Genomic DNA, 230,924 nt, shown 5'->3' with positions numbered 1-230,924 from the left:
CGGGAACACAAGTTAGGCAGCGTAGAGTGGCTGTCTAAACGGCAGGGCTAACCCGACAGGAAAACTTGCACCCCCCGAAAAGGCAGAGGGATCTGGGCTCCTGTGCGTAATAACAGGGTTACATTATAGCAGCCGCTTCTAGGCAAATTCTTCCTTAGTACGTGATATTGTGAGTATATATTTGCTTCTCACAAACGCCCCCCCCCCCCCCCCCCCCCACCCCACCACCACCATGTGTGCTAAAATGATCCCTGTAGGTTGCCTTACAAACTACCTTTTTTTTTTTTTAGCATAACATTGCGATGTTCGGGCACTGATGCTTCCCACCTTTTTCGTTAGATTTCAGTTGTCTGTGACCTCAACAAATACCGGTAATTGTGAGGCATACCCAACCTCCTAACTACACTAACACCCCGAAAAAAAGCCGAATTTAGAAGCAGCCAATATGCACCGTAGTGAAGTCGAATCTGTTGCGTGGCAAAGCCTATTTGAAATACCGATCTATCTCTCTCTCTTCTTTTTTTTTTCTTTCGTAGTGAAGACATTATGAAGGCTTTCTCGGGTCATCGTGCAGTAGTCTTGATCACTTCGGACATAAAAGGGATGCCGCAAACCCGAACGGCGATGCACACAAGGCTGAAAGCATTAGACGAAGGAAAATAAGCACATGCTTTGTCTCTCATCTACCGTCGTGCGTCGTGTCACAAACATTTTTTTTTTTTGCACATCTTTTCATTCTTTTCACTCTCTTCGCTTCTTTCTCTTGTCACTGCCCTGCAGAAAAAGGCAGCTTTAGAGTGAAGAAGTCGCGCGTCTTCTGGTTCAGTTCCATGCAACAAAGCAGATGGCGGAACTGGAGCAACTGGTGGAGCGAATTGTACACTTCAGATTTCCTTCTTGATTAAGTCACACAGCTCTAGCAGCCCTTTAAATGTATAGAGGATAAAGAAGGACAGATCTCCGAGTCATATGGCTCTACCAGGAAGCAAGCCCCAAAGCCTGAATATTGTGACGTAGTAGCACGTACACTTTTTTTTCTTGTTCATTGCCTGACAAACTTAAAGCGGAAGAAATTTTCTTCAGGTGAAAGAATACTCAGATTTTAGGGCAGAAATATTCCGTAATGACCGAGAGTACTGAACTATTGCATGACTTAGAGTTACAAATTATTACAGAAAACCCTGTCACAGCAAACTTTCCTCTCACAAGACGCATTTTCGATATGTAAAAATAGGTTTTCTTTTCTATTTCTTTCAGCTTTTGCCGAATTTATTCTTATTAACTGTTTTCTTCGTACCTCTTTCGTTTGTGTTAACGAGAGAGATACGAGTGCGTGCCACGATGCAGCTGAATGTGTCACCGCGGTTGACTGCATTAGATCGCAGTTCGTGGAGGAAACCACGCCTTCTCTCAGACGAAGCAGACGCCGTGCTGCTCCGTGCTGGGCCATGCTGCGCCCATTTAGCGCGATGCGATGCGGAGGAGAAGGACAGGCCCGGTTGGAAAATTGGCCCAGCGCCGTATGGGTCTCAGGTGACCCGTTTGGCGGTCTGTCGCAGCGGTCCCGCTTGTAATATCGCCTGTCGTTCGACTCAGCCTCCTATACCCTCAATCACCACAGGGGACGGGATCGCTCCGCGTCTTCGTCCTGTGAGCCTATAGGCTTCCCTTCCTACGTACTTTGTTTCAAGTTGTGTGAGACGGACCCAGGCAAGGTGTTTCTTTCCCGCAAATTCTATTACCTTTCTTACCCTGAACTCCCTCGGGGCCTAAATCCGAAAATTTTATTTCCTTTGACGTTATTGCTTCCTTTGTGTCAACTTACAGTACCAGAGCAGCTTTTTCTGAAGCGAATCAGTCGTTTTGCCGGTCTTTGTTTTTACCGCGGAATTCGTTTGCTTCCATGATTCGAAGATCTAAACTGGCGTGCACCTAACTTTCTCAACGAATTTTCTTAGTTGTAGACGTGATTCACCTATTTCCATGATTAAAGTTAATGATATTGTAGCGTGTGCAACAGCAGCCGCTAGGCGGCTGCTCATCGCGAGTCTCGTGTGCGGACTTGAAGAAGTGGCCTCGTGGCGTTCGATTCGAAGAGGCTGAAGTTCGCTGCTGTCTCTCGGTGCTCTGGACCTGCTCTCCTGTGCCTGCTAGATAACCCCCCCCCCCCCCCCCCCCCAACCCAACATTCTGGTTACGGGCCTAAACGGCTACGTGACAATATGTGTAGTTGCAGGATGGTGGAAGGAATAATGAAGTTGGAATTATACTGCACGAACATAGGAGCGTTTGCGCGTCCGAAGAATATAATCAGGGTGGCATAACAGGCACTACAGCACATGTTAAATTGTCGAGGCTCACAGAACAACTGACTGTGGCATTATGGGCTGCGCGCGTGCATTCATTTGGGTTCAGAACTTCAGAGCATATTAACCAAGTGGTTACACAGGTGTTTGAGGTTCCTTTCAAAGTATTTGGCTTCGTTAAATCCACTACTGTAAAACAGCGCGTAAAACACCAGCGCACAGTTAAAAAGAAAAAAAAAAAGCTACGTACAGCGGCGACCATGCAGTTCCTACTACGTTTGCTTTGAAACGAGAAGCTCAAGCCTTGCTTCCCCAGGCCTGTGCGACCTCTCTTATTATTGTGTTTTCATTTCCCGATGAGGAGATGGGAAGTATAGAGAGGAGAAGAAGTATAGATGGTGAAGTAATCCTACGTGATCGGACCCGCCCGGTGAGCAACGACTTCGATCAGCACTTTGTGAGGAGCAATATGTTTTGTGGCCGACACACGCTAAGATGGACCACAGCTTAGTACGACTCATGTACTAACCTCTTAACAGGCAGCGCAGCTTCAAATATATATACGGCCTACCGTGAAGAGTATCATGTGTGGCAGCAGTCAGAAGGCATTGTGCCAAGTTTTTGTGAAACTTTCCCGGCTGTGCGTGCAATAGGCGGTAAGCATCACCTCAGATATTCAACTGCACATATTTATAGTTACAAATAGCATTGCTGCAATAAAGGTTCGAAAATTCTTAGGCACAGCGCTTGAAAACATTGAAATCTTTGCTTATCGATTTTAACACTACGGTAAACCTAGAAGTAGTGTTGGTGTATAATTTGGCTTTAACATCGAAATACCATTTCGAGCACACCATCTCCACAACGTTCAGTTTTAGAGCTGAAAGAAATATCTAAAATTCAATATTATTTGTTGATTTCTTATCATTAATCTACAGTTCCAGTGCAACCCGTGACGTTAATGAAACTTACACTACGACATTGCTATATTAGTACAGCATTACGTTCTAGTAGGACATCATCCTAGTTTCTCCGTCAACTTTTGCATAGCTGACAAGAATGCAATCGAATCGAACTGGTCTACTGTACGCCCCTTCTGAGCAGTGAAGTGCTCGCCATCTTAGGTAAAAGACGCGACAATAATCAAACGTCGTTCCAAGGAGCGTTCGCTGGTCAACCGTCGTCCTAAGCTTTCGCAAGCATGTGTTTGTCCAGTTTCTTCAGACCTCTGCATCGGTAGTATTCCTACTGGCAGCATAATGGCAAGATCTTCAACTGCGTTTGTGTGCGTCCTACTTTTCCTTCGTCCGTGTCTTATTAGCGCAGCATTGAACTTGCATTGCATTGAACTATTAACCAACTAGCCCGACAAATTTTACTCAATCTTCAACTAGCCACGGGTCTCGCAACATAAGAAGATAGCAAGCGCCCTCATTCAGTGGCACACCGCTTTTATTGCGCGACCATTATATGTGTTTCCTTAAAAAAATATAAATATATGGGGGACACTTAGGCTCCGCCTTTAAGGTTATAACGCAATAGCGTATGTAGGCTACCACCCGACATATAAGCCCGGCTTTAGCCAAGCCGTATATGAACGTGCCTGCGTGGCCTAAGGGTAAAGTGAATGCAAGGGTCCTGGTAGGCTGATTCTGGTGTCACCTCCTCATATGAAAGGACGGACATGAGTTGGCAGCTCCTGCCAAACCTATACGGCCAGTCAGTGCGCGGTCATGTCAGCTGCCAACTACCCCTGTGCATGCTCGGCATTTTCCGCTCACGGCGTCAACGTACGCCGCCGGCATCAAGTTTTCGATTAACAAGGCTTTTAACAGTATCGCGTCAAAAGTCATGGTGTACTGAGGATAAAGCCTGCCGAGCTGTTATTCCACACATACGCATCAGAAATTAGTCTTAAGGTACCACATCATGTGAAAGAGCATCCGACATAAATATAAATCTAGGAAAAAAAAAAAAAAAAAACAATGTCCCCTGTCAACAACCATCTGTCAGAAACATCGACTGTAATATTTCGCTCAATATCATCGATGACAGATTTTTTGGAGAAGGGGGCTTTAATGTTTTCCCGTTAATACCGTTTTGTTGGCTCTCATGGCACACAATGAATTTGCATAACCCCTTTGGCTGGCGAACATGAACGACTTTGCTGTCAACGCTTAGAACATTCAAGCAGCTGGTGACTAGCAAATTAATCAGTTGATGGCTATTGGAAAGCCTCGTGAGTAAAAACGCGCAGTGTCGCAAATATTTGCGAGAGAAGCTAGGAAATTTAAGAACTGGCCTGCACCAAATAAAGTTTTTTCTCACTATTTTTGCAGCTCTACTACTTCAAGGGCAGCCGACATTTTGCGAAGTCGCCTTAATATGGTAAACTATGTACGTATCTCGAAAACATAACTGCTACAGTAAAAACTCAAATTTTTCGACAGCGCTTGCATCATGTTGTCTGAGAAAACTTCTATCTACAACACTAACATAACAATCGCAGAAAAATTGTTGTGGGAGATAAAAGAAAATGGAACAGTTCACACACCAGTTATTCCCTATAAGACATATACGTGTTCCTTATACCATAAAGATTATGACAGCCTTAATTGTCGTTGTGGATGGATGTGAAATGCAAAAACGTCATTGTGCTGTGCGATGTCAGCGCACGCTAAAGAGCTCCAGGTGATCTGAATTGATTCAAAGCTCCTTAAACGATACTGCCTCCATCATAGCCCATATGCCGATTCGGGCTGTTATATATCGCCACGGGCTATTTTATATATCGCCCTTGCAGCTAGCCTCAAAGAGGCGCACAATAAAAACATATTTATTGTCTAGGCATGCGGTATCCCCACAAAGGGCAATCGTATAGACAAGACGCTACGTCTACGTAGGTGGCGCAGCAAATTCCAGAGCTGGTAAAATAATAATCTGAAAAATAACGCATAAACATCAACATATATAAATTACAGTAGTCCACCGGCGGTATTTTTTAAAAGCAAAAGCTCAGGTAAAGACAGTAGTGCAAAAGAAAATAAGGAAGAAAGAAGAAGAAAGAAATACTAACAACCGGCTACCGGATCGCCGATCGAGAATGATCGGCAGATAAAAATAAATATAAATTGGATAAAACACGCAAGGTCCTGGAGGGGACAACAGTGAGAACGGAGCGGCGGCGGGGACCTGAACGGCTCGCCGCGTCGTTGCCCAGTCCATGGTGGTAGCGGCTCACCCGATGTACACAGTACATACGCGCTCACAGCCCGAACAGAGAGCAGCCAGAGAAGGGCAATCCAGAAAGCAGCGGTATGCCGTAGCGCGGCGAGGGGAAATAACCGCCGCCTGCGGGGAAGAAGAACCTGCAGCGACCCAAACCGTTTCAATCACAGCCGCTTGAATAGGTGGACCTCTCCCTTCCTCCTTCGTCTGCCTCTCTCTCCTTTGGCTTTCCCTTTTCGATACGGTCCCGCAATCGTTCTGGTTCCCCGACCCGCTATGTTACACTCCCTACCTTCCCTATTCCTCCCGACCGTTGTTTTCTTGCAGGATATCGGCGAGCCCTCGGTGGGCAGGCGGCGCTCTCGGGTCGTGTGCGACGCCATAGGCACCGGCAGTCTCTCGCCTACCGCCTGTTTCTCGTGGAGAGGACAGTACACGCTCGAACGGGTCGGGTTACAGGCGCCGCAGTTTTTCACCGCGGCTTGGCGTTTCCAACAAAGCGCTCTGAGGTCAATTCTGGGCGGGCTTCGCTTGATCCCGTCTAGGTCTCTAATCTATAGCTGTCTCTCTTGGACCATACGCAACTGAGTCCTTCATGTTTTTCACGTATCCTCATTATGAGCTAACACACCTATAATTGGCTTATATCTACACTGTTCACTGCATTATTGTAAGCACCTGTCTATTCGTACGCCCGCATGCAGAGTGTTATTCATGTCACGTGACAGTTTTATAGTGTTTAATTGCGGTATCTTCCTTATGCTGTGTGTTTGATAGTTTCTACATGAAGGCATTATCCCGTGCAAATAGTGTACCTCTTTTTACATTCTGCGGCCTGGCTATTTTTAAAGTACTCATACGATCGTCAGATCCTAGCAAAAATCTTGCTTGGGCCTCGTTTGTTGTCATAGCAACTGTAACGCCTGCCGTTGTCAAGCCACTGGAGCGGCGGGTGGGGCGATGGCATGCACAACATATATCCCTATGGAACGACCTCTTCCGTCACCTCCGAGATCTTAACAAGGCCTACGCACCCCAGCAGCCTACGTCACGACAGGCGGATGGCGATAAAGCACCAGCAAATGAAGGTGCGAGCGTGAATCTGAGTCGAGTCACATGATGTCGTCTCGCCCCTTTACCCAAGCCTGTACGCGCAGATTCTGTTACTAATCTTTTATCGCTCATCCACTTGTCGTGAAGTTCGCTGATGTGAGAAAAGGTGATGCAAAGGCCTTGTTAAAATCTCGGTGGTGTCGCCTCTCCCCAGCCATTACTTCTGGCGAGTCATTGGATCAAACAGCATCTCTAGTGGACCTCCATGTGACACCAGATTTACCCTCGTACAGAGTCGCAACCGCTCTTTGCCCAGTGTTTCGGGTGGTGTCATACCACTTCGCTGCCCAAATGACATGCATCTGCTAGTTTAGTTAAGTGATTGGGATTCGAACCAACTCATGGGCCTCCAATCGTATGCCCTAATCGCCTCTCTACTCTACGTAATCTAAAGCAGAACGCGTTTTGAAATCGGATGTCGCTACGCGAACGGGCTTACCATTTAGCATTCATCTGCTAGTCATGTGGAGGCTAGTTTGCAATTAGGAATTCAAACAAAGACATACGTTCCTCTAATTGTATGCCGTGCAATAAAGACGTTTAGGACTACCAAACTCTCTACCAGTTCTCTCAATTAAGGCTAAACCGGCAATCAAAACCATGTTAAACCATGCCAAGCAGTGTTTTAGCACTGTTAATTGGTTCAAGCGGAGTTAAACATCGGCTTTTTTCTTTATTTTTTCAAATTTGCAATTACGCGCCGCCGATAATTAGATGAATTACGCTTTGCCGTGAATACCAAACCATCTCTTCTATCTTTCTCCTTTAAACTCCTCATTCCCCATTCCCCAGTGCAGGGTAGCAAACCGGAAGCTTTCCTGGTTAACCTCTCTGCCTTCTCTCTCTCTCTTTCTCTCTCTCTCCAAGCCATCAACAAAAGTAGGTCCGTAAGCTCCACTTCGCTGATCATATCCGTCGATCAGCTTAAAGCAGAAAAATAAGAACAAGCGACCCCATGATGCCATCTTTAGCGTAGTAGAAACGGCTTAAAAGCACCTTGTTCGAAGCGGCCGTTTTTCGTCTCCGTCAGGTCGCAATGCGCTGGGAAATTGATTTTCGTCTTCAGTCTCATGGTTTAGTGAGACGTGAGCGCATGTAATTTCGCCAGCCAGCTTTTTTCTTTCTCGGCATGGCTTCCTCATCCGCCGTGTTTCCTTGAAAGAAAGCAGGGACCTATCGTAAGCGACGGTGCCACGGCTTCCACCTTTTCTCAAACGCGCAATGTGCGTGCGCCAGCTTTAAAATAAGGCACTTGATATGCAACGGAGGATCACCGGCGACACCTAAAACCTTTCTGCATGTATAAGGCAGCTCCTCCGAAACGAATGTTTATATCTTTATTGAACTACCCTGCGTATCCTTACCACCTCCGCGTAACCTTCACCCTCGACAAATCCAGCTTAAGCGTTACTTGTAATGGACGTTACCTTAACATTTAACGCAGCAGCGATCAGAAACTCACGCGTTGTCGTTGTCCTCGGCGTTATATATGAGCGAAAAATCACGAGCTGGTACTGGCAGGTGATAGCTGCGGTTGACATGGGCAAGTACTAGCTGATTTTTCGATGCTTTTTCGTGGCTTAACGAGACCACATGATATCAGAAAGTTTGGAAGAGCTGCAGGCTGAGGTTGCTCGTTTGAGGTGGGAATGTGGAGTAAGAATCAAACTTAAGTGCACTTGGACGCCGTGTCCAGTACACTGCATTTGGCATATTAATATATTAATAGGAATGGTCTAGTGCCCAAATACATAGCAAAACCTTTTAACGTTTCTCCTGAGCTCGAAAAGTGTAGTTATAGCGTTACAGAAAACGAGTGCGGTGCATTTTTGACAATGGTAAAGCGCACCGAAGGATGATCTGGAACTGCTTAATGAAAAATCGATGTGGCTCTATTCGCTAGTCCAAAGTCGACATAAAACATGGCAGGCCTTGGCCCAAGCTCGGTGAACAAGTTTGGGGAATTAGACCGGCCGACCTTGGAACCCCACGTTGGCCCCAGGTCATCCCGAAGTTGACAAACGGCCTGGCCGATCTATAGGTCCAAATATGCCAATCAATTTTTGTTGCCCTCTAAATACACAATATTTACATAACAGCCCTCAGCCATGTTACACTGAGACAACATGACAAATTCAATGACTTCAATTTTATATCAGAAATTTACGGGAACCAATCAGGTGCTGAATCCCAGAAGTTCTATAATTCACAATACTTTACAATAACTTTCTTAGAGTATTCTCTCATTGGCAGTGCGTCAAGATCTTCCTGACGCAGCGCCATCCTACTTCCCCATGTACATACTATGCAGACCCATGCCATTAAAAGATCATAGGCATACCGTCCTTGTTTTCAATCGGGATATACCTGATACGTTATGGTTAAGCGGAAAATATTTATTAAGCATCATTTGGAGGATGTCCCAGAAGTAATCTGCGTCCCAGTAGTACAAGAAAACTCTCCATGGTCTCATACTTACCAAGCTTGGCCAAGGTCGGGTCGGAGGTCAACCTAATAGGCAACGTCCACCATAGCAACGCATGACGTTGTCTGAATAATTTTAAATGCTAGTTCATAACGACGCCAGCAAAACACGTACGTTCTTCGTGAAAATAAAATTGTGATCCTCGTGACATTAGCTCTATGACAACAGTTTGCAACGAGTAGATGTCTGGCAGTGAACATGATTATACTCATGCATTTTCACGGTGACCCGGTTCATCATGTGAATGAAGAAACACTGCAATGACTGCACCAAAGAAACTGCGAAACGAGACACTACAGGGCTTCGGATACACACACAACTAAAGCAACTATCAGCAAGCATATATTTTCCTCTAATGAGGCGCTCATTTTAGAGCCAGTGGCCCCAGCAATCGAGAGAGCCAGTGGCCCTAGCAATACCAGCTGCCGAGCTCTGCCCACTTGTTTACCGATGATCGGCTGTCGGCCAATTTCAGTGTATATATATATATATATATATATATATATATATATATATATATATATATATATATATATATATATATATATATATATATATATATATATGCGCCTGCGTCGCTGGACGTTGAAGAAGACGATGATCAACAGTAGTGACACGGAAGGAAGACGAAGCTGTATCAACGGTAACTGGTAATACGAGAAGGTTGGCGCCTACCCGAACATTCACTCAAGTCATCAGCCGTCGTGTCCTCGAACTAACCTTCTTGCCACGTATCAATATATGGTTGGTTGGTTGGTTTGTAGGGTTTAACGTCCCAAAGCAACCCAGGCTATGAGAGACGCCGTAGTGGAGGACTCCAGAAACTTCGACCACCTGGAGTTCTTTAACGTGCACTGACATCGCGCAGCGCACGGACGCCTTGCTTTTCGCCTCCATCGAAAAGCGGCCGCCGAGGCCGGGATTCGATCTCGCGTCCTTGGGAACAGTAGTCGAGCGCCGTAACCACTGCGCCACCCCGGCGGTCTATCGTAAGGAAAAGGAGGGTGGGAGTGAAAAAAATTAGGTCTCTTAGATGTATCTTAAGAGGAAAACGGCAAAAGCCTACCCTTTCTCTCTTATCATTTACTTCTCTTTGCCTCTTACCGGCGTTCGTTGCAGTGCTGCATATATCTGTCCTTTTTCCCGCAAGTGTGATTCCCCTGATGGAGCTGGGACAGGTAGGTCACCGCCGCCGCTTGCGGCGGGGGCTTGCCTGCCACCGATTTTTTATCTGTTGTAGGCCGTCATTGCACCCGCCACCACTTCGGTGGTGGACGACGGCTGTTGTTGCGGCGCGCGTCTTTCTCTTCCTCTTCCTTTTCTTTCTTCGCTATTTTCTCTTCTGTCTGCACGAGACAGCGGAGGTGGCTCAGCTACAGAGCCAGTAGCAGGCCCGTGCATTTCTTTTCCTTCTTCCTACGGCCACAACAACAACAAGTGTGAGTTTGGACGGTACACCATCGCTTCTGTCGCCTGGTGTTCCTTGGCGTGCGTTCAACTGTGGGATTACAAATAGCAGGAGCTCAAGACAAGAACATATCTAGCTGAACCTCGCCGAATGTGGCATATCGCGTGCACTACTATCGCGCACGAAATTTCGTTCCATAAGCCGAAAGGTTTTCACCTTAAAAGAAAGAAAGAGGTGCCGTAGTGGAGGGCTTCGGACCACCACGCGATGAGTCTTTCGCCTCTTTGTAGTTTAGTGGTCCAAAGTGCCCCGTAAACTTTTTGGAATTTCAATGACATCGCATTGTGGATGCGCTGCTTACGTGCTTCCATTCACAATGTTTCAAAAGTGTCATAAGTTGGCGTTTATAGCAGTAGAGACTGAAAATAATAAAATGAGACGAGTATAACCTCTTGACATTAGAGCGAACATTGATGAACGAGGAAAAAGAAAGTTGGAAATTAGTTTTCGCAATGAAGAGCGTTTTGCAGAATGGTGTTGAGGTGCCGTTGCTATTGCCGTGCTTTGTGTAGTACAATTAATCGCAAAATAAAGTTCGCGGCGTTTAGGCTGGAACAGTGCGTACTGGCTCTCGTTGAAATGCATTATCAAATCTGGATCGCTAGATGCCGAGCAGTCTACAGAGCGAAAACACCCTGTCTCCTCGAGGTGAAGAAAATTAGGAAAGAGCTGTGGTTCCACCTTGAACGCGAAAAACGCCAGCTCGGCAAGAAAAAGTTCTATGGAGAATGGGGCCACCCCATGATAATTTTCAAAAAAGAAAATGGAAAAATTTAGGTGAGATATTAGATTTGCTCGCGTCTTCTAACGTTTGGCGATTTTCTGTCGGATCGTTCTTGGCTCCAAATTTCTCCAAATCCGAAGCAGTCTCTATCATGGTCGTGCGCCACCTCAGCAATCAAAGATGGTGTCCACCCTAAGGTGAAAGTTTCGGACCAGCGCTAAACGTTTTCTTTGGTTAATGCACACAAAATTGCTACTCGAGTCGAGCTTCAAAATGTGTGACGTAGTCGTATACCGAAGACCTCTGGTCATTGAGCCGTAACGGGGGTGTAGCTTCTGGCGGCCGTAACGATAAATAATAATAATAATAATAATAATAATAATAATAATAATAATAATAATAATAATAATAATAATAATAATAATAATAATAATAATAATAATAATAATAATAATAATAATAATAATTGGTTCACAGGAAGGGGAAGGCGCAGTATCTGTCACACTTGTGTCTGTGGACACCTGAACCGCGCCGTAAGGGAAGGAAGGAAGGTGGGAGTTAAGTGGAAAGGGAAAGAGATGAGTCGTAGTGGAGGGCTACGGAGTAATTTCGACCACCTGTGGATCTTTAACGTGCGCTGACATACTCCCCTGATGGGGACCACCCCGGCGGGGTGTAACGATAAATTGTAAAAATTAATTTAGAGGAAAGGAAAGGCGCGTGTCTGTCACACTTCTCGGTGGATACCTGAACGCGCCGTAAGGGAGGAGGTGGGAGTCAAAGAAGAAAGGCATAAAAGGTGCCGTAGTGGGCCCTGCCGTGGTGGTGAAGTGGTAAAACTCCCGACTATACCGTGCCGGAGCATCCGGGTTCGATCCGACCGCCGGCGGCTGCGTGTCGATGGAGGCGAAACGAAGAAGCGGTTGTTGTTGTTGTGCCTGTAGGAAGAAAGAAAAGAAAATGCACGGGCCTGCTACTGGCTCTGTAACTGAGCCACATCCACAGCCTCGTGCGGACAGAAGAGAAAATAGACAAGGAAGAAAAAGGAAGAGGTAGAGAAAGACGCGCGCCGCAACAGCAGCCATCGTCCACCAACACCGAAGCGGTGGCAGGTGCAATAACGGCTTACAACAGATAAAAATTCAGTGGCAGGCTAGTTCCCGCCGCAAGCGGCGGAGACCTACCTGTCCCAGCCCCATCAGGGCCAGGATCAGCCACCCTTCCCCGCGTGCTCTACTATGTCAGCGCACGTTAAAAATCCCCAGGTGGTCGCCCCGCCGGGGTGGTGCAGTGGTAAGACGCCCGACTACTGTGCCGGAGTACCCGGGTTCGAACCCGACCTCGGCGGCTGCGTTTCGATGGAGGCGAAACGAAGAGGCGTCGTGTGCTGTGCGATGTCAGCGCACGTTAAAGATCCCCAGGTGGTCGAAATTACTCCGTAGCCCACCACTACGGCTCCTCTTTCTCTCTATCCACTTTCACTCCCATCTTCCTCCCTTCCCTTACGGCGCGGTTGCGGTGTCCACAGAAATCAAGTGAGACAGTTACCGCGCCTTTCCCTTCCAATAAAAAAAAAATAAATAAATCCCCAGTTGGTCGAAATGACTCCGTAGCCCTCCACTACAGCTCCACTGTCTCTTTTTACGCTTTCACTCCCACCCTCCTCCCTTCCCTTACGGTGCGGGTCAGGTTGACGGTTACTGCGCCTTTCCCTTCATGTGAACCAATTATTATTATTATTATTATTATTATTATTATTATTATTATTATTATTATTATTATTATTATTATTATTATTATTATTATTATTATTATTATTATGCTGTAGTGGAAGGTTGTTGAATAATTCAGATCACCTGGGGATATGTGAGTGCACTGACATCGCATAGTATATGGAAGCATTCGCATTTTACTGACATCGAAACGCAACCACAACTGTCAGGATCGGACCCGGGCACTAAGATTCAGTAGCCGCTTGTCTTAACCACTGAGCCCCCTTGGCGGGTATGGCGGGCGAACAACAGCAGGAGGGCGCGGGTGGTAGAAAACAAGTCGTTGTTACGTGCTCAACATGTTGGTAACAGAATTTGGAAGTGAAATCCAAACGTGCATCCCACTCAGTAAACAGCTTTGGACAGTTAATGCTCTTCAATTGAATGTCGATCGGCTAGGCGCTAAAATTTAAAAATGCGCCATTACGCTACAATTGTGATCCTACGGGTGATGGTAGCTAGACCGGAGTGATGTCAAACGATTAGTTGGGCTCTTACGCGTACAATTGCGAGTCTAAATCTCTCGTTTCTATAGGCCCAAAATGGTTAAATTGGTTCACAGGAAGGGAAAGGCGCAGTAACTGTCACACTTGCTCTGTGGACACCCGAACCGCGCCATAAGGGAAGGGAGGAAGGTGGGAATGAAAGTGGAAAGAGAGAAAGAGGAGCCGTAGTGGAGGGCTGCGGAGTAATTTCGACCACCTGGGGATCTTTAACGTGCGCTGACATCGCACAGCACACGACGCCTCTTCGTTTCGCCTCCATCGAAACGCAGCCGCCGTGGTCGGGTTCGAACCCGGGAACTCCGGCACAGTAGTCGGGCGTCTTACCACTGCACCAAATGGTCAAAATTAACTTTTGCAACCGGGGGAGGGGGGGGGGGGGGAATTGTAGACTTGTAAACACGTGCGGGTGGAATCCAACGATTCGTCTCTGCGAGATCTATGTGAAATGAGATTGCGATGCATAACAGCTTAAGCTTTGCATTCCAATGCCTAGAAAAAAATTGGCAGTGGCTTAGCTCAGCTATATATGCCAGGATATACGTAGCGAAAGGTATGTTTCCCTGGCTGAGCTTATTGTGGTCAGCAATGTTTAGCAATGGATGAGAGTAAGATCCTCTTCTGTTGGTTCCCGTTCTGAACTATTGCATAGGCTTCATCTCGGCGCCTGTGCTCCGTCTATTACGCTCTCTCTTCGCCGCTGCTCTCTTCGCCTTCTTAATCTCATTCTCGCTATACTGCTGCTATGCGCCACTTTTTACGCTCTGCCGGCGGCTGCGTTTCGATGGAGTCGAAACGGAGAGACCCGTGTGCTATGCAATGTAAGTTGTTGTTGTTGTTGTGGCTGTAGGAAGAAGGAAAAGAAAATGCACGGGCCTGCTACTGGCTCTGTAGCTAAGCCACCTCCGCTGCCTCATGCGGACAGAAGAGAAAATAGAGAAGAAAGGAAAAAGAAGAGGGAGAGAAAGACGCGCGCCGCAACAACAGCCCTCGTCCACCACCGAAGCAGTGGCGGGTGCAATGACGGCCTACAACAGATAAAGTTCGGTGGCTGGTTAGCCCCTGCCGCAAGTGGCGTTTACCTACCGACAGCCCCGTAGGGCCAATAACTGCCACCCTTCACCACCTTCGCAATGTCAGTTGTGTTGTTGTTGTGGCTGTAGGAAGAAGGAAAAGAAAATGCACGGGCCTACTACTGGCTCTGTAGCTGGGCCACCTGCGCTGCTTCGTGCAGACAGAAGAGTTGGTTCACAGGGAGGGAAAGGCGCAGTATATGTCACACTTGTTTCTGTGGACACCTGAACCGCGCCGTAAGGGAAGGAAGGTGGGAGTGAACGGGGATAGAGAGAAAGAGGAATATAGATAAGAAATAAAAGGAAGAGGGAGAGAAAGATGCGCGCCGCAACAGCCGTCGTCCACCACTGCGGGTGCAATGACGGCCTACAACAGATAAAAATTCGGTGGCAGGCTAGCCCCCAACGCAAGCGGCAGTGACCCTATCTTCCCCAGACCAATCAGGAGAGCCCATGCACTCGCAATGTCAGCGTACACGTCATAACTCTAGGTGGTTTAAATTACTCTGTAGCCCTCCACTACGGCTCCTCTTTCTCTCTTTCTTATTCTCCAACCTTGCTCCCTTCCATTACAGAGTGGGTCAGGTGTCCATAGAGCATGTGACATATATATCCTGCGCCTTTCCTTTCCTGTGAACCAATTTATTATTGTTGTTGCTCTCTGCATCTTGGTGTCAGGAATTGGCAACTTATGACCACATATTATGGAGCTGCCGCATAGCACCTTCACCGGCGGATATTGTGCGTGATCCTTCCCTCGAGCAGTGGGAGGCCGTGTTGGCCAGCTCAGACCATTCAGACCCGGTCGTCCAGTGGAGTGGGCCACCCAGGTCGCGTCAGCCATGGGTTAATGGCCATCTAACACGGTCTTTGGGCTTGAGCAACGCTGCCAAGAGCGCAAGGCTATGCAGATACGTGGCTCATGCTCGCGGTACGGCTACCGGGGCTGACCGCTGTGTGTAGGGGCTACCTTTTGCCGGCTTACATGTGCCCTGTTGGCGAGCGCGGAGCAGGTGAGCGGCGAGAGCAGGTGGAGAAGGGAGGGAAATATGATGCTCGCTTTTTTAGCACCACGCGTTGCGGCGCATTCGCTGGCGAGGCTTTTAGTTTTTTTCTGAAGGGCGCTCGTGCCACAAAACCTGCTTTGCGTGGAAGCAGCGGCGTAAACTCTCCCCCTGTCGAGCCTTTACTTCGACCCCGAGCCGCCAGAACACTCTCGGACGGGCGCTCGCTGTGCAAACAGATCGATGACGAACGACCACCACGTTCGCCTTCTTTGCTTCGCCGGTACTTCGTATCCTTTTTTACCTTTTACATGTTCAGCTGTTGTTTTTCCATTGTGTAAATTTTTTTATTTATTTTTTATTGCTTCTTCGCCAATGAAAGTGAGGCCGGGCCGACTCACCCCCAGGCTTGAGGGATGTTCGTTGAGAATGTGACGTCAACTGCCAGTTCCTAGCCCATGGACATCATTCTTGCGAAATGCAAAAGTAAAAAAAAAAATAAAAAAAAAAACACGCTCGCTGTGTGTCGTGCAGTGCCAGTGTAAACGCCGAATAACACCAGGTGAATAACGGAAAGTTGGGTGAGTTGGTTTTGCTTGCCAAACGCAGATCAGAAAACGACGACGACAGAAAGGCGCCTGCTCTAGCCTTCCTTTGTTTCGTACAACAGAACCCGCGCATACTCGGTGACTGCTTCGCTCTGTCGTCAGACAGTTACGGCGTCTTTCCTTTCCTCAAAATTTACTAACGAGTATCATTAAGCCAAAAGCCTGTATGGCTCACGATAACGAAAGCCCGCCACCGGAAGTAGTGGTCCCAAATGTCTGTAGGACGTCGTATGAAGGTGTGCATCGTCTCATCAGTCGTATGCTATCGTTACTAATGTATCGCTAAGACGTACGGCGTAACACTCAGTAATACGAAGTTATAACAAGTCGTGTATTCTTGACTGGTCATGTGATGCCATGATATATTGTGAGGCGCAAAAATAAAGGCAGAAGCGATTATATAGCATCATGTGATTTTATGTATTTTTATACTGATAATCAGGGAAGGAAAGCGTAGCAGGGGGCGGCAGAAAGGTAGGTGGGTGGATGAGGTTAAGAAGTTCGCAGGAGTCAAGTGGATGCAGCTAGCACAGAACCGGGCTAATTGGAGAAATATGGGAGAGACCTTCGCCACGTATAGTCAGGCTGATGATGATGGTTATACTGATCATGTGACGTCACGACTGAGTAATGATAGGAGTTGTGTTATTTAGGAAGACAGAGAAGTACGTGGATCAGGATGACTTGCAAAAAGTAATGTTGCCATGTCAGAGTCCATAGAAAAGTAGTGTTACGTGATTTAGAATTACTGGAAGCAAAAGTGATGACGTACATCACACCGGAGCCACGCGACAAATCAGTATTACGTGATTAAGGATAACTTGCAAAAAGTGATGACGTCCCATCATAGTCACGTTACAAAGTCTCACGTGATTCATGATCATCAGCAACAATAAACCTTAATGCTTTCGCATTTCCCCCTAAGCAGACTTCAGTGGCCTGGAAATTTTCAGAATCCTTCTTAGTGTTGCAGTTCATCCACGGTCGCAGATAACGACGCGGAAGAGTAGGCACTGCAGAGCACGAGGTACAGTGACGGAAGAAAGAAACAAAAGTGAGGATGCGGCTCGACGTTCTTGCTCTGTCGACGAGTTAGGAAGCCTAAAAGCTAAAATATCTGTGCTGCGATAAATTCGGTACAGCGATTGATTCCTGAAGAAAGAAATCATAGCGGATCTTAGAAAACTCGGCCTCTACCCTGCGATCCACGTCATTAGAAATTTTGCCGCAGCCAAATAAAAAATGCATCGCCTACGAAACGGCTGCAGTCAACATACATCGGTTTAATCGATCAAATCACGTTTATTATAGGTATGGCGAAGGATGCAAACTGGCACAAGACACAATGCAACGTGACCAGAACCATCTGTTGCATCATATATTCAGTGAACACAAATGTATGCATACTACAGGCATAGTGCATTTTAATTTGGTATTACAAAAAGCGGCGCAAGAAAAAAAAAAACTACATGTAAAACTTTGCGACTGCTTTCTTGAGACATGATAACGATGCTGGTGACGATATCTGAAGGGTACCTAATACTTCGTTATTAAGTGCCCTTCAGCTTGCACGGCCAACTCGGGAGAACTGTCACGAGAGTAAATCTATTTCCTATATGCCCGTTCAGCCGGGTGGAGCCACCATAGCTAAGGTCCGACTCATCAAATCCCGGCAGGGGCGGCCGCTTTTAGATGGAGGAGACAAGCAAGGTGCCCATGTGCTGTGCATGTTGAAAGACCCCAAACGGGTTACATTTCCGGAAACTTGCACTACGGCGTCCCTCATCACTAGAGTCACTTTGGGATATTAAACCGTACAAACCGTGTGTGTGTGTATGTGTTTTTTTTTTTTTTTTTGAGCCAGCTGAAGTTGGTGGGAAAACATAACAAATTTTCAAACCGAATTTCCATTGTATAGTATCACCTGGTTATGCACTGTAAATTTTTTTTTTTTTTTTTACTTTTTTGGAGGATGTTGTCTTGCCGGCGTTTTCAGATACCGCATGCTGCGCTTGTTGGAAAGACGAGTCCAGATACCCGTACGCGGGGTGTGAAAAGGAACTCTATCCCGTTTTTTGGGTATGGATGCGCTAGCAATAAAAATAATGACGTAATCAATTATTAAAATTTAGGCTTTTTCACACAGCACAAAAGAGTGCAGAGAAGCTTAGCAAACTTCATGACGCTAATATTTTTTATGTTCCACAGTCTTTGCCCCTGAGGTGTGCGGTCGGATGCTTCCAGACAACGCTTCAAGGGCTTTGCTCTCGGAGTTGCTGTTTTTCTTCGAAGCAAGAGCTTCTGGAAATGTGGTGGTTCTGTATACTGAATGTCACCTTGGGACCTATATACCCTATTCTGTGTTCTGTGAAGAAGCGTGAAATGCGTCGCTGTTTTAATGGGCGATTACGACATCATTGAAGATATTACACCATTCCTCACCCCCCCCCCCCTCTCTCTCTTAAAAATAGCAGACACTTTGCGTGATGTACCTGGAGGGTGCATACATTTGGAGCATTTAGGCTCGCCGAATTCAACCTCTGAAAGTGCCCTTTAACAGTCAAACGCAGTTCTTCCAGGAAAGATGACAACTCCTTTTTTTATTTTTTTTTTTTGACGCCCTCGCTCATTAATTATTATGAATACTTTGGCCGCATCATTTACGGTATGGGCCTACTCATTAATAAGTTTATGCAGTCTGAACCATTTAAATGAGGGTATTCAAATGGGTTGGCAGCGAACGCGATGGTTAGATGGCATCCTCGAGGCGCTGCAGATGAAGTTATGTGATGTTAGGAAAATAGTGAGAGACTGGAAAGCGTGGCGTGATATGGTCCATAGGGTCACGAAGAGTCGGACATGACTGAACGACTGAACTGAACTGAACTGAACTGAACTGAGCGGATTCAAACAGTGTCCAAAGTAATCTTCAAAAGTCAAACTCATTCACGCTGTCTCTATTCTTCACAACAAATGGAAGGTTAAATGCCACAAGAGCCCCTTTATGACACCTAGTTGTCCATAATGCCTAGATGGGCAAGAGAGCTTCTTCACAAGGTTGCAGGGCCTGATTAACAGCCCAGAAGCACTCCAAGAAACAGCAATAAAGGAAGCTATCCTGCTCGAATATTCCTTCTCAAAACATTGCGCCGAGTCCTGGAAACGCTGGCACCTATTTTTTTTTTCAGCAACATTAAGGAACAGTTCTGACAATGTTAGGTTCTCCGTCATGTTCCATATTTTTCAGTATCTGCCCTGGTTGTTCAGTAGCTATGGTGTTCGACTACTGAGCAAAATACGTGAGATCGATTGCCTGGTGCAACGTCCGCAATTTTAATGGATGCCAAATGCAAGGGAGCCCTAGTGCAGTGTGATGTCAGTTGTTTGTCAACTCTGCTTAATAACTTAAAATGTTTTGTATGCAGATGAAACAAATCTCCAATCGCCTATTTATGACTTGGAAACTTACGTCTCCAATCGACACGCTGGCCTCCTCAGCAGTATAGTATATGGTATCTCAAATCACTTGCCTGCTACTTTTTTCAAGTCTGTCTACGCGTTTTCTTCATCCAACAAATAAAAAATTTCAAATTTTACTTTCCTTGGCATTATAGCGCCAACCACATTCATTGCATCACCGCTCCACATATCTCGAAGCCATAAATGACTCTAATTTAAAATTTCGTCTTCATGTTGTTTCAGTTTGTAAATAAAATTTATGAGATGCATTCTTCTTAAAGCTTGAGGTTACATTATTATGGAAGCACTAATTGCATTTTACTACACGTACATATGTTTATCGTCCTTTAAGCTACTGACCAAATGTTTGGGAAACACGTATTTCATTCACCTTGTATTGTTGCACAAATTACAAGAGCAAATGGTGCTAATTATTACCTTCCTTCCATGACGTTTTTCTTATCTTTCTACATTTTGCCTCTGCCTTGATTGTATTATTACAAAGCTGGCGTACTATTTTCGGCATTTATTATCGCACACTTCATATCGATGTTTTGCCGCGTTGCATAATGCCCAATATTAATACTGCACACTTTGCATCTCTTCATAATTTTCTCCGGCTTAGGATTCAAACCATTTGTAGAAATTCAGCATATAGTTCTATGGTGTATCATTTTGAAATGAGCTGCCTTCTTGAATTAAAGAAATTTCTCACTTGCAGGAATTTAAATGTATCTGTCCTGCCTAACCGCAGCTAACGCCGAATCTTTTGAAATATTTTATTAATTGCTCGCTCCTCCCTATCATGTTGCCAGCATAAAAGCTCCTACCTGCTGCTACATAGCTCTAATGCCTCCTCCTGGAAATTTGTTCATTGTACTGTCGCGTTTAAAACTTTTATTTATTTGTTTCAATTTCACTTTGAATCTCAAGAATTGGTAACGAACGACCGGTGGTCGAAGTTAATTCGAAGCCCTCCATCAGTACATCCGTCATAGTCCATATTCAGCTCCGGGGCGTTAAACTCCGCGGATCATAGCATGCCATACCATAGCACGCCCCTCCTTACAATGTTATGTAATGCGATAACGTGCCCTGACAAACCGAGAAATATCATACCATCCCACACCGTAACATACCGCAACATGTCATGTCTTACCGTAGTATACCGTGCATGCCATACCTTGTCACGACATATCATGACATACCAATCTATGCCATGTCATACGGCACCATATAAAACCATTCCACGCCATGCCAATGTCATACCGTACCATACCATATCATTTCATATCATGCCATGTCATATCATACCATACTGTATACCGTAACGAACCGTACGGTATACACAACATACCATATCATATCATATCATATCACACCACACCACACCAAGGTTCTTTGCGTACCTTCAAATCATAACTTGCAAACTCCATAACCACGTGCACGCTGTTTATTCCTTGCGCAGCCGTCACTTCACACACGGTGGAGTTCGAACCGGCAGCCTTTCAGACGCGAGACTGAAACTTTAGCGGAACAGATAGCTGCAGCGGTTGGCTAACGTAGAACGGCGATTACTTGGTGATGACGAGGCAAGTGAGTGGCTAAGGACGCACTGGCCTAAAAGTCTTTGAGGAATCCTTACGCCACGGAAGAGGTAAATTTTCCTTATGCCTGGACGCACGGGCTTGCATTAGAGGGGCTGACATAGCAGGGAAGCACACCATTCAGTTCGCCAGACATTGCCAGACAGCTAACGGGACACTGAGTGAGGACAACATATTCAATTTCCTTTCTTCGTTATACAAGTCGGTTCTACGGCTATTTCTAGCTACGTTGATGTTATTGTGTTGCCTACCGTATACTGTTACCTGACCTCTGGAACCCACGCTTCAAAAACTATATGTTGAGGCATTCTGCTCACTTGCGGCGTCGGCAGTTGACGACGGCACGTGTATTTCATTTTTCGGCCTCTTATAAAGACTGCTCTCAGAATGAAAGTATCGCTGTATCGCTTTTGTCATTACAATGATATAATATATCGATAGGCACACAGCAACGCGTCCTAAATATTATTTTGATTAAGCTTATTTGGAGTTCCCGCCGACGTTGAATTTACCTGCATGCGCGGCTTTACAGTGATTGTGTAACAAACGAGAGGTTAAGAGTATACCCTCCAGAATAAAGGGTGCCGTAGATCTGGGTCCATATTTAGCCAAATACAGGCCGCTGCGACAGGAAGCAGCTGCCAATTATGAGGAATAACATCAACTTCAAAATGAAACATTGCATAGCAGGGCCTGTGATTCACATCAGGAAATGTCCAGCAAATCATACGAAATGACGCTATGACAGGTTGAAAGATGGAGGCCTCAGAGGTCTTAACTGTTACAGAGAAGGAAGCTGTACTATATACTTTTGATGTCAAGTTTCGCTATTGTAACAATATATGCAAGTCCCTGTGACATATTTCGACCTTTAAACTGCTTGCTCTTTTGTGGCGATATGCCACGCTTGGTTAATTACATCATTAAATGTCTGAATTCTTATCGTCCGTATATCCACTTGTCCGTATTTGACGCATGCAGCTTCATCTGATTTGGCGGAGGTCACAACAATAACCGTTATTTATTATCCTGATAGACATATGGGGCGAGAGTTATAGGACTCCATCAGAGCGACGGGGCTCAGGCCTCAGAGACCGTGACTAAGGTCCGGTGCTTCCCATAGTAGCGTATCGCTTTACAGGTTGAGTAAACACGCAAACACGAGGCTCATCATCTTTGTCACGCAACCCTCCTGCCCTCGCGACGGAGGACAAGGAGAGAATGCCGGGGGGGGGGGGGGGGGGGGGGGGGGATGGTCATTGGTCAAAAAGCAGCTACGACCGCTTCGCACGTGCGTAAGTACACACACACCCGATCCGCTGGACACGACCTGAACCCGGCTTCCGCTCCCCGCACACCGCGGTGCAGAGCGTGATAGCTGCCGAGGTGTCGCGGGGGCACCCCGACGGTTATAATAAATGATGCCCGCGTTTCGTGCTCCGTGAGCAGTGAGCGCCGATCGGCCTGGGCGAATATATGCACGCGAACGTCTGCCGCTGCGTCTCTGCCACTGTTTCTCCCATCTTTATTTTTTTATGCCATTGTTTCGTTTTACGTGTTCGGCGGCACAGGCTTACTTCGTATTCTTCTTTTTTCGTTTCTAGACCATATAGGCAGGGGCGCTGGGCAAACAGAGGGAAGGTGTGGACAGTGGGCAGCCGAGCCTGTCGCGATGCGGTCCGTCGTGCGGGGGACGATTTCTCGGCTCGCTTCGGCAGGGTCCGTATAACGGTGATGCCTGACGGTGTGCGCGCACATGTGTGGGGTGGGTTTGTGTGCACAGGACCCTCAGGAACAGGAAACTTGGTGCCCAGAGCTTAACAGCAGAGATTTATAACGGTGTGATGGTGGTGATTCTGACGAGTATGAAGAAAGGAAGTGGGGATTGGACTTGACCAGCTGAAGACAGAGTGAAGTGGATCCCCATGGATTTTGATCAGGATGTAAAGAGGGAATAAAAAAAAAAAAAAAACCGGGTGCCCTTGACTCCGCACACACACACACAAAAGAAAAGAAAACCGAGGCGCTATAGCTTCCATTACTTTTTTTCCTCTCCAAAAAACACAACAGCCACCATATAGAGACCTGTTCAAGGACAGCCCTCCACTCATGCTGCATATGTCTTGGCGAGCGCAGAAAAATTCGCACCTGTGGTGTTGCTAACCAAACAATAAACTATGATAGCAAACAACGGGTTGTGTTTGTTAACGAGCCAATCAAAGTGGCGGTAGCTGCCGTTCCGGTTCAAAAGAGGTGATATAAGTTTAATCCATCCATTATTCCCCTACGCTTTTGCATTTTTATATAGCTACCATCTGCGACTTCAAAAAATACTAGCTTGTCAGTAAGCACCGCAGTAAGCCCGCGACGAATAAAAAAAAAAAATAAGTAACTGAAAAAAACATCTTCAAAATTTGAGCCCAATGATGGCATAATGAACAGCACATTAAGGTTTTGACGCGTTCATTAACAGTGACATCCAACACGCTGACTTCGTCTAAATGTTTCAGTTCCGCATTTATTTTCCTGCACGCAAAGTAAAGCAATGTCAAAAATTTCTGCGCCCACCTTCTTGACCCCCACACTGTCTTCCACGCGACCCTACCCTTTCATAGTTTTACACCGTGCCCTAATATTTCCCCCTCGGAAACATTATCTGAAGTAAAACTGGCTGGAAGTCAATTGATTGCGTTTATAACCATTAATCCAGCGAACCATTCCTCGTCAAAGAAAATTCCGTCTGAAATTTTTACTCCGAGTATTTCACACCAAAACTGAAATTAACGAAGGCATTTATTTAAAAACAACCGGATGGTATATCTGTAAACGAACTGATCGCGTCATTATATTTTGAGAATGTATGCCGGACTAAGGCGAATTTTTACCACTCTTTTCGTTCGTTTTTTTTTTTAAGTTTATTTTGCGTGAACCGTAAGGAAGTGAAACCGATTTCTGGTAATCCCGTGTGATGTGCCGAAGAAAGCTGCAACACCTCTTTTAACGCTCCCTATAGGCCTCTGAATAATAAACAACGAATTTCCAATAAATCAGGCTGTCATCACATAATAATGTCGTCTTTTGTGTCTCCGTACAGCCTTTCTTGCTGTCCTTTTCACTCAGCCAAATTAGAAAAAAAAAAAAATGTGGCAAACACTTTTTTTAGTGCTTCTTAAAATGAACCAATTCAGTGAGTGACTGCAACGGCAGCAAAGAAAAAAAAAAATATTTTTCCGCTACAAGAGGTTTTTCTTTTAGATGTCTAAAACCTCTTTGTAGGATTAAATAAAGTTCGCCAAAATGACGATATTTTGTTGGTTCAAGCTTCTGCGATTAGAGCTCGCTGAGTATGGAATGTTGGAATAGTATCAGCAACGGAAAAACGAGGTAAGAAAACAAAACTTTTGCCATTGAGCATTGAAGGAGGCAATACAAGAACGCGCACTTTTCGTATACGCACGAATAGCGCGTGAAAAGCTGCATGAACCGAGGTTGCGCTGTTAGCTATTTATAAGTTGTCGTCTGACGCAACTAAACAACCCAGAACGGAGCAAAAAGATTTCGCTAACGGCAACAATTGGTATGGTTTCACGGAAACTGGAGGAACCCGCAGCAGTGAGCCAACTTGTGATGCTAGCTATTATACCTGTCGTTGGTGCCCGAGCGCCAAAAGAAAAGTATGAGGGAGACCTAACGCACGAGACCGTTTTGATGTATTATGTTTTTTTATATTATTATTAATATTATTACAGCTTGCTTTGTAGGAACGGTGTAGTCGTTCATTTATTCCCGCCCACGTTTTGTTGTTTGTTTGTTTTTTTTGTCGCTTCCTTACTGAAAAGCAGCGCATCTCCTGAAAGCCAGCAGGTTTTCGTATTAACCGAATTTCCTCAGCCTCTATCTAAAGTAAAGCATTTGAGGAACTGAATATTGAGCTGTGCTTCAATCAATACTAGGTGTATTTGCTAATTACACAAATTTGTAGCTCTCCTTCCAATTAATTCATTGCTGTTGTTTTTTTGTTTTCGTTCTTTTTTTTTTTTTAGAAAGTGACCTTTTAATATTGGAGCCGAGAAACAGGCGCGAATGAGGCATTTATATTGAAGGCAGATTTTCAAACATTGTGGTATATAGGCTTTCAAGGCTCGCGGACAGTTCGGGAAAAAATATCTTTCCAGATCTGCAGATTTCCTTTACTTCCTGGGAAGGAGGTGATGATGCAAAAATAAAATAAAAAAAAATTGCACGCTGCTTCTTGAATGAATGTAGAAGACAAGAAAAATAAGAACGTTAATTAAAAAGATTGCAGATTTTTATCTCCGGTAAACGTAGTTATCCGAGCGTAAGTTCTGTTACGCATGGCTGCACGGCCATGCTGGCGCTACTTCTTTGTGCGAGCTTCTCTACATTCGACGGTCTCTGAGCCGATCACGCTTTCTCTGGCCGCTGCTTCTCGGAGAACTGCATCGGCTGCATGATCAGACTCGGCCTAACATTGCGAGATGTACAACGGCCATGCTACCCCCCCCCCCCTCCCCCCTCCCGCTTGGTCATGTGGTACAGCAGAGAGCTTCCGTGTACACTGCCGGGCCACTACAGGGTGGCCCCGGGTATAGTGCTACCGACTAGGAAGACGAAGAAGCGGGCAGTGGAGTGGGCAGGAGTAGGTCAAACGCGGAACTTGAAATATCATGGAAATAGTAGCGCGAAGACTAGAGCTACTCTCTGAAATGGAGTCGTCTTGAGAGGCGCGCGTTAAAGATATTTTGTCATTAAATTTTAATGGTCGAATAAAGTTGCAATATCTCTTTTTATGTGCTTGACTAAAGTTAAAGAGATTGCTATTGTCGGGGTTTGTGTCAGCCACGAATCACTGAAGATGAGAGAGTTTCTCTTTTTAATTGCATTTACATTTTGATTGACTGATTCATACAATTTGGGAGAAGGTTACCTCAGCTAGTGCAGATTTCCAGTGGTCGGCTCTGAATGCAGCGTCATACATATTGTGGTGGTGTAATTGTGTGCATTTACACCTTTTTTTCACACACACACAAAAAAAATGGGTAAACATTTTAGAATGCAAGCTTCAGAATGGATAAAAACCGGCAACATATATAAGCATGCAAGGAACGCACTCGTCTGTTGCCCCCGAATGCAGAAATCAACTCGACTCGGACTTGATGTCCGGCGGCCTGAAGTCAGCTGCAACGCAAGTCATAAACATGCTCGACTTGAAAGGGAACTTCAGTGCAACTTGGCTCGGTCGAAATTGAACTTAGATTAAGGTTAGCTAGGCAGCATCTAAGAAAATTGTGAAACCTAGGTAAAAAAAAAAAAGAAATTTGGCTTTTTGAGTTTGGAATGACTTGCTTGCTTTCGGAGCAGATCAATGGTTAGAGATACCGCCGGGATAGCGCAGTGCATGGTTACGGCGCTCGACTATAGTGTTCCCAAGGATGCGGGATCGAATCCCGGCCTCGGCGGCTGCTTTTCGATGGAGGCAGAAAGCAAGGCGCCCGTGTGCTGTGCGATGTCAGTGCACGTTAAAGGACCCCAGGTGGTCGAAATTTTCAGAGCCCTTCACTACAGCGCCTCTCATAGATTGAGTCGCTTTGGGACGTTGAACCCCAAAATTAAACCAAACCAGCGATACCAGAGAGTTCCGCCCCGCACCTGAACTCGCGATTATTCACGTCATGACAGGCATGGGGCTTCGCGAACCGCGGTTTGGGTACCCCCTGCACAGAACACAGCCTTCATGAAATACAGACCCAGGTGGGGGTTGCAAATTACTTCCCCATATTACACTGTATGTACACTAGCTCAGTAGCTCAGAACACACTGGTCAGTAATAAAAGTAATAAAAGTATTAGCTAGGTAGGATATGCAGGAAAACCGTTTCTGATATCGAACATAGGTGATTTACAACAGTCCGGACACCAGACAGGTCCAAAAGATTAACTGAACTCAATGTTTAGTGCGTATAACTATGAACTACTTCTCTGCTTTGTCACGCTCGATAATTGCGTTAATGTCGGCCCCAGCAAGAATGGTAACTACGCAAGCTTTTGTCTACCACATGAAACGAGGGACGGAAGAGGTTAATTCTTCCACGCCGCTCGCATGAATTTACAGAGCAAAGGAAGAGAGCGACCCACAACAGTGAAAGCGACGTGGACCCCGCAGAACAGAATGAATGGGTTTAACTGCACCACTTACTAGAACGTATGGAGGGATTCCCTGCGATGCACAGACAAAGCACTCAGCGAGCCGTGCTCGCTTTGCCCATCCCACAACTCCCTTCCTTTATGCGACCCGTCCTGCCAATAACGAGGCGCAACCGCATTGTCTCGGTATGCGCGTGCCACACAGTGCGTGCGCAGTTGGAGAGAGCGCGCGCGGCAAATCAAAGGATCTCTGGCTCGACACCTGCACGCAAGGGACGGCCAGGAAGCGTCGTCATGAAATTAGCTGGAGAGCAGGTTTCGTGCGAGATTCGATTGTCATCGCATTCAGGCAGCGCGCGAGGGTTTTTAAACGTCCGTGTGTAACACGTGACGTTAATTTGTTTTTTTCTCATAGAGGAATTGACTGGGAACCGTCTCTACAAATTTCGCGCGTAACAATCACGTGAGCGGGGTTTTCCGCTGTACCGGATTCGCGCGGCGGCAGTTTCCTCTATACAACAGTCGGTTTGTCCATGCTTTAGAATGACGCTCTGCTGTAACATCCTTTTTCCGGTCTATATTCGATGTCTTTAATTTAACTTTAGGGTGCTGCTAATTGCTTCAAACAGGACTGAAAGAATAGTGTGCTGGCATTCAATTCAGTACGCTTTGAAAGCAACACATACCATGCCGGAACAATGCAGGTCCAACTATAAAGTCAGCGTGTTAGCAATGGCCGGTCATATACACAAGACGATTACATTGCCAGAACATTTAAATATTGAACCCATGGCTTCTGCTTCCTGTAACATGATTATAAAGCTAGTGCATTTCATTTCCTGTGCGAAATGAAGCGGAAGTATATAAATGAAGCAATGACAATTGGAAATTTCCTGTGGGTATACCTTTGGCTTTCTTCTGAGACGCCTGGTACAATTGGCCGTTTATTTCCCGTGCATTTGTAAATAATAGGCAAAGAGCCGAGCGTGTTCAAAAATTATAGCGGTTACCCCAGCTAAACGTAGCCAAACATTAACAAAAAGGTGTATATCCAATTCCAGTAAACCAGTTCAGGGCTGGTGGGAGTCGCGCAGCCTAGTCTACGGTATTTTTTCGTTCGCTAAACTTAATAATTAGTAAATACTAATTGTAAAACATTTTGCTTATTGGCTTCAAGAACAAAGTGACAGTTAACTTGTAGATGGTCTTAAAAACTGCTGACTGAAACATTTGTAAAAAGCTATCGTTCCCGTAAATTATCTTTTAGGGCCAAAACTTTACTTGGCTCATGCATGGCATGAACAGGAAGCGCAAGCAGCAAGTGTCAAAAAAAGCCCGTCAAGCATCGCAGGTTGCCATAGCAACAAGCCACCTAAGCGGCGAGTGAATGGGTACGACGGCATGCACAATGATACAACTGTGGCAGAACATTGTCAGGGGAGGAGATAGAGAGGGCGCCGTTAGAGTACAGAAGGCATCGCGCTACCTGTCGTGCGGTGGCACGCGCCTCCGCCTTCCTTTTCTTTCGCCGCTAAGCAACTGTGTACCACCGTGAAGCCAACCAAACAGGCACTCCGGCTACATTGCATCGTCCGTCGTGGGGACGGCATTCCGCGCTGTGTGCGAGCTGTAGCGACGGTGCCTTATTTCGATTAGGACGACCAAAGTAATCGCTTCTCGACTGCTTTCCAGTCTCGCACGCTCGATTCCTGCAAGTATGACGTATGGCTTCACCGCACAACTTGGTTGCTTATGCGACACCTTCGCGCAACTGTGGCAAAGCTTATGTAAATATAACTCTAGACGAAGCTAAAGTGTTCCTGTATACGCTCCCGCAGGGAGCCCTGCGCGAGCATATACACAGACACTAAGAAGCGTGAGGATTAAGCATCGCGTGCAGCGGGCAGTGAGCTTTCACCTTTATACGCGTAGGCGATCATAAGGGTTCAAATGTTGTTTTTTTAAGCGCCTTTACAGATTAATCTCGCATATTACAAAAGTTTCCGGCATTTGTCTGTAGCGTGATTTCAATAATCGTTTTTTGGCCCTAAGATTTCACGGGACAACGGCAAGCCTTGTCGCGGCGTAAGTTAACGCAATCAATTCTGGTGCACGCACGAACCTGTGTTCCGCTGCCTTGTTTTTTTTCTTTAAACTAATTAATGTTTTATGTAATATCGACTCACAGGAATAAGAAAAAAAAATCATGTAAACTACCTTTGCGTGAGATGTGTTTAAGCTGATGGCGTAAGAACTCGAAAATTTGGTCGGTACTAGCTTACCAGTATAGGCATCAAATTTTTGTTGAATTTTTCTTCTTATTAGTGATGTGGAAGGCATTCTTATGTATCGCTACGTGGTTTGCACCTTCCGTGCACCACTAAATAATTTATGATTTAATTTTATTTTCTCACCTGTTTTGTCTCTAGTTTTCGCAGCCTAGCGATGGCTGTACGTCGAAGTAAATGAAAACAAAAAATGAATTAAAAGAAAACAGCAATAATTTCAGCATTGTAACCCGCATACGTGAGAATATAACCGCCGATTGTTCACTTGCTGTGATTCCCATTCTTGAGGAAGGCTGCGTTTAGCGTTGTAGAGTTAAAACGACAATGCTCTGCTTTCGGCCCGCGCACGTGACATAGACTAATTTCGATGTCACAGTCGTCACTCAGTTGGGGAAACCGAAACCGAAACAGGTTAGAAAAAGGAACTCGGTTGTATTTCTTTTTGTTTTTCCCACCCTGCTATGATCTGTACCAGATCGCAGTACCTATAAATAAATAAATAAATAATAAATAAATAATTTTATAAATTGTTTAGCGGCAATAGGCAAATATCATGTAGTGATTCCTCCACAGTAACGGCTTGGTTTGGTTTATGGAGTTTAACGTCCCAAAGCGGCTCAGACTATATGACAGACGGCGTAGGGGAGGTTGGTTGGTTGGTTCACAGGAAGGGAAAGGCGCAGTAACTGTCACACTTGCTCTGTGGACACCTGAACCGCGCCGTAAGGGAAGGGAGGAAGGTGGGACTGAAAGTGGAAAGACAGAAAGGGGAGCCGTAGTGGAGGGCTACGGAGTAATTTCTACCACCTGGGGATCTTTAACGTGCGCTGACGTGCGCTAACCTTACTGAACGGAAATTCCTTATTGCGTGGATTATCATGCGCAGTTCGCAACCCACTTAGAGTCAGAGATCCTGTTGCTAGCACCTAAACAACCACTTTATTCTTTTATGTCACCACACTACGTGTAACGTCACGACATGACTACGTCAATAATTCGCCCAACCAACCAGGATTTTCCAGTGACGGCAACTCAGGATTTTCCATTGAAAATAGGGCCTTTAAAATGTCGCTTTAAAACTCTGTCGACGAAAAACATTTATCAGCATTAGACCTTAGAACGTAGGACGCGACGAATGCTTTTATGCAGCTCATTTTACGAAAATAGGACGAGATTAAAATAACACCGCGTATACGAATGAGATAACTTTTTTTTTTTTTTTTTTTTTTTTGCGAGTGCAATCCCTAAACAGCGGGACCGAACTGCAACGCTGCTTCAAAGACAGCGAGCAAGCATAGAAGCATCTAGTCGCGCATGGCTCAGCACAGATGACTATGTCCGCTTACCGCCTCGACTATGCAGCGCTGTTGTTATTGCAAGCGCTCTTAATTCTCAAGCTTAAACTATATGAGAACAGGGACGACCACCGAGGCGTTATCTAACGCTGCATCCTAGAAATACACCCCGATGCGTACAGCTCTAATTGCTAGGTTCCATTTTCACAGAAAATGAAACACTGTAGACGCGTAGAGAAGTTCGCTGAGAAACAAAGAAATTTTTAGGGAGGGCGCGAAAACACATAACTTCGTTACTCTCCGGGGAGCCGAGTAAAGAAAACAAATGAAAATAAAGCAAGCAGGGAAAGCTTCGCAACGGCGGCTTTTCCGCGAGTTTGCAGCTCCTCTATATATAAAGCACGCCTGCGACCAACTCCCACAAGACCAACCCGCAGGCCCCGCAGCACTCGCACTCGCAGACACAAACAATGCCCGCGTCCCCTCCCCTCAACCGAACCGAGCAATTAACCCAAACTTTCCGACCGACCGACCGAGGCCCCTGCGTTGTTGACCTTGAATCTAGGAAAAAAGGCGATTGCTTTTACCCGGAAAGAAGCCCGGTTAATGCAAAGACAAAAAAAAAAAAAAATGCTAGACTTAAAGAAACCGCGCACCTTCATCGTCATACCGGAGGCTCGCGCTGTTAGCGAGCTACAAATATACGCACAGCGTATATAATAGGCCTGCATACACCGGATTGCGGTATCCCCCCACACCCGGGCGCATGCGTGGTCAGTTTCAGTGGTGCGGCCTCAGGCTTAGCCTGAACGCGAGTGCTATGAGGATCATCCCGCTGTCCGGCGGGTATCCGTTCAAGGCTGTGTGCAGTGCAGACAAACGGAGCAGAGGGCAGCAGCCGAGTTTTAGGGTAGGAGGGTTAGTGACACGCCCCCAGATCTCTCAAGTGGTTTCTACGTCATGATGAAGCACCGAACGCGTTATTAGCACCGTTTCGCTTTCTCTCGGCCGCTTGCCCTCCAAGGGGTATTCTTGCGTCGCGCACCTTGCCAGTGCATCGCCTTTTCTTTTTTCTTCTTCTTCTTCTTCTGAATTATTCGGTGTAACAGTGTCTCTCTTTTTTTGCTTTTTGTGTTCGCTTCTCTCTTTTCCGACTGTTTCAATCCCTCACCCGCTCGTATACACGCGGACCTGCATGTGGGCGATCCGTCGCTCGGTCAGCGAGAGCGGGTCAGGATGTTTCGACGACGTTGATGGATGCGGTTAACGAAGTGCGGGTTCGCCGCATGCGAGAGTGCGGTAGTCAAACGTGAGTGCACTGAAGGCCTTGAGTGTGTGTATGTGTGTGCGGAGGGAGGGAAAGGGGGGGGGGTGTTATAAGCTTATTTTACGGACCGGCTCTCGACCGAAGCTAAATGCGACTACATGCAGAAGACATGCTCCTGACCAAAGGCGGATTTGTGGGCCACTCTCGGAGAACACGAGTCATCTTGAAACATGTTTTTCTTGGATTTTTTCCGCCCAACCATTTGAGATGTAGGCAGAGTGGAGAGTGTATAATTTTAAAAACTACTGACATAAAGGGAATTTCAGACCAGTCAAGAGCATTTTACAGTGGCCTAAACTATGATGTCGTATAAAACGGCAGTAAAAGGCACCCGTGATAGCCGGCCAAAACGGCTTTATTGAAATCAGTCCACACTACGGTCTCATAAAACTGCATTAAAACCACAGTTTGCGTTGTACACATAGTGCAGACTATATTCCGTGATGAGAATTCCAAGCGTTGCAAGAGCTTAGATCGCCATCTATACTCTTGCAAGCATGGACTATTCATCCACTGGTGCCGAATGTAACAGCTGGTAGCTAAATGCGTTGTCTGAATTTTCGATCGCGAGCAGATATTGTGCTTTTAGAGTTTTGAAGAAAGGTGCTCAGTAAGACAATTTTCATTGTGTGTAGTATAATTCTGTACGTAACGCTTTCAACGCGACAACGTTCAAGGCCTCGTTCTCCAGAAAGTTCGGCGTTGTAAGCGAAAAATCGCTGGCATGACTTGGGCAGGTGTTAGGAGGCAGCTGACATGGCCGGGAACTGACTGGAGGCAGGGTGCATAGGACGTCGCATGGCCGATTTGACAGGAACTTACGTTGGCGGGTGAGCAGAATCGCACCCTTCATGCAGGACCCTCGTGTTCCGAGACCGACATGTCCATACGCTTAAAGTCTGGCATACTCATACTGTCAGTCACTTTCATTCGTTCACTGTGTTACTATATACCAAGTCGCTCATTCTGTTGCTCAGTCGCTTGCATGATAGCTCATCAACTCGCTCAGTAGTTGACTTGTTAACTTGCTTCTTCAATCATTTAGTCATTCACTCGTTCACTCCCTCATTGACTCAGTCATTCACCACCTCACTGACTCGTTCACTCGTTTATCATATCACTAAGTCAATCGGTCATTCATCCACCTAGTCACTCAGCTTCTCAAGCACTGGCTCATTCACACACTCACACAGAAATTTAGTCAATCCCTAACTTGCTTACTCGCCCAATTATTCACTCACTAGCTCACTTAATGGGTCACTCACCTGCTCATTAACTCATTCATACACTCACTCAATCAGTAGCTCTCTAGCTCACTCTCTCATTTATTCACCCACTGCCTCACTCACTCACTCAGTCGCTAGCTCACTATAGGTCACTCACTAACTAAGTTACTCGCTCATCAGCTCGCTAGTTCACTGATTATTCCTTCACTCGCTCATTCAGTCACTCATTCGCTCTCTCCTTCAATCATTCCCTTTGCCACTCAAAAGCTCGAGCTTTACTTACCCGGTCTTTTAATCACTCACTCGCTAATTGTCTTACTCAGTTGTTCATTCGCTTAATACACTCAATAAATACCTCAATCATTCATTCAGCCACTCATTCATTCATCACTCGGTCACTCTGTATATCCCCACTCATTCGTTCATTCACAGAGCCATGCAGCCACTCAGTCATTTTGCTAGGTTTTTCGGTCAGTGAAAAATTCCCTCAGCAACTTGATAATTAGCTCGCCTGCTCATTCACTTAGTGATCACTAGCTCACTTAGCCCCTTGTTAACTCACTAGCAAATGACTAGCTCCCACGCTTATTCACTTACTCAGTAGCTCACTATAGATCACTGACTCAGTGACTCACTTGCTCACTCAGCTATTCACTCGCTCATTCAACAGTTCGGTCACTCACTGACTATCTCACTCAGTAACTCATTCACTTAGGCACTGGCTCATGCATTCACTCATGCAGTCCCTCACTCCCTCCTTGATTCACTAAATCATTCGCTCACACGCTACTCACTCTCTCATTTGATGGCTTGCTAACTCATTCATTCACTCTGTAACTCAGAAGCGGACGCACAAGCTCGCTCGCTCGCTCGCTCACTCACTCACTCACTCACTCACTCACTCACTCACTCACTCACTCACTCACTCACTCACTCACTCACTCACTCACTCACTCACTCACTCACTCACTCACTCACTCACTCACTCACTCACTCACTCACTCACTCACTCACTCACTCACTCACTCACTCACTCACTCACTCACTCACTCACTCACTCACTCACTCACTCACTCACTCGCTAGCTCTTTCGTTCAGTCAGGAAGGCCGCAACCTTTCTTTATTTGTCTATTGATTCTGTCCTCTTTCCGTGCCCGTGTACTTGAACAGGCGGTGTGACGACGCGGACCGCTTTATTTCCTTATTCCTCCTCTCTTTTCTTTGCCCCCCCCCCCCCCCCCCCCCCCCCCCCCCCCCCCCCCCCGCTTTTTTTCAGCAAGAAACAGATTGAGACGACGTGGTTGCCTATATAGTCGTCACTAAACAGAAGCTCACCTCACGTGTGCTCAGCCAGTCAAAGGCCCTAAACAAACGAAAAATGCATTCCATTCTTTCTGCTTCATTCGTTCCTTCGCAGTTCCCTCGGGGCCATCTGGTCTGCGTCGAATAAACCTCAGGTCCGCACCCCGGGAGGTAAGGAAGCAGACAACGACACAACGCGGGAAAAAGGATATATACAGCGGAGCAACATACCGCGCAAGAAATAACTGATCAATAACGCTTGCCGACCAAGGGCAACTTGTAATCAATGAGATCGGCCCGGCTGATTCGCTTCCGGTGTGTATCGGTCGGAAAGGTGGCGGCCAAAATGCTAGTCACGTCTGGCCACTTTTTGATCCTTTCAGTGCGGTGTTGACGCATTTGTATGTTTATGCTCCACTGCATGTTGCCTTGACGACGCAAGCAAGCCATAAGGCTCGCAGATATAAGAAAAATAATAAAAGAGGCGTGGATGGCATCGATGGCCCACCACGAAAGGAAAATTCAATTGCGGACGGACTTGTAGCAAACAGAGAGCTCAGAAAATGGAAAAGAGATGTGAATGCCGGAAAACAAAGATACATTGTGGTTGTCATATGCCGGCCGCAGTGAAATCAGTTTGATGTTAATTCAGCTGGCCGAATATTAGAGATCAGTAAATATGCATTCGAGGGTTCGTGCGCTCTTATCTTTGCTGTGGAGTCAGTCGTATTTTGAAATAGTTTTTTCACACCTTTTGCTACGAACAGCCTATTAGCCTTGTCGTCACAAATTAATTTTGATATGCTTTCCGCAGAAAGACAACTTCAGCCCGCTATCTCACAATAATTCTTTTTTTGCAAGGACAACCCTATCATGCATTCAATTTATCTGTGGTGAACAGTGGCACCGACGTTGCATGTCCTGATAAAAACTTTGGTTTTGACTGTTCCATCCGCGTCTGTAACGATGCACTCCCGGCTAAAGTGTGACTTAAATACACGTATACTACGAAATATTTTGTGCCGAATAGACCTGCTGTAATAGTGTGGCGATTCGTGCAAGCATGTACACATCCGATTTTGAAACTGGTCTATGTTCTCCGAATGCTGCTGAGTTGCATGGACGAGATGATAAAGGGCGGGTAGATTTTGTTCCGCTTAGAAAAAAACGAAGAAGGGGGCTTCACCGCCACTCTTTATTCGGCGGTGAAGCTCATACGTCAGGCATATATAGCCTGGCACCGTTGATTTTGAAGAATTCGCAGTGCACGTCAGCTGTGGGTGCTGCAGTGAATTCTTGCTCGCACTCATCAACCAGGAAATAGGCGGCCTAACATGATGGTTATGCCTAAATGACATTGTCGTTTTTCCTTTTCTTCTTTTCTTGATGTTCAAAATATATGGCTGGAGATCCATGACACAGCTCATTCTTTCAAAACTGACTCATGGGCACGGTTTTAAACAGAATAACATGACATTCAGAGTGCGTCGATGAACAGAGAATTGTGCATTTGAGAGGGAAAGACTTTCTCACGCGCTTGTTCCACATAGTATGTTCTCGTGCGCGAAGATGTAAGGGCTGCGAAGCGCTCCTGGCGATTGAGCCCAAGACTTGTTGCGTGCATGCGTGCGTGCTTCCAGACTTTACGTATAGCTTCCTCCGCACTGCTGTAGGTGTCAATTGGTAAACATTACATAGCGAAGCATAAGATTTGCCTAATTAACGTGCAGTGATGCCGTAATAATAGAGCAAGTTGTCAGTGTAGCTAATTTATTTTGCTGTCAAGTTACTGTTGCAAAGTTATTGTACCGCATTATGAAGGTACCAGCCTATCAAAAAATTAGAGCATCTTAAGTACCCCTATAGGAATTGATGATAACACTTACGGCCATCATGCGTTGTTGCTAAGCAATGATCTTAATTAGTAGCCCCACCTAATTAGTAATGCAAAATATACGGGCTAACTTTTGCTGCTTAGTAGTATGGAGTAGTCTTTTTGTATCAGATGTCCCAATTTCAATGGCGTTGCTTAACCTAAGGAGTGGTTGCTGTACACTGCAACGTATACGCGACCATCGCATAAGGCCTTTAAATTATCGCCACTGAACGATCACACCTCAGGGATGTACAATGAAATTTCGATGAGAGAACAAAATGATAGCTGGATTCTGCCGCGACTACGTGTGCGTGCGTATGATGGGTTCGCAGAATGCGGTCTGGTTAAGTAAAGCTTGAAGGTTGGGAGCCTTGTTCTACTTCCGTGCAGTATAAAGAAGGAAAAATGGTTACTCAGTGGTGTAAAAGCAGTAAAAGTATGTATGCAACGTGTCCGCGGCTTGCAACCGAAAGTGCAGCGGCGCAAATCTCGCGCCTCCACTTTTTCCGCCCCAGTGTTTATTTATTTATTTATTTATTTATTTATTTATTTATTTATTTATTTATTTATTTATTTATTTATTTATTTATTTATTTATTTATTTATTTATTTATTTATTTATTTATTTATTTATTTATTTATTTATTTATTTATTTATTTATTTATTTATTTATTTATTTATTTATTTATTTATAGAAATTTATTGTAGGGAAGCCCGTATTCGAAGATTATATTAAGAAAGCAAGTTCGGGCTCGCACAGCCGGTGCTCCCGTATCGTGCCGGCGCACTGGCGCCAGGACATCTTCTATACAATCAATTTATTTGCAAATACTGCTAGTCCCTTTGAGTAGCGGTGCCTGTATTGGGGAACAACAGTTCATAATAAAAATGCACGTCCGCAACAACAACAAAAAAAAAAAAAACCCTCTACATTCTGACACAAGAGGCATAAAGGGCCACGCTAAAGAAATACATGTTCATATGAAGAATAAAAAAAGAGGGGAACAACTACTTTGCCAAAAATGAAAACAGATGCATTGAGCTGTGCACAATAATCACAAGCACTTCTTATACGATAGTTCAAGGTTCTCTTTGAAATACAAACATGAAATGACCGCTGAAAATGTGGTGATATCTGGGGAATTCACAAGGCCCTGGGCCAGATAGCCCCATTCCGAAATCGCATATGGGAAAAAAATGAATAACGGAATGTGCCTATGTGGAATCTGTATTCCTCCAGGTGTTTGCTGTGTTCGTACCTGGTAGCTCGCGTGCTTGAAAGAGACAGGTACTTGCTGCTGTCAAATTTGAGTAATTTATTGAAGAGTTGATAAAGCTTCAAACATGTGAAGTGTGCCTGCTGGCTAATTTCTGGTAAACAAGCCATTGGTGGGATTTTTGAAGGTGAAGTGCGCCGATCGTATTTGTTTTAAATAAATCTGACTGCTCATGCGCTGAATGCTTTTCAACCAAGTCATATTTCTCTCATACGATACCATATGATATGATACTCTACCTCGGGTCGGTATGGTGAACATACTGTGCAGTGTACGAAAGAAATTCTGTGTCAGGTGAGGCGGCTTTTTTTAGATCCATTTAAAGGAATAGAAGGCAGACTGTGCTTCTTGTGGCTTTCGTCATTTTTCTTTATTTTTAAAATCAGCTCTCAATTATACCCTGGCGCGATAAAATCTCTTCTCAATGCATTTTTCACCGCCGCTTATTCCTAAAGATACTGCGCAATCTAAGTCCAGGCAAATTATTCATCTGCTTGGGTACGCACCAAACCCTGCTGGCTAATCCCATCTACATTAGGTGTGTGCATTATTGTTTTCACAGACAACAATAACAACAACAACAATAATTAGGCTTCTATATCAGATTAAGAGTCGGTGGGAATGCGTTTTCACAGCGGAAGCATTCCAATGTCTACCACGCGTGTCTGCAAGTGTATATATACTTCATCTGTGAGGAAAAAAGAAACCTGATAAATAAAGCAATCGTGATGGCGCCTGTAGCGCACCAGTAAGTGCAGCTCACTTTAACCTGCGGCGCGCCGAGGTTCTATACCAGGCGCGGATTACGGCGCTGATTCGCTTCGCACGTCGCGCAGATCCAAGCTCGCACAAGAGGGCTTTTTTTCGGAAGCCTAGGGCACAAAAGCGGGGCTCGGTCGTTGCGGCTCGATCGGAGGCCGGCCAGCGGCTGACCCCGACCGAGCTGCAGTCTCTCTTTACGGCTTCCCTCGGAAACCCCAGGTCGTAATTCTACCCCCTCGCTCGCAGTGGCCTCTTCCTGCGCTGCGTGTGTATACGCCTCGTGGCCTCCTGTATGTGTGTGTGCTGTCTGTTGTGAGCGCGGTCGAAAGTGTGCGTTCGCGTGAACCGGCGTGGTTTTGACTCGCGTTCCTTGAGCAGAGCAAGCAGTGTTGTTGGGTAGCTGCCGCGGCCTCAATGAAACTATTTTGCTTCTCGTGTTTTTTTTTTTTTTTTTAACGGTGTCGCATAGCATGCTTTAAGCAGCGTCAGTTGTTATAATCGTGCTGTGCGGAAGTTGTGCTTTTGACGATATAAATCACGTCATCGATACTTGATAAGGCCACTCGAGTGAAATGTGACTAGGTCACGTATAATGGCCCGGTTTTTAGGTGAAATACCACATGTCGCTCATTTAAACATATTGCAGGGAACCGCCTGTTATGAAATCAATAAATTCTACATTATATAGTGTTAGCACCATAACCCCTCTTTCTAACACTTAATTACGCCCCTGACACCTTCACACACCAAGTCGCTGTCAGCAGGTAACACTGCGAAGGTAAAGGGATCGAAATTACGTGTATAATCCTTCAATTTAGCTTTTCTTTCCCCGTTCGCTGTCTTATTCCACACTATTCTAACTATTAGCTCTTCCGGAATTTTGTCAATATAAGCTGAGTTTAGGTACGGGTATTTTTAGTGTCATTGCGCTTTTATACTCTTTATTTTAGGGTGTTCAATGTTATAAAGGGTGTTTTTTTTTTCTTTTTTACCTGTTTACAAGTTGTTTGTTATTTGAAACCCTGTGACGTATAGTTCAGGGTGGTCTGTGCAGGTGGATTGCACAGCAAAGCAGACATTATGTGCATGATAGTGCTCAGTAATTAAGGAATTGATTAACTAACCTAACTAATTAATTTTATTTTTGATTTAGAGGACCAACACTAGGTCAAGAAAATGAAGGCCGTCAAAGAATGAGCTGAGTCCAGTTTCTAAAATTCTTTTTCTTTTTGGCAATGCATTTAGAAATATTTAACGTCAAAAATGGGCAATTTTTTATCTTTAAAGCTGGCTTCCCGCATTGCACATATTTAGAACAGCGTCACTGGACGTAGTATCGAGGAAATAACGCTCAATGCTTCTACGGCATAAATTAGACAAAGCGAGGCCATGGTGACTGTGCATAGTCTCTCACTGCATGCTGATCAAAGGCGTTCGATGCCTCCTCCTATACATTGTTAAAACAGGTTATGCAAATTGAGGTTTAGTCATGCATCTGTGCATCCAGGCTATACGTGACACCAATACATCAACAGGACATCACACCGGCGCTATATTTCGTGTTTCCTGAGCAACAATATATAGAGGAAGCCATCAGCATCTAGTGTAACAGCAAATCGCTCTGTGATTTCTTCATGCATGCATGGCATTAATATGGTGGCGATGACTGTCGATCGTTACCTATAGTTAGCGATCGACAGTCAATAGCTGAGCCAGAAAGCTAGGTGGCTTGTATGGTGAGCTCCACTGGGCGAAGTTCGCCCACCAAGGTTTAATTCGAAGGCATATCTTGGATCATGAGTGTCATCAGCACGTGTAACCCAAGAGTATCACCAAAGGATATCGTCGGAGCATGTCCTCATGAAGAGACACATAAGAAAAAAAAAATAAATCGTGTCCACGCCATAAATCGAACCACTATCCTTCTCGTACATGATTCCCCTGGTCTAGCGTAAACATGCTGTGTGGAGGGCCTTGAGGGAAATAAACGACTAAAAACATTAAAGAATAACAAAATGAAATAGAAATTTAAGAGTAAAATAGTAAAATGACAAAAAAATTACAAGAAAAAGGAAAATAAAAGGAAAAAAAAAATAATATTCTCACGTCGAGTCTAGCATTGCAACGACTGCAGCAACAACGCTCGCGATTTCGCATTCCTCGAATTTCTTTTTTTTTTCTGGTCGGAAGGGGGGGGGGGGGGGGGGGCGCTCTATATATTACGTCGCCAAAAGAATACAGACTTCATGAATGCAAAGAACGTCAATGTAGACGCTTTCTTTGAGGGGAAAAAAAATGAACGAGTATTTGTACATGGTCCGCGCGTAGAACCTTACTATTTCGTTTTTTTATATCTTCCACAGAAGGGCCAAATAATTATGCTGGTATTATAAAATGTCTAGGGAGTACTGAGCATCAAGAAAACAGGCACGAAGACGAGATATGTATTGTCCAAAAACGAAATTTATTGTTGCCTTCACGTCTGGGAATCTTGTGCACTTAAAGTGATCTTAAGTTGTTCACAGAATTTTTCTGAGCATAATAGGCGCACTTTGAACTTGGAAAGAGTACTTTACCAACTCTAAAATGCAGAAAGCAACGGGATAAGAGCCGACTGCAGCTCTTCTCTTCTTCAATTGGATATTTTGTTTTTATTAACAGAGATATCGTCTTTTTTTTTTTCTTATTCTAACAAAGTATGTATATAGGCGTAACAGTATTCTAGCCTTAAGGATGAAATGGAATCTGCTCCCCAAATGCCCATGTTTCCCCAACGAAGCTTAGAGCGTGTGAAGCCCGTGGGCGTTCAAGAGAACCAGATGACGTAAGATCAATGAAGAGAGGCAGGCTCTGGCAAGTGCGGATGATCACAAACACTTCGGGTGGTCGCTATATTTGCAATGCGAACAACATGTTGGCATTCGGGCCATCAACAAAAATTGTTGTTAGGCTGCATACCATAGAACACCAAGTTCGTTAATAAGGCAAGAGTGTAGTTTGAGATCGAGCTATTTTATTTACAGGGCAAAGTTGACTCGAAGGTGTCTTTCTTTTTTTTTTTTTTCATCTATGATGAGCTTTCCGCCATCGAGTTGAATGTTTATGTATCCCTCGCTTCGCCAAGATGATGGACGAAGTGACTGCTTTAAAGAATTGTGGTAGAGGCACCCTTTTCCCAAGCGACGAATATTCAATGAAAAAAAAAAAAAAAAAGGCGCTTAATTCTTTTTTTTTTTTTTATTCGGAGCTGAGAGGCCCACAAATGCATTGCCTGGATAAGATCCCCCCGCCTTCTCTAAGAAACATCCATAACTCCACACATGTATGCCTGGTGTCTGCTTCGAGACGATCGATGTGCTCTAACCACCACAAGGATGGTTTGACAATAAACCATTCCCGAAAGAAATGGCGTTTTTCTAGCACAATGGCAGAGCAGCACAGTCAATGCCCTTGCGTTCTTCTATTTTTATTTCCTAGTGCTCAGAGCTGCTGGACATTTGTAACTGATCCCGCGCAAATGAAGAGTGCGGTCAAATAAAAAAACAACAAAAAGACGGTCGTCCCTAACCATTCGGCCGACAGCGAAACATGAAAGGGTGAGATCAAGCACAGTGGCCGCATTTTGTCCATTAAGAAGCTCTCGCTTTCGGACACGAACGCAGCGAAAGCGCGATCTTGTCGGCACAGAGTTTACGCAACGGGCAACACACGGGCGACGCACCGAGAGTAAAAAGAGAGCCAGCGGCCGGTGCGGCTACAAAACAAGGGCCTTTTCTTGGACGGAAAGCTTTCATTGCCGCGCGGCGCAACCGATGGAGCTTTCTTGCGGCCGACCGAGATAGCGGTGAAGGAACACGAATCAAGAAAATAAGAACAAAGCGAGAATAATAAGAGGGGGAGGAGAAGCAGGTTGCCGCTGGCGCCGGGAGAAGAAATGAAGCACGCGCCGCCCGCCACCAACGACCGGTAGCGCCCGAGGAGAGCAGCAGCAGCAAGCGGCGGCCGCACGCGTTCCCCGCCGCCGCTACCGTCGGCGGCATCGACGGCGGTGAGGGAAGAAGCGGTGGCCTCCCAGCGCGGCTGCCGGCGCGGAGAGCCGGCCTCTCCGGCCTCGGCAGACCGCCCCGCGCGCCCAGACCGCTCCTCCTCCGGGCGAGCTTCCCCGCCAACCAGCGCGGTTTTGCACGTCAGCCCCCTCGCGCGCGCTCTCGCACCGCTGCGGCAGCCCCGCACACCCACACGCACGCCGAGCGCGCACGCACACACACCACGCAACAGGCGCGCCCGCGACGCCGCCGCCGCTTCCAGCGCTGCCCGCACCGCGGCGCGAGCTCTTCCTCCTCTTCACGGCAGTCCGTGATGCGAAGAGAGGGTCGCCTCTTGCTTTTCTCCCTCTAGTTGAAGAAGTGGAGAGCACGGGCCGAAGGGGCCAGAACCTGGGGAAAGAGGAGAACGCTGAGCGAGGGGGTCCGCGGGTGGCCGTGAGGGCAAGAGCGAGGAGGGCGAGGCGGTGCGGTGGTGCGGTCTGGCAGACGGCCGATTCGGGCCGAGCCCGCAAACCTCAGAAGGGCGAGTGCGCGTGCGCGTGCCTGGCGGCTCGGAGCGTTCAATGCATCTGCCGGCGGCTGCCGCCGACCAGCAGGGCAACCAGCAGCCGACGACGCACCAGGCCCCGCACGCTTCTTCGTCGTCACAGCGGCGCCGGAGGATGGCCGAACTCGTGTTGCCCGGTGAGCGGGCCCTGACCCAAGTGCTGGCCGAGCACCCGGGCGAGCTGATGCGCACGGGCAGCCCCAACTTGGTGTGTTCCGTGCTACCGAGCCATTGGCGCTCCAACAAGACGCTGCCGGTTGCGTTCAAGGTGGTCACCCTCGGGGACGTTTGCGACGGGACCCTGGTCACGCTGCGAGCGGGAAACGACGAAAACTACTGCGCCGAACTGAGGAACGCCTCGGCCGTGGTCAAGAACCAAGTGGCCAAGTTTAACGACCTCAGATTCGTCGGCAGGAGTGGGAGAGGTGAGTTTCGTTTCTCTGGTGCCCAATCGGCTCCTGCTGTTTGTTTTCCCGCGTTGCTACTGGTGTTCATGTGCGTGTGCGTTGTTTGACGACATTCTACGATAGAACGTGCGCGGTGTATTACTTCGTCGCGCCCCAACAGCTCGGTCTGACGCAGATATACGAACCGGGGATGTCATTAGAAGACAGACTTATGGGATTTGCTGTTTGCCAAAATACCCCACTGTGGTAAAAGAGTTGTCATCTGTGTTGTGTTCCGTGTTGAGAGAAAAAAATCTAGTTCCAACTCATTCCGGCTACGGGACCGCAAGAGGCGTGTCTGTAGGTTGACTTACTTTCTTGTATACCCTCAAAAGAGTGATCACAACACTTGGAAGTTTGCACTGCCACAGTTGTCATGAGCAGCGATCGATGGCTTCCTTATTGAACGCTCAGTTTCCGTATGCACTAGGAGAATCTACCGTTTTTCTTGAGAGGAATGGTATAAAACATCATTACAGAACTTCGTCCACTGAGTCGCTTCTAACGCATGATGTTGGAAACCTTTTTCCGTCTATACCTGTAGCATTCGTTTGACTCAGTTCGTTGTCACGTCCTGGTATATCGCCGTTCTCCGTTTCGAGCGGAGCTTGATGGATGAGCTGTCCTAAACCTGACTTAGGGAATTTTTTTCTTCATTTTTGCTATTTTGCCAGCAGGCAATATTTTCTTCTCACCTGATACTAAGGAGTACTGTTGCTCCTGGGGCGATCTTAGCACTAGAAGTTTTATACCATTTCAAGCTGTCGCTAACACTGACTTGATAAGTTATATGGTTGTCATGGTCCTTAAGCAGGTACTTCTTCAGGCATTGCAAAAAGGCAGTGTTTTGCCTGAGCGATATACAAGAAATGTTTTTGTGTAGACTATACGTACTGCGGTTCACACACAGAAATAATTGATACGTCAGGTTCCAATGCTCGTTGGAACTTAAGCGAAATATGCCTCAGTAAAACACTTTGACATTTGCTTCTGAATCTCTTTGTAGTCTATAGATATGTGTTTCGCGAAATTGCTTTGGAGAGACTGTTTTAGTAGGAGAGAAAAAGTAGTTGTAAGCGGATTTATTCAAATAAAACAAGAAACCGAAGTAAAAAGATGTTTCCCAGTCCCGATACCTGCTATCTGATCATTAGAAGCACCTGAATTGGGCCGGCGGAAGTAAACGGGTATTAAGGAAGAGGGAGATGAAACCATAGAGGTGATCGACAGGAAGAATGGACAGGGTGGGTCGACAAAATGCACCCTTCATGACGCCTCCTTCGTTTAGCTGGGGCTTGAGTTTCAAAAGTAAAGAAGAAAAATGAAATTGTTCATGAATAACAGGGATCGGAGCAAAAGGATCATTGTTGGAAATGCGTGCATTTCTGAGTTGTGCTTGTTCCATACCCCGCGTGATCGGAGATCGGAGGTTCATAAGAGAACCTTTGACTGCAGACCACGGTGCAAGGGAAGTTGCTGGCAAACCAAATTTACTGTTGCTGACGGGTTGTTACGGCTTCGGGTCTTTTCCCGGTTCCATAAATATTACCATCCGCCTGTCCCTTAATTCTTTTCGTATAGGAGACTTTTGTTTCGAAGCATGCATACGTATACTCCTTATTACGTGTGATTTTCTCTCGATAGATGCAGTCTCATATAGCTGCGAAAATTTCTTAACAGTGTTCAGAAAAAGTTAGGATATAAGTGGGATGTTCCTGTTAATGAGAGTAAAATTCGGGGCAGAAATGCTCTGAGCACTTAAATCGCACGCAAAGGTCGATATGTGTGGCTCCATTTGTATAACGTACATACACGCGTATGCAATAGGTATAAAAGTATAGAAAACCTGAGCTTCTAGGTCAGTATTATTATACGCAAGGATCGCGTCACAAAAACTATCCCAAATCTGTCCCAAACCGATCAATTATTCCCGCTCCATTCGGTCGATTCCGTCCGGCGGATATGTCGACCAACAGAAAGAAAGCTAACTAAATGACCGGTTTGTGGCACTTTTTGTCATAAGGTCGCTGCGTGATTCGGCAATGCATGGTTTATAATTTAGGAATGCAAGTTTGTGGTTTGCTGACGAGCTATACACGAGACATAGTAAAAATGTCTCTTTTTGTTTGTTACATGCTCGATCATACATGTCGCGCGTTTCTCGTTACATGACATATGTGGATTGGCATTTCGTGAAGGTTCCGAGATAACGGAATGTATCCCCGGATCAGGAGGAATTTTTCTTTAACTGCGAAGTTTCTGAGAAAGCTGTATAGCTTTCCTTTGTAGCGTATATGGCTGCGCTTGGGTGGATGTCAATGAGTATAATTACTCGCTTATTTTATAGTATCATGTGCGGAACCTCGGTTTGTTTTCTCTCCCCTTGAATTGGAATATTGTGAATTCATCTGCACTAAACTTGAATTTATGTTTTTCTATTTTCGGGGGAAGTGGAGTCGGCCTATTCTTGCGCTGTCATCGCCACGGGTCGGACAAAAAATTTCGTTGACCTCCACGTTTGGAGAAGCTGGCTTAAATAATTAGTGCCCGCATTGGTTGCGAGCTTCTAGTTCAGTTTACAAGCTGAAGAGACGCGTACCATGACACCTAGTCCAGTTCCACACAAGTCCCAGTAATAAGTGGAACTTTTCTTTAAATGCCCCAGTAATAAGTGGAACTTTTTTGAACGTGTGTGAAACCAGATCAGGAGTGCACGGAGGGAAGCTTTCGGCCGTTTTCTATATGGCAAGCAAGATGAGAGGCAACTGCATTTTGAATTAAGGAACATCTGTATTTTCAAGAAAATTGAGCGGGTCTCTGATGTTTATACGTCCGAACAAAACGTTTATGGAACTAAATATCCATGCAAAATACAGTTTTATCGCTATTTTACATGTATGCAGTGAGGAAAATTAATATTTTGCCGCCTGACTGTGAGTGTACAGGTCCTAAAGTGAACGTTTAAGTCCCGTGCAGCGTGTCTTTAACGTAAAGAAATTACCATTTTTATCCAATGCCGTGTTCCACCACCATTCGCTGCAGAAACAGTGCCTATATCGGGCCAGCATTGCTATACTTTTATACCTCGTATACAATTAAACTGTTCAAACGCTTGTACAAGGTCGCAACTCGTAACTGATCTTTCTTTTTCCACACTATATTGTCAATCGACCGCAGTGATGAAATCAATCTATATATCTGGAGCAACCCCGATTGGCAATGTTTTGCACAACGCCGTCGAAATTACACCGCATGTTGTAAGATGTATACAGAACTCGGCGTTCACAACTCAAACAGCCCTCTTGCACCGACAGTACAAACAAGCTCTCTATATCGAATGCTCGCTTTACTGCGAAGCTTTCTTTTGCCGAATAGAAGACGCTTCTCTTGTTACGTACGTGGTCCGTCATGTCTTTGTCAGCAGTCAGCAATAGTATGCGTAGCACGCGCGCTGCTCCGCAGGGGTCGCATAACCAGGCCGACGGCTTATATACGCGGAAGCCTTGTCCAAACCCCGAGCTTTCTTCGACGCGGCTTCCCATTAGCGAGCTTTCCATCTCCGCTTATACCGCGGCGGGAAGCCAGGGTGGATTTCGGTGAAGCGGAGGCGGGTTTCCGACGAAGACGACGCTCCTCTCGAACCCGGCAGCACACGCTGTCTCTGAGCCCCGCGTATACAGAGCGGCCTGCGTGTGTGCGTTGCTGATCAATACTCTGGCCACGTTAAAACCGCGGTTTAATTAGAGCGTTGCATTCAAGCTCCCAGGCGAACCATTTCGCACCCTCGTCACTTCTGGAAGTCGGCGACGGCGTATTTACGTGGGTGCGATGAGCGTGTGTTGTGTCGCGTGCGTCCGCGGCATATACAGGCACGCGCTGAGAAGAAATGCGCATTGCCTGCGTAAACGTCGCATCCCTCAGCGTCGCAATTCTTTCCTCCTCTCTCTCCTTCGCGCGTTCCTCACTGAAAACATTGCTGAAAGAACGGGTTGCCGGAATTGGCTCGATTAGGGAAACGCAACGGTGCAGCACGCTTTCGCGCGCGTCGCAAAGCCGGCTTCGGCATCCTCCTTCAATGCAGTCGTGGGCGCATCTTGGGACGAGTGGGTTCGCAAACAGCGTTGCGTTGTGCAGCCGAAAGCATCGTTAAGGCTTGTGATAAGGCTCCTGCGCGCTTATTGAGCAGTAGCCTTACGTAACTCTAAGCACGCTTTAAGGTAACACTGCATATTCAGCGGTGAGTATAACACCTGCTATAAGAACATAGTTTACTGAATATATAGTACGGAATTTGCGCTCATATGACCGCTGTTTGGATCGCGCTCAACTCTTGCGATCAAGTCAGAGCATGCTATGCGCGACAACATTTAGGCGTTGCGAGAAACTCATTCTATAGCGTGCTGTACACGTGCAAATTATGACTGTTCATGGTCTGCCCAATGCGTTTCGTTTCGGAGAGTGGTTGGAGTAGAATGATATTACTGCCATACGCTGAGCTCCTGAATGAAACTTGCGTACCGCGGCGTTTCATGTGTTGCTGAGAAAATATGTGGGCATTGGTCCTTGTGAATGCAGTCCATCGCCGAAGCTGAGTTTTGCTGCCTGAATTCATGAGAGATGCAAAAATGAAAATGCTTTCCACGCAACGTTCTGAATATAAGGGAATGGTTTCGACCGTATACACTATAAGCTAGCCGATATAGGTTTCGCCTATATATATACTCTACACTTGTTCACAGAATCGAATAAAGTGACCTACCGAGTCTTACCTTGGCACAGAGAGCACCTCTGACCCCGCCTTTTGTACCGAGTCTTAAAATGCACCGCAGCACTCAACCTGAAACCTGTCACGATGGCTCAGTGTGAAGCGATATGTAAAACTGTTCTCGCACTGTGGGACGCCAGTGCACGTTAGGGTTCCTGCAGGTCGTCTTAACTAACCGGAGCCCCCGCTATCGACGTCTCTTATAGAGGTGTGACAGCGCGAGGCTGGGAAGTGAATTAATATCAAACTGTTTATCAAAACTTCGCCGAGATTCGATAGATCTGCAGAGAAGCTTGTCTTTCTGATGTTGCTAGACGCGCCTCGTCTCACTATGCGTCTGGTTTTCGCCTCTCCTCTCGTCCGAGTGCCGTTGCTCGAACCTTCGAACCCACGTGTTTGGACAACGCGTATAGAGCGACCACTCATATTCGTTCCCCTTTCGCATGGGAGTGCGAAAGGAGGGAATCACGTGACTCCAGTGGCAGGGTTACGAACACGCTTTCTCGGCCTGAGGCGGCTCCACAAAGTTAAATCGTATACATTGGAGGACTAAACAAAGTGAACGCTGGCATCGCTTATCCTCATGTGTCGCTTCGAGACGTTAAACCCCCACATACAGGCATGTCTCAACCTTCTCAACTCCTTCAGAATGCTCCTGCAAGTCCCCTCATTCATTTGTGCGTTGACGTGGATCGTTGCGCGAGCCGCCGTTTGTACCGCGCAGAGCGCACGTCAGGAAGTGACAGGTGTTGCTTGAATCGGCCATCGCCGTGCTCCAGGCCAAAGGAGCGAGGCGAACGCCGTTTCCTCCTAAAATTCAATTTTCCCTTCTTTTACATATTTAGTTTATTTTTGTTTCGGCGCCAAGGCTTCCTTATTTCAGTTTTTGCCTCCCACTCTCCTTTGCGTTTGTCCGTCGACGTCGGCAGCGCGGTCACGGTCGCATGAGCCAGGAGTCTGTTACTTCCGCGGGTGCCGCCTCCTGTTCGCTCGTCCGTGGCGTCCGCTGTTTCTCGTCACGCATTTGACCAAGTGTCACGATTATTTTCGTTATGGGAAAAGTTGTTCTGTAATAGTATTAGTGGTTTGAAATTATTTGTCCTGTCTGTTAATCTCTCAGCGGCTTTGTTGTCAGTTCAGCAGATTAAATACATTCTTCATCTTTTTGCCCGTAGCACATCGCTGCCTCACCTACAAAGGTTCGATGGAAATGTATGCCATTCTTGTGTCCTTATATCCTCGACAATTTCTATGTTCATATGTCCTTGCTTACTGCCGAACTCATTCCATCAGATTATTTTTTTAAATATTCGTCCTCAAGTCACCATTAATACATTCGATGTGTATTGTGTGTGGTTTACTATTTCGTTAAGCGATTAATCGATCATTAATGTTCTTTTTGCTGACGCGTGTACTGTGTTCGGTTGTTGCGTATTATGATGTTATATAGCTATGATGCGTTTTATCGATCTGTATAACGTATGTATCGCAGAAAACATGGTTGCACCGAAAACTGTATATCACACAGATAGCTTCTTTCTTTATTCTTTTATTTTTTGACCATCTCACTTATTTTTTTATTTTTTTTTTTTTTTTTCACTTTTAAATATGCTTGAAAGCCGGTTTTGAAGATGCGACACTGCACGTCATAGATATAGGAGACGCTCCACATTAATTTGATCACTTTGAGGTGTTAAACGTGCACTGAAATCGTACATCGACTTTTTCATTTGTTGTTGTTAATTCAGCTTTATTGATGAAATCCGACTTTAAACAGGTCTCACGAAATTGTGCCAGAACATACATTTCGTCGTAACCTGAGAAACGGCCCCTGAAAGATCACTATCTAAGGAGCGGCTAGTGGCCCTATAGAAAAGACAAAACGCGCGTTAACCTGTCGTCCCGCGTGCCAGAAAAGATATTTAAAAAAAAAAAAAAAACAAAAAAAAACCTTAAAGTTAACGTTGGAGATGCTCAATGGCTTCGGTTGTTCGATGTATTCGGAGGTCTCGCTGACACGCCAGTAAATTCCCCGACCACGCGATTACGAAGGGGAGCTTGAAAAGCTCGCGCTTCCGATCCTAAGTTTGGCCTTCGATCTATATATAAGCTGACTTGTACTACTAGGTTTTACTTGTGCCACATTCGCAAGTTTACCAGCCGGTAAAGCATCGCTTGTTGAATCATGACACCAATGCACGTGTCTACAGGTCTGGTTAAACGTTCAGTGGGCTTTTTATGGGTTGGAGATCAGTTGACCAATTAAACCTGAGAATCAACGCAGGTATGGTTAGGTGAAATGGTGTATTTTAAGTGTAGTAGTTACTGGTAACGGGCAGGGAAAGACACAGTCATTGACGACATATGCCTCAGAATATGAATTGAGCAAGCGCTGAATTTTTTCCTTTGAACCTACGCCCATAGCATGCGCACGTAAGGCCTGAAATTGGTGTGCTGACCCCAGACATTCATAAACTCTGAACCAGTGCCGCAAGATTAATTTTCATTCAGCGTAGTGCAGGTGATGACGCCGCAAAATTTTATCTAGAAATTTTGACTTAGGGAAGCAGACACGTTCAATATTCATGTGCACCCCTCTAATTATCTTGTAAGTGTGTTGTTTTGTGCAGCAGGTCTGAACAGCTACTACAGAATTACACGTTAATACGTCAGCCTCAGTCATTCTGAAGCATCTTCAAAAACGGCGGCTGCCGCTTCGTATACGCAGAGAGCGATCTCGTAATAAAATTATATTATACAGATAAAATTCGATTTAACGAAGTTGAGGGGAGGCACAAGTTATTCGTTAAATTGGGAACTTCGCTAAATTGAGTGAGGTATTTCTCGGTCATTTAATTCGATGCATTTGATTATCGTGGTGTAGCGGAATCCAGAAAGCTACCTAAGCATCCTTTTGGCAAAGCGTGATTGCGCTGAAAATGAAATTGCGGTCCGCGGAAGCAACCGATACCACAAGTGCGTATGAGAAGAAACGGCAGAATTTTTTTTTTCCTCTAGGGGACTAGATATTTATCTCTCAGAAACGAAGTCGGGGATATTTGTTTGCGTGCGTGCGCTTTGTAAGAAAACGACCGCATGGATTCCTTGTAAGTTTGACGCGCGTCCAGTACGTTTTTGTTCCCTCGTGTGTTCCAGCAGCCTGCCGCTGCAGGTAAAGGCATTCAGCACTTCAGCTGCCATCTCGTAAATTGAATTCAAAGTTATAAATCTCATTTTGCACGGTGCAGTTTGGTAAAACAGAGATGAAGGCTCTGCGCGATGTTACCGTTGGTTTGTAGCCAATACGTTTTTGGCCGTTCTCTACAAGAAAGACCAAAATTTAAAAACTTTTGCCTATATTTTTGGAAAAAAAAAAAAAAAAATTCGCTAAATTGGGACAGACCACGCAATTGGTTTCGTTATTTCGAGTTAATCGAAGCATTGTACCAATATATGGTCGTCTGGAGAGGGGGGGGGGGGGGGGATAAATTCTTGCATCGGAAGTTTGTTCACCGTGCTTTATGATCATGATCATGCAGATATTTTATGACCGAACCAGTTGTGGAGAACCAAATTTGTTCTTAATTAGCGGATGACGTTAAAATGGGGCGACACGGCGCGAATGTGAGTGAAACTGGTGAGGTCTTGTATTTTTTTTATTTTTTTATTATTATTATTTTTTTTTTTTTTTTTACAGTCGCGAGGCACGCGGGCGTCAGGCGCTATAGCAAACCCGGATTGTTTCTACCTTTCGATCTACATGCGACACCGTTTCCCTTGCACACTTTCCTGACTGGGATGCAGCGCCCTACATGTATACCCTGCCGCCAGCGGCATCTGCCTGACTAGCTGCAGTTATATGGCGCGCGCAATCGCGCATCGCTTAGGGACGAGACAGCAACACGCGATTTAGCGACTTTGAGATTTCGCATCATTCGTCTTTGCTACGAGAAAGAGCGGGAAAGGTGGAGAGGATGGGGGACACGGGGCAATTGTTGGCAGGCAGACGCTCGGCGTGGAGAAGCAACACAAAGCGGAGGAAGCAAAAGAAATAGGCACAAGGAGAGGACTCGTTCACCGCGTGTTGCATTTGAGATGCGGCGGCGTGAGCCATCTGGCCTGCTTGGCGTCACCGGAAAAGAAGGGAAGCCAGACGAGGGTGCATACATTTGTGTCGCGATACATGCGCCCCTTTTTGTGTGTGTGTGTGTGTGTGTGTGTGTGTGTGTGTGTGTGTGTGTGTGTGTGTGTGTGTGTGTGTGTGTGTGTGTGTGTGTGTGTGTGTGTGTGTGTGTGTGTGTGTGTGTGTGTGTGTGTGTGTGCGCGCGTGCGTGCGTGCGTGCGAGAGCGAGAGAGCGAGCAGACAACACGAAAACTTGGCTTTATGTGTATATACCCTGTCATTCTATACATACTGACTGCAACATGCACGCACTCTTTCCCTCTCAGAGTGGGTCAGGAGGGGAGGAAAGGACGGGAACGCTGATGCATTACTATTTTACTCGGTGCGTTTTGGTTTCCTTGCATATAGCGTTGTTGGAGGTGAACGAAAATGAGGTGGTCCAGTAATTGCCAGTTCTCGCATAACATGCGATCGTTCCGATCCTGTATATAACAGAGTCGCCGTGTCACCGCGAAGACCGGCCGTCTGCAGATGCTCCTCTGTTATCAAAGATGATTGCGGCTTCCCACACTGGCGGCCACTCATTAACGGCGAGGACTAAATTGATCGCGCGCGCGCAGTCTTTCATAAACAGGCCCAAATTAATGAGCTTTAGTTTTTCTTTCCTGCACTTTTTGGTGTCGAAGCCAAAGTCAGGTTGTTCGAAGAAAGCGCGAGAATGCGGTAAGAAAAAGGACCAAAAATGTTGTCTCTGTCGTCATCGTCATCCGCAGATTGAAATGTACACCCGTGAGCAAGAATGGAGAGACAACGCAAAGAGTTATACGATTTCCTTTTTTTCTGTATAAAAAAAAGGTGCCTGACAAAATTGATTGGCCAAGATGGCAAGTATATTTAGGAAGGCACCTAATACACATCTCAAGCATAACCGCTTCACTGTCAGGAAAAGCTGGCAGGCAGTACGTTTTCTCGAAGTGCGTGGTCTAGAGCTCCAATTTCGCTCACGACTGTACATTGATCTACCGCCCATTTCTACATGTGTCTAAATTTGCCAAGAAAACTGAGACGACAGCACGCCCAATAACACAGGCGAGTGTTTGAAGAGGAGCTGGGAAAGTACTATAGATTTCGAGCTCCACGGCTTAGAATAACTGATGACGGCTTCGATAACAGGTTTGTAGAATCGTGTCAACGTATATCACTTATTTCTTTCAGTTTAATAGCCGACATATTTTGTTGATGCCGTATCACTTCGATCATATGCGCTGCTCGTCAAAGAGACACGGCTCTTGTATACGCTGTTCTTCGGCATGCTTATATAAATATTAAGAACTGAAAGAAATCGGACATACCTCAACGCGGAGATGTTCCGATTTTCTGATCAACCAAGAAAGAGAAAAACATAATTGTGAGCGCCGCGTCAGTGACATCTGAGTGAAACTGCAAGTACTACCGGTCTGTATAAAAGCTGCATCGGTATCACGGCAAACCTACCTTGCAACAAAACTCATTGCTAGCTCAAAAGAAAGGGGGGATGGGTATAGAGGGTGGGAGGACTAAGGTATAGCCCTCAATTACAGAACGTCGAAAAAGCAAAAACAAAGATGGAATGAAAACCGCGATAACATTCGCTTCTGGTTCAATCGTCCACGTCTTCTCAGTAATAATAATTACTTTTTTTTTTTTTTTTTTTTTTACTCACCAAGTATCGGCTCTGTCGTTGTCGATGTAGACGCGGGCAGAGCGCGTTCACGAATCGGGGCCATTTCAAGACTGATAACGGCCGGCGGCGTGCGCGCTCCGTGCATGAATACGCCTTGAAGGCAAATCAGCGCCACGAAAGCAATAAAACATTTATCAACGCCACCTTTCAGAGGGAAGGAGGGCGCGTGCAAGACTGGCGCACACAAATCAGAAGAAACACACAGTTAAGAAACGACGGAGCTTCGAAAAACAAGAAGGGGGGAGGTTCTTAATGTGGGAAAGGCGTACGAAGGAGATCTAGACACAACGGGCGCTCAAAGCGACGAATGATCGCCACCCGAAACGCGAAAATCGGGCTACGAAGTAACGACTCCTTCACGAAGTTCAAGAGAGAGAAAAAAAAAGAAAGAGCGTAGGAAAAGAACAGTTAGGAGTGCGAAAAAAAAAATCAGTAATAAAAGTGAGCTACGCTACCGGGGTATATGCGGCGAAAGAGAGGGGAGATCACTGGTTCCGTTCAGTGCTGCGAGCGGGAGCCCGCTCGAAGCCACCGCCGCCGGAGATCGAGTCCTCGTGGGGTGAAACAATTACGGAGTCAATGTGTCTCACATTGGCAGAGCGCGTGAGAAATACTTAATGCGAATTGATTGCCTCCGCAGCCGCCGCTACTTCTCGCAGTGCGGCCGTATATACGCTGGTATATGTGAGCGTGCTTCGTCGGCTGAGGGGCACTTGTTTTGCGCGTGATTGTCTGTACCCTTTCACATTTCCTCGTTTCGTCTAATTTTATTTTGTCTCAGGGCGAACAGCCTCTTGATATGTTTGGTTCCGCCCATGGAGGGCCAGTATCCTTTTCCACTATAGTTTTCTTAGATTATACCGCATACCGTTCTTGATTTCTGAGTGTTCTTTTATTGCAAATAATTTAAAACAATACAATTTGCTGGTTAGAGCCCACCGCGGGGCATGGCTTTTTAAATAATATATCAAGAGCATTCTTATACCGTACGTCTATATATATATATACAAGTCGTCAATTTCTTATCGCAGAGCATGTCTTATGAGTACGACGTATTTCGGGGCACCTGAATAAAGCACGCAAAAAGAAGGATCGCTGTCCCTGTCGATAGAGGCCTAACGGCATCACAAGGCAGCCAGGACGGAAGTTGAGGGTCGGATATGTGGTAGTAGGGGTGGTCAACCATCTTTCTTGGACAGCACTAGCACATCGGCCTAAGTCCAGGGGTGGTCGCGAGGGGAGGAGTTCCTATTTTATTGCACGGCTTTAATGGGAACAGTTCCGCCTTGAAATTTTCTCCCTCGTCCCCATGACGAGACAATCGAAACACTGATGCAAGCAAAAGTATGCATCCCCCTATATTGGCCCGGGTGAAGAGCGGGGCTGCATTTTCCGAGCATTCTTTTCCGATCCATTATTTTTCTCCTTATCTCTGGTCAGCTGTCTTTGTAACCAACATCGATGCATGGCATTGATTCTTGCGCCACATGACGTCACAGACGGCAGCTACCAATGAGAATTAGGCTGCAGCAAATTGAACAGGGAACGTAATTTCATTTACACATAGCCCCATAGTGGTCAAAACATTCTTTTCTGACCGGCAAAAGCTTACGTTGTGTGAGCGTTCCTTCATGTAACAGCGCTTTACGCCACAATGGAAATGTCCAAAAAGAATTTAAAAAATCATAAAAGGGACAAAAGTAAAGCAATATGCAATTTTCGGAAGAAAGAATATTTGTGAGGTTGGCGTCTCCCTCGAAAGAAAAGGGTTAACGAAGGGACGTATAGATGTAAAGATTTAAATCATCCTGTAGCTCAAGATGAGACATATGGAAAACGTATACCCCAAAGAATAAAAAGCCGTCACACATGCAAGAAAGGGTACAGTGAAATGTGCCTTATTTAAAAACGAAAATAGAAAATAAACAAAAAAAAAAAGAACAGTCAATTCGATTGACGAAATAATAATAAAGGAAAAAAATCTAGATGCAAAAAATTTTAGTGTGTGTGTTTCTTGGGAGGTATTTTTTTATTTTTTTATTTTTTTTTTTTGTGATTAAGTTATCGACGGGAAAATAAATGCCGAAAAGCAAACAGCGATTCCAAGGCGACATCACACGCACAGAAAGCGCGCTCTGCGCACTCCAAGGGGAGCCCTTAAATTCCGAATCGAATGCTCGCTTTGTGCACGGAGTCCATTGTTTCGGTTTAGCGCGGAGCTGCGGATGAAGAAAGCGCAGAGAGACCGGTCGGTGAAAGACACGAGTTTCGGAGGTTTTCGGAGCAAAGAGGAAACCCTGTAGACGGAGTGCATATTAACAACTCTAGAGAACCGTCTTTTCGCCTCAAATTCCGGAGGATAACCTGTTCTCTAAGCCGCACGAAATTCTCTCGAGACAAAAAAAAAAATTATAACAAGAAGTCCTGAGAAGACGCGGAAGAAAAAAAAAATTAAGGGATGTGAAGAGGTTTTATACAGTACACATAGGGAACATATCTGGCTGACGGTTGTCTTTGTTCTGTTCGAGTGTACTGCGGTTGCTTTTTGTACCTTCTCCAGGTTTCTCAAACTGTTCGCGCGACGCACTTCCCGACAGAAGCGGCTCCTTGCGCATAGCGCTCTTGTCATGCCGTCGCACTTAACGCACTTTGGGAACAAAAAAACCGCGCCGTGTGTTTTCGGGGGATGAGTATATAAGGAAACGTCGTTGGGGCCGGCGGTGCGCCAAAACCTCCCCCGAGGAATTAGGCACAAATCCAGCACTTTGAAATCCCTCTGACAAGATTACCCGCTTTTAAAGGGAAGCGCGAGACGGAGAAGCTTAACGGGCAAGCCGCGCTCCTGTGGAGTGCCGCAGAATCGCTGCGGGCGTGCGCGCATAGGCCTCTGCATTGCGTATGGCAGCTCCTGTTCGACCGTGCAGTGCGGCTGCTTCGAGCAAAAAGTGTCGGGTAATGCGGACAAGAGCTCTAATCGTGGATGCGCCTTTGGTCAGAATTGGCTGCATGGTCATAACTTCAGGTGCAGTGTAGTCATATATGATCGACGGCCTTCAGTTGACTCACTGCTATTTGAGTGCTTCGGTGGTCAGTATAGACATTTCAGTAAATAAAGATTGGGAGCGGGCTGCCCACATAATAAGGAGGGAAGATGGACGAGGAGGGTAACGAAACGGAGGCTACGAAAAGATAGATAGGAATGAGGATGGAAGGTAGGGATGTTAACCAGAAAGGCCTCCGGTTGGCTACCTTACACTGGGGAGAAGGGATAAGGGGATTAAAGAGGAGAAAAGAAATTGGACGTGGAGCAAAATCAGAGTTTGTCACACAAGCCGGTGGCTGTTAGAAAACTAAACAGTGCCTTGTATGCCTTAAAGAAATGTAAAACTGTAGCAGTATTGATGACACTAGAAAGTTTTTGGGAATATAGTGGGTGGCCCCAGGCGACTGAAGATGGCCAGTTAAGGTAACGGAACCTAAGAGACGGGTAAAACTGGAGCAGTGAGCAGCGGATAACCAGGAGTGTGGATTGACTAGGAAGTTTTCGGCAATATACTGGGTGGCCCATGTGGGAGACGCTAGAAAGATTTTAATGAAGGGTATATGAGAGAAGCCTTTTTCAGTCAGTAATGTATATAAACGGGCCTGATGATGATTATGGCGAAGTGCCATAGCCACACTGTGGCCTGTCAGACACGTCGCATACATATTGTGGACGGCTCTGTATGCATGAATTCATGTCGCTTCGGGTTCTTTCACTATGCGCCGACGTCTAGAGACTTCACCGCACTGATAAGTGCAGAGGTGCTTCTGTATTCCGCCGCAACCAGCAGCCAGTTGTGGGCAATCGAACGCGACCTGTATGTGGCCACTTACAAGACCAATAATTGAAGACCCCGGTTAATCTTCGGTGCGCTTCTCTACATTTCATTGCAATTAAAAAAAAAAAAATGGTGGGTGAAGGCAGCTTTTTTTTTTTCTGCTGTGGGTAGTGTTTTCGACAAACATCATTACATGAAGAATTTCTTTTCGAACGTGGTGAGGAGTTAATCATTGTGGCATTCGTTGCATGCTGCTTTGTTGAGGTGGTTTGGTCATGGCTCATTTTCCCCAGACAGGGCAGTACGAAAACAAGCTTTAATTGCTGCTGCATATTTCCGCCGAAGCTAAAACTTCCCTTGCGCCATTAACGTAAAGGATGCGCGCTACGTGTTGCACACGTTTCGTAGAGCGCGCAGAGAACTAAGACATTCTAGTCATCAAAGTAAATATGCCACCTGGTAGCTGCACTTTGAATCACCGGCTATTCTCCTTCACTGGCGTTAGCATTAACCACGCCATGAAATGAAAAAAAAAAAAAAAAAGAAAGAAAGAAAGAAATTCGACCGAAATTGAAAGACTACGAAAGTGCGCCAAAGATTCCTTTCGCGCGCCCGAGGACATGATCGCATGCCTACGTTTATTCGTGTTCAAGCATTTTTAGCTCTCGTATGAGCGACAAAACACACACACACACACACACACACACACACACACACACACACACACACACACACACACACACACACACACACACACACACACACACACACACACACACACACACACACACACACACACGCACGCACGCACGCACGCACGCACGCACGCACGCACGCACGCACGCACGCACGCACGCACGCACACACACACACACACACACACACACACACACACACACACACACACACACACACACACACACACACACACACACACACACACACACACACACACACACACACACACACACACACACACACACAGAGTGAGGGGGGGAGGAAGTGAACCGGCTTCGCATCCAACTTTGCGGACTGTATTATAGAGAGGTCGCAACAGTGAAATGTTCGCTCCGCGCTGAAATACAACGCATTCTGTCGGCACCAGAAACTCGTTGAGCGTATTCCAAACGCTAGGCAGTATATAGTAAAACGGAGTGGTGCACTAGGGGGGGGGGGGATGCAGCGACGTAACGTTAATGATCTGCTCTACTAAGGCTGCTGTCTGCGCTGAATGCCCTGCTCCGTTACAACAGAGGAATAAATGAAAAAAAAAAAATGAGAGAGGTACAGTAAAAAAGGTAAACAAAAAATTGCTGCGGTACGTGTCAGGCAGCGCGGGAACGACCAGCGAGCATTCAGAAAACGCTTCGCACGAGCGACAACGGCAAACACGCGGTCAGCTATTGCACAGCGGTGTAACCACGAGCAATTTGGCTAGCCTAGTATAGTACGTGCTCCATGTGCTGTTTCGCCCCCAACTCCGCCAAAGTGGGCCTCGCTTTTCACCGCAGTGCACGACGCATTTTTCGCGCTTTCTGAGCCGATATGCGCGTTGCCGCCACACGCAGCAACGCTCCTAAATTTCTCTCTCTGCGCGTTTTCGCCGTTCAACGTCAGCGTTCCGCTTCCGCGTGCTAGCTGTCACGTCGCTCGCTGATTCTCCACAGCATTCTTTCACGTTCTAGCGCCTCTCACGCGTTACAAAATTTGCTTCTTTCCGAGCCAGCAAAACAATAACAAAAGCGAAGGAAATCGGCAAACCTTTCCGCCTTGGTCTGGTTGCCCACAGCGGCGTCCCGTGGGACAAGGCGCGAAGCCAGAGTGGGGTGGCCGCCTTGCGACATGCCATACAGTCGCTAACAAAACGCTCTACAGCTTCTCCGAGTTACCTCTTAGAGCGCGCAAACATACAAGCAGTTTCAAAAGCTGTATACGAGCAGCTGCGTGCCTTCTGAAAACGTACACACGCTCGCATTGGCGTAGTGTACTCGCGAGCTCGTGCCTCCGAAAAATGCAATGAGGCAAGTAGCGCCTCAACGCCGCTGTTATAGAGACCAGGAAAAACAGCAGAAGGGAAGCTCTGCGCACGCTTTAGAGAAAGGGGGCGAGAGAGAGGGGAAAACAAAGCGCGCACTCGCGCTCAGCTTTCTTTGAGAAATTTCGCTTATTTTGTTCGGAAGCAACAAAAACCTCGTTTGTTCTCGAAACTTCGTTTCCTGCCCGCGCGCTTTCGGGTTGCCGCGCCGACGCGTCACTTCGCGTTGAAGACGGCGGCGGCCACGCGTTTCTACGCGTTTGTTTTGTTCGCTATTGCCGCTGCTGCTTCTCCTCTTCGCTCGATTTATGCTTTTTTGGTGTGTTTTCTTGTGTTTGCTGAGCGAAGGTTTCACGCAAGTTGTATCGCGACTGCGCAAGCTCTTGCCCCTGGCCGCACGCTGCAAACCGCGCGCTTTGCTTGTTGCTTCCACGCACTCCTTACTTGGGTCGACTACTTACTTGGCTCGGTTCGGCTCGGCCTGGCTTTGCTTGGCTCGGAGGTTGACGTAAACAAAGCCCAGCAGGCAACTCAATTTCCGAACGGACGCGTGCACTTGCGTGAGCGCGTGGAGGGAACCGCTGCTTTGCGGCAGCTATGCAGTTCTTCTATGCTTCTGTTTTCTTTTCTTTTTTTTTTTTTCGTGCTTTTTGCTCTGCTTTGGTTCGTGGGTTGATGAAGCTGTGGCTCTGGCTCTGGCTTCCTCCCCCGCCGCTTGGTATGTGCTTAGCTTCTGGCACGTTTGCGTCAACGTCATCGGGTGTACGAAAAAAAGAAAAAAAGAAGGCAAGATCAAATACAAGTTGACGTCAAACGACGTATGTAGGCGGACTAGTTGGGGAGACAGGGGAGACACAAAAGCAAGAACTGGAGAGTTACTACGTACTTTTTTCGTCAATGCAGCGAAATGCCAGCCAGGTCTGATAGTAAGAAAAAATGGACAAATAAAGAAAAGAAGTAAATCACCTGAAACGCGAAGCCTTAGGCGAACTTGCATAGATGTGCGCTCAGTGCACACTATAATTTTTATGGTAATGGGAAAATAATATTTCTGGTTTCAGACACGATGACGTTCGCTGGAGCTGATAGAAAATACAATCCTGCGCTTTGTACTAAGCCATGGCTTTGATCGCTGCAAGCAAAGAAACGAAATAACAAAAAGCCCTTTCGGTTAACCAATTGAAGTCGATCTATATGCTGCACGTTTAGCTGGATAACAATTGCAGCGTTGACTCCTTGTAGTTGTCGGGTTTCTGTAATCCTACCAAGAGGCACGCTAATATACTCTCCCCTTCTGCACTTAAGGGCTTACATGTGAACTCTTGGCATACTATTTAGGGAACGAGCACTGTTCCTGCAGAGAATGTCGCTATTGTGAACTGCATGGCTACTATAAACTGGAAGCATAAATCCTAACTGTGGCCGACACCATGAGCAGATGCGGACGTTTTCACTGTTGTAACTAAACGGTTACATCTTCACGCTCCCGAGTATTCATATTGGAACGGGCCGCAAAGAAGATGAAGGTCTATGAGATAGGAAAGCAGACGAAATGGTGTGGTGCGCGCGCAGAGCCAGAGACGACTGACTGCTGACACGGTGCCCCCTGGCGTCCCGTTTTGCACGAAGGCCTTCAGCGTAACAATATGAATGTCTGCCTTTCGCAATCAACGAACATCCCTTTTCCCACCTCTTATTTTTTGTTCGCTCCTCATCTGATAACCCGCAGCACTATACCGAGCATAAATGAATTTTCCTGGCGAACATGCATGGGCGTCAGCGCGAACAGAGGTGGCGGAGCCCGCGGGCGTCGTTTAATTAAATTAATCGTTGAGGACGTTCGCGTGCGCTGCCCGTTCGCACGCTGACGTCGATACGTCGGAAAGAGACAACTTGGTCCCAGCGCCCCCGTGTCCTGCAGGGCTGGGGTCCTCCCTGCAAGTGCACTATATAACGGCATACACGAATATATGAAGTTTATGTGTACAGACCGCGCAATACTTTTTTTTTTTTTCGGCGCATACAGTTGGCGTTGTTTATACAACGTCGGGGGACTTTCTCCAATGCAAAGTGATGTTTGTAAGGTCCACGAAACACCGAAAATGCGGCTTCTACGCAGGGAACAACAGTCATTTAGTTATAATCTGGCTCTGACAGCATACCGACTATATGCGTTTCTTCAAGCTGGAACCTTCATCGCTCAGTGCCTCGAGATGCTGTCGTGTTGCATTGAACAAGCAAAAACAACGCTCAATGACGATAAGGTTCTCCAAGCTAAGCAAATAAAAATAAACCTATATGAGGCGGGTTCGTCGCTGCGCACCCTGCTCTTCACTTCGCCCATCGCACACGATCCGGAACGAGTACGCGCAGAAAACGAGCCTTCGGTCGCTGCATGTCATTTTCCTTAACTTGTTCTGCAATTCCTTTTTTTTTTTTTTTTTTTTTTTAATGCACCGCCCGCTTGCAACATTGTGCTGTGCCGGTCGAGCCGTCCGGCCGGCTCCACAGCGCTTGTAACAAGAGCAGCACCCGTGTAGCATGCAGCGGTGGCAGGGCTCTCCGGAGAGAGACGTCAGGCTGCGTTCCTTCTTCCGTTTCCTCCGCATCGGGCCGCAGTTCCGCGCGCGGCTCCTTCCGGCGGCGAGCAGAGGAAGAAGACGAGAGAGCCCAGAAAGCGGCCGCGGGCAGCAACCGCGGTGGGCCGCCCTGTCGCAATGTGGTAGCCCCTGACCATTAAGGAGGAGTACCCCCTTTCCTTTTCCCTCGTCTTTCGTTTCCTTCTTTGCCTCTTCATCTCTCTGTCTGCTCCGCATCCCTTCCTCGCTATCTTGGGTTTTAGGGGTTCCTCCCGTTTTCATACAGTTCTTGCCATTTCTGTGTCAGTCTCGTTTCCTTTCCTCTCGTCTCTCTTACGAGCCTTTTTTTTTTTCCTTGCTTTGACTGTCTCCGTGCAGCCTCTTCGCTGATACCCTTCCCTATCTACCTTTCCACCCTTCTCGCCACTCAGCACGAACCCCCCTTTCCCTACCTCATCCCTGTTACGCCTTTTCCCCTTTCTTTTTCCTTATTTCTCCTCGGCTGTCTCTGGCGGCAGCACTCGTGCTTTCCGGTGGCAGCGGCAGCGGCACGGGTCGGCCCCGATGGGTTTCGGACGGCGGTCGAAGCACCACACGCCAAGAGTGAGGGTTCCGGTGGCGGCGGCAGCAGCGCCGGTTCATTAAAGGCAGGATACCGCCGCCGCTCAGTCCTCACTCTCCGCGTGTATGGCTCGCTTCTCCTGTTCCGCCTCTTTCCTTTTTCCTCCCGCGTCGTGCTCTCTCTGTGTTGTCTCTCTTTTATTTCGCTGTGATTCTCTTGCGCTTATTCGCTCCTATGTCCTCCTTCTCTCTTGCCGCCACTCGCGTGCTTCGGTCTCCTTCTGTGCCCCCTTTTCCCCAAAAGGAACCTGGTTGCTTCCATCGTCCACTCTCCTTTCCTTACTTTCCCGCAGAGAGGACACCTCCAGCGACCTATGTCTTAACCCCGATCTTTGCCTTCCGGCAGCCGACTTATAAGCGTCACCCTTCGCCTTTCTTGGCTTCATTTGGCGAGGTTTAATTTCTCCCGCTTCGTGCTCCTGTACGCCACAGTGCATGGTGTGCTTTTGACTGACGTTATTACTTTGTTAGCCGCCTTGACACTCCCTCTTCGATTGCCCTTTGTTCAGTTCGTTTTCTTCCCTTGCTTTCGGCACCTAGATACCTGTATACTTGCCCGGTAAATCCGACGTTTATATATAATGAAAGACAGAATGAAAGTGAAAGATAAAGCATCATTAAAATGAGCCAGTTTCCTTCGAACTTAATTCAGAGAGATGACGGAAAGTTGAACTAACAAAAAGGATTTAAGACTAACGTATCGTAATATGGGCCGAAGGCAAGGTAGCTTGTGTGGCTCCTGCACATTTCATCCTCACTTTCGCAACTGGTGTTAAATAGTGAATGAATAATCCTGTACTGCAGCTGTTAGATCGCAAGCCGGCGTTTCCTGAACATTGCTGGTCAGCGCCATCTCTCGGCCTCCATTAGCAAACAGCCTGTAACCCACTAGTGATATTTTTGCTTCCAACTGTGAGGTAGCTATGAAGTGCAGTGAGCCGCTGTCCAAATATCTGATACTGATGATCAGATGCTTGATAATGTATACTATTATACAGCAATTTTTCGTTCAGAGCTATCAGGCACAACGTCGCAGTCGCATTAATTAAGGAAGCTTTTTAAAGCTTTTGGGGCTCCAATAAATAATTCGCAAATGTTTGATGCCATACGCACTAAAAGGCACACTGCTTCATACATTGAACTGAGGATATACCGCAATTATTGCCCGGAGAATCACCTTGAATGCTCGGATACGCCGCGCTGAACACTTTGCCTCCTTTTCGACGCGGTACAGTAAACCTTACAAGATACATGCTGGCCACTCCATGGAACACGTCTGTCGATTAGGAGAGCTAGCGGACCATCTCGCGGGCCACTCGGTGCAGCGGACCCTTGAACGTGCTAACCCGGTAAAGCACATGGTCTGCGGGCCCGCAGGTGGTGCAGCCATTTCACGCACAACGGGTACTGTTGCTCACCTGCGGGCGTCGTAACGCGAAAAAGATACGCTCACAAACAACTAGAGTAATTGTGCCTCCGAAGTTACGTGCACCAACTGCGTGCTTCCACTGCAGTCCCAAATTCCTCTGCTCTTACAGATCCGCAATATATAGCCTTTGTCAAAAGTTTAGAGCCCATAGGGTCTACTTCTGAGCCGTACTATGTAGTTCGTAATGCATTCTCAGGTTTCCAAACTTGCTGAAGTCAAGAAGATTTTTCGTCCTTCCCTCTCCAATGACTAGGACTTTCACAATTGTTAAAGAAGCTATGTTATACAGCTTAAAAAGTAAACCCTCTGAGCCTTAAACTTTTGAGAAAGGTCGTACAGACGCTGGTGCAGCTGTCAGCCTGCAGTAGTAAAACAGCCTCGAATTAGTGTCATCGGGTCATTCCTTATCCTGTGATCAAGACGGAATGAAATCTGCAACAACAGACGAGGAGTGAGGCGCAAGGGTTACGCCTTTTGAGGAATATTGGAAAATATGGGGCATATAAACCCCTCTCCCCGTTGCCTTTAATGGTGGGAGGCAAAAGATTACACCACTTGCCCGTTATGTGCGTGTATACGTCCTGTCCGGGAAAACCATGTGCAGGTAAAAGACCTTAAGTTTGTAGTTTATTAGGCATGTAATACTTGGTACTATATGCCTACAAAGTGTAAGAGAAGGAGGGTTTAGTGCTTGCTGACATAAGCCCACACCTCGTTTACAATTCAGGGTCAGCCAGCAGAACAAAAGAGGAAATATAACACAATAGCAGGAGCAATCTTTTGGATTCTTTCAGTGGACTTGAACAGAAGTGAAGTTTTATTCAATTCTATCGCATCATCACGTCACTTTATTTTCCTTAATCATTCCAGTATGGCAGGGAAAATGTTTCTTTATATATAGCTTGTCAGCTGAAGAGCTCTTGCCGGTCAATATTAATATAACGTTGCGGCCTTGCCCTGTGACTTTCACGTCCAACTTTTGTGCTGTATACACATGATACACAGATGTTCAAATTCAATCTCTTTTGAACACCTTGCACGGAATTAGCGAAAAGCCAGCATATATCGCCAAGGAGCGAGAAAGCGCACTGTCGAAGCCGTGCCGCCAGTGCGCGGAGGCCGCCTGCACGGTCCGCTGGCGCTAGCTTATGCTATGCCTGCTGTATATACACGTGACGGTTAGTGAAGCGAGAAGCCCTCTGGACACGCTGCATGCTGTCCTTGTTATGCATGTTTAACGCCGACCATGAGGGCTCATTGAGTTGTTTTCTCGCAGAAACTGGGCGCGCACCGGTGATTGGTACGTGCGAGGCCTTCGTGTGCAACAGCGTTGGTTAAAAGTTCCCTGGCCATATGCTATCTGCCTCTCAGCGTTAAATCCTGGTAGGCTGGTATTAAAATTGCCAATAAAAGTAATTCAGATTAACGGATTGTTGGACGAACTGGCGCATGATACACAAAGCATAACATGCACGTGCTTGGGGCTGTCGATTCGGCGCAGCACCAACAGCACCGAAGGGGAAGTAAAACATGCGCGCACTACCAACCGTTGGTAGAATGCGCATGTGTTGTCTCCCCCTTGGTGCTGTCGTTGTCGCACCGCCGTTACTGCGTTGCCAATAGAGCTGTCAATGTTGAGAGAGGGAAATGGTAGTTCTGCCCGTTTTGAGCTTTGGGGTGGCCTGGACAGCTGGCCTATAAGGCTCAGAAGTAGACTCTGCGGCCTTGAAACTTTTAACCAACCCTGCGGGCTCATTTCCACATGGCGCGATCCGTCCCTGTTTTTGAGAACAGATGCTGTATTGCTCCTGTTTTTCCTGGAGTTGTTTTGTCGCTTCGTGCATAGTTTATAACAATTCAAACTTCAATGACTTATTTTTGATTAAATATAAATACTGCGCAATAACAGCGCCGCGTGAGGACCTTTTCAAGGTGCTGCTGACATTGCCCGCCTCTCTGTTAGGTTAGGTTCGAAAGCTTAACAATTACTTTTCGGCCTGGTACCATCCCTCCTCTCTTCCCTTCAGGCATCGACTTGAACCTTCTGCTGTGCCTAAGAGTGCGCATGAGAAAATATTTGGTATTTCATTTTTCTTTTTCATCTCAAGAATGTTGTCCATCGAGGCGCTGTACGAGCTTTGTAAAGACAGCAGCATTCAATCGTCATTTGTCATTTGCCGAGACAGACGGCCAACAAGCAAAAGGAAACGAAGCTGCCATCGGGGCATGTAGAGATTAAAAAAAAAAAAAAATCATTAGCTCTGCCGGTATATACGACACTTTTCCGGACTACTACGCTACTGTTGCGATAAGCTCAAAGCCTAAGAAGCGTCCCCTTCGAGGTGCACGTTGTCGCTTACCTGTCGCTCAGTAAACGCGAGCGAATCTCCACCATGTCTTGAACAAGGATATATTATAGACTCCACGAGCTCCTGCGCTGAGCATCAGGGATATCAGCGTAATATAAACAGGCATCACATAGGGACACGCGCACACGAGACACAAGTAATGCAAGAGATGAAAGAAGCGCGGGGAGGGGAGCTACAGCGGCGGCGTGTACAAGGGAAAGGGAAGGCGGAGGAAGAAGCACGCGGACACGTTCACGGAGAGAGGGGCGAAATGCCCCGCGACGCGTCGGCAGGACTCGTTGAGCGCCGGCTAATGGGGCGGCGACGCTTTCCCGACAGCGCTTGTTGATCGCTGTCGCTCTATAGCAGAGGTTGACACAACACAGCGCACGTCACGTAGCGTTGAATAGATGTGCCTGTTCGGGTTGTTTGCAGTGCGAAGATTGTTGCCAGTCGTGTGACAGAGTGTCTTTCCGAAGCCGTTGAGCAAGGCGGAGAGGTACTCCCGGAGCTGTCAGGGCAGTTCACCAGCGTTTAGGACTCCTGCGTAGTTCGGATCAACGCCTACATGTTTCTTCTCTGTAGCCCAGTGCAGTTATATATATGGCGAAGTGTGGCAGGCATGCACGCCTTTTCACCTTTTCTCAACTTAACCGACTTCTGAAAACCACCGTGTCAACTATTGCAAATATTTTGCCTATGTGCAGCTTATCCGGTACCACGGGGTAGAAGCCTCTATCTCCGTGTCGTCTACTCAGATCCACGTCCCTTCTGAGTTCTACTTAACATGAGAAGTAAGGCTCACGCCGCAGGGCCATCGTCAAAATTTTGCAGCTCGAATGATTTGTTCGGTGAGTCACACATTGGAGCCGTCTATACCACCTCGTCAATACCGCAAGTTCCTGAAGGATGAGAATGACAGATGGCAGCCCTTTCGAGAGGTTTTCATTTCACTGATGATGCTAAACGAGCTGCATAGCGTAGCCCGAGCCATGCATGCATGTATTTTACTCTGCGCTGCATTTTGAACAGAGGATACCGTTTCATACAACGTATACGCACGCATGAAAAATGTCAGTGGTCTGCGCTGGCGTGCAAATAGAAAGTTAAGGAGTCACATTGAAAAACAGATATAGTTTTGATCGGTAGCTTCGAAAAGCCGCGATATCCTTATTATATATCGATTGTAATATATTCGATCGTTACCCGTCGACGCTGTGGCTTTCTGCACCCTACAAAACACTATGGGGCCGTTCCTGGGTGCTGGAGACTCGAGGGCGGCCAGACGGCAAGCCCCGCATACAGATGAGAGACTCCGGAGCAAGCCGCGCTGACCACGGCACTGACCACAGAGCGGTGGCGGCCACAGAACAGGAGACCAAGGGGAGGGGGTACACGTTCTAAAGGGGCGACAATGTGTGTGCGTGTGTGCGCGGAGAGAGAAGGAAAGATGGAAGGAGCATCTTAAATTGGCCCCATTGTCTACTACGCTGATTACGTTAGTCGCTGCGGTGCGTGTGCGAAGCGCGCGGCGCGCTCTGGTCGGCGGTAGCCCCCTGTCCTCTCCGCGTGCGTCTGTATGTCGCAGGCTGCGGTGACTGAGGTACGCACGACTGAACGCGACCGTAGTGTAGAGGAGGAGATGGTCAAGCCATGGTGCTCCTCTATCCTGCCTCCTCCTCCTCCAGCGCCGTCGTCTTAGGCGGCCACCGCGGTCTAAACCTCACGTGGTCCCCTCTTCCTTCCATCTTCCGCTCTCCTCCGTTTTTTTCCTCGGCGTCTTTGTTCTCAACCGCCGCCGTTCCGCACTCCTGGGACAAGACGAGCGCAGGCCGCGATGGCCCGACGACGGCGCTCCGCCCGCAAAGTGGTTCCATTCACGGCTCTTTTCGCTGCACGCTGGCGATGGTGGCGGTGGCTGTAGCGTGCGTACTTACATTAGTGCCCCCCCCCCCCCTTCCGCACACCACTTTTTCATTACCGTCCTTGTCTTGTCTCAGGCCTTTCTCTGTCTCTTCCACTTGCTTTGTTTTTATTTTAACCGCGTCGTCTCCTTTCACCCGAGAACGCTATCCCATTGTCGCGGACACTTGTATAACAACAGTGCGCGCCGCAGGACCAACGGCTTTTAGGGCTCCCGGCTTGCTTAAGGCATAGCCGCAACCCATAGCCGTTCCTCTTCCTGCCTTTGTGCCAGGCAACGCGTTCGCGGGCGCCGAAACCAACCGGGAGTTAAACACTGGACGAAAGTATAGCGCTATAATCCGAGAAAAGGCCCATAGGCAATTCGCTTTGTAGAGCTGTAACGATCGAATTCCCTTTTTTTTTTGTATTGAGCTTTCTATTTGGGATTTCCATGTTAATTAGGACGATTAAGAGGGATAATAACAGCGGCACTGACTGACGTCATAAGCTGTAGGTGATTTTCGGTCCAGTAACCTGCAGTTTCCGCAAGACAAACTGTTTAGTCGTTCACTTCCGCTCCATATCTTCGCTGTTTTGTCGCCCGACGATCCAGTCATGACGTTGCGTGAATTACGTCAATTGTTTTACTGGGATACTTGAATAAAAGTTATAAACACGTATAAAGCACATTCTTACATAGAAATTCGCGGAACCAGATTTACGCATGGGCCATGACGGACGTCGTTACGAGGACTCTGAATTGATTTACGCCTCCCGGATTTCTTTATTTTGTTTCCTCAAAGATACTGGCTTGAGTGACAAATTGTGAGTTTGTTCATCGCCCCTTCTTTATTTCCTTTTTTAATGCCCGAATTCATTTTCCCCATTTCTTGTTAGCATCATGCCTCTCTCTCTCTCTCTCTCTCTCTCTCTCTCTCTCTCTCTCTCTCTCTCTCTCTCTCTCTCTCTCTCTCTCTCTGCGACATCCCACGGCACGCGAGTGTCTGTTTTACACCTCCACCGAACGGCCATCACAGCCCGTATCGACTTTTTAATGTCAGCAACTGAACATCAAACCCACTGCGCCATCCATATACATATAGTATATTATATGTATACATGGATGGCTCAGTAGGTTTAATGTATATATACAAGTATATATACTTAAAGCATGCACTATGCTAAAACATAAATGATGTGTGCAAACTGATACGTACTGCATGCATGCACTCTCACTACTTGTAGCGCTCTGCACAATCTTCTTTCTGCCAGATTTCGCGAATGCTGTGTACAGGGTTTTACGTACAGCTTTGTCGATTTGATTGATCAGGGCTGCGTCCACATATGTGGAGATCAATAAGAAGCATGGCAACTTCGGCATAGGTATTTGCAACAGCAGTGGAACGAATCCGTCCGCTTTTCCACCTTCCTTTAGTTTACAAAACGGGATGGCGCCGCACATTTGGCAAAATTTTCTCGTCGATATATTTATTGCTATATATACCATCCTGTCTCCCTCTTCACGTGTCATATAGGTACCGCAATTCATCTTTACAGAGCTGCGTACATTCCAGGTCAGCATATATATAGTACAGATGTAAGCCACGCCCGCCATGAGGTCCTATAGCGTGCCGACGTTCAGCGCGTATAGATATGGTTTGACTGAAAGAGAGAACTTCGCGCCAACAACACAGCGGTGAGCACAGCGCATTGTAGCTATACGCTGAGACTATAGCAGGAACTCTAAGACTGGACGATAGATGAAGATCGCCGCAATCTCTCTGCACGAGCCCGTCTCCGAGTAGCCCCGCTTCCCACACACGCGAGCGGGTATAGCAGATTGAGACAATGCCCGTGCCGAGCAGACAGCTCTCGAAGCCATGACAGCTTATTACCGGTCATCCTTTTTGCCGCGAGAACGCCCCAGAAGCGCTCTCAGCACTCGTCAGGGCAGACAGCGCGCCGCTGCTAGAGCACGTGGCCCACATGTATAGCGTGCCAGCTTGTGTGTGCAGCGCCGTCCATGCTGCCCACGCCGTATGTGAGAGAGCCGAATGGCACCATGCCGTTTGTTGAGCGAGCTGTGGTATACAGCCGAGATGTGGTCCGTCAATCCGAGCACAGAGAAAGAAAGAAAGAAAGAAAGAAAGAAAGAAAGAAAGAAAGAAAGAAAGAAAGAAAGAAAGAAAGAAAGAAAGAAAGAAAGAAAGAAAGAAAGAAAGAAAAAAAGAAAGAAAGAAAGACGAACTCTCCGCACACGAACGAGTTCCCACTTAGCCCTCCTCTGAAATGAGGCCATAATGAGGCGGTCCAACGCTGTGGGACAGAGTTGCTCCACTCCATGTGTGTAACGATGATGCATTTTTGACGAAATCGAATATATCGAAAGGTGCACCTTATTGCGATGCCTGTAGCTCAAGCCAAACACGCCCATATATTTTTATTAAATGCTGTCCTGTACTAAAAATTGTTAACGCGCAAATTTCGAGCGCTAACCTCTGTGAACGTGATGGAGTGTTGCTGCGAACTGCCGCCCATATCATTTTTGCTCATCTGTCTCTTTTCGGGACTTCGCTGTACACAACTGCGGAGACGGATCCGTGACTTCCTAGGCTCACTCTATCTCCAAGGCGTGTACCTATGCGCAACTACACACACACCGCAGCCCGTCAAGAACGTATCATTCGTGCCGATCCGGTTCCAGGGAGCCTTTGGAGGGGAGAACAGAGAGAGCCGTGTACACGGTAATGCGCTCGACTGTCGGGTCGCCCGCGTTGGCGTATCTGTATGGTGTACGTGTAGACACACACAGCCGCTGCTCGCTCAACGCCGACTGCCTTTCGCTGGCGCCTGTTCGGCCCGTCCTTCGAGGCCCATGCAGTGCGTCTAATGACGCGCTCTGGCCGCGTATATCGCCTTGTCTATAATGGCACCGGAGTTGCCTCGCGTGCTCGGCGGCGGCCGATCTTGTAATACGGGCCTCGTCTCTCTCCCTGTGGCCGCCGATGAGAGGAGGGGGCGGGACGATGTGGCATAGAGCACGCCAGCAGCGGAGACGCGCATCCTGCTGTAGTGCGGCGCCGTCAAGCAGTGCGCTCACCGATGGGCAAAAACAAAAAGCGGGCAGTCGGAATGAGAGAGCAATGGGGCACACCGCGGGCAACGTACGAAGCGAGCGAAGAAATTGGCTGCACGTAGTACATATGAGCTGTGGGTGAGACAATGGGGAGATCTACGTGGAGGGCGCGACCGTTGCCAGTGCGAGCGAGCAGCTCTGGTTTCCGCGCGCGCACCACAGGATGATAGGGTCGGATCGGTGATCACCGCAGCGGGCGAACCGCAGGTTTCATGCAGCCGTAGATGTGGGGGAATGAAGGAGTGAGAGATAGCGGAGGGGGGGGGGGGGGGGGGGCAGTGGTGATATGCCTGAGGGTGCCGCCTTTATGGCTGCGCTGACTCCCTCGTCTGCCGTGCCGCCCTATGACGCCCCTTTTCGAGCCGGTGTGGCTCGCTGCTGTCCGTTGGCAGAGGTGCGGCAGCCAAAGAGAACGGAGAGGCTGTGTGCTGGAGACTGTGCTGTTGAAACCCGCATTGGGGTTGATTTAGACTAGTGAGTTTGGCTTAGAAAAAATGCTCTCATGAGATATGTGGTTTCTGAGAATAATTGTAGTTTATGCATGCATTGGTTTCGTCAAGGGCGCCAAGCCGACCTGAGACATCAAATGCAACGTATACTGTCCAAGGATGCTATATATAAGTTCAGTGATGAAGGAGAAGCGTGCGACTATATGGCTATGTCTATATGACTTGTTGGAGCACTACTCCAGTTCATCCTAGCCTTCGGTTTACGCCGTGTGAGAGGATTGTCTTAGATTAGTGCAGCATTTAAAGATGACAGCGAGTGATTCCTGTTGACGCGGCAAATTATGTTCTTCGGGAAAGTAAAACACCACGCGATTGACGCACGTGCACGTAAACAATAGAAAATTCCGCTTTTATGCGGGCCGTTGATTGACCATGTGTAAACTTGGAGCATGCCGCGGGGTTTTATGGAGCGCTGCACTATATGACTTAGAAGACAATTCCTTGCATTGCAGTTCTCTGACGTCAGTTTTACCTTTAAAGCATAAGCAAAAACTAATTGCATCCATAGTCGTCAAGATAAACCCCTTCCCGGCAGGACGATGGAAAAGAGCGCGGATGGCACGCACGTCACCTGTCTTCGCAATGCTGTGTCGTTTTCTGCAGCTATCGCGCCGTTGGCTTGACTTTACCCATCGCTAAGAAAAAAGTGCATGTGTGTGTGTGTGTGTGGGGGGGGGGGGTGATTCTTACAAATAAATGTTCATCCGTGTAGAAGGCTGAACTACTCAGCGAACAGCGTTATATATGCTAGCCTCTAGTTGTCAGCCGCTCGACGCCGCTCCTTTTCAGGCTCACGCTTGCCGCCCCACCACGACAAAGCGTAGAGCTAGCTGCTCTGCTTCGCAGTCTTGCGGCGGTGACGATGTAGCGCGCTTACTTTGGTGCCCGTGCGTGCGTTCGGGCAGCACCGGCGGTGCCCTCAGGCGCGTCCCGTTCGCCGGGACGGTAGCCGACCGCGTGGTGGCCGACCCACACCCTCAAATTTGGTGCCCATATTTTATACATACAGGGCCAGAGTGCACGGCTATCCTCCTCCCTTGTCTCCTCCTAACTGCCTCCCTTACCTTCTCCCTCCTCTCGCTGGCGTCCGCGCGCACTTCGCTGGCTCTGCGGGCGTCGTGTCTTCGGACTTCCCTGGCCTCCTCACCTCCGCTACCCTGTCCACTTGGTGCGGGCTTGGCCGTCGACGCGGGGTGTAAGGAGGGAAACAGAAAAAGAAATCACCGCGCAGATGTAATCAGTAAAACATAAACCGCCAGGAGAACCTTACACAAGCTGTCGGCTGCGTGCATATCGGCACAACCTGCTGCTCCGCCTCGGGTTACTGCAGTCGCGGCGATTAATGAGTAGCGTTGACTGTGCGTCCACTGCCCACAGCTTTTTTCACTGTCCCTCGCCCTCGGCACGCTCCGGGTATCCGTGTTGCACTTCGGTGTGTAGTTTTTACTTCGCTCTATTAATTTATTCATTTTTGTCCGGGTTTTTTTCCTTGATATACACGTCTGACTAATTGGAACTTAGTTTCAGCGACATTAGGGTAATGAGCGTGCGTTAACTAACAACTCGTCAGCGCAGCCGTCGGTCGAGGAGCGATGCGGTGTTCTCGCAGGTGCGGAATGAAGCCGAATGGGGAATAGGAAAGATTGAAGCAGGATAATTGTATACGGTTTTTGGTATAGCAGTCACGAGGCTCAAATGCCAATATAGCTGATGAACTGATGAAGGCCTGGCTTGTTGCATTACTTACGAATGAATGCTGGCGGGATAATCTTAGACATAAATACATGCATATGTATGAACGCGTACTCTTTGATTTGATTTGCGGAGTCATTTTGCGCGAATTCAGTAGTTAAAACAGTTTGTGTCTGTGGGCTACCGCTGCTAATAAAAAGTTGCCTAGGCATTTAAACTTCCCCAACCGAGCACTCCTAGTGCGAGAGAGAAAGAGGAGCAGAGTGAGGAGGCATAAAGAAGGTGCGTCTCCCCTTAGCTCACTCATAAACGGCGGTTGGCGAGCGAGCCAGCCGTGAGAAACCCCTAATCACGGTGTCGGCCTCCATCAAAAATGTCCGCAGGAAACGACTCGCCCATAGAGATTCTTCTCCGCGGCTCCCAGCTCACACCGCAGTATTCATATACACTCGGGGAAAAGGGAGGGGTGTGTGTGTGTGCGGATCGGTGATGTGCTGGGGTCTCCTGGGAGGACCATATGCGTGGATGTCTGCTTGCCGGCTACCTGCATGGCTGCCCTGTGTATTTGCTCTTGTCACTAACGCACAGACGCACAAGACACTGGCTCGCTTCCTTCCCCTACTCGTCTTCAGGATGCCCACTGCGGCATTTATTCCTTCTCAGCCGCTCTTTTGCGCTCATTTTTGTACTCGGGCCCTCGACGTTCGCCCAGGACTCAACACGCCAAGGAAGGGCGCGTCTTGAAACGCGTCCCGTCTCTTCTCTCGTATTATGTTCTGATTGAGCCACCTCCCCCCACCTGTAGGTTCTCTTCAAGCTACGCTGTTCACGTTGATCTTGGCCCGGGCGACTCGCTGCCATGTGCGGTTGCGTGCGGTTGCCTTCTGTTCTGGCTGCTCCCTCCTCTGCGGCCGCGCATTTAAGCGTCGGGGGTGCGCCGGCGGCGACGCGCGAGGACGGACGCTTCGTCGACAAGTCTCGATGCGCCTGCAGTGGCATGCGCTTGCAGCTCCCGGGAGCGCCACTCCCTATGTACAGACTGGTACGCGTGAGATGGACCTCAGATGCCACCGTGGATACACTGACCGTCATCTCCACCTCCGTGTCCGCTTTTCTAGAAGTTCAGGCGTCTCTCAGGCGTTTGTTCGCCCTTTGTTTGTTCCTTTCAGAATTTCATTCACACCTTAATGAAAAGCGAGAGGAAACTACAAAATTATTATAAACTACACCCACTGTCAGGGCTCTCGATACAAACACATGGGGTTCCTCACGCACAATACATGGGCGCCTCAGGTTTCGCTTCCATCGAAACGTGGCCATCGCGGCTGAGTTCAGACCCTTGTCTTTGTGGTGAACATTCGAGTGCCCCTAATCAATGAACCACTGTGGTGGCTCCGAAAGAAATAGAAATACTGGCCGGGTGTCACCCGTTAATAATTAGGAGGGTATTATTAACGATACGCCCTTAACGGTGCGCACACTCCCAGACACCCTTAGAGTGAGTGGGGGTAGCTGTTCCGGTCGCAAAGGAGATGCCCTCGACCTGCGTGGCAAGCTCAGCCGGAATTCAGCTACCTTGTAGTGACAGAAGGGGGTGGTCGTTTGGTGCCCAGCGGTCGCCGGTTCAAACCAGAGTAAGGATCGGAGTCAGAAGTAACAAACAAAACACAATTTATGCACAGCAAGAGACGATACAAAGGAATACACAAGATCACTTGAAATACAACAGACGAGAGGTTCACAGAATACAAACGCTAAGCATGCAATTACACAGGTATCCAATAACGTAGAGGCTTTACAACAGATGAAACACGAGAGAGTACATAAACAAACACCAAATTGTTCACCGGGCACTGTTGCAGTCCGACGCCTCAAGAGTCACGATGTGGCCGCCATACGAGACGAGCGCCGCTCCCTTGAAAGTCCGTGGGCTTGCCAGCAGCGGGTGATCCCCGGGAGTCCAGCCGAAGCGCGAGCACGTCGCAAAACACTTGACGAATGACTGACTGACTGACTGACTCAACAAGCGGCGCGGTCGCTTTAAATAGGGCGCGCCGCGTCTGTTTGTTAGCACGCGTCAAAGCTAGCGCGCACACACACATAGCTTCGCTGGTTATAGCTCCCTCTTCTCCTCCCGTCGAGCCGCGCGTCGTCATTGGCCAGGTCCCATAGAACCTTCTCGAAAGGCCTGGCACATTCCTGGCCGATGAACCACCGTCCTCCCCGGGAAATGGGAAAGAGGGCCACGGCAACGCGTACAAAGCTACGCGCTCTCCCGCGCGGGGAAGGGGGGTTTTCTCTCCATGCCTTCCACGCGACGCCGCGCGGGCCTCGCGCCGTGCCGGCTTGATGAAAATGGGCGCCGATTTCGTGACACTGCCCCTCCCTTAAAGAATATTGTCCCACAATATTCACAACAACCACGAACATCGCGCGCACATGCATGCGCTCACAATTATATGGGGCAAATGTCCACATCACACACCTTGCACAAATTTCACAAACTGCAATAACACATTACAAAATTCACACATCAAGGCCATGAAATTCACAAACGTAGCAACACACTGTTCTCGGATATACATAGGAATCAACAACTCAGAAACGCACAGCTATTCAAATGTGAAGCGCACAAACCCAGGGCATGCTTTCGCCTATATTTCCACACTCGGGATGCACCTTCTTGGAACGTATCAGTTCCTCTCCAACTTTCAGGAAAGCGAATTCTCCTTTTTATTAGACACTGCCGTTTCTTCCTCCCGCGAGTTCGGCTCTTTTTCCGTTTACTATAGAGCCTTTTCCATTGCGAGTTGTTCTCGCTCCGGTCTTTACTCCTGAGTTCTGCTTCCCGATCGGAAGTTAGGCCAGATCTAACGCTACCTTGCCTAGCAGCGCTTCGAGCAGGCCGTCTCATTCTTTCTCGGTCTGGGCGGCTCCGCATGCGCTTGCACGTCCAGGCGTTCGGCCGCTTCTTCCTTCCTTTTTTATAGGACATTTCCCTGTCGACTTTGTCTGACTTGGCAGGTTTGGATTCGTTTCTTTTTGTTTCCACTTTTATTCGCACCTTTGGCCGAGGAACGTTTGATCCAGTTTTACCCGCATAATCAGAACATGGTTGTCTGAAAGGAACGTCCTTTTGAGAACTTTGTTCTCCCTCAATCCCAATTTTCTTTCTTTTCTTTACGATCTTCAGTCGTACCTTCTTGAAGCAGAGCTCAGTTGCAACTGGAGGCTCATTCTCCTCACTTTCAGTTACATCCCGTTTCTTAAAAGTTTCCTTAAAATGTTTCTTGAATCCTTTCATTGCAGTACAGTCTTCGCTTTCTTCCCTTCCTGAATCCTCAAGATTAGGATCTGTACTGTCACCTTTATCCCAGCTTTCGTGCTCACTGCAATTTGAAATCTCCTCATCCCAGTCACTCATGCACTCAGCCATGGTGTCATTTAATGAGGAGCTACAATCCTGCCCTTCTTCATCTTCAGGCTTTGAAAACACCGAGGTTTCTGGCTCGACATCTGCCGTTGCAGCTCCTCTGCAACCTGTCGTCTCGGAGGGCACAATCTCTTTTTTCTGAGAATTCTGAACTTCAGTTCGGTCATCTGAAGTTTCTGTTGCAGGAACACGCTGGTCCACAACCTCATTCTGGCTGCTGGAGCCAGTTTCTACAGTACCTGGGGCTGTCAATGTATCGCTTGGTTCACTGTACTTTCTAATATAAGGAAAGGTAACCTCCGGAGGCTCGGTAATACCTTTCAAACGCCGAACTTCAGCCAGCTTTTTGAGAAGGATATCTCTCTCTTTTAAGAATTCTTTTTCTTTTTCTGCCTGCTTCCTGAGCCATTCTTTTTCTCTTTCTTCTTCTTGTCTCTTTGCCTCTGCTTGCTTCCTGAGCCATTCTTTTTCTCTTTCTTCTTCTTGTCTCTTTGCCTCTGCTTGCTTCCTGAGCCATTCTTTCTCTCGTTCTTCTCTTTGCTTCTCTCTTTCTTTCTCAGCCTCTTCTCGAACCTCTCTTTCTTTTCGGTCCACCCATTCCCGCAGTTCAGCTCCTTTTAGACCTTTCTCTAAGCCCAATGCAATAATCTCCTTGAGATTCATCTTCAATCTGAACTGCCTAAAGCTAACACATAGCACTATCAATGGACCTTACACAACCGCTTCAGCGCGGTACCTCACGCTATCGCTCTGCTGTTACACTGTTTACGACCTCTTCGTAAACTCTTCCAACTCTTTCTCCGTCCTCTGAGCTTGAGTGCACCAAACGTCCTGTCGCGGACGCCAGATTAATTGTCACCCGTTAATAATTAGGAGGGTATTATTAACGATACGCCCTTAACGGTGCGCACACTCCCAGACACCCTTAGAGTGAGTGGGGGTAGCTGTTCCGGTCGCAAAGGAGATGCCCTCGACCTGCGTGGCAAGCTCAGCCGGAATTCAGCTACCTTGTAGTGACAGAAGGGGGTGGTCGTTTGGTGCCCAGCGGTCGCCGGTTCAAACCAGAGTAAGGATCGGAGTCAGAAGTAACAAACAAAACACAATTTATGCACAGCAAGAGACGATACAAAGGAATACACAAGATCACTTGAAATACAACAGACGAGAGGTTCACAGAATACAAACGCTAAGCATGCAATTACACAGGTATCCAATAACGTAGAGGCTTTACAACAGATGAAACACGAGAGAGTACATAAACAAACACCAAATTGTTCACCGGGCACTGTTGCAGTCCGACGCCTCAAGAGTCACGATGTGGCCGCCATACGAGACGAGCGCCGCTCCCTTGAAAGTCCGTGGGCTTGCCAGCAGCGGGTGATCCCCGGGAGTCCAGCCGAAGCGCGAGCACGTCGCAAAACACTTGACGAATGACTGACTGACTGACTCAACAAGCGGCGCGGTCGCTTTAAATAGGGCGCGCCGCGTCTGTTTGTTAACACGCGCCAAATCTAGCGCGCACACACACATAGCTTCGCTGGTTGTAGCTCCCTCTTCTCCTCCCGTCGAGCCGCGCGTCGTCATTGGCCAGGTCCCATAGTAAGTTCTCGAAAGGCCTGGCACATTCCTGGCCGATGAACCACCGTCCTCCCCGGGCAATGGGAAAGAGGGTCACGGCAACGCGTACAAAGCTACGCGCTCTCCCGCGCGGGGAAGGGGGCTTTGCTCTCCATGCCTTCCACGCGACGCCGCGCGGGCCTCGCGCTGTGCCGGCTTGATGAAAATGGGCGCCGATTTCGTGACACCGGGGTGCTTCTGTTGGACAAAACGTGCAAGCTCTTTAAAGCTGTCGGAGTGTCGCCTTCGCGGACGCACCCCTGGTACCCACTCCCATGTCAGAGGCTGGAGCTATACCAATTTAGTCATTTATGCTCCGTGTACTAAGGCAGAGGGGGCTGACTTTGTTTTCTTCGTTTGCGGTACCGACTTCATTTACGTTATGTTAGGCTAAGCGAGAGAGCAAACCCATAACCACTCAAGGTTTAGAACAGAGGGCAGCGTCGTTATAACGCATTTCTTTTGAAAAGTGAAGTGAGCCGGTGAGGAAATTTAAAATATTTAATAATGATGTTGATGCCCTTGCAAAAATTTTTCGAGTTCATAGAGTGTCTCTATAGACTTACGTCGATAAGTTCTATAGACCACCTGTAAATTTAGGACAGTTCACTCTTCTTTACATTTGTTTAAAATGCATATAGACAAATTTAAGACTGCCAATAAAAATATTCAATAGAGTGTCTATAGACAAAAGAAAAGGCTTTTATAGACTATAGTCTATGGATATGGTTCGTAGGTTGTCTATAGACAAAATCAATAGGCCCGAAGGATGGCAGTAGAGTCTATAAAGAATATATCTATAGACTATTTGTATAAGAGTACAATGCTAAGACTTGATTGTCTAAGAGGGATAAAGAATATTAAATCGAGCAAGGGATCGTTGCCTAAAGAGGCATCCTATTTTCGAATACAGAGCAGCGATTGCTAACGGCATGGTGGGAACGCTGTGTGCCTTCGAAATTTCATATTTTCTTTTGAGATTCCGAGGCCATCCCTGCAGCCACTATCTTGAAGCACATGATTATCGCTGAGTTTCCACCTGGCCTCTAAATGAAGCCTTCAGACCGAGAGAGCCGGGCCATCGAAGGCCCAGGTAGAAAGAATCCAAAAAATATCGAGCGCTATAGTTTTTATTGCTTTTTTTTTTTTAAATACGTGTCTCCCGTTTCAAAAAGGTTCCGTTTTGAAACGGGCTTCAGAGGGCTAGCAGACGCCGTATAGAAAAGCGAGGGCGCAGGCAAAATCAACGAGGAGTGATTTGACCGAGAAGCAAGAAAACGATGTGTTACAGCCACTCTAATTTGTGAGCTGGCAGCTGAATCACTATATATTTTGCCACCGGGACAGAATACGAACTAGGTCCTGCACGTCCGGGTCGTTCATTCCTATAGAAACCACTGCAGCAGCGTGCCTCGAAGACCCATCATTTGGGCCGGGCTGTATATAGGGCGGTTCTATTCCGAAACGTACTCAAAGGTCACGGCTATACTGTCGACAGCTTTTCGGACCCTGCCACGGGGAGCTGTGGCAATCATGTAACCAAACTGTCTGCTTGCTTGAAACGAGTCTACATACGACTACCGCTTCGCCTCCGGGTTAGGAGTGCAGCATATAAGTGAAGCATGCAGAGTAGAATCTTAGAATTCTTTAACTAGGCATTGGTCTTGGTCAAGCGCAGGTTGATTTCTTTGGACAACTTTGGAACTTTAGTGCAGACTCTTGAAGATTGTTGGTATACCCAACATAACCTCCTGGCATCTTTTCAACAGGGATCGCGATCGATCATGATGCGTAGAGAAAGAGAAATGTTACAGGCTGTATTCAGGGCACACAGTAAACAATTAGCAGGAGCGCATGCGGCGGGCAACGCAAAGACTACACAAGCGAGGGAGTGTAGTCAAGGTTAAGGACAACTAAGTCGAAAATATATATTATCACAGTTAAGGTGCCTAATTATCTTAACAGGATACTGTGTAGCACATGCGATCTGCGAACTGTACGTCCAACAAGCAATGTAAGCTATAAATTTAGAATTAAATGGTCACTTTCCCATCTCTGTTAAAATGGGCAGGGCTCAAGTGAGCCTAAAAAAGGGAAAACGTATGTGACGGATCTTCACCTTGGCTCTCCAGTACGCAGTGCAACAGAACACACACACACACACACACACACACACACACACACACACACACACACACACACACACACACACACACACACACACACACACACACACACACACACACACACACACACACACACACACACACACACACACACACACACACACACACACACACACACACACACACACACACACACACACACACACACACACACACACACACACACACACACACACACACACACACACACACACACACACACACACACACACACACACACACACACACACACACACACACACACACACACACACACACACACACACACACACACACACACACACACACACACACACACACAGATATTATAAGACTTCGAAGCGAGCGCGTAATGACTTTATCTCTCTGCCACAACATCATTATTAGGAAACGGATCTCGATATCATTTAGTGTTTTCTCACGGAGCCGATAGCCTGTTGTCCAACTAAGGGTCCACAACGTATAAGTCACTGAAATAAATTGTAACTGCGCATTGCTTTTCCCAACTAGAGTTGAGCGCCAATTTGCACGTGGCTGATGATTAAAAATGACACCAATTTCCACATGGTTGATGGCTAAAAGTGCACGCCAATTTCCACGTTACTGATAAGCAGCTTTAGGGGGTACAATTACTTGCATGGCCAATGCATCACAAATACATACATAGAGCAATACTTGTCTGGTGCCCGAAAGGATATATTGGTAGCCGGATGCATCCTCGAAGAAGAGAGAGAGAAAGTAGAAATGAAGAACACGTAAGCCACCGGTTAGAGGGATGGCGTTCAAGGCACGCCTGAATGCTCCGCTGTAACACAAGAGACACAAGAGCTCGCGTCCGTGGACCGACGTCGTGGGTCAACCCGAGAATCCGCGCTCGAGCGAACAGGAGAAGCCGGGGGGGGGGGGGGGGGGGGGGAAGCAATACAAAAAGAAAGAAACTGAAATAAAGAAATAGGGGGCAGGTTTTTGGGAGCCACCGTGGGTGAGACAGAGAACAAGAGAGATTGCGAGGAAGGGAGGCCATATCGAAGGCTGGAAACTTGGGGCGAACGTGCGGCCTCGGTCGCCAGGCCGAGATGGCCACATCAGGTTTCCCGCATCCGTGCGAGTGATTGGGAAGGCCGAAAAATCGATGCCGCGCCATCCTCTCCCCGACAGCAGCCTTCCTTGGCCCACCTCTTCCCGTCCCCGTGCTGCATCCACTCTCCTTCCCCAATCCTCATCAGCTTGCTCCATCCCTTCTCACTCGCTCTCATCCCCAATTTCCCTTCGGCTCTCCCCAAAGCCAAGTCGCAACGCGCCCGGGGCAGCTTTAAAAGGGTGAGCGATAAAGGAAGGGAGGAGGTCATACGTAAAGCCGGCGAGGTTATGCGCAGTCAAGATCGCTCGCTCTCTCGCTATATCCCTCGCCCTCTTCCGCCTCTTTTGCCATCCCTCCGTTCCCCTTCTTCCCGCACGTCCCCGACACGCACCAAAGCGACCGATCTCTGGTGCGGCGCGGTGGCTAACCCCGAGAAAGAGTTATTTGGCCACCGCGGCTGGCCGCCGGCTTTCGACCGGCGGCCACCGCCGTCCTCCGGTTTCCAAATGGACGCAGCTGCTGCGTTCTCCCCTTCGCCTCCGCTCTCTTCGCAGGCTTCCCGATGATGAGCGTGCCTGTTTTGAGTGCACGGGGCGATGGCGGTGGCCGGAGGGCTTCGCACCCTCCTTTTCGGCTCCTGGCTTTTCTGCGTGCTAACCCCTCCTCCCCCCTCCCCTCTCTTAGTCCCCTGCTGCGCTCGAACTGATGAGTTTTCGCGCCCCGACGCGGGATCGTGCATCAGCGGACCCGTCGTTCCGTCTGTCGCGCGGCGACGGGGCAGTTTGGACTCGGGCTTCGCGGTGAAGAGCGCGCCACTCGGTGTCGCATGGATCGCTAGACGCGGAGAGTTGCAGCGATGAATTTCAAGTCGGCTCTTCCGCACCGGTTGGCTGGCTCGCTTTATAAGGCGCCGATTCCTGACCGAGCGAATTCGCAAAGAGTTCGCACGGAGAAGTGTCAGGATTAAGGAGGGTCAGCCGATGGTCGCTGACCCGGTGAGTACGCTTTCCGTGCACTTCCACATCGCTAACCTAGCCAACTCTATACGCTACGAAAGTGACAGATATAGGCGCAGAAAGTAGTTATAGTGGGGGGAGAAAATGCTGTGAAGACGCTGGTTTAGGTTCCAACAGTTTCAGGACGCAACGTTGGCTTTAGTTGGAAGTAGTAAGCGGGCGAAGTCAGCTTCAAGGGCAATGATGCGTCGTTCGACTTGCTTTGTTCTCTGTATACCGCGATGGTACTTGCTGTGCATGTGCAAGTTATCCAGGCTAGGCCAGAAAGCACTGTCTTCCTGACGCCCTCGCCCTCACCAGTTTGGTTGTAATTACATATTTCATGTTTGCCTTTCTTGAGACGCGAAATTTTGCATTACAGCTTGACAAAAACCTACTATGGCTCCGCATTCTGTAAACGTTACCCTTAATTTGTCACGCCTAGCGATGAGAAGAACGCGATTTTAAATGAAAGTTATTTCGCACCAGTTCGCGAAATGGATAACAGACATTTCACACCCACCCTTGCTTTGGCCGCTATAGCACTAGTATTCAGAGATACAACTAACTAGAAGGCCCCAAGCGGTCTCATGACGTGAGTTGCAGTCAGTCGTTTATTCAGCGCAGAAAGCCCTTTTACATGAAAGTGTCACAATCGGCAGAATCCTCCAGGCCTGAACACCCGCTCCCTCCTTCCCCCACACACAGACACCAGTTTCGCATATCTTCTGTGAGCAGGCTATTCAAGTAAAAAAAAAAAAAAGTTTGGAAACTCTATTGCTAATGCAAGGTGGTCAATTTAGGATCAACTATATAAATTTTACTTTGGACACACAGGAATGCATGATATAGATTCAAACTACGTCATCGGAGCAAGTCATAGGACGGCGTGCTGATCAGAACAAGCAAAAGGTGATACCAAGGATCGCATATATCAGTAACAGCCACCACCACGTCCCAGCTTCAATTTAAGAATTTAGAGACAAGACAACAACACGGAAACAGCGAGAGAAAAAAATGCACAAAGAAGGAACGAAGTGGCAACAAGTACAAGAGTGTGTCAAAAAGAAAAGCAGCAGGCGTCAAGAGAGGAAGCCGTTGAGAAGAGAGTTTTAGCACCCTGATTGGAATTTCTCGCGACGCCTGCATTGTATCCCGCTGGGGTCGCCTCAGCGCATTCGTCGACGTCTCCTTCTTCGCCACTTGAGCGGAGTTCGCTTACGCGAGGCGTCCTTTCGACCACGCGTCTTTGCTTTTTTTTTAACGCCGTCCACCTTCTTGCGTGTTTTCTTCTTTTTTCCCTTTGAGGTGAGACGCCGCAGGGACGGCTGGGTGCCGATAAAGAAGCCACGAACGCGTTTAAGGGAGCCGTACACCCCTTGCATCGTATCCTTTCCCGAAGGAGCACGCCCGATTTCGTGCGGCGCGCCGGAGGCGGATAAATATATACGGCGCGCACACTTGCCTGGTTCCTGCCCTTCCTGTGTGGAACCGGAACCCCTGCGGGTCCCCCCGGCAGCCCCTTCTCGACCCCTGCGCCATTCGCAGAATTATACAAGCGAAAATAAAAAGGGAAGGAAAGGGAAACTATAGGGAGAGATGCGGCGATCGTTGCTATGGGGACACGCGGGTTGATGAAGGAAGTGCAGCATGGTTTACTGCGGAGGTGGAGGTACGCGAAGGGAAGAGATGCAAGAGTGGCACAAGATAGGCGAAGTCAGCTAAAAATTGCCGTCGACACGAAAAAAATAGTAATAAGAATGAGATAGAAAGAACGAAACACCGGAGCCGGAAGAAGAAAAAAAGAAAAGGGGGGGGGGGGGGGGTGGAGGTTGTGATGGGAAGGTCGGATGCAGCATCAACAGAAGCGGGGGAGAAACAGCCGGCGCAGCAACAACAACGTTGGCGGCGGCCTCCGGATAAACAAGCCAATAAACAGAGTCGTCGCCGACGAAAGGGGGCGGAAGCGACGACGCGCTACCGCGAAACGGAAAAGAAGTAAGCTCTTTCTGTCGGCGCGGCGCGTGAACCGATCGGGGGAGGGCGAAAATACCAGGCCCAGTGGCGGCACACTACATACGCCGCGATCGCGTGGCACAAGTGATGTGAGAATTAAAAAAAGGCAAAAGAAGAAAGGAAATCAGAATCGGAGGCTGCGGGGCACGCGTGGGGGGGTGTAGTACTATATACTTGGGCCAAAGCTATTATTCGTCGTATCCTTTTCTTCTTCCGCCTCTTGCCGTTCGCCTGTTCGCTTGTTTTCACACCTCGGGCGCATCACTCGAGCAGGGTGCTTTTCTTTCTTTTCTCTTTCTTCTGTCGTTCGCCAGAGGATAGCTGCCGCCGCAGCGCTGATAGATATCACGACACCTCTGATTGAAGTGTGGGGACGCCTAGATTAAAGCTTTTCTCTCTTACGCTTTCTCCCTCTCTCTTCCTCCTCGCTATCTGTCTCCTCCTCGGGGTCCGTATTTCTCAGTTCTTCCTCTCATGCTCTTTCGAACGGTGTTTTCTCGTTGCCTGGCCCGTGGCAGCTGGAGGCGGGCCGGGATAATAAACAATTTCCGCTGGTTTTGCAACAGGGGCAGGGAGAGAAACACCCTGTGACAGGCTTTGTTCGAGCTATACGGATTAGAGGAGCGGCATTCCGCGCGCGAGAAAACCAAAACAACATCGGTGCGTCGCTGGTATGATTTACTTTTTATTCTTTTCTTTTTGTCGCTCTGCAGATAACTAGCGCTTTTGCCTACACTGTATCTCAATTTCGTTGCAGGGTTGTGTCGTTAGATTTGCACTGTACGTGCGAGTCTAACTATACAGCTTATAGTTTTACTATGATGAATCTGCCGTCATTTTATGGCACTGTTGTCTTTACGTTGGTGCTGATGGTAAGGTAGATAAGAAGAGGAACTGCGCCTGTGCGACAACAATGACTTCGTTGGTGTCAACCTGTATGTTCGAACCGTCTGTAAGTTTTTATACGCATCAATATTCCCATGCTGTTGCTGAAATAGCGGGTTAAAATATTTTGTTATCGGCTTGATCAATCTGAAAAATGGGGAAGACCTTCGGGGAAGCCGAGCTAATAAGTAATCTAGCTTCAGGCTATCCTGCACTGTGATTTATGATAACCCTTTAGTCACATGTCACAAACTAGCTGCTAAATCGTCACATATCTAAAGGCTTCACTATCGTGAGCCACTGACTATACATGGGACGAGGTACCTTTAATGCGGTGCTTCATCGTTCTACCATTGAAAGGCCCACCAGCTCACTCATTCCACGCCATTGAGATAATGGGTTTTTCCTACAGTTGCTGGTCTTTTCGTGCTTTTAAAAAATGGCTTCGTTCCTCTTAGAGCCTCCCGCAGCGAGGCGGGCTCATACGTAAGAAATATCGGTTTCCTTTCACCTAGTGTTCCATTCACACTTTTAGAAGCAACATTCCAGCACGTATAGCAAGCAGCCCGTCAAGCAGGAACTGGGCGAGCGAGAACCCAAAGATCTCGACGCGGAGCGCGCCGTATAGAAAACCTTATAAAGTGCCAGCATGCCGCCTGCTCGGGCGCTATAGGGGTGCGCGAGGTTTAAATAAGCACAGAGACAAAGCGCTCGAGATTGAACTGAAAAGGAAGGAAGAAAGGGAATGGAAGAAAGAGAGAGAGAGAGAGAGTTTCACGAAGAAACGGAAGCACGAGTTCTGAAATCGGAAGGAAGGAAGGAAGCCCCGGGCGCTCGCGGCGTCTCGATGCCGCCGCGCCGGGGCATTAAGTTCCGCCGACAGTCGATTGCGTGCGTCGGGCGACGGCCGCGTCATTCCAAACTTCGGTTCACCACGCAAACCGACGTCGGCGAGCCAGGGTTCAAGTTTCGGTTTTCCGTTTGCCTCTCTGGTCTTTCCTGCCTCTTCCGTTTTTCTTCTCCGCTCTCTCTCTCTCTTTTCCTTCGTTTCTCGCTTCATCTTAAGTTCCGTTTGTTCCCTTTTCTTTCTTGGCGCATTCTGTGCATAACTCTGCTCTTGGCGCGGATTCTCTCCGTCTGGTGTGAGTTTGTCTTTTCTTTTGTTTATATTCCTGGGCGCAATATCTCATTGCTTCTCTGCGAGCGAAAGCGTGCGCAAACAAGGATCGTTTGGAGAAGTGATAGCTGAGAATGGCGTGAGGAGCAGCGCGTATGAGAATGATAGAATGGATTGAAAGAAGACCACGTAAATATGCAGCTTTTCACCCTCGAACGGGTCTGGCGCCAGAAGCAGATGGATAGAGGAGACGAAGAGGACTCTTGAAGTCCGGAATAAGGAACCTGCTTGAGGTTAAAGATGAAAATTCTGAAATAGTTCTAGTTCTAAAACTGAGAACTATCAAACAATCATACTGCAACCTATCTATAGCACAAAGTGCATGGACTAAAACGGCATGCAAATGTAACACTCTGGCAGGCGTGGCTCAGTTGTCCATCGTCGATTACATGCTCCCACGGCATTTAAAACCCACTGGAGTCAAGTCTGTTGATCTTGAGTTTCTGGAGTCATTAATGCAATTGTAACCAAAGGCTTGCTGCGCAGATGTCCTCAGAAAATCAAAAGCAGTGATTATGTTATTATTTTTTTAACACCCGTGTTAAAAACGCAGTTAACAAAACAAAACGATAACAAAATATCAGCTTAACCAACTTTGCGCGTCTGAGGCAGTGTCTGAGGCATGCATTGTCTGAGGCAGTATATTTAGACGGAGGCAGCGTACTGACAAAGACATGTAAATAGCGCCATTGATCGAATACCTTAATACCTCTCACATCCGGTTTTACGGATGGACAAATGTCTTCCTGCTCATGAACAGACCGCCAGAATCATAGTGTCAGTGGGGCTATATTTAATACGTCATGCTCCACAGCGTTTTCCACATGGGCATGAGTCGGAATCAATAGGTATAGAGCAATGAGATGTAAAATAAAATCTATATATAGCAGTCCCAACGTCGCCAGAGACGAATCCTGCATTAGAAATATAGCCAATTTCTTTATCTGCATCAAACTAAGTACCTCGCGTATATATAAGCGCCTTTATTTTAGATGCGGGGAGGGGTGAGGGCGGGGCGCGAGGGGTGCTAAAGATAAGTTATTTTGCTCTGCTTGAAACAGCATCCTGTATATCAGCCTAGTGCCCGCTATTTGAACATCTCAATTATTACTGAGATGTTCAAATCCCCATTCATAGTCGACAAAAGGAATTTTAGAGCGAGTAGAAATTTATGCAGGCGAATCATATCCGGGCTGCTGTTTCAAACTGGGATGTTGACTAATTGGCCTATAGATGTCACGTGGACGGGACAGAACCGGTACAATTGGACATGCGGACACAACGAACTATAAGCAGGAACGATGTAGGAAGTTGTTAACTGCACCAGTCGAAGTATATGAAAATAAACCTTGAGACATGTAAGCATGGGTGGAGCCGGACTGTACAGGACCTGCCGTTTCGGCGCAGGGTTTTACTATGGCAAGGGACTTGGATAGAACAGGCAAGGTGGGACGAAACGACAAATTCTGGATAGGAGTGGCGGGAGGCGCTTCCTTAATCGCTTTTCTTTCTCGCTCTTCTTTGGTCGCCTTTTCTTCTTGCCTTTCTCAACCCTTTCAGCGCGTCCTGTAATGCCGAAGATGAGACAGGCATGGAAGTTGTTAACTGCACGAGTCGAAGTATATGAAAATGAACCTTGAGACATGTAAGCATGGGTGGAGCCGGACTGTATATAGAAGCGACCAGGACCTGCCGTTTCGGCGCAGGGTTTTACTACGGCAAGGGACTTCTGGCTGGCACCTATAGGCGTGCGGACAGAACACCGTGCTCTCGTCAGAGAAGACAAACATGGGACACCAGAGGAGCGCAAACAGACCTCACAGCTCGGGGATAGCGGAAAAGGGATGCGGTGATTGCTTCGCCCATGAAAACATGTCAACGGATGGGAGAGCACAGTATAAAACGCAAGACCACCGCCTTCACCAGTGCGGGCGGTACAGGCGCGTTGCATGGGGGAAGGTGACAACGAGAAGAAATAGATGAAGAGAGAAAGAGGACAAGGGGCAGGAGGCGGGGACTGCCGTTTCTGAAACGGGAATTTTTGGCATGGCGTGGGCACAGGCGTAACAGCCCGAAATCCGTGCTCGTCTCACGGAGCAGAAAAAGTAGACGAGGTAAATGCAAGCAGTACGAAAAATAAATAATTTAGAAAAAGGGGGGAAAGCGGAGGGAGCAAAACAAATAAAAGACGAGGACGGAAGAACGAGCAAGAAAGAGGAATCTAAACATAGCAGGAAAAAACAAAAAAGGAGGATGGGGAGGCGCAGTCTGGTGAGTGAAGGGTTCGGATTCGGCGGGTTCGCGGATAAGAGAGCGAACGGAAAGGGAGGAAGGGTGCGTCGGCGAGAAACCCGCGATGACAGCATCGAAGCGCGCGCGCGCGAACCACGTGGAGAAACAACACGCAACCGAGGAAGAAGCGAAGGCGCGAAAAGGGAGCAGAAAAGGGATGGTGGGTTTGCGGAGTTCGGGCGGGAGCAGCAGTAGCATAGAGAGCGGTTCGGAAAGAAATCAAAGGAGAGAAAAAAGAAACGGGGATGCGACGACGAACAATAAGGAGCGAGAGCGATGCTAGCAATAAACGCGACGCGGATGCAACCCTTGCCGCCTGCCCATCCGCCCGGGTGTTTTGTGTGCGTGGGGGGCGTCTATGCAAGCCATGCAGTGGGCATGTATGTGTGTGTGAGAGAGAGTTTGTGTATCTCTGCGCGGGCGTTAACGCCGAGGCTTCGCTTTGTTTGACGGGTGGATAGGAGTGGCGGGAGGCGCTTCCTTCAATCGCTTTTCTTTCTCCCTCTTTTTTGGTCGCCTTTTCTTCTTCCCGTTCTCAACCCTTTCAGCGCGTCCTGTAATGCCGAAGATGAGACAGGCGTGGGAAGAAAAATAAAAATAAAACGCCAGATACCGAAGAGAGCGCGCATCAGCAACAAAATGATCCTGCAAGCGAGCTGCAGAGTGCGCGGTGCCGAAGAGTGACAGACGGGAGTTGTGCTAGCGCGTGAAGTACACGAACGATTCTAGCGCCGATTTCGCTCCCTCTTGATGCGAGTGTGCCTTTCCTCCATCTTTCCCTTTTCCTTCCCAATTTATCCTCTTTCTATCATTCTCGTCCCTTTCTTCCAGCCCCGCTCTTTTTTTTTTTTTTTTTTCCATGCTGCCAGTTCTCTTCTTTTCCGGTCTCTCCTATAGCGTACTCGCAATCTGGTTTTCGATTTTGTTAATTTTGTTCCATTCATCTTCGCGTTCCTATTTTAGATACATGTGCACCTTCGTGGGTGCGGTGATGGCTGGAAGCAGTGCGCGCCGCACGCGCTTTTGTTTTAAGGATGCCCAATAAAAGGAGAGCCTTCCGTCCCCACTGTCCTCACAATATCAGCAGGAGGTTTGAAGGTGGGAAGAAAAAAAAAAGATGAAGCAAGGGTAAAGACAGGCGGTACCATTTTTCGCACGAAAACCGGAAGCCCACCGCAGCCTCCGACCGCCTCCTCCTTCTGCTGTTTCATTGTATGCGGAGCAACCCCGTTGCGCATCAGGCTGTTCCGAGTTCTGCATGTGCTCAATGTCGGGCGCTGTTTTTTACCTTTATACTCTTTTGTTTCTTTGATTTTCTGCTGCGAAACGTCGTGCATGCTCATTTGAGCAACTCGCACTTCTCCTTTGCTCGCTTCATTTATTTCTTGTTCGCGTTTCATCTCCGTTGCCTGTCGACGTTCGAATAAGGGTGTTACCTAGACGACAGCAAAAAACAAGCGGCGAAGGACAGCTGGGAGCCACTGAGGACGAGAAATAATATTACGCGCACGAACTTGCAAGCGCGGGGACGAAGAAAGGGTTCTCCGCATTCAGTGCACTGGCTTTGCGCGCATATGCCCGGAATCTGCTTTCGTCGTAACAAATAGAGGGTCGAAGAAAAGCACAAAACAAAAAACAAAACAAAAACAAAAAACAAAGCAGACAAAATAATTGTTCCCCTCCTTTTCCCTTTGAGGTCCTTGCTTTATTATTATTATTATTATTATTATTATTATTATTATTATTATTATTATTATTATTATTATTATTATTATTATTATTATTATTTATATTATTATTATTATTATCATCATCATCATCATCATCATTGACGTTGAAAGTTGCATAAGGTAGCAATAGCTGTTAGGCACATAGCGTTCATCGGAAGAATACAAGGTCTCCAGAAACAAACAAGCGGCGGGCGGATAAGCCCACAAGAGCAGAGGGAAAGACAGAGAGAGAGAACTGCAAAGATGCGCAGCAGCTGTCCTGCATGGTGTCAGTTTCCACGGCTTGCAGTGCGCCTCATAACATTGTTCTGGTTTTCTTTTTTTTTCTTACTCATCAGCACGCTCATCAGTTTCCCCTTTGCCGCCTCCGGCTCTCGTTTGCGCACAGCCATACGCACGAACCACGGTTTGAGCACGTTATTTATGCTGCACGGATTGCGTTCTGCCTGACCGGGAAAAGGCCAAAGCTTTGCAAACGCAGTCGCTAGATAGAGGGATATATATACATATATATATATATATATATATATATATATATATATATATATATATATATATATATATATATATATATATATATATATATTGAAATGTGGATTTAATGGTTGGCTGGAACGTCTAGCACTGGCAGTACTTCGGGCACAGCAGGGTCGAATTACCAGCCGCAGGGCACAGCTTCAGCGCGAGCGAGATGGGCGCCGGAGACAAGCGATGGTGATGGCGATGCCGCAGCGTTTTTCTGTTCTTTGTCTTCTTTACATTGCCCCCGCGTGAAGAAGTCGCCATCCTGGCGACTCAGGGAGAAGAGACGACCAGAGGGTTGTAATATGGCTTGAGGCGGCTAACGTGGACAACCTCGCGGCCGCGACGGCGGTGGTCGGAAGAAGGGGTGACTGGCTTGATGACGTAGTTCACAGGGGATGTGCGTTCCAAGACGCGATAAGGTCCGTGGTATTTGGTGTCTAGTTTGTTGGTGGCAGGAACGCATAGCCAAACGAAGCTGTCGGCCAGGAACGTGGGAGCAGGGGTATCGGTATCATGCTGATCTTTGCGATAGCCTTGAGTGTTGGAGGTAAACGTGCGAGCAAGCTGACGGCATTCCTCGGCCTTCTGTGCAATATCTGACAAAGCACTGTACTCAGAGGCATCTGGATGGTATGGCAAAATTGTGTCCAGAGTACAAGATGGTTCACGGCCATATAAGAGAAAGAAGGGCGAAAACCCAGTTGTTGCTTGGGTGGCAGTGTTGTACGCGAACGTTACGAATGGCAGTACCTGGTCCCAGTTGGAGCTTCCCGATTCAGATGTAACATACATTGCGAGCATGTCCCCAAGCGTACGGTTGAAGCGCTCCGTGAGGCCGTTTGTTTGCGGGTGATACGCGGTTGTAGCCCGATGTATCGATTTGCAAGACGACAGGAGCTCTTGAACTACTTCGGAAAGAAAGACACGACCTCTGTCACTCAGTAGCTCGCGAGGGGCGCCGTGTCGAAGAATGAAGTGGTGTAGAAGAAAATGGGCTACCTCTCGGGCTGTCGCCGCGGAAAGTGCAGCAGTCTCGGCGTAACGGGTCAGGTGATCGACTGCGACGATGACCCATCGATTACCAGCGGCAGTGCATGGTAGCGGACCATAAAGGTCGATTCCCACGCGATCAAACGGGCGAGCTGGACAAGGTAAAGGCTGGAGAGGGCCAGCGCGGTGGCGAGGAATCTTGCGTTGTTGACAGGCGGTACAAGAGCGAATGTAGCGCCGTACGAAATTGTACATTCCCCGCCAGTAGTACCTCTGACGAATTCGATCATAGGTTTTGAGGACGCCGGCATGAGCGCTTTGAGGGTCAATGTGATGGTGGGCACAAACCTCGGAGCGGAGGTGGCGCGGAATGACAAGAAGCCACGTTCTGCCGTCTGAGTTGTAGTTCCTGCGGTAGAGAAGGCCGTCCCGAATGGCGAAATGGGAGGCCTGTCGGCGGAGTGCCCGAGGATATGCGTAGGCGCGGAAGTAGTGCCAAGGATATCCAGCAGGTTAGAAACCCAAGGATCTTGTCGTTGCTCGAAAGGCATATCCTCAATGGTGAGTGCTGACAAGAATGCTTGAGGAGGGGACGATGAGTTAGTCGAGCGCACCGGTGACCGAGAAAGAGCGTCGGCGTCAGAGTGCTTGCGGCCAGAGCGGTACACTACACGGATGTCGTATTCCTGAAGCCTGAGAGCCCAGCGCCCGAGACGGCCAGACGGATCCTTGAGAGACGCAAGCCAGCAGAGAGCGTGATGATCTGTAACTACCTCGAAGGAGTGGCCGTATAAGTAAGGGCGGAACTTCGTTACAGCCCACACGATTGCTAAGCACTCCTTTTCGGTAACGGAGTAGTTGGACTCGGCTTTGGTGAGAGCACGGCTTGCGTAGGCGACAACGTATTCGGAGAAGCCAGGCTTGCGCTGGGCGAGGACGGCGCCGAGGCCGACACCACTGGCATCGGTGTGAAGTTCTGTGGGTGCAGTAGGGTCGTAATGGCGAAGGACTGGTGGTGACGTCAGAACATTGCGCAGTGTCGCGAATGCATCATCGCAGGCTGGCGACCAAGAGGAGAGGTTAGGGGTGCCTTTCAAGAGCTGTGTAAGGGGGGCTATGATGGTTGCGAAATTCCGAACAAAACGACGAAAGTACGAGCAGAGGCGCACGAAGCTTCGCAGTTGTTTCAAAGTGGTCGGTTTCGGAAAGTCAGCGACGGCGCGCAGCTTCTCAGGATCAGGCAGAACGCCATCTTTACACACAACATGTCCGAGTATTGTGAGCTGGCGGGCACCAAAGCGGCACTTTTTGAGGTTCAGTTGAAGACCGGCGCGGGTTAGGCAGGTGAAGACCTGGCGAAGTCGAGTAAGGTGGGTCGGGAAGTCGGTTGAAAAGACGACGATATCATCGAGGTAGCATAAACAGATGTTCCATTTCAGGCCGCGCAGTACAGTGTCCATCATTCTTTCAAATGTGGCTGGGGCGTTACAGAGTCCGAATGGCATAACATTAAATTCGTATAGTCCGTCTGGAGTAATAAAGGCGGTCTTAGGACGATCCGCCTCTGCCATGGGCACCTGCCAATACCCGGAGCGTAAATCGAGTGAGGAAAAGAATTCTGCGCCTTGCAAACAGCCTAGGGCATCGTCGATTCGTGGGAGGGGGTACACATCACGACGAGTGATTTTGTTGAGGCGGCGATAATCAACACAAAATCGTATGGAGCCATCCTTCTTTTTAACTAGGACCACAGGAGACGACCATGGGCTACAGGAGTCTCTAATTACTCCGCGTTGCAGCATGTCATCGACTTGTTGGGCAATAACACGGCGCTCAGTCGGGGACACCCGATACGGCCGCTGATGGAGAGGTGGATGAGCGCCAGTGTCGATGAGGTGGGAAACGGTCGTCGTGCGGCCCAAGGAAGATTGCGGAATGTCGAAGGCGCGGAATTGGTGTAGAAGGTCAAGAAGTTGCTCGCGGTGGCGCGGTTCTAGAGCGCTGTCCACGGAATGGTCAAAAAGGTCCCGCTGTAGCGGATCTGAAGCCACACGAGTCAAGGCGTCAACTTGGCAAACAGGGAATGACACATCATCAAAGGTGAACAGAAGGTCCACGGGCTCGATGCGGCCGAGGCACTCCCCTTCGATCAACATAGCGGGAGACGGAAGAGGATTGGCTACCAGAAGTGTGCTAGCGCCGTTTTTCATGTCAAGGACGGCAAACGGCAGCGGTAAGTGGCGGCGGCGGCAGACAACGTTAGAGGGCACAAAGAGGACTGTCGCGGCGGTGGTAAAAGAGGCAGTGAGGGGAACCAGAACAGCGCTAACGGGTGGGATGGTTGTGTCATGTGCTGCGAGGAGTTTGGTCGCAAAACGAGGACACGGCTCGTGGAGCAGGGCATCAGACGGTGCATCACTCGATTCAATGAGCTCTACTTGAGGACTGGCGCAGTCAATGATAGCATGATGCTGGGACAGGAAATCCCAGCCGAGAATGACGTCATGAGAACATGTGGGGAGAACGACGAATTCGATGATGTACAAGGCTGCAGCAATGACGACGCGAGCAGTGCAGATAGCTGTCGGCTGTATACTGTGAGCGGATGCGGTACGAAGCGATAGTCCCTCGAGAGGCGTAGTCACCTTTCGGATGGAGCGGCAGAGCTTTTGGCTGATAACTGATACAGCGGCACCGGTGTCGACGAGCGCAAGAGTATGAACACTTTCAACGATGACAGGAATAACATTCGCGGGATTAATACGAGGACTTCGAAATTCGGTCGGATACGCAGTTCGTGCCTCGCGAACTGCGGCGGTTAGTTTTCCGGCTGGGTAGCGGGTCGTCGGCGCATTGGCGAAATGGAGCGGCGACGCGGTGATGGCGAACGACGAGGGCGGAAGTCCGGAGGTTCAGGGGGTGCTGTTGGAGGACCCGATGGGACTGGGAACTGGGGGGCCAAATAAGGTGGCGCAGGCCGTGCAGCAAAGGCCATATTTATTCGGCGCCTGCAGTAGCGTGTAGTGTGCCCAGGGATGCCGCAGTGGTAGCAAATAGGCCTGTTGTCTGCAGTGCGCCATGGAGATGGTGTCTGACGCAAGGGGGGAGCAAAAGCTGTTGGTGCGGACCGCATGGGGGGCGAAGCATAGGCATATGCTGGCTCAGGCGGTGGACTTGAAGTGACTTCGGCATACGTGCGACGCAATACTTGAGGAGGAGCCGGCGCGAATGCTGGAGCGTAGCTCAGTGGCGCAACGCCGGACGATGAAACAGTGGGCGTGAGTAACGGCATTGAAGGTGCGACCGGAGCTGGTTGAGGAACAGGATTAGGGAGGACTTCAGATACATGCTGTTGGATTGCATGGCGAAGCTCCGGAACAAGGCCAGTTGTTGACGACTCCTTAACATAGGACTGCAGGGACAGTTGTCGCGCGACTTCCTGGCGTACAAAAGCCTTGATGTCTTCAGAGAGGCTAGATGACTCCCTCTCCGCGGCTAGTCCAGCAAGTGATGTATGAGGCTGGCGAATCAAAGCACGCTCCCTCCGGAGCTCGTCGTAGCTTTGACAGAGGTCATAGATTTCCTTGACCGTAGTGGGGCCTTTCGCGATGAGCATGTGAAAAGCGCCGTCATCAATTCCTGTGAGGACATGACGTATTTTAGTGGCCTCGGTCATGGTCGGGTCAACGCGGCGACACAAATCAACAATGTCCTCAATGTAACTGGTGAACGTTTCACCGGGCAGCTGTAGTCGCGATCGAAGACGCTGTTCCGCGCGGAGTTTTCGGACGGTGGGGCGGCCAAAGACATCAGAAAATTTGGTTTTGAAATGCGCCCAGGTGGTAAAGTCGGACTCGTGGTTTCGAAACCACAGATTAGCGACGTCGCTCAAGTAAAAGATGACATTATTAAGCTTACGATTGTCGTCCCAGTTATTGTGGCGGCTGACCCGTTCGTAAGTGGACAGCCAATCGTCAACGTCGTCATCGCTGCTTCCACTGAAGGTAGCGGGGTCCCGTTGGCGAAGGGAACCTGTGCAGGTGATTGGCGGATGTAGGGGCGATGAAGTAGGCTCCGCCATTGGGGTAGTCAACGTTCTGCTTCGAAGTTCCAGGGCGAGATGGGTACAGGGAACCTCAGCTTGACCTCCACCAAGTGAAATGTGGATTTAATGGTTGGCTGGAACGTCTAGCACTGGCAGTACTTCGGGCACAGCAGGGTCGAATTACCAGCCGCAGGGCACAGCTTCAGCGCGAGCGAGATGGGCGCCGGAGACAAGCGATGGTGATGGCGATGCCGCAGCGTTTTTCTGTTCTTTGTCTTCTTTACAATATATATATATATATATATATATATATATATATATATATATATACATACATAGAGAGAGAGTGAGAGAGAACACGATTGTGAATACGATAGGGTGCACACTTCGGTGGTGTGGATCAGTAGCGCGCCATACGTGTTCCAAGTCGTAATTCCCGTGGTCTCAAACTGACACTGTGTTGATTTCGCCACTAGTGATATAATGACTTATACTCCCGGCGTCCAGTCACACTATAGCTGTCAATCAAATGACGTCATGATGACGTCACCAGAAAAATAAATATCCTGTCTGCACCGGAGAATGGAACCTCCATCCCTCGGATCTCCATCTGAGCGCTTTAACCAACTATACGCCACTCCCGGCATCGTGAAAAGCATATCATACTTCTCCTTGTCTACCGTGAGGATGATAATAGCAATGACAATGACGCTGAAATTAGTGATAATGCCAATGATGACAGTAGCTGTGATAATGACGGCACATTTAGTTGATAATGATAAAGAGAACAAAAATGATGCACCCTGTGCAGCAGCAACACTCAGGCTTTCGCATTTCTGCAGTGTAGACTCAACAGTGCTCTCGGAATATTTTTCTTCGTGTGCCTGTTTGCACTGAGTGCACCTAGGATGACAACATATTTTCACCTAGCCTAGCTGCGTTTATGTCTTCAAGAGCATTTTGATACTGTAGGTGTCGTGGTTTCCGTGAGCAAGAAGGATTTAAGTGTGATGATATATGAGACAGAGAGGAATTGTGAACATCAAGAGGTGTTTACTGCGCGTCAGGAAGATAAAGAAATGAACGAAGGGCGCCACTTGTGTTTGGCGTCATCCAAAACTAAGGCAATGAATTGAAAAATTAGTGTGGACTCACGTATCAGTCCCGGGGAGGTTCTGACTCCTAGCAGGAGCACAAACAGACTGAACACCTTCGGTCCCCAGACTAATGGTGATTATTGCGGCTGCATTTGGGAACTGGAAAAGAATACATTCTTTTGTGCTCTTAACGAATCGCACCCCTCTGTGTCTGGAGTGACGGTGTGAGAACAGTGAACAGTATAACAAAAAAAAAAAAAAACAGTGTAACAAGTATGGCTAGGAGAGGAAGTGGGAATTGGAAGGTTCATATAGACGGAAGGAGAGAAAGTTCTGAAATAAGGACATAATTAAATGGCTGGCCTGAGGCTGATGCAGTGGTTGAAGATGAGAAGACTGGAAGACGTTCGACTTGAGCGCCAAACAACGGTGGGCGTCGCTTATTTTAATACCTTCGATATTTCTAGAACTGGCGATAGTCTAGCCGCTGAAAACTGATGTCAGGGCGCTCTATGCTTGAGCTACATATGCGAGTTAGTATCCTGACCATCAATTTGTTATGAGCGCGAATTTAGCCAAAAGTATTCTGGTTATTATTGGTATAGTCCTTCATTGCTGCACGCCGCAATTCGCGTCCTATTGATTATATGCTGCATGTATCTGCTCCATGAAGTTCTGCCTACGTGTGTACAATTCTTCGACGTGCCTCCTATATGTAGAGGGAAAATAGCGTGCGCAATGTTTTTCGTCGATGCTCTGTAGCATTTATTGTTTCAAGGTCACACCTGGGACATGGAAAGATGCTATAGAGGAGGGCGCGTGAACAATTTCTAGCAACGCGGGGCCCTTTAACGGCCATCTATACCACACTGAAATCCAGAACAAAAGTAATACTCAAAATGCAACTGGCACTGTTGGGCTGTGACCTCGCGACTTGAAATCTGCAGTTAAATGCCAGATCCACTTAGTAACCATGCATGTTCAGCGTTTCAATGTTGTGTAAGTTTCAGCGTACGTTTTATGTATAGGGTGCAATTTATGCCTGTACTTGCCTAAGCTATAACTAAGAAATTCAGTGAACACGAAACAGCCAGAGTAACGTTAAAGGCTTTGTCAGCTGACGGCAGTCTATATCCATAACTGCAGGGGGTAGGGACGATCTCTCCGGCGAAGTATACGTAATGGTTTGCTGTTTAGAGCTGAGCGCTCAATCTAGTGCGGGGCGTTGATTGCACGTTGAACAAGACTGAACGTTCGCATTAAGAGCGTGTTAGGAGCAACGTGACACGATTCGCGCATTTTTTGGAGCTGAAGTAAGGGCAAGTTAAAAGCGGCCGGACTAATCGGAGGTCATTGTGCGCGACATCCTGCCCATCCATTCTTTCTGAGCCTCTAAATTGTCGCTTCTGTTGTTCACTTGCTCTAGCACTGTTAACCAGCGCAGAAAAATACATTCAGAGCCTCTTGCACGCCACGATGAGCTCGTCCCTGCGGCAGAGAAGTGTGACGCAAGTGTCGTTTGCGCAAGAGTAGGCATTTCGTCACGGCATCGCAGATGCAAAACGAAAGGCTTAATGCCGCCCAAAACGACTGCCGTTTCTGCCGACTCCAAAGTAGATGTCGCTTAAATTAGCCCTGCTCAGTAAGTTCAGGTTAGTTTAGCTCTCTTAATGGTACGCAGCACGCGCTGTCAGGTGCCACACGTGGGCGTTTGTTTCCATTAAGACCGTGTTTGAAACAGTTAGCAGTGTTGTGAAATCACTTTGCAGTCCGTTCTAGTAACGTATGGCGACATGGGCAATGTCGTGACATCTGTTAACGTGTGTGTCGTGTTTACATATACTTTTTATTCTTGTGTTTTGCGAAACGCCAGAAGCCTAGCGAAGTTTTTTTTTTTTTTTTTTATGTGTATCTTAAAATCTGCTCTACAAGTATACAGAGCTGCACGCATTCGATAAAGTTTCCCCTCCTTTTGCACTCAGGTAGCACGCGCTCATACCCTTGGCTGATGTCAACCTTCGTCGTGTGCGCTCGAACAGTGTGTCCCCTGCTTCCTTTTACTGCTTTCGAAAGCCAGAGCGCGTATTTAGTCTTGAGGTATGTCTCTAGGACATTGCACTGAGCGTCCACCGCATGCGGGCAGCACCTGGAAACAAAAGCAGCGACTCGGAGGCTATGGAATTCCGCCAGACACTTGACAGCCTCAGAGGCTGGGCGTGCTGGTATCACATGCAGACGATAGTTGAAATGCGAAAGTTGTTTAGTGCTGCGGTCGCGATTGGCATCAATAGCTCCATTCGATCGAACGTAACTCAAAGCACTTAGATTTGTTTCCTCTACTCCCTTAAGCATGCAATTCAGCTTTGTGAATTTCTATATAAAAACGAAGGAAGCTGGAAGGTTCACTGTGGGCATAAGTCCAATAAACCTGGACCAACTCTTCTATAGTTTCCATGGCTGCCATTCTATGCCGCGTGGCTCTGGAAGCTCAAAACTACCGTGAAATTTCGACTGTTCGATGGATCGCAAGTAGTTGGTGCCTGCGTAGGAAGCAAGGTCCCACTTAGCAGCGAATATGTATATTGCCTACCATGCACGATAATTACCATATTTGCACAAAACCACAAAGTTGTCCATTTCTTTCTTCGAAACTACAGGTTTCAAATATCCGGTTTGAGTATACCTAAAGTTCGTTACTGATGGTCGGCGTGTAACGACAAGTTTATTATGCTATGCAGTTTGGCAGGGGAATAGACATAACAAGGGAATCGAGGTACTATGTAGCCTGTCTGGTCCATGAGTTACGAATAATTAAACGAATAAATACAACAAATACTTGCAGCTGCTTATTGCAAGTGTGCAAATTTGAGATATATGCAGCAGCGTTTGTTTTGCAGGCCTTCAGGCTTGTTGGAAGTTGAGGTCCTCCTTTCACCATGGCGAGTCAGTTTATACGGTCGCGGAGTACGGAAACACACATGCTTTAATAAGCATGCGTGGCTCGCGCGTTGTGGACGGCATTAGCCGGGAAAATGGAGACAAAGCCACGAACGTCTTACGAAGATGCGGCGGGACGTGCGCGTTTGTTCGTGTCTATAGAAATATAGGAGGAATCCCGAGAGACACCCGCAGTTGTTAAAGAACTATACGTGTAGCGTTATTTGAATGCGGCACTTGATAAAAAAAAAAAAAAGAAAGACCGGGCGCCAATATACCGACAAAAAACTAAACTAACACGCGTTACGCTAACAATAAAGCTGAGTAATGGCATACTGGATGAATTCACGTCGTTTTTCTGAAGCTGTAACAGAGATTTCCTGCACCATCATCAGAAGGCACCCTGTGGGCGCCCTAAGACAGATGACTTTACGCAAACCTAAAGATATATATACGGCAAATGACGAAGTGGAGAGGAAACAGGTGCCACACATATTTAATTTAGTGATATCGATGTTGTAGCTTTCAGTCAGGATCAAGAGAAGAAAGTTTATTTTCATCGGGCAAAGAAGTTGACCAAACATCTGCTCCAAGCGGGAATAAAATAAAACAACTTGGCGGAGAGGGGGAACCAGGTGAGCACGTTGGTGTGCTGAAAAATGACAAAAAAATAAATATGATTTATATTAAAACAATATATGGAAAACCGGGGCTGATGCAAACTCGGACAAAGCTCTCAAAATTAATGACAGGAAGTATAAAGGCCTCCACTTTCTTTCGCGCATATCGGTATATATATCGTATACGGCAGCCATCGCAGCGAGGGCGGAGCAGGCCTATACAAAGCGCCTGCGTCGCCTTCTTTGCAAGCTGCAAGAATATCGGGCGAAAAGACAAATGCTTCCCGGCTTCATAAAAGACGCCCGGCTACGCGTGTCTCTGCCCCTGAAAAAAAAAAAAAAAAAAAAAAAAAAAAAGAAAAAAAAAAAAGATATTCAAACTCACCTGTCTTATATAGCTGCTACTATACAGGAGCAATAGCAGCGAGTCAAGCTGTTACTTTTTAAACACTTCTCTTGTATTTTGTTCTGCGCACACCTTACGCGCAGGGGGCTTTTATTATCCCGCTCATAACAACGAAGAGGCAGGCTTTAAGAGGACCCCCCCCCCCCCCCCCTCCCCACCTTTCTCGTGGCGGTGCACTGGAAAAAGAGAGACAGTGTTTTGCGCTTGCCGTAATAACAGGTGCGCGCGATTAACTGCGTATTTAATTACCGAAGGATGTGGGCACGCAGGCTCGCTGGGTGTTGAACTGGATATGAGAGAAATAAAGAGAGAGACAGAGAGAGAGAGCTGCGAGCATTAGAACACTGCTTGTACGGCAAGAGGATAGCGGCAAAAAGAGAAAAAAATAGCCTGCTCGGCCGACGAAGAACAACACGTCTTGATTAATTAAGACTGCCAATTAATAACGCCTTTTCTCTAACGTCGACGCGTGTCCTTTGCAAGCAAGGACTATAATCAGGGTGCCCACCCCTGCTGTTTTTTTTTTTTTTCGTAAAAAAAAAAAAAAAATGTAAGGGAAGATGAAGACGCTATGGGTGAGGCGCCGGCTATCAAAGTGACACACACCTGCTGAAATTGCGATGAGGGGAAAAATGCGCGAGCCCGGCTGCCTCCGAGGAGCGATAAGCAGCTCATCTCGCAAGCTTCAATTTCGTCGCATTAAAATGACGTTGCCGAACGCGATTTCGCTTTAATCACCGTGGAACCTCCTTGAGACAACGTGGTGGCCATTAATGGTACGCCGTGCAATTTTCCCAGATCTTGCCGATAGAGCACGGGTCACGTATGCTATAGCATGTGCACTTCTATACATATAGCGCACCGCTCTTGACCTTGCATGCGCTTTGTTGGTTCGGAGAAGCTCCGCGTGTACTTATTATGCCGAGACTTATTAGCGAGGGTGGTTTATTAGTGCGTGACTCTCGTTGTGCTTCGCAATGTACGCTATTTTGTTTTTCAAGCGCGCCATATGCACCCTGCTTCCACGCATGCGCATACATAACGTGCCTCCTGCGTGTATAATGAAGCGTGAACAACGACACAGTAGCGGAAGGGCGTTTTCGAATTCCGAGGTTCGGCACAGGTTCGAACGTAAACGTGTAATTAAACGTACGCGTAGTGTTGTCCCTGCCTTAAGATGCGCCGTGCACTACAGACAGTGGAAGGCAAGATACGGGAGCGGCACACCGGGGTCTTATATATGAGACGCCTACCTCCCTTGGTTAATTTCTGCGTGCTTTGAAGGACAGAGCGATTAAGATTTATTCACCAGGCACTGACCGCCGCGGCTGTGCGACATCGTATACTTGCTTACTGATATATTCGACCTTGACCTACGCAATGAACCCTGGGTCATTGTCGCTCCTCACAGCGCAAGCTTGGAAGAAATATGGCGGCCATACGCGTGCGGCATTTATGCAACCCTGCTAGATACATAAAGATGCTCGACAGTTCGCGAAAACTGACAGAAAAAAAAAAAAAAAAGATGGTCGAGAAATTGCCTCACGATGGAATCCTTGGTGGCGAAGTGTCACATTAGCGAGTTCTAGTGCGCGCAATGACATGCACGAATCATGAGTGAACACTTTTGTCCCTTGTAATTTAGTTATCCGGGGAGGGCTTACATTGTGTCATAGTCCGTTATAAGTTCCTTGGCGTAAGCTTTAGCAAAGCTCACCGACACAGTATCATCGTGTAAAACTTCGTTTAAATCGTCCGCTTGCTGCGCACGTGGAAGGACAGCGCTGCGAAGCGCTTTCTATGGCAGTTTCCGTGTTCGTGCGATGGGCTGAACGTGATTCTGATTAAATGCTGCGTAGCCACTAAGAACTAGAAAGGCTACACGAAGCACCTTCTTTGATAGACAGACCACAGGCACCTATCGGATGCGGGTCAGTGCCCTCTCGTTCTGTGGAGGAGTGATGATTATCGTCATTCTTGCTCGTTTAGAATAGTCAACACGCGTACGGGTGCGTTACTCTAAACAGTCGTGCCGAGAAATCGTCACTAACCGAAGTCATTAGAAGCTAAGTGCTGAACGCGGAGCACAATTAGAGGAAATCCTTAAAATTTCTGCGCACATTCGCGCTTTGTTTTTCATTTGCCTTCCAGTTCAGTTCAGTTCAGTTCAGTCGTGTCCGACTCTCCGTGACCCTATATGGACCATGTCACGCCACTCTTTCCGGTCTCTCACTATCTTCCTAACATCACATAACTTCATCTGCAGCGCCTCGAGGATGCCATCTAACCATCGCGTTCGCTGCCTACCCCTTCTCCGGTAACCATCAACATTTCCCAACATCAAAGCTTTCTCCAGCGACTCCTCTCTTCTCATCAGATGACCAAAGAAGCTGAGCTTTAACTTCAGAATTTGACCCTCTAATGAGCAGTCAGGGTTTATGGTCGACAATATCGACTGATTTGATCTGCTGGCCGTCCAAGGAACTCTCAAGAGTCTCCGCCAGCACCACAATTCAAACGCGTCAATTCTTCAGCGGTCAGCCTTCTTCACAGTCCAACTCTCGCATCCATACATCACAACTGGAAAGACCATAGCACGAGTTATACGGATCTTGGTTGGATTTGTCTTCCAGGCATACGCAAATAAAAATTCCGGAAATAAAGCAGAATTTTAACGCGCATGTGGGAAACGAGAAGGAGATACTGAAACTTCCGGTTCACTGCAGTTTTAAAACCAATGTCTGCAGCGTATATTCTTGCAAACCTTCACTCGTCGCATCCTCAAATAGAGGAGGTTATTCGGCTAAGACAGAAGTAGGCTTCGGTCGGTAGCCACTTTATTCGAAGTACACCAACTCCCAGTAAATTGACCTTCGCAAAAGGAGCGAGCAATGAAGCGAGCGTGTCTTTTAGGGCGCAGTTAACTCGAGCTATATGTAGTCCCTTTCGGATCGGTCTGAGCTGAGACAGAAAAAGACGGGCGCTTAACAAAGCGAAGAAAAAAAAGGAGCTAGCCAAGCGCGTGGAAAGAACAGACCGAGTCGGTCGTCCTGCGGAGCTTTGCGGGCCACATTCGGGTGGTACACCGAAATCCGATTTGCGTTCGTATAAAACCCGCTACTGGCCGCTTTGCTGCCGCGCTCAGCAGCTGTGTGCGTCGACGCGGATTCTTCGCCGGGCCGAGGCTATGGCGGAACAACTGCTCGGAGAGGGAAAGCTGGCTTGCGAACCATTTAACCCGCTCGACGACGCCAACTGCCGGGGCGGTTTGACTCGCACTTTGTCCGACTGCGACACAGCCGCTCGAACCACGCCCCTCCCGACCCCTTTCCGCTTAACGGCAGTAACTGAGCGCGCTGCTGCGAAGCGGAATAGTGCGGCTCCGCGGTTCATGAGGGAGGAATGCAAAACGTCTCTGAAGCATTTGCGACGAACGTTAAATGTAGGCGCTGGGTAGTCTGATCTCGTTCCGCTTGTCATGACACCGAAAAGACAGATGTGCTGCTTGCTTTGGAATATCACACTCGGAGATCTCACTCGCTTTTGCAGATCAACCCTTTATTCTTGCCGTTATTCTTAACTGGTGCGTGTTACTTCTGGTATGAATGCAAATTTTTATCAGATCATATGTGACAGTCTAAAGAAAACCAGTCGACGTAACGGTTTTAAGCACATAAGGCGAATACATTGGTATGGTTAACTATACGATGACTTGTTGAAGACTCCGTCAAAGAGGAAGGCGAAGCAAAAGGAAGCACTTGAAGCAAGCGTTTACTTTGGTTTCTGATTATGGTTACGCTGTAGAATCTTAAACGTGAACGTCAACTGGCCTAGTTTCTAGGAGAGGCTTGATTTTTTTTATGAAACTGAAAACCCTCAGTCAATTTTAATCAAGGGAACAGTGCATTACGTCATTTGCGCAATTAACTCCCAGTTCTCCCATTCAGCCAAATTGTAAACGAGTTCTCAAGAAACTGCGTGCGGCCTATGCGAAAGTAATCTTGCACGCATACGCAACTTGCGATGAACAAGCGTCTTGCCGTGAACCATGTTTTACAGCTTTTGGAGGACTGCTTGCGATACCTTCGCTAAAACGAGCTTGACGTTCTTGACTCTTCCTTCGAGTCAGCTTGCAGGGCAGAGTGCACCGTTAAAGAATAACATAACCGCTTTGCTAAAAAAATCAACGTGCTCTCGCTCATGCGCATGTACTCACCTGTACCGGCAGTGCCGCAATGTTTTATATGCATACATTCCTTACTGTTGGCATACTGACGCGTTTGCTTGCACGCTGACTTAGGGACACGAAACAGCGCGCAGACGCGGCAATTATAGTTTTCGCTCCCTTGCGCGCATAACACCAGAGACACGCTACACAACAATAACACTAACCCTAATGGCCGCATGCGTTCACATCACAAATTACACGTACGTGTTCTTCAACGCGACATGTGCTGCACTTCCTAAGATAATGATCTGCCAGTTGTATTACGAGCCTAGAGCACGAATAGATGCGTGCGTTATGAGCGCGCAACTTGATTCGGAGGAACTCTCGTTCACGCCCAGATGCTGACGACCGGCAGCCGTCGCTGCGGTGCCGACGCGACCGTGAGCAGCGCTTATGGAAACTGACTAATTACACAGGCGGCTGCCGACAGAGCCGCCGCCGCCGCCGCGTGCGATTCCGCCGAAGCGCACAGCCACCAAAACCGGTCACAGCATGCCGACCACGCACGCGTTACGGGGAGACAGGTCGCTAAAATAGTAAGAACGTGCGTCCGAGCTGAGTAGCAGCAATGAAAAAGCTCTGCTCGATGCCATATAGGTGTGGTCGGAGCCTCTTCGCGAGATATTTGCATTCTGCTACGGCGCATACAGGAGCAAACGACGCCGCTTCGTGTAGTGGTTATACCACTCAGCTGGTGCACCTCGGTGTAATCTTAATCTGGTTCCACATGCGTGTCAAAAAAGTTCCAGTTATTAAGAATGTAGCTAGCGACGGTCACCGCTGACGCAAATGAAATTTTTGCTTAGAAGAACCATCGAGAAATGTTGGGGACAGCGGTGACAAATGTGAGCTCGTCGATCTCTCCAGTCGGCACTAAACCTCTTTAAGATGTGCGTGATGTTCTTTATTACCACCAACAGGAATGCAGCAACCCGCTTGCCGTCTGTCATTAATCGTGAATATATGTATTTATGCGCGTGTCATACGCTCCGGAGGACACACTATTCCCAGGCAGCACGAGCCATGGGCACAATATTGGTAGTTTTGTCAATGTCCGACTCTACATAGATTGCCAACAGACTCCAAAATTGGGCCGATGGTTTCGGTTACCTGGGTTGGTACATGGTGCTTCGTTAGGGAAGCTTTCTCGTATAGTCTTGCAAGTCCACTGGAGGCAGGAGCTGAACTAATCAAAGATGGCTATCAGCCTGCAGCACTCATCGAACTTGTAAACGAGTACTGTACCTAATATGCAGTCGTACATCTTTTGGGGATGCGTGAAGCTCAACTTAAACTCAAGGAACGGCGTGCAGAACGCGAGCACTCTAGGTTTTAGAGAGCGCTGGCACATATAATGTAAATCCGTGGCCCAGACCTATACGAAAAAAAAGCTAGAAGCGAAACAACAACAATGCCTAAAGTGTGTGTGTGTGTGTGTGTGTGTGTGTGTGTGTGTGTGTGTGTGTGTGTGTGTGTGTGTGTGTGTGTGTGTGTGTGTGTGTGTGTGTGTGTGTGTGTGTGTGTGTGTGTGTGTGTGTGTGTGTGTGTGTGTGTGTGTGTGTGAGTGTGTGTGTGTGTGTGTGTGTGTGTGTGTGTGTGTGTGTGTGTGTGTGTGTGTGTGTGTGTGTGTGTGTGTGTGTGTGTGTGTGTGTGTGTGTGTGTGTGTGTGTGCGTGCGTGCGTGCGTGTGTGTGGGCGGGCGGGCGAGCGAGCGCGCCTGCCTGCTGGCGCGTGTGCGTGTGTAAGAATCGTTATGATGTCTGCTTATATACTGTATACATATAATCGTACAGACTCAAATTAGGACAGGTTTGATGAACCACACTGGTTCAATGTATTTACACCTCTTCAGTATATATATATTAAAAAAAAGACTGGAGAACAGTGTCAAAAATATGACAACATATTCTGTAGTTCTGTCGTAAAAGTCAGAATTTTCTTTGGTTCTGTAGTACTTGCCCGTGTTACTTTAACGTTTTCTGCAGTACTTTTCTGTTGTGAGTCGTGACTACAGAAAATCCTGATGTTACTATAGAAATTTCTCTTGTCACGAAAGGTTAACTGCCAGAAACCACTTTTTAAAACATCTCACTTGCAAACTTCGTACGCTTCCTCACAACCAAGTTCTTCAATGCGGCGCAGTCCATTCTACCAACTATGACTGCTTGCTTCTTCCGTATAAAGAGATGCAAGCAGTTGCGGCCGCGTTGTCCGTCACCGAGACGCGACGGCGAGCGAAACAACGAAGCAAGAGCAAATCGTTGCGGCCGAGGCAAGTGTGAAGGCTTCCCCGCACACCCGAATTACACGCCTCCGGCAGAGGCACCTCGGCGTTGTGCGCGCGCCCGCATGCACGCATGGGCGAAACCGCTGACCCACGGTCCGTTCCGGTCACGCTCCCGTCGGCGTAGTGCATGCATGCGGTGACCGCGTGCGCCGGCCATTTGCTACGCGCCGCCGCGGGTTCGCTCATTTGGGAACGAAGAGGGGGGGAAGAGGGGGGTCGCAGGAATTAAGCACGGAAAAAAAAATCGAAGGCGAGGGGGGAGGATAGGCAGTCGGAACGCTTCTCGGACGCTTTGCCGCAAGTTGACTGCGTTATATGTGATGCTCAGCCGGAGTACCCGGGTTCGAACCCGACCTCGGCGGCTGCGTTTCGATGGAGGCGAAACGAAGAGGCGTCCGTGTGCTGTGCGATGTCAGCGCACGTTAAAGATCTCTAGGTGGTCGAAATTACTCCGTAGCCCTCCACTACGGTTCCTCTTTCTCTCTTTCCCCTTTCACTCCCTCCTTCCTCACTTCCCATTACGGCGCGGTCGAGTTGTCTACAGCAAACAAGTGAGACAGTTACCACGCCTTTCCCTTCCTATAAATCAATCAATCATCCGCAAACAAAAGGGAATACATGTAAGAAAGGCACCAGGGATCAAACTGTTTCTACAGCTTTGACTGGTTATAGTTTTACGGATGTCGGAGATAACATTACAAGAACAAACTTGATCGAGGCAGCAATGCAAACTTTGAAGCATGCCGTACAGTAAAAGTGGCTGAATGAAATCCGCTCAGTGGAAAGCTTCACTCTGGTGCAGAATATTACTATAGCGGGCCAAGGTTTTTTTTTTTTTTTTTTTTTTCGTTTCGCCTTCATATGTGGCCGCTATACGACAGAGAGCGAAGTCGCGACCTTCCGTTCGGCAGTTACTAAGTCACCTTTATGGTTAGGCCAAGCGTCACCGCAATCAAAGCGGGTTTATACACTGCAGCAATACAAGGGGAACAGACAGGAGGGCAGATTAAGCGAGGGGAAAATAATGAAAGAAGAAACGGGTCCTTCTTTTCCTCAAATATCTTTGTAACGCTGAACGTAACTTTAAACGCATGGTAAGTGTGGCAGCTGCATAGGAACGTTATGCGAGCGGCGAGGGAGTGTCTTACAGATTCATGCCACGGACACCGAATGCTTTTATTCAACGCCATGTGAAAATATTGAGCACGTCTGTTTCTCCTTCCGCAGATATCCATGCAGTTTCCTCATTAAGATAACCTTTCTGTTGCCCACTAGTGGGTAGTCCGCGCCGATCATCTGGGTTAGCCCTCGTGATGGAGCATCATCTATGGCCAAGTCCAGGTTTGACAAATACCTTGCCCGCTTTCTCTCTGTTGGAAGTTTCTCTGGGGCAGAGAGATTAGCGATAGTATAACGATAGTCTGTTCTATCAATATACTATAGCAACCACTAAATCTCCCTAGTCTGATGGTTCAATGTTTAGGAAACTCCCTCATGGAGGAATAGATTTGTAATAAAGGAACAATTACACTACAATTAAAATCTGGCCAAGCGCAGTCATATTTCCAAAAAGGAAAGTTATACATCTGTCTAATGAAAGTTTAGTAAAAAAAAAAAAAAGAAACAATTGGTCCTGGTACGCGGAGTTCGCGCCCGGGACCACCACTTCTCTGGAGCTTCGCTCTACCGAGCTATAACCAGGATGGTCAGATGCCCGGATGGTGAGAACAAATCGGCCTGGATTCAACAACTTGATGTGGAAACTATGCTGGTTCAACGTTTAAAGGGGATGCGAGATGCGAAATGGGATGCTAGATATTTTTCAAGCGTATCGTCAGAGATTTACTTTCAGAATAGGGCGCCAAAAGTTAAAAATTAGTTACAATAGATGCAAATACGCCGTTCGCGTCGAATTAGTGGAACATGGTTGTATGACGGTGAGGTACGATGTGGTTTGAATGATTTTAAGTGAACAAAATTCTGAAAACTCCATTTGACCATGGGCACACGATGTCCAGCGCATCTCCTAAGTCGCCGTGTGCGGCCATCGCTTGAAACCGCTCATGTGCGTGCGGAGCTTCTCGAGTAGCGAGAACGCGTCACCGCGCCTCTCTCCTTGCGGTGGATCCGTCCGGGGTAATTATGGTTTCGCTCAGCCGCCATCGATATGCCAGCCGCGCCACCACGATGGTCACCCGCACGGCCGCTCCCACTTCTTCAATCAGCCGAATTCCCGATGCTCAGAGAGTCAGCAGCCGCGCTCTAATCAGCTAAACAACGGACGAGAAAAAAAGAGCGTCCTTACAGCGAGACTCATCTACATGGGTATGCAATAGCGCAAAACGACGGCGACCAGGTTAGGCGTGACTCTCGAAGATCTCCTGTGCTGTCGAAACTGCCCAGAATTCATCCTCCTCATCGCTCCCGCTCAAAGAACGTCTCGCTATAGTTTCCTCGGCTGTCCTCCATCTCTCCGCCGTATACTCTCTCTCTCTCTTCCTTCATCAGGAAATAAGACTGACTGGAGGCGAGCGAGCAGCGTCAGCTCTTCTACCCTGATGCCCGGCCGTGCGCGTCCGGTCGCGTTCGGGTCTAAGCGCCCACGTTGCGTGCTCGAGAATGACAAAAATCATGGAGAAAACGTAGGAAAGGAAAACAAAAATTAGGCTTTGAACAATGAAGAAAAGAAGAGAGCAGTAGCTTCATCACAGCTTCTTTGGGGCACTCTTGAGAGCGAGCTTGGTGGAAGGAGCTTGGGAGAAGCAACGTCGGCTCTCCCAGGAAAGCGGACGATGGAAGTTTGGCGCGCACGTTGCGTAGGGGAGGAGTTGTAAAGGTATTAGAAGTCGGCGGCGCGGTCATTTTGCGGCCGCCGGTGCGTGTGTGGCGGGGCAGCGTTTAACGCGCGCGCGCGAGCGAGCTAGCGTCCACGCACGCAATACAGCCTCTCTTTATGGCCGGCTTGTTAGTGGAGGTCCGAGATGATCCCGCAGGATCGCCTTAAGTATATATCCCCCCGCCGTTGCTGCTACGTGCCCCGACGCGTCTCTCGGAACGACGTGACGCTGCGCGCAGGAAAGCCACGTGAGTACTCACGTGAATGAGACGGATCGGTCGGGCGTGAGAGGCATCGTGGTTTGAGCGCCGTTTATATCGGACGCCGAGGAAAGAAAGAAAAGAAATCGAAGCAATAGCAGGGCTGTGAGAGCGAGGATGGTGCCGACCTTCGCTGAACACGCAAAATCGTGAGGCCATTTGTAAAAATTTCGGCCGTTTCGAGGAGCGAGATTAGGGTTATGGAGGCGCGGGGGGCCGCCGCCTGTTGTTTCGAGGCCTTGGTTCTCTCTCACGACGGCACCTCCTCTTGTCAGGAGGAGCACCGCACTGGGGAGCGGGGGAAAAGGAGAGAAATATTTATGCCTGCAGTGCATGCAGCGAACGAAAGCAGGCACTGCGTGGAACTGCAAAATGGTGGTCTGTACATGAGCAGAGAATGGCGTATAGACGTTTGGGCCTATAGTGACGGTACACTCTAAACAATTTTTGTTGAAAAATACAGAAATTTTCTGGCAGCTGTCCTGCCAGAAATTTTCTGTTCTGCTATGCTTTGTTTTCAATTTTTCTGTGATTTTTCAACTGATAGAAACAACTGATAGAAAAGTTTTGTAAATTGACGAACATTTTCTGTTATACGGCGTTTTCTCTTTTATTTTTGTTTCCTTTCTCTCGCAGTTAAAACAATCATGCAAATATATTTTTTTTACTCGTATTTCATTTCACGTGTTTTTCTGCCAGTAACAATAATAAAATTGCGTTAAGCGTCAGTTTCTTCACTGAACACCATTTTTTAGGCGGAAGCCTTGCTAACTCCACCTCGTGAATACCTCTCGGTGCTGGCAATGCTCAATGGCACATATATAAACATGGCCGCTGTTACCCAGCTACCCAGCTGGGTAACAGCTGTTACCCAGCTACCAAAAAGAGGCGAGTGCAAAAATGCATAATAGATACCACTGTAACAGGGAGCCAACCTGCAACGTACCTACCTCAATGTGGTGCCGTTAGTTACCTTCTTTCGAATCGAAATTGTTACGCAGCCGATCGTCGGACAGCGCCTACGGTGTTGTCATACCATTTCGTTTTCTATTGAGCAGTTACCTACATTGCAAGTAAAAATCAGCTTGCGATAAAAAGCAAAACAGACGGCAAAATTATATTGAATTGTTTGCAAGCTTCCAATAAAGGTTTCGGCTGGAAAACAGCAAATTACGGTTTTTTTTTTCGGGAACGTATTTCGGTCATGAAGTAGAACAGATATTCTCTGCACGTGGAAAGAATTTTTTTTAATAGTACCGGTAATTTCACACACATTTTTTACAGTGTACGCTAGACAATGCATGGCCGGACTCGAGCGGCGGCGGCGTGCTGCCACCGTTGAGTCCAGCTGTGGACAGCTTCGAGTCAGATGGAAAGAAACGGGTGTAAGTAGTCTAACTATAGCCAGAGAGACTCTTCGTACGTCACAATGGCAGTGATGCCTGCATAGACAAGCCCCACGAAAACAAATTTTGCTGATGCACGCGTGAACATGGTTGGGTCTTTGTCACTGCACGCACTTGATGCTGGTTACTTTTCCTCTTATCTCCGCGTCATTTGTATTGTCAAGTGTTGCACTTAGCAACCGTCTCCGTAATCTTTGTATAATTACTTAGTCATTAACAACGCTAATTTGCCATCGAATAGCGTGCCTACGAAAATAACCGAACCGAAACTTGTAAGTGCCGAGAGGGCGAAGATCGACCAGGTTTTTGTGCACCTGTTTTGTGCACCTGTCCCCAAAATCAAACACTTAAAGAGAGAAACGTGAGTTAACATGAACGCCGGAAACTAGTTATTTATGACCTGCTACGCATTTTAGTGATGGGCGGGAATGTAATTTATTTCATGCGGCCCCTAAAACAAAAGACAGTTTCCTTTCCTGGCATGATAGCGTTTAGCAGTTTTTGCACTCTGAATCATCTATATACTACCAGTCAAATTAGAAAACCGTTTTGAAGTTTATTTAATTTCTTTACAATAAAGAAGGTGCCTTGAGATAAAAGCCGCGCAAGTTGCACCCCTGGGGCAGGTAGGTCCCCGCCGTTTGTGGCGGGGGCTAGCCTGTCACCGAATGTTTATCTGCTGTAGGCCGTCATTGCACTCGCCACCGCTTTGGTGGTGGACGACGGCTGTTGTTGCGGCGCGCGTCTTTCTCTCCCTCTTCCTTTTCTTTCTTCTCTATTTTCTCTTCTGTCTGCACGATGCAGCGGAGGTGGCTCAGGTATACGGAGCCAGTAGCAGGCCCGTGCATTTTCTTTTCCTTCTTCCTACAGCCACAACAACAACTGGGCCCAAGTTCCACTCTGGCGGTCGACAGCGGGTGTCAAATGCACTCATGTATAGCAAACCTAACAATGTCGAGCTCTCATAATATTCTCAATTTGGTGGCCCATATGGGTCTTGGAGCCAACCTTCTCAAGCGAAGCACAGCTGCAGCTTACAGAAGTGAGGGCGTGTCATACATAAATAGCCTGGCACTCGGAGCGCTTCGTCTTTCAGCAGGAAAAACAAGTTTCCGCTGACTCGCAAAGGCACCGGCACGCGTACAGCATTGTCTTCCACACTCTAGAAATAAGAACGCTAACGCCGAACAGCGGATGTTTCCGTGCCAGGAGCTGCATAATGTTACATCCTCGGCGAGAAGGCGCTTCGTTGGCCCTGCTCGTTCTGCGCGCGCTACCTAACATAACCACCGCTCGTTTTCTGACCTCCGGAAGATAAAAAAGCAAAGCAGAGGAGAGGCCAAAGGACCCGCGTCGGGAAGGCGACACATAAAGAAGAAGCGGGAAGCAAAAAGGGAGAGGGGAAGCGATGCTGCAGAAGGAATAATTTAATGGCGCTCCTCCCGGACCGGTAAAGGCGTCCCCGCGCTCGTCTTTGGAGGTGCCACGCTGTCCCCCGTCTATTATTAATGCGGGATTAATGGTAATGACACGCCGCCGGAGAGCGTCGAGCCCGGCGGTGTGTTTGTGCGCGTACTGTACGCTAGCAGGAGCATATTCTCGCGACTCACCTGCAACATGGGCACTGTGCGCCCGCACTCTGTGTGAAGGGCAAGGGGAAGTAGGAGAGGGAGGTCAAGCGCTGGCAACCCCCAGCAGCCGCGGTCGCTGCCTCGACGCCGCGAATATGTGCCCTTCTTTCGATATTGTTCGCTTCTCATACCCCCTCTCCCTCGACGTCAGCGTCTTCAGGCATCGTCCTCATGTTTTGATTTTTTCGTCTCGTTTTCACTTTGCTCTCTTCTTGTCCTTTCTTACTTGATCTCAATCTCGGGAAGGACACGCGTAGTCTCTGTTAACAGATTAAAAATGGCTACTGTTCGCCAACCTACGAATTCCGTTCTCTTCCCCTCTACCCTTCTTCCGTCACTCTTTCTCTCCCTCTTCTACAGCCCTGAGGTTATGTGCATGTTCCCTCATAGACCGGCCTTATTGGTTGCTGCGCGTCACTCTGTTCTCCCAAATAGCAGCGACTAGTACGGCACGCTCTACTGACGATGACGATCACGCTCTTTCCCCGGTCCAACGCCGCAAGCGCGCGCTCCCCCTGTTGCACGCCCCAGCAAATATCTTGAAAGGAACCAGCAAACATGTATACGGTACAAGCGTCGACCTCGCCTTCTCAGCTTCTTAATTCACACAGGTGCACAACCTTTATAATGTCCGACTCCTGCCCGCCCCGCAAGCTTCTCGCCTCTGCCGCTTGTGTACCCACCCGTAAGCGCGCGCACCATACTGTACGTGCATCGGGGCCTGGCGCCGTTCGGTTCGCTACGCCTGTGCCGGGAGCGTGAGAAAAGGTTCTGGGAAGCTACTGTGGGTGCCGGAGCTTATAAATAGCGCGCGTCAGTGCGCGTCGCGGCGCCGCTCGGACAATTTTGCGGGACCGATTGAACTGCTGCAGCCGGTGGACGATCGGGAGCTGGTTGAGGGCCGATAATTGCGGGAGGCAACGAGTTCAGCTGTTGTCGCAGTCATACTATCACGCGGAAAAAGGGTTGCTGCGAGGTGCGAAAGAGCGGCGCGGTTGTGCCTTACGGTCCGGAGGCGAATTGCTTGCTTGCTCGAGGCGGGTTTCGTGTCCTCGACAGGTATATGACTTCTGGCTGTGCCGCCGCCGCCGCCGCCGGTGCTTTTGCTGGCAATTACATGTTGTCCGGCAAGGATAATGTTTCTGCGCGCTCGAGCAAGTTGTTGCAAAGTTAGAAGGTGGATACGATAGGAAGATAGCGGCGACTGGTGTGCCGGTCGGGTAACGGGACGCCGCATAATTACGAACAAAGGAGGGGGGGGGGGGGGGGGTTCTATGCGGTTACTCTGGCCATTGGATTGCTTGGTCAATAGCTCGAGTGACTAGTTAACACTTCTAAACGAAGAAAATATCCTGGATACTTTTGTGCCAGGCGTAATATAAGGGTGACGCCTATATGACATTTTGCGCGAAATGCACTTGAAGGAGATTTTTCTTCCAAGTGGAGAAAGCGAACGCAAAACAATTTATTTCTGTCTAGTTGGTAATACTCGAAATATTTCATGACGACCAGGAAATTAAGCGATTAATGTCTCGGCTGGTGAGCACGAGGACGCGGGTTCGATCCCGGCAGCGGCGACCGTCTCTCGATGGAGGTGAAAGGCAAGACGCCTACGTACTGTGCAATTTCAGTGCATGGTAGGGACCTCGGACGTAGAAATTGATGCTTCCGCTGCGACTAGCAGCCCATGTATGAACCGATAAACCGATATTCATACGTGTCGCTTTAGAACGTTCACGTGCGGTGTGGTTATGGCACACAGCATTCCAGTTATTTTGTTCGACCACTAAATATTCTGATGGCTTACGAATAACTATTCAAGGAAGAACTGTTTACACAATGTCAAATTATTTCGGAGGTAAGTACAAGTGTGTCATTCCGAGGTTCAGTACGGAATTGTTTGATATTGCATTTGCATAGTATAGGCACCGAAGCTTGCTTTAGCGACGTCACATTGCACAAAACAGTTCGCTTCTATTAATTTGTGACATATCTCGGATTATTGTAGTATTTTTCTTTTAAGGAAACCTAGGCGTTCGTTGCCGATATGGAAAAGTAGTTTGGTCAGTTCTGAATATTTACTACATTTATTTATTTACCCACAAGGTCTGTTGGCGTTACAGAGGGCGCGGGCACGTGGGATTATTTAATAAAGCATGAAGACTGAAAAAGAATCAATTGCCACATTGCATGCAGAACGTAGGCGCATTTTTTTTAACCTTTGCTTATGTGCGCGAATGAAGAAAACAAAACACCACATGCGATCTTGCGTGATGAGGGCCATTCGCCTTTCTTTTTACCCAGTGTGCCCACGGCGTTTTGATTTCTACATCGTGGTGGTCTTATTTTGACGTTTCGGTCACTTTCAGTACTTCTCAGGCAAGATGCTTTCCAGTCTCCGATAAGAAAAACCGCGATTTAAGAAGGTGAAATGTTAAATTTTCTAATTTCTCGGCGTTGGGAAGAACGATAGAGAGAACCGGTCGCCCGAGAGAGAGCGTCGATTACTTCCTTCGCTCTCCACGGGCAAGAGGAGCACTTCCTTGTCTCCGCAGTCGTTAAACAGTGCAGCAAGCACTAGTGCAGAACTTCCCAAGAGTGTCACTGCGGCTAACCATCGGACTACGAGCGAGCCAAGCATGCTTCCCCCCAACGCACCACCGGCTCGCCTTCATGAAAAAAGGCACCCGACGCTGCTTGCTCTCGCGCAATTCCCTCGTATACCCTCGCCACCACCACGACGAGGCCTGTGTCGGGGTCGGGTCGCTAACTCTGGATCGGGCCGCCGTCCGAGGAGGGAGATGGGGAGCGGCGGGAAGGCTTCCCAAGAGGGGACGGCGATAAGGAAAGATCTACGGCGCGTCGGGACGTTAAAGAGGCTGTCGTCCGCGCCGCCAACGCAAACACGCGCGTAGCCGGCTTCGGCGCGGCTTCTTCCTCGTCGACGACACAATCGCCCCGGAACGCCTTCTTCCCTGCTCCCCGCCGCTTGATTCTCCCCTTCCCTAGCCCGGGCTCGTGTTAAACAGCGTCAACAACACTTGCTCCCGGCCGGGAAGAGAAGGAAAAACATGGGAAGAGTACTGGGAAGAAATCGCAAAGAAAAGGAACGGCTGAGGAGTAGCGGTAAGGGAGCGCAGAGACAACCCTCCGGCTGCCCCGGCGAGTTTGAATCCGCCATGGAAGGGGGGTGGTCGCGGCGACGGACGGTGCATTCAGGATCAGTACGCAGTTCTCTCTCGATCCAAGCCCAACAGAGACGAGTGAGCGATCTTGTTCGGCGCTTATTTCTTCTTTTGAGCGGCCCAGTAAGGACCATTCCAAGTCGTGTTTTCCCAAGCACGGAGGACATTGGGAGCGAGGTTCCGGCAGGCTCAGTGTGCGGAGTTTGTGCAACCCCAACACAGCCGCAGTTCGGTCAGAGTTGTTTACCCGCCCGGCACCCAGCTTCTCTGGCTTTTCTGCGGGGAGCCGCGATCGTGTAGAGCGGAAGAAGTGTGTACGTGTCTTTTTGTTGTATAGGCGCTGGTCTCGTGGCCTAAAGCCGCGGGAAACGGAGTTGTATCGTGCAGCGCACAACGGCAAGAATGAGTACGCGTGCCGTGAATGCTCGATATGCTGTCGCTTGCGGTATAGAGCGTATGTGACACGCGGCGTGACACATTTGCTGAGAAAGTAGTTCCTGTTTGGTACGTCAGCTATGTTTGGGTATTTTTATTATATTGCTGTGTCTCCATTGTCAGTAATGAAGGCAGCGGAAACTAGCTAACAAATTATGTGGAGAAATCTATTTGTGCTTGCCATAAATGCAAGGTAGCGAAGTTCCAATACGCAGAAAGAATTTCTTCTGGCTAACAAGTGACATTGAGATTTAAAAATCTCGCTTTCAGTGTTTAACACGAATAAAACCTTATAGTGACAGTAAATGGACTTAATGCATATTGTGAGGTATTGTGAGATGTGTCAGAGAAAAGCCATCTCAACCACGAGCATAAAATGATAAGCATAAATAAATAACCATGAAATTTTAGCGAGAAAATAAAAGGGGTCTCTGAATTCATCTTTACACAGTGCGTAAATCAAATCCTTCTGTCCATCCTAATAACTTTTTTTCCTTTTTTTCCCTGTGTTTGCAGGCAAGAGCTTCACAATCACCATCACCCTCAGCACGAACCCGCCTCAAGTGGCCACGTACACCAAGGCCATCAAGGTCACCGTCGACGGACCCCGGGAACCACGCAGTAAGACGCGTACGTACTTCCTCGAAAGACAGGAACCGGGGCCGATCCCACGTGACAATTTTTCGATGCGATTCCACTGCTGTTGCTGTTATTTCCATCATGACTGTACACATGACAACGCTTTATCTTCAGCTTGGATTGGACTGACGAATCACAGTACTTAACGGATTGCAGATGAATAATTTTAACGAAGAAATGAAGCAATAATTCTTTTAAAAAAATAACGTGTATTACAAGGCGACAGTCAACAAAGGTAGAGTTGAAAGATGAGTATGAATGTTCGTGGCAACTTTTTTTCCCCGCTCGGTTGTACAAGCAGTCGCGCGGTACTGAATGCGAAGTAAATGTAAAGGAATGGTTTCAGTAAATAAAAAAGGATGTTTCGCTTTAAAAACTTCTGTTTCATGAAATGGGAAGGTGCGATGCTCAAAAACCGAGCTTTGCAATAACCCCACCAGGCTCGTGGAAAAGTACTGTTTCAATTCGACCCCATTGAGTCGAATCGACTGAAAACATCTCAGAGGCTTCCTTCCGAGTATGAGTTGAATTTTGCAGCCTGTGGAATCATCGAAAGAATGTTGCTGGGATCCCGCCACTAAAGGAACACGCGCAAAGTGAGATTTCTAGCGCGAGTCAACTTTTCCGACTGGCATCCAGTAAGGAAACAGGCACCGCTATATACTACACCGAAAAGTCGTTGAAAATAACTAGAAATTAAACTGCCATGCGACTCAAACCTAAAAATGAGGCAGTTATATCTGCATCCCACGGAAGGCTAATTTGCTCCGAATCTCGCTTTTACGGTGCTGATATCCCTGCGTAACTTTGACCGCAAAGTTGGCTGAAACGAGCACGCCTTTTTAAGGCGTAAGCCCTTCTAGGCTCATGGATCAAAATCTCGTTCGCGAGAGTTGTGCGCCAGGTTTGTGTGCGAGATCTCATATTCCGCGAGATTGCGCGAGATGTGTTCTTGTCTACGTTCCTGTCATCTGCAATGCCACTCTTGAACGCGCGCCAAGGAACGCCACGAAGAAGCGATGGCGTAGCGTCCAAATTAACACTTTCCGGAGAAAGTGTGACGGAAACTGCGCCTTTCCATCCCTGTAAACCAATTATAATTATATGTAGCAATGCAACGGACATCAATAAGAAGCAAACGATAAGAGGCAAATGATAGGAGAGGAAGAGTAGGCTTTCGCCATTCTCTTCTTAAAAGACGTCTAAGAGACTAATTTTTTTTGTTCCAGTATTAGTAGAACTTCACTGCTGATTCTTGAGAAGATATATACCGAAGCAGTGCATGCCTGCAAGGAATGGGCGACAACACTGCTCATATCATGCAGTCTTTGTAAAAAGTAAACAGCGCAGACGGTTGCCTTCAAAGATGAGGCACTTATAGATAGCAATTCCCCTGGGAGTATACTCACTCACAGAGGGGTGTGGTCTCGAGTTCTATACATATATATATATATATATATATATATATATATATATATATATATATATATATATATATATATATATATATATATATATATATATATATATATATATATATATATATATATATGACAAAAATGAGACAAGCGGCGATGGTGTGGGCGGTGATAAAATGATGGCACCTCTGTGACCTCTGTTACTATATAGGAGACAGCAGGGAGGTGTAGGCGACTGGCTCGCCGCATTGGCCGGCTTTAATCAAGTGTCGCCGTGCGGCGGCCGGACTCTTTTCTGGCGTGGGGAGATTAATTAGCGGCAACTTCGCCCCCCCCCCCTCCCCCTTCCCCTTCGCTTTGTTCCTCCGCATCCTCCTCAGTATGACCGCTTTGAGCTCAGCGCCGCCCACTTCGCTGCAACGGCATTTAGTGCAGCCTCCAGAGACGACACTCGCACCGTATACGCATCTATGTGTGGTAATCTATAAATGTCGAAATGCAGGAAAGACGACAAGTCGGGCTTGCGTGGTTCGGATTTAGAATGCGCTCTCTAATAGCCTGCATTCAGTCGGAATACTTGCTTAAATACTACAAAGGTTGTGTGTCGACTTGTATAGCTAAGGACGTTTACGTTTGAGTCATGGCTCCGAAGCAGCGGTGCTTATATTTAACCACGCCGAGTCTACAACTGCGGTATCGGTTTTGTCACCAAGTGGCACCGTTGGTGTTACTTGATGTGGTCCGACTTGGCAGCCGATGTGATTTGCCTAAAATGGGGGCTTTTTTAAAGAATGAAAAAAGGGGGATTTTCAACGTTTTTGTGTTCCCGGTCCGATTTTGTTTTTCAGAGCAATTCAGAAAAAAAAAAAAAAAGAATATATGGCCAAAGACTGATCGATATGTGGACACAACGCATAACTTTATTGTTTGTCTCCAGCAGCTGCAGCTTTGGGACGCCAATTGTTGAGTATCGGGATCGAAAGTGCACTGCATTATAGTTTACGCCTTGGAACTGCGAGAGTAATAAAGCTGCGCTCGTTAAAATGGATCATTTCGCTATACCTCTCCTACCTTAATACATGAAGTATGTGTTTCGTGATCAGGTGGTAAGGGCTGGCGGCGTATACACGTTCAAAGTGAACACCCGCTTTTCGTGGCAACAGGGCACACTGACTGTTCTCCCTTATCCTCATGGGCTTCGGAGCGGAGAGACGCGACGCACAAGTGAATTAGAACAACCGAGAAGTCGCAGTTCTCTCGCATATAGAGCAAAACCGAGGCTCAGTCGAAGAGGCACGCTGCCGCTCTTAGGACGCGTGGGATCTGGTATTCGCAAATCGTCCCTCGCAGCATTCAGGCCCCGTACCACGGTGGTATTAAGTACAGCCGCACAGTAGAAACTCCAGCCGACACATACCGTGACGGCCGACACAGATTAAGAGCTGGAGTGAGCCCGCATCTCACCACACTCTTGGGCGCCGTATAGAAGAAGCCCATTGCCGATGTCTCCTTCCTCGTGGTGTTCCTCCCATTAGGTTCTCATCGTTCAAGGAGTAGATGCGGCGGCAGAAGCAGTGGGACACGCGCTGCAACCCATTCTGGGGCGGTGGAGGAGGTGATTTGGGCTGCCCGCAGCTCCGTCCTGCCAGATCACGGTCTGCCTTCGCGTACCTCTCTTGAGAAGCCCACGTTGGTGTTGGGAGAGACCTGGTGCGTCCGCTTCTTTGCCGCGCGTTAGTCGCGGTCGTGACGGTGTGCTTAAGAGACAAGGCGGGCGGCAGCGGCGCGCCAACTCTGTCATTCTCGGGGATCGGGAACGAGGTTCTGGAATTACGCTCGCGGGCATCCTGGTCGCAAGGGGACGCCGGCCAACACCCAGACGTTTTTTTTTTTTCTTTCTTTAATGTGAGCCGGTATGATCCGTCGCTTGCATGCAGCCTCCTAAGCCTTAATTGTTACATTGTAGTTCGCCGCTCATTCGTGAAAGAACCAGAGAAAGCCCTCGATCGTCAGTACCTATTTTTTTTTTCTCTTTTTTCCGTGCTCGAGTCTTTTCTCCCATTTTCTTCTCTTATGGTCGGACTTGCACTAACATTGCTTCAAGTATTTAGCTAAATAAAAAATACTGGGTTCACTTAAGGCTCCGCCGTGAAGGTTTAATAGCTCCGGACTGCCAGCTAGCTCCCTTTGCAGATCCTGGTTCGAAATCTTGTATGGACTGTGATACTAGCTTAACAAGAATCCCTCAATTTGTGTCCCTGTTATCTCACACATAGTAATTAGCATACAGTTGTATAAGATAACACATTATGTGAAAGATCAACTGACATCTAGGTCAAGACCTAAGAACTTGCCTGCGTGACTTATGGGTAGTGTTTCTTACTCGAGATCCGAGAGTCCTGAAAGCGCTCAGCACGACCCTATATGATCGAACCCGCGTCCTTGGGATCTGCAGACGATCGCCCTTACTACTGAGGACTCTTACTTGCCGCAGTTGGCGCATTGTCGTACAACGGTGGTAAAACCACGCTGATTCAGCCGAGCGCTGCAACCACTAAGACACTGCGGCGAGTACCTGTGAAATGTGAGCGGGCGTGACGACCCTTCGAAACAGTGAGGCCGCGGCATCGTGGTTTAGTTGGTTCAATCGAACAGTGAGACCGAACAAAGGCTGGCCGAACAAGGGCTGACCAAAATAGGGTTGAGGGCCGGGGAGCCCCAGTTCACTGGCAGGCGTCCATATTCTTCACCTCGTTCTCCCTGGATCCATGACATACTGAGAATATCCTTACCAACTGAAGGCTCCTGTATGCCTACGGAAGCAGGTATGACCATTGGAAGTATCCCTTAACTCTTTGCCTGTCGTCTGCCGTCATTTCAAGAACGGCCCCCGAAATTACCAAGCCAGCTGCTATCAGCGATTGTATGCACAAGAAGGCTCACCAGACATCTCCCGTTTTTATGGCGAAAACAATACTGCTCGCAGTTTGAGCCATCAGCGTGGCCCGGCGGTGACCACAAAGTTGGCAGGAACTGCCAACTTGGATCTCTTAATTGTTTCACATGGGACGGTTATGTCAGAATCAGCCTGCCAGAACTCTGGCATTCACGTTACTCCTAGAGCCCTATAAGGCACGCTGATACGGCTTGGTTAAAGAGGGGCTTTATATGTGGGCTGGCAGGAGCTGCCAACTTGGGTCTCGTTTCACATGGGACGCTTATGTTAGAATCAGCCTGCTAGGACCTTGGCATTTCGTTACCCCTCTAGGCCACTAAGGCAGATTTATACGGCTTGGTTAAAGCGGGGCTTAATGTGTAGGCTGGAGAAGAAGAAGAAGAAGAAGAAGAAGAAGAAGAAGAAGAAGAAGAAGAAGAAGAAGAAGAAGAAGAAGAAGAAGAAGAAGAAGAAGAAGAAGAAGAAGAAGAAGAAGAAGAAGAAGAAGAAGAAGAAGAATGCTCGGTCACCCGCAGCTATTGCTTTCGCTCAATATTCGGTTCAGCAGCGTTAAACTCTTCTAATTTTAATTACAGCCGACAGAAAAAGTAAAAGCGGAATCCCTTCTCAGTTCCACGGATCTCAATCGCATTCTTGTTATACTGCTAGCTCGTATCCTCGTGACGTTAATAGCCGCGACCACCGTCACTGCTCCGCTTTCCGCCCCGTGCAGCATAAAAGCGCGTTGGGCGCTGATCTCGGCAAGCCCGATATCGGCCGCAGCTTTGGGCCATCTACAGCGAGGCCGCGGCGAAACAGTAGCCATACCGCGATATGGCGCGCCGACAGAGGCAGCCAGGTTGGTTCGCGCATATATGCGTCACGGTGCAGCCGGTCGGCCCGCTGGCTGGACTCGAGCATTAATCACGCGTTGTTTAAAGCCGCGCTGGCGGAAAGGCGCAGCCCGCTGGCGGAGGAGGCGGCATGGGAGGCTTTTCTGCTGCTCGTGCCTCGCAGGCATGCCTATATGCCTGGTCGCGACGCGGGTCTGCATGGCGGCCGGTGTGTATACCGTCGCGTATGCACGTGGTCGTGCTCCTATGGGAACCGACGCTCGGGGCGGCCCGCTTTGCCTTAATGGGAAGTGACCGGTGAGTTATGTGTGGTCGGTCTTGGGCTGCCGTCGTTCTCACGCCGCGTTGCGTCGTACCGAACGCGGAGCGCTGCGCCTTGCTCCCGTTTATACGGAGAGAGCGGGCCGACGAGTCCCTATAAGCGCGGTCGCTTGCTTGCCCTGGGTGCATGCCGTAGTCAATACCGCGACGGGCTAATTCGGGGAAAAGTAAAAGAAAAATCAGGAAAACCGGTCTAAAAGGAGATTCTATGCTTGTCCGACACCGTGGCCCTCTTGACAGGTTCCTGCTTAAAGCCCGTCGTACCTTGCGCGATATGCCCCAAACGCCTTGTACGACGTTGTTGTCCGGCGCAAGAAAGGAGGTTTTGAGAGAGAGTTAGAGAGAGAGAGAGAAAGAGAGTTACAGAGGCGGAGCTTGGAAAAAAAAAAATGCGACGCGGCGTGTAGTCGTCTTCGTCGCATGTATCGGATGCACGTTTACGCCGATTATTGATGCCTGATCCCGAAAGGAAGCGGCAGAGGGGCCTTAATCTGTGCAGCCACTTTGGCTGAAGCGGGGCGTCGCCACGATTTTCGCGGCACTCGCAGCGCGGGACGGTCGGCAGACAAGGGCGTGAGAACCGCTAATTGATTTACGACAAAACGTCGCCACAAGCCGTCGGAAAGGCTTGACCTTGATACTTACGCGTGATAATGCTAGTCCTTTCCTTGTTTTTTTTTTTCTTTTTCTCTTCGTTTTTGAATGCGTCTGGGAAGATTGTTGAAACCTTGCGTAACAACGTACACAAGTGAGTCCCATGCAAAGTAATTGGCGGCGCAGCGCCTTAATATACACGTTGCATCTCCTGGGATGTTGCGAAAGGCGAGTGCGGATGACACACGGTTCGAGCTTCTTGCAAGCGGCGTGATGTTTTAGAAGGTGCAACTCGACTACTGCGCTAAACAAAAAATTGGATGCGGGATCGAATCTCAGCCGCGGCGGCCGCGTTTCGATGGAGGCGAAAAGCATGGCGTCCGTGTGCTGTGCGATGTCAGTGAACGTTAAAGAACCCCAGGTGGTCGAAAATTCCGGAGTCCTCCACTACGGCGTCTCTCATAGCCTGAGTCGCTATGGGACGCTAAACCCCACAAACCAAACCAAACTATATATAATTATTATGCACAAGCTGATGGGAATGGGCTAAGCAATTCCGATGTATGGCAAATCATGGGGGTGCGTATCTGAAAATAAATAACAAAAGTGCCAGCCCTCCGAGAGAGAATCGTCGGGTATTATTGGCAGTTTGGTACAGTTACATAGTATGCAAAAAGAAAGAAAGAACGCTCAATAACAATTTTTGAGAACTTGACCAAAATTTCTGGTTTCCGTGGCATCGGCTAACAGGTGTCGTAGTTCCTGACCGAGCACTTCTGTCAGATTTTTTTTTTTTTATGCATGATGGTTTCGGAATCCTCTAGCACACTGCTCGCGTGTATCTCGGCTAGAAACGTTTGGCAAGGAAGAATCAATAATTATTTAGAGGAAGCTTTGAAATTTTCATCCTTTGATTTCAATATTCATCTAGATACTTTCGTTCCATATATGCTTCATTCACGTTTGTTTGCACCATGTTTGCAAAAGAAATAAATAAGGCTTTCAGGGATTAACGTCCCAAAGCGACTCAGCTAGTTATAAGGGACTCCGTATAGTGGAAATCTCTGGGAATATAGACCCCTCCTCTCCCAGATTTCATTTGAAGCAAGGAAAACTAACGAATAAGGTAACAGGCGGCAAAAGCACGGATGAGGGCACCAAAAGAGGAAAGTCGTCGACTTGTTTAAAACTACACAAACATTACATACAATCACAACCCAGAAAGTGAAAAGCGAGCGACGCGCCAGTGCGCCACAAAAAATCGAAGGCGGACACTTCAAAACGACCGCGCTCGCGAACGATGGCGCCACAGCGGCCACCAAGTGCTTTTCTTTTCCTTCTAACACTTGTTTTTTTCTTCGTTGCCTCAAGCTGAACATGACTTCGGCGGCCGAAGGTTCAACAGTTTTAAGGGGTAATTGCAGTGCGCCAACTTACTCGGCTACCCGTTGCCCATGCTTGACGCCGAGGAAGAACTTTACTTCGGAGGCAATTCTTTCTTTTTTCTTCATCGGGACAGGATCATGAGTGAATATGGATATGGTTCCACGCCTTCGCGACCTCGCCCTTTCGCTTCTGCCGCTCCTAGTCTCGCAAGCTACACCGAATAAGCGAACGGCGTAAACTACGCGACCAGCGCCCTCTTTGGCTCCGGGGCAAGCGTGAGCGCTTAGAGCACGAAGCCAGTCCTGCCGAATAAAACTACGAGGACGACACACACACGTACACCGGTTTGGATGGCGTAGAGAAATAAAAAAAGGGAAAGGAGACAAGAAGTCGTAAAAAACTTGCAGCGGCGGTGGCGGCTTCTGGTGGCTGTGTGGTACGGGCGTCCGCGTATATGTATTTATAATGCAGGCTGGCGATGGGCGCGTATGAGCGACCGTCTCCACAAGGTGAGTTCGAAACCGATCGCACTTGACACAGTAATGGGCGGGGAAAGGAGGGCTCGTAGAGAGGAGGCCGCATCTGCCTAAGTGTACGTTCGAAAGCGCGTTCCAAAAAGAAAGAAAGAAAAAAATTCAGCGCTAAGGCCAGCTGACGATACCAAACATAAATGCACACATACATCTCGGCCGAAGCTGGCTTATACTATCAAAGAGGAAATACATATCTCTCATCCGGCCGCGCAGGTTGTATCGAGAGTGCGTATTGCGGGTGCTGCTCGTTGGAAGAGGCTGATAATCGGCGGCATCTCCTCGTTGGTGTTAAGTGGTGGCCGGCACGGCCACGGCCCTGGGTTGGGCACGGCCTGCTCCCCCCCCCCCCCCCCCCCTTCATCTTGGCCACTATACCTTGGCGGGCAGGGCGGTCCTTGCCTCTCCCCCCCCCCCCCCCCCCCACTTCCCCCTCCTTCTGTGTCTGCACAACACGCCGCTAGATGTCCCCGCTCCGCAGACGGAGAAACACCGGCAGCAGCAACAGCCATAAATTGTGCGCGCTGCCTCGCTACATGGCTTGGGGACGCATATGGATTTCGACATGGCCAATTACGCGGTGCTCGCAACGCGCTCTGCTGCCCCTGCTCCTCGTCTTGCCCTGTGGTAGCTACGCGCCGCCCAGATCTCCGGCCTCCAAGGCTGCCCGAAGAAGAAGAAAAAAAAAAGGAAGACAGAAACAGGAAACGAACAAAAAGACTTTTGCGTCGCATTCGCGCATGTGCGCATGTTCGAGAAGCATAACGTGGGGCTACCTCTAAACTACCCAGCTGCGAGTGGAATAGGTAGTCCCACCTCTGTGCACGTCTGTGTGTACACCGACTTGGGTTTTTTGTTTTGTTTTTCGAGGTGTGTTTTTTAATCGTAATTCTTCTGCAAGGAGATTGGGCGACTTGGTGTTGCTGTGTGCTTGGTCCTCTCCCATGGACAGCACATGCCCCCTCTCCGGTCCCCCGCAGCCGGTTGCGGTCCCACCCCTATTTTTCTCCTGTTCCTCCTCCTCGCTGGCTGCGACACCATCCGATATTAGCGACCGGCATTTAGAGAAAAACGTTCCCGACTGTGTCATTGCGATCGAGTTGGCATCGGCCGAAACTCTTTTGCGAATGAGGCAATTGCGGAACTGCGGTGTGTCCGGCCAGTCGCAGATTGCATACGAGCTGGCCAGCACCTCCTGAAGAGGTAGCATTTCTTGCCTTCGGGGCGCTGCGAAGGCCTTGTATGTAGAAAAGGTCCGACTGCGAGGCGGAAATGTTTGGTGCTCCATGCGTAACAATCATCACGTCGCTGCTGCGCACGGCGCGGTGTTGGTGTTGTTATTGAATTTTAGTGATGACCTCATCGGGCCTGTACACCACGAACACCTCTGATTTCCGCATCACATAATTGAACCGGCCAGCTACATTGGAGCCGTTGGACGATATAATGACGCGATTGCTTTTGCACATATCGATTTGTCACATCTACTGCGTTCGCGAAGCTTTTATTTTTTTTTTCGGCAAGAGCATTTATCTGGACATTCTGGTTTATAATCTGGTGGTGCCTTTTGCCGTCGATTTTTTCAACATATAAGACCGAACATTCGTTAACTGCATGGTTAGCTTGACTAGAGCCGCTTAAAGCGCGCTGCATTTGTTCTTTTTTTTTTTTTGTCTCTTTGTTTGCCGAAGCCTTACACTGCTGTGACAGGACAGATTACGACAGCAGTGACAACGGCAGATATTATTGCTTATCTGTTACGTGCCGGCGGTCGGGTTCGGACCCGGGTACTCCGGCACAGCAGTCGTTGGTTAAGATGCCCGACTACTGTCCGGAGACACCCGAGTTCGAACCCGACCGCCGGCGGCTGCGTTTCGATGGAGACGAAACAGAGAGGCGTCTGTGTGCTGTGCGATGTCAGTGCACGTTAAAGATCCCCAGGTGGTCGAAATTTTCGGAGCATTCTACTACGGCGTTTCTCATAATCTGAGTTGCTTTGGGACATTCCCATAAACAAAACCACTCAAAGCACATGTGCCGGTCTATGTGGCTTTTACGTTAAAGCTTGGACCAACAATCTTGCTATGTAGTCTTATTTCATATAAGTAATACAAGTATGACGAGATGTTGACGAGACGAATGGATCAGTGAAAATCAAATCCCGTTCAATGTGTACCGGATGAATGCCAAAAAGATACATGATAAACATTTAGCTCATGCTGCAACACAGTAGAAACGAAAGGTTGTCCTCATGTTCAGATGTCGGGGAACATGAAGAAAATTTAAACAAACACAGCTCTCCAAGCCGGAATCAACACTGTGACGAGCACCGTTCCAGACGATCACTACTGCAGTTCAGAAGTTAGTTTTCTATGGTAGGCTACCGCGATGGAGGAGCCTATAGCTGAGTCGTCGACATCCGAAAGAGCCAGCCAGCACGAGGCTGTTAGGTATAGAGCGACGACACTACAGCATGCGTCGAGCACGGTGGCGCCCTCACGCAAACGACCGCGGAGCTTGCGTGTAATTGTCGTGGTATGGAAAACGAAGATGGCCTGCCATAACAGAAACTGAAATATCGACAATTAGGCGGCACGACATACATTAACCGCCTTGTCGATAGCGAATGAAAACCGCACGTATACGCTAACGAACGCATGGTCGCCCCGCGGTATCCGTTAATTCGCCGCAGAAGCGGAGAAGCCAAGACGCGAATTAGTGAATTAACTCCGAGGCCAGACCGGAAAAACCTGCGGGAGGCCTTCTCCAACGGAGTCGCCGTCGCGAGAACATGCTGCCGCGGCCGCAGATTTCTGTATGAAGACGTCCCCCAAGTCGATTAGCAGTCCGCTGAAAGGAACACTGGAGAGACGCTCCCGCAGGTCATGTTTATTCACCCCAACACGGAGCGCACCGCAGGATGGAGGTAGTGGCCTCCAGCGCGTGTGTGCGACGCGGTGTCAGCGGGGATGCCAGCTCGGCTCATGCGCGGAGGTCCAGGAGTAGCGCCTGTTGAGAACACATCGGCAAAACAAGCACAAAGAAAACAAGGTACGCTGTGTAGGAAGAACTCGTCAGATGAGCCGTTGCTGCTGCTACACTTGCTGCTACTACTTTCGCTGCTAATTTCCGGAGCCCTGCGAAAGCGGAGGCGAAGAGAAAGGAGAGGAGGATATACTAAAAGGGGAGAGAATGCAAGGGTGTATAGAGCACGGACGTGGACCGCCGCGTAACGCCTCTCATAAACACCGCCGCGCGCTCCGGCCGGCACAAAATGGCAGGAAACGAGGGAAATGGGAGGCTCAGGTTTGGGAGTAATGCTGACTCGAAGCCGCAAGTAATGACGAGGTGGCCGAGTAAAGGAAAAACGCCAAACAACTTAAAAAGGGTGTGTCGATGGGTCGCACTCCTTTTTCTTTGGCTTCGGGGTGTTGTATTTTCGCCTGCTCTCTTCCCCATCTCTTTCTACTCTCACTCATGCTTTTTCTGGTCAAAGCCTCTCTTTCACCTTGCGTTTCGTTCGCTGCAACCCCCCCCCCCCCCCTTTTTTTTTTTTTTATTCGTTGTGTTTCTTCCTAAAGCATCCCAGGTCGCAGATATATAGGTGGCGGTCTCTTCTCTCCGTGTTAACCCCCTCCTCTTTCTCTCAAATTCGCACTTGGGAGGACGAAAAAGGGAAGAAATAAAACATCAGGAAGGAAAGAGCAGTGAGTAAGGGAAAGAGCGGGCGAAAGTCGCCCAAATCGCGCGAGCCGCAAAACAAGCCGCAATTAAAGGGGCGTGCACCGTCCAGTACGGAGCATGTGGCCGCGGCGCTTCAGCCTTAACCATAGAGTAGTGGAGAAGGAATGAGCCGAGAGGGGACGCCCGGCGATGGATGCTGCACCGCGCCCTCCAGCGGTGGCCCTCGGTACTAGTGGCGGTGGTGGTCATTACAGACGTGCCGCATCGCATCACGGCAGCTGCGGAATTGCTCCGGCCACCTTCTTCTTCACCTCGCACACCTTCTCCGCCCGCTACCTCTCTCCTCCCTTCCCCTCGGCTGGCTATATGTTTGGCGCTTCTTTCAGTTTTTTGCGAAGCCCGTTCATGTCCTCTCGGTTGCTGCTTACTTATTTGCTTCCTTCTGTACTCGTCCGCACTTTTTCCACTGTTTTGATTTGCTTTTGGACGCTAGAGCCGGAGGACCTCCGTCGCACAGTCTCTGTAGCTATAGCTTCACACTGCGCCGGTTTCTGTGTGTGTGTTCATATCCAAGCGCCACTCCCTTGCCTACGAGGCTTCTTCGTGCGAGGAATGCGCGCTATTTTTCACTTTTCGTCGTCCCCGGCGCCCGCGGCAAGTGCCCGCATATATGTTCAGAAAGCGCTCGAACCACGGCCACCATTTCTTCCGTCTCCTCCTCTCTCTACTGGGATACAGGAGGGCGATACATATGGCCCTTACCTGCGTGCGTAGCAGTAGCGAGTGCGGTTACTTGCCCCCCTCCCCCCCCCTCCCCTCCTCTCAGTGCAAGTTGGCCGTCTTCTTCGCGAGTCACTGCGCAAGCGTTTGCTCCCTCCTTCCATGGGGGAGAGTCTGCCTGCCTGCCTGCCTCGTAGACTTGTACGCAGCTCTGTGCCTTGCGGGGACTGTTCGTGCGGCAAGCCGAAATGTCAGTGTTGCTAATGGGAGACACACGGAAGCCACACTTCGGCTAAAGCGAGCTGCCTCGCTTGTTGTACGGATGTAGGGCCACTCCCGCTTACCCGCAAAACCTATAGATCTGGTATATGGCGAGAGCACTGAAGGCAAAGACAATTGAAAGGGAGCGGCGCGTTCACCGTAATCTGACGCGAATGTCAGCGTCGGCTTTATATATGTGCAGGAATGCGATAAGAGAATGTGTTCGAGGTTCAGTTGCCAGTTTGTACTATGCTTAATGTAAAGACGGCGTTTAAACAGGTCGCATGGCAATTGCGCGTGCATGACACACGCAATTGCACATTCAAAACTGAACACGTGTCATGTGGTCGACGATATAGTAGGTTATGTGAACTTTCTTGGTGATGATGTCACTTCATGCGTCATGCCATGCTTGTAATACCCATTACACGAGAGTGCAGCAGGACAAAAAAAAAAAAAAATCCCAGGGAAAATAAGGTAGCTGAAGACAACGTAAACGTAAAAGCTGAAGATAGGAGTTCGAGAGACAGGAGATGTTCGAGTGCTGTTAGCGCAGTAAGCGCGCAGTGGATTTCACGGCGACTAATTTCTCACGTTCTCTTCACGCCTCGAGACATTCTAAGCAGCAAGAACTCACAGCAGAATTCAACGAGTGCTAACATTGCTAATCTGCAGTGATTAGTACATGTCAACGAAAATGCGGGTCGTATATACTCTAGCTTATTTGTTATCTAGCTTATTATACAAACCAAAACTAAAATTCCTTTTTGCCAGAACTTTGGCCAAACTAAAGAAACGTCGATAATGAGAGCGCATCTAAGCCTCGACGTCACGGAGTAAATGCCCCTCGAGCGATAGAGAGTTGGTTCCTATAACCTTGAGCGTTCAACATTGCTGTAATCTGTACGACAGTGTTATAGAGAGTTGGTTTCTATAACCTTGGGCATTCAACATTGCTGTAACTTGTACGAAAGTGTTATTGGGCCTTGGGTTGGCAGAACCTCAGAGCGAGCTGGTGCTCTAGTTGCAATATTCGCAGCGTTTTTTCATGTTTTAATTATAGTCGCACTCGTGAAAACGAGCCGTGTTCAAAAAGACAGGAGAAAAAAAAAATTGCCACGAAGCAAGCCAAAGCCGACGTAAAGAAGACGAACCTTTTCGGAAGGCGTTTATACTGGAAATAAACGAGCCTGTTTCCTGAACAAGCGTTAGTGCTGGGCAGCAAATTAAAGACCTCTTGTACGGAGGCGTGGTGAAGATCAGCGCAGGGGTAAACAACAGTACAGAGTGGTAGACGAAGCGCCTCTACAAACTGGGGAACGAACGAAAAAAAAAAAAAAACAACGCGAAAAGAATACGATGAGATGGCACAGGCGCGGGAAGTTCGAAGGCATTTCTAGAATCCTCCGGAAACGCCCCCAAAACGCCCCACCTCATGCGCCGAGAGTTCAAGCGTATACCTCGTTTTCCGGTCCAGGCACAAGAGAGCCGTTTTGCGGCGGAGGAGGGGCCGAGTGGTTACTGAGGGCATCAGTTTCCGTTTTTGCGGTAATTACGTTCGAAGAAAAACGCCACCGGTTCGCTAACCGTATGTCTAGTGCGGGACCTTGTCTTCTCTGGCTTGCCGTGGGCATGCCTGCTGTGTATCGCCGATGCAGCCCGCGGTAGTAAATTGCTGCTTGTGGAGCTTGACGCTTTCGAACACCTTGGTACTTACGTTAGACGCCCCATACGGTTCAGCTTATACAACCTTTGTATGAACTATATATACCCAGCTCTTCAGCGCACATCTGTTGACTCGGAGCCGATGTTCGTTTTCTTTGTTGCTCGCAGCTAGATCGAAGACAAGTCCGCACTTTGCGAACCGACGATTAATGTCGGCCCGAATTCGGCCGCGCGGACATTGATGCATCGGGCACGGCAGGTCAGTCGAAATAGAGGCGCTGTCACAATGTATCGGCGTGTTTTCCTTTATATGTTCGCGGTATTCGGAGCCTGTTTTTCGCTTGGTGGAGGAGGAGGAGGTCGGGTTGCTGTGTGACGCTGTAGCGTTTATATTCCGTGAAAACATAAAACACGAGTATACGGTCATATACGAAGTCAAAATAGTATAAGTAGTTATAGGAACCGATATTTGTTCATGGCTTCATTCAGTGCCTCGTTCTTATACTGCGACTCGTGATATGGCTATCAAGCTTTAGGTGAGCGCATGTGTGCTTATACGTGAGCTGGCGGAACGAAGGAAATGGACTACCACGACAACACTTTTTAGCTGCTTTGCAACAAAATGTGGGTGGCTGTAGCGAGGCCGAATCAGAGGACGAGAAAGGGCGTAAGGGAGGGAATGGGAGTTTGAAACGTGACTGGGAGTTGGCTGTTCACGAAAAACGCGCTCTTTAGCTCCCACAGGGGGCGTGTCAGAGAGCGAACCCTACACTGAGAAGAGAACCGAAGCGCACGTGTGCTCTAATTGCAGCCTCGAGCTTTCTCGGAGAATTTTCAAACTATCTGGAAATTTTCGTTGTTTCCGTGTCGGTGTAGTGTTTTGGCTCACGCCTCCGCACAGGTATAGATTAACGACCAAGAAGGAATGCATGCACCGACTGAAAGAACTTACTACGTACCGATGCACAATGGTACGGCACGATTGGTGCGTTCAAAAGCTGTGATGTTTTTACACCGTACCATAACACGGAGAATCCGTGGTGGTGCAGTGGTTACGGCGCTCGGGTACTGTGCCCGAGTACGCGGGATCGAATCCCGGCCGCGGAGGCCGCTTTTCGATGGAGACAAAAAGCTAGGCGCCCGTTGGCTGTGCAATGTCAGTGCACGTTGAAGAACCCCAGGTGGTCGAAATTTCCGGAGCCCTCCACTACGGCGTCTCTCATAGTTTGAGTAGCTTGAGACGTTAAACCCCAGAAACCAAACCAAACGGAGAATCCTGTGCAACTTGTTTTCTGAGAAGGTAAATTACACGCTGGCAGCAGTAATCTGTTCTTGGAACCAGCACAGGCTACAAGCTGATGCGGCGGAAAAAAACATGTACGCAGGCCCTTACCAGAGTAACAACGGTGTTAACAAACAACTTTACCATTTCGTTTCATCTCGTCATTTTAGACCATCTAATCACAGTATGCGCAAATGCACAAAACACGAGGCAAAAGTGGCTGGGGCTATACGAACGGAGTGGTGGCTTGCGCGCACAGCTAACGGTAGACATTTCAGCAACGGTTAAGCTAACGCAAAATGGCGGCGCTCCTGGAAGGCATCGAGGAGCACAATACAATATGTATGAGATGAGAAAGTAGTGCCTTCTATAATTCTCGCGGGCTCTATCCACTGTGAAACAGAGCCGTTTACTGCGAAACTTTCCGGGAAGAACACTACGCGAAACAAACTGTAAATAGATCGCTTTAATGCGAATATACTCCTAGCAACCTCGAATTTAGCCACTAATAGAAAACTAGGACAACTAGAAACAGCACCCAAGCCGAGTGATGCAACACAGATTCACTTGACATGGCAGATTACAAATGTTTGGGCGCCACTGCCCACAGGCGAAGTAGAACACTCCGGGAAGCTGAGATTGTATAGGTTTAGTTTTCATTTTCCTAATTCTATGGTTCAAGCAATATTCTGGTTTTTCACCCTACGCTCGTAACGACGCCAAGTTCTTGACTTCTGCAGCGTTGTCTTTTCTTCCGGACTTGACTTCAACCTAGCCAATACCAACCGCCAATGCCTTAGAGGCTATCACGCTGAATGATCTTTTCTACCCGCATGGGGAGACCTTCGAGCACCGCGTGCGACTGTTCGCGCAAGGCTGTCAGCTGCCGTCTCGTAAACAGCTCGCGAGTCAAGCGGGACAGGTGGTCGAATTCGTCATGCCTGGACTGAAGACGAACGGCAGATGGCAACAGCTAGCAGCGTGGGCTAATGCGCCCGAGAGCACAAGAGGCAAGAAGAAAATAAGTGCAACATACGAATCACTATGACGAGACCTCCGGTTATACTATATACATGCTTCAAATGATCTTCCGCGGCGGAAACCCGAAACCCACTGCATATTATCTTCGCCCTGTATCATCAATTGAAGGGAGCGGTGGGCGCGAGGAACGAAAGAAAAGCGAAAGGGAAGTAAAGCCGGGAAAAACAGAATGGAAAAGAAAAACAAGAAAGAAACCTAGTACGAAGGAGACGCAGGTGACGGTGTTTTAAACACGGACTAACGCACGCGGCAACGCACACGCACGGGTACACTGGACTGTGGGGAAGGAATTGAGCGCGGCGTCGGATATCAAGCGGTCCGCAGTCGCCCCGAGCCGCTAAGCGACACCTGAGCCGCTAGACCGGCGAGCTCCTAACCCGCAGAACAGGACACCGCGGAACGCGGTTTGGACTCCGGGGTTCGGGCACAGCGCGCGCGCGTGCACTGTGCGTCAAGCGTGAAATCTAATCTCACCTGGAGGTTGTGCTCGCTTTCCGGCCTTATTGTCTTTTGTTTCCTTCTAGTCTACACTGTTTCTCCCTCGTTCGCGGCGAGATTCGGCCTTCTCTTGTTCTCTCCCAAGAGAAGTGTTTGGACGCGCGCAGTTGATTTATATAAGCTAGCCTCCAACAACGTGCGGCTAAACATTTATTTGTTTTGTCAGGAGTCGGAAAACATTGTAAGGGGAGTTTCGCTTGAACAATAAGAAAAGCAAAAGGCGGCCATGCACTGTGCGATGTCAATGCACGTTAAAGGTCATCAGGTGGTCGAATTTTTTCCCCTCTTGTAGAACTCAGTTGCTTACTTAACTGTAGGTTCAAGACTTGCGATGCTCATTTCTAACATTGTCTAAACATGGTGCGACTGAGTATGAGACGAAAAATCTTAAAAGCGGCTCCCCTAATCCCAAAGCTTCCGATTTCGGGAAGTTGGAACTAACGTTTATGCCTCCCGACAGCCAATTGTGATTGAGATTTTGCGGTGGCTTTTGCACACATCTTGCTGCCGCCTAACGTAGCTCCATTTTTCGAATCTCTGTTGCTCCAGAGAGTTTCATCCCTAGCCACACTTTATTTCCGTCACATTTCTCTCGCTTTTTGCCACAACCCTGTACCCGGCTCCTCTGTACGTCACACAGCGTGTGGAGGCGGATGCTATCGGGTTCGACGGGCGCGCTGAGTCACGCTTCGTTCCAGCGCTGCGGGCTCCCTGCGCCGACAAAGGCCCCAGGGGAGGACGGGGCAGTCGGGAAAAGGGGAGAAGCTGGGGACCCATGCGGGAACTGAGGTTGGTTTCCCTTGTTCGGAGGCACGAAGCCTGACCCGATGCGCGTGCCTGAAATGAGGGTAACTGCGGCGGATGGGACCAGGGTCGCCACGCGACCAGCGCCTGCATTCGACAAGACGGGCGCCCCTTTCTCCCTTTTTCTATTTTTGCGGCAAGAGAAGATGACGTTCATCTCCCGCGGCTACGCGATTAGGTATCTAGCGGTGACTGAAGAAAAAGTAGCAAAAACTCGTGCTTTTCTTAGAAACGCGTGGAATCCGTGCTTTGATGTTTATGGCTGACGTGATTGTATCATGACATGCGGAAATGCGAGATAACCGTCCGGTGGATATGTATGCGGTAGTGCCAAAGAAGATCCTGCTCTTCTCGCCTCAGAAGGCCTGTTAAAAGAGAACGGATCATTACAAACGTGGCTGATTTCAAGAGCGCTGTAGCGCACGTTCGCTGATTATACCGCGGGGCCACAATGAAATTTAGTGATTGGGCAACACAGTGATGACGTCACTGTGCGTTACGTCATTCAACAACATTTGCGAAGTGCCTCCTAAGACAAACACTCTTGCTGAAACGCAAAAGTGGTCTAGCGGGGATCGAACCGCTGCCCTTTTGGCTGCAAGCCGGACGCGCCACCACCACACAACTGAGGAGCGTTCAGTGATGATAGTTTGGAACCGTTATGAGAAACCTCTCAGATTATCGGGGACACAACTACGTATTGCATTAAAGCTACTCTAGGTTGAATAACAATAGCAATTAACACTGCTATATATCACTACTTTTATACTCCTACTGTTTCGCACTACTGTGTAGCACTACTACTTAGTGCTAGTACCAACACTAGTATTTAGCGCTACTAATTAATATTGTTACTGATGTCCATACGACATTGCTTCCGCATTTACTTTAAGATAACAGTGCATAGTAGCTTTCCTAGTACATGAATACACAACAGCTTACTGGATCCCTTCGTCTGCATTGAGTGGTTTTGTCAGTGGTTTTTGCGCTCCACAACTGCATGGGTTCGTTTTAAATAAAGAACTTTTTTTTTTTCTTCTCCAAATCTCTGCCTCCACCACCAACTTAAGCTTTACACATGTTAAAGATTATTAGGAAGATATATAGGTAGATGCATCTGAAATTTAGTGCGAGGAATTAAGGTACTAAGCGTTGCGAAACTGATCTGGTCGCTGTGGCAGTGCTCGCGTTCCATTTATTCAGTTATAATCCTAACCCCTTCACCCCAGTTCGAGTTCGCAGATTAATTAAAGGGTCTGCAGCTTGACAAAAAAAAAAAAGAAAAGAACGTCTACCACCAGCGCAACGTGTACTGCAAACGATTGCCGCCGTTTTGAATAAAATACGAAAACCTAGCTGCAGATGGCTTTGTGTTCCTCATCAACATCGTCTCGGTCTCTGCTCCCAATAGGAGCGCTAATACAGGTCGAGCACTAAACAGTGTCACTGGGCAGCATGCTCTACTATAATAGCAACGGACAGAACCGAGCATCTTGTGCCCGAGGGAGAAGTGGGCCAGCCGTGTCGGCGTTGCATAGTTTCCGGGAAAAGTGTGGGGAGCGTGAGTGCTATATAGGGCTGCCGCGTACTGCCTTTGTCTGTGTTATCGACGTCCCCCCCCCCCCCCCCCCCCCCCTCTCTTTCTCTCTCTCTCTCTCTTGGTGGAGGTTTGAACCGCGGGTGGCCACCGATACGCGGCTTTCCGGTGTTCTCCAAACTATATACGTCTCTCCCACCTCGATATACCCGCGCCATGGCTGTGGACGCCGCGGTGTTAAGAGGGGCTCGCGCACCAGGCTTTTGCCGGATTCTGAGTCGGCTGCGCAGCCGATCCCCATTATCCATGCAAGGAAATTGGGGTGGAGAAAGGTTAGAAAAAAAAAAAAGAAAAACGAGATGGAGGGGAGGGTAGGAAGCGTCTGGGTTCACTCCACTGCCTCGTCTACCTGTCTCAAACACTCGAGCCGTTGTCGTTGCCATTTCAGCAGTGCTCCACCTCGTAGTTGAGCCGATTTGTCGTTGCCATTTCTGCGGTGCTCCACCTCGTAGTTAGGTGGGTGGGTGCGTCATCAGATGCCACATCCGGCTAGCTGTATGGAAGGTGCGTTAGCGTTCCGAAAGTTGTAACGAAGCGTGTCATGCGGATGAATCAGTTTACGTTGTCTGGCCTTGGATGTTATGAAAGATGTTCAGTGGTTCCTTTATGCGCTGGTTCTCTTTTCGGGACGTTTTGAGTCCGTTAATAATTTGCATGGGTTAGAGCTGACTTTTCGCAAATCCATCATGTAACAGGTGGTAAGCAGTAGCGCAAGACCTATTGGCTTCGTAGAACTATGGGCCACTGCTTCCGTCTTGCAAGATAAACGTCCGTAACAAATTAATGAAAGATGACTATATTTACAAGGCCTCGCTGTGCAGGTGCCGTCCTTGCTCGGCTGTAGCGACGACAGCGCACAACTGAAATACACGCCGCACAGGAAGTTCGGCAAGTGTGCACTCCAGTGCGGCACGAAGTAAAATATTTAGGCATTTTTTTTATTGCACCGGCTGTTTACCGGCACCCAAGCGAATACCATTGTGCTGAGGCAGTGCATGCATACGTCTGCTGTGCGCATGTAATTCCTACAGCACTCGCGGTAACGGTCAGCTAATGCGTTTCATTAATAAAAATGTAAACATAGAATCAACATTGCGAGCAAGAGAAATGAATTGTCAATCGCCGTGTTTAACACTGTGAAACGGCAGATGGCCTTTCACTCCTACCTTCCTTCCTTCCCTTACGACGCGGTACAGGTGTCCGCAGAAAAGTGTGACAGACACTGGACATTCCTTTTCCTGTAAGCCAATTATTGTTATTATCGGTGACGTCATATTTTGGAGGGCTCCAGATTGATTTAGACCACCTGGGATCCATTATCTCATCGCGCAGCATGGTGCGTTTTCTGAGTTGGGCGGCTGCGTTTCGATGGAGGCGAAACGAAGTGGCGTCCGTGTGCTGTGCGATGTCAGCGCACGTTAAAGATCCCCTGGTGGTCGAAATCACTCCGTAGTCCTCCACTACGGCCCCCCTTTCTCTCTATCCACTTTCACTCCCACCTTCATCCCTTCCCTTACGGCGCGGTTCAGGTGTCCACAGAGCAAGTGTGACAGATACTGCGCCTTTCCCTTCCTATGAACCAACCAACCAACCAACCATCGAAACGCGACGGGCGCGAAAATAAAATCATCGTTATACCTGAACAAGCCGTAGCGGTGAAATTTCGGTCCCCCTCCCCCCTCTATTTTTTTTTAATGCAGGAATGCGTTCTGTTTGTTTGCACACGTGATTTCTGCCTGCCTTTGTGTCTGCAGTGCAGAGTCGATCGAATTAACAGCAAGACATGTCGTTATAAACATACGCTGCACACATGTCAGTGTAGATAAGTATACGAGATAGCCTACATTATCCACATCAAGTTTCAAGAATATCGAAAGGTGGAGACGAAGTAAGAAATTAAGAAGTAAAGAAAGTGTATCCTCAATGTAAAGCATGGGCTTACTTAGACAATCAGAGGAGGTACGCTTTTCCACACCACTTGTGCCCAGTGTTCACCGAGTGGATCTAGATTTTTTTTTTTTCGGTTGTTTCCTTCGATTTCCCAGGCCTCCATCTCGTATACGCCTAGTAGAGTGCCTACGTTTCAATTGTCGAGTACCGAAGCACGTGTCCGAGTGAGTCTCTCTTTGCCTTCGGTCGGTTCATTTATTTCCCTTCGGCCGTGGCGCAATATGGGCCAGCCAAGCACGGCGGGCGGTGCGTGCGAACCACGCCAGCGGCGTTTCCGCGTCACCGGTCCCGTTGTGCCGCCGCGCGCAGTGACGCGTGCAAAGGACTCGGTTGGCCCTGAGGCGCGTGCGCCATCAAACGCTCCGCGTCCAGCAACGCGTGCTCCTGCGTCGCTGCTGCTGATGCTGCTCCTGCTGCGATTTTTCACACGACGCGTGCAGGAGAGTTGCGCCGCAGGTTGCCATGCCGATCTGAGCGCCCCAACGAAGAGCCTGTACGGAGCGAAGGGAGCATGCGAATTTCAGTACGCGGGTCAGACCCATGGCCAAGGCATATTCAAGGCGCGTGCTCATGCACTCTGTCGAAACAACTGGCGAAACTATAGTCAGAACTAATTGGGTGTGCGTAGTGCGAACGAAATGCTCAATGTTCATAAATCAAGAATATGCCCAGACGGCTTGTAAAAATAGCACTAGAATATCTAGTCACTAAAATGTAGCAGAACCGCACGGTCGTTGTCTTCACACAAATAAACAAATAAATAAAAAAATGCAAACTCAGCATCCCATCGGAAAGTGTGTGGTAGTTGCGATTCATCAAGCGCAGAACAGGTTTATGTGCTGAGTGCAGAGCCTTAATTTGACATTGGGACTCTGCACTTGAGAGCAGAATGCAGTAAATTGTTTTTCATATATTGTTATCTTGCCATTTGTATCTAAATAAAGTAGTTCGGCATTGTTTGACTCTGCGGAACAAAAATCATTTGGTTCAAACGCTCGAGATTACTAATTAATAGCCGCAACCAGACGTGGTACTATACAGAAAAAAAAAAACAAAAAAAAAAAGAAAACATGTCTCGAGCAAGCACTGAGGGCCCGTTCTAAAACGTAGACTGTGTCCAAACCGTGAACGTTCGTGTGGCTATAGAGCTCTGCGGGTGACACGTGTCAGGTCTCTGTGGGTGACACTGTATAGTTATTTCTGGCTAAAGTTTACACGTTCCATTATTCATTCCGAGGCCATTTCCTCATTTCCTCCTTTCGCGATTACGGGAGACCATCCTCTGCTCCTGTTTGAAAGTGATTCAAAATGAGCTTTGTCATTACAAGGACCGTTACCGGGGATACGGTGAACTGGCCGAATGGAAAAGACCGTGATAACTTGGAGGAATTCTAAATCGTTTGCAAGATATTGTCCATTTTTCGATCTAACTCCAAAACGGAGAATAAATGAACAGAAACACCCACATAATTCAAGACTGCACAGGACGAGCTGAAACATTAAGCATTTTACAGGTTTGAAGAATACACTTCCAAGGGCGTTATTACTCTAAGCATTCCTAAAATTCTCCTCTACAATCGTCATTTCATTCGAGCTATCGGCAAACGATTACTTTTCCATTTAGCGCGAAATCTGGGCCCCAAATGCAAAGCAAGAGGCCGGATTCACGTAATTACTGATGGACCTGTGCACGGCTTCCTACACCTTCCTTCGAGGTAACATCATTGCCGTGAAATTCCTGCTAACGGAAGCTCTTACGACAGCAAGAGTTCATTGCAGACGTCTTATCGAATGCTGTTTCCAATTATCTTTTCTTTTGCACACTCGCATTCACGCACGCATAAATCACTCACTCTAGCATACGCGAACACATGCGCACGAACACAGCGCGACACGTCCAGCATCGAGCGTATACGTTCCCAGCGAGCTCGTCTCGGCGTGAAAACAGCGGCAGGTCAGGTCCGGCGGCAGGGCTTGTAAATATCCGACTGGACGGGCAGCACGAGAACAGGCAGCCGTGGAGGAGGAAGAGGACGGCGCTCCCGGGAGAGATGTTGCGTTTCATGCTCCGCAGGAGCGGCCGACGCGCGGAGGGGGGAACAGCAAGAGCAGCGACATCGATCCGCTGCCGCCGCCTCGCCGGACACCTGCTGGACAGCGCCCACGACGACGCCACACAGGGCCTCGTCGGACACGCGTGCACGAGCGATCGAGTACGCTGCGGTGCGCCCGCGCCCGCGCCGTTGGTCAAGGAGAAAGGGAAAGGGGGTGGGGGCAGGCTGCTGAGCGGACGCATTCCGAACACGCTTCCATGGACTGGCTATAACGCGCACGTTTAATTGTAAGCAAAATTATGTTTGCTCTGCGTCGTTGTGTCCAAAGTTTGCCTCAAGCGATGTCAACGCGTGCATGCATGGGCTTGCAAGAAAGTATATCTTTTCTCCAAGAGTGAGCCCTGCTCATGTACAATGCTATTTGTCTTCGGTTTAATGTTCTCCACCCATTCTACATGCTATCCCTTTATACCCCGTTGTGCTTCAGCGCATAAGACGTTCCGTCGTCGAGTGCATCGGTGGCGTTCAACTAATTGAGGGAGAAATATCGAACCAAACCCGTCTGCCAGGGCATACGCATATATGTATTATTTCAGAAAAGCCCGAGTCACCAGGTCTCCGCAATAAGGTGACCAGTACAAATCAGGCTGTGACCACTAGACGCATGACGTAATAAACTTGCATTATGTGTTGCCTCAAACATCAGTAATCACTGTTTTACATTTTACTTTCTCGGGAGGGGGATTCAGCATGCACGAACACTGGACAAGACGCAAACCCATAAGTTATTTGTGTACATTAAGCTTGATTTCTTGGTTTCTGTCTCCTTACTGTAGTGTGTCCACTGTCTGCACGGGTCTGGCAAGGCACTGCATCCGCATTGACTTTGCGGTTATTATTGTTTCCTATCGGTCGCTATCCTTGGCGGAGCGGAAATTTCGAAACAACGGAAAGCTTCTGATGGGTTCGAAAGAGTGCAATTAATATATTCTTTCTGTGACAAGAATTAATTAGCGGTTAATCTGTAAGGAGTTTAGCTTATTTTCGCACACACCTCGTTATTTATTCATTTCAAGTTGTTCAACTATAGCTTTCTCGAATTGCTTACAGTTAACGCTGATTAATGTTTATATATATATATATATATATATATATATATATATATATATATATATATATATATATATATATATATATATTGTGAGGCAGAAGAACGCACCAGCAAATTCACCTTTTTACTTCAGGTAGGCCGAAGCAGCAGCTACCGACTAGCCACAGCTTAGCAACACTTCGTCTTCTTCGCACGACCCGAAGACCGATGATGATTACGCTGAGATGAAGATGAAGGTCACTCACAGTGCTTACAACATTCCCCCTCTCGAACGAAAGCGACCATCCTGGTCGCAAATTAAATCTTAAGGTCGGCGGTTAAAGGGTTTCAAGCGCGACACGTGCACAATCTCGGTGCCGCGACACCGGCGATCGCGAACAGGCGATGCAGGTGTGATTTTGGGCAGCTAGAGCTGCGTAGGCAAAAGAGCCAATTCCTTTTAAAATATGTCCGACACGTTCAGCCTCGACCATGCCATTGTTAACTCGCCGGCAAAGGGCGAGTACGTCCTCAATGTAGGATGTGTATGTCTCTCCTGGAAGCTGCACACGGGTCTCTAGCTTCTTTTGAAAAGAGGCCGGACCAGCACCAACAGTTCCAAATATCTGGCGGATCTGTGTCGTGAATTGAGGCCAGTCAGGAATGGCGTCCTCATGGTTGAGGAACCACGTCTTAGCCACGTCACTCAGGTAGAATGAGACGTTGAGTAGCTTCATAGAAGCGTCCCAACCGTTAAAAGCGCTCACCCGATCGTACTGCTGTAGCCAGTCTTCGACGTCGTCACCGCGGAGACCGGCGAAAACCGGAGGGTCGCGCTGACGTGAGGTAACTGACCAAGTTGGGTGGGTCAAATGGTGCTGAGCAAGTGCACCTTGGGACGTCAGTGGTGCAGAGGTGGCATGGGCAGCCGTGGGATGCCCATCGGTAGCTACAGGCGCCGGAACGGTGAGAGCAGGGGGATGTGACTGCGCCATGGCGGTTGATGTGCCGCCAAGAACACGACCGGAACGGAGCTCCAGGGGGTGCCGCGTTGAGGACGCTGGGATCAGGAGTCACCTCCACCACTTGTGAGGCAGAAGAACGCACCAGCAAATTCGCCTTTTTACTTCAGGTAGGCCGAAGCAGCAGCTACCGACTAGCCACAGCTTAGCAACACTTCGTCTTCTTCGCACGACCCGAAGACCGATGATGATTACGCTGAGATGAAGATGAAGGTCACTCACAGTGCTTACAATATATATATATATGTGTGTGTGTGTGTGTGTGTGTGTGTGTATAGCAAGTGCGGTGAAGGATTGTGGATGCAATAGTCGAGGAATCGTAATGCCCGCTTACATCGCGTTTTTATGTTCTTCCGATGGTTCTCAGTGCGTTCGCCAAATTTGTTTTTAGCTGTTAGGACCATGTTCTGTTGATCTGTTTAGTGCGGCAGGCCGCAGTATATATCGAAGGCAAACGAATGAGCCCGTTGTACGAAAGGCCAAGTGCAGCGCTGAACACGGACCTAAAATATATAAATAAAATATATGCGATCTGCAACAACGACCTGTTTTTTTGGGGGGTTTTATAAATATTTTAAGCATCTTCTCTCTGTTAAAAAATTACACGCAGCCTTTGAGCGCCAGTGCTTATTTTACCGTTGACTTCGTAATTAGCCACCAATTTGCTGAGAAGCCTAGTTCCAAGACAAGGGAATGGAAACCGGAGAGAAGAACCGATATCATGGTACCTTGCTTTTCGTAAATCAGCGAGCTATTAAACACCTTTTCGTGCCTTAAAAACTAGATATCCCCTACCTTTCGTTTACATAAGCTTGTGATGTGTCCAACGCCTTCAGCCTTCAGGTTGGGAGTCGGAAAAATGGAGCACATCTGGGAAACATTCCTTATTAAAAAACAACGCGCAGGTTGGCCAGGAAACACCAGTCCCATATTATCTGGCTCTGCGGTCAGTGATCAGGAATGGTCCTACATGTTAATTTTTTGTCAGTTTACACAAAGAAAAGTGGTCAGAACGAGTTTTTTTTAAGTACGAAGTTTTGGCGAAAACTCAGTGTACAGCTCTTCATTGTGGTCGTATGGCTGTTTTTGGCCTGATGCTAACGAGTAATCACTCCCTTATTACAAATCCATCTTGTGGGATCGATTCCTTTAAACAGAGGATAAATATACATACCCACTTCGAGTTGACGATTAATTCGCTCTTGCTTTGCTATCTGATCTGCCAGCCGTGCTGGTTAGCTTAGTTGGTAGAGCGAATACGTTCAAAGTACGTTCACCGTCGAGCGAACAACATCGTCGCGCGGTGTTCAGCGGGATATATTCGCGGTGAATAATAATCTAGTCAGAACAGAAAGGACAGGCAGGAAAGCAGACACCACGAGTGCGCGTGGTGCCTTTCTTCTTCCTTTTTTTTTTTCTTTGTTTGCATTGTTAATCGTCATGAATCTACAACTATAGAGCCTAGACGTCTGTTCTGATTGCCTTAGTCTGTCGGATATACGCACTTCGAAACAAAAATAAAAGGTAAAAGGTCGCATCAAGATTCCAGGCGTGACGTCGGACTAACAACAAATTTATGTATAGTGGTTATTAGGTCACAAGTCAGGCAGGCGTGCATCCCTATATGTCATCTCCCCAACTGCCACACGAACTATACGCCGACCATTGCGTTTCTTCCCGTCTGTCTCATGGCTCGCACCGCTTACGTTCACCGGACCGAATCCTCCGCGGTCCGCAAACGCCACACGCGCCGACGTCAGCGACGTCGGTCTCGTCCGTCACGCCCCAACTGAATCTCACCAGAGGCGACAGCGAGAGGCGTGTGGGGACACAAGGTTTGGGAAAAGGGGGAGCGGAGAAAGCGTGGCCGAAACACGGTATCGCAGTAATGTACACCGCCGCTCGGACACGCACGCTGACACATCCGGGGCTACTCCCCCTCCCCCATAGTCGCGCGACACACGGTGGCAGGCGAGAGAAGGAACAGCTGATGTTTTATGCATGGCGCTCGGGAAAAAAGGCACCACACGCCGCTACTGGGCGACGGCGGGGAGAAAACCGAGGGACGCATCGGCCGCGGCTGCAACCCAGTGCTTCTGGCGCTGCCGCCAGAGAGCGAAAGCCGACCGGAGGGGGGCGGAGCCTCGAATCAACACGGCGGGCGCAGCTCGCTTTTTCGCAGAGTTCCGATCAATAGGGCGCCGATGCTAGTGCCAGCTCTCTTCCCCCACCGACCTCACCCCGCGTGCGCTCTTTGCTGCTGCACCTTTGGCGCCCTACGACACCGCCAATGCCGCCGCCACAGCCACTACGTTATGGATACGACTCTTCGGTCGCAGCCGTCGCCGCCGGGACGCGATAATTTCGGATACGGCGTCGGAGGGAGCGGGGTCTGGCCCTCTCTCGCTTACGCGGCCGCTGCTCTCTTTCCGGCGGCTTCCTATATGGGACCGCGATCAATGCGAAGGCACGAAGCCGCTGCGCCCGGCAGCTATCACACGGGGACCCTCTGACCACGTAAGAAGGCGTGATCGGGAAAGGCATAACGCTTTGTTGCCGAAGTACGCTGGGTCGAAGGCTTCTCTAAGACGAGTTGGTTCGATGGTGAGGGCAAGGTTTGGTACCTCGGTGTAATTGCTATCGCATTATATAGGGTGTCAGGAGCTTGAGTTGCCGTCCAATCGAAGATAAAACGCAATGCTATGCAGACTTCGAAAGTCCGTTAGCACTTGGTTGCCATGACCACCAAACTGCGAACAAGCGATAGCTACGCACAGAGCATACCACCGCCTAATATGTAGCCTTCATTGATTATTAGAGAGCATTTGACTCTGTCGAAACGTCATACTCATAAAGACACAGCGGAGCCAGGGTGTATATTGAACTGAGATAGGTAAAGCTAGTGGGAAACACCTTAGCGGCTGCACCGCCACAGTAACAAATTCCCAACCAGGAAGATTTTCAAGCAGGGATGCACGATCTCTCCAGGATTATTCATGAGCACTTGATAGATGCATTAAGAGAACTGGATAGGGGAGAGTTGGGTGCGACATTAAATAGAGAATACGTTAGGAATCTTCTGTTTGCTGATTGTATTGCCTTGCTGAGTAACTCAGGTTACGGACAGCGAAACGGGGGCGAGGAGTATAGGCAGGCAGAGCAGAACGTCTGGTCTAAAAATTTATAAGGAGAAATAGAAAGTATTGTTTAGTATTGGCTCGGACAGGCACATGAGTTTACGGTGGGCAGCAAAGCATTGAAGGTTATCAGGTGACATATCTATTTAGATAAGACAGTAAGCACTCACTCGCACCTCAAGGGCGAACAGCTATACAGCAGGATAAGGATGTGGTGAGGTATACGTCTGGCAGTCACTCTTAGGTAATGAATATAGATTTACCATGCATACAGATGACCAAGGAAGAAACTACCGCAGTGGTACAAGTTATACCGGTTTTATTCTATGTGGCGTGTCAACTGTAGAGCGAAAAGCGAAGACTTCAAATTAAGTTCGCTGGGATTCGTGATATGGCTTGGAACGCGCATTCATTGGGACGCGCAACAGCGCAGAAAACGCACCTTGACGAATTAAAGAACAACGCTTGTCTCGTCCGTTTGTTTTCTGTCCCGCTCCGTCCACATGGAAGTAAGCTCAGCACAACGCTGTGAGTCGTGGAAAGTAAAAAAAAAAAAACGATAAATGTAACGTTAAGCAAGAAGAAGTTGTCACCGACGTGGCATATGGGAAGGCGCAATAGCTGATGGACGTTTAGGATAACGAATGGTCTTCAAGGGAAGGTAAGCGTATAGCAGAGGACAGATAAGATTAGAAAGCATTAGGAAGTTCACAGGCTTATAAGATGACCGCATGCAGCTGGCACAGGACAGAGTTTATAACAGGTATATGGGAAAGGCGCCCTTTCCTCTGCAATGGGCATTGACGATGCTGACGACGCGCACTTCGTGACAGCAGTCAAATGTGCACGTTGATATCTAGGTCTAAGCTATAGACCTGAAAGGTTCAACATAATGCCATTCAGTGTGCACGTTAGAGGTTGCACGAGGGTGCATCCGTTAGCGGGGCAAAGGGGGTTGGTCGCGACGTCATGACACTATATGGAAGGTCGAAGGCAATTGACATATAGTTGACGTAGTAGTAGTAGTATTATTGACGTAGTAGTATTGACGTATAGTGACATTTGCACCTTCATTTCAGGAGCATTTCCTTCTCCACCTTCGAGGCGCAGCTAACCATAAACTGTTTTGTTTAATTAATGGAATATAAAACCCTGTATTTTAAAGCTGTTTTCTTACCGACCTCAAGGTAAAAATATTTTCGCCGACTTTGCACTTCCTCTCCTGGTCTCAGTTTCGTATCGACTCCATGAGGTTCGATGATGATTATTGAAACAATGGGGCTAAATATATTTTCTCTTCGATGCCACATTGGTACTTAAGATCATTGGCGACGTTTAGCTGAACAGCTTTCTAAGTTTAATCCATGATATATCTCCAGGCACATTGTTCGTCAGCCATTTCAATTCGTGCTCGCATGAGCGAATGGCTTGGTTAAAAACTTGTGTTTTGCACACACAGCATCAGCACATACGCGTGTTGCAGCGCAGGGAAAGGAATGCGTATATGAAGGACCTATTCCTTCCTCAGACATTTCTTGTATCTATAAGAAAAACAAAAACAGAAGACCACCAGCTGTTTGAAGACATCGAATACCTTTCAATAGGTCGCTCGAAAGTGAGAGCGGTGTCACCTTAATAAGAGGTGAGGCATGTCTATACGCCGCTACCTGCTCACTCTTCTCGCCATTATGCACACGCTGCACAGTCATGCCCACTGTCGCGACATGCCCGAAATTTGCATGATAGGTTCAAACGTAAGACACCACAGCGGTCACAACAATTGCTTTCCTCTATAGCAGAAGCGGATGAATTAAGGTTCGAGGGAACACACCCGAAAACGCTGCTTGAGTACAATGGTCTTCGGGTAAAGCGTCAGTCGTTATTACCCACTACGCGACTCGCAATTTGACGCTGTCGAGCTCGCGTACGCAGACACAGAGTTCGTCCAGCAGTGAATCTGCCACCGACACGACGCGCGCGAATCGCACCGTAACACAAAGGGCGGCATGCAGCGTTCGATGCTCGCTGTATAGGGTACACAAAAACGCGGTGCGCCGACGACGAAAGCCCCCGGCTGCCGTCCGCCGCAGGCCCCGCGCGCGGCGCGGCTTCATTCATCCGGTAATCAAGTTAGCGCCACGACAGCCTAATGAGCGGCCCTGTTTACCTAGGAAGGTAGGAAAAACGGAAGGGAGAAAAGGGGGCGCCGCCTGCTCGGGTTCGACGTTGACGCTGGCGTTAGTAGTGCGGGGGCGCTCACGCCGCAAGCGGACAGCGACGCCCTGTGTGCCTTCTCTCCCCTTTCGCCACCCTTCCAACCCCTTTCCTTTTTAACCCGACCCCCTTCCTGCCACATCCCGACCGGCTGCTCGCAGCGTAATTCCCGCAGCGGCCACCACTGAGTTATCGAGCGCGGCGATCTGCCTCGCCAGCTTTAATCTGAGAGCACATTCGCATTTCAGCGCTGTGTTCCATCTTCGTGGTTTACCGTCATGTCTGTTTTCATCGTAGAAGCTTGTTGCTTGAAGATGAACTCATGTGAGAAAAATGCACGCCGTTTCTCGTTTGACTTACATCGTAAACGCGCATAGGTTCTGTCGTATCTCCGTTATTATTCTTAACGCAAAGCTTCTATACCGGGCAGTGAAAAAGAAAAATATCTGCCCCACAGCGTACGCAGTTTCTTCTTGACCTAGGCCGAACTCGTACGGGAATGGTCATGACGACTGTCTCTCCTGTACCGAATATATCGGATTGTGCGGTTTCACCACGAACCATTAAACACTCTGGCAAAGGTGTAGAGTCTCAGGTTTCGTAGTATAACGTGAAAATGTGGAAGCTATACGGTGTAGGTTTATTTCTCCCGCATTCCGTCTCACTGCTTCTTGAGCTGCAGCGGAATGTGTGTATATATATATATATATATATATATATATATATATATATATTATATATTATATAGTTGCGGTGAACAGCGTTTGCACCGCATAGAAGACGCACTTGCGGACAAACAGCGCGGCCATATCTTCCGCCTGTTTCGTTTTCCTCGTCCCATCTCTTTGTTTTCGTTCTGAATCTCAAAGCACAAACTGCAGCGCCGCATTCACGCCAGCCCCGTGAAACGCAAAGCACCCTCATCAGCCTCCTCCACCAGCCTTGCTCGGCGATATGGATGAGTGATTGGCGGCTAAGTAGCCCGGGCCACCCGGGGCGCAGGCGCTCACGCGCGCACGCAGATACGTGCGCGCAAACCAAGGTGCCTGTAGCGCCGGCTTCCTGCCTCGCAGCGCGCTTACGGTGGCCGCCTGCACCCTTGGCTTCTTCGCCACCCACATGCGCGAAGAAGCGTCGTGCGGTTTGAGCGGCCGGCCCCCTTGTGGCCGGCAATGAACCGGCAGATTGCGTGCGGCCGGCACCCACGATGCTCTTGCTGAAGGCGCACGTTTATTCGTGTGTGTATGTGTGCGGTCTATGCGCGTGTGTATATACCGCACACTTAGGCGCCGTCTCTTCCGTCTCTCAACCCTGCGTTTTTCCTCCAGTGAATCTGCGAGCCCGCGCGGTGCGCGGCAATGCGTGCGGGCGCAAGTAAGCAGCGGGCCCGACCGATTTTGAGATTAGCGATCTCTCGTCCGATAAGCCTGCGCCGAGTTGTATAGATGAACCTCTCCGCGAGCGTACACATGCCTGGTTATAACGGCTGTGCCTAGACCGATTACACGTTGCTTGTCTTTTCGTATCCGTTAATCTTCGTCACTGGCCTGACATTGTTTACTTTGTTCAAAAGGCATGCTTTCTTTCCTGAGCTTCAGCAGTGGCCCTCCGAACCGGCTTTATGGTAATGCTACGTGTTATCGGCCTCTTCTGTTTTTGAAGCGCCATAACACTTTTCTTATCGGTTATAGATAACAAGGTCGGCAAATAGACTTTGCGTTGCTACTTCTAACGTAATGAGCCCCGTTCTTGCGCCAGGGAATGAAAGAAAGAAGGCCGAGAAGAAGCGAAGCACCCGGAGATCTTACACCAACCCAAGCACAGGGTCGCGTACGAAGACGCTCGTTCAGATCACGCGATTATGCAATGAGGTGCACGAAATCACGCACCAAGAGAGCCGCAAACATCTGTTTAGCGGGAACGTTTGCTCAAGGGAGCGTAGACTCGATTGCACAGAGCGTTGCTTCAAGAGCGAATATCCACAGCGCTGAACTGTAGTTACAGACATCCAGGTTTCGGTATGATAGTGTATCATTTATATTTGCTTGCATTCTGGATGCACAACAACCTTATTCGCTTGTTTATTTTGATCGGTTCAGGCGATCTGCGTATCTCTTCATGAGAAATCGTTCTTTAGAGACACACCAATTGGCCCGTGACGACGGCTGTGCAGAAAATAAACAACGCACAGCAGCGGAATGCAGCATAATGCGAGCAGTTGTATGCAAACTCGTCATTTTAAGCTCGTGCTCGTCCTTTCCGAAACGCATCCCTCGTTACGGAGAGATTATTTCCGACCATAAAATTAAATTTCGCTTTATCACTGTGTAAGGCGTGGAAATTCCATTTGGCCTTCTCCCACCTCTTTAGATGGTCCTCCTTCTCTTCTTGCTCTTTCAGCTGTATGCCGATCGCAGCTGAACCTACGAAAATTGTCCGCTGTGATGGAAAATGCGGTTGCTTGATGGGCACAATACACAGTGCGCCTGGTTAGCGTGTGAGCTGAGGTGATGCCATGCTATCAGAGGTATGCTAACAATCAGCCCAATATCTGGACTATTTTAGCAATGCGCTGGCCCCTCACGAGGTCAATATATTGCCAATGTACTCCAACATTGGCTATGGTTGGCTCTGCCTAGGTATGGAAGCGAATCTCGGTTTTCGACTGCTCTCCTCGTTTCCTGTTCTGGATCCATAGGTAGTTGCAGCCAGCAATGAGCTATGCTTGTGTGCCTTTCGATAATCGTGATGCACTCGAAGGGCGTGTCCTGCACTTCGGTACAGGCGTCTCGCAACCGCGCTTCCTCCAACCCTAACCTGTACGTGTTCTGTATTCTCGCAGGTCAGCAGCAGCAGTTGAGGGCGTTCGCAAGCGCGTTCGGCCAGCGACCTCCGTTCTTGGACCCACTGCGCGAGTGGGATCACCTCCGGAGGAAAACGGCCGAGCAGTGGGCCCTGGAAATACCAAGGAGGATACCCGGCGCCGGAGCCCACCACGGTCAGTACTCGACCCATCCTCTCCCTCTCCTCCTCTTTTACCTCTCCTTGTTTCATTTGGAGAGTTCTCTGAGAAACGTAATGGCCGCGACGAAGCGTACACCTCGAGTCGTTCGCCCGTTTTAACCACGGTTCGAAGATGGAGACGGATCGGCGTCTAATTGGGAGCGCACCGAGGCCGAACGTAATATTGCCTCTTCTATTTTCTTTTCTTTCTCGAGTGAAAAGAGGAAGAGTCTGAGTGGGCGCTATTAAGAAGCTCGTCCGTGTTGAACGGTGGAGCGCCGCTATTTAAGTTAGGTTTCATAGCTGAACCGGCAGAACTGAACGCTATGTGCGCTAGGCGCGGGATTTGTAGCTGAAATAAATCTTCTGGTGCGCTTAGGTTTGCTGGCCGTGCATGCAAAGTCGTACTGCGGCGCACGTTAGAGGCCGGCTCACACGCAGTGCTTTGGCGCCGCGGGAGATTTTCCTAGAAGCGGCCACACTTAACATATGTACCGTATACTTATTTAGTGCAGCACGCGCTTAATGAGCGACTTCTCCGTTGCCATTTTTGGTAGGAACTAGACCGTGCAAACTTAGCTTCTTTCATCACAAATCATCCTGAATGCGTGGAGTATATATAGGGACAATAAATAAGTACTTAATATATTCACAGGGTCACGAGCTATGCATATGATGCCCCGTGGTCAGGCAGCAATTACATCCAGAAAACCAACTGCTACTGATGGCATAGAAATTCAAAATCTTTCTGGACTATCCTCGCCCCTGTACATACAATCACTTTGGCGCGATGGTCCAAACTAGTTCAATCAATTTTAATCTAATCGAAGTTTACTCGAATCCAGAGGATGGGAAGGGGAAAAGACGACAAAAGCTGCAGGTTCAAGGCATTGTCAATCTAACCGCGGACATAGAAAGCCCCCTCCCCCCCCCCCCCCCCCTTCTCCTTTAAAAAAGTACGCCTTTTGTACTCCGCTAGAGGCATGGTCTTTTTGCTCCCATGGTGTGGTAACAAGAATTTCACGAAATCTTTTGCACCGGGCGAGCTATGGACGGCTTCGGTACGCTGCAGTTTTTGAAATCAGCATGAACACGAGAATGTTGGAAGTTATACTTCATTTCGCGACCAACGTGTTCTCACGCATCTCGATGAACTGCATAGCCTCTTAGGAGTCTACTGTATCGTTGCGTTCAATATGCGTGGCGCTATCAAAGCCCGGACTGGCGCAGCTAAAGACACCCGCCAAAGCCAACGTTCGTGGTCTTCCCGAAATTGGATGCTACGCATCCGTGCGCCACGGGCAACACCACACGGTTTGTTTTGCGGTGCGCGCATGGCAGCATTTCTTGGCACGGGATTCAGCGATGTCTACGCCGTTCACGTGGGATTTTTTTCTTTTTCTCGCAAGTTCGGAAAACTGTGCGGACGTATAAATCTGCTGCGAATAGTCCTCCTCCTCCGCCATCTCGCCTTTAAACGGTGTCCTGATAGCACAGGGAGAGATAGAGAGGAGGAAAGGCAGAGCGCGAGGCAGAACGAACGGCATTTCAGCGAGAGAGAGTGAGAAAGAGAGAGAGATGGTAGGAGTGGTAAAGGCGGACTGGAGTAGTAAGCCATAGACACATGTAGGCCATGAAGTTCGCTCGGGACGCGGCGACTATGCAGCTGCTTAGAACGAGCACAGCGCGTAGAAGGGCGGGCGCTCAGACATGTCGCGCCCATTGATGTCAGGAGAGCGTTGTTGTCAGCGCTCAACGAAATGGGAGTCGCGACGAGGCATACGCGGAACGCTACGGTGGCGAGAGACAGTAACAGAAAAAAAAGGAGGGGGGGGGGGGGGGGGGATGTGCATCTCTCGTGCCGCGCCGTTGCCTCTTTATATATACATGTATGTGTGCGTGTGTATGACGCCACACTCGCCTCGCTCCTGCTCCCGCTCCAAAGTGAAAACCCGTGTTCTACATCATCGTCGAGTTGCGCCGCACCGGTGGCTGGCCGAGCAAAGACGCCTCTGCCTCCCATAAGCTCTCTCTCTCTCTCTCTCTCCACGCCTTTTCGTCCTCGGAGAAGGCAATAGTCGAAGTTGTATACATGCGCATCCAGAGAGCGCTTCATGGACACGCATGCGACGATGCATGGAGCGGACAATTTTGGGCGTATTTGTCGCCGACTTGATCGGTGCCTGCGCGTGCCTACAGCGCTGGGAAAGGAGCAGGCGGCGGAGTCTGCCGTGTCGGTGATGGATATAAATCTAACACTACGAAACAGCAGCAGAATAGTGATGGAGGATGTATGTCACTTGGAGACCTATATGCGTCAGGTGGCGATGTCTCACTAACATGCGAAGAAATGGTGAAACGCTGTAGCGACGGTTTTCTGTACGACCTGTAAGATATGGGCTTATCAGACAAGTCGTGCGCGACAGGCAATAGGCAGTGGGGAATCAGAGAGAGAGAGTCACTTTGAATATGAATAGGAGAATGTTGGATAGGACCCCGCACGGGGCGTCAAAAGGTGTACATGCTTAACTGCGCGTAGAATTGAGAGGGAACTGTAACTTTGTGCATATGGGCTGCTGGCATGATCTCGGTAGTAACTCAATCCTCTCACTCTGGGAACGTTCTTCTGGAAAGGCTGTAGAGTCCGTGACTGAATTCATATTTAAACTAACTAGCTCAGGAAAAACATAAAATATGGAACAAAACAACGTGACGTCCTATAAAACGTATCACAATCGTTTTTGTCTTCATTTCAGTCTGCCGATTATATTATTATGTGTGCTTGTAATCGGTTCGTATAATTAAACGTTCGCATGCAGCTCCTGTATCAAACAACTACTACTTTATGCAACGGCCTGTTTGTAAAAAAGAAAAAAAAAAAAAAGAAGAAGAAAATATGGTATGTTGTATTTCATTCCGGCTTTGAAAATGACATCTATAACGACTAGAATTTGTTAGGTCGTGCTAATCTGAAGAAGAAGAAAAAAAAAATACGCCAGGAATACTTTAACTCAGCTAAAGAAGACACTCGCCCTGGTTTTTTTTTTTTTTTTTTTTGTTTTTTTTTTTTTTTCACTGGCAGTTGCTAACATTATTAAAGACTGGGGTCGCACGAATCAGAGCCAGTACATGAACATGCATTGTAAGGCATGCTGACTGTTCGGGTTCCGTAGCAGCGTGCATTAAAAAATCTGTGAAGTTTTTCTCTTGAGATGTAAATATTCCAACGATTGTTTGGACCAAATAAAGAAATTAATTTTTCAATTACTTAAAGTCACAGCCTCTTTTCTTATTCGTTAGAAGCACAGACTGTGCAGGGGAAATGAAATGAGTTAATAAAAAAAAAAGAATTCTAAACACCGGGGATCGGTGATTCAAAGCAACATTGCACTTTTCCACTGCGGTTGGTGGGGGCCGCCACAGATGCTCATCTCCTCCGAGAGAATGCTGGCCCGCTCAGTTTCTTTTTTTTTTTTTTCTACTCCCTTTTCTTTTTCCTGCGTCGCCTCGGATTGCGCCTCCAATCTGACACACAAGCGGTGGGCTCCCACCTCGGCCTTCGAGTGCCCGTGGGAGCATCCTTGCTGTTCTTTTTCTTATCGTCCGCATTTGTTTTACTTGGCTCTCCTGCAATCGGGGCTATGCGAGTGCGCTACACAATGCGTTCAGCCAAGCAGCAACATCACGAATGGTCTTCTTATTAATGCCTCTGCGAGAGGGCGATGCTGATGCAGCTTTTCGCAGGGGTTCGTAATGTAGCGCTGAGGTTGGGGTGGAGCTGGCTGCCCAAGTAAAAACAAATGCCCGCACAGCTTGCAGCTGACAGCGATATGGCGACAGAAAAATGGGGATTGAATGGAAAGCAGACGCGTGCCGGTCTTACGCGCACCTTGCGTGGGGAGAAGCGCAATCGTAAATAAGATTGGAGAAATCACGGCTCTCATTTTCTCTGCCGCTTTGGGGAAGGAGTTTACGTTTTAGTTGTCCATTCTTCTTACGATGCTATTCTTTTGTTTCCTTGATCATCCACTCCCTATATGAGCGCAGCTTGGAAGGAGGGATTTAGGCAGGAGGCGGGAAACACGGCTCTCGTTGGGCGTGTGCCATTGATATCGCTCCTTTTTGGCACTGTGTGCTTTGCGGCGCTGCTGTTGTTGTGGACCTTTCTTGAAATGGAACATGCCCGCGACGGGGATTAATCGGTGTTTGATGATGAGTGTGAAATAAAATTGGTGCAATTATTTAATGGGGACGAGTGGCTGTATCCATATGCGAATTGAATTAAAATGGGAGAAGAAATTATACGATGATGGTATAAAGGATCATAAGGTTATTTGGAACTGAAATGCCTGATTTCACTCTACATATTTTTTGTTTTTCATTTGCTTATGCACACTGATAGGTTCACTTCTTTCGCACTTTAAGTCTGTTATTCATACTACAACTGAGGTTCTATATATAAATATGCTGACGATAACAATATATCTGATCCTGGCTGACACCGACTGCACGACTACGCGCAAAGAGGCGAAAGAAATAGCGGCTGCAGTAGCAATGCCACACGCAGTGTCCAAGTAATGAAAAGCCGTTAATATGGGGGTTCAGCAGAAAGAAAGCGGGCTCACGCCATGCCATACATACAATGGACTGAGGCCAGCGATCGAGCGAGGCGGTTTTCCTTCCTTCGTCGAGTGGACGCCGCCCTGACCGGCGCTCGCTTCACCGGCGAGACCCGCTTGCCCATCTGGCGGATCTATTTGTCAAGTCCATGGTAGCGGCTGCCACGCTGTCGTCTCCAGAAGGCCCCCAGACGACGAAGACCCGACGTTTATGCGTTCCACCAGGGTGCGCCATTGTTGTTGCAACACGCGCTGCCGTTGTTTTGTCTTATAGTGCGTGAATGCCATTGTTCGGCTCATCCAGTAGCCTACGAACACTCCTGAATCGCCAAAATTCTCCGTACCCTATATCGTGAAAGGGACGGCTTTCTTATTTCCAAGCTTTTGCTTCTTCAGTCGGCTTATTTCCAAGTTTTTGCTTCTGCAGTCGGCCGTTATACAGAGTACTTCAAGTTTAGTTTACTGTCTGGCATTACACGCACGTGCGATGCACACGAAGAACGGTGCGGCATATATGTTAGACCTGCTACGTACAGTTTTCGCCAAAAATGTTCGGGCCGCAAATTTTTTTTTTTAGGATTGGGGGGGGGGGGGGGGGGATAGCGCAGCTTTTAGAACGCCCTTAAGGAGCGAAACGCTTTTTCCAGCTTACGAACTAAGGATCATGGTTTCCCCCACCTTTCCACAGCGTTAGAGCCTGAAAGGCGCGTGCCAAATGCTGTTAAATAAGAGGCTGAATTTAAAAGCAGTCGCTATTGCCTCAAGGCACTTCACGAAAGGAAAATCTCAGCTCCTTTCACGCGTGCAATCACGCGTGCAAATGGGCCATGGCGGTTCTACGATAATGCATTGGAACGTGAGGTCATGGCCACGTTCAAGCAGATACAGGAAAGTACCGACAACATACGGCAGCGACGTTGAATACCTTAGCTAAAATTTCGTTTCATTAGGCCCCCAATTCCATATTTCAGGCTAGTTTTTTTTTTTTTTTTTTTTTTTGTTTTTACAGCAGCAGCTATAGAGAAAGCTCTGTTCGGGTTCCCTGAACCTTAGTGACAATTCCTTTTTCGCAAAAATTTACTTCTCGGTTTCCTGAAAAAGGCAAAATTATTTGAATGGAACATATCACCAGAAAAGGGTGATCTATATGTCGTGGGAGTCCAAAGCTGAGGAGTGGATAAGGCAAGGCAGGAGTCGACAGAACAAGCGTTCCTGTCCAGCCCTTCCTTGATGTAGAACACCACTCTTTTTTCCGTGGTGGTCATAATTTCTGTTTAATTGTGCCGTTCACTTATGCATTAGTGCATTTGTTATTATCTTTTCTTTTTCTGGATAGAATTTGTAGAGATTTGGCAGAAGTAGATCGGTATATACCTCAGCGTACTAAGGTGAATTCCACTATCGTAGCTGAAAAAGGCCGTTGCTCTGCTCGATTACGGAAGAACAGCAGGATTTCGTCACTGCTGTCGTATTTTTGTTTTGGAATTCAGAGAAGAAAAGCATCGACCGGACGAGTTTCCAATTTTCACATGAAGGCTTACTTTAGCTGATCTGCATGATCTGAAGCGCACTTTTCTTTAATATATACTACCTGAACGATCTAGATCTCTTAACCGTATACCACCATTCATAACCAATCTTGACCAACCTAATGCTAAGGCCTTCAGGTAGTCCATATTGCATAAACTCCGCTTGATTGTGCTGTAGGGAAAATACGTGACCACACTGTCGGCACGAGACATTATTTAAGTGTGACATCAGCACTGCTGATATACTTAAGCAACGCGCAATTATAGGTTAGGCGGTGGCTTAGACTAATGCTTGCTGGCCTGGGCATTGTATTATGTAACCCCCCTCTTGATCCGCATCAATCGTCCGCATCTCCATTGCATTTGCATATAACGTTCCGCCCACACACCCGCTGAGAGTGGCGCAAGCCAAGGCTATGTGAGCTGTCGCCGACCTGTTTGCCCTTTCGTTCATTAGGCCTCCTCCTTCATGTTTCTCCGCTGCGGCGGTTCTATTCACCTCGAGTATAGTACATGTTTTGTTATCTGTGGACCCCTTGAGAGATACGCGCGGCAATCTACTGGCCGCCCACTGAATGGGACGTCTTCATAAAGTGACCCGGGCCGTAGTGTAGGCTGGCCGTCGTGGTCACAGCCGTTGTATAGGATTGCGCAACTACGGCTATACTGGTTCAAATTATGCATGAGGCTTGATAGATTGGCTGGTGCATATACTGGCTGTTTCGTCGCATGTCGCATTACTCTGCGCACATGTCTGCTGCTTCTACTGCGAGATTGGCAAGTGAGCATGCTAAGTACTAATTACAGTGTTAATCTGGTTCCACGCAGTTTCCGGTCAATAACTGGAATTTATGTAAACCAAATCAGCTATGTATGCAACCGAGATTAAGAGCTTACTGTAAAGATAGTGGCGCACACCATAAACCGTGGCTGCGTGTAACGCCCCTTTTATGTGCGAAGCCGATTGAGTTTTCCGGCTAACAGGAGTGCAGCCGATCGAAAAACTAACGTTGCTCTTCTTATGAGAGGCACATGCGCTTCTAGTCTGTCTCCATAGCACGCGTGAACGGAAAGTGAAGAGCTCGAGCAGTATACATATATTTTCTTCCGAAGATAGCTTTGCTATCTTTATTCCCTCGTTGTCTGTCTGTGGCCGCACAATGACACATCCTAGCATTTGTCGCATTCAAATGGTTGGAGGCCATCCTCAGCGGGGCATCGCTCACACTGCCCAATCCCGCATATTAGCAGCAAATCGGCACAATTATACAGAGAAAGCTCCATCTGCTTGTTTCACGAATCAAGAACGACCTTCCAACTTCGAAATTTATGAATGAATGCAGCCGACGACGAAAGCGGCGTCTTTGAACAGTGCCCCCGACAGATGTTGTAAAGCCCACTTCCTGCATTGTGTACACAAGGACGAACTACTCCGTCTTACATATCACAGCGACTCCTCTCAAAAAACAACAACGATTCAAACAATTTTCTTGTGCTATATGTGAACGGCTTTGTACCGGCAGCTTAAAACAAAGCGGGTAAATTCCAACTCATATTGTTAAGTGCAAGGCGGCAAGACTCTGCACGAAAGACGACCAGCTCGCGGCAGAGACTGCAGTGAGGCCAACGCTTAACTTGAAACTAGAAAGTTGGCGCAAGCTCAGTTCATCTTCACAAAAGGGACACTCCCACCCGCCTTGTTCCAGCAGCGGTGGCTAAAAGGACCGAAGAAATAGCAGTCGCCCATAGATCAAGCATCTTAAAATCAAATTACCTGAGAAAACTCTCTCTCTCTCTCTCTCCTGCGATATCTTTCTGTTCGCGGCGAGTGCACAAGAGAGAGAGAGAGAGAGAGAGGACTATATCAAAGCGGGAAAAAGGGACGTTTCCGTGGATGTTAGATTTAGCGCAGTGCACACTTCGTCTGAATTTATCTACGAAAAAGAATCAATGTGTAAAAATAAGAGGCAGACGCAGCGACGGCTCGTTTGGGGCTTCGGAGGAGAAGAGCCCGCTACTGCGGGCTCTCTCCAGATTCTCTCTCGATTATATACCTCTTCTTCGTACCCTCCTCCCCTGTCGTCCGTGTTTCATTCGGGAGTCGCCGAGCGGCGGAAGCTGAATCACGAAACTACACGCGGCTTCGCACTGCCGTCGTCTAACAAGTGAAAAACACGCCGCTCACCACGTTTGGGCGCAACGCCCTCCCAACGACACCAAAGCTACAGAGCTACGCTCGAGCTAAATAAATAAAAAAAGGAAGAGGGGGAATCTCACGAGTGCTACGCTGTCGGAGGAACGAGCCAAGGACCCGGACTTCGAAGGAAGCGGCGGGGTGTACACCGCGGCTGCGTATATAGTTCAGCCCCCTTGCGAGATGCGGACTGCGGCGGAGCCCCTATTACTCTTCATTCGCTCCAATCGAAACTTAATGGCTGCTTTGTTTCGATTACAGTTCGCCCTCCTCGAGAACGTCCTCACAGTATTACGCGCACGCCGCCGCTCGACTCTTTTCATCCTCCCCTCCTCCCCCCAACCTCCGACCGGCCGTCCATTACCGCTGCTCTCTTAGCGTTTCGCTGAGTAGGAAGGGAACCTGAAAAGTGAGCTAAGGGGTGAGCAGCCGGCGGTAAAGAAGGAAGTATGGCACGGGCGTGATTATTTCATTCGCGAGCGTCTTTTCTGTCCGTTGGCTTCTCGTCTTGCTCCAACCGCTCCCCTTCTCCCTTATAGGTTTCGTCAGTGCAAGAACCCCCCCCCCCCCCCCCCCCCCCCCCCGTCTCATTGTTTTCGTTTATGAGTTTATAATCTGCCTCATGATGCCCTTCTCGCAAATAGACGCATTTTAACTTCTGGCTTTACAGAGATCATAAAGCGTGTCGTTTGTCGGCCTATTTTCGTTTTTGTTAAAACAGGACAGTGCCTGAATTATTGTTCGCTGTTGATGCTCACAAATTTAGTTCGTTTTGTTTATTTTTGATGCAGCGGTCTGAATTGTAAATGTTTTCAGGTATGGACGAGCCTAAGGACGGCTTTGTTTGGAACGGAGCAGTGAGGTCGGCGCACTACAATGTCACAAGTAATTCGTCTCACATGTCGTCTTTGGCACGTGCAGATTAGTTATTCGCTTCACTTAAATTCTACGCCCTTTTGCGCACTCTGCCTGCGTTGAAGAGCCCTTCAGCTGGGTTCTCCGAAATCGTATTTTTTGACAAATCATTATGAAATCAGCTCATTTGCAGACAGGTAATTTTAAATTTTTATTCCTTGCGTAGGCGTGAGCACGAACGCATATAGTAACGAGTAGTTGTGTGAACATTTTCAGTCAGTACGACATCATCTAAGAGTTTGTGTGATTTTAGTTGTAAGTTACTTGAGACACAACTCTAAGTAAATAACGCTTGTATGAAGAGGTACCAGGCTTCTACGAGACTGGTTCAGAGACATCAGCTTAAAAAATGGTCCTTATGAGATGAGTATCGGGAAAGGCCAAATGGAATTCTTAACGTTCCTATAAAGCTGTACGCTTCTTCATATTGAACATTATTTCACATCTGCAATACGATGTTGAATTAAATATGTCGGATGGCACACAGTAGCAGTACGATGTTTAGGAGGGAATATTTGCGGCACATTACACATATTAAAGCAATGGTAACTCGACGGGAGGGACGCAAGGAAAAAAGGTGAGGGTGTCTTCCTCAGCACACGCCTTCCTGATGCCATGTCGATTCCGGACATCATCCACTGAACATAATGATGCCTGCACTTGAATATTGGCTGTTAACATCTAATAGCCTAAGACGTCACAGACTCTATTCCACATAGACACGAGTTATGCTTGGCTTGGGAAGTATTGGGGGGGGGGGGGGGGGGGGGGGGAGGGAATCGCTCTCTTCAAACTAGACAAAAATAGAGTGACCAGTTTCTCGGCGAAATAAATCTTTTTAGCGTTGAACAATATGGTTTCCGCACAGGGCAGTGTGCAACCTGTCCGAAAGCAATTTGGGAGACCCAGTTTCTCGGCGCTCTTTTGTCTTCGGTTTCGAGGGGACAGTCGGCAGTCGCCGCCTGCGCGGCCCTGTTCCGTGTCTGCAGATTAAAAGCGCCCGTAATGTTGTGCTCACGGTGTTCTTGTTTCGCTTGTCCCTAAGCCTTCGGTTCTCCTTCTTCTCTTGGAGGGTCGTCGCCGCCCTGCCGCTACCCCGGTGTCCCCTCGCACCTCCCTCCTCCGCCTCATTCACTTTCGAAGCGCCTTCCCTTGTTAGCGCCGCGTGATGTCGAACTGTGGGCTGCGATCTGTTACTATTAAAAGGACACTTCGGGAAACCGTGTTGGTCGACTTCACGGCGGCCGGTGCGAGGTCGCGAGAGACAGTGTAACGAAGAATGATGATGGAAAAATGGCGTCACAAGAGGGAGGTAGAAATAAAAGAGGCTTCACCCTCCCACTATATATGGTATCGAGGCTTGGCTGGACCATCTGGAGGCAGATAAGTGAATGAGATAAAATGACGGAAGCAAGCTGAAGTCTTTCTGAAGAAACCAGTGTACAGAAACCTTCGAGGGGGCGCAGAAAGCAAGATGGAGCATTGGCAGAGATGTTACCAACTCATGATAAGGGAAGCGGCATGGTCGTGCAAGTACTTGACACGATCACGCCAAATATCTGGGCTGTGAAAAAAAAATATATATATATATATATTTGGACACCTCAGAATTTGGCAGGCGATGTTATAGGATGCATGACGTAGATAGTTGAAAGCGTGAATAAATTTAAATCCACTTTGACTGTCTCAAGTACTATCAGGAAGTTGGTTTTAACGTGCCTTATAAATCTAACTGCAATCATATGAGGAGCGAAATGTTAGAAAATGATTCGCACACTGCATATAATGCTCCTCAGCGATCAAGCGACGTTAATTTTTTTGCGTGAAAAGGATCCATTTTTCGGAAAGCACAATCATGGGCATTGTACTGGTACTATACGTTGACATTGCCTCATCTTATAGAGAGCCAGTGCATTGCTAACGCACTCCAATACTGGAACGATGGCTTCTGCGGCCTTCGTTATGCATCTTAGCTGTGTGTTCTAATTTATGGTATGCACTCCATAGTCAACTACCAACAAGCCCGCCTTCGTCTGTTACATGTGTTCTAATTTGTTGCGAACTAGCCATATAAAGAGTCCCAGGATGTCGAATTCTTTTTTGTGGTTAGACTTAATACTTAGCTGCCATAAAAAGCAATAGTGACAGTCAACAGAAAGCATATAAAGAAGTACGGAGTAACGTACACTGTTTCTGTTAGTTCTTTTTCTTCCTGCGCTCAATAAACAGCAGTACAAATGCAGCTTTCGTATACGGCAGAAACTGAAGTACAGAACAGTCTGCATACTCTATTTGGTCTGTTCTGCTATGACACCGAACTTCAGCAGATGGCTAAGACTCCCGCAAACGCTCCGACACTGAATGCTCAAATTTCATTTGTATGCTTTCATTACGTTTTATTTGTCCCCCAACTACACACACACACACACGCACACACACACATATATTTTCTCTCGCTCTCGGATCGATTGACCCCCGATTAGTCACTCCTTCAGAGAATGGAACAGGCGATCAATGTTAAGACCGCCAATTAAAAATTAAGGAATATATAAATTAGGAATTAAACGCCAATTAAAAAAATATCATCTTCCGTAAATAGTTTTGAGACGAGCACAATCGCGTTCTTTAAGGTTAGACCCACCTATAGCTGTGACCTCTGCAAAGTAAAATGTCGGCTACAAGAAATGAGCACTAAAAGAGGAATTAAGGAAAGCCACAATAAATGCATCCTAAATGTTCCCGCAGCAGATACGCGCACTGTGTACGTGGGTCAGCTAGGAACAAAAAGCTACCCGGAATCAAAGGCGAGCACTGTCTTCCCCACGAAATAATTTAACGGTTAGAACTCACAGAAATATGCCCGAATAGCGAGAAGGCAAAAGAAAAAAAAAATGCGACAGCTCAGTGAGAGACAGTTCTCATCAGCCCTTGACGCTTGAGATATAGCAACTGTAAGCAAAGCTCGGAAGAGAGAAAAGAGCCCAGAATAAAGAACTTCCTCAAATAATGAAAGAGGAAAGGAAATGTCACCAACCGATAAGCGCCGAAGTACACGATATCGACGACGACCGGTGCTCATTTGGGTCGGAGCGAACGCGTCGTCGTCTCCCTCATCGCACGCTCGCCCTCTAATGCGCGCATTGTCTGCGTCGCTGCGTGCTCGCCTCTTTAACCAATCACTGTCCCATTCGCAGCGGCACGACGAGCTACGACGCGACAGCGACCCCATGGCAGGGCTGCTGCTTCTGCCTAAGTCACGCGTTTACTTTTGCGTTGTTTCCCGGCAGCGATCGTCCGAACGTCGTCGAGTTGAACCTCAGCGGACGCGTTTTCTGAAGAACTTGGGCACACGGCGACAGAGACATTAGGGAAGCAAGGATGAAGAGGAGATGGGAGCGGGAGAAAGCAGGGAGGTAACCGAAATAAGGAAAATAAAAGCTGACGCAGAAAGTCGTGCTGTGGAAACGAACAGCTTGGAGAACAGCTGATGAGGTTAGAACCAACTCCCAAGTTCAGGCCTAGCTAAGCGGTAGCTCACTCTGGTGGTGGCGGAAAGAAGGGAGGAAGGAGCACGAGGACGCCGGAGAGTGACTCGGCGAAAGGGGTAAGCAGCAAAGAAAAAAGGGAAAAGAAATAGAAAAAAAAAGAGAGGGGGGGGGGGGGCGGATAAAGGAGTAGAAAAAGTTTGAGAACGCTTGCGGAGTCGCTAATGCGCTCGCGAACAGTCAGTCCTACTTCACGAAAGGGTACGGTAGTGAACAGCAAGAGTGGAATCGACACTGATTTCGCTACACGGAAACAAAGGACTCCTTGAAACCGGCTTGAGCTTGGAAAGAGCGAAACTACGAGCCAAAAGGGTTAAGGGAGTGAGGACGGGAAAGAAAGGCGTATTAGAACAACGTTTACGCAGACAAGGGGAATCGGGACGGGTGTAGGGCCGCATTAGAACACAGTGTCTACGTGAGTGTATACACTTTGTTCCAAGAGAGAAAAGAAACGAAGAGGACGGGGGGGGGGGGGGGGGGGGGGTGATGCTGTATAGAGAATGCGGTAATTAGCGATAGAGCGCGCTCTTTAACGCTGCGGCATCTAATCGGGAGTAATGAAGCCACCACCTCTCGAGCGAAACCCTAAGCGGCCTACTGTAGATAGGGTTCACATAAAAAAAAGAAGCAGCGGGGATGAAAGGAAATGATGAAAGAAAACGACGCCGCCAAAAGAGTGTACGCGCCTACGCTAGCGCTGCGTTTCTCTTCCTCCTTTCTTTTTTCGTCCCCCGCGTGTTGTTGCTGTTCTACATCGACTATACGAGAGCCGAACCCCTTTGCCTTCCTTCCTTTCTTTATCCTCTGCAATTCCTAAGCGTCAATTATGCAAACAACGCCGTCTTCGTACTCTTTTCAGTGAGCTCCACGATCGCACATCGCGGAGATTTATCGCCGCGACGAATAATTTAGCCGCTGGGCGCTAGGTAGACCAACATTTTCAGGATTAAAGGGGAAGGTAGGGAAGTGAGGATAGGAAGAAAGAAAACGTGGGGCAGGCAGCAGCGGCAGAGTAGGTCTGGCTCCATGGCTTGCATCTATGGTTTCTCCTGATGAGCTGGAAGGTACGAAACTGTATGGGAGAAGGCTGTCGAAATTAGGCCTTATAGTTCAAAACCACTGCATTGGTGCCATGCAATCTTTGCGGCCTTGATCTCAAACGTTAGGCACGTCTCGTCGCTGGCATTTAATGACCGAAATTCACATTATCAGTGGTAACAATACTGTTGTCATTATGACGAAAGGCTCATCAAAAACAACCAGATAGCATCCAGATAAATGCTTGCTTGGATGTTTTGTCGATGAAAAGCAGATGCCGGTTGGCGTGTGTTCATAATTTGTTCACAGGAAGGGAAAGGCGCAGTATCTGTCACACTTGCTATGTGGACACCTGAACCGCGCCGTAAGGGAAGGGAGGAAGGTGGGAGTGAAAGGGGAAGGAGGAGCCGTAGTGGAGGGCTACGGAGTAATTTCGACCACCTGGAGATCTTTAACGTGCGCTGACATCGCACAGCACACGGACGCCACTTCGTTTCGCCTCCATCGAAACGCAGCCGCCGAGGTCGGGTTCGAACCCGGGAGCTCCGGACAGTAGTCGGGCGTCTTACCACTGTACCACCCCGGCGGGGTTCATTAGCTAGATATTTTTAATTGATTAAGGTTAAGGCATATAACGTCTTTAATTTTGCTGACGACGTTACTTTTTTCTAATAAAGCGTCGAAAGTGGTACACCTTCCGCACTAAACGGCTATAGCGATAAAAAGCGCGAATTTTCACCAGCCAATCGTGTGTGAAGTGTTCCCGTAAACGAACTCTAAACGAACGAACAAAAAATAATGCAAACGAAAATGAAAAACAAAAAAGCATATAGTAACAAAAATATAAAGAAGCGAAAGTCACTGAGGAGGGTCTCCGAGCGCAGCCGCACAGGCGAGCGGTGAATGTGTATCGCGAGGTATGTGCCGTTGTCCCTACCGATAGCGCATGCGCGGCGTCGTCTCAAATCCTAAATAATTTGACGCACGCTGACGCAAAGTGCAGGAGCCAGCCATAGCTTTGAGGTAACTCTTCCTAATGCAGCAACAGGAGGAAAACAAAAAGACGGACTTAGAGGAGCAGGGTACGGTGTGGAGGGCGAAGGGGCCGTGAGGAGGAGCGGCTCTTCGGGGATGACAGGAGTGGTGGAGAAATGATAAAACAATAAAAAAAAAAAGGCGGGGGGGAGGAGGGGGTGTTGTGGGACGGGGTCGGGGCTGGGATGCGGCGGCCGCGGCTTCCCGATCGCTTCTGGCGAGACGAGGAGAGGCGGCTGATGGCGCGGATCGAGAGAAAGCGGCTTAGAAGAAGACACCGAACCATGAGGCGCCCCCGTATTACAGCGCACGCAGGGAGAGGAGCGCGGGGAGGCGACGGCATTAATAAAAATTATCATTAGCACCGCAGCGACCGTCGGCAAGCGAAGGGAGCTTTTTGAGATGGGCAAACACAGGATCCGAGCCTTCATCTCCCTGTGCCCCTTCTTCCCTCACACTATGGGCGGAGGAAGAAAAAAAATCGCAAGAACAAGACTGGGAACAGAAGAGAAAAGAGACGCGATGTAACTCTGGGTCGGAGGTGTCGGCGAACCCTGGCAAACATACGCGCACACGTACAGCCCCACGTACCCGAGCCTGCTTGGTTGTATATAATGTACTACACACGCGTATACAGGGACCTCTAGTCCTTGCAGTCACTGTGCGTACGTTAGTGCTGGAGAGGATTATTATCTGGTCCCAAGGAAAAAAAGGGAAAAGGGGAAAGCTTCTGCGGCGCTGTGGCTGCGATGCAATGCATCACTTCGACCCTGCGCGAGCAGAGTAAACGTGTCGATAAGGTGGGAACAAAAGCAAAGGTGGGAATACACGGGCTCGAGAACGGGGCTTCTCTTTTCCGCCCTGCCCCGGGCTGTTGGGTCACAGCGTCGCCTGGCGAAGGCCAGATAACGGAGTCGTGTCGTACGTGTACACGAGAGTGCGGCTCTTTAAGGAGCCCGCGGCGGTACTGTGGCGCTATAAGCTGCGCACACCGAGGACACAAGAGCGGCGAGAAAAAGCCGTTCGGGATTACACGGTATTCTCATGTAATGAACGAGCGCAGTACAACGACGAGTCGAAGTTGTGGCGATGGAGTCGCTCGTGTGGGTATATTTTGTCACGAAAAAAAAAATAATAACGAACCGGTAGTGAGTTCATTCGTAATATATACTGCAAATTAAGTGTGTTCGAATGTATACCGCATTCCTGGACATCTGGAAGGTGCAGTTGATTAACCTGTGATTCGTTGCGAATCCCATGTTGAAACCCCTTGAGCGGTCATTGGTTAGATACGAGGGATACTATTCTTGGCACTTTGTATTCTTTCTATCATTTACTATTCCGAGGTGCAGTTCTTAGGTGTCTTGGCATTCAGGTATTTCTTTCCCGCATGGAGCACCTAACTGTGGCTTCTGCGAGTGGCTGTTGCACGACAACAGTTCCAGCATAGTCTAAAAACGCAGCCGAAGAATGGAATCTTTTCAGCATATGAAAGTGTATACATTTTTCGCGGCATTCGGGTAGTTTGCTTTCTTCGTCACTAACTGGTCTCTTTTTTCTCCTCTGCTGTTCGTTGCAGACCCGAGCCAGGTCCTCCACTTGGGCACGGACCCGCACTGGGGTCCGTACCAGCACTACTCCACGTACCTGGCGGCGGCTGGCCCGTTCGCCGCCGCCCCTCCTTTGGGTCTCGAAGGGTCGGCGCCCACACCAGGAGACGGGTCGCCCTCCTCCTGCCCTTCAAGCGGTGCCTCGCAGCTCACGCCAGGTATGTGTCACGATACCTTTCATGATATGTTCGTTCTAGGGGGACTGACCTTTAGATGGAGTTTTCATTCAAATAAGCGATTACGATTAGCGTCTATACCATGCATGCAACCTAATCCAAACAGTGCTATCTTGAACCTCAGAATTTGAAGGATAATTCTTCCCGGTTGGAGAATAGGATGAATTAATAACTGCGACCATTGGAGTAAGCTGCACTAATTTCTCTTTTGCTGGCGATGACTACAGACAACTATACAAGAAGGACAAGTTTATTTGCTTCTGGTGCGAAAGCTTGAGAATTCTACGCATAGCGCATTTCTGTAGCCCTGCGGCTTTTTTCGTTTGGGTGTTAGTTACTTCCTTGATTGCAATGTACTCCGTCTTAGGAAAACGGCCATTTTACTTCGTGGCTGTCTGTATTCTGTTTAGAGAAGCCGCACAGAAATGAGACCGACGAGCACTCACTGACGCTACCACCTTTCCACGATTAGAACAGCCTCAAAACTGCATTGTAGCACTAATTGAAAAACTCATTTACCACATGACTAGTGTGCTGAGAAAAACGATGAGAAAAAAAATCCATTGACAGGCCGTGGTTCTGGTCACCAGTGAGGCGCCTGTGACGGCAGCATATTATTATCGTCGGCTCTAGTCGCAGATCGTCTTTGGTGGCTCTTCTTGTATACCTTCTAATTTCGTGAAAATTTATACTTGCCCATATATCTAAGCTAAATGTAAGAGCTTTGCCGAGCGGCAGTGCTGTCCATAGTTGAGAAAGAGCATATTTCGTACTGCGAATGTATTGAAAACCAGGCATCGGCCATTTCGGCTACCTCTGCGTGCAACAATAAGACTGGTCTTGAGATGCTCGCAATGCAAAGCAAGAGGAAGTGGGAAAAGAAGGCTTGCTTTACAGGAGAGTACAACGGGGCATACGTGGATATTAATTCATGCATACTAGTTTCCATGCCTCCTGGATGTCACGGTGCGACCACAGTGCAGCTATAGGCGACACACCTCTTCCTCATAACCACATGACAACTCCTGCTGTTCCGCCAGTGACGCACATACCGATCGGCCCCGAATGAAACACGTCTTGCTGCTGTTTAAATGGATGAAACAGCAATACAACAGACGTTCTCTCGCCTCATTGTGCGCTGCAAGAAAAAAAAAAAAGCCCCTAATTTAAAGCCCCATACTTCATTTTCAATCAGGTGTGAGCTGTCGGATATAAGAAAAGAAGAGAAAAACTTTTTATGCGCAGCGCACTATCTTTATGACTCAGTGGCATTAAAGTTCAAATTACTGTCTATTTATTGCTATAAAATTGTGATGGGCCTTATCCGGTAAAAAAAATGCCATGCCATGTTCAGTATAACAAGCGATTAGCATGAAGGTATGGAAAAATAACTGAATATTGTCGACATTTCACCTGAATCTACGTCAAATAAGTAAAAGCATATATAAGCCCCCCTCCTCCCGCTCATCTTCCGCACTCTCCTTTTTTTTATTAAGATTGTTCGGTTCTCTCAAATATCTTCAATTAGCCAGCATAACAGAATAACCTAACAGATTCTAACACAGGGGGGACAACACGGTGCTTATTGGTTGTGGCATGCGGCAAGGATTATCCAAACCTGGCTTGAAAGTGAATATATATATAAAAAAAGAAAATCGTAGACGTAAAGAATGCCAATGTACTCAGACTTGCGACGTAAAAAAAAAATCGAAACTAAATATCAAGAGAAAAAAGAACAAACAAACTTGCACACTCAGGTACTCCTCACAGCGTTTCCCAAAAAGCCGCTAGGTAGGAAGTTTGAGCCAAGTTCCCCCTTATCTGGTGCCCTGTTTCCGCTTCATTTCATTGCACCCAATCTCATCACTTTCGTCTCTCATGCTCGCCCAAATTTGAAGCAGCGTCTGGGCGCATTCATTCTGCCTCCTCTCCTCGAAAAACTACGTCGACAGGCCCAAGGAAGGCTACTGGCACCCGCCAACTTCGGCAGCGCTAACTCCTTCTGCCGCGGTATATACACATACCGCGCTTCGAGAAACCACTCTATCCACACAGTGAACGTATAGCTGCCCGTTCGCTTCCTCTCCGTCTCCTCCGCGCGGTCTCTTCTCGCCTCAGGAGCGGCGTTCGGCAAGCGCGAGTTTCCCTATTGTTGCGAATGAAATTGGCTCTCATCGAATTTGTGTAACAATAAAAAGTCTTCCATCCTCTCTTCTCCGTCTCGAAACTCTGAAACCTGCCTTCGTCGCGGAACTCTTTTATTCCTTTCCTATCTCTCCGACGGCGTCTCATTCCTCTTCTCTTTCTTCGCGATGTATGGGTCCAATTGGAACGGAGATCCGATTCTCCCTCATCAAGAGCGTCATAGCGCCGCCAATGCGCGGAAGAGTATACGGCGCCGGGTATAAAGTGCGAAAGGAGCGAAACGGAGTGACTGGAAAAGCTTATACGGGCCTCCTCATTTGGTTACGGGTCTGTGCTGTTGCCAGCGTATCGCTCTGGGAAACGAAGTCAGGCCTGGCGCATACTTTTCGTTTTGCGTTCTCTTTTTCGCACTTGTTTTATCACTGTGCACCGCAGCATGCACTCGTCCGCTTTCAGTAGGCCCTGAGAAGGATGATTAAGTACACCTTCTGTTTTTAAGAATAATTTAGTATGATAAGCATCTTTTAGTATGACTCATCGTAAATGTAAGTCACACTAAAGAGTATAGTAGTGTAAAACGTCGGGACACTTAGATTCACTTCAAGTGTACAAGAGCAAGTTTCCTTCGTAATTTCAGCGTGGCCCTTCCTGCCCATCTCGCTATCTGTATTGGTAAGGGCCAGATTGAACTGGTGAGTTCATGGGGGGAGCTTGAAATTTTGGGATGAAGTTGAAGCTGGCTCCCAGCAATGGATTCACACCAGTTAGCCCAGAGCAATGCTATCATACGCTGTTTGCATGGACACTGATTGATTGCTGAGATTGGGAGCGTGATAGACAGTGGTGTAAGTTTGGTTGCACCTTGCAAAATGGATTTTTTATACCATCAGAACGACCTGCACGTTCTGTAGAGCTTCCTCTGCATATAATGGAACCAAGGGGCGTATTAAAAGAGGCGAAGAACGGATCACACCATCTCTCTCTCTCTCTCTCTACCCAGTCTGTCCGAGCGAGAAATTTTACTTATGAAAATCATGCCAAACCCAATTTCATCAATCAAAAAAGGACTCTTGCCTGGCTACTTTTGCCCAACCAAGAGTAGCCATAAATCCGCCCTGATGAAAACAGGTAAGGATTTCCGCCGCCGCACTTATCGAAGCCGGCTGTGAGCGAGTGTCTCATGCAACCTCCTTGCGTACGTGTAACATTTCATTGGGTGCTTCTGCGTTACCGACTTGAAATGATGGCTAGATCATACAGCCCTACGACACTAAATTCCTGGTAAGCTCGCTCCTAAACATCAAAAATTGCCTGGTAGGAAAACAAAGATGAATCCTCATGGCGGAAAGCACAGAGACCTCCGAGAGTGAGGGAAAATAACACGAAATATTACCAGGAATTACCTCCAGCTGTTCCGGAGAAATAAATTTAGCTCAGTTCAATTACATTCTTTTTTCATATTCCTACTGATTTCCCAGTTAATTGCCACAGCGCCCTACCTTCCAGGATGTTTTTCGATAACCTTACCCTTTACTTCTTGCTTGACACATTGAAATTGCCAAGCAAGAAATGAGCCCAGGAACTTGAGTGATCCTACTTTGCTTTGATATCATTAATGCAGAACAAATAAATGGCGGAAGGCAAAACGCTTCTTCTCGCGCTTCTAGTAGAAAAAAAAAGACCACAAAAAAGAACCCCTCTCCCCTGCCCCATAAGAGAAAAACACAGAGATTGAAATTACTGGAAAAAAAAAAATATGCAAAGCAAGCACTGAGCGCTGCGAGAATGGCACTGAAGGACAGAAACCCTTTTTTTCCCCTCTCGGCTCTCTCGAAGCCAGTCGGGGCTGGTCGCTCAAGCTGGGCCGGTGTAGATTTAGCTAATGAACGAGAACGGCGCTTGCGGAAACAGAGATCGTTTGGCCCGTTTTCTCTTTCTATCCTTCGTTTCCTTCTTTGATTGCCTCGCCTCCGTCCATGGGTGAACTGATCCGAAGCACTAGGACACGTTGAGGGCGCCCTGTACTTGTCTTCCGTTCTGGTACTTTCTCACACGTAATACGCGCCGATAGATTCTCTGAGTGGCGCAACGCTACAGTAATACTTTCGATGCCCTTACTACTCGCCTGCCGCTGGCTTACAAAATTTACTTTCCCTTGATTCCTGAGAGAGAGAGAGAGAGAGAGAGAGAGAGAGAGAGAGGGGGAGTCCTCTCTTCGTCACTGCACTCCCATATCTAAGCTGCCTTCATTATAGTCTTTTTACCGCAGCACTTTTTGCTTTCTTAACATAACCCGTTCTCTCAGTGAGCTTCGCTTTTCACTAACTTCTTCCTTTTTTCCCTTTCTGAAGCTCTCGCCCTGTTAATGAAAGGTGGTCGCTGCGGTGAGCGCCCGGAATTCTCAAAAAGTGAAACAAACGCGGCTGGTTTCAAGTGCGGATATATAAAATAAAAGAAGGACAGAAGAGAAAGTGCAAAGCAAGAAGCAAAATGAAAGGAAAAGAGGCGGAGGAGAGTGAGAGCGCAGCACCGTCGTCGAGTTGAAGAATGAACCGGTGGCAGTGATGGTGACCGAGTGAGGTTACACGCTTGAGGGTTCTCGTCGCTGTGTTTAATCTTTCCGCCATCGCACCTTCGCCTCCTACCCCTCGGTGAAATTAAGAACCACACCGCTGAACTTTTCTCAGTCCTGATCCCCCGACCCCTCTTCCGTCCTTTACCCCTTTTTTTTCTCTCCCTAATTTTGAGCCTGTGTATATGTCTATATGCTTCCTGCGAGCCCGGCTCTGTCTTACTTTTCTTCGCTTTTATTTATTGACAAGTCGTTTATGAAAGCTTTAGCTTTTCGTTTTTATTTTTGAAAAACGTGGAGAAAGCTTTTCGAAAAGACTAGTGCCAGTAGGAGGTCGGAACTTTGTGCCCCCCCCCCCCCCCCCCCCAACCTCTCAATTGCTCCTTTTTTTTTTTTTTTTTTTTTTTTTTTTGCTCTTCGTTCGGTACACGTTTTTTCGAACGCATTTGTGAGTGCTCAAGTTTCTGCCGTATGGTGCGTTTGTCTGCACCGCTGTCTCCTCCTACTTTGCCCATTTAACGGCGGCACACCGCACTTACCCCGCCTCCGTGCAGCCGCAGTCAAACGAATTGCTCGGAAACCTCTAATTCCTGGCGACACCGAACTTTGCGAGGGCCCCGTGGGTGTTGAAGCTGAATGGCGCTTTAGAAATATAGAAAATGAACGGAAATGAAAGGACAGAAACAAAAAGGAGGTTGTAAAGTACGAAACCGATGGGCCGAGGAAAAGCATTAAGGAAAAACGAAACAATAAAAAAAAACGGTAATCAGAAACATTTAGGGAGAACCGAATTTGCGCTATTGATCCGAAGCGCAGTGCGTATTAAGCAACAAGAACGGTTCGGAAGAAGAAAAAAAAAGAAAGAGAGAAAAGGACAACTGCGCAGTATGTACACATCGCAGCAGTACAAAGGAAGCAGGAATCAAACGGTTCAAAACGTGAAACGTTTCTCCCACCTCGGCTAGGCTCGTTTTCTTTTTATGCTCGGGCTCTTGCGAAGCGAATGTGCGGAGTCCTGTGCGACCGCCTTGGCTGGCCACATCGCTATCGCCACCGTCATTAAACCCGATGGTGTCACCCCCAATCGGGGGGTACGTACGTGCGAACGATATCCACTTATTTTAAATTAGAAAACTCGCACCGCCGCCCTTACCGCCAGACGAGGCTTGGCATGTCGAAAGAGAGGACATGAAGACTAGGGAAGGCAAAGTGAGGAAGCCAGTCGCCGCAAATAATAAGTGCGAGTTGGGAGGGGGGGGGGGGGAGGGGGGCAGTTGGGGCAAAGGAGCGCAAGGGAGGGACGGCGGGCAGAAAACTCGGAATGAGGAGGCGCTTCAGGGATGTTTCCCGTAAAACGTCGTTATGGCGTCCACCGCCATTCTCCTTTTTTTTTTTTTCTTTCGAGTGGCTGCTATCACGCCGTGTCCCCTTCTTTCCCGGCGGTTCGGTGCAAGCATCCTTTCCCTCCAAGAGCCGCAATACTTGAGCGTGTCTTTTCTTCATCTCCTTTTCCTCTCTTGCTTCTTTAATTACCCTGTGCCGGCAGCCATATTCGTCGCCGTGAACTCCTGTTTCTTCTTTATTTGCGCCTCTTCGCAAATCACTTTATTTCCTGTTCGAATAATTGCCCCCCGAAAAGTTAACGCGTTGCCTCGCCTCGTCCCTTCCAAATCTGCGACGAGGTGCGAAAGATAAAAGCGAGGGAGGTTGAATAAGGAGAGGGAGGATGCGCATACGAAAAGGAACGAATACGTTTCAGTATAGAGAGAGAGAGAGACAAAAAAAAAAGAAAGAAGGCAAATTTTGAAATGTCAAACTTGAGGAAAGAGTTCCGCAGCAGCTCTGGTGATTCGCAATACAACGGAGGATGGTGGGCCCGCGCAAAACCCGAAAAAGGGTTAACGCGAGTTTCCTCTCTTCGTTCTTTTCCTTCTTGGGCTTCGTGAAAGCCGAGAAAAGCGCTTATTATTCCGATATGTTTCCCCTCTCTACTCCTTCAATTTCGGAACCCCTTTCTCTCCTTGCATCCCTTTTCCTTCCTCGAAGTCCGTGCCTTCTTTTCTTCCCTAAACCTTCCCTTCAAAACTGCTTCCTCCTCCATTTGCCCCCCTTTCTTCTTATTCGCAGTCATCCGCTCTTGTTTATGCGGTGCTAGCGGCGAATCATATTTGTTTCTCCCTCTGGATGGCGCAAAATGCGACTGCAGCTTTTCGCGGGAACGCCTCTTGCTCCTCTTCTTATAACCCTGCCATAAACACACATGCGTGCGGACGGCATGCGGCTAATCTGATTAAAACTGGGCGAGGTGCCGTTGCTCGAGTTATATACGCGATGCACTATGGGAAAGAGAAGCAGACGCGAAAAAGATGTGTCGAAAGTTTTGGGGGCTTGTTTCGAGCGCCGCGAAAACTCGACAGCTTTTGTTCTTTGCTGCGGGCGCTGCTGACAGTGCTCGCGACGTCTTACCTCGGCTTGCTCTTCCTTTTTTGTTTCTTGCTTTTCAGTTGTGTGTGGCTTCATTAGATTCCCAGAAAAGTTGCCATGGTCGTTGCTTGTTTTTCTAACTCGGCGTCTCTGAAGTATATGGAATCATGAGCCGGTTTTGACGCAATGAATCGCTTCGGTTATCAGTGAAGGGGCATCGCAGTCGTTCAGAAAATTTGCTGTCTGTAACAGATTTTCCCACGAAAACTAATGTCTCAAGGGAACGTTTTGATATATAATGGCATAAGGGTTTGCATGTAGCCGTTTCATGAAATACGTAATTAGTATAGAACTAGTGAAATGAAAGTTAGAATTAATCACTTGTCACTGCTCTTGGCAAGTTGGGTATTTATTTTCATTTTTGGCCAAGCATATAGGCACTACTGGGTTGACTTAGGCTAAAAGGGACTCAAGGCTCGCGAGTCAGGTAGGACCTGCCTGTGGGGTTGCTAGAATTACTGGTAGTCAATGCGCCCGTGATTTCATCGCCCCAGAGCGCCAAAAGCTTCAAGCAAGCTTCAGTGCATACAGAATCATAGTTTCGATCAGTGCAAGCACTCAGCCAATGTATATTTTTTCTGGAATGTCAGATTGCGGCCTTATTTGTATCAGCTGTTGCAGTATACAGTGTGGCAGACGCGCAGTATGAAGAACCGGCTGATAACAGCCAACAGAGCTATACACGACAGTAGGGTTTTGCACCCTACGGTGCTTCCTGCAAAAATTCGCCACGCAAAGCGCTGTTGGCGTATTTCTCCAACGCTACACTGTAGAAGCAGGTTTGCTTTCTGAAACAGCAGCACATCTATCATCATCATCATCAGCCTGACTATACCCACTGCAGGGCGAAGGCCTCTCCCATATTTCTCCAATTAACCTGGTTTTGTGCTAGCTGCATCCACTTGACCCCTGCGAACTTCTTCACCTCATCCGCCCACCTAACTTTCTGCCGCCCCCTGCTACTCTTTCCTTCCCTTGGAATCCAGTTTGTTACCCTAAGCGACCATCGGTTATCCTCTCTTCGCACTACATGGATGTGCTGATGTAGTACAGCACATCCATATACTAGCTATAACAATCCAGAAGTAACATGCACGGCTTTATAGTCAAGATGTGTGTTCTGTGAATCTTGTTTAAAACGGTGTGCTTCGTTCACAGTTGCTAATGCCCAGCCTTAATATTGTTTGTATTCACCTATAGTGGGTCCATTATCTTTTGTATATGCGTACTAGATTAGATCGCGAGCGAATTATCGTAATCGCGCGGAGGCGATTCTGTGATGCTTGGAACAGACCGCGGATACGTATACATACACGATATGCTCTCTCGAAAACTTTCAGTAACAGTTAGATTGAACACGGCCTACTGTTACAGCCATTCCAGTGCATGCATCTGCAAGCGTTACTATCCCCTCAGCCAAGCTTGCTTCTTTTGAGGCCTACGGGTGATACCGAAGGTTAAGAAGGAAGAACCCAAGGCAGAGCTGGAGAAAGTTAGGTCAAATCAAAATTCGGCTGGTAAACATTTCGATTTCGATTGCTGCTTACTCGTTTTTTATTATTATTATTATTATTATTATTATTATTATTATTATTATTATTATTATTATTATTATTATTATTATTATTATTATTATTATTATTGTCTATCGTCACTGACATTTTTTTTTTCTTTTCTGGTCACGTGCCCGCAGTCTGATGCTTCACGGCGCAAGAATTTCGTTCTTAGTCCGGGAGCCCCTCTTGAACACCGCATTCTTATATTCGCATTGCAGGCGACCGCTCGAACGGCTCCAACAGCAGCAGCCTTGCCGGCGGCGGCGGCACGGCTGGAAACAACGGCGGCGGCGGCGAGCCGCCATCGGCCGCCGCCGCCAACCTCAGCCTCAAAGTGGACCCGCTGTTGCTCGGCCGGTATGGAAACGCCGTCGACCTTTGCCTCTCGGACAGGCTCTCTGAACTGCGCCAGGGGCTCGCTGGTGTCAACGGGGGATCGGCGTTCGCGCACCAGGTAGGTCGTCGCCGAACGTGATCCGAGGGTTACGCATGCGCGATTGCCATGACTGTACCCCATCAGCAGACAAACAGCTATCGAGATCTCGTGGTCAGCGTCCGCACGAAGCGATTACAAAGTCATGTGACCAGAGTGTCAAATTAATACATTAATTGATCGATCACCTAACCCACTAAAAGACATGTGACCACTTAGTCATAGCCCCCCCGCCTTCCCCCTTCCTCACCCTTTAAGGCACCTTTCCTCCAGGCTCAAAACGTTACTGTAGAACACATTCTCTATCACGTTCCCTCCTCGAAATCCCATTCAAGCACGAAGCTAAATCGTAATCTCTCTACACACGATAGCGACCCTTTAACATTGTGTTACAATTTCATACCCACACAGAACAGGTATTTTTGTCAGACTCAACTTATTAGGAACTATTTCACTGCCATTTATTTCGCCACGCGTTCGTTCCAGTCTCCTGCTCTGATAAATCCTTTAACTTCTCACCTGGGTGTTAAAGTATGTATATCGTGCCGGCAAGTCCTTGCTAAGTGTTGTAACTGAAAATGGTCACTATATATATTATCGATAGACACCACATCGTGTCCTTAACTACTTGCGTGTTTCTTTTCACATTTAATTTCACTGAAGTACCTATTTGGCATAGTTTTCTCTTTAAAAAAAGTCGGCTATACGGCTGGAGGAAAAGAAGAAACAGTTCAAGGAGCGGGAATCGAAACAGATGTGATCGAAGATGCTGTGTGCAAGGAACACATGTATCGTCCATCTCAGTACCGTCGTTCCATGTCACCAACCATTTGTTTCCTTAGGATCGATTTGCGCTACGTTTAGTGATCGCACCCGAAACAGGCGCAGAGCCCACAGTATCCTGCAGCTGCCGTATAGTGCCTTCCTAAATAACATTAAATAACATCCCCACATACATTCCGCGAGGATGCCTGTCTGCTTTTCATGCGACACCACAAGATATCTTGTTTGCAATTGTGTTCTTCCTCTGCGCAGCCAAACACCACGACGGGGACCCTGTTGGCGACGACCGCGGCAGCGCCGTACTTGAGCCACGCCGCGGCGGGGTACGCCGCCGGTCTGCTCGGCCCTCACGGTTATTACGCGAGCGCCAACGGAGCCACCTGGCCCCCCGCGCTCGCGCCGTCGCTCCTCTACCCACAGCTGTACGGCGGCTCCGTCGGGCAGCCCAACGCGGCGGCTGCCGCGGCTGCGGCCGCCGCCGCCGCTGCAGCCGCGGGCCTGCACCCGGGCCTGCAGCTGCTTCGCAACGAGCTGCGAGCCGCCAGCCTGCACAGTAGCCACCATCATCACCTGGGCGGCGGGGAGTCATCGTCGCCGGACAGGTCCGCCACCGCGTCGCCGACTATGGACAGCGACCTGAGCTGTTCCTCCCCGAAGCAAGCCCGCTCTCAGGACGACTCGGAGCGCAGCGACCGGAGTATCTCGCCTCCTCCGATGCCGACACTTGAAGACGTGGCGAGGAAGAAACCCTCCTCGATTCTCACGGCTGGTGCGACGTTAAGCAAGGCGGCGGGAGGCGGCGGCGGTGCTCCCGGTACTCCGCCCGTGCTGCCGCTCGTTGTGCCGCCTCCCGGTGTTGTGGGTGCTCGGACAGGTGGACCGACGTCCCTCCTGACGGCGTCGACGGGCCCCGCGACGACGCGGGGCTCTCCGACGACGGCGGCATCAAACGCGACGAACGCGACCAACGGACACGGTGGCGGTGACTCTTCGCTCTGGAGACCGTACTGAAGCGGGACCGTGTGCAGAAACTTTACAGTGGTGTGCGAGAATTGCAGTGCCATCCGTTGTATATACGTGTCCAGCGAGCCAAGGGCTGCCTCTCAGACGCGAATGTGTGCTCGCTTTGCTCTCGGTCGTTTTATTAACCGGCACTCCCCGAAAGAACCGGCTGAACTCCTGTGGCTCCGCCGTGACGAGCCTTTCGAGGTCAAGCGCATCAGGGCCACTTGTGATCCGAATTGGCGCCCAAAAGATCTTCTCAACAAAGCGTTTAAACAGTTATTTTGGTACATCCACGGGACATAATTCCAGACTATGTACACTTTCTGATATTTAAACACAGAGCCAGATCAGGACCTCAACCCCGCCGCGGCGGCTAGGTGTTAGGGAGCTCGACTGCTGATCACAAATTCGTGGGTTTGATTCCTGTCGCGGTGGTTCCGATTCCTGTCGCGGTGGTTTCGATTCATGTCGCGGCGGTTTCGATAAAAGCGAAGAGCAAGAACGCAAGGCGCCCGTGTAGCGTGCAGTGTCAGAGTACGTTGAAAACGCATGCTGGTCAAAATTGCCGGAGCCCTCCACTGCGGCTTCCCTCATACAGAGTGAGCCACTGTGGGACGTTACAATCCTATAAACCTAAAATGTCTAAAATTTTTAGCTCAATTTCTGCGTTTGATGCTGTTAATTTGCTTTGACAGAGCACAATAAATGGGCTTGGATCGTATTGTCCTGCCGCACGTTATCGCTGTCCTCGAAATACTATTTGACATAAAGTATTATTGGTCTTACTAAACGAACACCACAGAAATTCGCTGTTAGCTTCAAAGAAAAAAAGAAAACAGTAACGCGGCAGAATCGAGCCCACAGTAGCTGGAAGCAAGATGTATCAGTAGAGCTGCGGAACGTAGGAGACCGCAGGATTGACGGGAGAGATTTCTTGAGGACGCGACCGGTGGCACATAAGCAGGCCGAGTGGTGGATTGTCTCTGGCTGAGAGTCGTCTAACGACTTAAGCTTCCCAGCGTCGACCGAGGACGCCGCAGGAGGGCGAGCCGGCTTTTCAGGATGTCAGGAGAACAAAGCAGGAGCTAAAGAACGGAAAGAAGGTAAAGCTATACGCAACGCTCGCGTGTGTTGCCGCGACGGGCCCACAGGTAGCGCGCGATGTTTTTTTTTTTGTGAGGCGCAAACCCATTCAACTGCGGCGAAGTGCTGTGTTGACCGAGAGCAGGGTGTGCAAAGCCGGTGAACTGGGGAGGCGCGAAAGAGGCTGGCCTCTTTGTGTACATAGTGGGGGAAGGGGAGGGGAGAGACTGAATAAGAAGGGAAAAGGAGAAGGGACTTTTCGAGGCAACGACTTTGAGCCGCTGCCGGTGTCTTCTTCTCCAGCTACGTTGCATTTCATGTTTTATTTTTGTTTCCCCTCGATCTCCGAGTCTGGGCGAGCGCCAACCAACGCGCGCTGCCCTGAACGTATGTCACGCGTGACGACATTGTCCTGTTTCATTATTTTTTTTTTTTCGTTGGCTGCCCACCCGACCTGCTCGCCTTCCTCTGGAGGCGGGGAGACAGACTCTTTTATATGAAGTGTATATTTATAGACACAAACATACATACAAACACACGTGTTCTGTGTGAGACTAAATCTGGAACACACAACGCATATTGCGAGCAAAAAAGAGATCCAAACGTCAGGGCTGTTGCGCGTCGTGTGAAGGTCTGGGTGAAGTTGGCATATAAATAAAGAAGAAAATGTGTTTTTTTTTTCTCTGTGTATTTAAGACTGACTGCTCTGTCTTCTTGCACCGTCGTCTGTTATGAGCACTGGACGTTGAGTAGGTCTTCGTCCAAGCTGACTCGTATGAGTCGCACTTGTCTTGAATGAAAACACCCATCCAGGAAACGTTTATTCTCTTGTTATTTTCTCAAAACACATTCCGCGCAGAGGTAGCCTTACGATGAGAATATCCTTGAAGTGGTGTGTAGACAAGGCGCTTGATGATCTTTGAAAATTGTGTACTTCAGTAGTGATACCACTCTTAAAATAAAAGCAGGCCCTACTGTTCATTTTATAGGAGAGACGCGCACCGCACCAAAATGAGCAACTGCCTTCTGAGGGAAGCCTTCTTTAAACACTCAGGTCACGTCAGTTAATATGGTTTGTGCGTGTGAGCGTTCCTTCGAGGCACCTCTGGTAAAGACGCTGGCGCGTTACGCCCGGGACGGCCAGGATTCCAGGCAAGAGCAATTGACCAGAATGGTTAAAAGGGATTAATTATGCTTTGCTTTGGCAAACAGGCTAATTCCAGAAGAATTTCTTCTGGAATTCTTCTTTTGCAACGACAGATTAAACTGCGGTAGTTTTTTCATTTTCGCTGCCATGAACCATTTTTGCTTCGCCCCACCATTGCTTCCTTCTACGGTTCTTGAAATGAGTTTAACATGCTACTCTTACCTTCTAAAGTTATTAGTACACGGACATCAGCTCACAAGAAAGTATACCGAAGGTCTTCTTCAAATCAAGATTACCGCTTTCATGGGGTCCTTGAAAAGAATGTTGCAAACCGAGTGAGGACGTAAAGACGTTGATGTAGCGTCGGAGTTTCATGGCCGCTTTAGCTTCGCAGACCGCTGTAATATTTTGGGTATATGGCGGTTGTTCATCACTGCAGACTGCCTGCGTCAGCTATCGTCTACTAAACAACCGCAGACGACGGGCATTCTCAAGTCTGCAGTAGGCTTCAAAATAATACTGACCGCACAGGACAAAGAAAAACCTAATTTGTTCTTCGTAGACCAATCGTACCAACGAGAAAAGCGCCTTTCAGGACCACAACCACAGAGATCTGCAGCAGCTTCCGAACAGGTTAACATTAGGCCGCCGACATGGATGTACAAACTAAGGTGAAAGCGGTGCGTATTTAGTCACGCGGGCGAAAACACACACACACACACACACACACACACACACACACACACACACACACACACACACACACACACACACACACACACACACACACACACACACACACACACACACACACACACACACACACACACACACACACACACACACGCACACACACACACACACACACACACACACACACACACACACACACACACACACACACACACACACGCGCACGCACGCACGCACGCGCACACACACACACACACACACACACACACACACACGCACGCACGCACGCACGCACGCACGCGCACACACACACACACACACACACACACACACACACACACACACACACACACACACACACACACACACACACACACACACACACACACACACACCTGTGGAAACCGCCAATTTTGTTCTTTTCCTCGTACATCCGCAACGCTGCCCATACTCCGCTGCCCACTCGACGTAACCGTGAGAAAGAGGCTCCTTTGAGGACGCCTCCTGTGATGAAAGACGCGGCAGACATCCACAGGAGCGCGCGTGTTGACCGTCTCGCGCGAGACGCTAAATTTGATTCACCGCTTCAATGGGCACGCAGCAGCCGCTGCAGAAGAAGCTGCGTGGAATTTCCACCTGCTCACTTCTCTTGCCCCGTTCGGCAAACACAGCCTTACGTGCGCGCCACGCTGTCGGTCAAAACCTCAGTGCGGAACGAGGAGACCGAACGAAAAGAATCACACCGGCTGACATATGTGCAGCCGCTGAAGAGGCAGAACAAAAGGAGGAAGACGCCTCCTTGTGAACCGGGGCTGGCGCGGCGGACGCAGCCAGTTCCTCGTCCGCAGGGGCACCGCTAAACAAAAGAGCGCCCACGTCGGCATACACACGGCTGGGGTGGGTACATCGGAGAACCGAGAGGAGGACGAGGGTGCCAAACGAGAACGGAAGGCCGAGGTGTTGCAGACTCGAAGTATTCAGCGCAGCCACGCTAGGGCGCTGCTGTTGGTTTTGGGTTTGAGTAAAGTGCAACGGCCCGTCTTCCTCCTTGCGTACACAGAAAGAAAACAAAGGCGAGGTGAAGAGAGAAAGAGAGAAGGAGGGCAGGCGGTAGTGGCGAGCTGGGCGCAGACGCCTCCACCGGAACCATTGACGGCGGCGAGTCATCAAACCGCACATTACGCGACGAGCAGAAGGAAAGGCAAAGAGGCCCCTTTCCCTTCTTTCTCCGTGTCTACAATGGCGAAGTTTCCCAGGCCGCAGAAAGCTTGGGCGACCGCGCACAGCCACGCTCTTTCCCTACTTACACAAGCGCCCAGAAAGGACGAGCGGCGGCGGCTTATATCGTACAGCTGTGGCAATCAACTACCACGGTCCAGTGCGCCGTGGCGGCTGCAAGGCGTAGAACAATACAAACCCGACGGAGTGCAAGTTAACGTCAGGAAACTGGGTGTAACTGCCAGGAGACGTCTCTGTCTGGTCTTGACTTCAACCTCAAACAGCTAGCATTACCAAGAATGAACCATCCCCATATGCAGGGTGTCCATCGTACGATAAGTTGAATTAAGCAAAAAACAACAAAGGGACAACACTTGACCTTCGTCCGTGAAGTTATAAGCCGATATCGTTAATGGCTTCTGTCTATAGAAACCTTGCGGATCACCTTCCACGTCCGCTACTTGTTTAATCATTCATTCCTTAATTTGTGCCCCTATTATATCGCACATATTCACCAACATACAGTCGTAAGCAACCACGTTATGTGAAGCTCCAGCTGGCACATTTAAATCAACCCGTTCAACAGACCCTCGTTGCCCAGGATGTGAGGTGCCTCACTCGGCATTCAAGGGTCCCGGAGGGCTCGATCCTCATGTCATTCTCCGATCTCTAATGAGCCGTCCGCGTGGTCAGCTCATGCCATTTGGTCATGTCACGTGGTCTCAACTATCGTGACGTCACACAAACCGCCGACCAATCAGCGCCCGGCCATGCCACCTGCCAACTACCACCTGCGACAGGCATGTCCGTGGCATATCACTCAACGCCGACGCCGTATAATCTGCATGGTGAACAAGGACTTAGTGGTATCGCGCTAATTTTTTTTTTCAAGTATAGCAAGAGTGATTCCTGCTCAGAAAACGGGGGGGGGGGGGGGGGATGGGGGGGGGGGGTCGCGGAGACAGAAGGAGCAAGCTTCTTCTAACTGCATAGTAAACAAAATAGTTAAATTACTCCGAAGCCCTCCACTACGGCTCCTCTTCCTCTCTTTCCACTTTCACTCCCACCTTCCTCCCTTCCCTTACGGCGCTGTTGAGGTGTCCACAGAAAACAAGTGAGACAGTTACCGCGCCTTTCCCTTCCTATAAATAAATTAATCAATCTGAAACAAGTGTGACAGATACGGCGCCTTTCCCTTCCTGTGAACCAATTATTATTATTTATTATTAGTTGAAATCAATGCTTACATTGTCACGAGTAGGAATACACACACACACACACACACACACACACACACACACACACACACACACACACACACACACACACACACACACACACACACACACACACACACACACACACACACACACACACACACACACACACACACACACACACACACACACACACACACACACACACACACACACACACACACACACACACACACACACACACACACACACACACACACACACACACACACACACACACACATTATATATATATAACACCCTCATCTTATGCCAGAAACAGATCGAGATCCCCGATGATGTATGATATATGATCCCCGATGACGTATGACCTCCGGTGATATATATGGGCAATAGGCGCATTTCCGAACCGTGCACTATAGCGTTCTGGCTAGCCTGAAGAGCGATTTTGGCTGTAAAGCAGCTCACAATGCAAACTAAATGGTAAAAAAATACAAGAGAGAAATGGGGCAGGGGGGATTAGTTGCATGGTGCTAATTGTTGTTTAGAAACAAAAATGCATATGCCAGTAAAACTTTTTTCCAGGTCCAATTGTTAAAAGCGCCTCAAAATGCAACCTAAAAGACAACACATAATCAGAGTTGTGGCCAATGATATTCGCCGCGTAAATAAAGGCAACGAGCGATAGAGTGCAAGCAAACGTATAGAATTCGAATTGCGGTCAACTGAGTCCATAGGCACAGCACTAGCCGATCCTGCTTCTTCTCTGCTTCCCCTCGCCTTCCACTCTTTTGCGCAGTACAACTATGATCTTCAACTGTTCGCGGTCTGCTGCTGCTGCTGCCGGCTAACTTAGTCTAGTTGAACTCTCTATAGTCATTTACGCCTTTCCATCTCTTTTAGACGTTACCACTCAATCCCATGAGCCGTGAGGGTCTGGGCACTCAGGAGTGCCGGGTAGTTGCACATAAAAGGTGCTCGCGCCTCCTACGCCAATGCACACATCGTCATGCAGAGGAAAAACGCCATCTCCTCGGAAGTTGTCTTTCGCGCTGCCCAGGCCCGCTCGTAATGGACGACTGTCTGGCGCTTGGAAGGAGCAGGCGGCACAGCGCGCGGTGTTTTAGCCAAGTCGTTGTTTCTGTCTGCTCGTGGGCACGAGTGCATGTATAAATGTTCTGTGGAAGCGTTTCGTGCTTGGCTGCGACGGAATCGGCTAATCCATCCAGTACAGAAGTGGCTGGATGCCAGGTGTGGAAACTAAAGGCCCACCATACGCTGTGGCTAGGTTGGCGGTCACGATCCCATCGAACATCGTTTTGGCTGAGCTGTAATGCGCTGGAGGACCACTCCGCTAGCTGCTGGGTAGCTTACCCTCATGGACGTCACAGGCAGTTAGTTCAAGATAGCTTCGCGTCATGGACATCATCATCATCATCATCATCATCATCATCATCATCATCATCATCATCATCATCATTATCCGGACTAAACCCACTGCGGGCCAAGGCCCCTCCCATTTTCATCCAATTAACACGGCCCTGTGCTTGCTGCATCTATTTGACTCCTGCGAACTTCTTAACCTCATCCACCCCCCTAATTTTCTGCCGCCCTTTGCTATACGCTTTCCCTCCCTAGGAATCCAATTGGTTACCCTTAGAGACCACCGGTTATCCTCTATTCGCACTACATGCCCTGCCCATGCCCATTTCTTCCTGATTTCGACTAGAATGTCAGTAATTCGAGTTATTTCCCTGACTCATTATGCACGCTTCATATCTCTTAGCGTTACACCTACTAGTTTTCGTTCCATAGCGCTCTGCGTCGTCCTCAACTTGAGTGAACCCTTTTCGTTAGCCTCCATGTTGCAGCCCCATAGGTGAGTACCGGTAGCACGCAACGGTTATATACTTTCCTCTTGAGCGATACCAGCACTAGTTATTTCCCTTCCATGGTCTGGATCTGCGGTTACTACCTGTCCTAAGTAGACATATCCGCCTACCACTTCCAGCGCATCGCTACCTATATTATCTGCTGTTCCTTGCACAGGCTGTTCAACATTATACCTTTGTATTCTGCATATTAGTATTTATAGGCCTACCTTTCTACTGCTCCTGTCTAGGTCATTATTCAGTCGTTGCAACTGGTCTCCTGAGTTACCTAACAATGCGATGCCAACAGCGAATAGCAGATTACTGAGATATTCTCTATCAACCGTGCTGCCTAACTGCCCCCATCCCATGTCTTTGAATAAGCTCTTGCCTAACACCTTCCTTAATTGGAATTTTATTACTTTCTTTATGTAGAGCTCTGGTTGCTGTGCAGCCACTATAGGTATCTTCCAGCACTTTCACATATGGCTCACACAACCTGATCTTGCAGTGCATGCATAACTATTCAGGTTTCGACTCAGTCAAATGCTTTTTAGTAGTCAGTCAATGCTATGCATAGGGCTGGTTATATTTCAAACATTTTTCTATCACCTGACTAATGGTATGAATAAAACCAATGGTAGATTACCTTTTGTTGTTCTGATCACATTAGCGATCGCCTTAGTAAATACCTAGTACGTAACGGATATTAAGCTGATTGGTCGGTAATTTTTCGAGTCCGATTAGCGTCGTCTTCTTTATGAATTAAGATAATATCAGCGTTCTTCCATGGTTCCAGTGTCTTCGATGTCATCAGGCATTACGTACACGGGGCGCTCAGTTTTTTCAGCGCGATGTCACCTCCGTCCTTCAACAAATATGTAGTTACTTGAACTTCCCCAGCTGCTTTATCTCTTTTCATAGCTTCTGAAGCTTTCTTAATCTCGTCCTTCGTTACAGATAGAACGTCTGATTGTTCTTCACTACTTCCAATCTCATTATTGTTCTGACTATACTTCAGCTACAGTATAAGTCCGTATAGAACGCTTCGGCTACATTGATTATCTTAATTATTGTGGGTATAGTTTACAGCAAGATACTCTGAGAAAGTTCAATGTTTCGCATGCCAGCTTTCGTAGTACTTTCCTCACTATTGGAAGATATGCACTGCATACCAGACAAGTTTGTTTGAACTATATATGACTTGAGTTAGGCAGTGTCCACATGACTACTAATATTTTCACTGCTAAAATATATTTTCGTGTTGCGAAGGCTATACGCAGGGGTTGGCCATATATCGGTCTTTATCGTTGATGCCATGCCTTAGTATCCTTTCAAGCATCCCTTGCAAAACCTAGCCTGTTACGATCACTATAATTACGGTTACATTATTATTCACCTAAGTAAATGTCATGTATGCAGTCGACCACCACGTTAGTATAGTTCTATAATGTTTCACGTTCTAGGCGTTATCTTTCTCCTCGATTAGTATACAATACATGCTAGGTGATGGCCAACGAGTGCATTTAGCGTCCGCATTATTACGGAGTAAACGCGGTACAGAACCACGAAAGGAAAGACGCTCATAGAGAGAGGAGAGACAAGAGGGAGACAGTTCTAGCAAAACACGGCAGTCTGCGCGTGTATCAGAGGGAAATGTTCTCTCGCGGTGCGCGCTTACACGCACGCACACACAAAGCCCAAACAAAGGGATTTTTAAGGGAGAAGAACCGCGTGCCCAAGCGCGCTTCGAAAGCGGCGGCCGCGACGAGCTCTGGGCCTGCATTAATGAACTCGCCGGCGGCCGAGCCAAGCGCCGTCGCTGCCGGTCTGGCGCGAGCTCGAGGTTTTTGAGAGGACGCTCTCGCTGGGCTTGCTGCTGCCAGGCGCTCGGCACAGCCGGCGTGCCTGAGTGCGTTCGGGCGTGTGTGCGTGCGCCAGCGCGTGTGTGAGTGCGCGTGTGCGCAGCGCGGCGGTAAGCTCTGTCGTGCCCGCAGCGCTGCGGCCGCATTTTGTCGCTTGCGTTAAAAGTCTCGTTTGATCCCCGCGGTCCGAGCGCCCGTCTCGCACTGTATTTTGTGCCCGCTCTTTCTCCGGTATAGTTTACACACGAACAGAGCCACCACCGCCGCTGCCACTCGCTTGATTTTCTGTCTTTTCTCGAACGCTGCGCGATTCTGTGCGTGTCCTGGTGCTTGCGTTGCGATGGGAAAGAGGAGCTTGAAGCGGCGACCCTAGAGTGGTGCGGTTCTCGGGCTGCCGCTGATAGCTGCCTCTGGCGTCGGAGAGCAAGCGACCGTGTAGGACGTGGGTGCTTTTGTACGTGCTATGTAGATGTGCGGGAATGGATAGAAGGAAACATATGCTCCCCAGTAATGCGGGGAGATGTTAGAAAAGGCGTCCAGTGATTTCCTTACCAACGTCCATTGCCTGAAGAGCAAGGCAGTGAAACGAAGCAAACCGGGGATAGAAAGAACAGGGGCCAACTTTCTTCAATAGTCGGCGTTGTTAGTCGTACTACGTCCAATGTTCAGGGTCTCTGTCTCTGCTTATTTAAGTCTCATAATAGCTGCACAAATCAAAGAACGAAATTGAAAATACAAAAGTTGAGCAGTGTAATGGTGTGAATGTGGAGAGAGGGTATATGTTGAAGAAGACGGCAACAATGAACAATAAGTATAACGTGCATATGGGATGAAGCAGGTAGACGTTTGGCCTTGACACGGTCCTCAGAATTACAAATATAGTGCTTATATCTCTGAAATATGTAGTCAATACCCCAAATATCTGGCGTATTTGCGTGTTGCAAGCACCGATAAATCCAGTATTAAGGAGTGTGGATAAATATTCATTAGAGTCTACACACGAGGACGGAATACTTATCCCTCCCCTTGGTTGGCTTGGACACAAAGAGAAGCAAGAAAAACATACCCAGCCTTGCATTAAGCCAGTATTTCTCGAATTGGGGCACACGAAGCGATGTTCGAGGCCAGCGAAACATACGCTCTCAAAGAATAGAAAGTTCGGGCTATAGCTGTCGCCTGGCTAAAGATCGTTTTGCAGGGTTAAAGCAACGAGGGTTCAAAGGTGACTTCAGTTTCTCAAAATAAAAAAAAAAAAAAACGCGAAAGGAGTGCGGAAAAGCAAAGCGCGCGTGACAACCCCCCCCCCCCCCCCCCCCTTTTCAGGTTTCAAGAAGTCCATCGCCACTTACACTGCACTGGTCCTAAGGGGTCCCCGACAAACCCATGGCTGAGAACAACTGCATTAAGCAATCAACATGGTCCAGCTGTTCGCAAGCGTCAGCGAAATCCAAATACCAAAGTGCAAAGTGATAACCACCACTACGAAATCGATGCTCGGGAATAGTTTCTGACATTTGTGGGAAGCCGTCAACATGCAGTTGGGGACGACTACATTTTTCTTCCTTAAAACGCCGCAACCGTCTTGCTATAAAACATCACCTGCTGTTGGCTCACGTTACTCTGTTATTGCACGAGCATTACAGACTTCAGAAGAAAAAAATATTCACAAATTTTGGCAAGATTTTGAGAACCTAGTTATAAGCAAGCTTCAACCATAAGCGCGGATTATTTTTTATTCCTTAATTCCTTAATTCTTATGTCGGACGAGCTAGTGTCAAGGATGACCTTGGTGACGATGAATATAGCTTTTCGCGCACTTCAGTCCTAAAACTTTGATGACAGTATATCTAAGAGCGTTTCATGTTTCAAATACACATATATAAAGAAAAGCTCTGACATACGTGTACTTGCACAATGCTCATGCTGAGGAATTTCCTCTTCATATTCTACGACCGATAACCACCCGAGCTTTCTTGAGGAGCTCTATAAGCAAAGTTTCCAATTGAACGGAGCTTTTGAGATGAGGGGACCCTTCAAAGAAGCCAGTGAGATGGCAGGCTGCCGACTGCTGACGCCGAATAGCGGTATGGGTGTGCTTAGGGTGTCAAAAAAAAAAAAAAAAAGAAATGGAGGACTTTTAAGCTTCGGCTTCAAAACGTTCAACGCGATAGCGTTCAAACGCCAATGCTTTGAAGAGGTCGGATGGATGTAAAGGATTTGAATCGATCGGCGGCTCGCGCCATCTGTTGCGGTAGCGCAACAGATGGCGCTACCGCGGAGGACTTTTTAAGTGAGCGCCGCATAGCAGGCAAGAAAAACGGAAGTGTTCTTTGCTACTCGCTTAACTATTACTTTCGTAATTAGTTTCCTTCTAGTGGCGCACCTAAAAATCAGCTGATACTCATGAGGCAATTCATACAGTATAGGTCCATCTTTATTCAGAGAGAAGAACGCGATTCTGTGGCGGAGTGGCTGCGTGCAAGCATCCCGCTGCGAACGAACCGTGCTCGACTCCGCGTATTTCCGCAAAACTTTTATGTTCCTCTACTTTCTTTTAATTTTTGCATTTTAACCACAACGCTGTCATTGGCTTTTCTGCGACACGGGGTGCTTAACGCTTTCGCGTTAGGACCACTATGTCCCAAGACTCCTATGTTCTTGAGAGCGAAGACGAAGCCCATGAACATGAGCAGTAACGGGCATGAATGCAAGGCAATATGTGCCATCGGCCAGAGAGTAGTTACAAGTTTAAATTCTGACAGATTCTTTCTTTTTTTTTTTCTTTTTTTTTTTGGGGGGGGGGGGGGACTATTTGTGTGTACTAAAGTAAAAGATTGGCCGGGTTCTAACTCCGTTGTTTGGCATGGTTTTGCTTGTCTCTAATTTGACTAGGAGGTGAATTCTAAATGGGAAAGGAAATGATGTGGTATCAACCTGAACCTGCAAGACGAACGTTTGTTTCGCAATTTTTATAAGAGTTAGCGGGAAATGTTGTGCCACATGGAGGTGCGTATCGATACCGTAAAAGCAAATAGCGGGCCAGAGGCAACAAGAGGCAGGAACCATGCCATAGGGTTATCTGTCGTGCGTGCCGCCATCCCACTGCCCGCTTAGGTTGCAAGACAACGGCTGGCGTCAGAGTTGCTATGGCAACAAGCGACGCACAAGAAATAATTATGCTCGGCTCTGACATTAGTATGATTGCTTGCGCACAAAAAGCGGGGTTCAGTATGTCAATGAGGGATGATGCACTATATATCAGCTCCAGGACTGCACCTCGGAGTCCTGCCGAATGTGTGCTTCGTGCCCAGAATGAGGTATTCAGAAAGTGAGCGATAAGAAACGTATACGACTTTTGTAGCAAAACAGATCTGTTAGAAATGACATGAATTTTACTGTGAGTGACGAGCCACAGAACATATGGTCTTAATACAAAGGAGCAGTAATAGAAAAGGTGACTGAATGTACATGGCCGCAGCACATCATGTTCTTTCTTCCTTTGTGTTCTCTCTAGACTGTCAAAGCTCGCTTTCCATCACATCCGTTGTATGAGCAAACTGTGGAGCATAATATATATTTCTATAAACATATTCACAGAAATTCTCCAAGGTTTTGATACGTCGCAAAATTTTGCTTCTGACGTTTATCCTACGCCAACAACAAGTAAGTAATTGAGGCTATCATTGAAAGTCAACTGGGTGATTTTTTAAAAATAGAAAGCACAGAGCTACAAGCCTGCCGATCGATAATCTGCGGAAACACTGATTCTCATTGTGAAGTTCACAATATGTGAAAAGTTGCATTCAAATACTTTTCCCCGGAATTTGTCCGGCATTTCTTGGTATACCAAGGGAGAAAACACAGTGATCCGCCGAAACCCAATCATTCGCTGGAATTTAGATAGCCCGGGCTTGCGCCAGAACGTTGTCTCAGTACCTGTGACAGCCATTCAACTTCTCCCTCTATCTACATAGGAAGGTAGTCGGCAATGCGAGGTTGTGAGGAGAAACAAGCAACACAGAAGAGGCCCACACGAGAGAACCCCAATAAGGAGACAAGCACCGCAGTGCGGGCCTGAAGAGTGCGACAAAGCAAATAAACAAAAAAGAATAGTGATCCGAAGGCTCCCTATCGTTCGAGGATCGGGTTTGATGGTGGCGAACCGCGGAGAGCTTACCCGCGGTACTCGGGCGAGCACCACACGAAGCCACGGCTCTGGTCACAGGAAAAAACAAAACAAAAAAGAGACGATAAAAGACAACAGCCGCAAAAGTGTCACCGCGAGACTTCGGTGCCGAACCACCACGACAGCGCTGGGTCGCCATATATACAACTGCCGGCCGGTCGCTGCAATCAATGCGTGGCCGCGGCCGGCGGAATCGCGCACCAAGAAACGCTCGGCGCTTAATGACCCTATTCCGGAGGGCAGCAAGTGCCGATTAGGAGAAGGACGCGCCCACAGCCCGTAGCGTGCCCCGTTCCTTCCGCCCCTTCGGCCGCCGCTTTTCTCCGCCGCCTTATTCGCCCGACAATCCCAAAGCTAGGGCACTTTGGAGCACAGTGCTGTGGGCAGCCAGCACTTTGCCGTGCGCGGGGATAGATAGACGAGAGAAAACGAAAGGAACATCGGAGATCCCCTCGAAGCGAAGCCAGGAAACTTGCTAAGCCCCCACGAGGACACTGCCTTTGATACGACAGCCGAACCGGTGCGGTGTTCGCTGCACTGCGGGCGGGTGTCCTAGCAGTGTCTAAACTGCGCAGTGTGTGCCTTTTGCGAAATCATTAGACCGCGATTGAGTTGCAGTGACCTAAATCAAGAAAGAAAGAATACTCATTTGTTTTGTTTTGTTGTTGTTGTTGTTGTTTTCAGTTCACAGGCATAATAGAAAAGCGGAGAACAATTTAGCGAAGCCGACTGAATGTCCAAAAATACAAGATTTAAGAGGCATCATCATGTGTGATGTAGGTACAGTCGATAACTAAGAGCACTTTATTTCACGGAAACATTGCTAAAGTATAGCTTAGCCGAAGCACGTGAAATACAACGTGAAAGATGTCCTTTCAAGAGACCACGTCCGTTACATTTGCGAGCCATACAAATAAAATTATTTCTGTTAGTTGAAGGAAATGCTGCAAACTTGCCAGACTGACGCAATCGGCGCTGAGGTTTCGCGCACACTGCCGAGTTCGAAGCACAGAAAACACCTCTTCACGAGGAATCCCCTTCAAGAAACACGATACGAACGTCTCCTGCCGTCACGAAGCAATCTGACTTCCGCGTGGAAATCTGAAGGCACAACACTATCAAGGCTAAGGGACGTCCTGACAAAACAATGGCGACGACATGCGGAGGATGGACAAGCACTCGAGAAGGACGCATCACGACCGTAGAGTGCAGACTCCTTTCGTGTTTTTTTTTTTCTTTTTTTGCTTCTGCATAGTCCTTCCACTGTCCACCAAGCAGTGCCCATCACTGAGCGATGACGAGCTGTCCGACCACTCCTGGTGTCATCATCAGTAATCGCTGGCGCACGCAGAATGTCAGCCGGGATGTCGCCGCTGCTGTGACAACAATGCCCGCTTGACCTCACGCATCTTTCGCCCCCTTTCTTGCTTGGAGGAGGGACACGTCAGCTTTTAGAAGTACCGCATTCGCGCAATTACAGACAACATGTGTTCGTTTCAAGCGACGGTTACCTTTTGGTGAATATAAACGCGGCTTTTTTTTTCTTTGTTTAGAAAATATCTAAAAAAGAAAGCCACATCCAAAAACATTTCTCTGCGTTCGAAATAAAAGCACTATTGATCACGCTATAGTTTGGTGAGTAAAGATTATGGAGTCTGATTTTTGTTGCCGAAATTCAGCCATTTTTCTCAGCCTGGACTAAAGACCACTGAAAGCACGAAGTTTGCAGTCTCGAAATCACCTAAAGGACGATATCTGGACTGGAAAAAAAAAAAAAAAAAATTATAAGATTGCAACAACGCTGTCCCGAACTTTGTGTTCGATGTCATTTCACTTTCATGTTGCATAGTCAGCAAACACATCCCTTGTAATTAGCTAGTTCAACTTCAGCTTAAAAAAAGATAAAAAAGAGTGCGGATCCAGGGGGAGATTTCGACCTGCTTTTGACACCATTGGTTAGAAAGGCCCAAAATACGGCTGCCATAGTGAGCGCGTAAATGAAAACAGCACACAGGAAACGTTTCACTCAAATACGACTAAGATCGCCTGACCTCGATCATGATTAGACGTGATCGATTGAAGATCAAACAGAACTGGTATCGGTAAATCAGTTCTCTTTAAAAATTCAGCTCTCTGCTGCTGCGTCGTTTCTTATTATCGTCTATGAAGCTTGAAAAGGATTAGCTTAAAAGTTTTAAGAAGCACGTCTAATTAGTGCCGCCAAATAGATAACATCCTGTATACGCTACTCAGATGTCCGAGTTAAAGGACAGCTGAAAGCACATAAAACGCGTCATTTTGTATCTTAAAAATCATATACTACCAGCAAGAAATTCAACAATGCAAATGCCCCAAGGGGCACAAATCTTCACTGAGAATTATTATTTATTGTGCACATGACATAGGCGGTTGTGGGAAGTGCGGGTGCTGCTAAGGCGAACTGAAAGGGTATTATTTTTATACCGGTAGCTCTACTGTTTACCTATGTCGAGTGGCCGCTCATGACCGGCAATTCAATAAGGATTCCGAGCTAACAGGAATACGTTAGATATTAGAAGCACAAGTTAAGGGATTTGTAATTGTACCGCAAGGGGAGCTGCGAACGGATGACAATGTCAGTCACGAGGCTATCCTTACGGGCATGAACGACCTGAACTGCAGGAGGAGAGTCTACGGCTACGTCAAAGCCTTCCTGTCAAACAGAACGGCAACAATTGGCCTGGGGGACCTCAGATCAGACAAATTCCTTACGCCAAACAAAGGAACACCTCAAGGATCGGTCATCTCTCCTACGCTCTTCAACATAGCCATGATTGGCTTGGCAGAACAGTTGAAAGAAATCGACGGCATACACCATGCCATGTATGCCGATGACATAACCATCTGGGTCAACACAGGCTCGCTCGGAGACAAAGAAGAGAAATTACAAAAGGCAGCCACCTGCGTAGAGAACTACGTCAGAGCAAGAGGGCTAGCGTGCTCCACAGAGATATCCGAGCTCTTAAGAGTTTGAAGAGGAAGACACAACCGCACAGTCCCAACTAGTGACGACTTAAAGCTAAACGTCTACCTTGAGGGGAAGTCGATTCCAGAAAAAAACACTCATCAGAATTTTGGGGATGTGAATACAGTCAAACCAACGCTGTACCCACACCCTTGCCCTACTCAAGGCACTCACTCTACAAGTGACCCGCATGATCACGCGCATCTCACGCAGACGTCGTGGCATGCGACAGGAGGACACACTCAAGCTGGTTAAAAGCCTTGTAGTCAGCCGAGTGACATACAGCCTCCCCTACTACAACCCCATCAAGAGTGAGGTACAACAGGCAGACGTGATTCTACGCAAAGCCTACAACACCGCACTCCACCTTCCTCACAACACTTCAACCGAAAAGCTCCTAGCCCTAGCACTACACAATACTTTCGATGAATTGAGAGAGGCACAACTAGTCTCCCAAGTGCGCAGAAGACAGCAGACCCCACCTGGCAGGGAGCTGCTTAAGCAACTGGGCCGCGCCGATCAAATTCAAGAGATACAGAGGACACAAACAATTCCGGACGAATATCGCCACACACTAAAAGTAACGCCCATACCCAGGAACATGGATCCCAACCTACACAAAGCACGCAGAGAGGCAAGGGCTGAATACCTACAAAAGACATTAGCACCCCGAGAAACGACGGTATACGTGGACGCAGCCACATACACCAGAACAGCGGGGCAGCACAACAACAATGTGGTAACAACGGTGATTGACTCGACGCTACGCGAGATCACCAGAGCATCACTACAAGACTGTACGATAGTCGAGGCTGAGGAAGCGGCCGTCGCTCTAGCGGCAGCGGAGGGCTATCGATCGAAACGGTCTCTAACAATTCTTACAGACTCACAAACAGCATGCCGCAACTATCGTCGCGGCGGAATCGGGCACAGAGCGCTCCGCATACTCCGCTCTGGGGGCCACATAACACAACGACAACCAAACGAAGAGCCAATCAAGCATACGATAGTATGGACGCCGGCACACTCGGGAGTAACAGGGAACCAAGAGGTGGACCGGATAGCTCGAGGATACACTTATTACCGAGCATACAACGTAGGCGACCTCGAGGGGAACGAACCTGAACCCCAAGATTATTCGGCGATACTAAACCATTACAAGGGCTACAGAAAGCGGCACCCACCACCACACAACTCCCTTAGCCGAGAGGACTCAGTCGCGTGGAGGCAGATACAAACGGGCTCGTACCCGAACCTACACGTACTCAACAAAGTGTATCCCACACAGTGCACTGACAAATGCCCTTGGTGCCAAGAACCACCCACGCTGTACCACATAACGTGGGCATGCCAGAGGATAAGCGTGGTACCCGTTATAAGAAACCCGAGTACGGAGCAATGGGAGGGAGTGCTCTCCAGCGATCGCCGAGTCGACCAAGAAGGTCTGATTCGGCGAGCACAACTGGCAGCAGCGTCCAGCGGAGCCCTGGACTAAGGGCAACCGACCTTTGTCTTAGAAGATGGACGAAGCCATACAAACCGGCTCGTACCCGAACCTACACGTACTCAACAAAGTGTATCCCACACAGTGCACTGACAAATGCCCTTGGTGCCAAGAACCACCCACGCTGTACCACATAACGTGGGCATGCCAGAGGATAAGCGTGGTACCCGTTATAAGAAACCCGAGTACGGAGAAATGGGAGGGAGTGCTCTCCAGCGATCGCCGAGTCGACCAAGAAGGTCTGATTCGGCGAGCACAACTGGCAGCAGCGTCCAGCGGAGCCCTGGACTAAGGGCAACCGACCTTTGTCTTAGAAGATGGACGAAGCCATACAAACCGGCTCGTACCCGAACCTACACGTACTCAACAAAGTGTATCCCACACAGTGCACTGACAAATGCCCTTGGTGCCAAGAACCACCCACGCTGTACCACATAACGTGGGCATGCCAGAGGATAAGCGTGGTACCCGTTATAAGAAACCCGAGTACGGAGCAATGGGAGGGAGTGCTCTCCAGCGATCGCCGAGTCGACCAAGAAGGTCTGATTCGGCGAGCACAACTGGCAGCAGCGTCCAGCGGAGCCCTGGACTAAGAGCAACCGACCTTTGTCTTAGAAGATGGACGAAGCCATCTGAAAACCGCAGAAGACAAGCCAATCTAGAGCTAAAGTTTTTCTCTCTCTCTCTCTCTCTCTCTCTCTCTCTCTCTCTCTCTCTCACACACACACACACACACACACACACACACACACACACACACACACACACACACACACACACACACACACACACACACACACACACACACACACACACACACACACACACACACACACACACACACACACACACACACACACACACACACACACACACACACACACACACACACACACACACACACACACACACACACACACACACACACACACACACACACACACACACACACACACGCTATCGCATCATACAAGTAAAAGCGGAGCATATATGTCTCTCATATAGCTCTATAGAGTGGCAGCTTCAGCGAAACCGCTATGAGTAATTAAACCGTACTACCGGGGTCGTCAAACGTGGCTCAACCTTAGGTTAAACATTCGTAATTTTTTGTGTGTGTGTGTGAAACAATACATTGCGTACTTACAACGACACAATGTTTTTTTTATTGGGACGACAATAAAAACATAAGTGAAAATGACGCCCACGCGTCGCTCTCCAATCAGCTTGTGCCAAGCCTTTCGCACTAACCTACGTTGTCTTGACATTCCAAGTATACAGGTACAATATATAAGACAGTACAACTCAAAATTATACTTCTATATCCCGATGCGCGCACATGACAATACTTATCGAAGCCTGACTTCAGGAAGAAATCAGCAATGACAAACCACAAAGTTGTTACAGTATATTTATTGACGACACAGACTGACCCTTTCTCGGAGGCGTAGCCGTCATTCTATAGCTCGAAATACGTACGTACTATGCTGCAGGAACAAGTAAATTATCATGAAATTGGCTAGTGCGCCTTCTTATTAATGGTCAGGACAACGCCGTTATGCTGTCAATAGCCTACTGCGGGCCTTCTTTGGACATGGATTTGTTCCTTATAGAGCAGGATCAGCTAATTAAGCACGATCAAGTTTTCAGAATGCACCCGGTCTAAACAACAATCTAAACAACACTGGCCGATAATGTATATATATATATATATATATATATATATATATATATATATATATATATATATATATATATATATATATATATATATATATATATATATATATATATATATATGTTATGTTATGTTATGTTATGTTATGTTATGTTATGTTATGTTGAAACTATGTTATCGTATGACTTGACGCAAGCCATAAGTATTGCTACCCGATTAGAGTAAAAGTCATCCGCCTTTACTCACTTCACTCTTCATAGCATATTTTTCGTTCTTTACTACACTCGTTTTCGTAAACAGTAACTGGCTGGTTGTAGTCATATCTGCAGGTCCTTCAACAGTTCGTCGGCTTAGGCAACCTCCGTTACATCTACCTTCTTGTTAACTGTGATGTTCCGCACAGGACCTTCTTTGGATCTTCGCTTGTTAAATATGTATTGATGACCTCGTCATATGTGATGATGAAAACGCGAGTATTTGCTCATTCGCATTGTGCCTGGATGTCATTTTGGCCTATTATCTGGCTCAAACTGGTGTGATCAATGGCACATGACACTTAAGGATCATAAAAAGCATGCTTATACGTACTGTTATAAAAAACATATCTGTTTTATTAACACACATTTAAGAAAAGCCTTATATACCGAAACGATAAGGTTTTGACATAAATCACACTAATCAGACCTAGTTTGGAATTCACTTGTTGCTTATATACCGAAACGATAAGGTTTTGATATAAATAACACTAATCAGACCTAGTTTGGAATTCACTTGTTGCTTATATACCGAAACGATAAGGTTTTGATATAAATAACACTAATCAGACCTAGTTTGGAATTCACTTGTTGCTTGGGATTCTTTCACTAAAAAGGAAATTTAGAAGCCTAGGGTGAGCACAAAAAGCTGCAATTAGTTTTCTGTTTAATCGCTACCAGTGACTTTGTTCTTCAAGCACACTGATGAAAAGGAGTGAACTCAGGACCTTGCAATCAAGCAGGAGGTTAGTCCTCCCTATACGATTATCTTCTTCGCCTCTTCCCTGCAACATATAGTTCCAATCATCATCGTATATATGTATAACCATAATGTACCATCCCCCCAACAATCTTAATCATATATGCATCTATACCAACAATATTGGGTGTTCATTTAGTCCTTGGACCATAGCAGAAAAAATAATCTGTCTCCTCCTGTTTACGACTGTGAAAGAGTTGTAGCTGAACAGTTTTTTATATGTAACAGTTTTGATGTGGACTGAAATTTTGTTTTGTGTCACCGCCGTGTTTATCTTATTGCGTTCCTCATAATATGCTTTAATTTCATTGCAGTTGTGTAACACCTCTTTTGTATACGTCCACCACCTGCTTTGGCTTTATGCAAGCATATAGTACCTCATAAATAAAAATTACAGCAAAATAAAGAGAGCAGCGCCTGGCAATAACAGCCCACAAGATGCTATGTTAATCGGACAAACAACCACAGTGACAAAGAAAATCAGGCTTTTAGAGTTCCATTCTATTAAGTAAGCTGGATGCATCAAAATTCTATCGCTTATATTGTGATCGTGTGATAATTAAGGTTTCTGTTCAGGTTGCAGGGCAAGATGTAACAACTAGCGGCCTTATACCTAGTCTGTTGAAGAATACTATGTGGCAGTCATAAATTGGGGCGGAGCTGTATTGCAGAACCAAGCTGTTTCTGACTACATAGATTTATATCCCCTCTAACATGACCAACAGCCCCTTCACCTGCCTAATAGCGTTGGTTCCTTATAGACAGATAAAGTTGGTGTTCTAAGGAAGGGAAACGTAGCTGATAATATAGGCGATTATATAACAACATCTAGAAAACATGAACTACTTCGTTACTGAAGCTCAACCGCTACAGAACTTGATCATCGTCAATGGGTTACCACTTCGACAAACGTGATAGGAGCACATCAATAGTAACACCAGACACTGACCTTCACGCTCGAACTTAACACTCGCTCTCGTTACTTGGCGTCTTACAGAAACACCGATTTCACCAGCAGGGAACATAAAACCATGTATAAGAGCGGTGTCATTGTCGATCTGACCTCTGCGGCATTCCACGGAAGGGGTAATTGGGTTACAACCCAGTTACAATAGCGACCGCCGAACCCCGAGTGCCCCGAATCACGTAGAGAGCAAGAGATGTCGCGTATGCGCTTTATCCAGTTCCTGCATGTGCGCGCAGGTGAGTTTTGTAAGATCCAACCGGCAGAAACAATGGAGCTTCAACGCGCTCTCTCGTCGGTCCCAGTCCACTCTCCCCAGTGCCGTAAACCCGACTCGCGGTTCCAGGGTTCCCCGCCGAAGGGAAAATTCGCACGTAAGGTCGCAGTCGTAAAGACAAGCCCTCCAGTGCGCGATGCGACGAAACAATCTTCCCCGCCCGTGTCCCCCTCTCTACATTTTTGTTTCCTTTTCTTCTAGAAATGGCAGTGTGCGGAACCACTCCGGCTTGTTTTCCGAGCCCCTTTCTGCGTCCGCTCTTTTTGCTGTAGCTGTTCGCTTCGGTTTTGCCCAAGCTGCAGCGTAGATCCAGATCGGGTCATTTCGTATAAAGTCGGCCGGACCGCGAAGAATGCAAAAATAAGTACACTCGTCATGAACCCCGGGACTCAAAACTTTACCCTAGAGCGTGCGGAGAACCTTACTTCAGTGGTTCGGCCCCGGCACGTGTGCGGGTGTCCGCCACACGCTGTCAGACAAAAAAAAAAAAAAAAAGCATTCTGTCAAATGAAATAAAATAATATGCCCCTTGCCTCAGGTTCTTAGTGCTCAGGTCAAACCAACTTTTCGCAACCCTTCCATTCCCTCTTCAGCTTCTTAGTTTTTTTGCTGAAAATATATTACTTCGATTCCGTGTTGAGCATAGTCAGAGGGAAGGCCGACCTTCACGTCTAATAATATGCTTTGTCCTTTTGAAGGCCTGCGCTGCTGCTTTAGTGCTTGCATGCTTGATTAGGTCATGTGCGGAGAAGGACAGGCGAGGAAATAGAACGCGACAGCTGAGAAGAGCCGAGCGTAATACGCAAACTCGTTTTGGAGCGTCCAAGAGTGTGTCGTATACGGCAATTGCGCATGTGCTCGCTGCCTGTCCCGTGCCATTGGGCTGCATACGCTCCCTGAATGCGGTAAGCAATAGCGGCAAGGTTCAATTATACGGAAGATTTTGGGTCCCGTATCTGGGTTGTAAAAATAACGGTGCTCGCACAGTAAACCCAGCAATGAAATAAGGAACGGCGTGAAAGTAAAATCGGCATAAATAACAAATATAAAGACACGAGAGAGAAAGAGAGAACCAAGCAGGTTAGATCTCTCGTTATTGCATGGGAAAAAAATGAGTCATTCTTTTTGCATGACGCCGAGGATCCTAATTCTTATGTGCGGGAGACGTAAGCGAGCTCTTATGCGAGCCCGAGTGGTGGGATCAAGTTGGCATAAACACTCAGCCGAAACAATCAACCCATCCCTATTGCGTGCGATGCACATCGGGGACGTAAACGAATTGGTGCTAGAGCCAATAATAATAACAACAGCAGCAGCAGCAGCAGCAGCTGTTTTTTTTTTTTTTTTTTTTTTTTTAGGTGAAAGGCTGCTCGACATATATATACGCGCTTCATTGCAAGGCAGCATTTAGGTGAGCCCTTGGTACTTTTAGCAGACAGAAGTGCACACGGTGTTCGCCTTTGCAGTAGATCTATACGTTACACACCGTAAACAGAAGCAGCATGCGACACAATAGCGGGCAATTGCATAGCTGCAAGATGCAGTCGAAATTCGGAGGATATGATATTCTTTCGTAAGTACAGATAACGTTGGATGTAACGTCATTTATAAGGCAAGGGTTAAGTATAAAAATACCAGACCGATAAGAGCCCTATTTAGGTCATATACTTATTGGAAACATAAAATTCCCAAGTATTAGTTTGGAACGCTTGCTTTTATTTATTTCTTTGTTTATTTATTTATGTCTGTATTTATTTATTCATTTGTGTGTGCCTCACAGGCTTCGGGGAGCATTGGGTGATGGGGGCTTATAAAAACAATCAAGATACAGAAATTATATTCCACTACAACAGTGCATCGAACTCGGTACACAGCAATGCACGTATTTGAGGCGTCTTCAAGTGCAACGTTATATTAGTAGATGCGCAACAAGGCTGTGCACCGATACACCCGCGTACATTTAAGTGTTATTTAAATTTCAAACTTGGCCGCAGGGGATAGCTTTGCCGTCAGCTATCTTCCAACAGACCTTTGTCTGCTCCGTCTGTTGGTTATTGCATTGCTTCGATAACGTGTTGTAAAAGATCGTTCGTGTAATAATGCATGGAATTGATATGCATCTGCAAGGATAGTAAAAAAAATATTCCCACATTTTTACAGTCTGTATGTAAGGTTTTTCATTTTCGAGTTTTATATATTTTCAAATTGAGGGGTTAAAAATCCTGTGTGTTTTTTAGCTTGATAACAATAGAGAAATCGTTTCTTGTGTGTGCGTGCGCGCGCGCGTCTGTGTGTGTGTGTGTGTGTGTGTGTGTGCGCGTGCGTGCGTGCGTGCGTGTGTGTGTGTGTGTGTGTGTGTGTGTGTGTGTGTGTGTGTGTGTGTGTGTGTGTGTGTGTGTGTGTGTGTGTGTGTGTGTGTGTGTGTGTGTGTGTGTGTGTGTGTGTGTGTGTGTGTGTGTGTGTGTGTGTGTGTGTGTGTGTGTGTGTGTGTGTGTGTGTGTGTGTGTGTGCGTGGAAAAATGAGGAAATTTGTTTGTTTTTTCGAGTCTTATTTAGAAGCTGCAGTAAAGTATGCAATGTCTTTTTATCCGAAGCGCGATGTTTCAAGCTGGCAAATGGTGAAGAATCGGACTTCGCAAGAGAATATTCCGGATTAAGGGAGTAATTACTCAGTGATATCCGCCCAAGTGCAGCCATATGGCTACAAGGGAAATCTATGCAGCTTTCTCAGAAGCTTCGTAATTAAAAATTCATCCTGGTCCGAGGAACTAACCCGGAACCAGCGCCTTTGCGGGACAGTCGCTCTACCAACTGCGCTGACCAGGACGGTCAGCAGATCAGATGGTAGGGCGAGAGCGAATTGATCAGTAGATTGAAATGGGAACGCTGTTGATCGAATATTGAGAGAAATCTTCCAAGGTGGAGTAGACTGGGAGTAATTACTCAATGATATCTACCCAAGTGCAGCCATATGGCTACAAAAGAAAGCTATACAGCTTTCTCAGAAGCTTCGGTGTTAAAAATTTATCCTGGTCTGGAGGTCTAACCCGGGACAACCGCCTTTCCGGGATAGTCGCTCTACCAACTGAGCTGACCAGGACGGTCAGCAGATCAGATGGTAGGGCGAGAGCGAATTGATCAGTAGATTGAAATGGGAACGCTGTTGATCGAATATTGAGAGAAATCTTCCAAGGTGGAGTAGACTGGGAGTAATTACTCAATGATATCTACCCAAGTGCAGCCATATGGCTACAAAAGAAAGCTATACAGCTTTCTCAGAAGCTTCGGTGTTAAAAATTTATCCTGGTCTGGAGGTCTAACCCGGGACAACCGCCTTTCCGGGATAGTCGCTCTACCAACTGAGCTGACCAGGACGGTCAGCAGATCAGATGGTAGGGCGAGAGCGAATTGACGAATAAATTGAAATGGCAACGTTGTTGATCGAATATTGAGAGAAATCTCCCAAGGTGGAGTAGATTGGGAGTAATTACTCAGTGATATCCACCCAAGCGCAGCCATATGGCTACAACGAATAGATATACAGCTTTGCCAGAAACTTGTAGTTAAAGAAAAATTCGTCCTGGTCCGAGGATCGAGCCTGGCACCACCATCATTTTTTTTCTTTATTGCTTAATGTACATAATTACAAATATACAGCACATTTACAAGTTCGCCGGGCCATTTGTCGGCAGTGAAAAATGCAGTAGTTTCATTTGTGTTAGCTTTCTAAACACCAACTCTGTTTCAGCACTGCAGTCTGCACGCATCTTTCAAAACATCGTGGATGTTTACAATATCCTGAACAAAGTATTCATACACAGATCCCGCTCCAGTGTCAGCTTGTCTGGAATGCATAGCACTGAGCCATACAGAGTGCAGTCTGAACAAGTATATGGCGTCGTATGATACTGCATGGTCGGAAACGGGCAAGAATATTACTACATTGCGGTGTAAGAGGAAGCTTCTTCTTAAAGGTACGCTGTAACACGTCCTAGAAAAAGGTTGCTTTATTACAATGTATGAAAATGTGTTCAATTGTTTTTTTATTTGTTACACAGTAAACCATTTGTTCACCATGGCACATAAATTCCTTTAAAACTTTGGTTGGGCCTAGTTGGTTCATGATTTTCTACGGTCCTGAAGAGCGCAAACAGAAGACAATCCACAGGGAAGAAGAGAACACAAGGACAGGCGCTATCCTTGTGTTTTCTTCTTCTCTGTGGATTGTCTTCTGTTTGCGACCTTCAGGTCCGTAGAAAAACATAATTTCCTTTTTGATATAAAAACGTTTTAGCAGGTAGGGTACCAGTGTGTAGATGGAAGAAGAATGTCTTAATTGCAGGCATGATGCACAACTTTCTCACCCTCTTCAATAAATCTTGGCCAGCTGTATCTTTGAAAATCTATCGGTATAGGAGGACTGGCAAGACCATGTCCACGAGGTGGTCCACGTGGTCCGGGACCACCGCCTTTCCGGTTAAGTCACTCAACCACAGTTGGTAGAGCGACTGCCCAGGACGGACTCTGGATTTCGTTTTGGTTTACTGTGACGGATAGAGGGTGCCATGTGATGTTGCTATCAGCTAAGAATTTTCTAAAATAAAAACCCGCAGAGGCTCTCTTAAATGGCGTGGCTATACAACGACAAGGAAAATTAATTTGATAGGTATCAAATAACGCTTCAAAGTCCTTTTTTTTTTTGTTGTTCTGCAGAGAAATGTCATGTACTATATTACGTGAAAAGGCAGCGTTAAAAATAATAGACACTTTCTGGTATCTTCTTTTGGTGTCATGTGAGTGCTGGGCATGGTTTACATCACGACGCGCCCTTATTTTCTAACCATGTCGGCTCAATTACATCGATTGCGCCTAGGTTCCAGAAGCCTTCATGCAATCGGTGGCATAAGAACGCTTTCTCACGGCTTCCGTCCTTTCCGTTTGATCCATTTAATGTGGTTCCTGCGATGCAACAGGACGTCCGATGTTCATCGATATGGTCGGAGAGTGCTGGCATCAGCAGAAGGATTTATAAGGGTTGGCTAACACATAACATGCATTCACTTCAAAGTGTGTGTTTGTGAATGTGTGTGTGTGTGTGTGTGGGGGGGGGGGGAGGCAGCATTGCCTGTTGCGGAGGTCGTCGGTTTTTATCCTACGTAGTGACGCTGTGGTTGTTCATGTTAGTATTCCTCCGTGTAAAAAAAACAAACAAAACAAAACAAAAAAACAATTGTGCGTCGGCATCAGCGTCGCCGACTCTTTGATGTCTAGAAGCTTTGAAACATTACAAGCAGAGCTTCTGGTTGGTGGAAGGGGAGTGTCCACTAATCTGATTACAAGGCTATGATGATCCCATTGAGATCCCTTTAACTAATAGAAATGTTGACTACTACAGGACCATGCGTGTCTAGGTCACCTATGCAAAGAAACTGCCACCGCAGAATAAAAGACTCAGAAACCAGCATTAATGTTCGCTATGATCTGTACATAATCGGTAAAACAATCATGTACCATGGTGTAGAAAACTAATGCTCTCGCGTGTATGTCGTATGAATCGAGTCGATACTCAGTGAATATTTTTTCTCGTTCTTTATATGGAGTTATATATTGCATGTAAATTATCCTGCAACTAATTCTTCGCCGTAATTAACACCATCACATTAGATTTCCCCGATTTCAATCATGCATATATGTGCAGTGAAGCTACCACTCCCTTCCAAAGTGTTACAAGTTTCGCAGTTCTTTTACAGCATTTCTTATTTTAACTGACCCGGCAAAGGTCACTCACTTTTCGTCTCCGATAAATACTTTAAGCCTTCATCCACCAGGATTTGCTTTTCGTTCGAATATTTAAGCCTGAACATGCTTAGACATTGTACCCTAGTCCAGCCTATCTCTTTTCTCTTTAGTGAGCCTCTGTAGCAGCGTTCAGCCTTCCCTGGGTTCTGACAGCCTGACGATAATAGCAGGTATGGAGTGAGGCGAGCGCAAAAGAAACAAAAGAACCGGTCTCGACGGCGAAACCAGCTCGGGCCAATCAGTGGCCCATCAGCGGAACCTGCAGCGGTGTCGCTGAAGCTTGCGACGAACGCACATGTATCGCGCTGGACCAGCCATATAACACGGGAGAAAGAGATGGGGAGTAGCTCTCGGAATTCCCGGTATGACGGCCCGATCCAGCCTCGCAGTGCAAAGAAACAGGGAGGTGGGGAGGGTATACACCGGTATTACACCTCTTCCCCCTATTCCTGCCGCCCTCATTTCACCCGCTGCCAAATGGCGAAAGTTACGCGCACACGGAAACGACACTTTGATCGCCTTTCATTTCGCTAACGACACTTTCATCTCTCGTTGTCTGCAGTTCCGAAGTCCGGTACTTCAGCTGTATGCCCGTCATATCCCTTACCTCATTCCTTCCCCCTCCTCCCATCTCTTCCCCACCGGGTCTCCCTAACCCGAACATGCTCGTGGCTTCGAGTCTTCGACACAGGACCGCGGCGTTCGTGTATGTCAGTGTGTGCGTGTGTGAGCTGTTTCGATGTCGCACGAATCCAATCAAATCAACGTATAGCCCGGAAAGGACACCCCGCTCGGATACGGGGCATCCAGCAGGACACATGGGCTGTAGAAGATTGGAAAAGTTTGCGCGGAACAATATGCCGTGGCCTTTTATCATGTACAAAAAATAAAAAGAGAAGAAAAGATCGCACAGCCTGCCTACTTTTTTTTCCCATTTTCTTATTTGTTCACTTCGCTTTTTCCCTCATGTTTACCAGGTAATACATAGCGACGACTGCTCGTTTCTGGTTAGGTAATATGAAGCTATGAAATACGAGCCATAACTAACGTTGTGTGTTATACGCCAGCATGCATAAATAAACGGACAGCTTATCCGCTCATTTTGAGCTCGCAATCGACTGGTATTTAATTCATTTTCTGGGATGCCGACTTTTAGCCGTAAGAACATTGCCATACGGCTGCACGCGAGGTGCATCTATCACTACGAGAAGTTGTTGTGACTATGACGTCATGCGCGTGCTATTTTAACGTCATTGCACAAACAGTCTTGTTAAAATTTGAAAGTAAACATGAAACCTTCATGAGAGTTTGTACAGCAACACCTTTAACCATTAATGGTTGCTGTGAAAAACAAAAATAAGCGATGTTGCACTTGAGAGTTCATTAGAGCAGCTCTTAGACGCCCGTTCCCGGATTGCGCGTTCTCTGCTCTGTAGTCGGTGTACCAGTTGGCAGCGTAACCGGGTGCCTACCAACCGTATTGGTCAGTATCAGGGCAAATCGCGGCGGCCTAAGTAGTTGACACCGGAAACTCCTGCGAAAGCACGGTCCACTCGGTTCGGATGACAGAATTTTCGGATGACCCAGGCTCAACTTTTCGGGGTAGCCCGGGTCAATTTCCATAAGACTATTGGCAGCTTGAACGTCAGTTTTGGTTTGGTTTCGCCAGCGTCACTTTTCGAGTAACCAGGGCGAAAGTTATAACCCATGCCAACTTTAGTAGTGATCATCGAACTGGGCGCGATTCATTATACCTCTATAGTATGCATTTTGGCCCAGTTAACACAATCAATGTGCTGGGTTTCCAATACGCCGCTGTCGGAATTCGCAGTGGTTGATGATTAGTTTCATTGGTGATGACGTAGCAGTCTCGTTCGACCAGTCAAAATCGCCCCACAAGCAATACATATATATATATATATATATATATATATATATATATATATATATATATATATATATATATATATATATATATATATATATATATATATATATATATATATATATATATATATACATATATATATATATATATATATATATATATATATAATCTGTGCACATGTACTTGACGCCCTTGTCCCAGCACAAGTCCACAGAACACCCACCTCTGCAGCCGGTGTAGAACGCGCTCCTGAGATCAAACGACTGCACCAGTCGTCCCACCTCTTATGAGCAAGCTTCTTTTCTTAACCGCGTGCCTGTGCTGTCCCTCAGTTCCCCTCAATTTTTCTTCGCCCGTTTTCAGGATGCTGAGCTACCTGTATTTCGGCCTGTTTCCAGCGTGCCCAAAGTTGTAGAAGATGTAGGTCGGGAGTTGGCTGACCTTGGTTCACTGTCGTTGTAATTGTGTGATAATTGAGTACTATTTGGAGGGTGGCAAAAAAGAGAATTCGGGCTAACCGCATGAGTTTTACAGTATCCTGCCGTACAGTGCACCTCAATGTGTTACAGAAACTTTCCTTCAAATTTTCGTCATGCTTCCCAAAATTAAAACCTATAATAAGGGGGGCATGGTCACTACCCCACGCATATAGTTAGGCCCGCCAATGCAGTGCACCACGGTCTTTCCACCACGTCAGGTATGGTGAGTGTTTTCGCGTTCCAGGAAATGTTGCGACCCCTGGATGGTTTAGCAGTGTGAACTACATTTCTGTGAAGGCAATGTGAACTTGATCTCCCCTTTTGGATTGATAATCAGATCCCCAGTGCGCGGAGCGTTAAAATCTTCACCTGCTTAGCATCGGAGTTCCAGGGTATGAAAGTAGAATATGTGCATCCCATGCAAGATTAATAACTCTGCTTCTGGGGCGAGTGTACACGGACACTAGTATCAGGGGCGTTTTGTTTAAGCGCGAGTACCGCACCTACTTACTGACGAGTGTTATACCACTTGCTCAAGTCAAGTGGCGTTTTTGGAATGTTGGACGTAATATAAACGGCAGCTTTTCCTGGAATTTCCGTCTCTGCTTTTGCTTTTTTATCAGGAATGTAGAGACACCTATACCACATGTATCCTGTGATTGGACACAACCGATTATGTTCCTGTATCAGGAACGCCCACGAATGTAGCTTGCCGTATAATAACTTTATTTTAATTTACTTAACCTTATTAGGGAGGCCTGTACATTCAATTGTGTAATCTCTTGCCGATTATTCCGGCTATCCACGATATATACTGCTCTGTAAGAGTTGTGTCAGTTGCGTAAGAGTCTCTAGTAATAATTGCTGTGCTAGCGGCAGGTTTACAAGGATATGAATATGGTGATAGCAGCGGAATTGACACATCAGGAAGGAGAGAATGAGAGGCGGAGGAGGGGAATGTGGCTGGAGGTTGAAGAGGGCAGCGGCGGAAGAGAGAAAGGCGGAAGCGGAAGGTGGAAGGTTGTGAAAGAGGGTACGGTGGGGTCAGGGGTCGCGCGATCAGTTTGACCCGTCTGATACCATAACATACCGTGCTGAAACATCGTGCAGAGGAGAAAGGTACCGAAGTCACCCAGGTACTCATCGATCGAGACGCCGTGTCGACAAGGCGCCGGCGCTTTTTTATGAAAGTCAAGAAGTGGGAAAGCAGTGTCAGCTGAAAGGTGCATGTGTGGGAAAATAAATGAAGCTCCAATTCTTTGTTTTTAACGTACTTTTCACAAATTGTTTTCGGCATAGTATTGCAAAACCAAAATGCCTGCAGATATTTGCGTTGAAATTTTTGCATTGCCGAGTACAGTAATCACCAGCCGTTCTATTTCTTTTTTTACTTCTGGAACGCATAACTTCTATATATGAATTAACAAAGTTATAGATGATTCAATAAAACAGGAATGATGCAAACATGGGGTTGGAAAGTCATGGCCACGTCAAGTCTATCGCTACAGATCACGACTCCGCATTTCGAAAGGACCAGTTCTTCAGCAGAACCCAATTTGCCCCTAATCAGTCGTCACTCTAAATTAATTGTTTTTCCAGATTTTCTTTTTTTTTTTCAGTGAGAACATCTTAACAAGCGACACTACATGCATAACTACTTTAACTCTTGAAACAATACACGGACTATTACTCATCATTACCCAAATTAGTCGGCAGAAGTGCAAGTGTGTGTTTTTAAAGAGTTTCCAGTACGTTTCTTCCGTGCTCATTTTTCATGAGTAGGAGGAACGTTCTTAGGATACGCTGCCGTAGTGATGAGTACTAATATTGAGAGCGTAGCTGAAGAGAAAAAAAAAAAAAAAGACGAGAGAAAGCGTTCACGAAGGACTGAGTTGAAACATGTAAGGAAGGGTATGAGAGTTAAGAAACGAATTGCTGCACGGTCCACTAATTACGTTTGCTCGTCGGTAGAGGGCACGAGTGTGTCATTTATTGACGCCTAATCGAATAGGGCAACGCCACACCACGCTAGCATTATTTTACTCGGTAAGGCGAAGGGGGTCAAGTCGGGCGCACTGAGGCTTAAAATCGTTCATTTTCGAAGACCCTTCTTTCTTTCTTCCTTCTACACTTTGCGCCAAGAAAAAAAGAAAAGAAACAGAAGACGAGAAGAAACGGAAATTGCGGCCAACCCTTTCTCTGACACTCATACGAGGGCCTCGCGTTTTTCCTCGCAAGCGGAGCCATCAATTTCCGGGGCATCGCGTCGTCGTACACCACGTCACAAACGCCTCGTTTCCTCCGAGGGGGCTTTCTCTCCTCGGCCCGCGCAAATAACGGAGACAAATGCGGCAAAATCAATTCTGAGACGTTATTCCCGAGGAAGACGGAGCGAAACACTGAAAGCAGGATAAAACGAGCGAGAGAGTGAAGAGGCGCGCGCGGCCAGGTTTCACCGAGGACCTATGGCACAAGCAGATCGTGAACACGACGAAGGTTAGCAGAAATGAGGGGGGGGGGGGGGGGAGAGAAAGGGGCAAAGCACAAACGGCGCGTGTCGACAGTATTGCGTGACTGATATAAAAAGTGAAAGCAGGAGGAAATGGGGGGGGGGGGGGGGGGAGGGGAAGGGTGCTGCGAACGCTGTCGTTTTGGACGCAGAGCTCGCCTACCGCGGCGGCCGGAAGAAAGTGCTCAGCAATTCGTCGACAACCCCAGGAGAGCGCGTGTTCAGTGGGCGCGTGGGCCAATTTATGGAAACGCTTCCGCTTATTTGGGAGGAGAGCGAGACTGAAACCTTGCTTTTCTCCCTATATCCCTCGTTTCTGCCTTTCTCTCCCTCATCTCAATGCACGTTCCTTTGCACTACGGGAATATTAGGTTGTTTTTTTTATTATTATTTTTCGACCTTACCAGCTTATCCCCACTCCCTTTTGTTTGAACTCATCTACCCATACTTCACTTCGTCGTCCCCTTGAGCGGTCTAGCGATAGGAGCGCATCTTGAGCGCTCCGAGACAGGAGAGAAAAAGAAAAGAACGTTGCGCACTTCTAGACACGGCGCGTTCGATGTGCGAGCGCGTAAAGCGCACGCGAGACGCCTTCGTTCGCGTGCGCGCATGATTCGATGGCGCGCAATGAAACGCGAATTTCGGCGCCGAAAAACAACGTTCCCTCAAGTTTCAACCCTTTTCTCCCCAGCTTCCTGCGGTGAGGGGAATAGGAGACAACGGAGGCTGCAGTAACAAAAGGGATGATGAGGAGAAGAAGGAAGAGGAAGAGGATGAGGAATAAGACCGAAAGTAGGCAGGCAGTGAAAGCAGTGGATAGGGAGGAGAAAAGGAGATAGCACGTGTGGAAGATGCAACACGGAAAGAAAAAAGAAAACAATAACCGCGTCAAATAAAGCAATCTTGACAGTTTTGGGGAAGTGCTTTAGGGAAAGAGGTTACGGAAGCGTGCCGTCTCAAGCAACACCTCACTCTTTCCCTTTCGCACCGGGCTACCTCCTCACCATCCTTTTTTTTTCTTGCTTTAACGGGAGAGCGTCTAGAGGCGCGCGGATCGTTCATCGCGCGTATACGTTACCCTTTCGCCTCCCGATGCCAATCGGCTCAAAGCGAGCGGCGCGCCCCTCGAGTTTTCATTTTTTTTTCCGGCCTGCGGCTCGACGCCAAGGCGCTCGTCGCCCGAGCCTTGAATCTGTCATCCCGATGAGCGATAGCCTCCGCCGCGTCGCATCCGCCGCTGAAAAATTTCATCGTCTTTTCTCTTCGCCCCAGCGAGGTTCTGTGTCACGCAGGTCGCTCCCGCGTGCCGTACACACGGGCTTGAGCCCGATACGAGCTCGAGCAAGTTTTTCACGTACGCATGTTTTGTTTAGCACCGACGAAGCGCGTAGTAACGCGCGCGAGGCTGTATATGCATATGAGAACGCGCCCGTCTACGTGCACTATGAGAGGCGCTTGTTCAAACGGGCGTCGCCCGTCCATCATGCGATCATCACGGCCTACTGCGTCGCAACGCATGCAAAACGGTCGCCTTCTCCGTCGCTCCTCGACTTGGCGGGAAAAGCAAAACTTTTGGCCCAAAAGTGTAGCTTACTTTAGAGAAGTTATAGGCCTTAAATAAACAAAAATAAAAGCTGCAAGCGTTCCAGCCTACTCTGAGCTCCGTCGTCGAGTGTAAAAAGGAAAGAGGAGAGTCGAGGCGGACTCTCGAAAAACAAGAAAACTGAGGCTGTCGCCGCCTACAACTCCTTCCGCTGCCTAGCCAGAAAAGGAAGTGCCGAATGCTCACGTTGGCTCGTGCGCCAACTACTGGAGTCGACGGATGTCTAATCTGCGTGATTACCGAAAATTTGGGAGGCGTGGGCTGTGAACGCGTAGAGCCGGAGCGAGCGAGTCCGACGGCGTTCGTCTTAAAGCAAATAGAGTTATCCTCCCACGCGCTCTCTTGCGACGGCAGAGGGAGGGGGGCTTCGTCGGGATGAGTTATGTGGATTCGTAAAGAGGGATGGCTCCTGCAGCCTCCGCCCGATTCTGGTATTTGTTTTTATTCCGCTTTCTCTCCCGTTCCTCCAGAACGCTTCCCTAGTCGCCACAGTCCGCGTCGCCGGCAGGCCAGTTTCTGATTTTTGATCGTGTAAAGACGAATAGAAAGAACTCGGAACGGGGAAGCAGGGAGGGTTGGGAAGGGGAGCACGGGAGGACGGTTGGGAAAAGATGGAAAAGCGAAAGGGCAGTCATTTTTCTCGTCGCGAACTCGAGCGGAATTCTCAAAATTGCGATCTTGTCTTCGTGCTTTGCCATCCTCTCCCCCGACTGTCCCCCCGCCGCCACCTTTGACTTCTTTTGTCGCCGGCACTGCTATTTTCTGTTTGAACGCTGTCCTTCGTCATTGTCTCACCACGTTTTGCTCGATCACTTGCGCCCTCCTCCTTCTTGCCCCACCCAATCGTCGACATTCTGAGGGTAGCAGTGATCGTTGTGTCCTCAAACTTTGGGAGCGAAAAGCCTCGCGGACCAAACCATAGCAAATAACACGAAGAGAAAAAAAAAAAAAAGCTTAAACTTTGGCTCTCAAGATAGGAAAAGTACGCAGGACAATCGCGAAAACGGACGCGATATGACAGATCGGGCAGAAACAAAACGCAAAATAAAGAGAAAGAGGCAGAGTAGTACGGCGATTTCTCGTGCGTTCCGAAGAGAGTCAGTCGAAAAAAAAAAAAAAAGAACTTAATCCCACCTCCTGGCACACATTCGCACTGGCGACCAATCCGGAAAGAACAGAGCAGCCACGTGACCAGCGGCGCTGCCTACCGCGCTACAGAACAGCTTATCGAGGCGACGAATAGCCAAGCCTGTATGGCGTCTTGGAGGTCCGGACGGCGGACCAATGTGCTGAGATCGCTTTAGGCGTACGCAAAGATTGTTCCTTCTTAAAGCGTCAGTGACATTATGTACTGGAGCTATTTAAGGAGAAGGCAGAGAAACTGACTAATGAGCCAACACATACATGGCGATCGCCGACTTTGTCATCAGCTAGGGAGTAGACTCCTTACTGGACCACTCGGGACCTTTTTTTCCTCATTTTTTTTTGCCCATTTTGTCCTCCGTTTATGCACATTGCAGATACTGGGTATGTTTTTACGACTTCCGTTATTGCAGCGAATTTGCAAGGACCGAAATGCGTCTCTCACTGAGCCAATTTTAATTGAATATTTGTGTTTGTTCCTAATATGTAGATCAACTTGCTTGTTTTATCGACCAGCTGCTCAATTCCTGTCTTCATATTTGCGCCAGTATTTTGTTAGTCAATGCCACGTAAGAATAAGCCTCGAAGTATGGCTCCTCCGAACGCACGGGCTTCTCTCGAGCAGACCTCCTTTTTCTATGTGCAAAGAATATTTTGTTACGAATAACTGTAATATGCACGTTGACAAGGACACAACAATGAAACAAGGCTAGTGGCGGGAAGCAAAACTTTTTGAAAGCAGCGTTGCAGCTGGTTGCATAATTTCCGCACAATTCTTCATGATGGACGTGTTTCCGGTTTGTCTTCGGTTCATATTTTTCCGCACGCACGCACGCACGCACGCACGCACACGCACGCGCACGCACACACACACACACACACACACACACACACACACACACACACACACACACACACACACACACACACACACACACACACACACACACACACACACACACACACACACACACACACACACACACACACACACACACACACACACACACACACACACACACACACACACACACACACACACACACACACGCAAATAGGCACTCGCGCGCACGGGATTTTTAACTCTCGTCGTCTAGTCGTGCGTGTGAAATGTCACCATAGATCTTCAAAGATGACCGCAATAGTCACATGGCTTACGTTTGGGCAAACAGGGTCGTTCGTCGGAACCGGTTCGATCTCGGCTGCGATGTTCGCGTTTCAATGGAGGCCAACCTCAAGGCGCCCGTGTTAGTGCATGTTAAAGAGGTCGTCGAAGTAATCCAGAGCCTTGCACTACGCGACATCCCTCATAGCCTGAGTAGCTTTGGGAATTGTTAAACTTCACAAATAAAAATATCATAAGAGCTTAGTCATGGATGAGTCGCGCGAAAAAGCATGCGCACGATCGAGGAGGAACGGAAACAACAACAAATGCCGACCAAAGTTTGCTGATGCCACCTATCTGCCGAATTTAAGCGAATAATGAATGGAAACCAGGGAGGTCGAATACGTTGTTGCGATGTTGAGAATGGAATTGCGCAGCTACCCACAACGATGAGTTCTCGTAAGGTGTACGAACTCCATCATAAGTGAGGGACTTCGCGGAACATCACAGCAGGTAAAATACAGAAAGGCGACGGTAGCGGCCAGCAGACAACAGTGCTCAGGGAACACTGGAGCGCAAAAGAGCGAACTGGAATCAAAACATGGACCCTTGGATCCCGAGCCGGAGACGCTATACGCTTAGATCACGTCGGCAGGTTCGTTTAACCGTAAACATCGGGGGCTAGATAGATGAAGCACTTTTCTTTCTCCGCATCAAAACAGCGTCCATCCTATCTGTTGGTTGGTTTGTGGGTTGGTTTGTGGGGTTTAACGTCCCAAAGCGACTAAGGCTATGAGAGACGCCGTAGTGGAGGACTCCGGAAATTCCGACCACCTGGGGTTCTTTAACGTGCACTGTGGGATGTCAGTGCACGTTAAAGAACTTTCTGTTGATTTTCTGAAAAAAAAAAATAGCACTGTTTTCTTGTCAAAAAATGCAGTCCAAACTAGTTGGTTAAAACGGGGATTTATAACTATGTCTTATTGTCTTCTACATAATGCGGTAGCTTTACGATTGTGTGTTAATGAGCATGCGTGAGATAATACAGGTACAAATTAAGGACTTTGAAATAAAGCACGTGTACGCAAACAGGATTCGCAAAAGAAGCTACAGATTTGCGCTGTCGTGGCATTTCGAGTGTTTCGAGTGTTGAGTGCAATGTGCCATGCCTCAATGTTGAACTCGATCGGGTATTCAAAGCAGTTTCCACCGCTACCGCTGCCTCTTTTTCGCATCATGGACAGGTCAGCCAAATTTGTGTCTAATCCATCATCCCATTTAGCAATTTGCAAAACCATTTGAAACGATCAATGCGATGCCGTGTTATTGGAAACGAGTGAGGCTGCGTTTTAGAGAAATCCATAAAGTACGACAACGTTAGCTGGAATCGGTCTAAAGTTACTATGACTCTAGAAGACAAGATTTAACCGAAAATAAATAGCTTGGCGAAATCCGGCGCCGCCGAATCGTACAGCGTGACACAGAAATCGTTCCCCTTGTGGTGCTTCTCGGCTTTCCGATGTTCTTCAATGCACAAGCATAATACCCGAAGGTGCTGACCAAAAAGTTTTTGGTGTATGCACAAAAAGGAAAAGTAGATCCACGTTAATTTGAATGACAAAGGTTTTTGCCGCCTACACGTGTTCCAAAAAGGAACATCTCTGCAGCTTTGCAGGAAAGCGCCATCACATAATAATGGTCACTGGAGAAGGGACACACACTGAGACGAAGGATAAAAGAAGCGGTTCTCCCCAACCACTCACCACCTCATATGTGGGAGTTCTAGAGGGGAAGGAGGAAAACTTTATTCGGGAAAAAGGATCGGGAGTTTTCGAGGTTTCCTTTTATTTATACCATTTTCTACTTCGCTTTGGCCCTAAGTACCGTGCACGCGTGGGATAAAGAGGCGTGAGAAGCTTGAGTGGAAACAAGAGCTGAGCATCCCGAAAGCACGGAGTAGCAAGGACGAACTGGATGGCGGCTTCGCTCCTTGAAGTAAAGGTCAGGCCTGTATTTCACCCATTGCAGAAGCTGCCGTGTTCGCATGAATAAGCATCGACTCTACGAGATGGCACAGCATAGTAGCCACAAGTGCTGTCACGCCACAAACACGCTGCCGCGTGACGCTTTTTATCCGGACGCGGAAGAGCATCACGACGTGTCGAGAGCGACTCGTCGGTAGGCAGACCGTGCAGAGCGAACAGTGGACGGGGCCCCACCGTGAATTGCGCTTCTCTTGAGCTGGCACCTGTGTGGCGCGGGACATGAAAGACGTCGGTAGAGGGGGAAGAACGGAGATATGATGCGCCGGGACAAAGGTCCAGTGTTGTTCCCCTTGTGCCCACGCAGGAGAAGAGGAGAACGGAGAGGGCGGGGGGAGCAGAAAGAGAGCGGTCGGCTGTATATGGGAACTGACCGAGCGTGTAGCCAGCCATCCGAGCGAGGCCACAGCAAGCTCATCTCCTGAAGCTATGGATTCACCGCGGTGCAAAGCGAGGCCTCAGAGATTGGGGAATTGCGGGGTTCAGGGACGGGGTTCGAGGCATTAGCCGAAGCCAGCGACGGTGGGGCAGGACGAGCGGTGTCAGTGTCACTGCGATGTGTTTAGAGCACTCCTGGTGTGGCAGTGAGCAGCATGCTGTGTGATGCATGGATGCTGTATACTAACCAGAAAAGAGGATTGGCAGAGGGAAGGAAGAGGGATAAAATATGCCAACGTCTTTATAACCATGCGCAGTATATATGATCGCGAACACTGCGCAATGCATATGTGGCTTTGTGAATTGGAGGTCGGCTTATCCATATCATCTAGGTGGACTTGCAAATAACAACATGAGGATCACGAAGCAGGGGACGAAGAAGAAAAGGAGTACTAAACCAATCCCTTCGTGGGTATGTGCCATTACTTAAAGACACAACAACAACTAAGGCGACACAGAAGACGGCCCCAGTAAATACACGCCCTTCTATATCAACTCTTGCAAGACAAAAAGTGCATGAAAGGCGCGGTAAATGCATCTAGTATCGCGATGGCATGAACATATCTGCACATAGTTCACAATAATGGGAAGTGAATTATTTAAAAAGAAACAAACAAGTGTGCAAGAAAAAGAGCCAACAAACAAATAAATAAACGAATAAATATTTACTGGGGCATGTTATTCCCTCCAAGTACCGTAAATTTACCTCGCAGTCAGCGATTCTGCTCTTGATTCGCGCAGGCTACAGACGCGCGATGAATTCGCACATTAAGAAAACTAATCTGACCGCAAAACATATCATTCTCTGGCATGACCAAAATAGCAACGGTGGCTGCTGTGACGTCTATTTCATGGACTTTGCTGGTATTGGTTGTATAGATGAAAGGGAGGTGAGGGTGTCTCAGACCCAAAGCAAATATGAAGGAGTATGGGAGAGGTCTTTTTCTTGCAGCTGTGGTCGTAGTTATGCCGAAATGAGGCTGTAGATGAGGTTATATGACAAAAATGTACATATGCATTTCTGCTGAGAACCAGCTATGGAAAGTAAACATTTTAATGTACATTAAACTAACGCGAGAAAGTAACAAGAGTTAAAACCATGCAAACATTAAGGTCACCATTTTTAAAGGTCTTCGTATACGCTGCTGATGCGGTCATTCTGAAATAAAGACAATGGCCCGCTTTTGTCATAAGCGTGCTTTGTCTCGATGCGTCGCTACAGCCTACAGGGCGCGAGCAAGTTTATCTCTGCAGCTTGCCGATGCGGCAATCTTCCCAGCTTCACTACTATTACTAACTACTCTCGCTTTTTATCGCGAATCACAGAGCGGACAACCCGCCGCTACCTCTGTGTCGCACCAGAACTTTCCGTCGCGCGTCGCCCCTCCGAGCAGTGGACTGTTTCGCCACCGTTCATCCTGTGCAGCCACTCTTCCCTATCTCTGCGTCACACGCGGCTCTGCTGTCTCCCCTCCTCCCGACGCCACTACTCAACCCGCGGTGCCACGGCGTGGGGTGCTGCCCCCAAGCGGTGACGGCGGTCGCGCGAGGGGTCGCCACACTGCGTCTGCCGGGGCCAAACCACTTACCGATCTCTGGGTACCCATAGCGGCCAGACCGGAGGGGGATCGTGGGGACCCCGCAAAGACCCCAAATTCAATATCGGCATGAGTCAAAGCCGCCGTGGTCCGAGCCTCCATTATGGTGTGCCCTGCTCGCGCCGTGTATGGCGGCCCGCTGGACGGGAGGAGAGGATGCTTCTCCATCCATCCGCTTTTCGCTGACTCATCGCGTGCGAGTGCGTGTGTATGTGTCGTGTGCGCCACGTTGACAACGGATCAGAAGGACCTCTCCTCTTCCCGTCTCTGCAGTGAAGCTGCCTGTGGCGGGTGCGGATGGCGTTAGGCAGTGGGGGAGACTGCTTGTCTAACCATGCGTACTCTGCGTGCACACCAATACGGGGACCACGCAATGATGGCGTTCCCGCACAATGGTGGCGTCGCCAGACTTGTGTCGCTTACGGGTGAAAATTCCTTCCGCTTCCGTTTCGTGGTGGCCGCCACCGAAGCTGGGTCGCTTACATTTGTCGACAATACGTGGTTTACCCGAGGCTGGCCAGACCTGAGAAAAAAAATGGAAACAAAGAAAAGCTAAGGTACTAGACAGCTCGCGTCACGCTTACCTTTTCGCGGTTATTTTCTTGTTGTTGTTTTTTTTGTGCAATGTATGCATCGTTTGCAGGTATTTCACATCCGCGCAGCCACCTCACAGCAAACGAAATTTTAACGCTTATATCTCAACAACTGAACAGCGCCTCTATCTTTGGTGTCTTTGTCAATATGACAGCACACACACACACACACACACACACACACACACACACACACACACACACACACACACACACACACACACACACACACACACACACACACACACACACACACACACACACACACACACACACACACACACACACACACACACACACACACACACACACACACACACACACACACACACACACACACACACACACACACACACACACACACACACACACACACACACACACACACACACACACACACACACACACACACACACACACACACACACACACACACACACACACACACACACACACACACACACACACACACACACACACACACACACACACACACACACACACACACACACACACACACACACACACACACACACACACACACACACACACACACACACACACACACACACACACACACACACACACACACACACACACACACACACACATTATATATATATATATATATATATTCATTTCGTTCTTCTAAGACTGGGGCTACCAGTCATAATCTTACAAATTCGAAAACAAACGCAAAATGATGAAAACAAGGACACACATAATCTGCTAGGAATGTAACTTATCGTAAGGTCTCTGGTGACGCTCGTAAGAGGGTTGAGAGTATTGTCGAATAAGTAAAGCTTTGGAGAAAGGAAACACGTTATACTCTCACGTTTGCTGTGCTGCACGCAGGCTCATCAAGTAAGCGAACAAATGAAGAAACGAACAAATTCGCAGATAGATGTGCTCTCAGATCACGTGGCAGAGATGAATGATTACGTGCCCGCTAGTCAAACTACCAGCAAGAATACTAATTACAGCACAATGTTTTTGGCGCTTGGCATCATTGAAGTAGGTGGTTATATAACGAATGCCTCCGCTGAACTTAGCTGCTGTGATAAATTGGAGAGGCAAAGTTTGTGAGCATAGAAATAAATGTGCCGTTACGTGGTTAGCAGCGTACGTTCTTTCAGACACCGCGATCATGTAGGCCTCCGAAGGAGCGCAGTGCACGCCGACATGAAAGACAAAAAACGCTCTACCGAATCGCGCAGGCCTGCAAGGCGAACACAGGGCGGCTGGCGAGGAAGCAATCTCCCTTCACATGCTACGTCGTCACCCAAAGGCTACACCACTGTCCTGGTCTGGTTGCGGCAACGCGCGCCGGCTGCCCTTCGCGAGCGAAAATTCGATTTGACCACATCAGGCGGACCGGACTTCTGCACCCCCTCCCGCGACTGCTTCGGTCAGGGACGGCAACCCCATGAATAATGTCTTCCGCCACGACCGGACCGGAGCACCCAACAGTAAACCGGGGAGGGCGATCTTTAGCACCGGACACAGCGCAAACAAACACCCACACGCGCGCCTATACACGCAAGCAGCACCCCGCCCCACAAAACACTGACAACAACAAAACGTCCACCACCGCTGCCCCCATTGTGCGCCGGGACACAATGGGGAAGGCAGTGGACGGAAAAGTAAACAAGTCGGCGAAGGCGCAAACCAAAGTCGCTGCTCCCCGCGGCGACTCTGTAGAGCGGCCGCCGGGCTGCCGAACCGGCAGACGCACAATGAGAAGTGAAGCCGAACCAAAGGCCACGACGGACGGTGTATACGCTGTACAGAACGGTCGCGGTGCTATGCGGCGGAGCCAGACACCAAAGCGCAAGCTCGTATTTGGAACTTGGAACGAATCTTAACCGAGAGGGACGTATTTCGTTTATGTGTGAAGTCCTACAAAAATATTTCGAAATAGAAAAGAAGCAGAGGTGTGGCGGCACAATCTCAACACGTGAAAACGGCGAAAAAAAAAAAAACGAAAAAATTTTGACAAAATTTTTGAGATGATCAAACGAGGTATTTATGATATCATCCAGAGCAAAAAAGACATTACTCTAAGTTGCGATAATCCAACAAAACAAAAAAGAATATAAAAGTCCTTTCTGAGAAGCAGTTTGTCCAGAAAATTAAGCCAGAGATAAATAAAGTGAAAGAATCGGGTCACGCCCAACTAGCGGCCCTTAAAACGGCTTCGTAGAAACCTTGAAATACGAAATTAGGATGCATGCGCGCGCCTACGTATTATACCTGCCCGAAAAATAAGGGCCAGACAAAAAAAAAAAAAGAAAAGTATGCGACACAAAAGACGGAGGACTCAAACAAGTAGCCAACCAATGTACGATGACGAAATAGAGTGGCAAATCAAACGCAGAGCTCGGAACGGAAAGAGTGTGAAGACTCTCTTCTTCCGAGCAGCCCGCCCTCTGTACGCCCCCTCTGAGACGTCCGGCACAATAAAAGGTTAGAAAATATAAGTAGGCGAAACGAAATGCAGCAATAATATAAGGAAATGCGCCAAAAGAGAAAAAAACAACGCGCAGTCAGTCGGGGAGTAAGGAGCCCGAGAACCTTTGATAAACGATCGACGTCTTTGTGGAAAGGCCTCGGAGACGGCAACACGTGCGTCGGCTGACCAGTTATTGAGGCCCGAAACCCCTGGCACACGGCACCGGTGGGCTTGGCACTGAGGCAATACGGGTTCCTTCCTCTACTCTTTTCCACATTTCCATCCTTCACCCTTCAGAGAGCTTCCTGCGCTTTCCTGCTCACACAAGAATTCTCTCTCTCTATGGCTCAAGCCTTCGGCACTGCTGCAACATTGGGGCCTGCGATAGGTTACTATTGCGGTGTGGAGGCAAACGGATGGGGAAAGATGGGAGGAACGGCCCAACAGATTGCTATGCACGCTTTCTCTGCTTCTTTTTATTTGTTCCTTCCTTTTCGTGATATTCTTTCTTCAAGTGCATGGTAAACTAAATCGAATTAGAGTGTTGTTACCCTGCTTAATTTTCGTCTGTTTCTCTTAATCTGGAAATTTTCAGCATATGCTGAAGCCAAAAAGTCAATAAAACGAAAAGGAAGAGGCGATCCAGGATAAGATTGGCATACGCTGGTTAGGAAAAAGGGAAATAAATGGGCAAGTGTTTAATAAGGACACGGACACCCCAATGCAAATTGCGTGCCAGGATTCTGGAACAAGGACTAGCATGAAGCACACACGGTGATGAACCTGATATGAATGAAATCTTTGAGATGCGAGCTAACAGCAAACAACTTAGAGGTAGAATGAGTGAGAGAGAACGTGAGCGAAATCATCGTAGAAAGGTATGTCGGAAAGAAGGCGCCATTCAAATACACAAGCAGCCCGAAGTGCGCTACGAGGGGTTGTACGAGTGGAGATATGTCTGCTAACAGCCAGGCAGCGGAAATACAATCGTAGGAGGTGAGATCGGAGGAAGATATAAGCATGATAGCTATTCAAACAAGGAGATGGATTAGTGACAGGTGTCAGTGACGTAAGCAAAATTAACGTAAATACCGGGAAGTGCGAACGGGCAAGGAGGAATAGGAAGATATAATACAGAAAATGGGCGCTTCACGGTAATATACACGAGGGCGTTGAGAAATCTTATTTGTACTGATAGCGAGGAAGGGCTTGCGTATCTTCGTTCTGGAGGCCGCACTAACGGAGGAGGAAATCTCCCAGCGATCATCATAAAGCAGGAACGTAGGAATGCGCGCAGAGTTCCTACTCAGTGCTTCTACAAAGCTTCCTTGTTCAAGCGAAGGTACTTGCAAACGCTGAGGGCTGTTGTGCCGGTGGGGTTATCACACAGTAGCCCACCGTCAACAGGGTTGTGCCAAGGAGCTGGTAACGCAGCGCTCGTCACCCGTTTCGTGAACGAGGGCTGTCAGCTTCCTGGGCGGTAGCGATGAATCCGAGTCGGCGTTGGTGAGATGAAGAAAAGGCTTTATACACTATTTACAGGTATTTACAAAACAAGATCGGCTCTGGGGCCGAAAGCTAACATAGCCATACGCGACTGTTCTCGCGCAGCGACGGCCGGGGAGATTCCGCCGCGTCCGCACTGTCAGGGGGGCGAACTGCTCCCGATGGACGCTAGTGACGAACTCACACTCGGAGTCTCGAACGGAAGCACTTGAGACTCCGTTGCCGAGAACCGTTGACGCTCAAAATGGTCCAATCCGACGGCAGCACTTTCGCAGGGCCAATGGGAGAGCTTGCTGCGCTCTCGCTTCAAATATGCCGCGGGGCGAAAAGGGGTTCACCGTCAGGGCCACGGCGCGCCGTGCTGTCTGGACGTTCAGCGCATGTTAAAACACGTCGCTTCTGTCCCTTTGGTACGGCTCGCCTCCAGTGCATTGGTGCATTGCAGAGAAGTATCCAAAGTTTGTGAAGGAGGCGTTCGCCGAAGAAGTTTGGCGTCCGGCTGAATTTCTAGGCGGCTTTGGCCAGGCACAACAGCACCCCCGCCATCAGACAATGCGCCGGGAAGACGAGCTGCTCGCATGTGGCTCGGATGCCGGGCGCGCTCGTTCGCCAGGTTCCTCCAAGCTCACGTACAGTGTCCGGGCGCCAGGTAGCCTCACGTGCCTTGGGTTCCACTCGCCAGGTCAGGATCTTTGCCGACAGCCTTGTTGCCGGGGCACGCCGATCAACTTCGCTCGGGTCGCTCCGATGCCCTTGCCACTCGCCACTGGTAACGGTAGACTTTTCTGCGGCTTGCAAAACTGACCGAGAACAGGCAACACCCAGCACAAGCAAGTACCCTCGGTCACCCGTCAAACACCAGACAGAGGCAAAATTTCAAATTCAATTAGCTAAATTGTTGTCCCCTTTTTGCTCCCATTACAAGAGACAAGTGTATAGGATGCAGTACACAAGGTTCAAACAACAATTTTGCACATTAACGATACAGTAAATAGCAAGGAAAATTATTAATCAGTAATGGAAAAGTCTCCTTGAAATCACTTGGGCCGTAGACCACAACTGAGGAAATAAGGAGGTCATTCAATTTTGCCCCGATCTGCCTACAAAGTCACCGTTAGCGACGAAAGGCTCGTCGAAGGTAGCTATGTCTCGAGTGCATGACTCAAAGCATCCGAGTTCGCATTGTGCTGCTCTCTTCCGCAAGCGGCACAACGCGAAGCAGTATTCGGGCGGTTTGGCTCTCCTCCCTCCGCCACAGCTTCGGCTGTCCATTTCTCTACGAGACCTTTCTTTCCACTTTGTGCGTGAAAGAACAGACGAGCCCAAGTTGCTCGCTTCGCTGAACGATCTGTCTCGTTCCTTACGCTTGGCGCACCAATCGCGCATTTTCAGAGCACGGGTGCATTTGTGCCACTGAGATCGCCGCTGCTTTTCCTTTCGCGATCATTTGCGTTTTCTCACCTTTCGGTGACAGCATTCTTTCATGCACCTGCCTTTCCGCTCTTTTCGGCGGCGGCACTTGAGTTTTTGCTTTCTTTCTTTTTGTGCCAGCTCTTTCAAGCTGCTGGTAACTGGAGCTAATATGGCGCCGACATCGTCGGAGTGCGGCGCCGCGCCTGCATCGCGGCCAGCAGCGTATGACTCACTGCCAGTCGCGTCCGAACAAGGACAAGGCTCGCTCACGCCAGCCCCCGAGCTAGGCATATCCTCTGCGGGCTCGCCTCTCAAGTTACACTGATCTGCCGGTGTGCCGCATCGCTCAGCGCTAACCGGCGCGCGATCACGTTCGTCCGACAGCTGCGGCGCTTCGGATCGCGTGAGGTCCATGTTCGCACCAAGGTTGTTTTCGCCAATACAATTGAGCGCGTCAGGACAGGAAGGTTCATGGTTCCTATCTAGTCGCTCGCTGTCGACTTCACAGGTGTGATTCTCGACAGCGTCCGCGTCATGGGTTTGCCTTCGCTGTTCACCACTCGTGGGCTGCGCAGTTTCCATGAGCGCCACTTCGTTTTTCTGCGAGTGATGATCTACGACAACGCTGATCTCGGACATCGCCAATTTGTCGTCTATTAGCCTGACTACATCTCCGCCATGCTTGACAACTTCTGCTTCTGAGTTGCCAGGCGGTTGATTTACTGCCAGTTTCCCACTCTCGATTGGTGGAATGCTTACAGCTACGTGGGAATGCGTGCAGGACGGTGTCACTTCGGATTTCTTGCCGATGGAGTCGGCTCCAACCGTCTCAGCTGCCAATGGTTCGACCAAGGTAACCCTAGACACTTCTGTTTGAGACTCGATCAGCTCGCTGCTGCTATCGCGTTGCTTGGCCGCTTCCCCCAGCTGTGTCTCATTCTCTGGTGCAAGTACAATTTGCTCCGAGACTTCCTGACTGTCTAGCCATTCGGTTACATCGGCTTTCAAATGATACGCCAAATCAAAGTGCGTTTTGGTACAGTTTTTCTCTCGTTGATACCTGTCCCTAAGTTCCATTGGTGACAGCCGATGTCTTTTCAGTAAAGATTCTTTCAGGTAATCGTAGCTTTTCAAGTCAACATCTATCACGCGCTTGATTTCTTCCGACGCCTCAGCGGAGAGAATAGCTACCAATTTTTGTGCCCAAGTATCTCGCTCGAAGCGCTTACTTTTGCAGACACGCTCGAAATCTTCCAAATACTTTGCCATATCCTCGGCGATGAGGAACGGTGGTGGACAGTCTCGCGGTATTGAACCGTTACAATGAATGACATTAAAAGCTTTAATCTTTTCCACGCTCATTCTATGGGCTGAAATCTCCAGCTGCATCAGTTGCCTTACGCGGGCGTCCTCTTTCTCGTGACGTTCCCTACGTTCACGCATCTCTTTCTCGTGACGTTCCCTGCGTTCACGCATCTCTTTCTCGTGACGTTCTCTACGTTCACGTTGCATTTTTTTGTAACGTTCTCTACGTTCACACATCTCTTTCTCGAAACGTTCCCTACGTTCACGTTGCATTTTCTCGCGACGTTCTCTACGTTCACGTTCCTCTTTCTCGCGACGTTCTTTCTCCTCCTCTTTCTCGCGACGTTCATCGCGCTTTTGGCGTTCTAGCCTTTCACGCTCCTCGCGCTTTTGGAGTTCTTGCATTTTGGCTTCCTCCTTCCCTTTTCTCTCTTGAATATCATCCCAGGCCTCTGCGGCTTCCTCAACCGTCACGTCTTCTGCCTGCATGATCTCAAGAATTTCCTTTTTTCTTTTTGTTGAGCCCAAATCGATGCCCAACTCATCACAAATTTGGAGAAGTTCTTTGACCTTTTAACTCTCCATCTTTTACCGGCCTCTTGTTGTTTGCCTTTTTAGAATAGTGTACTATACGTTCGCTATCTCGCTCCTAGCAAGAGATGCGCAAGCCTTTCTCACACTGATTCCCTTCTCAGCATCCCCTGGTTTTCAAAACACTTCCTGTAGGCTTGAAACACGCAAGGTTAACACAATGCTACGCTCAGCCTTTCTCTAAGCTACCCTGTGTGTTAGAGAAGTCTGGCGTTTGAGGGAAACTTCAGGTACTCACCGCGCCGAGGTGCCTGACGCCGGTCAATCCCGCAGCTGCCATCCAATTTTGTGCCAAGGATCCCACCGCTGCCACCAATGTTGTGCCGGTGGGGTTATCACACAGTAGCCCACCGTCAACAGGGTTGTGCCAAGGAGCTGGTAACGCAGCGCTCGTCACCCGTTTCGTGAACGAGGGCTGTCAGCTTCCTGGGCGGTAGCGATGAATCCGAGTCGGCGTTGGTGAGATGAAGAAAAGGCTTTATACACTATTTACAGGTATTTACAAAACAAGATCGGCTCTGGGGCCGAAAGCTAACATAGCCATACGCGACTGTTCTCGCGCAGCGACGGCCGGGGAGATTCCGCCGCGTCCGCACTGTCAGGGGGGCGAACTGCTCCCGATGGACGCTAGTGACGAACTCACACTCGGAGTCTCGAACGGAAGCACTTGAGACTCCGTTGCCGAGAACCGTTGACGCTCAAAATGGTCCAATCCGACGGCAGCACTTTCGCAGGGCCAATGGGAGAGCTTGCTGCGCTCTCGCTTCAAATATGCCGTGGGGCGAAAAGGGGTTCACCGTCAGGGCCACGGCGCGCCGTGCTGTCTGGACGTTCAGCGCATGTTAAAACACGTCGCTTCTGTCCCTTTGGTACGGCTCGCCTCCAGTGCATTGGTGCATTGCAGAGAAGTATCCAAAGTTTGTGAAGGAGGCGTTCGCCGAAGAAGTTTGGCGTCCGGCTGAATTTCTAGGCGGCTTTGGCCAGGCACAACAGGGCTAAGCCAGCCATCTTTCACCGTCGTCGCGAGCCGTGGATCAAGCGTGCGACAACCAACACAAAAAATAAAAATAGAGAGAACAGCACAACGCACAATACGGGCTTGCGGGACGTTGAACAACCGAAAAAAGCCGCTAGAAAAAACGAACAGCTACACTCGCCATCGTGGCCGTCACTCAGAAAAGGCAGCAAGGCATTGCCGGCCGGGGTTACGTCCATTGAAAGGCCGGACTCTGGTCAGTCAGTCGGCCGACACGCCTTTTGTAAACGGGGCGCATTTAGGAGGTGAGCTGGAGAGAATGAGTAAGCAGCAAGCGAGAGCCGTCAATCGAGGAAGGGCCAAACGGACGCGAAAAAAGGAGGCACTGAATTCGACGTCAGTCAGCTCGCTGTGCGCGCAGCAGCAGGACGAACGCGGGAGAACTTGGAAACAATGGGCCACCCCTCCCCAAGGAAGCGGGGACCTGCTTCCAAGTTCGCTGGAGAATGGAAACCCATAGATCAACCGCAGACGGCGTCCTCTCTTCGCACGGAGAA

At 48.2% G+C, this 230,924-nt stretch overlaps 1 protein-coding gene across 2 annotated transcripts; it reads left to right on the top strand.

Annotated features, from left to right (window-relative positions):
• The first annotated feature begins 43,418 nt into the window (after positions 1-43,418).
• LOC146207730 (uncharacterized) lies at positions 43,419-183,026 on the top strand. Of its 2 annotated transcripts, none has more exons than XM_084590101.1 (6): positions 43,419-43,886; positions 119,388-119,492; positions 153,410-153,565; positions 170,025-170,213; positions 179,207-179,442; positions 180,457-183,026. In XM_084590101.1, exons 1-6 carry the CDS (start codon positions 43,478-43,480, stop codon positions 181,213-181,215), a joined length of 1,854 nt encoding a protein of 617 aa, XP_084446227.1. In that variant the 5' UTR covers positions 43,419-43,477; the 3' UTR covers positions 181,216-183,026. The 2 variants fall into 2 exon arrangements, with proteins under 2 accessions (XP_084446227.1, XP_084446218.1); XM_084590092.1 differs by having other exon boundaries at positions 119,388-119,501.
• Positions 183,027-230,924: the final 47,898 nt, after the last annotated feature.

Source organism: Amblyomma maculatum, chromosome 1 (genome assembly GCF_055883805.1).
Source record: "Amblyomma maculatum isolate TAMU_Amacu chromosome 1, ASM5588380v1, whole genome shotgun sequence".
Classification (NCBI taxonomy): domain Eukaryota; kingdom Metazoa; phylum Arthropoda; class Arachnida; order Ixodida; family Ixodidae; genus Amblyomma; species Amblyomma maculatum.
Note: the sequence above shows the minus strand (reverse complement) of the source record. Positions and strands in the feature narration are given on the sequence as shown.

What these genes read in the sequence shown, in the direction of transcription:
- LOC146207730 (XM_084590092.1), top strand. Translation starts at nt 43,478, where the DNA reads ATGCATCTGCCGGCGGCTGCCGCCGACCAGCAGGGCAACCAGCAGCCG. An exon ending in CGGCGCCGGAGCCCACCACG is followed by an intron (nt 153,566 to 170,024) that starts GTCAGTACTCGA and finishes TGTTCGTTGCAG; the next exon opens with ACCCGAGCCAGGTCCTCCAC. An exon ending in GATCGGCGTTCGCGCACCAG is followed by an intron (nt 179,443 to 180,456) that starts GTAGGTCGTCGC and finishes TCCTCTGCGCAG; the next exon opens with CCAAACACCACGACGGGGAC.